The following is a 288,358-nucleotide window of genomic DNA, read 5'->3' as shown; positions in this document are numbered from 1 at the left end:
GGGAGACGTTACTGGGCCCGGTTGAGCAATTCGATGAACAATGGGAGGACAGTGCTACAATGCTAAGTGCAAGATGAATTTCCTAGTGGTTTATAGACTGAAGTGTGAGAACTGGGAAGAGAAGAATATTCCACTATTCAATACTCAATATTATAAATCCGCACTGATTTAAACATGATCTTAAGTGGTCTTGCTCTATACACTTTCATTTTTTGACAGCCAACTGTTTTGTTATGAACACAGTCCTAAGCCTCTGGCTTAGTGATGGACTCACATGATCCTTCTCTCCACATGGCACCTTTGGGGCTTTCAGCATTCAGTTTTCATCATGAGCCTTATGAATCAAGTTAAATTTTATTAGTGAACACCTGATAGTTGAATACAGAAACATCTGAGATATTCTTGATTTTATTTTCCTCTTCATAGTTTTCCACACAGAATTATTGCTTTTGTCTCTTAAAAAGATTTTTTAATTTAGTTTTATTTTTATACAGTTGTTCACAATATTTGAGTGCATTTAATATTCAAACACCAATACACCAACATTACAACTTCTCACCACCATATTTCAAATGTTTCCATCCCACACCTAAAATCCTTCCCTAATGCAGAGCCAGAATAATTACTTTTGTGCTGCTTGTTATGAATAATTCTCTAAACATGATCCAAAAATTGTTTCTTAGAGGAAAGTATGTCAAGATGGTTGAATTTCACCCAGGAGTCATTAAGCATTTCTATAAGAGATTAGTAACATGTTGTTAAGGTTTAGCTTTGTGTGCATATCTGTCTGTCTGTGTGTCTGTCCATCTATCTGTCTATATAAATATATTTTCCTTAAAATTGATTTCCTTCTATTCTAATTTTTTTTATTTTTTAATGAATCACTATGAGGTGCAGTTATGGATTTGCAATCTTTCGTGATTACGTTTCAGTCATAAAATGATCAAGTACGCATCTCTCCACCAGTGCCCATTCTCCACCACCAATGTTTTCAGTATCCCTCCTGCCACCCCCACACAATCTCTCCCACCTGCTTCTGTGGCAAACACATTCCCTTTTACTCTCTCTCTCTCTACTTTTGGGTATTATGGTTTGCAATGCATCTAGTAAGTGGCCATCATGGTTGCTCTATAGTCTACTTCAGCAGGAATCTAACATCCCGAGGGAGCCCTCCAAGAATCATTTAAATAGTGCTCCCTTCTCGGCGGGGCGGGGGCCTCGGGCACGGCGGCTACAGTGATTGTGGTGGCTGCGGAGCTGACAAGAAACTCCTAAATTTCCTCTGGGAGTGAACTAGAATTTCTTAAGAACATAATGGATGGAGAAGAGAAAACCTAGGGTGGCTGTGAAGGCCCTGATGCTTTGTATGTGAAATTAATATCCTCTGATGGTCATGAGTTTATTGTAAAAAGAGAACATGCGTTAACATCAGGAACAATAAAAGCCATGTTGAGTGGCCCAAGGTCAGTTTTGAAAATGAAACCAATGAAGTCAATTGTAGAGAGATCCCTTCACATGTGCTATCCAAAGTGTGCATGTGTTTCACCTACAATGTTCGTTACACTAACAGCTCCACTGAGATTCCTGAATTCCCAATTACACCTGAAATTGCACTGGAACGGCTGATGGCTTCGAATTTCCTAGTTTTTTATTAAAAATCATTTTAATGTAACCCACCAACTTCGAATTTCCTAGTTTTTCATTAAAATTCATTTTAATGTAACCCACCAATTTTCCCATCATGCCCATCTGGTGTCCTGGTCCCAGTCCTTCCCCGTTTCCTTCCCTGTCATTCATCACCCCATATCTCTCCTAGGACTATCTCTTCCCACCACCGCCTTCCAGGCCTCAGGAAGAGCCGGTCCCAACCGCTCTGGGAGTTATGACCTAGTGCGCATGTCCCAGTCTTGATTCTCCCATGGCCCAGCCTCCAACGGCAGTTATAACGTTGATTTTTGTGTGAGCTTCCATTAACATCTATGTTTGGAGCAGGCTGCAGGCACCCGGCCCCGCGGAAAATCCCCGAGAGGCCCCTGGAGCTCCCAAGTCAGTAATGTCAGGATGCTGTAGCCTGAAAGAGACATTGGCCACCTTAGGGAGTTTGCAAATCAAAAGATCTTAGTCATAGAGACCTCACTGTTGAACCGCACTGGCTAAGTGCCCCGATAATACTGACTCTGGGTATTGTTGGGAAGAAGAAGTGTAATGGTGCATCTAGAGTGGCTGGACCACGGGCCTGAGTACATGGCAATTGATCTTTACAAGTCCCAAGAGCTGGTATTCGGGCTTCTTGCCACAACTGTTCTCTTTTTTGGTCCCTATTTACAGTCACCACTGAACAACTCAGAGGGACCTTGACTGTTCCTCTGTAGGTTCTTTCCCCAGTATATGTCGTAGCATCTCACAGTCTGAACATTTATGAATATACCACCCACAACTTTTGGAGATATGACTCACATCTCTTTATTTAACAAGGATGGGCATGAAACATAAAGACAGCCTCTGTGAAACTATTTTTACTTTTAATCAGGTTATCTTATTACATTAATCCTCCTTCTTCAGCGTTTTCCATATTTTTTTATAATATACGTAACCCCCTCACTGTGCCATCTCTCCCATTCTTTTTTAGTGGAGACTGGTGATGGAGGCATATTTGCCTGTGCTCAGGGCTTACTCCTGGCTATGTGTTCAAGGATAACATCTAGTGAAACTCGTGGGACCACGTAGGATTCCAGAAATGACTCTTGGGTCAGCCTCCTGCAAATGCCCTAGCAGGTAAACGATTTATCTGCCTTCCTCCCCACCACAACTCTTCATCAGGACCATAAAATTTCTCTTCTTAGGGCTTTCCAACCTAGAGCCAAGTTTCTCTTTTTAGATTTTTGTCTGTTTCGCCTTTTATCCCCCCCCAACTTCTATTTCTTTCTCATGAATCCTTCGACCCTGACCCCCTCCAAATAACCACCACAGTGGAAAGCCTCTCAACATTCAGAACTTTTATTACTAATATATTAAATTATAAGCATTTATTTATTTTTTTAAAAATATATCAGAATGAATGAAATGTGTATGGCATTTCAAGTGTTTGTCTTAAGCAACCAGCTGATACTTAAAGTGGCACTAACCATTCCAGCTACTTATAGCCATAGAATTAAAAGATGTCCATATCTTTTTCTCTCTTGATAAAAAACTGCATTTTCCCCAAAGAGGGGCATTTGGCAGCATTCTCATGCTCCTGCTGTGCCTTCCTCTTCATAGCCACACGGTCTGGTCTCTGCTATTTTGTGATGGTCTTTGATATGACTGGCTCGGGAACAATGGGCTTTCTCCATGGAATTGGTTGGAAATGGAAGTCTTGGAGTAGAAAGTGACACTGCCCTTTGGGTGGAGTCTGGCACTCAGTCCCAGAGACAGGAACAGGGCCCCGCTGGAGAGAAGTGCTAGCTGATGTCTTGGAGGGAGCAGGTCTAGAAGTTGCAGGCTGAAAAATAGGCCGGTTAATAGAGATCAGCAAAGCTGGTAGAGATTGGTTGGTCGAAATGAGCTGAGCTGGTCTTGCAGGATGTGACAAAGATGCAGTGGCTGGCCGGGATAATTGGTGGCAGTTGGCTGAACTGAGTTGGTTGAGCCAGTCCTAGCAGGGTAAGGTTAAGCAGGACGATGTGAAGCCAGAGACTGTGGTTTCTGAGGAACCCGTCGAGCTTGTGGCTTCTCCATGGTAAGAAAAGGCAAAAGTACCAATTTAACCTTCCCAGGAGGTGGCAGCTCAGACTGGATGGAGACGAGCGTTCAAGGCACTGCTTCTTGTATACTGAGCTTTGATCTGAGTTTTCTCAAGACCTTTTCCATCCTTTAGAGCACCTGCCAATGGTTTCACAGCTGAGGAAGACTGGACGTCTTTGGGCTTCTTTGAACTTCCCAGGACGCTGGAGGAAGAGGATACAGGCTTTGGATCCCTCTTCTTCGCCAGTGCATCAAACTCTTGCACAGACTCCAGCATGTGTATGACTAGGCAGCTGCGGGGCTTTTTAAGGGCCTCTTGGCCAAGCTCAGGTTGACTTAACTTGCGTTTCATCCTGGCAATGGTGGGGCTCTCTTCAGCCTTCACCTTGTTCCCTGTCTGCTTCTTGTCATCAGCTTTCTTGGAGTTTTCTCTGGCCTTTTTGGTCTTCTCCTGCTCATGCCTCTTGGTCCTGCTGATTTTGCTGGACGCAGCTTTCTTAGGTTTGCTATTGGGTTTGGCCATGGTCAGAGGACACCTACCACTGCCTGCAGCATTACAAACAATCCCCCTAGCAAGCTTTCTGGGTCTTTGGAATGGATTTTGGCCTTGGGTTCTCCCTCCAGAGGCTCAGAGGCCTGGTTTTTGTTCTTCCATGTAGGGAGGAAGGTCCCCTTAGTGTCACCTGAGTTTTCTTTCCCCTGATTCAGAGTGATGGTATCTGTGGTGTTCATTCCCTGCAGATATATGCTTTGATCTAGGTCTTCTAAGCAATCAAAGAGCTGGGGAAGTTCTTTGTCTTCCACCCATGTCGTGGAATTTGCAAAAATACCAACAGATTCAGTCCCACCTTCAGTGTTTCTGTGTTCTCCAAACATTGACCATTTTTTTCCTGACGAGTTCTTTCAGTACCAGGCTGTTGGTCTTGGCTGAGAGCATCCATGCAAGCCAGGAGCTGGTGGATATCAGGGATTTCTAAAGGGCACAGTGGAGGATCTTGGTTTTATATTGGGTATCCAGAGACTTTGAAAGCCCAATGTTCATCTCATCCCAATTCTTATCTGTTTGTTCCTGAGTTGGAGCTGGGGGCAGTGCCAGGTTACTTTGTGCTGATTCTATTATAAGAACATCCGGGATCTCTGGTGCTGGGTTACTCTCAAGTATTTGAATCCTGCTACTGCAAGACATGGGTAATTCTGAAATTGGTGTCACACAAAAAGTCTTATCGGAATGTTGCAATGACAGGGAAGTCTCGATCCCCAGGGAATTCATCACTACAAAGGAACCATGGAAGAAATCAGTCTCCCTTAAATGAGGTACTCCCTCCACACAACTCGTGGTGCCACAATTGGGCACCTTCCAGCAATGTGCAAGGCTTTGTTACTGCCTCTTCTAAGGATCATGGACAAGGCCCAGAGCTAGAAGATTGGAGGTAACTGTTGTATGTCTTACTGTTGGTCATGTAGTGCCGTTGTTTTCTTTGTATTTGAAAGAGTTTCTGTGTAAACCGTATTTAAAACTAAGAGAACCGTATTTAAAACTAAGAGACTTGGAACAGAGGAATAGGGCAGTTGGAAAAGCACTTGCCCTGCGCAGAGCTGACCTTAGTTTGATCCTCAGCACTATGTATGAGCATCTAAGCACCTTCGTAAGTGAACCCTGAGTACACAGCAAGGTCCAAACCCTTAGCACTACGATTTGTGACCCACATTCTGCCTCCCCTAAAGTAAAGCTTTTTTTTCAAGCTAGAGATTTTTAAACTATTAAATGCTATACAAAACTTAGCATAATATAATCAATTTCTTCAATTTCCACCAAAAAAAAACCCTGGAAATGTTATATCATGGTATAAAAAAAGGAATGAATCAACACTTCCTCATGAATTTTGTGTCAAGTAGAGATTCTAGGTTTCATAACTTTGGACAGGATCTCTGAGTGTGTTGTGTATTCAGAATCTTGTACATTAAAGTAGGGAAAGTTAATGTGGTATCATCACAATAAGAGTTCTTAAGTGTCTTCAGATTTCACAAAAAACAATAATTTATAAAATGGAGTTTATTGTTACTGCGGTCTTACTGGCGGACTGATCAACTACGAAAATGTGCCATTCCTTGTTATGCTACTGAAGTTTTCTTCTAGGAAACCTAGGTGGTCTTTATACTAACACACCTTCCAATCTACATGAGAAGATCTGATGTTGAGTGTGAAAATAAGGTGCTATAAAATGAGTGAGGGGAGTCTAAACTTAAACTGAGTTTATTTAACTTCAGGTTTCATACATTTAAAAATCTCAGTGTAAGAGACTGGCCCACATCCACAAGAACGAAAGCAACCGGTGCTGGCACGGATGTGGCGAGAAAGGGACCCTCCTTCACTACTGGTGGGAATGCCGGCTGGTCCAACCCTTTTGGAAAACAGTATGGACGATTCTCAAAAAATTAGAATTTGATCTCCCCTTTGACCCAGCTATAGCACTCCTGGGAATATATCCCAGAGAGACAAAAAGGTATAGTCGAAGTGACATCTGCAATTGTTTGTTCATTGCAGCACTCTTTACAATAGCCAGAATCTGGAAAAAACCTGAATGCCCGAGAACAGATGACTGGTTAAAGAAACTTTGGTACATATACACAATGGAGTACTATGTAGCTGTTAGAAAAGATGAAGTTATGAAATTTACACACAAGTGGTACTACATGGAAAGTATCATGTTAAGCAAAATGAGTCAGAAAGAGCGTGATAGACACAGAAAGATTGCATTCATCTGGGGAACATAAAGCAACAAAAAGGGAGACTAACACCCAGGAATGGCTGAGATTAGTACCAGGAATTTTGCTCCATGACTTGAAGGCTAGCTACACGTGCTAGGGGAAAAGGAAGCTCAGATAGAGAAGAGAGAACCCAATAAAGGGTGTTGTGAGGACCCTCCCAGGGTGGGAGAAGCATGCTAAAAGTAGTCTACAGACCAAACATGATTGCCATTCAATGCCTCTCTTGCAAAACACAGTACCCTAAAGAAGAGAGAGAGAACAAGGGGGAATGCCCTGGCACAGAGGCAGGGTGGGATGGGGGGGGATGGGCGGTGGGGGGGATATTGGGACCCGTGGTGGTGGAGGATGGGCACTGGTGGAGGGATGGGTACTTGATCATTGTATAACTGAAACCCAAGCACAAAAATTTTTAAGTCTATAACTGTAACTCATGGTGTTTCACTAATAAAAAATAAAAAAATCTCAGTATATTGAATTGAAGTGCCACCTGTCTATGGACAGTTACTCACTTGCAGATTTGACCCCAAGTTTTGAATCCAAGAATTCCCTTCTCTCAGTGTTACTCACCTTGATAACACGATTCCATGATTGGTGGAGCAGACACAGAGTAGTAGACTCCAGAGTGTGAGGCTGTTGGTTAGTTCTTTGGGGGCTGGACCTCCTTTAGAACCATAACCATTTCTGGGGATGCATTGCTGTAATCTTGGAAGGCAGAACCCCTACCTCCTTTTTATGTCATAGAGCCATTGGATTGCAGGGAGGGACCAGATTCTCCAGAAAGGAAAGGTCCCGGTGTGCCTGGATGATAGTAATACACCTGGCTTCCTTCCTGGTAGGGAAGCGACAGGTTGTACGTCTTATTTTGAACCTGAGATGGTGTCCTTAGAAGAAGACTAGCAGAAGGTGGTGGGTACAGAGACAACAAGTGGTTGGTATCTAAGGTTTTCTCCTAGCGAACTGCCATAGACATGGAAGAGATAGTGGTGTTTTGGTCAAGGATAGTCACAGTAACGTCTCCCTTGTAAGAATTCTTTTCAGTACTTCCTGCAATATCCCACTCCAAAACACTTGAGTAGTAAGCAGACCAAGTGGATAGCTGGTTCTGGCCAGAACATCCAGAGAGCATTTTTGTGCAAGTGTGTTGGTCAAGATCAGCACTACCCATGAGTGGTTGAAAAGATGTCAGAATCTGAGGTCAGGAGCCAAGCAGATCTACCAGCTGGAGTACACACGCTGGAGTAGTTGCAGACACTTCCTGTTAGGGAAGCTGCATTGTTCACCACAGGAAGGGGAAGCTGCAGAGTATGTGCACTTCCCAATACATGTGGAATTTGAATATTTTCTGTAAGGAACAAGAGGGTGACGAAAAAAATCTGTGAGTGATAATCTCTGACAACGTTTTATTTTCTTTTTGGGTCACACCCAGCGTTTCACAGGGGTTACGCCTCGTTCATGCACTCAAGTACTCCTGCCGGAGCTCAGGGGACCATATGGGATGCTGGGAATGGAACCCAGGTTGGCCGCGAGCAAGGCAAACACGGGCAAACGCCCTACCCACTGTTGTATCATTCCAGTCCCCTTTGACAACATTTTAGAGGATCAAAATTCACTTAAAGTTTCAAGTATAGACAAGCTTCTAATACCAACAGTCAAGAAAGGGTGGTTGAAAGGCTGGAATATTTTGGCACTTTGTGTATTGGGCACCGTGCTCCCAAAGTGAATACAGAGCTATAGAAGACTCTGGTGATGTTGGTACACGGACTTTTTGCTTACAGCTAGTTACTCCTTGTCCTAGCTCTACCTGTAGCTTGCTCTCGTGTTGAACTCTACGTTATTGCCTAGAATGGAAGCATTTTACAGTTAGGAAGTCCTATGAAAATGACTAACATTTTATTGGAGAAGAAAGGAACCTGAGGCCCAGAGATGGCCTAGACACTTGTTCAAGCTTTCCCATTATTTTTATTGGGATTGGGGTGGTGTGGAGTTTGGCCCAGTACCCGGCAGTGATCTTGGGGTATTCCTGGCTCTGTACTCTGAGTGACCCCTTGTAGTGTTCAGGAGACTGGATGAAGTGACAAAGATCCAACTGGATTATCTGCCTAAAAGGCCTTATACCATACTGTACTATTTCACTGTCCCTTATGTACTACCAGGTTACGGAACCTACGCATGTGGACTTTCTTGCTAGGACTGTGCCTTGATAACTACAAAGTCAGAAACTAGGAGGAAAATTTATTCCATTCATATAGGCATGTGGGTTCCTTACAACTATTACCCTTGTAATCTTCAGGTTTTGTCTTTTGCTTGTGCAGTTCCTATCTATTACCTATGGCTCACATATAACTCAATCTACTTGATAATTTGAAGGTTCACAACCGTACCCTGGATTTTTATCACCCCTCAAAAATGAGTACTTTAGCAGGCGTTTGCCTTGCACACAGCCAACATATCCGGCCAGAGTTCGATACCTGTGCCCCTCTAGGAGATCCCGGCAAGCTACCGAGAGTATCTTGCCCGCACGGCAGAGCCTGGCAATCTACCCGTGATATATTTGATATGCCAAACGCAGTAACAATAAAGTCTCCAATGGAGATGTTACTAGGCCCACTCGAGCAAATTAATGAACAACGGGAGGACAGTAACAGTTTTTTTCAAGATGTGCTTTTGGGAGGAAGAATGTTGTTTAAATTCTGAGTCTCAAGTTCCTTTCCTGCAAAGGAGTTACTTACAACTCTAATTGAGAATAATGTGCACACAGAAATAGATTTTGTCTATTTCACCTGATTTACATGGGAGAAGTATAGAGTATCAAGAAAGAAATCATGAAAAATATGGATCACAGAACTGAAAAAGAAGTATGTTCATATTAATAAAATCTGGGCTATGTGGCAAGAAGCATAGTACAGTAACTGATTGAAAGCAGCCCCAAGAGTAAGCCCTGACCAACAGTGAATGTTGTCCCCAAACACAACAAAGAAAACAGTACAAAAGTTTTTTTAACGAATTGTGCCATGCATATATACGATATGAAGAGGAAATTCTATTTTTAACAGAAACCACTAGCCAAAAAAGGCAATAAAAGGTGATTTTTGAGTGTATAGCTTACCAATCCATAAAACAGAAGATTTACCAGTAACTGACATAACAATCAGAAAATATAATAAATGTGATTGCATTTGGTAGCCAGAATATATTCTGAAGGAGTATAAAACAGAAATAAATATAATAATTACAAGGAAATGACATGACTATTCTCATTTATGTCTCTGAATATTAACCATCAAACCACAGGTATTACATAGAGCACACCATTTTAGTAAATCACACAAGAAGCTGAAAAGACCACTCAAAAATGGTCACAAAAATTTTAAATTAATTTTTAAAACCTTAATGACAAGTATCTTTATCAACCAGGAAAATGTCATTCCCAAAGTTTAAGAAACAATCAGCAAAATCCAACTTAACTATCTTTAAATATAGGAAAACTCAGATTCCACAAAACAGATATCAATGTGTACTTAGACATCTGAGATTTGATTTTTCCATTTCTTCTTAGGATATAAAAGCACATGTCGACTTCTATCAGAATGCTGTCATGTTAGGAAGGAACTACTATATTTTTTCTTTTTTGGTCACACTCGGCACTTCACAGGAGCTCCTCCTGGCTCATGCACTCAGGAATTACTCCTGGTGGTGTTCAGGGAACCATACGGGATGCTGAGAATTATACCCGGGTTGGCCACATGCGAGGCAAATTGCTACCCTCATGTAAGTCAAATGCCCTACCTATCACTCCAGCCCACAAAGAAACTCTTTGTGAAGATGACAAGTTGCCTTAACCTGGACCCTACTTACCACACAAAAGAATCAACTCTCCTGCTTCAATTTAGAAGACATCACTTCTTTATTATAACAGCAGACCACACATGTACCTTACAAACTAGAATGTAATAAAATCATTAAAGATTATGTATCTTCCATCCCACTAGGTAAAATTTATTAGTTATTTATAGGAAGTATCATTTCTAAACCCTGTTTACACTAAAAACTGCAAAGTGGCCAACTGTGTTCTAGAGACAATAAGAAAAGAAACCACAACCATGGTTTTCGGATAGGCTGTTTTTTCTCTAGTAGAGTTAGGTACTCTACTAGACACGTAGTATGTTTTCTAATCCTAGAATTGAATAAAGTCAACTGCTTTGACTTGCTCTCAGCATATTTAACTAAATTCCTTCTGTTTTGATTTGAACTATTTGGTTCTCTCCAACATTCTATCTCAAACTGTATCTCCTTCCTTGATAATTTCCCTCCATAATGTTTCTTTCCTATTTTATTCTCCCTCACATCATCTTCTACTTCTTCTTCTGTTGGTCAAAGCTTGTTGAAAATAAACCTAAACTTCCTTAACTTTGAGGACATACCCCCCTACTACTCAGCACTCCACATTTTCCAACAATCCATTTTTTCTTATCATCGCGTTTAGAAAGAAAACTCAAAAGACACATGATAATGACGTTTGAATAGCACTAAAATTAAAATACTAAATTATATATACAAGTGGAGAGACCTCTACACATAAAATATCCTGGTAGATATTAGGTTTTCTACCAAAACTGCATTTTCTGTTTCTGTCAAAATATTGTCTCTGATTTACTTTATTTCATGAATATCATTACAAAATGCTATTAAAGGGAAAAGGAAACACAGAGAGTGAACAATCATATATAAACATGTACTTAAAGTCATAAATATGTGTCAAATATAATTTAATAAATAAAATAAATACCCTTTGTATTTGAGAGAAAGGAAGTCAGTGTCTAAAATTACACAGCAAATGTGAATGTCAAGCTAAAATATGGCTTACCATAATCTAGTTGAATACATTCCTCTATTATTACATGCTGCTTTTTCTTAACTAGTAAGTTTAGGGATAAGAAATCTCATGAAAAACATTGAAAAATTTTATTCCTTACCTGACATGATCAGAAACGAGGAAATATCAAAGAAAGGTAAATGAGAAGAATAGACGATATGAGAGTATATCCGAACACTGAAGCAGGAGTCCACAAGTGTCCAGTACCGATTAGTGATCACTGGTGATTGGTCATTGGTCACTGGTCACTCGCAATGATCCAAACTTGTTTACAATCTACTGCACGGGAGCCCTAAGATTCTGCCAGGTGCTAGTAGGTTTGGTGGGAGAATGATGTCTTAAAGCAGGCAGTTGAAAGGTAGAGGCTAGCCAATATGGATGTCAGATTTCCAAGAAGATGAGTGGATTGGATAGACTGAGATGTAGACTTAAGCAGGCTAGAGAAACGGAATCCTTACAAGACAGTTACAACAGTTTCACCATCCTCAGACTCTTAGATTAGGGAAATAGTCCTATTATACTGATGAGCTTACATATTTCATTAATAAATCAACAGGTAGTAGGTAATAATTTATATTTCCTAGTTAACCAATAACATTAAGTTACTACTAGTGAATTCTGTACAATGTTCAAAAATAAAAAATAAATTATATGTTAATGATTTATGATATACATTATTACTTTATGTTGAGGAAATGATGAATTACTGTGAGAAAACTTCCCGTAACTAAAGCCCCTAAGTTTAAGATATTTCACTAGCAAAAATGTACCCAGAAAAGAATAGTAGGCAAGGATAAAATAGATGACACAGAATCTGCCAGCTGTAAACTTATACCTGGCAAACATAGACTAATAATTTGTAGGGTCTTTTAGATTTAGGGGACAATAAAGCCAAAACTAGAATAAACAAATTTCACAATATTTTATTTACTTATTTTGATTTTGGGTCCTCACTTAGCCATGCTTAGGGCTTGTTCCTGGCTCCACACTCAGGAATCACTCCTGGAAGAGTTCGGTAGATTGGGTGCAAGAGAGGTAACCTGCCCACTCAATTCTCTCTCCTACGCAAACAACTTTATAGTTTACAGATGCCTACTGATTCTCTGTGAACTACACTTGCCTCTGCTCTCCAGGTCCCTGTGGCATGTTTATATACTTTCTGACTGTCCTTGATGTCTCTGTCAATTCCACCAATGGCTCACCTGTAGGGATCTGCTGGGGTTGGGGGAGCAATATTGCATTATATTGACCTGCCATGAGACCACTGAAGGCTGTACAGGTGACCCTAAATCTTGGGCAATCCATGTGTTTGTCTACTTCTGTGTTTGTCTCATCCTCTGTGACTGACCGCTGCTGAACGGAGGTTCAAAGTGACAACTGAATTTCGCAGATGAGAAACAATTTAGACAGATTGTAACAAATTCTTGTGATCAACAAATTACACGATCTATTAGAAAATTCCAAGTAGTGTGGGGTAATTGGGGGCCTTTAATAAGAATCAGAAAGAATACAAGAAATAATTGAACGCAGTTGTCATTAAAATAGTGTCGTCATCTGTTTCAAAGTGATAATCCAGTGGGAAACGCACTTGCCTTGCACATGGTAAACCTGGATTCAATCCCTGCCATCCCAATACATATGGTCCCTTGAACCCTTGAGGATTGTCTTCATACATAGCAAGCACCCTACACACTGTAGTATCGATCCAGCTCAGAAAGTGTGTGTGTGTGTGTGTGTTATGTATGTGTGTTTGTGTGTCTGTGGAGAGAGAGGTTTTTTGTGCCAGCTCCAGTGATACTCAGGTACTCCTGTCGCTGTGCTCAGGAGTGACTCCTGGTAGTGCTCATGGGACTATATGGGGTGCTGGAGATAGAACCATGGTCAGACCCATGGAATATTAATATATTAACCCCTGCATTATTCCTCAGTGCTGGAGCAGAAATATAGTTTAGAAGTGAAAATTAGATGAGCCAGTAGGAGTCACTGCAAAGACATAATCAGGAACTTTGCTGGGGAAGGATCACCCAAGTGTCCAGGGACATATTTCAAACTACAACTGCAGAGATGAGCAGAGACAGATACAGATCCTCAAGAGTAACCAAATTACTAGGTGTAGTTTACACAAGAAAGAAAGAAAGAAAGAAAGAAAGAAAGAAAGAAAGAGAAAGAAAGAAAGAAAGAAAGAAAGGAAGGAAGAAAGAAAGAATGAAAGAAAGAAAGAAAGGTAGAAAGGAAGAAAGAAAAAAGAAAGTAAAAAATGAAAGAAAGAAAAAAGTAAGGCATATGTAAGGAAGGCAACAGGGATTGAAGGAAGGAATGAAGGAAAGTAGAACGAAAGAAGGGTATAAATAAAGGAAGGAAAAAAGGAAGGAAGGAAGGAAGGAAGGAAGGAAGGAAGGAAGGAAGGAAGGAAAAAGGTTTCCGCTGCTGGGGCTGGTTCCATTGGACCACCCCACTCCCCTCTGGGATGCCCTGGATAATACAGGCTCTCATGGGGTCTAGGGGCATATCTATGGTGTATTGTTCTGTGCTCTCTTCTGAGAGATTCATTGTTGAATCTCTGGATCACGGCCATTGATAAGATTATATGGCACCAGAGGTGTTTTGTGGGTGTGGCTGCCAAGCTGCTGCAAACGGGGAGTTTGGGAGAGGTCACCCATTCTCTGATTTCATTGAGCCTGGAGTTTTCAGTCAGAAGTCCACATACCTGAGTTTCTCTGCAGATTTACTCATAGATGAGGCTAGTCCACACTTGCTGATAGCGGCCATGATCATGGCTTTCAAATTTTGGAGGACTTTGGATGCTGGGGCTAGCTCCATTGGGGTGGGGAAGGGATGGGATTCTAAATAGATTTTTGAATCAGTTTTTATTTTTTTCTTATCCTTTCTTTTTTTTTTGAGAGTTCTCTTGATTGAATATTTATATTTTGTAAATTTTATTTTACTGTATCACCGTGAGGTAAAGTTATAAGCTTTCATGTTTGAGTTACAAACATACAATGTTCAAATTCCCATCCCTCCACCAGGGCACATTCCCAACCACCTATCTCCCCAGTATACCACCCCATTCTGGTCCTCCCCCTCCCTTCATGGCAGACAACTTCCCACATACTATCTCTTTGATCTTATATCTTTGATGCTAGAGCATTTCTAACAAAATAATATCAACTCATGCCTCTTAATATGCTTAAAACTGTGGCTTGTATACAGTGGGTACTTCATAAGGTCTTACTGTTTGCGGGGGCACCCCAAAATTCTCAGAGGTGACTCCTAGCTCGACACTCAGTAATTATGCCTGGCAGTGCTTGTCGAAAAATATGGGAAGCCTTAGATACAACCTGGATAGGTCCCTGACCAAGCCAAATACCTATCTTCTTTACTATTGCTCTGATTGAGGTACTGCTATATATAAATGTAGTAAATATATTGACTCAGCCCGGCCAAGCTGAGTTCAATTCCTCCACCCCTCTCAGAGATCCCGGTAAGCTACCGAGAGTATCTCGCCTGCACAGCAAAGCAAGGCAAGCTACAGTGCCCTATTCAATATGCCAAACACAGTAACAACAAGTCTCACAAGGGAGACCTTACTGAGCCCACTTGAGCAAATCGATGAACAATGGGAGAACAGTGCTACAATGCTATGTGCAAGATGAAATTCCTAGTGGTTTATAGACTGAAGTGTGAGAACTCTGAATAGCAGAAATTTCCACTATTCGATACTCAATATTATAAGTCCCCGCTGATTCAACCTTGATCTTAAGTGGTCTTGCTCTATACAGTTTCATTTTTTGACCACCAACAGTTTTCTAATGATCACCTTCCTAAGACCCTGGATTAATGATGGACTCCCATGATCCTACTCTCCACATGGCATTTTTGGTGCTTTCAACATTCATTTTTCAGCATGAGCCTTGTGGACCATGCTGAATTCTATTAGTGAACACCTTATAATTGAATACAGAAACTTCTGAGATATTCTTGATTTTGTTTTCCTCTTCAGTGTTTTCCACACTCAGAATTGTTGCTTTGATCTCTTAAAAAGACTTTTAAATTTAATTTTATTTTTATACAGTTGTTCACAATATTTGAGTGCATTTAATGTTCAAACACCAATACACCACCATCACACCTTCTCACCACCATATTTCAAATGTTTCCATGCCAAACCTAAAACCTGCCCTAATGCAGAGCCAAAATAATTAATTTAGTATTGCTTGTTATGAATAATTCGCTAAAAATGATTCAAAAATTGTTTCTTAGAGGAAAGTATGTCCAGATGGTTGTATTTCACCCAGGAGCCATTAAGCGCTTCTATAAGAGATTTGTAATATATTGTTAAGTTTTAGCCTTGTGTGCATATCTATCAGTCTATCTATCTACCTATCTATCTATCTATCTGTATTAATATATTTCCATTAAGATTGGTTGCCTTCTATACTCTTTTATTTATTTTTATGTTTTTATTTTTTAATGAATCACCAGGCGGTTCAGTTACAGATTTGCAAACTGATTACGTTTTGGTCATATACCGAGTACCCAACTCTACACCAGTGCCCATTTTCCACCACCAATGTTCCCAGTATCCCTCCTGACACACCCTCAAATCTCCCAAACCTGCCTCTGTGGCAAACACATCCCTTTTACTATCTCTCTCCTTTTGGGTGTTATGATTTTCAATGCATGTAGTTAGTGACCATCCTGGTTGGTATATAGTCTAATTTCAGGCGGCATCTACCATCCCAAGTGAACCCTCCAAGAATTATTTAAATAGTGGTCCCTTCTCTATTCCATCTGCCTTTTCCCCCAGCATGTGAGACTGGCTTCCTAGCCTTGGAGCAATTGCTTGAACTTTATTTCTATTATCTTTGGGTGCTAGTGTCCCATTCTGTTACTTTATATTCCACAAATCAGTGCAGTCATTCTATGTCTGTCCCTCTCTCTCTGACTGATTTCACTTAGCATGATACGCTCCATATGGATCCACATACATGCAAATTTCAGCATTTCACCTTTTTTAACAGATGCATAGTATTCCATTGTGTAGATTTACCAAAGCTTTTTTTAACCAGTCATCTGTTCTCGGGCACTTGATTTTTTTTTCCAGATTCTGTCCATTGCAAAGAGTTCTGCAATGAATGTACAAGTGCAGATGTCATTTCTACTGTAATTTTTTGCATCTCTAGGATATATTCCCAGAAGTGGTATTGTGGAGTCAAATGGGAGCTCAATTTCTAGATTTTTTAGAAATATCCATATTGTTTTCCACAAATGCTACACCAGTCAGCATTCCCACCAGCAGCGAAAGAGAATGCCCTTTGACCCACATCCATGCCAACACTGGTTGCTTTTGTTATTTTAGATATGTGCCAGTTTCTTTGGTGTGACATGATATCTTTTTATTTTCATCTGCATCTCCCTGATGATTTGTGACAAAGAGCATTTTTTTCATGTGCCTTTTGGCCATTCAGATTTCTCCTCTGAGGTAGTTTCTGTTTATTTCATTGTCCCACTTTCTGATGTAAATGGATGTTTTCTTACTGTAAAGTTTAACCACTGCCTCCTGTAGCCTTGAAATTAACCCCTTATCCTACAGGTATTGGGTGATATCCTTTCCCATTCTGTAAACTGTCTTTGTATTCTGCTCACTGATTCTTTTGAGGCACAGGAGCTACTTAGTTTAAGATAGTCCCATTAGTGTATCTCTGTTTCCACTTGCTTGTTCAGTGGCATGTCACCTTTGAAGATACTTTTATTTTCAGTGACGTGGAGGATTTTGCTGACCTCTTCAATGTACCTTACGGATTCAGATTGGCTGCTGAAGTCTTTAATCCATTTTTAAAAATTTATTTATTGAATCACTTTGGGAAAAGTTACAAAGCTTTCAGGTTTAAGTCTCAGTCATGCAAATATCCAACACATTTCCCTTTACCAATACATATTTTTCACCACGAAGAACCACAATCACCGCCCCCCCCCAATGCTCTATCTACTTTGACTAGATTCATTGTTTCCATAAACGATGCACCATTATTATTTAGAGTTTACACCCCCAAATCAGACATGCTGAAAAAGCATTGTGAAATGATTTGCTTTCTACAGCTTGGTTCAAGAATTAAGTTATGGCTATTGCGGCCTTGCGGTTTTAGATTTCTGCTATTTTACTTATTAACCCTGGAAGTATTTCTGCTGAGAGTCAGATAATTAAGAGATTGGTTTCTGTGCATCTGGAGCCATGGCCATGCCAGAGAGCCGCTCATGGGGGGCAACTGGTGACCTCGGTAGGGCGTGAAGGACGAGCAGGGAAAGCCCCCCCGTCCCATGAGGTTTTAGATGCCCCATCACCACCGGTTCATACCTGGCTTTCCACAAAACTCCCAAGTGGCTGCCATCTTTCTTTCCAGACGGAAGAAGGTGGAAAGGACCAACACCCTTTCCCCTCTGGGCAGACATTGTCGCATGGATTAACGTATAGTCTGTCCACTTTTTTGCTGAAAGCTGCTGGACTCTGCATTAAGTCCTTGTGTTTCTGGAGCCATGGCCATGCCAGAGAATGCCCGTGGGGAGCAACTGGTGAACTCGGTAGGGCGTGAAGGACGAGTGTTTAATCCATTTTGATCTGACTTTTGTGCATGGTCATAGAAAGTGGTCTGAGTCCGTTTTTTTTTTTTTTCATGTCACTGTCCTGTTTTGCTGGGTTCCACGCCATGGAGCAGACCTAGGGGTCTTATCTCAACTATTCTTGGGTATTAGTCTCCCATTCTGTTCTTTTATATTCACCAGATGAGTGCAGTCTTTCTATGTCTGTCCCTCTCTTTCTGGTTCATTTCACATAGCATAATACTATTTTGAACTGCTTGTATGTAAATTTCATGACTTCATCCGTTCTAACAAGCTGCAGTGTATTCCATTGACAGATAGAGTATTCTTGGTGAAGCATTCATTTCACTGAGTGTTTTCAGTATATCCTCCCATTGTCTTTGGGCTAGAACGGTTTCCTTTGATGAGTCTGTTGAAAATCTAAGGGATGCTCCTTTATATGTGATTTCCCTCTTTGACCTTTCCGCTTGCAGTATTATGTCTCTATCTGTGGTATCCATCAGTCTGAAAATGAAATGTCTTGGAGTCTCTTTATTAGGGTCTCTTTTAGCTGGTACCTTTCAAGCTCTTTGGATCTGGATATCTGCATGCTCCAGCTTTGGGAAATTCTCAGCAATGATGTCCTTTACTGTTGCTACTTCATTGTCGTTGCCTACTATTTCTTCTGAATCTTTGATGATTCTCATGTTATTCCTCTAAAGTTCATCCCCTAGGTCTCTCATTCACATGAACTATTTTGAGGTCCTTTCCTATTATATGTTGTTGCCTGTATGCACTATGCAGCTCATCTTGAAGCTCACTGATTCTGTCTTCAGCGATGGTCTTTCTACTGTTGTGCGTGCATACTCTGTTTTTAATTTCATCTACTGAATCCTTTATTAGTGACACATGTTTGTTCCTTTCTTATTTCTGCTTTCATTGATTCCTTATTTTATTGGCTGTTCATTCCACACTTTCTTTCATGGCTTCCTTTAATCTACTGGGTGCCTGTTTCATCATTTTTTTGAGTTCAAGATACATCCTCAACATTTCATCTCTCAATTCTTTATTGGAGAGATTTTATTTGTTGGTTATCCCTATTGAGGCTCCTGAGCTCTTTTTTCATCCACTCCTCATGGTGGGGATTTGCGCCTTTTCAGCCTGCTGCTTCGATATTTTCAAGGTGGGTCCCTCTGGCTCACTCTCAATGTTTTCCTCTTTCTGTGAGAAAGGATTCTGGATGAGATCTTCAATGGTGGTAATCTTTTACCCCTTCTAGAATACTTTCATCATCTTTGGTGCTGCTCCTTTGTGACTTCTGTGAGTCCTCTTGTGCAGTTTCAGATATGTGCTGTTTATTATTAGACTTATGCATTTTCTTGTGTTCACATTTATTTTGGTGAGATTGGAATAAACTAGTGGAATATTGGCATAATGTGTTTGTTATAGCCAGACTGTCCTCCTCAAAATTAGGTAAAGGAGATTGATATGTGATTCCAAAGTGTAGAGAAAGGGAAAAATTAGAGCAGCCGCAGGAGGCGCTGATGTCTTGGAGACCATGTCCACCGCCGCTGCTCTATTTTTGGCGGAGTAAGCCTAAATGGTGACTGATCAGGGATAAAGTAGCACTTCTGATGCAGTCCTAAACCTTGCCGTGAAACGCCTCTATCCTGAGTGATTGGGGGTGTGCATGGCCAATAGTGAGGATTGTTGCAGTTCCCTGAGCTAGATTTCGGGGCACACTGCCCTGGAGTGCATGCTGAGCAATCACTTGCATTCTATTTTAAACCCCATCAAATGTGGTGTGCTACTCTTGATGTATCATTGGTGTAAATTATGAGAGGTCCAGTAATAGATTCATTCATGGGTAAGGCTTGTCTCAGCGTGTGGAGAGTGGCTGTGAAAATAGAGGTGTTTGAGTTATGAATAATATGGCTAAAAATACGATAGTAAACTTTGAAAAATCTGATCTATTTGTTTATTTAAGTACTTCTGTTTGGGGGCCACACCTGGCTATGCTCAGGGATTGTTCCTGGCTCTGCATTCAGGAATCATTCCTGGAGAATCTCTATAATAAAAAGTCAAAATAGTTTGAAAATTAATGTGGAGCAGGGAACCACACTGGTCATTTTAAGTTAAGTCCCAGTTTCAAGATATTGCTACTTGCCCAATAGCTACACATATTTCCTTAACAAGTATTGTGTTTATTTAAGAGTGAAATAGAAAAAGATTTTTAAGTTTTATAAGTACTGGTTTCAAATATTTGTTCCTGGAGCACTGTCTTCTTTTACAGGCTATTGTATTATTGATGTGCTCTTTTGTTTAGATTTTCTGTGACTGATGGAATCAAGCAGTTGTTAGCTTAAACGTCAGAAGAAAAAAATGCACACTCCTAAAAGCCAAAATTTCATATAAAGATCAGTGGGAAAAATATGTCAGCCAGGATACATATCTTCATTAAATGGTCGTTAGCCTGTATTTTCTGTTAAATTATGATGACTTCTCTTTGTCTGGTAGTTAATACACTCACATCCTGGCCTCGAAGGTCACATGACCTTCTCCTCTACCTTCATCATCTACTTCTTCCATTGTGTCAGAATGAGTGTTATTCCATTGACTCACCTAATAATTCACCAGATATCTCCATTGCCAGCCATAGCATCTATTCAATCAAGGTTTACTAAACAAAGGAATATTTGCAGAATTGATGGTTTCTTTGAATGGCCATTATCTATTCTACACCATGATGTTGTCAGCATCTAAAATTACATGAACAGGACTAGATTTTGTCTGTGTGTTTGAATGCTTTTATTTTTTGTGTATTGTAACCACACCTGATGGTGCTCAGAGCTTCCTCTTGGTTCTGTGCTCAGGAGTCACTCCTAGCAGGGCTCAGGGGACATATGGAGTGCCAGGGAGCCAAGCAGGCCTACTGTGTTGAAGACAAGCACCCTACCCTCTGTACTATGTGTACAACCACTATCAATATTTCTTTTAGTCAATTTATGAGACCTCTAGGGTGCTGTGCATTTAGAACGTGTGGAAACCTCTCCAATAAGATAGATCAATACAACAGAGTATCAGTGAGAGGAAGTAATGACTTACTGTAGCACAGATGAACTTTGACAGCATTAGGGTTTTAAAAACCTTGCCAAAAAGGTCACATATATTAGGATCCATATATGTGAAGGATTTAGAGAAAGAAAATTCAGAAAGACAAAAGAGAAGTGTTGCCAGGAACCACGTATAGAGATCAAGAAAGAAATTATGAAAAATATGTATCACAGAACTGAAAAAGTATGTTCATATTAATATAATATGGGATATGTGGCAAGCAGCATAGTGCAGTAACTGATTGAGAGCAGACACAAGAGTAAGCCCTGACCAACAGTGAATGTCGTCCCCAAACACAACAAAGAAAACAGTACAATAAGGTTATTAAGAAATTGGGACAGTGTACGATATGAAGATGAAATTCTATTTTAGCAAAAATTACAAGCCAAAAAATGCAATAGAAGGTGATTTTTGAGTGTATAGCTTACCAGTCCATAAAACAGATGATTTAGCAGTTGCTGACTTAACAAGTAGAAAGTAATATAAATGTGACTGCTTTTGGTAACAAGTATATTTTGTAACGGAGTATAAAGCAGAAATACGATAATGATTTTAAAGAAATGACATTATTATTCTCATTAATACCTCTGAATATTAACCATCAAGCAACAGGTTTTAAATAGAGCATACAATTTCAGTAAATCATACAAGAAGCAGAAAAGACCACTTGAAAAATGGTCACAAAAATTTAAATTTATTTTTAAATCCTAGATGACAAATATCTTTATCAACCAGGAAAATGTCATTCCCAATGTTTCAGAAAAAAAATCAGCAAAATCCAATTGAAATATTTTTAATGTAGGAAAACTCGGACTCCAAAAAACTGAAATCACTGTGTACTTAGATATCTGAGACTTGACTTTTCTCTTTTTTCTTAGGATTTAAAAGCAGATGTAGACTAGTATCAAATTGCTGTCATGTTAGGAAAAAACTATATTTTTTTTCTTTTTTGTTTTTTTTTTTATTTATTTATTTTTTTTTATTTATTGAATCACTGTGGGAAAAGTTACAGAGCTTTCGGGTTTAGGTCTCAGTCATGTAGATACCAAACACATTTCCCTTTACCAATACTCATTTTTAACCCCGAACCCCAATAGACCCCCACCTCCCACCCCTCCCAATTCTTTGTGAGGCAGATGAGTTCTAGTTAATACTCTATCTACTTTGACTAGATAGATTATTTCGATAGAAGATGCACAATTATTGTTTAGAGTTTACGACCCCCCCCCCCCCAATCAGACATGCTGAAACAGCGTTGTGAAATGATTTGCTTTCTACAATTTGGTTTAAGAATAAAAAGATGTCGCGCGGCCGCGGCCGCGCGGTTTTGAATTTCTGCTACTTTACTTATTGACCCTGGAAGAATTTCTATTAAAAGTTAGCTAGTTAAGAGATTGGTTTCTGTGCCCTGGAGTCGTGGCCGTGCCGGAGAGCCGCTCGTGGGGGGCAGCTGGCGACCTCGGTGGGGCGTGGGGGACGGCCCACAAAGCCCCCCTTCCCATGAGGTCCCCGCCGCTCCCCTGAGTCCGGCTCAAACCCGCTTTCCACAAGGCTCCCGTGCGGCCGCCATCTTTCTTTCCAGAGAGGAGCGAGCGGGCCGGTCAACGCCCTTCCCCCTCCGGGCAGGCTTGGTGGCGCGGATCAACACAAGTCCATTTGCTTTTCTGCTCCAAGCGGCTGGTTCTCTGTGCTAAGTCCTTGTGCCTCCGGGGCCGTGGCCGTGCCGGAGAGCCGCTCGTGGGGGGCAGCTGGCGACCTCGGTGGGGCGTGGGGGACGGCCCACAAAGCCCCCCTTCCCATGAGGTCCCCGCCGCTCCCCCGAGCCCGGCTCAAACCCGCTTTCCACAAGGCTCCCGTGCGGCCGCCATCTTTCTTTCCAGAGAGGAGCGGGCGGGCCGGTCAACGCCCTTCCCCCTCCGGGCAGGCTTGGTGGCGCGGATCAACACAAGTCCATTTGCTTTTCTGCTCCAAGCGGCTGGTTCTCTGTGCTAAGTCCTTGTGCCTCCGGGGCCGTGGCCGTGCCGGAGAGCCGCTCGTGGGGGACAGCTGGCGACCTCGGTGGGGCGTGGGGGACGGCCCACAAAGCCCCCCTTCCCATGAGGTCCCCGCCGCTCCCCCGAGCCCGGCTCAAACCCGCTTTCCACAAGGCTCCCGTGCGGCCGCCATTTTTCTTTCCAGAGAGGAGCGGGCCTTTTTTTTCTTTTTTGGTCACACCTGGCACTACACGAGAGTTCCTCCTAGTTCATTTACTCAAAAATTACTTCTGGTGGTGTTCAGGGAACCTTATGGCATGCTGGGAATCGAACCCAGGTCGGCTATATGCAAGGCAAATGACCTAAAGGCATGCTAGGCAAACACCCCTCCTCTCGCTCCAGCCCAGAAAGAAACTCTTTGTGAAGATGACAGTTGCCTTAACCTGGACCCTACTTACCACACAAAAGAATCAATTCTCCTGCTTCAACTTACAAGATACCACTCTTTATTATAACAGGCAGACCATACATCTACCTTACAAACTAGAATATAATAAAAACATTGAAGATGATGTATCTTCCATCCCCCTAGGTAAACACTCTTAGTTATTTATAGGAAGTATCATTTCTAAACCATGTTTACACTCAAAACTGTCAAGTGCCAACACTGTTCTAGAGACAATAAGAAAAGAAACCACAACCATGGAGTTCGAATAGGCTGTTTTTCCTCTGGTAGAGTTAGGTACTCTACTAGAGACATAGTATGTATTCTAGTCCTAGAATTGATTATAGTCAACTGCTTTGACTTGCTCTCAGCATATTTCACTATATTCTTTCCGTTTTGATTTGGACTATTTGATTCTCTCCAACATTCTATCTCAAACTGTATCTCCTTCCTTGATAATTTCCCACCATAATGTTTCTTTCCTATTTTGTTCTCCCTCACATCATCTTCTACTTCTTGGCTTCTGTTGTTCAAGCTTGTTGAAAATAACCCTAAACTTCCTTACCTTTGAGGGCCTGCCCCCCTACTACTCAGCACTCCACACTTTCCCAACAATCCAGTTTTTCTTATCATCGCGTTTAGAAAGAAAACTCAAAAGACACATGATATTGACTTTTGAATAGCACTAAATTTAAAATACTAAATTATAAATACAAATGAAGAGACGGCTACAGATAAAACATCCTGGTAGATATTAGGATTTCTACCAAAACTGCATTTTCTGTTTTTGTCAAAATATTGTCTCTGATTTATTTTATTTCATGCACATCATGACAAAATGCTATTAAAAGGAAAAGGAAACACAGAGACTGAACACTCATATATAAAAAAGTACGTGAGGTAGTAAATATCTATCAAATATAATTTAATAAATGAAAAAATACCCTTTGTATTTGAGAAAGGAATTCGGTGTTTAAATTACACAGGAAATGTGAACGTTAGGCTAAAATAAGGCTTACCATATTGAAGTTGAATATTTTCCTCTATTATTACATGCTACTTTTCCTTAACTACTAAGTTTAAGCATAAGAAATCACATAAAAAGCATTGAAAAAATATTCCTTACCTGACATGATCAGAAACGAGGAAATATCAAGGAAAGGTAAATGAGAAGAGGAGACGATATAAGAGTATGTCTGAACACTCAAGCGGGAGTCCACAAGTGTCCAGTACCAATGACTGATCACTGTTGATTGGTCATTGGTCACTGGTCACTCGCGATGATCCAAATGATATTACAAATGATCCAAATGATATTACAAACAACTTCACAGAGCCCAAATATTCTACCAGGTGCTGGTAGGTTTGATGGGAGAATGATGTCATAGGTTTGATGGGAGAATGATGTCATAAAGCAGGCAGTTGAAAGATGGAGGCTAGCCAATAGGAACGTCAGATTTCCAAGAAGAAGACTGGATTGGATAGACTGAGAGGTAGACTTAAGCAGGCTAGACAGATGGAATCTTACAAGACAGTTATAACAGTTTCACTTCCCTTAGACTCTTAGGTTAGGGAAATACTCCTATGTACTGATGAGCTTGTATGTTTCATTAATAAATCAACAGGTAGTAGGTAATAATTTATATTGCCTAGTTAACCAATAACATTAAGTTACTACTAGTGTATTTTGTATAATGTTTAATAATAAATATAAATTATGTTTATGCTTTATTATATACAGTATTACTTACTTTAGGGGTAGGAAATGATGGATTATTATGAGAAATTTTCCCGTAACAAAAACCCCTAAGTTTAGGCTGTTCTGCTAGCAAACATGCACCCAGAAAAGAATAGTAGGCAATGATAGAATAGATGACACATTATCAGCCAGTTGAAAACTTGTGTCAGGCAAACATAGACTAATACTTCGTAGGGTCTTTTAGATTTAGGGGACAATATAGCCAAAACTAGAATAAATAACTTTTACAATCTTTGATTTATTTATTTTAGTTTGGGTCCTCACCTAGATATGCTCAGGGATTGCTCCTGGCTCTACACTTAGGAATCACTCCTGGAGGAGCTCGGTAGACTGGGTGCAAGTGAGTTACCCTGCCCACTGAATTCTCTTTCCTGCACAAACAACTTTAAATTTTACTCATGCCTACTGATTCTCTGTGAACTACACTTGCCTCTGCTCTCCAGGTCCCTGAAGCATGTTTATATACTTCCTGACTGTCCTTGATGTCTCTGTCAACTCCAGCATTGCTTAACCTGTTCGGATCTGCTGGGGTTGAGGGAGCAATATTGTATTATTTTGACCTGCAATGAGACCATTGAATGCTGCACAGGTGACCCTAAACCTAGGTCAATCCGTGTGTTTGTCTACTTATGTGTTTGTCTCATTCTCTGTGAGTGACCGCTGCTGAATGGAGGTTCAAAGTGACAATTGGATTTGGCAGATGAGAAACAATTTACACATATTATAACCAATTCTTGTGATCAACAAATGTTTGTGTGTATGTGTGTGTTATGTATGTGTGTTTTTTTTTGTGTGTGTAGAGAGAGAGGATTTGATGTAGCCCCTGTGATATTCAAGTACTCCTGTCTCTGTTCTCAGGAGTGATCCTGGTGGTGCTCATGGGACCATATGTTGTGCTGGAGATAGATCCAGGGTCAGTCACATCGAATATTAATATATTAACCTCTACATTTTACCTCAGTGCTGGGGCAGAAATATAATTTAGAAATGAAAAAAAAAAGATGAGCCAGTAGGAGTCAGTGCAAAGACAGAATCAGGAACTTTGCTGGGGAAGGATCACCCATGTCGCCAGGGACGGATTTCATACAACTGCAGAGATGAGCAGAGACAGAGACAGATCCTCAAAGAGTAACCAGTTCACTATGTGTAGTTTTTTAAATAGAAAATATTTGCTGATCCCAAATTAGCAAAAGGAAGAAAGAAAGGATGACTGAGAGGAAGAAAGTGTGAAAGAAAGAAGGAGAAAGCGTAGATAGAAAGAGTGAGAAAGAAGGAAAGAAAGAAAGAAAGAAAGAAAGAAAGAAAGAAAGAAAGAAAGAAAGGAGAAAGAAAGGCATATGTAAGGAACGAAAGAGGCATGGTAGAAAGGAGGGAAGGATAGAAAGTAGAAAGGAAGAAAGAAAGGAAGGAAGGAAGGAAGGGAGGGAGGGAGGGAGGGAGGGAGGGAGGGAGGAAGGAAGGAAGGAAGGAAGGACGGAGGATAGAAGATGTTTTCAGCTGCTGGGGCTGGCTTCATTTGACCTCACCCGCAGCACCCACCCCCGGGAGTCCCTGAATAAAACAGGCTGGCATGAAATCTAGGGGCATGTCGATTGTGTATTGTTCTGTGCTCTCCTCTGAGAGATTCATTGTTGAGGCTTTGGATCACTGCCATTGATGAGATTATATAGCACCAGAGGTGTTTTGTTTTGTGGGTGTGACTGCCAAGCTGCTGGAAAAGGAGGGGAGTTGGGGAGAGGTCACTCATACTCTAATTTCATTGGGCCTGGAGTTTTCAATCAGAAGTCCCTCAAAACTGAGTTTTTCTGCATATTCACACATAGATGAGGCTTCTCCACACATGAGGATAGTGGCTATGATCATGGCTTTCAGTCTCTGGAGGTTTTTGGCTGCTGGGGCTAGCTCCATTGGGGCGCGGATGGTACGGGACTCCAAATTGATTTTGAATCATATTTTCTTTATTTTCTTATCTTTTTTTGAGAGTCCTCTTGATTGAATCTTTGTATTTTTTAAATTTTATTTTATGAATCACTGTGAGAGAGTTACAAGCTTTCATGTTTGAGTTACAAACATAATGTTCAAACACCCATCCCTCCACCAGTGCACATTCTGTAGGATAACACTGTTCTGTCCTTTCTGAAAAGCCTCAGAAATACTTAATAGTTGATAGTTTCTTGATATTTTATTGGACTGAGGAATAGAGAAAAACACCTTAGAAGGTATTTTGCCCTTGGGCTGTCAGGATGGGCTTTAGAATTACCTTTTAGCTAGGCCTTCAGGAAGGATTTTCTTATGTTGACTTTTCTACCTGACTGGCAGGGAATTGGAGAGACAAGGGAGCTGGAGAGAGAGAGATTGCAGGGCTTCAAGATGGACCACGGAGAGACCAGCAAGGAGAACATGTGCTTGAGATAACCTAGGCCCTCTATAACATAAATTTTTTATATGGGATGAACTTCCTGCTAATAAACTACTGCAAAGATCAACCGGCCTGGCCCTGGTCTCTTCCTTCGTCTGCCCTTGGCCAACAGCCTTCCAGATCCAGGCCACACACAGTAGTTCTATGGCACCGAACGCGGACGGTGAGATAGAGCCATCCAGAGAGCACGCAAATACACAACCCTCAGCGTGTCTCCCCAGAAACTGCCTCTTTCTCACCCTCCAACTGCCTTCAAGGCAGACAATTTCCCACAAATTATCTCTTTGATCTTATATCTTTGATGCTAGAGCATTTCTAACAAAATATTATCAACTTAATACCTACTAATATGCTTAAAACAATGGCTTGTATACAGTGGGTACCTCATAAGTTCTTACTAATTGAGGGGGCACCCCAAAATTCTCAGAGGTGACTCTTGGCTCGAAACTCAGTAATTATGCCTGACAGTCCTTGTTGAAAAATAAGGAATGTCTTAGATTGAACCTGGATAGGTCCTGACCAAGCCAAATATCTATCTAATTTACTATTGCTCTGGCTGAAGTATTACTATACTGATATAGAGTAAATATATTGACTCAGCCTGGCCGACCTGAGTTCGATGCCTGCGCCCCTCTCAGAGAGCCCAGCAAGCTACCAAGTTTATCTCGCCCGCACAGTAAAGTAAGGCAAGCTACAGTGCCTTGCCATAATCAATATGCCAAACACAGTAACAACATGTCTCACAAAGGAAAAGTGGGCCCCCTTGAGCAAATGGATGAACAATGGGTGATCAGTGCTACAGTGCTATGTGTTAGATGAAATTCCTAGTGGTTTATAAACGAAGTTTGAGAACTGTGAATAGCAGAAAATTCCACTATTCGATTCTCAATATTATAATTCCGCACTGATTAAACCTTGATCTTAAGTGGTCTTGCTCTATACACTTTCATTTTTTGACAACTAACTGTTTTCTAATGATCATAGTCCTTAGCCTCTGGCTTAGTGCTGGACTCACATGATCCTTCTCTCCACATTGCGCCTTTGGGGCTTTCAGTATTCAGTTTTCAGCATGAGCCTTGGGGACCATGCTGAATTCTCTTTCTGAACACCTGATAATTGTATACAGAAACCTCTGAGTAATTCTCCATTTTGTTTTCCTCTTCGTAGATTTCCACACTCAGAATTGTTGCTTTGATCTCTTAAAAAGATTTTTTAATTTAATTTTATTTTTAAAAGTTGTTTACAGTATTGAGTGCATTTAATATTCAAATACCAATACACCACGATTACACCTTCTCAACACCATATTTCAAATATTTCCATCCCAAACCTAAAACCCTGCCCTAATGTGTGGGAAGCTGGTCCTTTAACTGGCAAAGGGCCTACGAGCCTGTGCTATGTATGGTTATCTTGAGAAAACATCTGTCATGGCTGTCAGTAAAAACAACAAGTAACTGACAGTGATTACCCTGGTATGTGAAAAGTATAAACTTTGTAAATCATATATTGACATGACCCTTTGTGTAACTACCTCATGCCTGGTATGTGAAAACGTATAGACTTTATAACTTTCCTAACCATATATGGACATGACCCTTTTTGTGTAACTGCATTGTGCTTTTCCTGTACTGATAGGTGTTTTAGCCCCTGCTGCCCTGAATAAAATCCTGTCCTGTCAGATCCTGTCTGCTGTCCTGTCTGCTCTGTCCTGTCTCTTTTTCTCTCTGCTTCTAAACTGCATTATGTCTCTTGTGTCTTGTGTTTATTCAGTCGGTCCCTCCCTGCAGCTACGGACCCGAGTGCCACCACTGCAGGCCGGAGGATTCCTCTGGCGGGGGCCCCCGCACTAATGCAGAGCCAAAAAATTAATTTTGTGCTGCTTGTTATGAATAATTCGATAAAAATCATCCAAAAATAGTTTCTTTGCGAAAAGCCTTTCACGATGGTTGTATTTCATCCAGTAGTCATTAAGCACTTCTATAAGAGATTAGTAACATGTTGTTAAGGTTTAGTCTTGTGTGCATATCTATCTACCTATCTGTGTGTCTGTCTGTCTGTCCATCTATCTATCTTTCTGTATAAATGTATTTCCCTTAAGATTGATTTCCTTCTATTCTATTTTATTTATTTTTATTTATTTTTTTATTTTTATTTTTTACTGGATCACCATGAGGTTCAGTTAGAGATTTACAAACTTTCTTGATTACATTTTGAAAGTACATTCGGTCATAAAATGATTGAGTACCCATCTCTCCACCAGTGCACATTCTCTACCACTAATGTTCCCAGTATCCCTCACGCCACCCCCACACAATCTCTCGCACCTGCTTCTGTGGCAAACACAATCCCTTATAGTCTCTATGTCCTGTGGTGTTTTATGGTTTACAATGCATGTAGTAAGTGGCCATCATGTTTGGTCTATATTCTACTTCCAACAGGCATCTACCATCCCAAGTGAGCTCTCCAAGAATCATTTAAATAGTGGTCCCTTCTCTATTCCATCTGCCTTTTCCCCCAGCATGTGAGACCGGTTTTCAAGCCTTGGAGCGATCTGCTTGACCTTTTCTCTATTATCTTTGGGTGTTAGTGTCCCATTCTGTCACTTTATATTTTATAAATGAGTGCAGTCATTCTATGTCTGTCCCTCTCTATCTGACTGACTTCACTTAGCATGATACTCTCCATATCAATTCGCTTATATGTAAATTTCATCATTTCATTTTTTCTAACAGATGCATAGTATTCTATTGTGTAGTTGTACCAAAGTTTTTTTTAACCAGTCATCTGTTCCCGGGTACTTGGATTTTTTCCAAATTCTGGCTATTGCAACGAGTTCTGCAATGAATGTACAAGTGCAGATGTCATTTCTACAGGAATTCTTTGCGTCTCCAGGATACATTCTCAGAAGTGGTATGCGGGGTCAAATGGGAGTTCAATTTCTAGTTTTTTTTTTTTGAGAAATGTTCATATTGTTTTCCACAAGGCTGCACCAGTCAGCATTCCCACCAGCAGAGAAAGAGAGTGCCCTTCGACCCACATCCATGTCAAAACTGGTTGCTGTTGTTCTTTTGGATATGTGCCAGTTTCTGTGGTGTGACATGGTATCTTTTTGTTTTCATCTGTATCTCCCTGATGATTTGTGATGAAGAGCATTTTTTCATGTGCCTTTTGGCCATTCAGATTTCTCCTCTGAGAAAGTTTCTGTTTATTTCTTCACCCCATTTTCTGATGGGATGGATGTTTTCTTACTGTAGACTTTAACCAGTGCCTTGTAGAGCCTTGATATTCACCCCTTATCAAACGGGTATTGGATTAACATCCTTTCCCATTCTTTAAACTGTCTTTGTATTCGGATCACTGATTCTTTTGAGGCACAAAGGCTTCTTGGTTTAAGATAGTCCCATTAACATAAAGTAACAAAATAGGATACTAACACCCAAGAATGGCCGAGCTTCATACCAGGAATTTTACTCCATGGCTTGGAGGGCAGCTACACATGCTAGGGGAAAAGGCAGCTCAGATAGGAAAGGAGCATTAAATAAAGGGTGTTGGGAGCATCCTCCCAGGATGGGAGAAGCATGCTGAAAAGTAGACAATAGACCAAACATGATTGTCACCCATTGCCTCTTTTGAAAACTATAACACCCAATCAGAGAGAGAGAGAGAGAGAGAATAAAAGGGAATGGCCTGCCACAGAGGCAGGGTGGGATTGGAAAAATGGGGGGATGGGGGGTGGGAGGGATACTGGGATCTGTGGTGGTGGAAAATGGGCACTGCTGGAGGGATGGGTATTTGATCATTGTATAATTGAAACCCAAGCACAAAAATTTTAAGTTTACAACTGTACCTCATGATGTCTCACTAATAAAAATTAAAAAAAATAAAATATTTTAAAACTAAGAACAAAAAGATAGTCCCATTAGTGTATCTCTGTTTCTACTTGCTTTTTCAGTGGCATATCTCCTTTGACGATACTATTAGTTTCAGTCTTGCAGAGGATTTTGCTGACTTTCTCTTCAATGAAGCTTATGGATTAAGATCTGATGCTGAGGTTCTTTAATGCATTTTGATCTGAGTTTTGTGCATGGTCTTAGGTAGATGTCTGAGCCTTTCTTTTTTTATGTAGTTGTCCAGTATTGATGGGTTCCGAGCCATGTAGCAGACCTCCTGGTAATAATCTCAAATATTGTTGGGTGTTTTCTCCCATTCTGTTATTTAATATTCCCCAGATGATTGCAGTCTTTCTATGTCTGTCCCTCCCTTTCTAGCTCATTTCACATAGTATGATACTTACTATGTTGAACTACTTGTACGTAAATTTCATGGCTTCATCCTTTCTAACAGTTGCAGTATATTCCATTGACAGATAGAGTATTCTTGGTGAAGCATTCATTTCAATGGGTGTTTTCACTATATCCCCCCCATTGTCTTTGGGCTAGGACGGTTTTTTGAATCCTTTATTGGTGAGATTGTATTTGTGGGTTTCTGAGCTCTTTTGAGGTTTCTGAGCTCTTTTCTTCATCACTCCTCATGGTGGGGATTTGTGCCTATTCTTCATGCTGCTTAGGTATTTTAGAGGTGGGACCCTCCGGTTCATTCTCTTGCTGTCAGAAAGGATTCTGGATGAGCTCCTCAATGGTGGTCACCTTTTCCCCATTCTAGAATACTACCTTCGTCTTTGGTGCTACTCCTTTGAGACCTCTGTGTGTCCTCTAGTGCAGTTTCAGATGTGCGTTCTTTAATGTAGACTTGTTCATTATCTTGTGTTTACATTTTTTTTGGTGAGATCTAAATAAGCTAGTGGACTATTGGCATAATGTATTTGTGACAACCAGACTGTACTCCTGAAAGTTAGGTAATGGTGACTGAGATGTGAGTCAAAAGTGTAGGGAAGGGGAAAATTAGAGCAGCAGCACGAGGTGCTACTGCCTTGGAGGCCATGCCCACCACACTGCTCTACTTTTGGGGGAGTAAGCCCCAATGGTGCCTGATCTGGAAAGAAGTCCCACTTCTGATGCAGTCCTAGAATTTGCTGGGGAACGCCTCTGTCCTGAGTGCCTCTGGGGGATAGGGGCCATGGCCAAAGCTGATGAATCTTGCAGTTCCCTGAGCTGGATTTCTGGCACACTGCCCTGGAGTGCACGCCCACCAACCCCTTGCTTCTATTTTAAAACTCAACAAATGTGGTGTGCTATATTTGATCTATCGGTGGTGTAAAGTATAAGAGGTTGGAAGAGATTCATTCATGGGTGAGACTAGTCTGAGCGTGTGAATAGTGTCGAATAGTGCCTGTGAGAATAGAGGTGATTGAGTTATGGACAATATTTCTAAAAAGAGGATAGGAAACTTTCAAAATCTGATCTATTTATTTTTTATTTCAGTTTGGGGCCCACACTTGGTTATCCTCAGGGATTGCTCCTGGCTCTGAACTCAGGAGTCATTCCAGGAGGAGTCACCATAATAAAAATCAAAATAGTTTTAAAATTAATGTGGAGCAGGGAAACACACTGGTCATTTTAAGTCTCAGGTTCACGATATTGCTACTTGCCCAATATCTACACATGTTCCTTAACAAATGCTGTTTTTATTTCACTTGATCACTTGATCACTTGACTTCCTGTTAATCGTAGATTTGCTCGAGCGGACGCCAGTAATGTCTCCATTTGTCCCTGTTGCGTGCTAATGTAGCCCAATGGGATCTTTTCGCTCTAGGAACATGAAGAGCCTCAAACCGATCCTTCATGATCTTGATGAAGAAGTCTGACCATCTGGTAGGTGGGCGGCCACGTGGTCTTTTGACATTCTGTTTTTATTTAAGAGTGAAATAGAAAAAGATTTTTAAGTTTTATATATCACTTAATCACTTAATTTCCCGTTATTCGTCAATTTGCTCGAGCGGGCGCCAGTAACGTCTCCATTTGTCCCTGTCACGTGCTAGTGTAGCCCAATGGCATCTGTTCGCTCTGGGAACATGAAGAACCTCAAACCAATCGTTCATGATCTTCACGAAGAAGTCTGACTATCTGGTAGGTGGGCGGCCACGCGGCCTTTTGACATCCCGTGGAATCCAGTCAGTAACAGCTCTAATCCAGCGGTCGTCTTTAAATCACATTACGTGACCAGCCCATCAGATATTTGACACCTTGGCAAATGAGACAGCGTCCCTGATTCTTGATCGTCGATGGATGTCGGAACTCCAGATTTTTTCTCTCATTTGAGTGAAACTTGATATTCCAAGCAAGTTTTATATATACTGGTTTCAAATATTTGTTGCTGGAGCACTGTATTGTTTTACAGGCTACTGTGTTATTGATGTGTTGTTTTGTTTAGGTTTTCTGTGACTGCTGTAACCAATTACTTGTTAGCTTAAACACCAGAGGAAAAAAATACGCACTCCTACAACTCAGAAATTTCATATACAGATGACTGGGAAAAAGATGTCAGCCGGGTTATAAGCCTTCTTAAGAAGGTCTTTAGCCTGTATTTTCTGATAACTTCTGATATTTTCCATTAGGCTTGTCTGGTAGTTAATAAACTCACATCCTGGCCTCGAACGTCATATGACCTTCTCCTCTGTCTTCATCATCTACTTCCGCCATTGTGTCAGAACAATTGTTATTCCATTGACTCGCCTGAAAATACACCAGATCACTCCATTGCCAGCCATGGCACCTATTCAATAAAGGTTTTCTAAACGAAGGAATATTTGCAGGTTTGATGCTTTCTTTGAATGGCCATTACCTGTCCTACACCATGATGTTGTTAGCATCTAAAATTACATGAATGGGACTAGATCTTTGTGTGTGTGAAGGCTTTGATATTTTGTGTGTTGTATCCACAACTGATGGTGCTCAAAGCTTCTTCTTGGTTTTTTGCTCAGGTGTCACTCCAGACAGGGCTCAGAGGATATATGGAGTGCCAGGGAGCCAGGCAGGCCTACTGTGTTGAAGACAGGCAAAGAACCCTGTGTACTATTTGTATAACCACTATCAATATTTCTTTTATACAATATATGAGACCTCCAGGGCTCTGTGTATTTTTAACGTGTGGAACCCTCTCTAATATGATAGATCCATACAACAGAATATCAGTCAGAGGAACTAATGACATACTGTAGCAGAGATGAATTTTGAAAGCATCAGGGTTTAAAAACGGCTGCCAAAAAGGACACATATTTTAAGATCCGTATATGTGAAGGGTTTAGAGAAAGAAAATTCATGTAGAAAAAAGACGAGCGTTGCCAGGAACCAGAGGAGAGAGAGAATGGAGAGGTCAGTGGGTAGTGAAGAGGCTGTTTTTGGAAATGATGAAACTGTTATGAATAAAATAATGGTCACCCTCACTGTCAATGTCCTTCCATTGTTCATCGATTTGCTCTAGCGGGCCCAGTAATGTCTCCATTGTGACAATTGTTACTGTGTTTGGCATATCGACTACGTCAAGGGTAACATGCCATGCTTTGCTGTGCGGGGGAGATACTCTCGGTAGCTTGCTGCCTCTCTGCAAGAGGCATAGGAATTGAACTCGGGTTGCCTATGTTGGCCGCTTGCAAGGTAAATGCCCTTCCCACAGTGCTATCGCTCCAGCACATGGATAAAATAATGGTAATAGTTGCAAAACTAGCAAGTATAGAAAATAGCACTGAAATTTGTCTTAAATGATGGATCCCATAAAAAAATTGCTTAAGCAGGTGTGTATTTTAAAAGGGTACAAGTTCTCTCTCCTTTACTCATTGCCTACAAGCACCTAGGAATATTGGGAATAACTGTTGGGCTGTGTTAGATTTTTTCTACTTTGCAAACTCTAAATTATGTAAATGCAGTGCACCTTACCTTTTTCATGTTAGCAATAGAAGGCCATCAGATTCTCACCTCTGGGACTCTAATCCCTAAGTTGGACAAGGTGTATTTACTTTATTCCCCTTAGGAAATACTTACAACTCTTCACTTCAAAGTTTCTCCCACCGCCCCCAAAAGAAAAACCACTCAACACTCTCAAAGTTTGCAGCTTGTTTTTTTTTTGTCTTTGCATGTTTAACACTTTGTGGTTGTTTTGTGGTCACATAACGTGATGCTAGGAGAACCAGGCTGTCTGCTCAAGTTCCAGCAGTAGCTCCAGAATGAACTTAAGCTCTTTGAGCTCTATCGGTCCTTGTATGTGACCTGTTATTTCTCACCTATTTTATTTTCATATTTTGATGAATGGGATACAGTGTTTCTTAAAAAGGATTTTAATGTAACCCACCAACTTTCCCATCATGCCCATCTGGTGTCCCGGTCCCAGTCCTTCTCCATTTACTTCCCTTTCATTCATCACCCCATATCTCTCCTAGCAACATATCTTCCCAGCACCGCCTTCCCAGCCTCAAGAAGAGGTGGTCCCAAATGATCTGGGACTGGTGATCTACTGCGCATATACTAGTCAGGATTCTCCCATGGCCCAGCCTCCAAGACCATTGATACCGTTGGTTTTTGTGTGTGCTTCCATTAACATCGATCTTTGGAAAAGACTGTAGGCACCAGGCCCCGCGAAAAACCCTGAGAGTCCCCTGAAGCTAATATATTTTGAGCTCCCAATTCAGTTATCTCAGGATGCTCAAAGACACATCGGCCAAGTTGGAGAGTTTGAAATCCAAAGAACTTAGTCATATAAAACCTCATTGTTGAACCGCGCTGGCATAGTGCCCTGGTAATACTGGCTTTGAGTATTGTTTGGAAGATGAAGTGAAATGGTGCATCTAGAGTAGCTCAACCACGGGCCTGAGTACACGGTGATTTATCTTTAAATGTTCCAAGAGCTAGTTTTCGGGCTTCTTTCTACAACTGTTCTCCTTGCTTGGTCACTATTTTACAGGCATCCCTGAATAACTCTGAGATCCATTGACTGTTCATCTGTATGTTCTATCCCCAGTATATGTTTTTGCATCCCACAGCCTTCACTTATGGATAGACCACCCACACCTTTTGGAGACATGTCTCAAATCTCGTTATTTAATAACGGAGGTCATGAAACATAAAAACAGCCTCTGTGAAACTATATTTTCTTTTATTCAGGTCATCTTATTATACTAATCCTCCTCTTCAACCTATTACATTCTTTTTTGGAGGTGACTGGCGGATGGAAACATACTTGCCTGTACTCAGGGCTTCCTCCTGGCTCTGTGCTCAAGAATACCATGTAGTGAAACTCATGGGACTACATAGGATTCCAGGGATGAACCTTGGGTCAGCCTCCTGCAATGCCCTATCAGGTATAATATTTCTCTGCCCCACTCTCCCCAACTCTTCATCAGGCCCCCAAAATTTCTCCTCTTAAGGGATTTTTCAACCCTAAGCCAAGTTTCTCTTTCATAGATTCTTGTCTGTTTCCCCTTTAACCCCCCCTCTAACTTCTATTTCTTTCTCATGAAACCTTAAATCCTTGCCCCCTCCAAATGATGCCCATAATGGAAAGCCTCTAAACATTCAGAAATTTTATTACTAATCTATTAACTTATATGCATCTATTTATCTTTCAAAAATGTATCAGAATAAATGAAATGTGTATGGCATTTCAAGTGTTTGTCTAAGGCAACAATCTGGTACTTAAATTGGCACCAACCATTCCAGCTAGTTATAGCCATAGAATCAGGAAATGTCCATATCTTTTTCTCTCTCAATAAACAACTGCCCTTTCCCCAAAGAAGTGCATTTGGCAGCATTCTCTTGCTCCTTCTGAGCCTTCATCTTCATAGCCTCACGCTCTGGTCTCTGCTCTTTTGTGATGGACTTTGACATGACTGGCTCAGGAACATTGGGTTTTCTCCATGAAATTGATTGGAAACGAAAGTCTTGGAGTTGAAACTGACTCTGCCGTTTGGTTGGAACCTGGAGCTCGGTTCCAGAAACAGGAAGAGGGTCCCGCTGGAGAGAAGGGCTAGCTGTTGTCGTGGAGGGAGAAGGTCTAGAAGTTGCAGGCTGAGAAATAGGCTGGCTAGTAGAGCTCAGCAAAGCTGGTCGAGATGGGTTGGTCGAAAAGGGCTGAGGTGGTCTGGCAGGATGTGACAAATATGCTGTCACTGACCGGGATGAATTGCTGGTAGTTAGGCGAGGTGAGTTGGTCAAGCCAGGCCTGCAGCATGATGATGTGAAGCCAGAGACTGTGGTTTCCAAGGAACATGTCGAGCTTGCGGCTTCTCCATGGTAAGGAAGGGAAAGGTACCAATTTGACCTTCCCAGGTGGTGGCAGCTCAGACTTGGAAGGAGCCGAGCATTTTTCAGCACTGCTATTTGGTTTCTGAGCTTTGACCTGAGTTTTCTCAAGACCTTTTCCATCCCTTATATCACCTGACAATGGTTTCACAGCTGAGGAGGGTTGGACATCTTTGGGCTTCTTTGAACTACCCAGAACCCGGGAGGAAGAGGATCCAGGCTTGGAACCCTCTTCTTCCCCAGTGAACAGACTCTAGCATGTGCATTTCCTGGCAGCTGCGAAGCTTTTTAAGACCTCTTGGCAAATCTAAGATTGACTTAACTTGTGTTTCATCCTGGCAACGGTGGCCTTCTCTTCTGCCTTCACCTTGTTCCCTGTCTGCTTATTGTCATCAGCTTTCTTGCAGTTTTCTCTGGCCCTTTTGGTCTTCTCCTGCCCATGGCTCTTGGTTTTGGTGATCTTGCTTGATGCAGCTTTCTGAGGTTTGCTGTTGGGTTTGACCAAGGTCACAGGACACCTATCACAGGCTGCAGCATTACAAACAATCCCTGCTCCCCCTAGCAAGTGTTCTGGGACTTTGGAGTAGATTTTGGCCTTGGGTTCTCCCTCCAGAGGCTCAGAGACCTGGTTTTTGTTCTACCTTGTTGGGTGGGAGGTCCCTTTAGTGCCACCTAAGTTTTCTTGCCCCTGATTCAGAGTGATGGTATCTGTGGTGTTCATTCCCTGTGGACCTATGCACTGATCTAGGTCTTCTAAGCAATCAAAGGATTGGGGAAGTTGTTTATCTTCCACCCATGTCGTGATGTCCTCTCCAGAAAGGAGAGGTCCTGGACTGCCCTGATGATAGTAAACCACCTGGTTTCCTTCCTGGTAGGGAAACGACAGCCTATAACTCTGATTAGAACTTGAAATCTTGTCCTTTCAACAAGACTGGCAGCAAGTGATGGGTAAAAAGACACCATGTGGTTGGTATATAAGGTTTTCTAATAGCGAGCTGCCATAGACATGGATGAGAAAGTGGTGTTTTGGTCAAGGATAGTCACAGTAAAGTCTCCAGTGTAAGAATTCTTTTTAGTACTTCCTGCAATATCCCACTCCAAAACACTTGCATTGGAAGCAGACAAAGTGGATAGCTGGCCCTGGCCAGACACTCCAGGCAGCATTGTTGTGCTAGACTGTTGGTCAAGGTAGCCACTACACATGAGTGGTTGGAAAGAAATGGCAGTATCTGAGGGAAGGAGCCAAGCAGATCTACCAACAGGCGTAAGTATGCTGGAGTAGTTGCAGACACTTCCTGTTAGAGAATCTGCAATGTGCACCACGGGAAAGGAAGCTGTAGAGAATGTGCAGTTCCCAATACAGATGGAGTTTGAATATTTTCTGTAAGGAACAAGAGGGTGATGAAAAAAATCTGTGAGACTGATAACCTCCGACCATTTTTTTCTATTTTGTCACAGCTAGCAATGCACAGGGCTAACTGCCGATTCATGCACTCAGGTATTACTCCTGACAGTGCTCAGGGAACCATATGGGATCCTGGGAATGGAACCCGGGTTAGCCTTGTGTAAGGCAAATGCCCTACCTGCTGTGCTATCACTCCAGCCCCCTCTGACAAAGTTGGAGAGGAGCAAAATTCACTTAAAGTTTCAAGTATAGAGACGTTTCTAATACCAACAGTCGAGTAATTTACCAAAAGTCCCAAAAATTTGGTTGGTTGAAAGGCTGGAACATTTTGCACTTAGTGTATTTGGCACCATGCTCCCAATGTTTATAGAAGACTCTGGTGATGTTGGTACACGGATTTGTTGCTTAGAGCTACTTTCTCCTCGTCCTAGCTCTACCTGTAGCTTGCTCTCCTGTTGAACTTTACATTATTTCCTAGAATGGAAGCCATTTTACAACTAGGAAGTCCTAAGAGAATGACTAACATTTTATTGGAGAAGAAAGAAACCTGAGGCCTAGAATTGGCATAGAGACTTGTTCAAGCTTTCCCATTTATTTTTTATTTTTTTATTTTATTTGGGGTGGAGTGGATTTGGACCAATATCTGGCAGTGAACTTGGGCTATTTCTGGCTCTGTAATCTGAAGTAACACCCTGTAGTGCTCCGGAGACTGGATGCAGTGACAGAAATCCAACTGGATTAGCTGCCTATAAGGCAAATGCCTTTTCCCCTTCTGGACTATCTCGCTGTCCCTTATGGATTATCAGGTTACGGAACCTAAGCATGTGGACATTCTTGCTTGGACTCTGCCTTGATCACTACAATATCAGAAACTAGGAGGAAGATACTTTCCATTTATATAGGCATGTGTGGTCGTTACAACTATTAGCAGTGTAATCTTCAGGGTTGTCTTTTTCTTATGCAGTTCCTATCTATTGCCTATGGCTCACATATAAGTCAAACTGCTTGATGAATCAAAGGTTCACAAGTGTACCCTGGTTTCTGATCCCCCCATCAAAAATGAGTACTTTAGTTTTTCTCAAGTTGTGCTTTTGGAAGGAAGAGTGTTGTTTAAATTCTAACTCTCAAGTTGCCATCCTGCAAAGGCGTTACTTACAAATCTAATTAAGAATAATGTGAACACAGAAATAAAATTTGTCTTTTTCACATGGTTTACATGATATTTGAGAAGAATTGAGACCAAGAAAAAAATCATGAAAAATATGTATCACAGAACTGAATAAGAAGTATGTAGAAATTAATGAAATATGGGCTACCTGGCAAGCAGCATATGACAGTTATTGAATAAGAGCAGCCCCAAGAGTAAGCCCTGACCAACAGTGAATGTCATCCCCAAACACAACAAAGAAAACAGTACAAAACTTTGTGTCATGTATAAGATATGAATATGAAATTCTATTTTAGCAAAAACAACAAACCAAAAAAGGCAATAAAAGGTGATTTTTGAGTGTATAGCTTACCAGTCCATAAAACAGAAGATTTACCAGTAACTGACATAACAAGCAGAAAATAGAATAAATGTGATTGCATTTCGTGGCCAGTATATGTTTTAAAGGAGTATAGAACAGAAATAAAAATAATAATTACAAGGAAATGACTTTGTTATTCTCATTCATACCTCATTCATACCTCTGAATATTAGCCATCAAACAACAGGTATGAAATAGAATATAGCATTTCAGTAAATTACACAAGAAGCAGAAAAATCCATTTCAAAAATGGTCACAACATTTCAAATTTATTTTGAAAACCTAGATAACAAATATCTTTATCAACCAGGAAAATGTCATTCCCAAATTTTCAGAAATAATCACCGAAATCCAAGTTAAATATTTTTAATGTAGGAAAAGTCAGACTCCACAAAACTGTAATCAATGTGTACTTAGACATCTGAGACTTGACTGTTTTGTTTCTTCTTAGGATCTTAGCAGATGTCCACTGCTATCAAAATGCTGTCAGGTTAGGAAGAGATTACTTTTTTTGGTCACATCTGGCACTACACAGGAGTTTTTCCTGGCTCATGCACTCAGGAATTACTCCTGGTGCTGTTCAGGGAACCATACAGGATGCTGAGTATCGAACCTGGGACGGCCACATGTGAGGTAAATGGCCTACCCTTGTGCAAGGCAAACGCCTTACCTATAGCTCCAGCCCAGAAAGAAAATCTTTGTGAAGATGACAAGTTGCCTAAACCTGGACCATACTTACAGCAAAAAAAGAATCAATTCTCCTGTTCAACTTAGAAGATATCATTTCTTTATTATAATGGCAAATCATATATGTACCTTACAAACTGGAATGTAATAAAAACATTAAAGATGATGTATCTTCCATCCCTCTACGTAATGTGTATTAGTTATTTATAGGAAGTATCATTTCTAAAACGTGTTTCCATTCAAAACTGCCAAGTGCCAACTGTGTTCTAGAGACAATAAGAAAAGAAACCTCAACCATGGTTTTTGGCTAGGCTGTTTTTCCTCTAGTAGAGTTAGGTACTCTACTAGAGATAAAGTAGGGTTTCTAGTCCTAGAATTGATTAAAGTCAACTGTTTTGACTTGCTCTCAGCATATTTAACTATATTCCTTCTGTTTTGATTTGAACTATTTGGTTCTCTCCAACATTCTATCTCAAACTGTTTCTCCTTCCTTGATAATTTCTCTCTGCAATGTTTCTGTCCGATTTTATTCTCCCTCACATCATCTTCTACTTCTTGGCTTCTGTTGGTCAAAGCTTGATGAAAATAACCCCAAACTTCCTTACCTTTGAGGACTTGCCCCCCTATCACTCAGCACTCCACACCTTCCCCACAATCCAGTTTTTCTTATCATCAAGTTTAGAAGGAAAACTCAAAGGACACATGATAATGACGTTTGAATAGCACTAAATTTAAAATACTAAATTATAAATACAATTGGAGAGACCGCTATAGATAAAACATCCTGTAAATATTAGGTTTTCTACCAAAACTGCATTTTCTGTTTCTGTCAAAATATTCTCTGATTTACTTTATTTCATGGATATCATTTTAAAATACTATTAAAAGTAAAAGGAAACACAGAGTGTGAACACTCATATATAAACATGTACTTGAGGTCGTAAATATCTATCAAATATAATTTAATAAATGAAGAAATACCCTTTGTATTTGAGAGAAAGGAAGTCAGTGTCTAAAATCACACTGCAAATGTGAACGTCAAGCTAAAATAAGGCTTACCATATTCTAGTTGAATACTGATTCATGCCTACTGATTCTCTGTGAACTACACTAGCCTCTGCTCTCCAGGTCCCTGTGACATGTTTATATACTTCCTAACTGTCCTTGATGTCTCTGTCAACTACAACATTGGCTCACCTTTGGATCTGCTGGGGTTGGGGGGAGCAATATTGCATTATATTGACATGCCATGAGACTACTGATGGCTGCATAGATGACCCTAAAGCTAAGTCAATCCGTTTGTTTGTCTACTTATGTGTTTGTCTCACTCTCTGTGTGTGACTGCTGCTGAATGGACATTCAAAGTGACAATTAGATTTGACAAATGAGAAACAATTTACACATATTATAACCAATTGTTGTGATCAACAAATTTTACCATCTATTAGAAAATCGCAAGTAGTATGGGATATTTGGGAACCTATCAAAAGAATCAGGAAGAACACAATAAATACTTGAAGTCAGTTGTAATTTAACATAGTGTCGTCATCTGGATCAAAGTGATAATCCAGTGGGAAACGCAATTGCCTTCCACATGTTCGACCTAGATTCAATCCCTGCCATCCCAATATGTATGTTCCTTGAACTCTTGAGTATTTTCTTCATACATGGCAAGCAACCTACACACTGTACTATCAATCCAGCCCAGAAAGTGTGTGTGTGTATGTGTGTGTTATGTATGTGTGTTTGTGTGTGTGTGTGTGTGTGTGTGTGTGTAGAGGGAGAGGATTTGGGGTAGCCCCAGTGATACTCAAGTACTCCTGTCTCTATGCTCAGGAGTGACTCCTGGTGCTGCTAATGGGACTATATGTTGTGCTGGAGATAGAACCAGGGTCAGTCACCCAGAATATTAAAATATATTGAGCCCTACATTATTCCTCAGTGCTGGAGCAGAAATATATTTTAGAAGTGAAAAAAAGATGACCCAGTAGGAGTCAGTGCAAAGACAGAATCAGGAACTTTGCTGGGGAAGGATCACCCAAGTGTCCAGGGACGGATTTCATACTACACATGCAGAGATGAGTAGAGACAGAGACAGATCCTTAAAGAGTAACCAATTGACTAGATGTAGTTTTTTTTTAAAGAAAGTATTCGCTGATCCCTAATTAGCTAAAGGAAGAAAGAAAGGAAGACTGAGGAGAAGAAGAAAGAAAGAAAGAAAGAAGAAAGTAAGGCATATCTAAGGAAGGAAACATGGATGGAAGGAAAGAATGATGGAAAGTAGAATGGAAGAAGGGAATAAAGAAAGGAAGGAAAAAAGAAAGGAAGGAAGGTAAAAAGAACGGAAGGAAGGAAGGAAGGAAGGAAGGTAAAAAGGAAGGAAGGTAAAAAGGAAGGAAGGAAGGAAGGTAAAAAGGAAGGAAGGAAGGAAGGAAGGAAGGAAGGAAGGAAGGAAGGAAAAAGTTTTCGGCTGCTGGGGCTGGCTCCATTGGACCACCTCACTTCCCTCTGGGATGCCCTGAATAAAACAGGCTGACCTGGGGTCTAGGGCCATGTCTATGGTGTACTGTTCTGTGCTCTATTCTGAGAGATTCATTGTTGAGTCGCCTGATCATGGCCATTGATGAGATTATATGGCGCCAGAGGTGTTTTGTGGGTGTGACTGCCAAGCAGCTGAGAACAGGGAGAGTTGGGGAGAGATCACCCATTATCTGATTTCATTGAGCCTGGAGTTTTCAGTCAGAAGTCCCACATACCCGAGTTTTTCTGCAGATAACTCATAGAGGAGGCTAGTCCACAATTGCCGATAGTGGCCATGATCATGGCTTTCAAGTTCTGGACATTTTTGTCTGCTGGGGCTAGCTCCATTTGGGCGGGGAAGGGATGAGTCTCTAAATAGATTTTGAATCTTTTTTTATTTATTTTCTTATCTTCTTTTTTTTGAGAGTTCTCTTGGTTGAATTTTTACATTTTTTAAATTTTATTTTACTGTATCACCGTGAGATACAAGTACAAGCTTTCATGCCTGAGTTACAAACATACAAAGTTCAAACACCCATCCCTCCATCAGGGCACATTCCCCACCACCAATCTCCCCAGTATACTGCCCCTTTCTGGCCGTCCCCCTGCCTTCATGGCAGACAATTTCCCACATACTATCTCTTTGATCTTATATATTTGATGCTAGAGCATTTCTAACAAAATATTATCAACTCATGCCTCTTAATATGCTTAAAACTGTGGCTTGTATACAGTGGGTATTTCATAAGGTCTTACTGTTTTTGGGTCCACCCCAAAATTTTCAGAGGTGACTCATGGCTCGACAGTCAGTAATTATGCCTGGCAGTGCTTGTCGAAAAATATGGGAAGCCTTAGATTGAACCTGATAGGTCCCTGACCAAGCCAAATACCTATCTGCTTTACTATGGCTCTGGCTGAGTCATTACTACATTTAAATTTAGTAAATATTTTGCCTCTGCCTGGCTGAGCTGAGTTTGTCTCCTCTGCCGCTCTCAGAGAACCTGGCAAACTACCAAGAGTATCTCACCCGCAGAGCAAGCAAGGCAAACACATTAACAACAAGTCTCACAAGGGAGAAGTTACTGGGCCCGCTTGAACAAATCGATGAACAAATGGAGGACAGTGCTATGGTGCTATGTGCAGATAAAATTTCTAGTGTTTTATAGACTGAAGTGTGAGTACTGTGAATGGCAGAATATTCCACTATTCGATTCTCAATATTATAAGTGCGCCTTGATTCAAACATGATCTTATGAGGTCTTGCTCTATATACTTTCATTTTTTTGACAACCAACTGTTTTCTTATGATCACAGTCCTAACCTCTGGCTTAGTGCTGGACTCACATGATGCGTCTCTCCACATGGCACGTTTGGGGATTTCAGCATTCAGTTTTCAGCATGAGCCTTGTGGACCATGCTGAATTTTATTAGTGAACACCTGATAATTGAATACAGAAACCTCTGAGATATTCTTGATTTTGTTTTCCTCTTCATAGTTTTCGACACTCAGAATTGTTGCTTTAATCTGTTAAAAAGATTTTTAAAGTTAATTTTATTTTTATACAGTTGTTCACAATATTTGAGTACATTTAATATTCAAACACCAATACACCACCATCACACCTTCTCACCACCGTATTTCAAATGTTTCCATCCCAAACCTAAAACCTTGCCCTAATGCAGAGCCAAAAATTTACTTTTGCAGTGCTTATTATGAATAATTCACTAAAAATGATCTAAAAATTGTTTCTTAGAGAAAAGTATGTCATGGTGGTTGTATTTCATCAGGAGCCATGAAGCACTTCTATAACAGATTAGTAACACGTTGTTAAGGTTTAGCCTTGTGTGCATATCTGTCTGTCCATCTATCTTTCTGTATAAAATATATTTCCCTTAAGATTGGTTTCCTTCTGTTCTATTGTATTTTTTAATGAATCACCATCACATTCAGTTACGGATTTGCAAACTTTCGTGACTATGTTTCGGTCATAAAATGATCGAGTACGCATCTCTCTACCAATGCCTATTCTCCACCACTAATGTTTCCAGTATCCCTCCTGCCACCCCCACACAATCTCTCCCACCTGTCTTTATGGCAAACACATTCCCTTTACTCTCTCTCCTTTTGGTGTTATGCTTTGCAATGCATATAGCAAGTGGCCTTCATGGTTGCTCTATAGTTTACTTTCAGCAGGAATCTAACATCCCGAGTGAGCCCTCCAAGAATCATTTAAATTGTGGTCCCTTCTTGGCAGAGCGCGGGCGCGGGTGTGGCGGCTGTAGTGGCTGTGGTGGCTGCAGAGCTGACAAGAAACTCCTAAATTTCCTCTGGGATGAAGTAGAATTTCTTAAGAACATAATTGATGCAGAAGAGAAAACCTATGGTGGATGTGAAGGCCCTGATGCTATGTATGTCAAATTAATATCCTCTGATGGCCATGAGTTTATTGTAAAAAGAGAACATGCGTTAACATCAGGAACAATAAAAGCCATGTTGAGGGGCCCAGGTCAGTTTCCTGAAAATGAAACCAATGAAGTCAATTGTAGAGAGATCCCTTCACATGTGCTATCCAAAGTGTGCATGTATTTCACATACAAGGTTCCTTACACTAACAGCTCCACCGAGATTCCTGAATTCTCAATATCACCTGAAATTGCACTGGAATGGCTGATGGCTGCAAATTTCCTAGATTGTTAAATAAAATAAATTATAATAAACTGTTAACATTTTTCAGTATTTAATACCCTTAGTTCAGTTAGTAACTTTTCATATATAGCATGTTGCCTGTGTGTAATTGAACTTTTAATGTTCATTGCCAAACAGATTATCTTCTGTTTTTTTTGCATAGGAATCAGAACTGACATTTGTTTGCTACATCAGTAAACTAAGGACATCTTCAAAAACTGAGAAATAAACTAATATGCCAATTCATAGGTGGTTTTGCATTAGATTTTGGATGTGATTTTTTAAATTAATGGTGGTACAGTAAATGCTAAAATTTAGGCATAAATGTACATGTTCTACAAGTAAATAATTGGCTCTGTATTTTTATGTTTTGTTTTTTTAAAACTATCCTGATCTTCTAGACATCATTGGTAGCATTATTCGTTATGCAAATGTTGCATTATAAACATGTTTATAACTTAGCCAGACTTCAATTTTTCTTATAACTGTCAAAGACATAAGATTTGAAATTTCTTATCTGTCTTTTGATAAACTGCAGCATTGTTTAAATGTTTCTTGTCCTTTTGTTTATAGCTAAGATTTAAGAACTTGATTGGGCTGGAGCGATAGCACAGCAGGTAGGGCGTTCGCCTTACAAGCGGCCAACATGGCCGACCCGAGTTCGATTCCTCCACCCCTCTCGGAGAGCCCGGCAAGCTACCGAGAGTATTCGATATGCCAGACACAGTAACAACAAAGTCTCCAATGGAGACGTTACTGGGCCCGCTCGAGCCCAAGTTTTTGGAGCTAGTAACTGCATGTAGCCAACAGGTCAGTTACATGACTGATTAAATGTGCGTTGTTCATTTTAACCAATTCACAGTCTGTACTTTACTATAGTTATTCTTCCCCAATATTCATTCTTCCATAATTCCTTGTTGTGTTCACATTTTTGTATTTTTGTGTTAACACTTAACCTCACTAGACCTTACAAACTAGACCACCCTGAATTATTCTATTCTTGCTCCTTCCACTTGTATTATTTATGAGAAACATGCTGAGATACACAATGCAATGCTTACAATATACTTTGTTACACACAATCATCTATTAAAATTTATCATCTGAAGTGAATATGACAATGATGATTGGTGGAGCTTTTACCGACATGTAATGTGAACTTAAACTTAATAAGGAGGTCAATAAGCTCTCCTACTAAACATACCAAAAAATATTAAAAACATGACAGCATAGTTGATGTGAAGCTATGGTAAAAGAAGAACTGAACGTGAGTTTATATTTCTTTTATCTTGTAGTGACAACAATGCTGTCATTATAGAGTCTATAAATTAAGTTTTCAAATTAGTTCTTCCAGATGGGTTTATTATGGACCATTTTTTCTGGCAACTGCAACCATCAAGAAGCAAGTCTCTACAAGCCTCCTGCGTGCCTAGGTCTGGGGCAACCCTGTGCATTCCTGTAATGCTTAGATGAGGCCAGAGCAAGGTTATAGAAACTTCAGAAAATTAAAAACAACCAAGAGTTATAAAATTAAATTTTACTACTATGTAGCTCTTAGAAAAGATGAAGTCATGAACAAGTGGTACAACATGGAAAGTATCATGCTAAGCGAAATGAGTCAGAAAGAAAGGGATAGACATAGAAAGATTGCATTCATCTGGGGGATATAAAGTAACAAAATATGAGATTAATACCCAAGAATAGCTGAGATCAGCACCAGGAGGATTACTCCATAGCTTAGTGGCCAGTCGGGCATTCTAGAGGAAAGGGCAGCTCAGACAGAGAAGGGAACACCAAATAAAGGGTGCTTGGAGGACCCTCCCAGGAGGGGAGATGCATGTCGAAAGTAGACTATGGACTGAACATGTTTGCCACTCAATGCCTCTTTTGCAGACCACAACACCCAAAAGGAGAGAGAGAACACAGGGGATTGCCCTGCCACAGAGGCGGGGGGGATGGGGGGATGGGGGTGGGGGGTATATTATCCATGGTGGTGGAAAATGGGCACTGGTGGAGGGATGGGTATCTTATCATTGTATAATCAAACCCAAGCACAAAAAATTGTAAATCTACAACTGTACCTCATGGTGTTTCACTAATAAAAAAAAAAAATCAAAAAAAAAATTAAATTTTACTCTTTATATACCTAATGTAATTTCTAGTTTATGAAAGTAGTGAAGTCAGGCGTGGGGGCAGGAGAAATGATCTTAAAAAAATATTGGTCCCTTCTTTACTCTATCTGTCAGTCTCCCAGCTGTTACATTATATTCCACAAATAAGTGCAGTAATTCTATGTCCGACCCTCTCTCTCTGAAAGATTTCTCTTAGCATGACACTCTCTATATTGATGCACATGTATGCAAATATCATTATTTCACCTTTGTAAAAGATGCGTAGTATTCCATTGTGTAGATGTACCAAAGTTTTATTTATTTATTTATTTTCTTATTTATTTATTTATTTATTTATTGAATCACCGTGGGAAAGGTTACAAAGCTTTCAGGTTTAGGTCTCAGTCATGAAAATATCAAAAACATTTCCCTTCACCAATACTTATTTTTTACCATGAAGAACCCCAATAAAACCCCACCCTTCACCCCTCCAAGTCCCTGTGGGGCAGATGAATTCTAGTTCAACACTATTATTAGAGTTTACCCCCCACCCCAAATCAGACATGCTGAAAAAGCATTGTGAAGTGATTTGCTTTCTACAGCTGGGTTCAAGAATTAAATGTTGGTTTTGGATTTCTGCTATTTTACTTATTGACCCTGGATTATTTCTACTGAAAGTCAGATAGTTAAGAAATTGGTTTCTGTGCTCTGGAGTCGTGGCGGTGCTGGAGAGCCGCTAGTGGGGGGCAACTGGTGGCCTCGGTAGGGCGTGAAGGGTGGACCGAAACGCCCCCCTTCCCATGAGGTTTTAGTCGCCCCAACTCCCCCGGCTCATACCTGCTGTCCACAAGGCTCCCATGCGGCCGCCATCTTTCTTTCCAGAGAGGAGAGGGCGATTGGGGCAACACCCTTTCCCCTCCAGCAGACTTGATGGCCTGGATTAACGCATAGCCCGTTCACTTTCTGCTCCAAGCTGCTGGGTTATGCATTAAGTCCTTGTGTTTCTGGGGCTGTGGCCGTGCTCCAAACTTAACTATGATTTTCAGAGAGAAACGTTGGGTGGTTTACTTCCCATGGATCACTTTGTATATAGAGAGGTGTCGCGCGGCCGCATAAGCGGCCGCGCAGTTTTGAGGAAAAGTCCTAGTTCCCGCATACTCGAGCTGTGCTTGTAGAGGCTTCTGATCACCGGTTTTCCAATTGGGGGAGGCGGGATGCGGTACCTACCCCATCTGGGACATCCCGATGATCTCGGCTCTTTTTGGAACCTGTTTTTTTTTTTTCCTTCGGGATCTGTGGATCCTGCCCTCCATGTAGTCCTTCTCTTCAGCTGAATGCTGTAAAGATGGCGCTGGGGGGCAGGCTGTGGGCGTGACTTCCGGAATCTGAGGTTACCTGGGAGTTGTAGTCCCGGCAGATTTGAGGAAAAGTCCTAGTTCCCGCATACTCGAGCTGTGCTTGTAGAGGCTTCTGGTCACCGGGTTTCCAATTGGGGGAGGCGGGATGCGGTACCTACTCCATCTGGGACATCCCGATGATCTCGGCTCTTTTTGGAACCTGTTTTTTTTTTCCTTCGGGATCTGTGGATCCCGCCCTCCATGTAGTCCTTCTCTTCAGCTGAATGCTGTAAAGATGGCGCTGGGGGGCAGGCTGTGGGCGTGACTTCCGGAATCTGAGGTTACCTGGGAGTTGTAGTCCCGGCAGATTTGAGGAAAAGTCCTAGTTCCCGCATACTCGAGCTGTGCTTGTAGAGGCTTCTGGTCACCGGGGTTCCATCTGGGGGAGGCGGGATGCGGTATCTACCCTATCTGGGACTTCCCGATGATCTCGGCTCTTTTTGGAACCTGTTTTTTTTTTTCCCTTCGGGATCTGTGGATTCCGCCCTCTATGTAGTCCTTCTCTTCGGCTGAATCCCAAAGTTGTATTTAACCAGTCATCAGTTCTTGGGCACTTGGATATTTTTCCAGATTCTGGCTGTTGCAAAGAGTTCTGCAATGCGCATACAAGTGCAGATGTCATTTCTACTGTAATTCTTTGCATCTCCAGGATATATTCCCAAAAGTGGTATTGCGGTCTCAAATGGGAGCTCAATTTCTAGGATTTTTTGAGAAACGTCCATATTGTTTTCCAAAAAGTCTGCACCATTCAGCATTCCCACCAGCAGAGAAAGAGAGTGCCGTTCAACTCACATCCATGCCAACACTGGTTGCTTTTGTTCTTTTGGATATGTACAAGTTTCTGTGGTGTGACATGGTATTATTTGTTTTCATCTGCATCTCCCTGATGACTTGTGATGAAGAGCATTTTTTCATGTGCTTTTTGGCCATGCAAATTTCTCCTCTGAGAAAGTTTCTGTTTATTTCATTGCCCCACATTCTGATGAAATGGATGTTTTCTTACTGTAGAGTTCAACCAGTGCCTTGTATACCCTTGATAATCACCCCTTATCAGATGGGTATTGAGTGAGTATCCTTTATCATTCTGTAAACTGTCTTTGTATTATGCTCACTGATTCTTTTGAGGCACAGAGGCTACTTAGTATAAGACAGTCCCATTAGTTTATCTCTGTTTCCACTTGCTTGTTCAGTGGCATGTCACCTTTGATTATACTTTTATTTACAATGACGTGGAGGATTTTGCTGACCTTCTCTTCAATGGACCTTATGGATTAAGATCTGATGCTGAGGTTCTTTAATCCATATTGATCTCAATTTTTTGCGCGGTTTATGTAGAGGTCTGAGCCCATTTTTTTTGCATGTAGCTGTCCAGTTTTGCTGGTTTCCAAGCCATGGAGCAGACCTCCTGGTAATGACTTCAAATATTCTTGGGTGTTTTCTCCCATTCTGTAATTTAACATTCCCCAGATTAGTGCAGTCTTTCTATCTCAGTTCCTCTCTTTCTGGCTCATTTCACCTAGCATGTTACTATGTTGAACTACTTGTATGTAAATTTCATGACTTCATCCTTTCTAACAGCTACAATTCTCCCACGGCCCAGCCTCCAACACCATTGATACCATTGGTTTTTGTGTGAGCTTCCATTAACATTGATGTTTGGAGCAGTCTGCAGGGACCAGGAACCACGGAAAACACCCGGGAGGCCCCCTGAAGCTAATATATTTTGAGCTCCAAAGTCAGTAATGTCAGGATGCTGTGGTCTGAAAGACAAATTGCCCACTTTGGGGAGTTTGCAAATCCAAAGAACTTAGTCAAATACACCTCATTGTTGAACCCCGCTGGCCTAGTGTCCTGGTAATACTGACTCTGAGTATTGTTGGGAAGATGAAGTGAAATGGTGCATCTAGTTTTGCTGAACTATTGGCCTAAGTACATGGCGATTGATCTTTACATGTTCCAAGAGCTGATTTTCAGGCATATTGCTACAACTGTAATCTTTGCTTGGTCACTATTTACAGTCACCCCTGAATAATTCTGAGGGCCCTGGACTGTTCATCTGTAGATTCTGACCCCAGTATACATGTTAGCATCCCACAGCCTGATCACTTATGGATAGACCACCCACACCTTTTGGAGACATGTCTCAAATCTCCTTATTTAATAACGGAGGTCCTGAAACATAAAGACAGCCTCTGCGAATCTATTTTTACTTTCAACAGCTTATCTTCTACTAATCCTCCTTCTTCAACCTATTTCATTTTTTTATATTAAACCAAACCCTCGAACTGTGCTATTTCTCCCATTCTTTTTTGGAGGAGACTGGCGATGGAAACATACTTACCTGTACTCAGGGCTTACTCCTGGCTCTGTGCTCAAGGATAACATCTAGTGAAACTCCTGGGACCGCATAGGATTCCAGGGAAGAATCTTGGGTCAGCCTCGTGCAATGCCGTATCAGGTATACTATTTCTCTGCCCCACTCTCCCCAACTCTTCATCAGGCCCATAAAATTACTCCCCTTAATGGCTTTAAAACCCTTAGCCAAGTTTCTCTTTCATAGAGTCTTGTCTGTTTCCCTTTTTATCCCCCGCTAACTTCTATTTGTTTCTCCTGAATCCTTCAATCCTGACCCCCTCCAAAAGATGACCACAATGGAAAGGCTCTCAACATTCAGAAATTTTATTACCAATATATTAACTTATAAGCATCTATTTATTTTTTGAAAAATGTATCGAATAAATGAAATGTGTATGGCATTTCAGGTGTTTGTCTAAGACAATTATCTGGTACTTAATTTGGCACCAACCATTCCATCTACTTATAGCCATAGAATTAAGAGATGTCCACATCTTTTTCTCTCTCGATAAAAAACTGCACTTTCCCCAAAGAGGTGCATTTGGCAGCATTCTCAAGCTCCTGCTGAGCCTTCCTCTTCATAGCCTCACGATCTGGCCTCTGCTCTTTTGTGATGGGCTTTGACATGACTGGCTCGGGAACATTGGCCTTTCTCCATGGAATTGCTTGGAAATGGAAATCTTGGAGAAGAAACTGACTCTGCTGTTTGGGTGGAGCCTGGCGCTCAATCTCAAAGACAGGAAGAGGGTCCCGCTGAAGAGAAGTGCAAGCTGTTGTCTTGGAGGGAGCAGGTCTAGAAGTTGCTGGCTGAGAAATAGGACGGCTAGTAGAGCTCAGCAAAGCTAGTCGAGATGGGTTGGTCCAAATGGGCTGAGCTGGTCTGGCAGGACGTGACAAAGATGCAGTCACTGGCCGGGATGAATTGCTGGCAGTTGGCCGAGCTGAATTGGTCGAGCCAGGCCTGGCAGGGTAAGCTGCAGCAGGACGATGTGAAGCCAGAGACTGTGGTTTCCGAGGAATACGTCGAGCTTGTGGCTTCTCCATGGTAATAAAAGGCAAAGGTACCAATTTGACCTTCCCAGGAGGTGGCAGCTCAGACTGGGATGGAGACGAGCTCTCTAGGCACTGCTGCTTGGATTTCTGAGCTTTGACCTGAGTTTTCTCAAGACCTTTTCCATCCTTTATAGCACCTGCCAATGGTTTCACAGCTGAGGATGGCTGGACATCTTTGGGCTTCTTTGAACTACCCAAAAACCTGGAGGTTAAGTTGCCTTAACCTGGACCCTACTTACCACACAAAGGAATCATTTCTCCTGTTTCAACTTAGAAGATATCACTTCTTTTTTATAGCAGGCAGATCATACATGTACCTTACAAACTAGAATGTAATAACAACATTAAAGATGATGTATCTTCCATCCCCCTAGGTAACATGTATTAGTTATTTATAGGAAGTATCATTTATAAAACGTGTTTGCTTTCAAAACTGCCAAGTGCCAACTGTGTTCTAGAGACAATAAGAAAGAAAACCACAACCATGGTTTTCAGATAGGCTGTTTTTTCTCTTGTAGTGTTAGGTACGCTACTAAAGATATAGTATGTTTTCTAGTCCTAAAATTGGTTAAAGTCAACTGCTTTGACTTGCTCTCAGCATATTTAACTATATTCTCTCTGTTTTGATTTGAACAATTTGGTTTTCTCCAACATTCTATCTCAAACTGTATCTCCTTCCTTGATAATTTCCCTCCATAATCTTTCTTTCCTATATCATTCTCCCTCATATCATCTTCTAATTCTTGGCTTCTGTTCGCCACAGCTTGTTGAAAATAACCCTACACTTTGAGGACATGCCTCCCTACCACTCAGCACTCCAAACCTTCCCCACAATCCAGTTTTTCTTATCATCGATTTTAGAAAGAAAACTCAAAAGACACATGATAATGACTTTTGAATAGCACTAAATTTAAAATAATAAATTATAAATACAATTGGAGAGACCACTACAGTTAAAAAATCCTGGTATATATTAGGTTTTCTACCAAAACTGAATTTTCTGTTTGTCAAAATATTGTCTCTGATTTATTTTATTTCATGAATATCTTGTCAAAATACAATTAAAAGGAAAAGGAAACACAGAGAGTGAATACTCATATATAAACATGTAATTGAGGTTGTAAATATGTATCAAATATAATTTAATAAATGAAGAAATACCCTTTGTATTTGACAGAAAGGAAGTCAGTGTCTAAAAGCACAAAGAAATGTGAACGTCAAGCTAAAATAAGCTTACCATATTCTAGTTGAATACTTTCCTCCATTATTACATGCTGCTTTTCCTTAACTGCTAAGTTAGGGATAAGAAATCTCCTGAAAAGCGTTGAAAAATATTATTCCTTACCTGACATGATCAGAAAAGAGGAAATATCAAGGAAAGGTAAATGATAAGAGGACACGATATGAGAGTATGTCAAGTGTTCAGCACCAATGACCGATCGGTCATTGGTTACTGGTCAATCGTGATGATCCAAACTTGTTTACAAACAACTGCACGGGAGCCCCAAGATTCTACCACGTGCTGGTAGGTTTGGTGCCAGAATGATGTCATAAAGCAGGCAGTTGAAAGGTAGAGGCTAGCCAATTGGGACGTCAGATTCCCAAGAAGAAGACTGGATTGGATAGATTGAGATTTAGCTTAAGCAGGCTAGAGAGATGGAATCTTACAAGACAGTTATAACAGTTTCACTTTCCTCAGACTCGTAGGTTAGGAAAATACTCCTATATACTGATGATCTTACATATTTCATTAATAAATCAACAGTTATTAGTTAATAATTTATATTGCCTAGTTAACCAATAACATTAAGTTACTACTAGTGTATTTTCTATAATGTTTAATAATAAAAAATAAATTATATGTTAATGCTTTATGATATACATTATCACTTACTTTAGGGGTAGGAAATGATGGATTATAATGAGAAATCTTCCCCTAGCAAAAACCCCTAAGTTTAGGGTGTTCAGCTAGCAAATATGCACCCAGAAATAAATACTAGGCAAGGATAGAATAGATGACACAGTATCTGCTAGCTGTAAACTTGTGTCAGGCAAGCATAGACTAATACTTTGTAGGGTCTTTTAGATTTAGGGAACAATGTAGCCAAAACTAGAATAAACAACTTTCACAATCTTTCATTTGTTTATTTTGATTTTGGGTCCTCACCTAGCCACGCTAAGGGCTTGCTACTGGCTCCAACTCAGAAATCACTCATGGAGGAGCTTGGTAGACTGGGTGCAAGAGAGGTACCCAGCCCACTGAATTCTCTTTCCTGCACAAACAACTTTACAGTTTACAGATGCCTGCTGATTCTCTGTGAACTACACTTGCCTCTGCTCTCCAGGTCCCTGTGGCATGTTAATATACTTCCTAACTGTCCTTGATGTCTCTGTCAACTACAACATTGGCTCACCTGTTGGGATCTGCTGGGGTTGGAGGAGAAATATTGCATTATATTGACCTACCATGAGACCACTGAATGCTGCACAGGTGACCCTAAAGCTTGGGCAATCCATGTGTTTGTCTACTTATGTGTTTGTCTCAGTGTCTCTGAGTGACCGCTGCTGAATGGGGGTTCTAATTGACAATTGGATTTGGCAGATGAAAAAATATTTAGACATATTATTACCAATTATTTTGATCCACAAATTATACCATCTATTAGAAAATATTAAGTAGTGTGGGATATTTGGGAATCTATAAAAAGAATCAGGAATAACATAAGAATTACTTGAAGTCAGTTGTAATTTAACATAATGTTGTCATCTGGTCAAAGTGATAATCCAGTGGGAAACGCACTTTCCTTGCACATGGTCGACCTGGATTCAATCCCTGTCATCCCAATACGTATGTTTCCTTGAACCCTTGAGGATTGTCTTCATACATGGCAAGCACCCTACACACTGTACTATCAATCCAGCCCAGGAAGTGTGTGTGTGTGTGTGTGTGTGTGCTATGGTAGGTGTGTTTTTGTGTGTGACTAAAGAGAGAGGATTTGGGGTAACCCCAGTGATACTCAAGTACTCCTGTCTCTGTGCTCAGGAGTGACTCCTGGTGGTGCTCATGGGATCATATGTTGTGCTAGAGATAGAACCAGGGTCAGTCACATGGAATATTCATATATTAAGCCCTACATTATTGCTCAGTGCTGGAGCAGATATATATATTTGAAGTGAAAAAAAGATGAGCCAGTAGGAGCCAGTGCAAAGACAGAATTAGGAAGTTTGCTGGGGATGGATCACCCAAGTGGCCAGGGACTGAGTTTATACTACAAATGCAGAGATGAGCAGAGACAGAGACAGATCCTCAAAGAGTGACCAATTGACTAGGTGTAGTTTTTTAAACAGAAAATATTTGCTGATCCCTAATTAGCAAAAGGAAGAAAGCAAGACTGAGAAGAAGAAAGAGAGAAAGAAAGAAGGAGAAAGAGAAGAAAGAAAGAAAGAAAGAAAGAAACGAAGGAAGGAAGGAGGAAGGAAGGAGAGAAATAAAGGAAGGAAGGAAGGAAGGAAGGAAGGAAGGAAGAAAGAAAGAAAGAAAGAAAGAAAGGAGAAAGAAAGGCATATGTAAGGAAGGAAAGAGGGACAGATGGAAGGAAAGAAGGAAGGAAGGAAGGAAGGAAGGAAAGAAAGAAAGGAAGGAAGAAAGAAAGAGAAAGAAAGAAAAAAGTAATGCAAATGTAAGGAAGAAAACAGGGATGGAATGAAGGAATGATGGAAAGTAGAAAGGAAGAAGGGAATAAATAAAGGAAGGAAAAAAGGCAACGAAGGAAGGAAGAAAGAGAGGGAGGGAGGGAGGGAGGGAGAGAGGAAGAAGTTTTTGGCTGCTGGGCCTCGCTCCATTGGACCACCCCACCCCGCTCTGGGATGGCCTGAATAAAACAGGTTGGCATGGGGTCTAGGGACGTGTCTATGGTGTATTGTTCAGTGCTCTCTTCTGAGAGATTCATTGTTGAGTTTCTGGATCACGGCCATTGATGACATTATATGGCACCAGAGGTGGTTTTTGTGTATGACTGCCAAGCTGCTGAAAACGGGGGAAGTTGGGAAGAGGTCACCCATTCTCTGATTTCATTGAGCTTGGAGTTTTCAGTCACATACCTGAGATTTTCTGCAGATCACTCATAGATGAGGCTAGTCCAAAATTGCCGATAGCGGCCATGATCAGGGCTTTCAAGTTCTGAAGTTTTTTGGCTACTGAGGCTAGCTTATTTGGGGGCGGAGAAGGGATGGTCTCTAAATAGATTTCTAATCACTTTTTTAAATTTTTTTATTATCGCTTTTATTTTGAGAGTTCTCTTGATTGAATCTTTATATTTTGTAAATTTTATTTTACTGTATCACTGTGAGATATACTTACAAGCTTTCATGCTTGAGTTACAAACGTACAATATTCAAACACCCATTCCTCCATCAGGACACATTCCCCAGCACCATTCTCCCCAGTATACCGCCCCTTTCTGGCCCTCCCCCTTCCTTCATGGCAGACAACTTACCACATTGTATCTCTTTGAACTTATATCTTTGAGGCTAGAGCATTTCTAACAAAATATTCTCAACTAATGCCTCTTAATATGACTAAAACTGTGGCTTGTATACAGTGGGTACTTCATAAGCTCTTACCGTTTGCGGGGGCACGCCAAAATATTCAGAGGTGACTCCTGGCCTAATACTCAGTAATTATGCCTCAGTAATTAAGTTCATCCCCTAGGTCTCTGTTTCACATGAGCTATTTTGAGGTCCTTGCCCATTATATGTTGTTGCCTGTATGCGTTATGCAGCTCATCTTGAAGCTGACTGTTTCTGTCCTCAGCGGGGCTCATTCTACTGTTGAGCGTGCACACTCTGTTTATATTTTCATCTACTGAATCCATTTTTAGTGACACGTTTGTCGCTTTCTTATTATTGCTTTCATTGCTTCCTGATTTTATTGGCTATCCATTGCACTGTATTTCAGGACTTCCTTTAAATTACTGGCTTCCTGTTCCATCGTTTCTTTGAGTTCAATAAACATCCTGTTCCATCGTTTCTTTGAGTTCAATAAACATCCTCAACATTTCATCTCTGAAATCTTTATTGGAGAGATTGTATTTGTTGGTATTCCATATTGAGGCTTCTGAGCTCTTTTCTTCATCCACTCCTCGTGGCGGGAAATTGCGCCTTTTCTTCATGCTCCTTAGGTATTTTCGAGGTGGGACCCTCTGATTAACTCTCGATGTTGCCCTCTTGCTGTGAGAAAGGATTCTGGATGAGCTCTTTGATGGTGGTCACCTTCTCCCCCTTCTATAACACTAGCTTCGTCTTTGGTGCTACTCCTTTGTGACCTTTGTGAGTCCTCTACTGCGGTTTCAGATATGCGTTCTTTAATGTAGACTTGTCAGTTTCTTGTTTGCTGTGATAAAAATAGGCTAGTGGACTATTGGCATAATGTGTTTGTGAGAGCTAGGCTGTCCTCCTCAAAATTAGGTAACTGAGATGGAAATTTGAGTCCAAAGTGTAGAGAAAGGGGAAAATTACAGCAGCCACATGAGGTGCTGCTGCCTTGGAGGCCATGACCACTGCCGGTGCTCTACTTTGGGGGAAATAAATCCCAATAGTGCCTGATCTGGAATAAAGTCCCACCACTGATGCAGTCCAAAATTTTGCTGGGGAACGCCTCTGTCCTGAGTGCCTCTGCAGTTCCCTGTGTTGGATTACTGGGCACAGTGCCCTGGAGTGCACACCCACCAACCACTTGCCTTCTATTTTAAATCTCAATAAATGCGGTGTGCTACGTTTGATCTATCAGTTGTGTAAAGTATAAGAGGTTGGAAGAGATTCATTCATGGGTCACTCTTACTGTCACCATCCTTCCATTGTTCATTGATTTGCTCGAGCAGGCCCTGTAAACATCTCCATTGTGACAATTGTTACTGTGTTTGGCATATCGAATATGTCATGCGTAATGTGTCAGGCTTGGCCATGCCAGGAGATACTCTCGGTAGCATGTCTCAGAGGCCTGTTTTGTTTCTTCCATGTTGGGTGGGAGTTCCCCTTTGTGCCACCTGAGTTTTCTTGGCCCAGATTCAGAGTGATGGTATCCGTGGTGTTCATTCCCTGCAGATCTATGCATTGTCATAGGTCTTCCAAGCAATCAAAGGGCTGGGGAAATTGTTGATCTTCCACCCATGTCGTGATGTCCTCTCCAGAAAGGAGAGGTCCTGGACTGCCCTGATTATAGTAAACCACCTGGCTTCCTTCCTGATAGGGAAGCGACAGGCTATAACTCTGATTTGGAACCTGAGATGTTGTCCTTTCAACAAAACTGGCAGACAGTGATGGGTACAGAGACAACATGTGGTTGGTTTCTAAGGTTTTCTCATAGCGAGCTGCCATAGACAAGGAAGAGACAGTGGTGTTTTGGTCAAGGATAGTCTCAGTAAAGTCTCCAGTGTAATAATTCTTTTCAGTACTTCCTGCAATATCCCACTCCAAAACACTTGGGTTGGAAGCAGACAAAGTGGATAGCTGGTTCTGGCGAGACCCTACCGACAGCATATTTGTGCAAGAATGTTGGTCAAGATCGGCACTACCCATGAATGGTTGGAAAGAGATGCCAGAATCTGAGGGCAGGAGCCAAGCAGAACTACCAGCTGGAGTAGGTACACCTGAGTAGTTGAAGACACTTCCTGTTAGGGAAGCTGCATTGTTCACCACGGGAAGGGGAAGTTTCAGAGAATGTGCAGTTCCCAATACAGATGGAATTTGAATATTTTCTGTAAGGAACAAAAAGTAATGAAAAAAATCTGAGAGACTGATAACATCCGTCGTTTTTTTTTTCCTATTGGTGTCACACCCAGTGATGTACAGGGGTAACTGCTTGTTCATGCACTCAGATATTACTACTGGCAGTGCTCAGGGGACCAAATGGGATGCTGGGAATGGAACCAGGGTGGGCCGCGTGCAAGGCAAACGCAGTAACTGCTGTGCTATCACTCCAGTTCCATCCGACAACATTTGAGGGGAGCAAAATTCACTTAAAGTTTCAGGTATAGAGAAGATTCTAATACCAACAGTCAAGTAAGTTACCAAAAATCCAAACAACTTTGGGTGGTTGAAAGGCTGGAACATTTTGCCACTTTGTGTATTTGGCACCACGATCCCAATGTGAACACAGAGCTATAGAAGACTCTGGTGATGTTGGTACATGGATTTGTTGCTTAGAGCTAGTTTCTTCTCGTCCTAGCTCTACCTGAAGCTTGCTCTCCTGTTGAACTTTACATTATTTCCTAGACTGGAAGCATTTTACAACCAGAAAGTCCTAAGAGAATGACTAACATTTTATTGGAGAAGAAAGAAACCCGAGGCCCAGAATTCGCATAAAGACTTGTTCAAGCTTTCCTGTTTTTTTTTTTAATTGAGGTTGGGGTGGAGTGGATTTGAACCAATATCTGGCAGTGATATTGGGCTTTTCCTGGCTCTGTACTCTGAAGAAACCCCTTGTAGTGCTCCGGAGACTTGATGCAGTGACAGAGATCCAACTGGATTAGCTGCCTATAAGGCAAATGCCTTATCCCCTCCTGCACTATCTCTCTGTCCCTTATGTATTATATTACCAGGTTACAGAACCTAAGCGCGTGGACTTTCTTGCTCAGACTCTGCCTTGATCACTACAATGTCAGAAACTATGATGAAGATACATTCCATTCTTATAGCCATGTGTAGTCGTTACAACTATTAGTAGTGTAACCTTCAGGTTTGTCTTTTTCTTTTGCGGTTCCTATCTATTACCTACGCCTCACATATAACTCAATCTACTTGATGAATTAAAGGTTCACAACTGTACCCTGGTTTATGATCCCCCCTCAAAAATGAGTACTTTAGTTTTTCTCAAGATGTGCTTTTGGAAGGAAGAATGTTGTTTAAATTCTGACTCTCAAGTTGCTTTCCTGCAAACGAGTTACTTACAAATCTAATTAAGAATAATGTGCACACAGAAATAAAATTTGTCTGTTTCACGTGACTTACGTGTGAGAAGAATCGAGACCAAGAAAAAATTATGAAAAATATGTATCACAGAACTGAAAAAGAAGTATGTAAAAATTAATGAAACCTAGGCTATTTGGTAAGCAGCATAGTACAGTAATTGATTGAGAGCAGCCCCAAGAGTTAGCCCTGACCAACAGTGAATATCGTCTCCAAACACAACAAAGAAAACAGTACAATAAGTTTATTAAGAAATTGTGTCATATATGCGATATAAAGATGAAATACTGTTTTAGCAAAATCTACTAGCCAAAAAAGGAAATAGAAGGTGATATTTGAGTGTATGGCTTACCAGTACATAAAGCAGAAGATTTACCAGTAACTTACATAACAAGCAGAAAATATAATAAATGTTCGCATTTAGTAGCGAGTATATGTTTTAAAGGAGTCTAAAGCAGAAATAAAAATAATAATTACAAGGAAATGACATTATTATTCACATTCATACCACTGAATATTAGCCATCAAACAAAAGGTATTAAATAGAGCATACCAGTTCAGTAAATCAATTCAGTAAATTCTGTAAACCACACAAGAAGTAGAAAAGACCATTTAAAAATGGTCACAAAATTTCAGATTTATTTTTAAAACCTAGATGAAAAGTATCTTTATAAACCAGAAAAATCTCATTCCCAATGTTTCATAAATAATCACCGAAATCCAATTGAAATACTTTTAATGTAGGAATGAACACTCATATATAAACATTTACTTGAGGTCGTAAATATCTATCAAATATAATTTAATAAATGAAGAAATACCCTTTGTATTTGAGAGAAAGAAAGGTAGTGTCTAAAATCACACAGCAAATGTGAACGTCAAGCTAAAATAAGGCTTACCATATTCTAGTTGAATACTTTCCTCTATTTTTACACGCTGCTTTTCCTTAAGTACTTATTATGTCTAATAAGAAATCTCATAAAAAGCTTTGATAATTATTATTGCTTACCTGACATGATCAGAAAAGAGGAAATATCAAGGAAAGTTAAATCAGAAGAGAAGACGATGTGAGAGTATGTCTGAACACTGAAGCAGCAGTCCACAAGTGTCCAGTACCAATGACTGATCACTGGTGATTGGTGATTGGTCATTGGTCACTTGCGATGATCAAAACTTGTTTAGAAACAACTGCATGGCAACCCCAAGATTCTAACAGGTCCTGGTAGGTTTGGTGCCAGAATGATGTCATAAAGCAGGCAGTTGAAAGGTAGGGGCAGCCAATAGGAACGTCAGATTCCCAAGAAGAAGACTGGATTGGATAGACTGAGATGTAGAATTAAGAAGGCTAGAGAGATGGAATCTTACAAGACAGTTATAGCAGTTTCACTTTCCTTAGACGCTTAGGTTAGGGAAATAGTCCTATACACTTACGAGCCTGCATATTTCATTACTAAATCAACAGTTACTAGGTAATAATTTATATTGCCTAGTTAACCAAAAACATTAAGTTAATACTAGTGTACTTTGTATAATGTTTAATAATAAAAAAATAAATTATATTTTAATGCTTTATGATATATATTATTACTTACTTTAGGGGTAGTAAATGATTATTATGAGAAATCTTCCCCTAGCAAAAACCCCTAAGTTCAGGGTGTTACGATAGCAAACATGCACCCAGAAAAGTATAGTAGGCAAGATTAGAATAGATGACACAGTATCTGCCAGCTGTAAACTTGTGCCAGACAAACATAGAGCAATACTTTGTAAGGTCTTTTAGCTTTAGGGGACAATATAGCCAAAATTAGAATAAACAACTTTCACAATCTTTTATTTATTTATTTTGACTTTGGGCCCTCTCATAGCCATGCTCAGGTTTTGCTCCTGGCTCTACAATCAGGAATCACTGCTGGAGGAGTTCGGTAGACTGGGTGCAAGAGAGTTTCCTTGTCCACTGCATTATCACTCCTGTGCAAACAACTTTATATTTTACGGATTCCTACTGATTCTCTGTGAACTACACTAACCTCTGCTCTCCAGGTTCCTGTGGAATGTTTATATACTTCCTAATTGTCCTTGATGTCTCTGTCAACTCCAACAATCACTCACCTCTTTGGATCTGCTGGGATTTGGGGAGCAATATTGCATTATATTGACCTACCATGAGTCCATTGATGGCTGCACAGATGACCCTAAAGCTTTACCAATCCGCTTGTTTGCTTAATTCTCTTTTTGTCTCATTTTCTGTGATTGATCGGTGTTGAATGGAGGTTCAAAGTGACAATTGGATTTGGCAGAAGAGAAACAATTTAGACAGATTATAACCAATTCTTGTGATCAACAAATTACACCATCTATTAGGAAAACCCAAGTAGTGTGGGATAATTGGGGACTTCTAAAAAGAATCTGAAAGAACACAAGAAATGCTTGAAGGCATTTGTCACTAAAATAGTGTCGTCATCCGTATCAAAGTGACAATTCAATGGGAAAAGCACTTGCCTTGCACATGGCCGACCTGGATTCGATCCCTGCCATCCCAATACGTATGGTCCCTTGAACCCTTGAGGATTGTCTTCATACATGGCAAGCACCCTACTCACTGTACTATCAATCCATCCCAGGAAGTGTGTGTGTATGTGTGCGTTGTGTATGTGTGTTTGTGTGCGTCTGTGGAAAGAGAGGATTTGGGGTAGCGCCAGTGATACTCAGGTACTCCTGTCTCTGTGCTCAGGAGTGACACCTTGTGGTGCTCATGGGACCATATGTTGTGCTGGAGATAGAACCATGGTCAGTCACATGGAATATTAATATATTAAGCCCTACATTATTCCTCAGTGATGGAGGAGAAATGTATTTTAGAAATTAAAAAAAAGATGAGCTACTAGGAGTTAGTGCAAAGACAGAATCAGGAATTTTGCTGGGGAATGATCACCCAAGTGACCAGGAACTGATTTCATACTACAACTGCAGAGATGAGCAGAGAGAGAGACAGAGCCTCAAAGAGTAACCAATTGACTATGTGTAGGTTTTTAAATAGGTTTTTGCTGATCCCTAATTAGCAAAAGAAACAAAGAAATCAAGACTGAGAAGAAGAGAGAGAAAAAGGAGAAAGAAAAGAAAGAAAGAAAGAAAGAAAGAAAGAAAGAAAGAAAGAAAGAAAGAAAGAATTCCTCCACCAATACACATTTCCCACCACCAATCTCCCCAGTATATTGCCCCTTTCTGGCCCTCCCATGGCTTCATGGCAGAAAATTTCCCACATACTATCTCTTTGATCTTATATCTTTGATATTAGAGCATTTCTAACAAAATATTATCAACTTAATGCCTCTTAATATGCTTAAAGCAATGGCTTATATACAGTGGGTTCTTCATAAGGTCTTACTATTTGTGGGGGCTCCCCAAAATTCTTAGAGGTGACATCTGGCTCGACACTCAGAAATTATGCCTGGCAGTGCTTGTAGAAAAGTTTAGGATGCCTTAGATGGAACCTGGATAGGTCCGTGACCAGGACAAATACCTATCTTCTTTACTATTGCTCTGGCTGAGGTATTACTCTATTTATGAATATAGTAAATATATTTTCTCAGCCTAGCCGAGCTGAGTTCGATTCCTCCACCCCTGTCAGAGAGCCCGGAAAACTACCTAGAGTATCTCGCCCACACAGCAAAACAAGGCAAGCTACCGTGCCCTATTCAATATGACAGACACAGTAACAAGTCTATCAAGGGAGACCTTACTGGGCCCACTTGAGCAAATCGATGAACAATGGGAGGACAGTGCTACAATGCTATGTGCAAGATGAAATTCCTAGTGGTTTATAGACTTAAGTGTGAGAACTGTGAATAGAAGAAAATTCCAGTATTCAATACTCAATAATGTAAGTCCGCACTTATTCAACCTTGATCTTAAGTGGTCTTGCTCTATACACTTTCATTTTTTGACAGCCAACTGTCTTCTAATGATCACAGTCCTAAGTCTCTGGCTTAGTTGTGGACTCACATGATCCTTTTCTCCACTTTCTCCAAATGGCACATTTGGTGCTTTCAGCATTCAGTTTTCAGCATGAGCCTTGTGGACCATGCTGAATTCTATTACTGAACACCCGATAATTGAATACATAAACCTCTGAGATAATCTTATTTTTTGTCTTGGTATTAATGATCTTTATTTATTTTTAGAAATTAAAATATTTATATGTATATTTTAAATTTTTATTAGTGAGACACTATGAATTACAGTTGTAGACTTAAAAATTTTGTGCTTGGGTTTCAATTATACAATGATCAAATACCCATTCCTCCACCAGTGCCCATTTCCCACCAACATGGATCCCAGTATTCCTTCCCCCTCTATCCTCCCCCTCCATCCCACCCTGCCTTTGTGGCAGGGCATTCCCCTCTGTTCTCTCCTTTTAGGTGTTGTGGTTTGCAAAAAGGCATTGAGTGGCAATCATGTTCAGTCCATTGTCTACTTTCAACATGCTTCTCAAATCCGGGGAGGATCCTCCCAGCACCCTTTATTTTATTCCCCCTTCTCTATCTGAGCTGCCTTTTCTCCAAGTATGTGTGGCTGGCCTCCAAGCCATGGAGTAAAATTTCTGGTACTAATCTTGGACATTCTTGGGAGTTAGTCTCCTATTTTGTTACTTTATGTTCCCCAGATGAATGTAATGTTCCTGTGTCTCTCCCTCTCTTTCTGACTCATTTCGATTAACAGGATACTTTCCATGTAGTACCACTTGTATGTAAATTTCATGACTTCATCTTTTCTAACTGCTACATAGTACTCCATTGTGTAAATGTACCAAGGTATCTTTAACCAGTCATCTGTTCTTGGGCTCTCAGGTTTTTTCCAGATTCTGACTATTGTAAAGAGTGCTGCAATGAACAAAGAAGCGCAGATATCACTTTGGCTATTGTTTTTTGCTTCTCTGGGATATATTCCCAGGATTGGTATTGCTGGGTCAAATGACAGCTCAGTTTCTAATTTTTTGAGAATCATCCATAGTGTTTTCCAAAAGGGCTTAACCAGTCGGCATTCCCACCAGCAGTGAAGGAGGGTCCCTTTCAACATCTGAGATATTCTTGATTTTGTTTTCCTTTTCATCGTTTTCCACACTGAGAATTGTTGCTTTGATCTCTTAAAAAGATTTTTTAATTTAACATTAATTTTATAAAGTTGTTCACAGTGTTTGAGTGCATTTAATATTCAAGCACCAATACGCCACCATTACACCTTCTCACCACCATATTTCAAATGTTTCCATCCCAAACCTAAAACCCTGCCCTCAAGCAGAGCCAAAATAACTAATTTTGTACTGCTTGTTATGAATGATTCGCTAAAATGATCCAAAATTTTTTTCCTAGAGGAAAGTATTTCAAGACAGTTGTATTTCACCCAGGAGACATTAAGCACTTCTATAAGAGATTAGTAACATATTTTTAAGGTTTAGTCTTTTGAGCATATCCATCTATCTGTCTGTCTCTCTGTCTGTCCATCTATCTTTGTTTCTGTATAAATATATTTCATATATTTTATATATTTCTGTATAAATATATTTCATCTTTTCGAACAGATACATAGTATTCCATTGTGAGATGTACCAAAGTTTTTTTAACCAGTCATCTTTTCTCCGGCACTTGGATTTTTTCCAGATTCTGGCATTCTCAAGGAGTTCTGCAATGAATGTACAAGTGCATATGTCATTTCTACTGTAATTCTTTGCAACTACAGGATATATTCCCAGAAGTGGTATCGCGGGGTCAAATGGGAGCTCAATTTCTTGGTTTTTTTTTTTTTTTAGAAACGTCCTTATTGTTTTCCACAAAGGCTACACCAGTCAGCATTCCCACCAGCAGAGAAAGAGAGTGCCCTTTGACCCACATCCATGCCAACACCGGTTGCTTTTTTTCTTTTGGACATGTGCCAGTTTCTGTGGAGTGACATGATATGTTTTTGTTTTTACATGCATGATGTTCTGTGACTAAGAGCATTTTTTCATGTGCCTTTTGGCCATTCAGATTTCTCCTATGAGAAAGTTTCTGTTTATTTCATCGCCTTATTTTCTGATGGTATGGATGTTTTCTTACTGTATAGTTTAACCAGTGCCTTGTATAGCCTTGATATTCACCCCTTATCAGACGGGTATTGGGTGATTATCCTTTCCCATTCTGTAAACTGTCTTTGTATTCTGCTCACTGATTTTTGAGGTAGAGAGGTTACTAAGTTTAAGACAGTCCCATTAGTGTATCTCTGTTTCCATTTACTTGTTCAGTGGCCTTTCCCCTTTGATGACACTTTATTTTCAATGACCTTAAGGATTTTGCTGACCTTCTCTTCAATGTACTTTATGGATTCAGATCTGATTCTGAGGTCTTTAATCCATTTTGATCTGACTTTTGTGCATTGCTTATGTAAAGGTCTGAGCCCATTTTTTTTTTGCATGTCTCTGTCTAGTTTGCTGGGTTCCAAGTCGTGGAGCAGAACTCCTGGTTCTTATCTCAAATATTCTTGGGTGTTAGTCCCCATTCTCTTCTTTAATATTCCCCAGATGAGTGCAGTCTTTCGATGTCTGTCCCTCTCTTTCTGGCTCATTTCACATAGCATGATACTTACTATGTTGAACTACTTGGATATCAATTTCATGACTTCCTCCTTTCTAACAGCTGCCGTGTATTACATTGATTATAGAGTATTCTTGGTGAGGCATTCGTTTCATTGGATTTTTTCACTACATCCCACCATTGTCTTTGGGGTAGGCCAGTTTCCTTTCATAAGTCTGCTGCAAATCTAAGGGATGCTGCTTTGTATGTGATTTCCTTCTTTGACCTTTCTGCTTGCAGGATTATATCTCTATCTGTGATATCCATCATTCTGTATATAATATGTGCTGGAGTCTCTTTATTAGGGTCTCTTTTAGCTGGTACCTTTCAAGATCCTTGGATCTGGATGTCTGCTTTCTCCAGCTTTGGGAAATTTTCAGAAGTGATGTCCTAAACTGTTGCTACTTCATTGTGGTTGCCTCCCAGTTCTTCTGAATCGTTGATGATTCTCATGTTGTTCCTCTAAAGTTCCTCAGTTAGGTCTCTGATTCACCTGAGCTATTTTGAGGTCCTTTCCCATTATATGTTCTTGCCTGTATGCATTATGCAGCTCATCTTGAAGCTCACTGTTTCTGTTTTCACTCGTGGTCATTCTACTGTTGAGCGTGCTCACTCTGTTTTTAATTTCATCTCCTGAATCCTTTATTAGTGACACATTCTTGTCGCTTTCTTATTTCTGCTTTTATTGCTTCCTGATTTTATTGGCTGTCCATTCCACTGTTTCTTTCATGTCTTCCTTTAATTTACTGACTGCCTGTTCCATCGTTTCTTTGAATTCAAGAAACAGCCTCAACATTTCATCTCAGAATTCTTTATTGGAGATATTTTATTTGTTAGTATTCCCTATTGAGGCTTCTGAGCTCTTTTCTTTAAGCCCTCTACCTGGTGGGGATTTGCGCCTTTTCTTCATGCTGCTTTGGTATTTTCAAGATGGGACTCTCCGTTTCACTCTCAATGTTCCCCTCTTGCTGTGAGAATGGAGTCTGGATAAGCTCTTCGATGGTGGTCACCTTTTCCCCCTATAGAATACTAGCTTCCTCTTTGATGTTGCTCCTTTGTGACTTCTGTGAGTCCTCTAGTGCAGTTTCAGATATGTGATCTTTCATGTTAGACTTCTTCCGTTTCTTGTGATCAATTTTTTTTTTGGTGAGATTGGAATAGGCTAGTGGACTATTGGCATGTGTGTCATGCTGTCTCCTCAAAATTAGGTAACGGGGATTGATATGTACATCCACAGTGTTGAGAAAGGAGAAAATTACAGCAGCCACATGCAGTACTGCTGCCTTGGAGGCCAAGTCCACCGCCTCTGCTCTACTTTTGTGGAAGTAAGCCACAATGGCACCTGATCAGGAAAAATGTCCTACTTCTGATGCAGTCCTAAAACTTGCCATGGAATGCCTCTGTCCTTAGTGCTTTGGGGACTGCGGCATGGCCAATGGTAATGAGTCTTGCAGTTCCCTGAGCTTGATTTCTGGGCACATTGCCCTGGACTGCAAGCCCACCAACCACTTGCCTTCTATTATAAACCCTATCAAATGTGGTGTGCTACTCTTGATCTATCATTGGTGTAAAGTATAAGAGGACCAGGAATAGATTCATTAATTGGTGAGGCTTGTCTCAGCATGTGAAGAGTGGCTTTGAGAATAGAGGTGGTTGAGTTATGGATAATATGGCTAATTATAGGATAGGAAAATTTGAAAATCTGATTGATTTATTTATTAATTTATTCATTTAAGTTTAGAGGCCACACCTGGTTATACTCAGGGATTGTTACTGGCTCTGCACTAAGGAATCATTCCTGGATGAGTCATTATAATAAAAACTCAAAATAGTTTGAAAATTAATGTGGACAGGGAACGACACTGGCCATTTAATTTAAATCCCGGTTCATAAAGTTGCTACTTGCCAAATAGCTACACACATTCCATTATCAATTACTGTTTATTTAAGAGTGAAATAGAAAAATATTTTTAGGTTTTATATGTAATGGTTACTGGTCACTACTGTGTTACTGATCTGCTGTATTGTTTATGTTTTCTGTGACTGCTGTAACCAATCATCTGTTAGTTTAAACAGAAGGAAAAAATCTGCACTCCTAGAAGCCAGAAATTTCATATAAAGATCACTGCAAAAAATATGTTGGTCATGATATATGCCTTCTTTCGAAGATCTTTAGCCTGTATTTTCTGTTAAATTCTGATAACATCAATTTCCTGGTAGTTAATACACTCACGTCTTGGCCTCAAAGGTTACATGATCTTCTCCTCTACCTTCATCATCTTCTTCCTCCATTGTGTCAGAACAAGAGTTATTCCATTGACTCACCTGATAATTGACCAGATCTCTCCATTGCCAGCCATAGAATCTATTCAATAAAGTTGAACTAAACAAAGGAATATTTGCAGGGTTGATGGTTTCTTTGAATGGCCATTATCCATTCTACACCATGATGTTGTTAGCATCTGAAATTACATGAACGGGACTGGATCTTGTGTGTGTGAATGTTTTTATTTTTTGTATATTGTAGCCACACGTGATAGTGCTCAGAGCTTTCTCTTGGCTCTGTGCTCAGGAGTCAATCCTGGCAAGGCGCAGGGGACATATGGAGTGCCAGGTAGCCAAGCAGGCCTACTGTCTTGAAGGCAAGCAATGTACCCTCTGTACTATGTGTAAAACCACCATTGATATTTCTTTTATCCAATTTATGAGACCTCCAGGGCTCTGCGCATTTAAAAAATGTGGAAACCTATCCAATATGATAGATCTATACAAGAGAATATCAGTCAGAGGAAGTAATGACATACTGTAGCACAGATGAACGTTGAAAGCATCAGGGTTTTAAAAAGGCTGATAAAAATGTCACATATCTTAAGATACTCGTATGTGAAGGGTTTAGAGAAAGAAAATTCAGAAAGACAAAAGAGGAGTGTTGCCAGGAACCAGAGAAGAGAGAGAATGGAGAGGTCAGTGGGTAGTGAAGAGACTGTTTTTGGAAATGATGAAACTGATATGGATAAAATAATGGTCACTGTCACTATGACTGTCCTCCCATTGTTCATCGATTTACTCGAGCAGGCCCAGTAACGTCTCCATTGTGACAACTGTTAATGTATTTGGCATATCGAATACGTTATGGGTAGCTTGCCAGGCTTTGCTGTGCGGGGTTGATAATCTTAGTTTTTTGCCAGGCTCTATGTGAGAATTGGAGGAATCGAACTCAGGTCGGCCATTTTGGCCACTTGCAAGGCAAAAGCCCTACCTACTGTGCTATTGCTCCAGGCCATGGATAAAATAATGGTAATAATTGCAAAAATAGAAAGTATAGCAAATGCCACTGAAATTTGTCTTAAATGATGGATCCCATAAAAAAAATTACTTATGCAGGTGTGTATTTTAAAAGGATACAAGTTCTCTCTCCTTTACTCATTCCCTAGAAGCACCTAGGAAAATTGGGAATAACTGTTGGGTTGTGGCAGATTTTTTTCTTCTTTTCAAATTCTAAATTATGTAAATGCTGTACACCTTATCTTTCTCACTGTAACCATAGGAGGCCATCCATTGGGCCTTTAATACCTGTGCTGGCCAAGGTGTTTCTATTATTTTCCCCTTAGTCTGCCCCCGCGCCTGGCTGTTCCTCGCCGGGGCCCGTTGGAGGGGAGCTGGTTGAGTTTTCCTCCCCGCCCCGACCAGGGTTCCGGCAGCCGAAAACCTCCAGGACCAGCCACCATCATGCTGAGACCACTTTCCGCACACCTGAAGGTACTGGCAGAGGGACAAATCCACACGGGTTCCGGGGCCGAGATCTCCCAGCCTACTCGGATTGGAGTCAAGCATCCTCCACCCAGATCCTCCAAATTCTAGTAGGTGGGGGTCACACCCACCACCTGGTTCCAGCTCCCGGAACCGCGTGGCCGCAAATGTGGCCGCGCGTGACATCTTATCAGGACATATTTTATGACAACTTATCATCTCATTCCTACTTTGGACAAACTTGCAGGCTATCAAATGTAGCCTGCCCACAGGGCATAGTCTGGCAAACTCCCCGTGGCGTACCAAATATGCCAAATACCAGTAACAATGATGGGTCTCATTCTCCTAAAGAGCCTTGAATATAATCTCAGGGTTAGGATGAAAGAGACGTTACTGGGGCCTGCCTGAGGCAATCGACGAACAACAGGATGATGAAAAAAATGAAATGAAATAGGAAATACTTAAAACATCACTTCAAACACTTTCCCACAGCCCCCCAAAAGAAAATCAAGTCACCACTCTCTATGTTCAGCAGCTTGATTTTTGTTTCTTTTGCATGTTTAATACTTGGTGGTTGTTTTGTGGTCACACCCCGTGATGCTGGGAGAACCAGGCTGTCAGCCCGAGATCCAGCAGGAGCTCCAGTACGAACTTCAGCTCTTTGAGGTCTCTCTGACCTTGTATGTAACCTGTTCTTTTTAACCTATTTTATTTTCCTACTTTTGTTGTTCCTTTGATGAACGGAACACAGTTTTTCACTAAAAAGCATTTTAATGTAACCCACCAACTTTCCCATCATGCACATCTGCTGTCCTGTTCCCTGTCCTTCCCCGTTCCCCTTCCTTTCATTCATCACTCCATATCTCTCCTAGGACCATCTCTTCCCAACACCGCCTTCCCAACCTCCAGAAGAGCCGGTCCCAAGGGTGGCTGAACCACGGGCCTGAGTACATGGCGATTGATCTTTACATGTTCCAAGAGCTGATATTCGGGCTTCTTGCTACAACTGTTCTCTTTGCTTGGTCCCTATTTACAGTCACCCCTGAATAACTCTGAGGGTCGTTGACTGTTCATCTGTAGGTTCTTTCCCCAGTATATGTGTTAGCATCCCACAGCCTGTTCATTTATGGATAGACCACCTACGCCTTTTGGGGATATGTCTCAAATCTCTTTATTTAACAACGGTGGTCATGAAATATAAAGACAGCCTCTGTGAAACTATTTTTAGTATTCATGAGGTTATCTTATTACACTAATCCTCCTTATTCAGCGTATCCCATTTTTTTATATTAAACCAAACCCCCTCGCTGTGTCATTTCTCCCTTTCTTGTTTGGAGGAGACTGGCGATAGAGGCATACTTGCCTGTGCTCAGGGCTTACTCCTGGCTCTGTACTCAAAGATAACTTCTAGTGAAACTCGTGGGACCACATAGGATTCCAGGGATGAATCTTGGGTCAGACTCCTGGAAATGCACTATCAGGTAGACTATTTCACTGCCTGCCCCCCGCAAATCTTCATAAAGCCCATAAAATTTCTCATCTTAAGGGCTTTACAACACTGAGACAAGTTTCTCTTTCTTAGATTCTTGTTTGTTTCCACTTTTATCCCCCCTCTAACTTCTATTTCATTCTCATGAATCCTTCAACCCTTACCCCCTAAAAATAACTACCACAGTGGAAAGCCTCTCAACATTCAGAACTTTTATTATTAATCTATTAACTTATATGCATCTATTTATTTTTTAAAAAATATATGAGAATAAATGAAATGTGAATGGCTTTTAAGTGTTTGTCTAAGGCAACTTTCTGGTACCTAAAGTGGCACCAACCATGCCAGCTACTTATAGCCATAGAATTGAGAGATGTCTATATCTTTTTCTCTCTGGATAAAAAATGCACTTTCCCCGAAGAGTTGCATTTGGCAGAGTTCTCACGCTCCTACTGAGCCTTCCTCTTCATAGCCTCACGTTCTGGTCTCTGCTCTTTTGCGATGGACTTTGACATGACTGGCTCGGGAACATTGGGCTTTCTCCATGGAATTGGTTGGAAACGAAAGTCTTGTAGTCGAAACTAACCCTGCCATTTGGGTGGAGGCTGGTGCTCGGTCCCAGAGACAGGAAGAGGGCCCCACTGGAGAGAAGTGCTAGCTATTGTCTTGGAGGGAGCAGGTCTAGAAGTTGCAGGCTGAGAATTAGGCAGAGTATAGCATAGCTGGTCAAGATGGGTTGGTTGAAATGGGCTTGTCTGGTCTGGTAGGACGTGACAAAAATGCAGTCACTGGCCCGCATTAATTGGTGACAGTTGGCTGAGCTGAGTCGGTCAAGCCAGGCCTGGCAGGGTAAGCTGCAGCAGGACGATGTGAAGCCAGAGATTGTGTTTTCCAAGGAACATGTCGTGCTTGTGGCTTCTCCATGGTAAGAAAAGGCAAAGGTACCAATTTGACCTTCCCAGGAGGTGGCAGCTCAGACTGGGAAGGAACTGAGCGTTCTTCAGCACTGCTGCTTGGTTTCTGAGATTTGACCTGAGTTTTCTCAAGACCTTTTCCGTCCCGTGTAGCCCCTGGCCATGGTTTGACAGCTGAAGAGGGCTGGACGTCTTTGGACTTCTTTGAACTACCCAGGACCTGGAAGGAAGAGGATCCAGGCTTTGCACAGACTCCAGCATGTGCATGCCTAGGGAGGTACTGGGCTTTTTAAGGGCCTTTTGGCAAAGCTAAGGTTGACTTAACTTGCGTTTTATCCTGGCAATGGTGGGCTTCTCTTCTGCCTTCACATTATTCCCTGTCTGCTTGTTGTCATCAACTTTCAAGGAGTTTTCTCTGGCCTTTTTTGTCTTCTCCTGCCCATGGCTCTTCGTCTTGCTGATTGTGCTGGATGCAGTTTTCTGAGGTTTGTTGTTAGGTTTGGCCATCGTCACAGGACACTATCACTGGCTGCAGCACTACAAACAATCCCTGCTCCCCTAAGCAAGCGTTTTGCATCTTTAGAATGGATTTTGGCCTTAGGTTCTCCATTTAGAGGCTCAGAGACCTGGATTTTGTTCTTCCATGTTGAGTGGGAGGTCCCCTTAGTGCCAGCTGAGATTTCTTGCCCCTGATTCAGAGTGATGGTATCTGTGGTGTTCATTCCCTGCTGATCTATGCATAGATCTAGGTCTTTTAAGCAATCAAAGAGCTGGGCAAGTTGTTTATCTTCCTCCCATGTCTTGATCTGCAAAAATACAACCAGATTCAGTTCCACATTCAAGTGTTTCTGTGTCCTCCAAACACCAACCATTCTTTTCCTGACCATTAGTTTCTGTACCAGGCTGTTGCTCTTGGCTGAGAGGATCAATGCAGCTCAGAAGCTGGTGGGTAAGAGGGATTTTTAAAGGGCACAGTGGAGGATCTTGGTTTTCTATTCGGATCTGTTAGGTATCCAGAGACTTTGAAAGCCCAATGTTCATTTCATCCCAATTCTTAGCTCTTTGTTCCTGAGTTGGAAAAGGGGGTAGTGCCAGGTTACTTTATTCTGAATCTATCATGGGAATATCTGGAACTCTGGTGATGGGTTATTCTCAAGTATTTAAATTTTGATACTGCAAGACATGAGTAATTCTGAAGTTTGTGTCCGACAAAATGTCTGATCTGATGGTTGCAGTGCCAGGGAAGTTTCCTACCCAAGGGAATTCATCACTGCAAAGGAACCACGGAAGAAATCAGTACCCCCTAAACAATATACTCCCTCCACACAACTCATGGTGCCACAATTGGGCAACTTTCGGCAATGGGCAACACATTGTTACTGGCTCTTCTAAGGATCATGGATAAGGCCCTGAACTAGAAGACTGGAGGTAACTGTTGTCATTCTTACTGTTGCTCATGTGGTGCCATTGTTTCCCTTGTACTTGAAAGATTTTCTGTGTCAACCGTACTTAAAAATAAGAGACTTAGAATAGAGGAATAGCACAGTCGGTAAAGCACTTGCCCTGCGCAAAACTTACCTTAGTTTGATCCTCAGCATCACATACGAGCCTCTAACCACCTTCTTATGTGAACCCTGAGCACACAGCGAGGTGCAAGCCCTGAGCACTGCGGTCTGTGACCCACATTCTGACTCCCCCAAACTTAAGCTTTTTTTTCAAGCTAGACATTTGTAAACTATTAAATGCTGTACCGGCTTAGCATTACATAGTCAATTTCTTCACTTTTCTGAAAAAATAAACCCTGGAAGTTTATATCATATCAAGAAATCAAAAAAGGAATGAAGCACCACTTCATAATGAATTATTTGCTCAATTAGAGATTCTAGGTTTGAAAACTTTGGAAGATCTCTGAGTATATTGTGCATTCAGAATCGTGTACATTAATTTAAGGGAAAGTTTAATGTGGTATCATCACAATAATAGTTCTCAAATGTCTTCCGGAATCACAAAAACAATAATTTAAGAAATGGAGCTTATTGTTACTTTGGTAATACTTGCAGACTGATCAATCATGAAAATGTGGCATTCCTTGTTATGCTACTGAAGTTTTCTTCTAGTAAACCTAGGTGGTCTTTATACTATCATACCTTCCAATCTGTATTAGAAACTCTGATGTCGAGTATGAAAATACGGTACCTTAAAATGATTGAGGGGATTTAAACTTAAACTGAGGTTTTTTTTACTTCAGGTTTCATAAATATAAGAACCTCAGTTCATTTAATTGAAATGCCACCTGTCTATGGACAGTTTCCCACTTGCAGATTTGACCCCAAGTTTTGAGTGTCAGATTTCTCTTCTCTCCGTTTACTCAACTTGATAACTCGATTCCTTGATGAGTGTAGCAGACACAGATTAGTATATTCCAGAGGTGGAGGTTAGTGGTTGTTTCTTTGGGGGCTGAAGCTTCTTTAAAACCATAAACATTTTCTGGGGATACATTTCTAAGATCTTGGAGGACAGAGACCCTAACTCCGTTGTATGTCATAGAGTTGGATTGCAGGCAGGGACCATGTTCTCCAGAAAGAGAGGACCCAGAGTGCCCTGATGATAGTAAGACACCTGGCTTCCTTCCTGATAGGGAAGCGACAGGCTATAAATCTGATTCGGAACCTGAGATGGTGTCCTTTCAACAAGACTGGAAGAAAGTGTTGGGTACAGAGACACCAGGTGGTTGGTATCTAAGGTTTTCTATACCGAGCTGCCCTAGACATGGAAGAGACGGTGGTGTCTTGGTCAAGGGTAGTAACAGTAAAGTCTCCCATGTAAGACTTCTTTTCAGTACTTCCTGCAATATCCCACTCCAAAACACTTGGGTAGGTAGCAGACAGAGTCGATCTCTGTCTCTGGCCAGATCCTCCAGACAGCGTGGTGGTGCTAGATAATTGGTCAAGACAGGCACTACCCATGAGAGGTTGGAAAGAGATGCCAGAATCTGAAGGCAGGAACCAAGCAGATCTACTAGCTGGAGTAGATATGCTGGAGTAGTTGCAGACACTTCCTTTTAGGGAAGCCGCATTGTTCACCATGGGAAGCAGAAGCTGCAGAGTATGTGCAGTTCCCAATACAGACAGATTTTGAATATTTTCTGTAAGGAGCAAGAGGGTGATGCAAAAAATCTGTGAGACTGATAATCTATGACAACTTTTTTTTTCTCTTTGGGTCAAACCCATCGCTGCACAGGGTTTACTCATGGTTCATGCACTCACATATTACTTCTGTCATTGCTCAGGGGACTGTATGGGATGCTGGGAATGGAACCCGGGTTGGCCTTGTGTAAGACAAACGCCCTACCCACTATGCTATCAGTGCAGTCCCCTCTCACAATGTTTGAGAGGAGCAAAATTAACTTAAACTTTCAGGTGTAGAGAAGCTTCTAATACCAACAGTCTAGTAAGTTACCAAAAGTCCAAACGACTTTGGGTGGTTGAAAGGCTGGAACATTTTGCACTTGGTGTATTTGGCACCACGCTCCCCAAGTGAACACAGAGCTATAGAAGACTCTTGTGATGTTGGTACATGGATTTTTTGCTTACAGCTATTTTGTCCTTGTCCAAGCTCTACCTATAACTTGCTCTCCTGTTGAACTTTGCGTTATTTCCTAGAACGAAAGCATTTTACAACTAGGAAGTCCTAAGAGAATGACTAACATTTTGTTGGAGAAGAAAGAAACCCGAGGCCCAGAGATGCCCTACAGACTTGTTCAACCTTTCTTCCTATTATTTTTATTGGGATTGGGGTGGATTGGAGTTTGTATCCATACATGGCAGTGATCTTGTGTTATTCCTGGCTCTGTACTCTGGAGTGAGCCCTTGTAGTGCTCAGGATACTGGATGCAGTGACAGAGATCCAACTGGATTGGCTGCCTACAAGCAAATGCCTTATTGCCTCCTGTACTATTTTGCTGTCCCTTATGTATTACCAGGTTACGGAACCAAAGCATGTGGACTTTCTTGCTAGGACTCTGCCTTGATCACTACAATGTCAGAAATTAGGAGGAAGATACTTTCCATTCATATAGGCATGTGTGATCGTTACAACTGTTAGCAGTGTAATCTTCAGGTTTTGTCTTTTGCTTGTGCAGTTCTTATCTATTATTTACGGCTCACATATAACGCACTTTACTTGATGAATTGAAGGTTAGCAACCGTACCTGGTTTTGATCGCCCCTCAAAAATGAGTACTGTAGTTTTTCTAAATATGTGCGTTTGGAGCGCTGGAGCGATAGCACAGCGGGTAGGGCGTTTGCCTTGCACACAGCCAACATGGCCAACCCGAGTTCAATTCCTCTGCCCCTCTCGAAGAGCCCAGCAAGCTACCGAGAGTATCTCCCCATACGGCAAAGTCTGGCAAGCTACCCGTGACGTATTTGATATGCCAAACACAGTAACAACCAAGTCTCAAGATGGAGACCTTACTGGGCCCGCTCGAGCAAATTGATGAACAATGGGAGGACTGAGACTGTGACCGTGCATTTGGAAGGAAGACTGTTGTTTAAATTCTGAGTCTCAAGTTGAATTCCTGCAAAGGAAATAATTACAACTTTAATTAAGAATAATTTGGGGCTGGAGCAATAGCACAGTGGGTAGGGCCTTGCATGCGGCCAACCCGGGTTCGATTCCCAGCATCCTATATAGTCCCCTGAGCACCGCCAGGGGTGATTCCTGAGTGCAAAGCCAGGAGTAACCCCTGTATATCGCCAGGTGTGACCCAAAAAAGCAGGAAAGAAAAAGAATAATTTGCACACAGAAATAAAATTTGTCTATTTCAAGTGAATTACATGGGAGGAAGTATAGAGAACAAGAAAAAAATTCATAAAAAATAAGTATCACAGAACTGAAAAAGAGTTTGTAGATATCTATGAAATCTGGGCTATGTGGCAAGCAGCATAGTACAGTAAATGATTGAGAGCAGACACAAGAGTAAGCCCTGACGAACTGTGAATACCATTCCCAAACTCAACAAAGAAAACAGTAAAACAATTTTATGAAGAAATTGTCATGTATATGATATAAAGATCAAATTCTATTTTAGCAAAAACTACTAGTTAAAAAGGCAGTAGACGGTGTTTTTTGAGTATATATCTTACCAGTCCATAAAACAGAAGGTTTACCAGTAACTTACATCACAAGCAGTAAATATAATAAATGTCATTGCATGTGGTAGCCAGTATATGTTTTAAAGGAGTCTAAATCAGAAATAAATACAATAATAACAAGGAAATGACATTATTATTCTCATTCATACCTCTGAATTTAGCCATCAAACAACAGGTACTCAATAGAGCATACAATTTCTGTAAATCACACAAGAAGCAGAAAAGACCATTTAAAGAAATGGTCAAAAAATTTAAGATTTATTTTTAAAATCTAGATGACAAGTATTTTTATCAACCAGGAAATTGTCATTCTCAAAGTTTCAGAAATAATCACCATAATCCAATTTAAATATTTTTAATGTAGAAAAACTCAGACTCCACAAAACTGAAATCAATGTGCACTTACACATCAGGGCTGGAGCGATAATACAGCAGGTAGGCCGTTTGCCTTGCACTCAGACAACATGGACGACCTAAGTTCAATTCCTCCGCCCCTCTCAAAGAGCCGGACAAGTACCAAAAGTATCTCGCCTGCAAGCTACCCGTGACGTATTCGATATGCCAAAAATAGTAACAATTTTCACAATGGAGATGTTACTGGGCCTGCTCGATCAAATTGATGAACAACGGGACGAAAATGGACAGTGAGACATTTGACATTAGACATTTGACACTTGATTTTTCTATTTCTTCTTAGAACCTAAAGCAGATGTCGACTGCTATCAAAAGGCTGTCATGTTAGGAAGAAACTCTTTTTTCTTTTTTGGTCAAACCGGGCATTGCACAGGAGTTCCTCCTTGCTCACGCACTCAGGGGTTACTACTGGTTGTGTTTAGGGAACCATACATGATGCTAAGTTAGGGAAATACTCCTATATACTGATGAGCTTACATATTTCATTAATAAATCAACAGGTACTAGGTAATAATTTGTATTGCCTAGTTAACCAATAACATTAAGTTACTGCTAGTGTATCTTGTGTAATGTTTAATAATATTAAGTGATATGTTAATGCTTTATCATATACATTATTACTTACTTTATGGTTAGGAAATGATGGATTATTATGAGAAATCTTCCGTAACAAAAAACACTGAGTTTAGGGTGTTCCGTTAGAAAATATGTACCCAGAAAAGAATAGTAGGCAAAGATAGAATAGATGACACAGCATCTGCCAGCTGTAAACTTGTGCCAGGGAAACATAGAATAATACTTTGTAGGGTCTTTTAGATTTATGGGACAATATAGCCAAAAATAGAAGAAACAGCTTTCACCATCGTTTATTTATTTATTTATTTATTTTGATTTTGGGTCCTCACCTAGCCATGCTCAGGGCTTGCTCCCGGGTCCACACTCAGGAATCACTCCTGGAGTAGCTCGATAGACTGGGTGCAAGAGAGGTACCTTGTACACTGTATTATCTCTCCTGCACAAACAACTTTATTTTTTAAGGATGCTAACTGATTCTCTGTGAACTACGCTAGCCTCTGCTCACCAGGTTCCTGTGGCATGTTAATATACTTCCTAACTGTCCTTGAAGTCTTTGTCAACTCCAACAATGGCTTACCTGTAGGGATCTGCTGGGGTTGGGGGAGCAATATTGCATTATATTGACCTGCCATAAGACCACTGAATGCTGCACAGGTAACCCTAAAGCTTGGCCAATCCACGTGTTTTTCTACTTCTGTATTTGTCCTATTCTCTGTGACCGACCACAGCTGGAGATTCAAAGTGACAATTGGATTTGGCAGATGAGAAACAATTTAGACAGATTATAACCAATTATTGTGATCAACAAATTGTAGCATCTATTGGAAAATTCCAAGTAGTGTGGGATAATTGGGGACATCTAAAAAGAATCAGAAAGAATACAAGAACTACCTGAAGGCAGTTGTTATTTAAAATAGTGTCCTCATCTGGATCAAAATGATAATCCAGTGGGAAATGTACTTGCCTTGCACTTGGTGAACCTGAATTCCATCCCTACCATCCCAATATGTATGGTTCCTTGAACCCTTGAGGAATGTCTTCATATATGGCAAGTACCCTACTCACTGTACTATCAATCCGGATAGCCCAGGAAGTGTGTGTGTGTGTGTGTGTGATGTATGTTTGTTTGTGTGTGTAAAGAGAGAGGATTTGGGCCAGCCCCAGTGATACTCAGGTACTCCTGTCTCTGTGCTCAATAGTGGCTCCTGGTGGTGTTCATGGGACCATATGTGGTGCTGGAGATAGAACCAGGGTCAGTCACATGGAATATTCATATATTAACCCCTACATTATTGCTTAGTGTTGGAGCAGATATATATTTTAGAAGTGAAAAAAAAGATGAGCCAGTAGGAGTCAGAGCAAAGACAGAATCAGGAACTTTGCTGGGGAAGGATCATACAAGTGTCCAGGGGCTGATTTCATACTACAACTGCAGAGTTAAGCAGAGACAGAGATAGATCCTCAAAGAGGAAACAGTTTATTCTTTGTAGTTTTTTAAATAGAAAATATTTGCTGATTCCTAATTAGCAAAAGTAAGAAAGTATGACTGGGAGGAAGAAAGAGAGAGAGAGAAATAAGAAATAGAAAAAAGGAGAAGAAAGAAAGAAAGAAAGAAAGAAAGAAAGAAAGAAGAAAAAAGGCATATGTAAGGAAGGAAATAAGGATGGAAGGAAGGAAGAAAGGAAGGATGGAAAGTAGAAAGGAAAGAAGGAAAGAAGGAAGGAAGGAAGGATGGAAGGAAGGAAGGAAGGAAGGAAGGAAGGAAGGAAGACTGCTGGGGCTGGCTTCATTGGACCTCACCAACGCCCCCTCTGGGATGCCCTGAAAACAACAGGCTGGCATGGGATCTAGGGGCAGGTCTATGGTGTATTGTTCTGTGCTCTCTTCTGAGAGATTTGTTGTTGAGTCTCCGGATCACAGCCATTGATGAGATTATATAGCAGCAGAGGTGGTTTGTGGGCGTGACTGCCAAACTGCTGGAAACAGAGGGAGTTGGGGAGAGGTCACCCATTCTCTGATTTCATTGAACCTCGAGTTTTCCGTCTGAAGTCCCACACACCTGAGTTTTTCTGCAGATTCACGTATAGGTGAGGCTTGTTCACACATGCTGATAGCGGCCATGATCATGGCTTTCAAGTTCTGGAGGTTTTTGGCTGCTGGGGCTAGCTCCATCGGGTCGTGGAAGGGTTAGTACTCCAAATAGATTTTGAATCACGTTTTCTTTATTTTCTTATCTTTCCTTTTTTTGAGAGTTCTTTTGATTGAATCTTTATATTTTTTAAATTTTATTTTATGAATCACCGTGAGATACAGTTACAAGCTTTCATGTTTGAGTCACAAACATATAATGTTGAAACGCAGATCCCTCCACCAGTGCACATTCTGTAGGATAGCACTGTTCTGTCCTTCCTGCATAACCTCTGGAATAGTTGGTAGTTGATATTTTATTTGACTGAGGAAAAGAGAAAAACACCTTAGGAGGTATTTTGCCCTTGGGCAGTCACGAAGAGCTTTAGAATTACCTTTTAGGTGGGCCCTCAGGAAGGGCTTTCTTCTGTTCATTTGGCTACCTGACTGGGTGGAGTGTCAACCCAGACTGCCAGGGAGTTGGAGAGATATGGGAGCTGGAGATAGAGAACAGGCTGCAAGATGGCCCATGGAGAGACTAGCAAGGAGAACATGTGCTTGAGAGAACCTAGGCCCTATATAACATAAATTTCTTCTATGGAATAAACTTCCTGGTAATAAACTGCTACAAAGATCAACCAGCCTGGCCCTCGTGTCTTCCCGCCTCTACCCTTGGCCAACAGCGTTTCCTATGCAGGCCACACAGAGCGGCTCTAGGGCATCAAATAAGGGCTGTGAGATAGAGCCCTCTAGAGAGCCCACAAACACACAACCCTCAGCGTGTTTAGTTTTTTACAGCTGGCATCCCTTGGGCGGGCTTGAGCTACCAACCCAAAAGGTAAGAATTGCTTTCGGTGCACCCCCACTCTAAAAAAATGAGTGGGAGAATAAAATTTTTTAGTTTACTGGGAGTTAGAATCCTAGTGGCAAACCCCCACTAGGATGGGACAGATTCTGGGCCTTCCCAAGATCTTTCAAAGTGTCTGGAGCCATACTGAACGGGACAAGACGTTTATGGATTTGATTCAGTTTCTCTCCCTCACGACGGAACCCAGCACTACACATTTCCAAGACCAGCTCCGGTTCTGCCTTAAAGTAGTTTATTAGATAAACGCATGGTTCCAGGATGAAGGTACTCTAGAAACCGAGATTTGGGAAAAAGTTAAGAAAAATGTCTACAAGGCATCTAAGGAAGGGAATAAGATCCCCCTGGAATTCTGGAATACTTGGGAGAATGTTGATTCTATTCTCCTGTTTTGGAAAAGCAAAGTTGAGGAGGAGGAGAATATTAGGGATCGTACGGCATCAGTTCCCTCCATACTTAAGTCTCAAAAGGGTTTTCATAGTGAAAATATTTCTCAGGTTGATGAATATAGCTCCACTTCTAATGCATCAGATGAAAGCAATGCAGATTATGAGTCTGCTTGCACTTACTCGGATTATGAGTCCAAGAGCAGCTCAGCAAAGCGGCCTCCAGACCGCTCGGGACATGCTCCCAATCGCCCAGTTCAGGCTGAGAAGAATCAGCCTCTCTCTTATTGCAGGTTAAGAATGGATTCTCTCAGTCATTTCAAAAAGGCCTGTTCCTCCTAAGGTCCTACAGCTCCATACTGTAGGGAGTATCTTACAGACTGGAGCCAAAAGGCTTACTGGGTACTCAGGATTTTCACACTGTTGCTAAAACGTGCTTAAGACCTTCTCAGTACTTGCAGTGGAGGATGTGGTTCAGTGATGAGGCAAAGGCAAAGATTCATGGTCTAGGCCATGCTGGACGAACATTTTCAGGGTTTAAACTGACTTAGGAGATGTTAATAGGTGAAGGGAAATGGCAGGACTAAAAAGGCAAGGCACCTTGCCTGGTGCTGTTTTTGCTCATGTCTGTGACATAGCCCTGTGTGCTTGGGAGAAGATTGATGCAGATGCAGAATTTAAGGAAAGTTTGACTAAGATGGTCCAGAGGGCTTCAGAACCTGATGCAGATTTCATAGGAAGATTGAAGGAACCCATTGAAATGCAAGTTAAGCATAAGGAAACTCAGCAATTATTGACTAAACAATTGGCCTTTGAAAATGCTGATGAGGATTGCCAGCCATTCTGTGCCCTATCAAAGAGAAGGCAGATATTATGGGGTATTTGAAAGCATGTAGGAACGTTGGTTCTGTTAAATATAAGGTGTAGATGAAGGCTTTGGAAGCCTATATACTGTACAGAGACGAGCTCAGAAAATATGTTTTCATTGTGGAAAACAAGGCCACTTTTGTAAGGACTGCAGGGCACCTCCCAAACATTCTACTGTGAGAGCACCTCTTGGGCCCTGTCCCAGGTGTAAGAGGGGAAATCACTGGGCCAGAGATTGTCCCTTCAATTTTGATGTAGCTGTTGACCCCAATTCTGGAAACCTGCAAGCACACCAGCCCCAGGTCCCACAATATCAGGGGATATTCCAAGCTGCAACCCCTCTCCCCAGTGTGGAATTTAAGAGCTCCAATCAGTATCATCCCTGCAGCCAGTAGTGGCAGGAAGCGCAGCCTTGGAGATTTTCTGCCCAGTATTGTTGCAAATTAAATTCTGCCATAAAGGGCCAAATTCCACAAGGCACTCTAGGCGCTACTCTTAGGCAGAAGCAGTTTGACTTTAAAGAGAACACTGCGGCTTTAAGCCAACCACCTCTCCATATTCATTGGATATATGGCATGTGAAATCCAAGACCAAAAAGGAGGTATTTTCCCACTTGAATGTAGCAGGGAAACTCCTCATTCAAGGACAAGTCTATGCTTTTGTTTCAACAGATGATAACCCACTGGGAAAATTTGGATCCCATTACGTCTCATTAGAATTCGAATTCCTCCACCTGAGTTGGACCTCAGACTGGCAGAGACTCACAATCCTTCACATTCCAGCCCCAAGCCATCTCCAAACTATTTCCGCTGGAAGTCACAAGGGAAAGAAGAGGAGCCAGCCTCAGAAGACCTGCACCAAGGCCTCTGGCTTCTTTAACACATCAAAGTTCACATGAAGGCATTCCTTATACCTCTCTTTTTACAGGTTGTGGATTGGACAATGCTAGGCCTCTGTATTTTGAATTAACAATACTTTACTTTTACCCGTTCCTTGGAATTCACAGGTTCCTGAAGGAGAAAACTTTCAAAGAAGAACACTTTTTTCATTTCTCTCTAGGATATTCATTTGTATTGGAGCTTCCTTCTGTCTTTTTCTCTAATCACATGATTGGAGACCAAATCCTGATGATCAAAGCCTCTGATAAATTAAAAAAAAGTCTTTTTCTCAAACATAAGATAGGTTGTACATCTATGACTGCCGATGAACCTGACCGGAGAATGGCTGCATTCCCCTACTGAAGTACTCCTGCCAGAAGCTCTGATGCTCCTGTTCCAGTGCTCCCCGACTGATCCAGTGCTGCCTGGAATTTATCAGACTCCTAATAGCTGCTCCCTTGGGACTCACTACTGCAACTACTCTTGATGCTGTTATAGGAACAAATCTTCAATTTTCATCCTGATACTTCATTTCTTCAGAATGGGACTAAATGACTTTCATCATTGGTGACTCTCGTTACCCCTGAAGAGTGCAGGAAAATTCGACGCTTACTACAAGCACTGCTTAGGGTCCAGGGTTGGACTGAAATCTTACTACGACTAATGAGACTGTCTTGTATTTGGAATTGTTCCTCTGTTTCAAATTCTGTGTTTTTTGTAAAAAAATAAAAAAGGGAGAGATAGAGGATAACACTGATTTGTCCTTTCTGCATAACCTCAGGTAGTTAAGGTTTATTGGGTTGCTCCCATCACAGTGCTCCCATTTCTCTGTGTTTATTTGTAACTTTCTTTGTGTTCTATTGGCATGTAAATATTGCTTTTTTTCTTCTCCCTAAGTCCTTTGCATAGGTTATTCAGAGCAATGTCCTTTTTGTATGGACACAAGAGACATGCTTTTGTAATGTGACTCTCAGTGATATTTCCCTCCCAGCATCTGTTCTCTCACTTAAGCCTCAGTTGCCCACACTTCCTAGCACCCCCCAAAGCAGGGTCCCGACGAGGGACTGGATGGAACCAGGGCAAGCAGGTAAGCTATGTGCTACTCTGGCATCGAGATGGGCCTGGCCAAAGCACCATAATGCTTAACTATAAGTGAAGAGCTTGGTCATGGACAAATGCTGTCATGATCCAAAAAATAATAACTAGATTTGGACCCTGCTAGGGCTAGGAATGATTAATCTGGTCTGAGCTCTGCAGTCTGAGTCTGTGGCAAGATGTTCCCAGGACAGCTGCCCCACAAGTCTCAATGTTCTCTCTTACAGTGTCCATACAGAAATTAGTGTTTTTTCTCTGTTTCAAATTTTGTGTTTTTGTGTAAAAAGAAAAATGGGGAGATGAAGGATAACACTGTTCTGTCCTTCCTGCATAGCCTCAGGAATAGTTGATAATCGATCAGTTATTGATAGTTTATTGGACTGAGGAAAAGAGAAAAACACCTCAGGAGGTATTTTGCCCTTGGGCAGTCAGAAGGACATTAGACTTACCTTTTAGGTGGGTCCTCAGGAAGGCTTTCTTCTGTTGATTTAGCTACCTGACTAGGTGGAGTATTAGCCCAAACTGCCAGGGAGTTGGAGAGACAGGGAGCTGGAGAGAGAGAGATAGCAGGGCTGCAAGATGGACCATGGAGAGACTAGCAAGGAGAACATGTGCTTGAGAGAACCTAGGCCCTCCATAACATAAATTTCTTCTATGGGATAAACTTCCTTGTAATAAACTGCTACAAAGATCAACTGGCCTGGCCCTGGTCTCTTACTTCGTCTGCCCTTGGCCAACAGTGTTCCCTATACAGGCCACACACAATGGCTCTAGGGCACCGATCATGGGCTGTGAGATAGAGCCATCCAGAGCGCCCGCAAACATAAAACTTTCAGTGTGTCTCCCCAGAACCTCCCCCCTTTCTGGCCTTCCCCTTGCCTTCCTGCAGAAATTTTCCCAAATATTATCTCTTTGATCTTATATGAATGAGGTGAATGAGACCAGTTGTAGTTACTGTAGTTATATATTTTTGCTAGACCATTTCTACCAAAATACTATCAACTTAATTCCTCTTAATAAGCTTAAAACAATGGCTTATGTATTGTGGGTACTTCATAAGGTCTTACTATTTGCTGGGGCACCCTCAAATTCTAAGAGGTTACTCCTGGTTCGAAACTCAGTAATTGTGCCTGACAGTGCTTGTAAAAAAGTATGGGATGCCTTAGATTGAACCTGGATAGATCCCTGAGCAAGCCAAATATCTATCTGCTTTACTATGGCTCTGGCTGAAGTATTACTATATTTAAATATAATAAATTTATTTACTCAGCCTGGCTGAGTTGAGTTCGATTCCTCTGCCCCTCTCAGAGAGCCCAGCAAGCTACTGAGAGTATCTCCCCCGCACAACAAAGCAAGGCAAGCTACCATGCCAGATTCAGTATGCCAAACACAGTAACAAGTCTCACATGGGACACGTTACTGGGCCCGCTTAAGCAAATCGATGAACAATGATAGGACAGTGCTACAGTGCAAGGTGATAGATGAAATTACTAGTGGTTTATAGACTGAAGAGTAAGAACTGTGAATAGCAGAAAATTCCACTATTCAATATTCAATATTATAAGTCCATACTGATTTAACCTTGATCTTAAGTGGTCTTGCTCTGTACACTTTCATTTTTTGACATCCAACTGCTTTCTAATGATCACAGTCCTAAGCCTCTACCTTTGTGATGGACTCACATGATTCTTCTCTCCACATGGCACCTTTGGGGCTTTCAGAATTCATTTTTTAACATGAGCCTTCTGGATTCTATTTCTGAACACGTGATAATTGAATACAGAAACATCTGAGATATTCTTGATTTTTTTTCCCTCTTCATAGATTTTAACACTCAGATTTGTTGCTTTGAACTCTTAAAAAGATTTTTCTTTATTTAATTTCATTTTATACAGTTGTTCACAATATTTGAGTGCACTTAATATTCAAACACCAATACACCAGCATTGCAACTTCTCACCACCATATTTCAAATGTTTCCATCCCAAACCTAAAACCCTGCCCTAAAGCAGAGCCAAAAAATTAATTTTGTACTACTTGTTATAAATAATTCGCTAAGATGATCCAAAAACTGTTTCTTAGAGGAAGTATGTCAAGTCGGTTATATTACACCCAGGAGTCATTAAACACTTCTATAAGAGATTAGTAACATATTGTTAGGGTTTAGCCTTGTGTGCATATCCATCTATATGTCTGTCTTTCTGTCTGTCTTTCCATCTGTGTTTCTGTAAAAATATATTTCCCTTATAACTTGGTTTCCTTCTATTCTACTTTATTTATTTTTCATTATTATTATTTTATTATTTATTTTGTTTTTCTATTTTATTATTATTTTAATTTTTATTATTATTGTTTAATTATTTTATTTTTTATTTTTTAATGAATCACCAGGAGGTTCAGTTACAGATTTGCAAACTTTCGTGAATACGGTTCCGTCATAAAATGACTGAGTACCCATCTCTGCATCAGTGCCCATTCTCCACCAGCAATTTTCCCAGTATCACTCCCACCACCCCCACAAACTCTCTCCCACCTGCCTCTGTGGCAAACACAATCCGTTTTAGTCTCCTCTCCTTCGGGGTTTTATGGTTTGCAATGCATGTAGTAACAGGGCATCATATTTGGTCTATATTTTACTTTCAACAGGTATCTACCATCCCGAGTGAGCCCTCCAAGAATCATGTAAATAGTGGTCCCTTCTCTATTCCATCTAACTTTTCCCCTAACATGTGAGACCTGTTTCCAAGCCTTGGAGCGATCCACTTTACCTTTATCTGTTTTATATGTACTGGTTTCAAATATTTGTTGCTGCAGCATTGTATTGTTTTGCAGTCTATTGTGTTATTGATGTGCTGTTTTGTGTAGGTTTTCTGTGACTGCTGGATCCAATTACCTGTCAGAAAAAAAATCTGCATTCCTGGAAGCCAGAAATTTAATATACAGATCACTGGGAAAAATGTCAGCCAGGATATATGCCATCTTTAGAAGATCTTTAGCCTGTATTTTCTGTTAACTTTTGATAACTTCCATGAGGCTTGTCTGGTAGTTGATATACTCACATCCTAGCCTAGAAGGTCACATGACCTTCTCCTCTATCTTCATCATCTACTTCCATCATTGTGTCAGAACAAGTGTTATTCCATTGACTCACCTGAAAATACACTAGATCTCTCTATTGCCAGCCATAGTATCTATTCAATCAAGATTTACTAAACAAAGGAATATTTGCAGGGTTGATGGTTTCTTTCAATGACCATTATCTAGTCTACACCATGATGTTGTTAGCTTCTAAAATTACATGAATGGGACTAGATCTTGCTTGTGTGAATGCTTTGATTTTTTGTGTTGTATCCACACCTGGTGGTGCTCAGAACTTCCTCTTGGTTTTATGTTCAGGAGTCACTCTTGGCAGGGCTAAGTGGACATATGGTGTGCCAGGGACCCAAACAGGCCTACTGTGTTGAAGACAAGCACCCTACCCTTTGTACAATGTGTACAATCAGTATCAATATTTATTTTCGCCAATTTATGAGACCTCCAGGATCTGTGCATTTATAAAGTGTGGAAACCTCTCCATTATGATAAGATCCATACAAGAGTATATCAGTCAGAGGAATTAGTGACATAATGTAGCAGAGAAGAACTTTGAAAGCATCACGGTTTAAAAATGTCTGCCAAAAAGGTCACATATCTTAAGATCCATATATGTCAAGGGTTTAGAGAAAGAAAATTCATAGAGAAAAAAGAGGAGTATTTTCAGGAACCAGAGGAGAGAAAGAATGTAGGGGTAAGTGGGTAGTGAATACGCTGTTTTTGGAAATGATGGAACTGTTATGGATAAAATAAGGTTCACTCTTACTGTCACTGTCTTTCCGTTGTTCATTGATTTGCTCGAGCGGGCCCTGTAATGTGTCCATTGTGACAATTGTTACTGTGTTTGGCATATCGAACACGTCATGGGTAACGTGCCAGGCATTGCCATGCAGGGGAGATATTCTCGGTAGCTTGCCAGGCTCTCCACGAGGGTTGGAGGAATTGAACTCGCGTTGCTCATGTTGGCTGCTTGCAAGGCAAATGCCCTTCCTGCTGTGCTATAGCGCCATGGATAAAATAATGGTAATAGTTGCAAAACTAGCAAGTATAGCAAATGTCACTGAAATTTGTCTTAAATGATGGATCCCCCCCAAAAAAATTGCTAAAGCAGGTGTGTATTTAAAAAGGGTACAAGTTCTCTCTCCTTTACTCATTGACTAGGAAACCTAGGAAAATTGGGAATAACTGTTGGGCTGTGATAGATTTTTTTCTTCTTTGCAAACTCTAAATTATGTAAATGCAATACATCTTACATTTTTCATGTTAGCAATAGAAGGCCTTCATACGCTCCCCTCTGGGCCTCTAATCCCTGTGCTGGCCAAGGTGTTCTTACTCACTTCCCCTTAGGAAATACTTACAACTCTTCACTTCAAAGTCTCTCCCACCTCCCCCCAAAATAAAAACCCTTCAACACTCTCAGTGTTTGCAGCTTGATTTTTGTTTCTTTTTTCTTTTGCATGTTTAACAATTGGTGGTTGTTTTGTGGTCACACCACGTGCTGCTAGGAGAACCAGGGTTTATTCCCAAGTACCAGCAGTAGCTCCAGAATGAAGTTCAGCTCTTTGAGCTCTCTCTGACATTGTATGTGACCTGTTGTTTTTCACCTATTTTATTGTCCTACTTTGACGAATAGAATACAGTTATTCATTTAAAAAATATTTTAATGAAAAAAAATATTTTAATGTAACCCACCAACTTTCCCATCATGCCCATGTGATGTCCTGGTCCCAGTCCGTCCCCATTTTCTTCCCTTTCATTCATCACCCCATATCTTTCCTAGCAACATCTCTTCCCACCGCCGCCTTCCCAGCCTCAGGAAGAGCCATTCCCAACAGCTCTGGCAGTGGTGATCAAGTGCGTATGTCCCAATCAGGATTCTCCCACAGCCCAGCCTCCAACACCAGTTATAGCATTGGTTTTTGTGTGAACTTCCGTTAACATCGATGTTTGGAGCAGTCTGCAGGGATCACGCACCAAGGAAAACACCCAAGAGGTCCCGTCCCCTGAAGCTAATATATTTTGAGCTCCCAAGTCAGTAATATGCTGTAGTCTGAAAGACACATTGGCCAAGTTTGGGAGTTTGCAAATCCAAACAACTTAGTCATATACACCTAATTGTTGAACCGCGCTGGCCTAGTGTCCCAGAAATACTGGCTCTGAGGATTGTTGGGAAGATGAAGTGAAATGGTACATCTAGGATGGCTGAACCACGGGCCTGAGTTCATGGCGATTGATCTTACTTTACATGTTCCAAGAGCTGATATCCGGGCTTTTTGCTACAACTGTTCTCTTTGCTTGTTCCCTATTTACAGTCACCCTTGAATAACTCTGAGGGCCATTGACTGTTCATCTGTAGGTTCTTTCCCCAGTATATGTGTTAGCATCCAACAGCCTGATCACTTATTGATAGACCACCCATATCTTTCGGAGATATGTCTCAAATATCTTTATTTAAAAACAGAGGTCATGAAACAAAAACAGCCTCTGTGAAACTATTTTTACTTTTCAACAGGTTATCTTATTATACTAATCCTCCTTCTTCAACCTATTTCATTTTTTTATATTAAACCAAACACTCTAACTCTGCCATTTCTCCCATTCTTTTTTGGAGGAAACTGCCGATGGAAACATACTTGCCTGTACTCATGGCTTACTCCTTGCTCTGTGCTCAAGGAAAACATCTATTGAAACTCGTGGGACCACATAGGATTTCAGGGATGAATCTTGGGTCAGCCTTCTGCAATGCCCTATCAGGTAGATTTTTTCTTTGCCCCACACCTCCAACTCTTCAAAAAATTTCTCCTCTTAAGGGCATTCCAACCCTGAGCCAAGTTTATCTTTCATAGAGTCTTGTCTGTTTCCTCTTTTATCCCTCCTCTAACTTCTATTTCCTTTTCATGAATCCTTCAATCCTCGCCCCCTCCAAATGATGACCACAATGGAAAGCATCTTATTACTAATCTATTAACTTATACGCTAGGAAGTCCTAAGGGAATGACTAACATTTTATTGGAGAATAAAGAACCCGAGACCCAAAATTGGCATAGGGACTGGTTCAATCTTTCTCATTTTTTTTTAACTGAGATTTGGGAGGAGTGGATTTGGACCAATATCTTCCAGTGATCTTGAGCTATTCCTGGCTCTGTACTCTAAAGTACCCCCTTGTAGTGCTCAGGAGACTGGATGCAGTGACAGAGATCCAAGGGGATTAGCTGCCTTAAAGGCAAATGCCTTATACCCTCCTGTCCCTTATGTATTACTAGGTTACAGAACCTAAGCATGTTTATTTTCTTTCTAGGACTCTGCCTTGATCACTACAATGTCAGAAACTAGGAGGAAGATACTAACAAATCTAATTAAGAATAATGTGCATACAGAAATAAAATTTGTCAGTTTCACGTAACTTACATGTGAGAAGAATAGAGATCAAGAAAAAATCATGAAAAATATGTATCACAGAACTGAAAAAGAAGTATGTAGTTATTAATGAAATCAGGGCTACGTGGCAAGCAGCATAGTACAGTAATTGATTGAGAGCAGACCAAGAATAAGCCCTGACGAACAGTGAATATCATCCCTAAACACAACAAAGTAAACAGTACAAAAGTTTATCAAGAAATTGTGTCATGTATACGATATGAAGATCAAATTCTGATTTAGCAAGAATTACTAGCCAAAAAAGGCAATAAAAGGTGATTTTTCAAAAAACAGAAGATTTACCAGTAACTGACACAACAAGCAGAAAATCTAATAAATGTCATTGCATTTGGTAACCAGTATATGTTCCAAAGGAGTATAAAGCAGAAATAAACATAATAATTACAAGGAAATGACATGATTATTTACATTCATGTCTCAGAATATTAACCATCAAACAGCAGGTATTAAATAGAGCATACCATTTCAGTAAATCACACAAGAAGCAGAAAAAACCATTTAAAAAGTAGTCACAAAATTTTAAATTTATTTTTAAAACCTATATGCCAAGTATCTCCATTAACCAGGAAAATGTCATTCGAAAAATTTCACAAACAATCACCGAAATCCAAGTTAAATATTTTTAATATAGGAAAACTCAGACTCCAAAAAACTGAAATTAATGTGTACTAAGACATCTGAGACTTGACTTTTCTTTTTCTTTTTAGGATCTAAAAGCACATGTTGACTTTTATCAGAATGCTGTCATTTTAGGAAGAAACTATTGTTTTTTCTTTTTTGGTCACACCGGCACTGCAAGGAACTCCTCCTGGCTCATGCACTCCTGGTGGTATTCAGGGGACCACACGGGATGCTGAGAATCAAACCCAGGTTGGCCACATGTGAGGCAAATTGCCTAACCGCGTGTAAGTCAAATGCCCTACCTATCACTCCAGCCCACAAAGAAACTCTTTGTGAAGATGACAAGTTGCCTTAACCTGGATCCTATTTACCACACAAAAGAATCAATTCTCCTGCTTCAACTTAGAAGACATCACTTCTTTATTATAACAGCAGACCATACATGTACCTTACAAACTAGAATGTAATAAAATCATTAAAGATTATGTATCTTCCATCCCACTAGGTAAATTTATTAGTTATTCATAGGGAGTATCTTTTCTAAAACATGTTTACATTCAAAACTGCCAAGTGCCAACTGTGTTCTAGAGACAATAAGAAAAGAAACCACAACCATAGTTTTCGGATAGTTTTCCTCTGGTAATGTTAGGTACTCTACTAGAGATAAAGTATGTTTTCTAATCCTAGAATTGAATAAAGTCAACTGCTTTGACTTGCTCTCAGCATATTTAACAATATTCCTTCTGATTTGATTTGAACTATTTGGTTCTCTCCAACATTCTATCTCAAACTGTATCTCCTTCCTTGATAATTTCCCTCCATAATCTTTCTATCCTATTTTATTCTCCTTCACATCATCTTCTACTTCTTGGCTTCTGTTGGTTAAAGCTTTTTGAAAATAACCCTAAATATCCTTACCTTTGAGGACCTGCCACCCTACTACTCAGCACTCCACATCTTCCCAACAATCCAGTTTTTCTTATCATCACATTTAGAAAGAAAACTCAAAAGACACATGATAATGAATTTTGAATAGCACTAAAATTAAAATACTAATTTATATATACAGGTGGATACACCGCTACAGATAAAACATCCTGGTAGATATTAGGTTTTCTACCAAAACTGCATTTTCTGTTTCTGTCAAAATATTGTCTATGATTTACTTTATTTCATGCGCATCATGACAAAATACTACTAAAAGGAAAAGTAAACACAGAGAGTGAACAATCATATATAAACATGTACTTAAGATCATAAATATGTATCAAATATAATTTAATAATTAAAGAAATACCCTTTGTATTTGAGAGAAAGGAAGTCAGTGTCTAAAATCACATAGCAAATGTGAATGTCAAGCAAAAATAAGGCTTACCATATTCTAGTTGAATACTTTTCTCTATTATTACATGCTGCTTTTCCTTAACTAGTAAGTTTAGGGATAAGAAATCTCATGAAAAACTTTGGAAAATATTATTGCTTACCTGAGATGATCAGAAAAGAGGAAATATCAAGGAAAGGTAAATGAGAAGAGGTGGCGATATGAGAGTACGTCTGAAGCGGGAGTCCACAAGTTTCCAGTACCGATGACTGATCACTGGTGATCGGTCATTGGTCACTGGTCACTAGCGATAATCCAAACTTGTTTACAAATAACTGAAAGGGAGCCCCAAGATTCTAGCTCGTGCTGGTAGGTTTGGTGGGAGAATGATGTCATAAAGCAACAGTTGAAAGGTAGAGGCTAGCCAATAGGGACGTCAGATTCCCAAGAACAAAACAGCATTGGATAGACTGAAATGTAGATTCAGCAGGCTAGAGAGATGGAATCTTACAAGACAGTTATAACATTTTCACTGTCCTTAGACTCTTAAGTTAAGGAAATACTCCTATATACTGATGAGCTTACATATTTCATTAATAAATCAACAGGTACTAGGTAATAATTTATATTTCCTAGTTAACCAATAACATTAAGTTACTACTAGTGTATTTTGTATAATGTTTAAAAATAAAATTATATGTTAATGATTTATGATATACATTATTACTTCCTTTATGGTTAGGAAATGATGAATTATTATGAGAAAACTTCCCATAACTAAAACCCCTAAGTTTAGGGTATTCTACTCACAAACATGTACCCAGAAATGAATAGTAGGCAAGGATAGAATAGATGACACAATATCTTCCAGCTGTAAATTTATGCCAGGCAAACATAGAATAATACTTTATAGGGTCTTTTACATTTAGGGTACAATGTAGCCAAAACTGGAATAAACAACTTTCACAATATTTTATTTATATATTTTGATTTTGGGTATTCACCTATGCATGCACAGGGCTTGCTCCTGGCTCCACACTCAGGAATCACTCCTGGAGGAGTCGGTAGACTGGGTGCAAGAGAGGTAACCTGCCCACTGAGTACTCTCTCCTGCACAAACAACTTTATAGTTTACAGATATCTACTGATTCTCTGTGAATTACACTTGCCACTGCTCTCCAGGTCCCTGTGGCATGTTTATATACTTCCTAACTGTCCTTGATGTCTCTGTCAACTACAACATTGGCTCACCTGTTGGGATCTGCTGGGGTTGGGGGAGCAATATTGCATTATATTGATCTGCCATGAGAACACTGAATGCTGCAGATGTGACCCTAAATCTTGGTCAATCCGCGTGTTTGTCTACTTCTGTGTTTGTCTCATCCTCTGTGACTGACCGCTGCTGAATGGAGGTTCAAAGTGACAGTTGGATTTCACAGATGAGAAACAATTTAGACAGATTGTAATAAATTCTTGTGACCAACAAATTATACCATCTATTAGAAAATTCCAAGTAGTGCGGGGTAATTGGGGACCTCTACAAAGAATCAGAAAGAACACAAGAAATATTTGAATGCAGTTGTCATTTAAAATAGTGTCGTCATCTGCATCAAAGTGATAATTCAGTGGGAAACGCACTTGCCTTGCACATGGTGGACCTGGATTCAATTCCTGCCATCCCAATACATATGGTCTCTTGACCCCTTGAGGATTGTCTTCATACATGGCAAGCACCTACAAACTGTAGTATCCATCCAGCCCAGGAAGTGTGTGTGTGTGTGTTATGTATGTGCGTTTGTGTGCGTGTGGAGAGAGAGGTTATTGTGCCAGCCCCAGAGATACCTAGGTACTCCTGTCTCTGTGATCAGGAATGACTCCTGGTGGTGCTCATGGGATCATATGTGGTGATGGAGATAGAACCATGGTCAGACCCATGGAATATTAATATATTAACCACTGCATTATTCCTCAATGCTGTAGCAGAAATATAATTTAGAAGTGAAAATAAATGAGCCAGTAGTAGTCACTGCAAAGACAGAATCAGGAACTTTGCTGGGACAGGATCACCCAAGTGTCAAGGGACAGATTTCATACTACAACTGCAGAGATGAGTAGAGACAGATACAGATCGTCAAGAGTAACGAAATGACTAGGTGTAGTTTTTTAAATAGAAAGTATTTGCTCATCCCTAATTAGCAAAAGGAGCAAAGAAAGGAAGACTGAGAAAAAGAAAGATAGAAAGAAAGAAAGACAAAGACAAGAAAGGAAGAAAGGAAGAAAAAAGAAAGAAAGAAAGAAAGTAAAAAATGAAAGAAAAAAGTAAGGTATATGTAAGGAAGGCAACAGGGATTGAAGGAAGGAATGATGGAAAGTAGAAAGGAAGAAGGGAATAAATAAAGGAAGGAAGGAAGGACGGAAGGAAGGAAGGAAGGAAGGAAGGACGGAAGGAAGGAAGGAAGGAAGGATGAAAGGAAAAAGTTTTTGGCTGCTGGGGCTGGCTCCATTGGTTCCATTGGACCACCCCAATCCCCTCTGCGATTCCCTTAATAATACAGGCTGGCGTGGGGTCTAGGGCTATGTCTATGGTGTATTGTTCTGTGCTCTCTTCTGAGAGATTCATTGTTGAGTCTCTGGATCACGACCATTGATGAGATTATATGGCGCCAGAGGTGTTTTGTGGGTGTGGCTGCCAAGCTGCTGAAAACGGGGGAAGTTGGGAAGAAGTCACCATTCTCTGATTTCATTAAGCCTGAAGTTTGCAGTCAGAAGTCCACATACCTGAGTTTCTCTTTAGATTTACTCATAGGTGAGGCTAGTCCACAATTGCTGATAGCAGCCATGATCATGGCTTTCAAGTTTTGGAGGTTTTTGGCTGCTGGGCTAGATCCATTGAGGCGGGGAAGGGATGGGACTCTAAATAGATTTTCAATCACTTTTTCTTTGTTTTCTTATCCTTTCTTTCTTTTTGAGAGTTCTCTTGATTGAATATTTATATTTTGTAAATTTTATTGTACTGTTTCACGGTGAGGTAAAGTTACAAGCTTTCACGTTTGACTTACAAACATACAAATGTTCAAACACCCTTCCCTCCACGAGGGCACATTCCCAACCACCAATCTCCCCAGTATACCACCCCTTTCTGGCCCTCCCCCTGCCTTCATGGCAGACAACTTCCCACATACTATCTCTTTGATCTTATGTCTTTGATGCTAGAGCATTTCTTACAAAATATTACCAACTCATGCCTCTTAATATGCTTAAAACTGTGACTTTTATGCAGTGGGTACTTCATAAGGTCTTATTGTTTCCTGGGGCAGCCCAAAATTCTCAGAGGTGACTCCCGGCTCGACACTCAGTAATTATGCCTGGAAGTGCTTGTCGAAAAATATGGGAAGCCTTAGATACAACCTGGATAGGTCCCTGACCAAGCCAAATACCTACCTGCTTTCCTATTGCTCTGGCTGAGGTATTGCTATATATAAACTTAGTAAATATATTGACTCAGCCTGGCAAAGCTGAGTTCAATTCCTCCACCCCTCTCAGAGAGCCGGGAAAGCTACCGAGAGTATTTCGCCCACACGGCAAAGCAAAGCAAGCTACAGTGCCCTATTCAATATGCCAAACACAGTAACAACAATTCTCACAAGGGAGACCTTACTGGGCCCACTTGAGGAAATTGATGAACAATGGGAGGACAGTGCTACAATGCTATGTGCAAGATGAAATTCCTAGTGGTTTATAGACTGAAGTGTGAGAACTGTGAATAGCAGAAAATTCCACTATTAGATACAATATTATAAGTCCCCACTGATTCAACCTTGATCTTAAGTGGTCTTGCTCTATACAGTTTCATTTTTTGACCACCAACAGTTTTCTAAGGATCACAGTCCTAAACCTCTGGCTTAATGATGGACTCCCATGATCCTTCTCTCCACATGGCATTTTTGGTGCATTCAACATTCATTTTTCAGCATGAGCCTTGTGGACCATGCTGAATTCTATTAGTGAACACCTGATAATTGAATAAAGAAACCTCTGAGATATTCTTGATTTTGTATTCCTCTGTAATGTTTTCCACACTCAGAATTGTTGCTTTGATCTCTTAAAAAGATTTTTTAATTTAATTTAATTTTTATACAGTTGTTCACAATATTTGAGTGCATTCAATATTCAAACACCAATACACCACCATCACACCTTCTCACCACCATATTTCAAATGTTTCCATCCCAAACCTAAACCCTGTCCTAATGCAGAGCCAAAATAATTAATTTTGCACTGCTTGTTATGAATAATTCGCTAAAAATGATCCAAAAATTGATTCTTAGAGGAAAGTTTGTCTAGATGGTTGTATTTCACCCAGGAGCCATTAAGCACTTCTATAAGAGATTTGTAACATACTGTTAAGTTTTAGCCTTGTGTGCATATCTATCAGTCTGTCTATCTATCTATCTATCCGTCTATCTATCTATCTGTATTAATATATTTCCATTAAGATTGGTTGCCTCCTATACTATTTTATTTATATTTATTTTTTTATTTTTTAATGAATTACCAGGAGGTTCAGTTACAGATTTGCAAACTGATTGCGTTTGGTCATAAACCGAGTACCTATCTCTCCACCAGTGCTCATTCTCCACCACCAATGTTCCCTGTATCCCTCCCGACACGCCCTCACAATCTCTCACACCTGCCTCTGTGGCAATCACATTCTTTTTACTCTCTCTCTCCTTTTGGGTGTTATGATTTTCAATGCATGCAGTTAGTGACTATCCTGGTTGGTATATAGTCTACTTTCAGGCGGCAGCTACCATCCCAAGTGAACCCTCCAAGAATCATTTAAATAGTGGTCCCTTCTCTATTCCATCTGCCTTTTCCCCCAGCATGTGAGACCGGCCTTGGAGCAATTGCTTGAACTTTATCTCTATTATCTTTGGGTGTTAATCTCTCATTCTGTTACTTTATATTCCACAAATGAGTGCAATCATGCTATGTCTGTCCCTCTCTCTCTGACCGATTTCACTTAGCATGATAGTATCCATATTGATCCACATATATGCAAATTTCAGCATTTCACCTTTTCTAACAGATGCATAGTATTCCATTGTGTAGATGTACCAAAGTTTTTTTAACCAGTCATCTGTTCTCGGGCACTTGTTTTTTTTAACAGATTCTGGCTATTGCAAAGAGTTCTGCAATGAATGTACAAGTGCAAATGACATTTCTACTGTAATTCTTTGCATCTCTAAGATATATTCCCAGAAGTGGTATTACGGGGTCAAATGGGAGCAATATTTCTAGTTTTTTGAGAAAAGTCCATATTATTTTCGACAAAGGCTACACCAGTCAGCATTCCCACCAGCAGAGAAAGAGAATGCCCTTTGACCCACATCCATGCCAAAACTTGTTGCTTTTGTTCTTTTAGATATGTGCCAGTTTCTGTGGTGTGACATGATATCTTTTTGTTTTCATCTGCATCTCCCTGATGACGTGTGATGAAGAGCATTTTTTCATGTGCCTTTTGGCCATTCAGATTTCTCTTCTGAGATAGTTTCTGTTTATTTCATTGTCCCAGTTTCTGATGTGATGGATGTTTTCTTACTGTAGAGTTTAACCACTGCCTTGTGTAGCCTTGATATTCACCCCTTATCCTCCAGGTACTGGGTGATATCCTTTCCCATTCTGTAAACTGTCTTTGTATTCTGCTCACTGATTCTTTTGAGGCACAGGAGCTACTTAGTTTACGATAGTCCCATTAGTGTATCTCTGTTTCCACTTGCTTGTTCAGTGGCATGTCACCTTTGAAGATACTTTTATTTTCATGACATGTAGGATTTTGCTGACCTTCTCTTCAATGTACTTATGGATTCAGATTGGCTGCTGAGGTCTTTAATCAATTTTTAAAAATTTATTTATTGAATCACTGTTGGAAAAGTTACAAAGCTTTCAGGTTTCAGTCTCGGTCATGCAAATATCCAACACATTTCCCTTTACCAATACTTATTTTTCACTACGAAGAACCCCAAAAACCCCCCTCCCACAATGCCTGTGAGGCAGATGAATTCTAGTTAACACTCTATCTACTTTGACTAGATTCATTGTTTCAATAAAAGATGCACAATTATTATTTAGAGTTTACAACCCCAAATCAGACATGCTGAAAAAGCATTGTGAAATGATTTGCTTTCTACAGCTTGGTTCAAGAATTAAATTATGGCTATTGCGGCCACACGGTTTTAGATTTCTGCTATTTTACTTATTAACCCGGGATGTACTTCTGCTGAGAGTCAGATAATTAAGAGTTTGGTTTCTGTGCATCTGGAGCCATGGCCGTGCCAGAGAGCCGCTCATGGGGGGCAACTGGTGATGTCAGTAGGGCGTGAAGGACGAGCTGGGAACGCCCCCCTTCCCATGAAGTTTTAGCAGCCCCATCACCACCGACTTATACCTGGCTTTGCACAAAGCTCCCAAGCGGCTGCCATCTTTTTTTCCAGAGGGAAGTAGGTGGAAGGGACCAACACCCTTTCCCCTCCGGGCAGACATGGTGGCGTGGATTAACGCATAGTCTGTTCACTTTTCTGCTGAAAGCTGCTGGACTCTGCATTAAGTCCTTGTGCTTCTGGAGCCATGGCCATGGCAGAGACCACTCGTGGGGGGCAAGTGGTGAATTCGGTAGGGCATGAAGGACGAGTCTTTAATCCATTTTGATCTGACTTTTGTGCATGGTAGTAGATAGTGCTGTGAGCCCTTTTTTTTTTTTTTTTTTTTTTGCATGTAACTGTCCCGTTTTGCTGGGTTCCAAGCCATAGAGCAGATCTATGTTCCATTCATTCACTGTTAATCTGGAATTCCTCTGACTCTCCACTCCAGGCAGTTTCTTGTTACAAAACAGGTATTTGTAAAAGTAACCCAATGCTTGTTTTCAGCGGCCTGTTCATAGTCGCTTCACTGCTATTCAATTTGCTCAACACTCAACCCTGGTTAGCTCTTCATTTTCCTGTCCACACAACCCAGCCTTCAGAAATCATTGGAATCCCCACTACATAATGTTCTATTAATTCACTGCGAATCTGAAATTCATCTGACTCTCTGCTCCTAGAAGAATTTCGTTACACCAATGGTGAATGTCCAAGTAAACCAATGCTGGATTTCAGCAGCCTGTTCAATCTCTCAGTCATGCTGTTCACTGGCTATCCGCGCCACCCTCATAAGCTCTTCATTTCCTGTCCATGGCCCATACGTCAGAAATTATTCTATTCTCCACTACAGAATGTTACATTCATGCACTGCGTACCTGGAATTCTTCTCACTCTCCTCTCCAGACAGGATTTCATTACACCACTGTTGAATGTCCAAGTAACCCAATGCTGGTTGTTAGCGGCCTGTTCACACTCGCACCCGTTCTGTTCAATTGGCTATCCACTCAATGCTGGTCAGCGCTTCATTTTCCTGTCCACAGAAACCAGCATTCAGAAATCATTGGAAACTCCACTACAGAATGTTCCATTCAGTAACTGCGAATCTGGAATTCATCTGACTCTCCACTCCAGGCAGGTTTTCGTTACACCACTGGTAAATATCCAAGTAACCCAATGCTGGTTGTCAGCGGCCTGTTCATACCCGCTGCCCTGTTGTTCAATTGGCTACCCACTCAACCCTGGTCAACTTTTAATTTCCCGTCCACACATCCCAGCCTTCAGAAATCATTGGAATCTGCACTACAGAATCTTCCATTCATTCACTGCGAATCTGGAATTCATCTGATTCTCCACTCCAGGCAGGTTTTCGTCATACCACTGTTGAATGTCCAAGTAACATAATGCTGGTTTTTAAGCGCCCTGTTCATACTCGAATCCGTGCTGTTCAAATGGCTATACACTCAACCCTGTTCAGCTCTTCATTTTCCTGACCTTAACCCAGTTGTCAGAAATCATTATACTCTCCACTACAGAATGTTCCATTCATTCAGTGCATACCTGGAATTTATCTGACTCACCACTCAGGGCAGGTTTTCGTTACACCACTGATGAATATCCAAGTAACCCAATGCTAGTTTTCGGCGCCCTGTTCACAATCGCAGCCATGCTGTTCATTTGGCTATCCACGCAACCCTGGTCAGCTCTTCATTTTCCTGTCCACGCAACCCAGTCTTCAGAAATCATTGTTATCTCCACTACAGAATGTTCTATTCATTCACTGCGAATCGGGAATTCATCTGAATCTGCACTCCATGCAGCCTTTCGTTACACCACGGCTGAATGTTCAAGTAACCCAATGTTGTTTTTCAATGGCATGGTCACACTGACAGACGTGCTGTTCAATTGGTTACCACTCAATGCTGGTCAGCTCTTCAATTTCCTGTCCACACAGCCCAGCCTTCAGAAATCATTGGAATCTCCACTACAGAATGTTCCATTCATTCACTGTGAATCTGAAATTCATCTGACACTCCACTCCAGGCAGGTTTTCGTTACACCACTGGTGAATGTCCCAGTAACCCAATTCTGGTCTTCAGCGGCCTATTCATACTCGCTGCCTTGCCATACAATTGGCTATACACTCAAACCTGGTAAGCTCTTCATTTTCCTGTCCACACATCCCAGCCTTCTGAAATCATTGGAATCTCCACTAGAGTATGTTTCCTTCATTCACTGTGAATTTGGAATTCATCTCACTCTCCACTCTAGGCAGGTTTTCTTTACACCACTGATGAATGTCCAAGTAATCCAAAGCTGGTATTCATTGGCCTGTTCATACTCTCAGCCGTGGTGTTCAATTGGTTTTACACTCAACCATGGTCAGCTCTTAATTTTCCTGTCCAAAATCCAGATGGCAGAAATCATTATGCTCTTCACTACAGAATGTTCCATTCAATGACTGTGTACCTGGAAGTTATCTAACTCTCCACTCCAGGCAGGTTTTCGTTACACCACTGATGAATTTCCTAGTAATCAAATAATGGTTTTCAGCGCCCTGTTAAAAATCGCAGCCTTGCTGTTCAGTTGGCTATCCACTCATCCCTGGGCAGCTCTTCATTTTCCTGTCCACGCAACCCAGTCTTCAGAAATCATTGTTATCTCCACTACAGAATGTTCCATTCATTCACTGCGAATCTGGAATTCATATGAATCTGCACTACATGCAGGCATTCGTTACACCACTGGTGAATATCCAAGTAACCCATTGCTGGTTTTCAGTGGCATATTCACACTTGTATACGTGATGTTCAATTGGTTATCCACACAATGCTCTTCATTTTCCTGTCCACACAACCCAGCCTTCAGAAATCATTGGAATCTCCACTACAGAATATTCCATTCATTGCAAATCTGGAATTCATCTGAATCTGCACTCCAGGCAGGCGTTCATAATACCACTGGTGAATGTCAAGTGACCCAAAGCTGGTTTTCAGCAGCCTGTTCATACTCGCTGTCATGCTGTTCAATTGGCTATCCACTTAAGCCTGGTCAGCTCTTCATTTCCTGTCGACACATTCCAGCTTTCAGAAATCATTGGAATCTCCACTACAGAATGTTCCATTCATTCACTGCAAATACGAAATTCATCTGATTCTCCACTCCAGGCAGGTTTTCGTTACACCACTGCTGAATGTGCAAGTAACGTAATGCTGGTTTTCAGCGCCCTGTTCATACTCGCGGCCGTGCTTTTCAATTGGCTCTCTATTCAACCCTGGTCAGCTTTTCATTTTCCTGTCCACACAAACCAGACTTCAGACATCAGTGGAATATCCACTACATAATGTTCCATACATGCACTGTGAATCTGGAATTCATCTCAATCTGCACTCCAAGCAGGGTTTCGGTAAACCACTGGTGAATGTCCAAGTAACCCAATGCTGGCATGTTCATACTCGGAGCCAAGCTGTTCAATTGGCTATCCAATCAATGCTGCTCAGCTCTTCATTTTCCTGTCCACACAACCCAGCATACAGAAATCATTGTTATCTCAACTACAGATTGTTCCATTCATTCACTGTGAATCTGGAATTCATCTGAATCTCCACTCCCGGCAGGCTTTCATTACACCACTGGTAAATGTACAAGTCAATGCTGGTTTTCCGCAACCTGTTCACACTCGCAGCCTGCTGTTTATTGGCTATCCACTTGACTGTGGTCAGCTCTTCATTTTCCTATCCACAGAACCCAGATGTCAGAAATCATTGGACTCTCCACTACAGAATGTTCAATTCACTCACTGCGAATCTGACTCTCCACTCCAGGCAGGTTTTTGTTACATCACTGGTGAATGTCCAATTATCCCAATGCTGGTTTTCAGCGTCTGTTAACACTCGCAGCCGTGCTGTTTAATTGGCTGTCCACTCAACCCTGGTCAGTTCTTCATTTTTCAGTTACACAAAATCCAGCGTTCAGAAGTCACTGTTATCTGCACTACAGAATGTTCCATTCATTCACTGCAAATCTGGAATTCATCTGAATCTGCACTCCATGCAGGCTTTTGTTACACCACTGGTGAATGTTCAAGTAACCCACTGCTGGTTTTCAGTGGTCTGTTCATATTCACAGCCGTACTGTTCATTTGGCTATCCACTCCAACACGGTTCGCTCTTCATTTCCCTGTCCACAAAATCCAGAGTTCAGAAATCATTGCAATCTCCACTACAGAATGTTCCTTTCATTCCCTGAGAATCTGGAATTCATCTGAATCCACACACCTGGTAGGCTTTCGTTTCGTTTCGTTACGAATGGTGAATGCACAAGTAAACCAATGCTTTTTTTCAGCTGCCTGTTCACACTCGCAGCCGTGCTGTTCAATTGGCTATCCACTCAACCCTAGTCAGCTCTTCCTTTTCTTGTCCACACAACCCAACCTTCAGAAATCATTGTTATCTCCACTACAGAATGTCCCATTCATTAACTGCGAATCTGGAATTCATCTGAATCTTCACTCCATGCAGGATTTCGTTACACCACTGGTGAATGTCCTAGAAACCAAATGCTGGTTTTCAGTGGCATTTTCACACTCACAGACGTGCTGTTCAATTGGTTATCCACTCAAACCTGGTCAGTTCTTCATTTTCCTCTCCACACAACACAGCCTTCAGAAGTCCTTGTTATCTTCACTACTGAATGTTCCATTCATTCACTGCGAATCTGGAATTCATCTGAATATGCACTTCAGGAAGGCTTTAGTTACACCACTGGTGAATGTCCTAGAAACCAAATGCTGGTTTTCAGCAGCATGTTCACACTCGCATGTTCAATTGGCTATCCACTCAATGATGTTCAGCTCTTCATTTTCCTTTCCACACAAGCCAGCCTTCTGAAATCATTGGAATCTCCACTGCAGAATATTCCATTCATTCACTGTGTATCTGGAATTAATCTGAATCTGCACTCCAGGCAGCCATTCGTTACACCACTGGTGAATGTCCAAGTAACGCAATGCTGGTTTTCATCGGTCTGTTCGCATTTGAAGCCGTGCTGTTCACTTGCTATCCACTCAACACTGGTCAGTTCTTCATGTTCCTATCCACAAAATTCAGACTTCAGAAATCATTGCAATATCCACTGCAGAATGTACCATTTATTTTCTGTGAATCTGGAATTCATCTGAATCTCCACTCCCGGCAGGTTTTCGTTGAACCACTGGTGAAAGTCCAAGTAACCCAATGCTGGTTTTCAGCGGGGTGTTCATATTCGCCTTTTATTCTGTTGAGACTAAAGAGGTCATCGAGGCCCTAGCCAAACAGGGCGTTCAAACTCAATACATCAGGATCCTCCAGAGGTTATTGCAGATTCACTACAAGGATCTTACAATTCTACAGGGAGGTGATCATTGACGTAAAGAGAGGGGTTCAGCTGGGTGATACTGTTTCACCGAAACTCTTCTGTGCCCCCTCGAGAACGTTGTGTGACTGGAATGGGAAGTAATGGGAGTGAAGATAGACGGTAAACCCCTCCGCAATGCTGATGACATTGTTCTAATAACACCAAATATAGAATAACACTGTTTTGTCCTTCCTCGGGTAGCTTAGGTATATTGGGTCACACCCATCTAAGGACACTGAACTTGTATTGTAAGCAATGTCCTTACTTTATGGACACAGGAAGACAATTAATATTATGCTTTGTTACTTGGGAATTGATTGACTCTGAATAATATTTACTCCTGGGCATCTGCTTTCTTGACTCAGTTGCCCTTATTTCATCACTTAATGACTTAATCACTTAACTTCCCATTAGTCGTCGATTTGCTCGAGCAGGCGCCAGTAACGTCTCCATTTGTCCCTGTCGCGTGCTAGTGTAGCCCAATGGCATCTGTTCGCTCCGGGAACATGAAGGGCCTCAAACCGATCGTTCATGATCTTGACGAAGAAGTCTGACCATCTGGTAGGTGGGCGGCCACGCGGTCTTTTGACATCCTGTGGAATCCAGTCAGTAACAGCTCTAGTCCAACGGTCGTCTTTAAATCTCATTATGTGACCAGCCCATCTGATTTTCGACACCGTGGCAAATGAGGCAGCGTCCCTGATCCTTGATCGTTGACGGATGTCAGAACTCCGGATTCATTCTCTCATTTGAGTGAAACGTGATATTCCAAGCATAGCTCTTTCTATTCTTCTTTGGGAGACCTGAATAGCGTTCTCATCTTGTTTGCGTAGGGCCCAGGTCTCTAAGGCATATGGTAATGGAGGAAGAACAGTGGAATCAAAGAGATGTGCCCAGAGCTGGAGGTTCTTTGTCCTCTTAGCTATTTCTTCGACGTTCTTGAAGGCGTTCCAAGCCGCTCTCTTCCTCCTGCGCAGCGCGGGTGTCAGGTTATTTGTCATGTTGACCTCTCGACATAGGTACACATAGCTGTTGCAATCGGAGTTGGTTGTTCCATTGAGAGCGAATGGGGCGTCAGGAACAAGGCTGTTTCTCATAAACATTTTCTTCGTAAGATTCAGCTGTAGTCCTACCTTTCCACACTCATGGTCAAAGTCGGTCAGCATTTGTGCCGCTTGGCTGATGTTTGGTGTTATTAAAATAATGTCATCAGCAAAGCGGAGGTGGTGTAGTTGCCGACCATCTATCTTCACTCCCATTCCTTCCCATTCCAGTCGTCACATGATGTTCTCGAGGGTGGCGCTGAAGAGTTTCGGTGAAATGGTATCACCCTGCTGCACCCCTCTTTTGACATCAGCGATCAATTCTTTGTAGAATGGTGAGATCCTGGTAGTGAATCCGCAATACAGCTCACGGAGGATCCTGATGTATTGGGCTTGAATGCCCTGATTGGCTAGGGTTTCAATGACCGCTTCCGTCTCATCAGAATCAAAGGCCTTCTATAAATCAATGAACGTTAAGCAGAGCGGCATCTTGAACTCCTGAGAAATCTCAATGAGCTTGGTTATCGTGTGGATATGGTCGATGGTGCTAAATCCTTTGCGGAACCCTGCTTGCTCACATGGTTGTCCTTCATCTAGTGTTCTGCCAATCCTATTTAGGATGACTCGAGTCAACAACTTGTAGATGACAGACAATAGGCAGAACGGGCGATAGTTGCCAATGTCATGGATGTCTCCCTTCTTGAACAGTAGTACGGTCCTGCTGGTTTTCCATTGGGACGGAACCTTGCATTCAGACAAGTAGCAAGTGAAGAGCAGAGCCAGTGTATTGATGAGTACTGACGGCAGGTTCTTCAGGTGTTCAGGTCTGACCTTGTCTGGGCCGGGTGCTATTTGTTTATTTACCGACGCAATGCCGTGTCGGATTTCGGAAGGGAGAACGTTGGGAACGAGATATCCATCCTGCGGAATTTGGTATGTCGGCAAGTGGACATGGCTATCGAAGAGATTTGAGTAGAAGTCATGGATAATCTTCTCCATTGCCATTCTGGAGGATGTGATGGATCCATCAGGATGTCGGAGGACAGTCATCTTGGTCTTATAGTTGGATAATGACAGGCGGGCGTTACGAATACTTTTCCCGGCTTCTGCCGCATATACCAGTACTTCTGCTCTTCTCTCTTTGAGGTCTTCCTTGATCGCATCTCTGCACTGCTTTGTGAGCTCGGACGTTAGCTTGCAGTTGCCTGAGGCATGCGCCAAACCACGCTGGCGAATTAGCTCAAGAGTTTTCGAAGATAGGTGATTTTTGGTGGCTATCTCTCTCTTGGTGTTCCTCGCATTCATGGAGGTGCTGAACCAGTGGATCGTATTCCTGGTCAATGTTGTCAACAATGGCATCTTCCCATGTTGCCGCAATAGTACCAAAGAGTTCCCAGTTTGTGGTCATTCTGGGACTTCTCTTTTTGAACTTTGCAGCCCTTTCTCCCCGCTCTGTGAAGTAGAATTTTGCACAAAGTAGACGGTGGTCCAATCCCGTTCGAAATTTTGGGACAACAGCAACATCAGTCAGGCAAAACCGTCTATTGAATATGATATGGTCTATTTCGTTGTGGAATCGTCCACCGGGAGACTCCCATGTCCATCGTTTAGATTCTGCCTTCTGGAACTCTGAGTTACCATGAATGGTCTTGGTCGACATGATGAACTCAGACAGTCTCTCACCCTGTTCGTTCCATTCTAGGCCATGGGTCCTGATGTGAAGTTCTTCAGCTGATCTTCTCGGTCCTATCTTGGCATTAAAATCACCCACAATGATCTTGTAGAAGGTGTGGTCTTCTTTATAGAACTTTTCTAGCTCCATGTAGAACTTCTCGATTTCTCTTTCATCATAATGAGATGTTGGTGTGTAGACAACGAAGATAGAAACTGCAAGCAATGAGCCACATCTATTCAAATGTAAACGTCTGATTCGGGTTGTTAGGCATTCAAATGAATCAATGATCTTGGCCAAGTTTGTGTGGACAAGGACACCGACGCCTCCAACACCTCTTTTATCGCATGTTCCGAGGAACAATTCTTCTCCAGTGTCGAAAACGGCACGGTGAGATTCGTGCCTTCTTGTCTCGGTCAGACCAATGATCATTCGCGCTTGTACCATCAGGTCCTCAATGGATGCATCTGATGCTAGTGTACGTGCACTACTTCCACTACCCAGCCGTCGCCACACTCCAGGAAGCTTTCCGGACCCGCGTGGCAGCTCCTGCCGAGACCCATGCACGACTAAAGACCCACAGAACAAGATAAGCGGAACTCTCTGAGACCTTGAACTTCAGGCTCGGCGGACCCAGGGACAGAGCTTCTCTGCTTGCTCCCACCACCACAGGTGACAACGGGATTCTAATCAGGAGCCCCACCCTACCCTGCCCTGTCTGCTTCCATCAACCACCCAGGGATCGAATTGTGCACAGGAGATCCACCCTACCCAGATAAATACCCCACTGGTAGACTTCCACTCTCGACACTACTTCCACTACCCAGCCTTCGCCACACTCCAGGACGCTTTCCGGACCCGCGCGGCTGCGCGACACATCATAAGACACTAAATACCCATCTTCTGGAATTGTCATACCATATTTGATAGGGTTCAAATATGGTAACAACTACAAGGGTGATTAGAGGTCACCCCAAAAGCCTCTATCCCTCTCGGAAAGACTGGCAAGCTACCGAGAGTATTCCGCCCACACGGAAGAGCCTGGCAAGCTATTCGCTGTGTATGCGATATGCCAAAACCAGTAACTACAACTGGTCTCATTCACCTAACCCTGAAGGCTTCACCGACATGGCAGCACTGAGAAGAATGAGAAAGGAGAGGCCGACAAAATCTCAAGGCCGACCTAGGCTGCCACAACGACGGAAGACAAAAATGATCGTCTGTACTTTCAATGCACGTACGCTAGCCCTTATTTCATAGCACCCCAAAAGCAGGGTCCAGACGATTGACTGAATGAATCCAGGGCAAGCTGTGAGCTACACTGGCTTCGAAATGGGCCAGGACAAAGTGCCACGATACTCAACTATAAGTTGAGGGCATGATCATGGACAAATGCTATCATGATTCAAGGTAAGTAACGACAAGACTAGGATCCTGCTAGGGCTAGGAAGACTAACCTGCCCTGAGGACTGCGGAATGTATAATTAGATGTTTATATCTCTCTAACACAGAATGACACTGCTAGAAATATTAGAAGTAGATTTACTACACCTATTTAATTAAATTAATAGCTGAGGAAAGAACACACCCTTCTTAGAATCCCCACCCTTGAACAGATCTCTTATTAATCTGGAGTAATCTCTTTACATGAGATTTTATCCTTGACTTAATCTCCTCGAGGAGTAATCTTACCTCTCATTGTTGATTTGTCAATATTTAGCCCACCTTTATGTCACCGCCTTAAGTGATTGCTATATAAACTAAGACTGTAAGCTCAGAGAAGGGAGTCAGAAGCGAGAGAGCTTGGGCTCCAGGGATCCAGAGTCAGAGCCAGACGGAGGAACGTTTCAGATTGGGGCCCAGGAGAGAAGGAGGCAGAGGAGAGATAGGAATGAAGAGGATTGGAATAAATTACTATTGATATGGACCATCATGGCACTTGTTTCTTCCATCCACCCTTGGCCAACAGCTGTCCCAATCCAGGCTCAAGAGCACTGAATGCAGGCTGTGAGACAGTGCCATCCATTGAGTCCACGAACACACAATCTTCGGCATGTTAAGATTTTACAACCAAATATTAGCCAAGTGGCACAAATGCTGGCCGACTTCGACCGTGAGTGTGGAAAGGTTGGACTACAGCTGAATCTCACAAAGACAACATTTATGAGTAACAGTCTCGTTCCTGACGTTCTATTCGCTCTCAATGGAATGAACATCTCCGAATGCAACAGTTATGTGTACCTAGGTCGAGAAGTGAACATGACGAATGACCTGCACCTCAGTTGTGCAGGAGAAAGATATCGTCTTGGAACGCCTTCAAGAGCATCAAAGAAATAGCTAAGAGGACAAAGAACTCCTGTTATGGGCACATCTCTTCAATTACACTGTTGTTTCTGCAGTAACATACTCCTCAGAGACCTGGGCCCTATGAAAAAAAGGATGAGAATGCTTTGGTCTCCCGAAGAGGAATTGAAAAAGCTATGCTTGGAGTATCATGCTTCGCACAAATGAGAGAAAGAATCTGTAGTTCCGAACTCCATTGATGATCAAGAATCAGGGATGCTGTCTCGTTTGCCAAGGCATAGATAATCAGATGCGTAGGAAAGGTAGTGAGATGTGGAGACGACTGCCGAACTAGAGCCATTATCAAATGGGTTCCATGGGATGTCAAGAGATTGCATGGCTGCCCACCTATGAGATGTTCAGACTTCTTCGTCAAGACCCTGAATGATTGGTTTGAGGCTTTTCGTGTTCCTAGAATAAGCAGACATCATTGGGCTACACTAGCACACGACAGGAACAAATGGAGACACATTACTGTTGCCTGCTCGAGCAAATTGATGAGTACAGGGATGTCAAGTGATCAAGTGATTTGTATTTATTTTGGAAGTGGGCCCAGCAAGCAGGGCTCGGGGATGAGTCCTACTGGGGCACCGGGTACCATATGGGGTGTTGGGGATAGAGTCCAGTTTCCACTTCATACCAAACAACTGCCGGTCCCACTGCACTATCACTAGTCCCGCAAGCCAGCACTTTGGCGCAATTAACACTTGTACTAACTTTCTATAGAAGGCAAACTCACAGTATTCCATGGAATGCGTATTTGGTGACCTGATTCTGAAATATATTGCAGCACTGCGAATTTTTTAAGCTGTGGTTTGAGTTCTGAAATCGATCACAGCAAGCAAGGTACAAACTGATCGAATGGGCCCTGGGTGAATATGCCAGGCAGGTGGATCTCTGTGGTTCTCACAGTGCAACAGGCCCACAGCAAAGGGTAGGTCCTTTGGGAGGATACTTGTTACAATCCTCAAAGTAATTTTTGTATTGTTGGGAGTGGAAGATCATTCCCTCCGTATTGTAGAGACAAAACAGTCTAGCCGGGAATGCAAACCACACATTGAGGTTTTATTAGTCCAGGTAGCTGGGACAAAGATATCCTGACTCAGCAGGTCAGAGCTCTACCCAGAGTGCTTACAGCCAAGGGTTTATATAGTCATATTGGGCACACGAGTCCCAGAGGCAGGTTTCAAAGAAACACGATTCCAAAGGCAGAAATAACTTCAAGTATTTCAAAACGGGCTGGAGCAATAGCAGAGCAGGTAGGGCGTTTGCCTTGCAAAGCGGCCAACATGGCTGACCCGAGTTCAATTCCTTCTCCCCTCTCGAAGAGCTCTGAAAGCTACCAAGAGTATCTCACCCGCACGGCAAAGCCTGGCAAGCTACCCATGATGTAGTCAATATGCCAAACTCTAACAATTGTCACAAGTGGAGACGTTACTGGGCCCACTCGAGCAAATCGATGAACAACGGGAGGACAGTGACAGTTATTTCAAAAACAAAGACATACATGAGTAATATATCAAAAAATCATTCCCAATTAAGAAAACATTCCCAATTAAGAAGACAGCCCCAATTCCCATATATCAAGAAAGAAAAGCATTCCCACACATCAAGAAAGAATCTTATCAGCCCGACACAGGATACAGGACATGGGTATATTGGCTCCCTACCCTTCAGCTCCCTGTGTGTGTAAACACCAAATGGTACTTTCAGCCAAAAATCCTTCATGACCAGAGCCGCCTCCCACAATCTTTACAACCAGGGTGAGAGAAGGTGAGCTAGCTGTTTCTCACAGTATTTGACTAGAAGTGGTGATATTAGTGATATTTGGGGGAGCTTATGGGGTGCTAGGGATCAAACCATGGATGGTCATGGGTAAGACCAACACCCTCTCCTCTATACTATCACTCCACCTGAACCAGCTTTGTTATGTTCTCACTCATTCACTTTTAAACATAAAGGCTGAAGAAAATCTCTTAGTGGGTTAGAGAGGGAACAGCAGGTAGGGATCCAAGGGTGACGGGCTGATCACTGATTACTGCCCAAAGGAATCCCTGAGGACCGCCAGACGTAACTCCTCAGTAACACCATGCATGCCCCACAATAAAATAAAAATATTTTTCCAGGATGCTAAAAAACCGGGCTGAAACAATAGCTCAGTGGTTAGGGAATATGCCTTGCACAAGGTCACCCTGACTGACTAGGGTTCAATTCCTCCACCCCTCTTATAGAGCCTTGCAAGCTCATGAGAATATCTCATCCACACGGCAAAGCCTTGCAAGCTACCTGTGATGTATTCGATATGCCAGTCACAGTAAGAACAAGTCACAAAATGGAGACATTACTGTAACCTGCTGGAGCAAATCAATGAACAATGGGAGAACATTGCTACAGTGGTACAGTGCTCAAAACGCATCCTAATGATCCAAGAGCAAACAAGCGTAGTGACAGAGAGGGCAGTGTGGGAGTTGGTTCTGCTGGTCCTGAGGACACCCTAACACTGCAGGGTGTGGAGCAAGGCTGGTAAGGACAGAGGGGGATGGGGCACATAGGGTCCCGAATCTCATCGACATATGACAGATGAAAAAATTGGGGGGAAGTGAAGAAACCAAAGCACAGTTTCCATGACAGACAGTTTGGGTGAAAGAACTGAACGCGGCACAGGTACCTGGATCCAGGAGTCCGAGACATCTGGAGTCAGTAGCACAATTCACATGAACTCAGGTCACCCAGCCACTGCCCAGGGTCCATCCTAGGGAGGGTCCCCAGACACTCATCTGTAGGCACTTCAAACACCTCTCATTCCTGGTCTCAGACTTCCCACTTCCAGCCAGGAGATCATTGCATGTTTCACTCCAGAATGCCCTGAACATCACACACACCCATATACCTACATACACCCCCCCAACCCCCAACCCCCCCCCCCCACACACAGAGGCACTGGTTAGTGACAAGAAAAAGCAAGCTTTGATATCATCATGTCCATAAAAATAGTTGACTAAGATTATGTAAGTAAATCTAAGATGGTTGTTGGACTAAGGAAAGGAGAAACACACCGCTAGGTGATATTCTGCCTTGAGCAGATCACCTGGCTGTAGGAGGTCTTTGTCTTATCTTAGAAGAGCTTCCCTGCAAAGGAAGGGTTTTCATATGTTGATTGTGCTACCACATATGGATGAAACTGCTCCCAGGAATGCTTGCAGGGTGGGCCAAAGAACTAAGCTGCAAGAAAGTGTGGATAGACTAGCATGGGGGGCAGGAGGAGACAGGAATAAGGGGCAGGGTGAGAGTGAATGGGGGGCTTAGTGAGACTAGAACAGTCCTGTGTGGAGAATGGAATAAACACAACCGGCCTGGTGGCTCCTTCATGTGCACACTCCAGCTCACTTATTTATTTTGTGAACTTACAGAGTTCACCTGCACATACCCCTCCCTTCCCTGTCCTCAGTGCTCCTCCTTTCAGCCAGATCACCAAAGGTTCTCCCTGGAATGCCCTAACGCCCACGGACACAACTGCATGAGCCTTCATCCAGAACTCGCTCCTGTTTTGCAGTAATATATTTGAAAACAGAGCAAAAAGTTTGCTGTATAGAAAAATTATCCTAATGTACAGGGTGTTTACTATACACAGGATATGAACTGTGTCTCAAAGTTGTAGCATCTGGAGTGATTCTACTTTTTAAAGATGAATATTATACCTTGGGATTCAGGTGTTGATATAGTAGAAAAGGTGCTATCCTTGAACTTGGCTGTCCCGGGTTCAATATCTGATCACCCTAAATCGGATCCTGACCCTTGGGAGAAATGATCCCTGAGCTCTGAGCCAGGCATCAGCCATGAACATAGCAGGGTGGGTCCCCCAAATACAGCAACAACAACAGACAACTAAGGACGAAAACAAAACCAAAAATAAATTCATGTGCAAAGACATATTTTACAGTGAAAGAATTAAAGGATTGAAATATTTTTAAGGCCCTTGAATCACATTTTTGGACTTACTTTATGCTGTAGAAGTCTGTAGGATAACACTGTTTTGTCCTTCCTCAGGTAGCTTAGGTTTATAGGGTCACACCCATCCCAGTGTTCCCGAGTCACTCCCATTCTTTTCTTTATTTGTAACTACTACTCTATGCTCTCTTCCCCAAACAGTTAATCAGTTTATTCCCCTAATATCAGTTTCTATTAATTTTTTTAATTTATTGAATCACTGTGGGAAAGGTTACAAAGCTTTCAGGTTTAGGTCTCAGTCATGCAAATATCAAACACATTTCCCTTTACCAATACTTATGTTTTACCATGAAGAACCCCAATAAGATCAGAACTTTCTAGGATACGGAACTCATATTATAAATTAATACTGCCTTTCTCCTTTCCTTATGTCTTTTGAATAGTTTACTTTAGAACAATGCCCTGTTTTATTGACACAAGAAGACAATACTATGCTTTTGTAATTTGGGATTTAATTGGCTTCAAATAGTATTCATTTCTGGGCATCTGCTTTCTCAACTTAAGCCTCAGTTACCCTCACTTTCTAGCACCCCCAAAAGCAGAGTCTCGACGAGGGACTGGATGAAACTAGGGCAAGTGGTAAGCTATGTGCTACCCTGGCATCGAGATGGGCCTGGCCAAAATGCCACAAATGTTGTCATGATCCAAAAGTAATGACGAGACTAGGACCCTGCTAGGGATAGGAAAGACTAATCTGGCCTGAGCACTGTAGTCTGAGATCGAGATGACCCCAGGAGAGCAATTATATAAGCTTAATGCATCTCTTACTGTGTCCATACAAAATGATTAATATTATGAATGCTTATATGTTTGTTGGTCAAGGAGAGGAGAAACACACCCATGGGATTCCACCTTTGGTGGGTGGTCCTGCTGAATGAGAATCTGTCCTAGAAGCAGCATCCCCTGAGGGGAAGAACTTTAACCCTATTGATTGTGACCACCTATGTGTAAGCCCAGCCCCTCATGGTTTGGGGATTTAACTAGACTGTAAAAGTGGGCGGGGTTGGGTGTTGGAGTAGAGCAGGATCGAGATCCAAGTCAGAGCCAGAAGGAAAAAGAGGTTCCAGATTAGCCTGGGAGAGAAGCGGGGGTGGAGAGAGAGAGAGAGAGAGAGAGAGAGAGAGAGAGAGAGAGAGAGAGAGAGAGAGAGAGAGAGAAGTGAACAGGGATGAGAATGGAATAAATGGCATCTGATCAATAAACTGGCTTGGCCTTCCGATTCCTCCGCCATCTGCCCAAGGGCCCAGGCCACCCCTACTGGGGGGGCGGCCCGACCCCCAGAACCTGGGTGGCCAGGGTAAGAGCCGTTAGGGCCATCCCCTGGCCGCCCTCTAAGATTTTTTTTTAAAGAAGTCCATGATTTATCCTGAATACTTTTTCTTTTTTCTTTGCTCTCATATCCAGTGTGTTTGTGTGTTTGTTTATATATGTGTGTTTGGACAATAATCAACAGTGTCCAGGGATTATTCCTAGCTCTGGGATAAGTGATTAGTCCTGGTGGGGTTTGGGGAGCATATGAGATGCCAGACACACATAGAACCTGGGTTGGCCGCTTGCAAGGCAAGTACCCTACTTGCTGCACTCTGGCCCTTTCTAAATAAATGATTTCCAGCACACCAGGAGTGAGCTCTAGCTCCTATTCACCCCCAATCACCCTTACAAATCAAGTATATTCCTTCAAGTATCTTACTTTACTAGCAAACTCAAAACAACAGTGGGGCTAGCCTGCTAAGGGGAAGATTAAATGAGGAAGGTGCTTTGCTCCTTGATTTTAAGAAGCACGTATTCCTCCATGTTATTTTTTTCCTTTTTGATTCACACCTGGCAATGCTCAGGGTTTTCTCCTGGCTCTCCACTCAGAAATTACTCCTGCGGTTGCTCAGGGGACCATATGGGGTGCCACCAATTGAACCTGGGTTGGCCACGTGCAAGAAAAACGCCTTAACGGCTGTACTATCACTATGGTCCCTGAAGTAGATTCTCTTGACTGGTAAAAAGGAAAAAATGTTAGAGCAAGAGATAGTAAAGCAAGTAGGAAGTTGCTTACATACTGTGAACCGAGATCAAACCCTGGCATCCCTTAGGGTCCACTAAGTAAGTCTTCAGAAATTCCCAAATGCAGAGCCAGGAGGAACCATGAGCATTTTCAGTGAGGTACAGAAATAAAAAATATGATATTAAAAATGAGTTTTACTTTGAAAGCCCACCAACCTGCCACGTGGCCACACCCATCATGACAACCAATGAAAGGATAGGTGATAACTAAATCTCATGGTTTAGGGGTGGGGCCCTGCCCATCAGAGCTTGCAGTTCTACCCTTGTGATGTCCAGGTCAAAGGAACCCCTAGGGACCAGCACATCCTGTGTTGGGAGGGTCAGGATCTCCAAGCCTCCCATCCTCAGCAGGACCTACAAACCCAAGGCCTTAAATACTTCAAAAAAAAAAAAAAGAATAAAACTACATTTACTCACAGTACTCACCTTTATAGCCTAGGACACCTAATCAGGAAGAGATGAGAAAGAGAAGTCTGGGAGACTTTGCAATTTGATATGAGAAAGCAGAATTTCCTGATGTACAAAAACACCCACACTGGAATAGGACAGACTCTAAAGGGGTAGGGTGCTTGCCTTGCTTCCACAGATCCTTGGCATCCCTTATGGCGCCCTCAGAGCATCACCAGGAATAACACCAGAGCCAGAGCCAGAGCCGGAGCCAGAAGTAAGCCCTGATGATCTAAAGGCACAAATGCCTTCCTAATCCCCTCCTCCACCACGAAAACACAAAAAAATAGCCCGAAAAGTAAATTTTCATTTGCAAACCAAACAGCCTGTGACGACCACTATCAGGATGGCTCTGGACATCATGGTAACTGATAAATACTTGACTGAAAGCAACAAGGTCCCTTGTCTTTGGGGAGCTTTAACCTTGCTCCTTGCCTCTGAAAAAGAATCTGCCTTCCATTTTATTGTTTTGGAGGTGTTACAGCCGATGCTAAGCAGTTATTCTTGGCACTGCACTCAGGAATCAGTCCTGGTGGTGCTGGCGGGAAGGAATCTGGGTTGCAATGAGAATAGCAAAGTCTCTAAGTGCTTTGATATAGGTCCCTCACCCCAAGGCCCACAGCTCAGCTCTACTCCCAATGGCCAGGGCCCATTTTGGACCTGGAGGCAATGTTGGCTTCACAGGCCCCCCAGGATTACACACTCACACCCACGACCCCTGCACCCCGATACAGCCTCCCACCACCCCATACTCCACAAAGCTCCACATCCTCCGAAAGCCTCTGCTGCTCCTCAGGAACCATCTAGATATTCTAGATATCGGGGAACAAGTGAAAAACAAGCATAAAAGTGGGCCCCAACCTGGCACGGTCATGTTGTTTAGAGTGCTGCAGCAGGGAGGCATGAGGTGCTCACGGGAGGCCTCATGGTTTGACAAAATCGGCCTTCACAGTCAGCTTTCCAAGAAGAGACCCTACTTTGTCCTTTATCACGTGATCAATGACTGCTGGACCCCGTGTCCAGGATACCAGCAACTGGAGGCCCTGAGTTTACTCTGAGTGCAGAGTTTGGAGTAAACCCAAGCATTCAAGCAAGGACAAGGATGGCAAACCCACACCTTTACATTAAAGTGAAAACAAAGGGGAAGATGGAGGGTAGCAGGTACTACAGTAGGTGGGGCGATCGTCTTGCCCATGGTCAATGCAGGTTAGATCACTGACAACCCCAGACTGTCCCCCACCAGTAAAACATGATCTCTGAGTGCAGAGCCCAGGAAGAACCCCTCAGTAATGCTGGTTTGGCCCAAAGAAAAATTTAAAAATCCTTTACAGAATCCAATGGATGCAGGGCGACAATGCACAGGATTGGGGAACATGGTTTGCACGAAGAAACTCTGACTTGATGATGGGCACCACCTGGCCTCCCAAGATCACTTGCAGTGACCCCAAGCACTGAGCAAAACTGACTGAGGGGGTGAGACTCTAAGAAATAAATGATCTTAGAGACCAGAACAACAGCATAGTGACAAGGGCATTTGCCTTGCATGAAAACCACCAGGGTCTGAATGCCAGCATTCAATATGGTCCCTGAGCACTGCCAGGAGTAATTCTTAAGGGCAGAGCCAGCACTAAACCCTAAACACCACTGAGTGTGACCCAAAATCCAAAAAAATGAATGAATATAATTTAAAAGCACTGCAGCACTGTCCTCCCACTGTTCATCGATTTTCTTGAGCAAGCACCAGTAAGATCTCCATTGTGAGACTTGTTGTTATTGTTTTCGGCATATCAAATATGTCATGGGTAGCTTGTCAGGCTTTGCTGTGCGGGCCGAACACTCTTGGTAGCTTCCCGGGTTCTCTGAGTGGGGCAGAGGAATCTAACCCGTGTTGGCTGCGTGCTAGTCAAACGCCCTTACCACTATGCTATCACTCCAGCCCAGAATTTAAAAATTACAAATAAAAGATAATGAAAATGTCGAGTGTGTTCTGGAAACTATACCAAGAGCAGAAGCAAAACACTCAAAGTGTGGAAAGAGAAGTAAATGTATTTGGTTTGTTTTGGGTCAAACGCAGCAATCTATAGGGCTTATTCCTAGTTCTGGGCTGAGGAAATAGTCCTGGCTGTGCTTGAGGACCATATTGGATGCCAGGGATCGAATCTCGAGTGATTCCTGAGTGCAGATCCTGGAGTCACCCATGTCCATCACCAGCTGGGCAACAAAACGAAACAAACAAAGCTAAAAAATTAAGTTGAGTTCATAAATAAAGCCAGGGACTGGTGAGACACAGCAGCAGGTTGGGCTCGCATGTACACTGCACACACTTAGTATTCTGACCCCCGTCCATTCCTCTGGGGTGAAGCTCACAGCCACATCAGTGAAGGTCACTGTGTCCTGAACTGACAAACACAAGGGCAGGAGCGAGGCCATCCCACTCCATACTATGGGGCTTGAGGTGAGACACACTAGCGCCCTATAGGATCTCAGAGCCTCTGCTTCTCCCCATTCGAGTCAGGATAATCCAGCTTCCACCCACATTTTGGGATAACGAGTCCAGGAATCCCTCACAGGAAGCCAGATCTGCTACAACAACACTATACTAGAAGGTTCCTGCAGGTTCTGGACAGGTTCTAGACAGGTTCTGAACTTGCATGTAGCCATTCCAGGGATAAAACCAATGAGCACTGCAGAGTGTAACACCTGAGCAGAAACCCAACAGGACCACAAAAAGCAACAATGAGTTGGACCAAAACACTAGATGGCCCCTCTCGCCAATGCCATGTCCCACATTCCCTGTTCTATGTTCTAGGGATGAGAAGGGGACACACAATCTCCATCGAGTGACTCAAATCTGTGTGAGGGTACATGTGCCTGTAGAACTTGAAAGTCCTGTATCGGGACTGCCCCAAATCAATCCTGGGCAGGTAAAAGTGACTTGACACCCAATACTTCCTCCCGCCCCAGAGATCTTTTGCTCCCAGGAACAGGTGCATGCTCAGAACTGCGCACACTGCAGTGAGTAAACGTGTCCTTACGAGACTGGGAAGGACAAAACCAGGGAAAAGCATGTCCTGCAGACAGTCAATGTAGTTGTCAGGGTGCATACAGAGCCTGTGCACCCTGGGTCCTGATGACCATCAGGGGTGAATCCAGAGCACAGAGCCAAGAGGAAGTCAAGAGCATCTACACTGTGGCACAAAAACAAATATGAAAGAAAACAAAGCAGCAGGGTGGAGTAACAGGACAGTGGGTCCAGGAAATCCGGGTAGGGCTGGCGATCCCTGCTGTTTATATGGTGCACCAAGAACTCTGAGGTGCAATGTTAGAGTGCAGAGCCAGGAATAATCCCAGGAATCATGGGTTGTGGCCCCCCATCACCTCCCAAAAACAAAACAAAACAAAACAAAACCCAGGATGTTATCCGTGGATCACTACCACCCCAAACGATCCCCGAGTTCGAACAGGAATGATCCCTGAGCATTGAGTTGGGAGTACTTCTTGAGCACCATGCAACATAAATAGAACAAAACAGGGACAAAAGTGACCTGAGACAGCAGTCAGTCACCCCTGCCAGGAACCCTATTCCAGGGCTCCCTCCTAAAACAGCTCGAGACAGATGTGCCTGGAAGCCTGTGTGCTCCTGTCACTGCATCATGCCACCCTGCCACTCTCCTCCTACCTGGGGACAGTGAGTCAGATAGCGTGTCACTATCTTCCCCTGTCTCTAATTCCTAAGGATATGATATAGGCTCCATGCAAAGACCTGAAGAGGTCAGAGCCATGACCACCAGTGAGTATCACAATCTCCCAACCAAGAACAGAAGTCCCAGCACTGGAGCAGGAAATGCTCTGACCGGCGGAAATAATCCGGCACCAGAACCCTGATCCACCTAGGGAAGACACTGCCAGATCATTCCTCTCCTGCAGACGCAAAGTGAGTTGGGATCTGGGCTGTCTGAACAGACTGGACTGTTGGGCTCGAGCTACAGGCGAGGAAACTGAGCCCTGGGACTCTTCTCTAAGCCCTACAGGAAGGTCTCTACAGGCCTGACCAGGGACTGACTCTGAACCCAGTGGTGTAAGTGTATCATTGACCCCTCAGGCTCACACCAGGGCTGCCCCCGCCACACCCAGTGAACTCAGTCCTGAAAGTGGCTCTGCTGGGGCGGGGGGGCAGACAAAGGAACTCAGAATGGACAAAACTTCAGCCACCCTCTTGCAGGGTAGACAGGGACATGCGCATGGGAGATCTCTTCTGGAGACCAGGTCACTTCTGGGTCCCGGTAAGCCCAAGGTACAGCCCCAGGTCTGTCGCGCTAGCCCCCGGCGCTTATGAGTCCTCATTTACTTTAACTCCAATCAGCACATCTGCATGAGACTCATCAGCACTTGCTCCTGTCTTGCAGGACAGTGTGTTGTATATTATAATTATCCTATATCCACGCTGTTTACTAAGGACCATTATATGAACTTTTTCTATTTTTTAACTATATGTATTCTATTTTGGGGGACAGAGAGATAGTACAGCATATGTTATCAGCTTACCCAAGACCAATACCCAGGTAAACCTTATGGTCCTCTGGCTCTGGCAGCTGTGATCCCTGAGGTCAGAGTCAGTGACTCAGTCAGAGTCACTAAGTTAGGAGTCAGTGAGCATTGTAGGATGTGGCCCAGAAGTACAGCAACAACAAAATGGAAACAATCCAAGGAGAAAAAAAAAGAATGAAAAATTCACGTGCAAGACAAATTCTCTCAAAGAATCTGAGGAGTCAGAGTGCATCCTTAAAACCCTGTTTAATGGCTTTTTGTATGCTACAGAAGCCTCTGGTTTCTTCTGAATCCTTATTCTTCTCTGTCTCTGCTCTCTCATAATTATTATGTGTGTGTGTGTGTGTGTGTGTGTGTGTGTGTGTGTTGGACGAAAGCGGAAGTGCATAGGAGTGATTCTGAGCTCTGCACGCAAGGATCAGTCTTGGCAGGTTTGAGGAATCCTGAGATGCAGGGGTTCAGACTTTGACTGGCAGGTGCAAGGCAAGAGCCCCAATCTCTGTCCTATGGCTCTGGCCATTGCTAAGTAAATTTTTCGCCAGCGCTCTTAAAGTGAACTCCGAGTAAAGCTCCCCATCTCAACAAAACACTACCCTTCTTCAATAATACAACTGAGAAAAACAAAACCTCAATCCACTGTACTCACCCAATGACCAGTCTCGGGAGGTCGCCTGGTCAGGGAGAGGTGATGAGTGAAGGGTGGTTCGCTTCTTGATGTGTGGGTGCAGAAATTCCTGACCTGAAAAAAGCACCAATGTTGGGGTAAGACAGAGTGAAGCAGGTAGGATGCTTGCGTTACTAACCCCGACCAATCATCTGCATCTGCTACGACACTGAGAGCAACGAGGGAGCACAGGTCCAGGAGGGAAAAATGAGCATCTCTGGGTTGACCACCTCCGGAAAAAAATAAACAAAGGACCGAAAAAACAGGGCAAAACGTAAATTTTCATTGGCAAACCCCAGCCACTTGTGAGACACGCCCAACACGCCCACACATTTTAGGACAACCAATGAAAAAGACGGACGAAAACCTGCCTCTTGCCGTGGGGGCTGAGGCGATGCCCCTCAAAGTGGATCTGGAGGTTCTGATTGACTCATCATGTTAGGACGAACTGGAGGAGACAAGACAGGGCCCAATGCAGACCCCTGTTGGAGTGTCAGGAAAGTCAAGGCCCCACCCTTCCAGCTCAGCCTGGCACCCACCCTCTGCTGCCCCATCGGAGAGCTGGAAGCGACCATGGCCACAGAGGACGGCCCTGTGCCTTTGAACAGACCCCACTGCACCTTCCAAAGCTCATCATGCCCATAAAGCCTCACATCGCACCGGGAACTGGCCAAATATCGGGTTCAAGTGAAAAACAACTGAGAAAGAGCCCCTCAAGCTGATGTTGTCCCACTGCTCACAGTATGGGAAGGAGCGGGGCTGCTCTCACTCTGTGACAGAATCACCCTTCACGGTCCCCTTTCCACACAAGAGGCCACATTGTCTTTTGTTGACCTGAAAAACTGCGGCCAGACTGAAGTGACTGTGACATCAATACCAGGAAGACAACCATACGGCCCCTTCTGTGACATCAGTTCTGCCCCCCGCCCCCAGCCTTAAAGAGCCAGGCTTGACGTGCGTAAAGATCCTTGGTAAACCCAGGTGAATCTGTGCTGCAGGGCAGTGGGCTCCGAGAATGGAAAGGTAGAGGCAGGTGCTGGTTGGCTGGTCAGGCAGTGTGGGGCTGGATGTAAGGACAAGTCCCCTGATGCTGTACTGTTCAATCAAATGTTCAACCAATGCTCTCACACACAAGCCATCAGAAAAAATGCAAGCAGGTTAATTCAAGGTAAAAGAGGCAGGTAGGGAACAGGTGGGGCATGGATAATGAGATTCTAAGCAAAGTGATAAATCAAGATGGGGTGAAAGCAGTGACTCCAAAGTCATCCCTGCAGAGGAACTGGGACAACTCAGAGAACAGCCACCAAAGAGGCAGAGAAAAACTGGAAAAGGAGTAAAAAGCTGCTAGGAATACCTGAAAGTAATTAGGATCAACCCTCTACCCCTGATAACACACAAGCATTGGAAACTCACTTACTTCAGAAACAGGTTTTCAAACCCAGAGTATAGACCAGGAGGAACCAGTACAGTGGCTTAGCGCTTGCACTGAACTAGGTCAGCTTGAGTTCCATCTCTGACATTCCAAATGGTGACCCAAGCACCACTAGGCGTAACTCCTAAGAAGTGCCAGCTGTACCCCAAAGTCAAAAATATTATACAAAGTGGCTGGAGAGATAGCACACTGGATAATGCGTCTACCTTGCATGCAGCTGTTCTGGGTTCGATTCTCAGCACCCCATATGTAATTCCTGAGGGCATGAGTCAAGAGTAACCTCTGTGCAGCACCGGGTATGACCCAAAAAGCAAATATATATATATCTATACATAATTTAAAGAAGTAAGACCCAGCATAAGGATCAATCCTAAAATGGAGGGATACACTAATCTCAGAGTTAGCAAATCATACTGTTTTTTCAATAGCCTTGCTTAGCCTTTTTGACCTATTTAAATGAGTTTTAGCATTCTGTGACCACTGAGAATTTGGAGCATTCTGATTGGGATATTAATGTTTCCAAAAGCAAATATTTCAGGTTTTCTTACTTCTAATAATGCTAATATGAGAAAGAGGTGGGATCCGAGTATATGACCACCCTTACTGTTCAACAATCACAGCTGAATGGAATTGTCAGCTTATCTGGGGGGGAAATTTGGGCTCTTCCCATCATTTGTAAAAGGAGACCCTTCAATCCTTTCAAAACACTGGTCCACGTTTATCTATTTACAGTAAAGTCAATTAACTGTCTCCATCCACCCTATTGAAGAAAATTTCAGGGTCATTTTCCATAGATGGAAATTTTGGAAATATATATCCTTAATCCTTATGAAAGTCTAATAAAAGATCCTGAATACTACATATGCAGAGAGATGATAAAGAGGGTAAAGTCCTTGTAAATATGGGCGACCTGTATACCAACCCCAGCATCCATACCGTGCAAGAATTCTCCCAGGTATGGAGCCCTGAGCTGAAAGTCAGGTATACAGCCTGACCACAACTCCCTTAGGCATACACAAGAAGGCCTGAAGAAGGAAGGTTTGACTGATTTTAGATGTACAATGTTTCTCGGTAACATTATGGTTGGTCTCTGTCATAAAACCTTTCAAAACAGGGCCTCTGGGCCAAGCCAGAGTGTTCTCTTAAGTGATCAGACTAAATACTGAAACAATGGGGAACTTGGAAGTCCACAGTGAGGGGTGGTTATGTATGTATGTATGTAATTTACCAAAATCGAAAAATCCCCAACTGCTAATAGAGTTCTAAGATTAAAATTGAAGAGATAACAAATGTGCAATATCAATAGATGTACAAAATAAATTTAAGCGAACGTTGTTATATTTGATTGCAGAATTTTTAAGACTCTAAGAAATTTTGAAGCTTTTTGTTGCTTCAAGAAGTTTTTCCCTATTTATGTCTCGTTTTTATTTAGTCACCTTCCCTCCTGACTTCAATCAACAAGACCCGTACCTTTCCCTTATAGTACTGAAGCCACTGGAAGCTTGTAAACGCTACGTGGATTGCTTCCTTCTTGGCTGCACGCCTGCAGCCCCCTAATACTCCTGGTGCAAAAAAAAAATCTTCCCTAGAGGCACTCCTCTGAATGTGGCGAAAGTTTCTAGGGATTGATTCATCCAGTGTGGACTTTATGATGTCTAAAATGTATGAGAGGTATGCAAAGGCCTTCCCACATTTACAAACATAAGATTCTCTCCAGTATTCCTTTTCATATGGCTAATAAGGGTTATGGGTTGAGTGAAGGTCTTGATCATTACTTACATATATAAGATTTCCCTCCACTTTGACTTTTCAAATGCATAATAAGACTACAGGGTAGAGTGAAGACCTTACCACATGTCAGACATTTATGTGGTTTCTTTACGGTATGATTTTTTTCTGTGCTTAGTAAAACACCAAGGCTGTACCTTCCCACAGTCCATACATATGTAGAGTCTGTCTCCAAGATCAATTTTCCTGAGATTCTAATGCTTGAGGTCATAATGTAGGCCTTCTCTCATTGCTGACATATGTAAGTTTCTTTCTGTTATGAATATTACTATGTGTAATAAGGAGGAGTAAGTGAATGCATTCCCACAGTCCGTACATTCACAAGAGGCACCCCAAATTCATCCCAAAGATAGTAAAAGTGATTCAATCCTAAGGCTCTCTGCTCCATGCCCTGGAACAGGCGCATGCCCAGAACTGCACACACAACATCATGTGAACATGAGACTCTGTGACTGAGAAGGTGAGACTCTCAGAGTGGGAGGGACAAAATAGGAGAAACACATGTCCTGGGACCTGAGACATTTGTAGCCATCAGAGTACATACATAACCAGCATACCAGGGTTCCCCAAAAGCCTATCAGGGGTGAATCTGTAGCACAGAGCCAAGAGGAAGCCCTAGGCACCTCCGCTGTGGCACAAATATAAACGTGAAAGAAAACAAAGCAGCAGGATGGAGTAACAGGAGAGCGGGTTCATGGGCAGCAGGTAGGGCTGGCAATCCCACCATCCATTATGTTTCCTCAAGCACTGCCAGAGGCGTACAGAGCCAGAAATAACCTGAGAATCACTGTGTATGGCCCCTCCCCTTCAGCACCTTCTAAAAAAAAAAGTCTAACCAGTGTTGGACCTCTGGCACCCCATATGGTCCTCCAGTCCTGATCCTTGAGTACCACTAATGTGGCCCATTTAAATCAACAAAATAAACGAAAGAGTGGCCTCAAACAGAGAGCCGGTCACTCAGGCCAGGAGCCACATTCCCGTATCCTTCCTGAAGCAATCAGAAAATACCAGCCTGGGAAGCTTGTGCTTCCTATCACTGCACTGCGTCATCTTGCCACTATCCTGCCTCACGATGATGAGGCAGAGGTCGTGTCACTATCTCCTGCCTTTGTTTTTCCTGTAGATCAGCAGGAGGCTCCATGCAAAGACCTGAGTCATGAGCAGTGGAGAGGAGCACAACCAGCCCTAGCCCCCACCTGACCAGAAGTCCCTGCATTGGAGCCAGAAATGTAGTGGCCAGCTGGATGTTTGGACACTCTCTCATGGATTGCCAGATATTCTTGCCTCTAAGGGGACAGAGAAGTGGGTTGTGACCGGGCTGCTTGTCATGACAGGAGCGCTTGAGGCCTACAGAGGAGGAAACCACAGCCGTGCCCACCTGAGCCCCAGAACTCCACCCTGGGCCCCACAGGAAGGTCTCTAAGGGCAAGGACTAACTCTGAGCACAGGAGCTCCCATGCAGAGGGGGCCCCTGCAGACCCCAGTGACCACAGTCCCATTAGTGGCTCTGCCATAGGGGCATCCACAGGGACTTAGGGTGGACAAACCTTCAGCTGCCCTCTTGCAGAGTGGCCTGGGCATTCTCTTCCAGGGACCATGGTCACTTCTGAGATTGGGTGAGCCCAAGGCAATCCCAGCTCTGACCCACTGGACCTGGACCCATCCTGGTCATGATTTACTGTAATCCCGAATCACCACATGAGTCTCATCCAGCACTCATTCCTGTTGTGCAGGAATAGCTCTGAAAACCATGGAAGGGGCTGGAGCGATAGCACAGCGGATAAGGCGTGTGCTTTGCACATGGCTGACCAGGTTCAATCCACGGCATCCCATGTGGTCCCCTTAGCACTGCCAAGAGTAGTTCCTGCCTGCAAAACCAGGAGTAACCCCTGTGTATTGCCGGGTGTGGCTCAAAAAAGCCAAACAACAACAACAAAACAACACATGTAAACAGGGTTGTATCGCAAAATTATCCAAATATCCAGTGTGTTTTCTATGAACCATGATATTATGTGGGTCTGACAAACAGAACTTCTAGAGTGAGTCTACTTTTAAACAATGAATATTATATCTTGGTGACTGGGGTGGTAATAAAGAGGGTAAAACATTCCCCTTGCACTTGGCTGACCCAGGTTCAAGATATGAGTAAATATATGGGCCCCTAGCCCCTGCATCCCTGAGTTCAGTGGCAGGAGTAAGCCACAAACAATGCATGTTGTTTACCAAAAATTCTACAACTCCAAAAGGTAACTCTAATGAAACAAAGCAAAAACAAAAATTACTCTACTGTGAATTCTAGGCACACACCCTGGATTGCCCGTAATTGTCATTAGTATTGAGTCATTAGGTCCCATGATACGATGCATTCGGTGTACCGTCTCTCCAGGGAAACAAAGACACAGGGAACACAACAATTGATGGCCAATGGACAGTGAACAGTGGACCTTTAATTCAGAACCAATTAGCATACTTATAGAATAGCTGAGAGGGTTCACGGTACAGGACTGCATGTATTGTGATTTATCTTTATTTTTCTGCTCTTTTAAATTATTATTAGTGAAACACCATGAGGTACAGTTGTAGATTTACAATTTTTTGTGCTTGGGTTTCGATTATACAATGATCAAATACCCATCCCTTTACCAGTGCCCATTTTCCACCACCATGGATAATAATCCCCCCACCCCCATCCCCCACATCCCACCCTGCCTCTATGGCAGGGCAATCCCCTGTGTTCTCTCTCTTCATTTGGGTGTTGTGGTCTGCAAAAGAGGCATTGAGTGGCAAACATGTTCAGTCCATAGTCTACTTTCGACATGCATCTCCCCTCCTGGGAGGATCCTCCAAACACCCTTTATTTGGTGCTCCCTTCTCTATCTGAGCTGCCCTTTCCCCTAAAATGCCCGGCTGCCCTCTAAGCTATGGAGTAATCCTCCTGGTGCTGATCTCAGCTATTCTTGGGTATTAATCTCATACTTTGTTACTTTATATCCCCCAGATGAATGCAATCTTTCTATGTCTATCCCTCTCTTTCTGACTCATTTCGCTTAGCATGATACTTTCCATATTGTACCACTTGTATGTAAATTTCATGACTTCATCTTTTCTAACAGCTACATAGTACTCCATTGTGTAGATGTACCAAAGTTTCTTTAACCAGTCATCTGTTCTTGGGCATTCAGGTTTCTTCCAGTTTCTGGCTATTGTAAAGAGTGCTGCAATGAACAAAAAAGTGATTTATCTTTTACGGAGGTCAAGCGTTTCAACAGAGGCATTTCTTTTGGGGGAATTAACTCAAGAGAGGCTCTGCCTGAGATTATACTGAGAAATTTGCTCAGGGGCTACAAGCATCCATGTCCTTTGCTCTTTCCTTGTTGGTACAGACTAAACAATGAAGGTTACTTCCTACTAATATTGCAGTTATCTGGATACACCCAGTAAGATATAAACATTCTAAAACTTATTTCTCTGGAGAAGTCCAGGAGCTAATGTTAAAAGTTGGCTAGGCTTTTACCATAAATTCCACACGGAGTCCTCACGCCAGTTTCACTTACCCTACCCTGCAGGGTAGGGTCATTAAGGTCATGACAGTTTGGAAACCAGATGGTGCTTTATGATTCCTAGACCCTCTCATCTTGAAGCCAGGTAGCTTTGCTGCTTGCTCCAGATTCATCCAGAGATTCTCGGGTTAGAAACTACTGTAACTGAAGCCTGAGACAAGTGATCATAATGAATACCCAGCAATAAATATATTTCAGACTGAATTAACTCACAAATATTAAGAGCTTAGAATTAACAATTTTTCTGTTTTTTCTGCTTTCTGGTCTATAATGATGGATTATAGATTATAAAGGTAATAGGGGAAAGAGAAATGGAAATAAATGACTACAGATATAAGGTACAGAGTCACCAGAAGATTTGACTTTATGAGTTAAATATAAACTAGGGGGATTGGGAGTGCTCATAAGACCACAATAACATTCTCTGGGAGGAAGGAAAAGGGACAATTCACTGATCCAGCCTAAAACACTTAGGGTTAATATACAACACTCATATGTAAATACCTATTCTAGAGTGAAACATTTAAATAGGATCCTTAATCCCCCTTTCCTGTTTTTTCTTTTTGTATGCTGCAGAAATCCGTATTTTCTCCTGAATACTACCACTTTCTTTCTTTGATCTCACATCCTCTGTGTGTATATCCGTGAGTGTGTGTGTGTGTGCATGTACTTCCATTTTGGACCACAACTTGCTGTGCTGCAGGGGTTATTGCAGCTCTCGTATCAGGGTTCAGTCCTTAGTGGGGCTCAGGGACAATATGGAATACCAGACGTAGATAGAACCTGAGTTGGCCACTTGCAAGGCAAGCACTCTACTTGCTGTACTATTGCTCTGGCCCTTAATTATTTCCATCACATCAGGCGTGACTCTGAGCAAAGTTTCCCCAACAACACCACACACCCCAGAAATCAACTATTTCTCTTAAAAAAATACCCAAAACTTTAGCCCCAGTACTCACCACAACAGCTGACAACCATCTGGCCAGGGAGGAGTGCTTTAAAACTACACCTTAGGAAGCAAAAATTCTTTTTTTTTTTTTTTTAACTTTTTTTTTTCCCCTTTATTTTATTTTATTTTTTTTAAAGTTGTAGATTTACAATTTTTTGTGCTTTGGTTTCAATTATACAATGATCAGATACCCATCCCTCCACCAGTGCCCATTTTCCACCACCATGGATAATATCCCCCCCACCCCCATCCCCCTATCCCCCCTGTCTCTGTGGCAGGGCAATCCCGTGTTCTCTCTCTCCTTTTGGGAGTTGTGGTCTGCAAAAGAGGCATTGAGTGGCAAACATGTTCAGTCCATAGTCTACTTTCCACATGCATCTCCCCTCCTGGGAGGATCCTCCAAACATCCTTTATTTGGTGCTCCCTTCTCTATCTGAACTGCCCTTTCCTCTAGGATACCCGGCTGGCCTCTAAGTTATGGAGTAATCCTCCTGGTGCTGATCTCAGCTATTCTTGGGTATTAATCTCATACTTTGTTACTTTATATCCCCCAGATGAATGCAATCTTTCTATGTCTATCCCTCTCTTTCTGACTCATTTCGCTTAGCATGATACTTTCCATATTGTACCACTTGTATGTAAATTTCATGACTTCATCTTTTCTAAGAGCTACATAGTACTCCATTGTGTAGATGTACCAAAGTTTCTTTAACCAGTCATCTGTTCTTGGGCATTCAGGTTTCTTCCAGTTTCTGGCTATTGTAAAGAGTGCTGCGATGAACAAACAAGTGCAGATGTCACTTTGACTATACATGGAAGCAAAAATTCTTAAACTAGGAAAAAAAAACCACAAAATTTGGGATGAGAGACAGCAAAGCAGGTAGGGAAGTTGCCTTGCATGCAGCCTATCCAGTTCAATCCCCAGTATCTCGTACCGTCCCCAAGTACCACCAGCAGGAATTCCTGAGTGCAGAGCCAAAAGTAAACCCCGAGCATCTCCAGATATGGTACACAAACCCAACCAAAGCAATAATAATGAAAAAGTTTCATTTGCAAACCCCACACACCCTCAGGGACCAAGCCATGGGATGGCCCTGCCCCATCATGGCACTCAAAGGACAGAGGGCAACTGGGTCTCCTGCTGAAGGGAGGCTGGGACCTGCCCTTCTGGAAGTGAATCTAATAGGTTCTACCCTAGTGATGCCAGGGCTAAAGGCTCCAGGACAGGGCCCAGTGCATTTTGTGCTGGCAGGTTGGGGAGGGCAGGTCCTCGGCAGGTCCTGCAGCTCCTCACCCACCACCTCTAACCCTTTCCGGAGTTGGAGATGATCATGGCCAAAGGGGCCCACAAGATCAATCTTCACACCTGCGACCCCTGCACCCCAACACCACCTCCACTGCATCGCCCAAAGCCTCTGGGTCCCCTGAAAGCCTTTGTCGGTTTTCAGTAATGGCCTGGATATCGGGAACTAGTGAAAAACAATTGTGAAATCGCCCCAAAGGCTGGCGTGGCCCCACTGCTCACTGTGTGGATAGGGGAAGGCGGGGGGCGCTCACAGGAGGCCGCTCACGTCGTGCTACAAAATCGGCTTTCATGGCCCCCCTGTCATGACGGGCCACGAGATCAATGGCGGCCTGAACCAGGCAACCACAGCTAGAATAGAAAGGATTTCTGAAGGGCCCGTCTATGACATCACTTGTGCTTCTACCAGGAGCCTTAAAGGGCCATGATCTTTAAGAGAGACTCTTTCTGCTCACCCAGGTAAATCTGTGCTGCAAGGGGAATGGACTGATAAAGGACTGGAGAGGCAGCTGCTGGAGTGGTTGCTCACACATTGTGAATAAGGAGAAGACCCCTGATCCTATACTGGTCAGTATAACATTGAAACAATGCTCTCACATACTCCATCAGGAAAAACACATGGGTAAATTCAAGGTCAAACAGACAGGTTTGTACAGGTTGGTACAGGTTGGTACAGGTTGGTACAGGTTGGTACAAATCAGTTGATATTGAGTTTCCCAGGCAATTAATCAAGATGGGGTGAAAGCAGTGACTCCAATGCCAGCCCTGGAGATGCAGAGAAGAACTAGCCTAGTAGCAGTCCAGAAAGCTGGGCAGACACTGGAAAAGAAAAAGGCTGGCAAGAACATCAGAGAGAACTGTCCAACCAACAAGCTAACTCTTGAAAATACATGACCAGTGTAATCTTGCCTACTAGGAAAACCACAGGAGGCAGTTTCAGAAACACAATTTTAAATCCAGAATATGGAACAAGAGGGGTTGGGTGCTTGCCTTGCATGTGGTCAATCTGGATTCAATCCTCAGAACTCCAAATGGCCCCCTGAGCACCAAACAAGTACAAATCCATGAGTAAGCCCTGAGTACTGCCAGGTATGCACCAACAATAAATATATAGAGAAAGTATTTGTGTGTTATACATAATATATAAATATAGGATATAAATTACATATATATCAAATTTACTTATATTTATGTACATTCATGTACATATAAAAACCTAGAGTATATTCCGACCCTAAGGATGGAGGCTAATGGGCAACAAAACTTACCAGTCACAATGGAGCCTTTTTTGGCCTTTAAAAAGATCTGAATCCTTTTTATCATTCTAGTGACTACTAGATTGATGAAACTTTGCTAATTCCAATTATAATTCTTATTTATTTTCTCTTATATTTTTGAACTGATGGGTGGGATCCAGAAATGTGATCAACCTTTCAAGAAGTCACAGGTAAATGAAACACGTGCTGGGATGTGGAGAGCTTGGGGAGTGCTGGGAAGTGATGAGGTTGGGGAACAGACCCATATTCCCAACACTGTCAGACATTTGATTCAAGGGTTCCATTCCATTCTTTCAAACATCTTTTATGCACAGTAAAGTTCATTTAAACTGATTCCAATAGGTGCCAAAGAGATAGGACAGCAGGTAGGATATCTGTCTTCCACCAGACTTAATAGGGTCCCAGAGCACCACCAGGAGTAATCTCTTAGCATGTCTCAGTGTGACTCAAAAAGACGAAAAAAAGTTTAAAAATTAAAAAAAACTCTTCATTTAACTCCATTAAAGAAACTTGCCAGTGCATTCTGCTAAGATGAGACTTTCAAAAATATTTATCCTTTATATTTCCACAATGCTAATCAGTACCTGAACACAGGGGAGGCAGAGATGACACAGGAGAGGAGCTGGTCACACACTGCAGACCTGGATCCCGACCACCGTACCCCATAATGATTCTGTGGTACAGATGCCTGAGCTCAGAGCCAGGAGTGGGCTCAGCAGGGTGTGTCTCTCCACAACATGAGTCAGGAGAAGGCATAGCTGATTCTCTGCCATAATCCGCCAAAACCCAGGGCTTCCAAGCCAAGATACAGGGCTGGAGCAATAGTCCAGCGGGGAGGGCATTTGCCTTGCACACGGCCAGAGTGGGGTTCAATTTCACCATCCCCTATGGTCCCCAAGGCAGGAATAATTCCTGACTGAAGAGGCGGGAGTAACCCCTAAGCATCTCTGGGTGTGACCACAAAGAAAAAAAAAGTCAAGCCCGAGTCAGAGCAAAGAATGAGATAGTGTGAGCCTTGACAGCCCTGAGCGAGGGGCATCTATTTTGCCTTTTCATTTATTCACATTCCTCCTGGCTTTAACCAGAAGTTCCAGAAAGTTAACATACACGTGAAGTCCAAATTCCGGGACACTGGTATAGACTTTTCCTTACAGACTGACAACACAGGAACCTGTCACACACTACCAGGATTATTTCCTTCTTGAATGTACTTTTGTAGCACACCCAACATTCTGGTACAAAAAAAATATGTTTTACCGAGGAGACCTGTTTTGACATTGTAAACTGTTCTTAGGGCATCGAGTTATCTAGTGTGAATTTTATGATGTTTACAAGGCTTATGACTTGGGATATAACAAAGGCTGTAGGAGTGGGCAGGGGGAGGTTAGGGGGAAGGATCAGGGAGGAATCTCAGGGAACAGGGGAGAATCCAGGAGGAAGAAACGGGAGGAGGGGGCTGGAAGACTGGATAAAGGGGACAAGAATCCAGGAGAATTTCAGGAAGGAGAATCCAAGGGGAGAATAAGGGAGAATGGAGAAGGGAATCAAGGAGAATAGGGAAGAATGACTCCAGGAGGAATCCAGGAGAATAGGGAGGAGGATGAAGGAGAATAGAGAGAATCAGGGTGAATTGGGGGAAGGAAAATCAGAAGAGAATGGAGATGAGATTGGAATTAGCTGCAACTGATACCAACAAGTGTGGCCCTTGTTTCCTCCTTTGTTGACCCCATGCCCATTGGCCATGCAGGATGGGGGAAGCAAGCAGTGTGAAACCACTGAGAAAAGATGTCGACAGAGAGCCCCAGTATTCGTATTTATTTTTTTAAATATACACTAAGGGTCCTCTACCCCCAAGAATTGGATTCTGGATTTATTCCTGGCCATGGCAAGCCCTGAACCCTAAAAATAAATACTGGTCCACTGACTTTCTTCATTCGCATAATAATATTGATTCCAAATTTGCAAATTTTACCAGAAGTTAACTCATACTCAGTAACTGTGTCTTTAAATCAAATTTCTGAAAGGCCAAATTGGAAGTCATGCTTTGAGTTCTGAAACCAAACAATACGCAATGTAAGAATTCGTCCAATGGAACATCTTGAATGAGGCAGTGCAGGTGGAGGGCAATTCTATGGTTGTCATATCCCAAAGCATCCCAGAGCAAAGGGAAATCCCTTGGGAGGATCACTGTGAGAAGCTTGGCAATCCTACAAGAGCTTTTTGGGTTTTGTTTTTTGAATACTTTCAGTGATGCTCGGGGACCTATATGAAATGCTGGTTACTGAATTGGGTCGGCAGTGTGCAGGGCAAGAGCATCCCCTGCTTTAATATTGCTCAGAGCCAAAATAGCACTATTTTGAGTTCACTCATTCACTAAACAAAAAGTCAAAATATATTTTGCAGATACAGCAACATTATAGGCTGTGGAGTGCTGGTGTAAGGCACAGAAGGTGAGGGAACAAGGAGCGTGAATCTCATGGACTAACAGAGGAAAAATAATGTCAAACCAAGAAAGTAAAGCACAGGATCATTTCATTTTGTACAGGGGAGCAAAGGGCAGCGTAAGCACTGCACATATACCTGGATCTAGGAGCTCAAGGCTCCATGGTATCGTGTTTCACATGCGCCTAGGACACCCACACTGCCCAGGGCCTGAGACAGGTAGGGTCCTCAGACACTCCCCTGTATGCATGCCTTTCCTCACTGGCCTCAGGGCTCCTCATTCTAGCCAGGAGATCACTGCAGGCTTTAACTCAGAATGCCCTGAACCCTACAGAGATGGAGCACGGATTGGTCAGAAGGAAAAGGTGACAAGCAAACCCGGTGTGTCTATATAAAAACAGAGTAAATTAGTGGGATGGTATCAACAGAATTTCCATTTCTGAAAGGCCACATATCTGTAGTTATACAAGAGCTATATGGGACCCCGGAAAATACCAGAGATAGTATAGCCCTGATCTTGCACACAGCCTAGAGGAGTTTGATCACAAAACAATGTGTAATTTTGTTTTTGTCTGGTTTGGGGTCCTCAGCGGGGATGCTCAAGGCTTCCTACTGACTTTGTACTCAGGAGTCACCTCTGCTGGTGCTCAGGGACCACATAGGATGCCGGGAATAGAACCCATGTCCACTGCTTCCAAGACAATTACCAAACCCACCTTACTCTATTCCTAGCACCTCATGGTATGTCATCAGCCCACTTGAAGTGATGCCTGAGTGCAGTCAATCCAAAAATGACCAAAGATGGCCAAAGCACGCAATTGTTTTTAAAAGTATACAAAAAAGGATGCAGACAGACAGCATAACAGGTGGGGCTCACGGCCTTGCTCACGGCCAAAAAGTTTTGATTCTGACATTCCATAGCGTCCCTGAAGCCATCAGCTGTGATCCCTCACTGCATAGTTCAGAGGAAAAAACTGAGTCTTGCTGAACCAAGAGCCATTGGAAGTGATCCCAAGCACTAAAATAGAGTAGTGTCTGATAGAGAGAGACCCTAAGAAATTAATGAATTGTGGTAGGAGAGACATTACAGTGGTAGGACACAGACGCTGCACACACATACAGGTTTGATCCCCAGAAGCACACATGGTCCCAGACTACAGCAAGAATAACTTAATACACATACAGAAATAATCTGAGTACTTGCAGATGTAACCCCAAAGCCAAATCAATGCAAAAAAAACAAATTTGAACTTGAGGGCCAGAAGTAGCAGTAGGAGGAGTAAGGCAGCCCAATCACTACTCCTATGAGCACTGCATAGTAACAACTGTGCACAGAAACACTGGAACACAAATGGGTGACCCTGCTTTCAGCCCAATACACTAAACATACACCCCCTGCACCTTACAGGCCATGTTTTAGGGAGAAGGGGACACTCAATGTCCAGTCATCAACATATGTCCAGTCATCAACATATGCACGAATGTGCCTATAGGACTCTCATCACGGTTCAGGGTCATTCCAAATGGCTGTCGAAACGGCAAAAGTGTCTTGAGCCCAACAGCTCTGCCAGACCCAGAGATCCATTTCTCTGGCTCTCCTAGACCACCGCATGCTCAGAACTGCAAACAGAGCAGCAAGTGAAAGCAGAATATGTGACAGAGCAGGCAAGTCTCTCCAGAGCGTGAAGGACTAATTAAGAGAAATGCATGTCCTGGGATCTTAGTCACTGTAGATGCCAGGGCACAAATGGAGCCAGCAGACCCCAGGGGGCTTGTGATACACATAAGGTAGGAATCCAGAGCATAGAGCCAAGAGGAAGCCCTGTGCATCTCCCCTGTGGCACAAAAATAAATATGAAAAGAAACAAAGCAGCAGTATTGTGTAATAGGACAGCCGGTTGGAGACAGCGAGTAGGGCTGGTGATCCCCACCAACCAATAGGGTCCTCTAAGCATTGCGAAGTACAATGCCAGAGTACAGAGCCAAGAGTATTATCCCCGGAATACAGGGTTTAGCACTCCAAAGGAAACAAAATACCCAGACATAAGCTTATGACCCCCAGCAACACATATGGTCACTGCGATCTGTCAGGAGTGATCCTGGAGCACTAAGGTACAAGTACACTTTGAGATGGGTGTGGTCCAAAAGCCAAATACAACAAAACTGACACAAACATTCACCTCCAATAGCAGAGACTGGCACTCCGACCAGGAGGCACAGCACAGGATCCTTCCTGAAATGACTCAGAGATATTTGGCCCAGGAAGCCTGAGCACTCCTGTCACTGTATCACCTCATATTGTTACTCTCCTACTACCTGGGGATGGTATGTCAGATGGCAAGTCACCATCTTCTCTCTCCTCTGTTTTTCCCGAGGACCAGAGACCTGGAGGAGAAATCAAGAGCTGTGAGCAGTGGAGAAGAGGAAAACTCTCCAGCTCTGACCAGTCACACTCTTGGGCACTGGCTCATAGACATACCCTGGGGACAATGCCTGATGCTTCTGTCTCCCCAAGATAAGCAAAATGATTTGACATCTGTGCTGCCTTTCCCAACAGAAGGTCGAGGCTTGGCTAGAAGAGAGAAAAGTCAGCCCTGCCTTGGACTGGGGACTCCTCCCTGGGTCCCACAGAAGATTCACAGAGGCCCAACCATGGGCTGACTCCAAGGCCAGGAGCTCAAAGCATCAGCACCACCTACAGGCCAGCAAGAGGGCTGCCCCTGGCAACCATAGCCCATAATGTGGCTCTGGGGCAGCCCCTCTCTTAAAAAAAAATAAAAAAACCTTTCTACACACACACACACACACACACACACACACATACACACACAGACCCTTTACCCACACTACTCACCTTAGTAGAAAGGGGTCTAAACAGGGCTTTGCAACTTGATATGAAAGTAGAAATTCCTGTTCGGACAGACAGTAAAGCTGGTATGATGCTTGTCTTGCTGACACCAATCACTCCTCTACATCCCGATGGCCCCAGAGCACTCCAGTGCTAATACCTAAGTCCAGAGGCAGAGTAAACCCACGGGGTATCTCCAGGGATGTAGAAGCCCCCATAGTCCACACCAAAAATATCCGCAAAAGGAAACTACCATTGACAAACTCCAGGTACCTGCAGATCCACAGCCTTGAATGGCCCTGTCCCACCAGGGAAGCCAATGAAAAAGCCAGTGGGAACAGGGTATCTTGCCATTGGTTGGGGAGACTGCGGCTCTGCCCCTCCAAGTGAACATAGAGATTCTACAGCAGTGAAACTGGGGACAAGTCCCCACATGGGTCACCTGGGAAAGTCGGGATGGCTAAGCTCCGGCCCTCGGCAGGTCCCTCACCCCAAAGGTCTGCAATCCCCACGCTCAACCCCATGCCCAACCGTCGCTGCCCCACTGCAGAGCTGGAGGCATCGTGGCCGTGGGAGCCCCCTAGGAACACCCACTCACACCCTTGAGCCCTGCACTCCGGAACAGCCCCCACAGCACCCCACGTCAGGAACCACCTGGATATTGAGGGACAAGTGAATCACAAAGGTAAAAGTGCCCCGCAAGCTAGTGGAGACTAGCAGGTGAGTGTGGAGATGGGGAGGTACCAGACATTCACAGGAGGCCACCCCAGTTCTGCCATAGAATGGGCCTTCAGAGACCTGCTTCTTCACAGGGGCCCTACTTTGTCCTTTACCCACATGAACAATGACTCTCTCGCCGTGTTTTCAGGAATAGAAGCACCAGGAAGGCCCCACTGTGATGTCACTTCTATCCCCATCTCCGCAAGCAGCCTTAAAGGGCAGACTCCAGATGTGCAGAGAACCATTACACCCACCCAGGTGAAACTGTGACAAAAGGGGGATGGGCTCGCATAAAGGGATGGAGAGGTAGCTCCTGGAGTCGTGAGTCACGCAGTAGAGGGCTAGAAGGCAGTAAGGGGAAGTCCTCTGATCTTGTCTGGGCAAACAATGAACCAATGCTCTCACACATAGTCCATCAGAAAAACTGAAAAGCGGGTTCATTCAAAGTAAAACAGGCAAACAGGGAGTTGGTGCGGCATAGGAAAATGAGTTTCTCGGAAGTCATCGATCAAGATGGGATTAAAAGCAGTGACACCCAAGTCAGCCCTAGGGATGCAGAGAGATACTAGCCTAGCAGCAGCCCAGAGAGTTGAAGAGACACTGGAAGAGGAGCCAAGGCTGGTAAGAGCATAGGAGAGCACTTTCAGTCACCGCTCTACCCCTTGATAACACAGGAGGAGTAGACTCTAGCCTACAAGGAAAACCCAGCAGGAAGTTTCAGAACATACTTTTAAATGCAAAGATGTAGTACAAGAGATCTGGCACCTGCCGTGAAATTGGTTGACCTGAGTTCCATCCCTGGCATCACAAATGGGGCCCAAGCACCACCAGGAGTGACCCTTGAGAACTGCCAGGTGTGCCCCAAACAAAAATATATAATTAAGTAAATAAAATGCAGCATGTGGCCCATCCACGAATGAAGTCATACATGAAGCTACCAGGCTGTAAACTAGACTGGCCATTTTGTGGGCTTGCTTGGCATTTCGGACAGATCTCAATAGTGTTTAACATTCTGGTGAATATTAGATTGTTGAGATTTTACTGCTTCCAAGCAGGAGTTTGATCTTTCTTTTTCTCCCCCCTAGTACTGGTGAGTTGAGGTCAGTGGATCCTAGGTATGTGACTGCCCTTTATTACTAGTAATCACAGTTAAGTCGAATTGCCTATTGAAGGGGGGGTGTTGGCAAATCTCTCATGTTTGCACCATTTGTAAAACATTTGATTCGGGGGCCTCTGGATCACCTCAAAGAACCAGCAAATGTCTTTCTATTCACAGTAAATTCTGTGTAACGTGTCTTTATCCACCCTATTAAAGAATCTTGCCAAGGCCATTCTGATAACTTGATACATCCTGAATATTTTGTCCTTAATGATTTTACAAATCTAATGGATACCTGAATACAGAGAGTTCAGAGATGCTGTAGCAGATAAGGTTCTTCCCTGCACACAACTTACATGGACACCAACTCCAGGGCCTCCTAAGTTTCCCTGAGTTGCTCACACCAGTCATGGACTGCTGAACTCAGAGGTAGAAGAACAGCCTGAGGGCTTGAAGAAAGGAGGTTTGCCTGATTTTCTAATTTCAAGGATTTGCTGCAGCATTATGGTTAATCTCTGTCATTAACTCCTGCAAACCAAAGTAGGGCCTGTGAACCAAACCAGAATGAGAGCAAAGAATGAAACAGTGGTGGGCCTTGACAGTCTGAAGTGAAGGAAGGGTTTGGTACCTGTTTATTTAGTTCTAATTTTTCCTGGCTTCTATCACCAAGTCCCACTATTTATAAGTTAACAGACACATCAAGTCCAAATGCTGGGACATTGCCATAGATGCACCCGGGCTATAACAGGAAGTATCTTTCCCTTATGTGCTGACATCATGGGAAGGTTGTCCCAGGATTATTTCCTTCTTACCTCCACATTGGGGCACCCCCACCTCCTTATACAAAGAAACCATGTATTACTGAAGGGGCCTGTTCTTACTGGTGATTTAGTATTAGGATATCAGTCATCCAGTATGAATTTAACATTGTCTCCTAGGGCCTGAGTGGAACACCAGGGCCGCCCAACATTTTTGACATTCAAAAGATTTCACACTGGTATGCATTTTCATGACTAGTAAGGCATGATGATTGAAAAACAGCCTTTCCACGTTCATTACATATAACTTCTCTCCAGTGTGAATTCTCAGATGTACAGCAAAGCCAGAATACATAGTGAAGGCATTCCTACATGTGTGGCATTGAAGTGGCTTCTCTGCACTATGAATTTTCATACGTTGTTTAAGACTAAAGGTCTTCCCACATCTCTGACAGGCATGAGGATTCTCTCCACAATGAATGTTCTGGTGCTTAGGAACCTATAGAGACTGAGAAAAGGCCTTTGAACATACCTTAATTTTTTTTCTCTCCAGTATGCATTTTCATATGCCTAGTGAAGGTTGAGGAATGATTTAAGGCCTTCCCACAATCATTACATAGATAAGGCTTCTCTCCAGCACAACTTCTTATAAGCATAGAAAGGCATATGGGGAGAGTGAAGGCTTTCCCACATGGCAGACACTGATGAACTTTCTCTCCACTATTTATTATGGTTCCCAGATTGAGAAGACATTTCCACATTCCGTACAATCATAAGGTTTCTCTCCAGTATCTATTTTCCTATGATTACAAATACCCTCCCACATTCTGATATACAAAAGATTTCTCTTCAGTATGAAGTGTGTTATCCTGATGAAGGCTGGGGTGAGAATGAAGGCCTTCCCACTATATATATATATATATACATATATATATATGCTTTCTCTCCCACGTGGATTCTCTTCTGTAAAGTAAGTCTAGAGGATCTAGTAAAGTCATTCTTACACTCCTGATAAATATAAGGCTTCTTTCCAGAATGAGTTTTCATATGCACAGTGAGACATAAAGATAGAGGATTCTCACATATAGAAGGCTTTTCTCCTGGAAGAGTTTCCCCATGATTCAAAAGACTTGAGCAACTAAAAAAGGCTTCACCACAGAATGACCAGAACCCAGGGAAATGATTGCCCAGATTAGTGACAAGGAAAATGATACAGGTCAACACCTACGTGTTCCTAACAAAACTCTGGAAAATACAGAAAAAGAGTGAACAAAATCCCCATTTCCATATGCCCAGATTGGTGCCTAGCAGAGATATATTGAGTGATGCTGAAGACTCCCAAGAATCATTAGAAGAAAACCCACACAGTGAAATAATGCAGCATCTGGCGAGATGAGGACCAAAGCAACTAACATCTTGGGCCTAGGGCAATAATACAGTAGGGAGGCTGTTTGCCTTGCATGAGGATGACACGGGTTCAATCCCAGGGACTGTATATGGTCCCCTAACCATTCCCAGAAGTAATCCTGAAGTACAGAGCCAGAACAACCACTAAATAGAGCCAGTTATGACCCAAAATGCCAAAAAAGAAACAAAGAAATGAACCTTTGACCAAAGTGACAGTACATTGGGACAGGCACATTCCTGATACAAAAATATGGATTTCATCCTTGGCAACCATATGGTTCTGGAGCCATATGTCTGTGCCATACGACTCTGAACAAAGGGTTCAGGACCACCCTCAATCCCTCTCAAATCAGGTGTCTCAATCCGGGAAACCTCTGCTGGCCTCAGAGATCCTTTGCTCCAGCTTCCTGGGACTGTGTGATTGAGCAGGTGAGGCTCTTCAAAACAGAAGTACAATATAGGGGAAACACATGTCCTGAGGCCCAAGTCACTGTAGCTGCCAAGGCACATCTGGTACCAGCATATCCCGGAGACCCCCACAGCCAGTGAGAGTGAATATGGAGCACAGAGTCAAGAAGAAGTTATGAGCACCTCCCCTGTAGAACAAAAAATATGAAGAGAAATATAGCAGCAGGATGGAGTAAAGGACAGTGGGTCTGGGAACATGAGTACGGCGGGCGATCCCCACCATACCATCTGGTCAATCAAGCACTGCCAGATGCAATATTGAAAATAGAACCAGAAGTGACCTGGGAATCACTGGGTGTGACCTTCCCATCACCTCACCGCACCTTACCAAACAAAACAAATGTGAACAAATAGGCCTCTTATTCTGGCACATCAAATGGTTCCTAAGACTTGGCGTATAGGATCCTTGAGCACTGATCTGTGAGTACTCATTAAAGCATCACTCGGGTATGGCCCCAAAACCCAAACTCAACAACAACAAAAAAAAACAGGGGGGAAAATGTAGTCGGACAGCAGAGCATGGGGCACTCCGACCAGTGGCCACATCCCAGGACACTATGCAGAATCAATTCAGAAACAGACGGCCCTGGACACCTGTGTGCTCCTGTCATTGCATTCTGTCATCTTGTCACTCTCCTCCTATGGTCTGCCAGATGGCCAGTTATCATCGTCTCCAACTTCTATTTCTCTAAGATCACCAGGAAGCTCTTTCCAAAGACCTGGAGGACAAATCAGAGCTGCGAGCATCATAGAGAACCGGCACAGGGCTCTAATGAGAAGTTCCTTCCCTGGCACCAGAAATGTCCTCACTGGTCTCATCCTTTGGCCCGAGCTCAAGGCCCTCCCAGAGGAGACACTGACAGATGCTTCTTCCTCTTCAGGGGATGCAGAAGTAGGTTGGCATTCGGGCTACCCACTGTGAAGGCAAGGCATATAGGTGAGCTGCTCTTCCACCTCTCAGGCCCCTTGATTCCACTTTAACTGAAAATATACTATAATAGCTTACAGGAGTCTAATGTGAGAGATGGAAATTAGGCCTGACAGCCAGAGTTGCAACACATTGGGGAGGGCATTCGTCATGCATGTGGCTGAGTCTGGTTTTATCCCCATATTCCTTCGGGTCCCCCACGTCCACCAGGGATCACAGGGCCACGGTTGAGGGCAAGCTGGTAGAATTCATGGCAGGGCTGCTGGTGCCTGGCCACCCCCAGAATGCAGAACTGGCTACAAATTCAAAGGTTGCAGGGGCTGGAAAGAAAAAACAGTGTGCAGGGCACGTGTCATGTATGCAGCAGAATCAACTTCACATCCTGAATCCACAATGAGTGATTCCTGAGCACTAGTGGGTCAGGAACAAGTTCCCAAGCCCCTTCCCCCAATACACACAAGCAAATAAATGCAAAGAGGAAGTTATATGACAAAGTGATATGTGTGAAATGCAGCAGTATATTCTCAAGAATCACCTTTAGTTTGACTTTGGTTTGGGGCTACAGCTCCAGGAGTGAAAGATACAGGCCAGGCTTTCACAGACTCTACAATTTTACTCCTTTGGGCATGTGATTTTGTGTATGAAAGAGGAGGAAAAACTACACTTAGCCCCAAAGAAATCTTAATGGTGTAATTCTGTCATTTTTCTCAGAGCCTGCAAATCCTCCTTTGCCTCCTGACAGCGTTTCATGTCAAAGTTTTCCAGAATGTTCACAGATAAGAACGTACAATGAATATATCAACAAAGGGGAAGGAGAAAATACACCAGCTTGGAGCAGATGCCAGCCAGCTGCAAGACAGAGGTTCTCCTCTGGTACTAACTGTCTACTGGTAAAATGAGCAGAGAGCAGGATGCAGTCCTCAAGCACTGGCAGTTGTGGCCCCAAATCCCATCTCTTCTGCTGCCCTAGTAGTGAATAGACCCCGGGGAAAGGAGCTCAAAAGGCTGAGCACATGCTTTAAGGTGGGGGACATGGACTCTCAGAGACACATAGACAGTGGGGCAGAGTCCTTGACTATCTCCAAGTCTGTAGAAAAAAAACAGGAAACCAGAAAATAAAAGGCAGGAGAGATATTCACAAACCCCTGAAAAGAAGTTCAAAGATGCTCATTATCAAGACAAATTCTGGAGACTTTTTTACTGGAGGATTTTTGTACATAGCTCTCTGTGTTCAGAGGACCCTATGAAATGCTTGGGATTAAACCCAGGCAAGTTGTGTGCATGGCAAGCACCCTACCAACTGTTTTATTACTCTAGCCCTTTATATAATTGTTTATTGTTAATTTTGAGGGGGCTTTGGCCCACACTGTAGATGCTCAAGAGACCTCTGGGGTGCAGAGTGTCAACCCTGGTTTGCAGCAAGACATACTTCCTCCTGCTGTAGGACTGCACCAGCCTTTAGAGTGAGACATGTATAACCCAGTGTAGCTGGTCTCTGGAAACCCCCTTTCCGAATGAAGTTCATTCCAACAGCAGATCACTCTCCTGGCCTGGGAGAGATGGTCAGTGGGTAGGGCTAGGCTGAAAACTTGACAGGTGAACCAAAAAATCTCTCTGTGGGAAACAATTACATAGGATTAGCAGAGATAGTAGTCGATAGGGTGCTTTACTTTCCAGCAGCTAAGGTAAAGGTAAAGGCCCTCCCGTTGATCGTCGATTTGCTCGAGCGGGCCCAGTAACGTCTCCATTGGAGACTTTGTTGTTACTGTGTCTGGCATATCGAATACTCTCGGTAGCTTGCCGGGCTCTCCGAGAGGGGCGGAGGAATCGAACTCGGGTCGGCCATGTTGGCCGCTTGTAAGGCGAACGCCCTACCCGCTGTGCTATCGCTCCAGCCAGATTCAATTCTCCATAGCAGAGAGGGTCCCCTTGAGCACTGCCAGGCACGGTGTTGAGCTCAGATCCTAGACTAAGTCCTGAGCTCTGAATGCTGTGAACCAAAATCTACAATTCAGAAATAACAAATCAAAAGTTTTCTGTGCAAAGAGGCTACAGACATAGTACAGTTGCAGAGGTGCTCGTCTTACTGGAGAAAAACCATATTTCACTACTGGCATCCCATATGAATCCCTGAGCACCACTTGGAGTAACCCAAGTATAGTCAGGTCTGCCACCCCCCAAAAAAAACTACTAAAAGTTAATTAAAACAAATCGGTAAAGGCTAGGGAGCCATGGTGATCATTTATCCTTCGTGAGAGGGCTCAAGGCATGCACTGAAAGTGCAGAGGTGACTTCCTGCTAACATTGCACACTTGATTGCAGGACAGCTGCAATAGCCCTTATGCACCACCCCCTCTGTTACCAGGCTCTGCATTCTCTTACAGCTTCCTGTGGGACCCCCAGAACCGACTGGAGTTTGGGGGATGTGAAAGTCAAAAGCTCCACCAAATACTATAGAAGCCCAAGTAAGTGAGGAATCGCCCCCCAAAGAGCAGGAGGCCAGTACATGGAGAGGACATTTTCCTTGTATGCTGCTGACCAGGATCGGAGGCAGCACACCTAGGATCCCCGGGCACCTTCAGGAGAGATCCCTGAGTGCAGAGCCAGGAGTTAGCCCCTAATAAAAATTGTTTTGAAAACAAGAAAAAATTTAAAAGCCTTCCACAGGCGTAACTGTGTAAGGTATGAGGGGATCAAACCTGCACCTGCGGGCGCAAGGCCAGTGACCCCCTGAGAGACTAGTGACCCCCAGGCATCTTCCTAAATCAGTTTTCTTCAGGCAACCTCCTTCATTTCCTAAAAACCAACTGATGTAGCAGACAAACCTCTTGGCAGGGGCCCGGGGAGGCCCATGGAGGGGTCGCCACCCCTGACCTGCACTGAGAGACCTTGGTGCTCACAAGGCGGAGACCGCGGAGGCTCATGACGCCCAGAGCGACCACTCAGCTGGCCTGACAGGACTCCCCTGTTCCCCCGGGTACCCCAACACAGGCTCCTTTCCCGCCCCTCACCCTTGCCAACAATGGCGGCTGAGGGAAACTTCTGCCCTGAAAGCAGAGCCACAGGAGGGAAAGACCTGGGATTCCATGACGTCATAGGCATGGCCAGTCACAGCCTTAAAGGGCCAGGCGCTGAGTTTTCCTGACCATGTACTTTCTGGTAAGGAACATGTTTTTTGTTTGTTTCTTTCTTTCCTTCAATCAGGTGACCAGGATATCTGTGGGCAGCCAGATCCAGGATAGATGGAGAGTGAGGGACTGAACAGATGGCATATGCAGCAGAAAGCCTTTATTAAAGTTTTTTATTCACAGTCATGTTCAGGATCCTCCCGTTATTCATCGATTTGCTAGAGTGTGCCCAGTAAAGGCTCCATCGTGAGACTTGTTACTATATTTGGCATATTGAATACATCATGGGCAGCTTGCCAGGCTTTGCAGTGCGGGCGAGATACTCTCGATAGGTTGCCAGGCTCTCTGAGAGGTACAGAGGAATCGAAGCCGGCTGTGCCAGGCTGACTGCATGCAAGGCAAATGCCCTACCAATGTGCTATCACTCTGGCTGCAACATCTGTCACCCCATTGATCACCATGGTTGATTCGGCTGATCTGGCTGGCTAGGCGGGTGTCCCCTTCCTCCCTCACCGCTCCATGTGCATCCCTTCCAAAGCTGCACTCAAAGAGGACGGCCTTCCCCGAATACAGGCAGACTGGTCTTTGGTCGAGAGTATACGAGTAGCTGTGCTCCCCTGCTAGAATATCCAAAGTTTTATTAAAGGACTAAAATTCACAAAGATTTTTTTTGCCAACAATCTCCAGGACCAAGCCTCAGGACCACCTTGTCCTGCCCATTATTTCATGGATCAGCATTAGACTCCAAACAAAGACCTGGAAACGTCAGAGCTGTGAGCCGTGAGCTGGAAAGTTCCTGTCTTGGATCTGGAAATGTCCTGATGGCAGACTCCCTTGGGCAGCAAGTCACTACCCCCACCCCGAGGAGACACTACCAGATGCTCCTTCCTCTCCCAGGAATGCATAGAAGTCTGGAATTCGGGCTGTCTCTCAGGACAACTGCTGCCTCTGTCTACAGGGCAGGAAACTGCATCCCTGAGACCCGACCCAGGATTCCACCCTGAGCCCCACAGGAAGGTCCTTATGGGCCCAGCCAGGGGCTGACTCCTAGACCAGGAACTCCTTTGATTAAGCACCCCCTGAGCTTCAAGGCTGCCCACAGCGACCACAGCTCCCAAAGTGGTTCTGCCATCAGGCAGACACAGGGCCTCAGATGGACAAATTTTCTTTTGCTCACACAATTATTGTGTGTGTGCATGTCGTGTTTCAATTAGGGGCCACAACAGGCAGTGCTCAGGACTTATTCCAAGTTTCGCACTGAAGGATCATGCATAGAGTGGCTTGGAGGACTGCTGGAATGTCTGGGAATTGAAACTGTGCATGGGAAGTGCCCTCCCCACAGCAATAACACCCCAGCCCTTTATAAATAAATTTCATTCCAACACATCAGGATTGATCCCTGAATAAATATCTCCTCATACCACCCCCCCAAAAAAAATCTTGCTTTAAAAAGAACTCCATTACAAGCAACATCCACTCTACATCTGGGGCTCGCCTAGTCAGAGTTGGAGAGTTGATGAAGAATGGATGGATGCTTTTTAACTTGACTTGAGGGACCAGAAATTCTTTATCAGCAAAAAAGATACCCATTTGTGGCCAGTTAGATAGTTACGAGTATATGGTGCCTGGGACTGGAGAAATAGCAGAGCAGGTATGATGATTGCCTTGCCCGTGGCTAATCCGGGTTCAATTCCCAGCATGCCATATTGTGCCCTGATCACTGTAAGGAGTAATTCCTGAGTGCAGGATCAGGAGTAAACCCTGAGCAGCACTGCGTGTGACACAAAAAGAAACATAAATGATTATACAGTGCTTCCCTTACTGATAAAGATCAATCATCAGTATCCCGTATGAAACCACAGTCACATGGCTTCATGTGATGGATGAAAATTATTTTGATGGAATGATGTAAATTATTTCTGAGGGTATATACTAGAGCCTGGAGCAACCTCTGAGCACATATATGTATGCCCCCCTGCAAAAAACCCCAAAATTTTCTGAAAAGTAAATATCCATTTACAATCCCTAGCCATGGAAAGGAACACGTCCCCAGGATGGCCTGCCTCTTTCAAACCTTTAGCCTCATTCTGCTCACAAGAGTGTGTGTATCTTAGTGAGAGTTTGAATTTCAGGAATTGAACCTGGGTTGGCCTTGTGTAAGGTAAGAGCCCTCCCCACTGTACTACCACTCTGGCTCTTTCTAAACAAATTTCTTTATAATGCAGCAGGAGTGATACCTAAACAAATATCTCCACCTCCTCAAAAAAACCAACTAGCTAAGATTGGTGTTTGAATATGAAATGTAATCAAATGTAGTAAACTAGCTTATAAAATACAAAAAGTAAAAAATAACCCTGTGTTTAAAAAAAGGAAAGAAAACCTTTACACACAGTATTCACCCCAACAGCCAGGATCGCCTGGTCATGATCAGGGAGCTGATGAAGAATTGAGAGATGCTTATCATCTTAACTTGAGTGAGCCAAAATTTTTTAGCAGAAAAAAAGACACCAAAGTGAGGCTGGAGAGACAATTAAGAGAATACGTGCTTCCCTTACTGAAAACGATCAACCCTCAGCATCCCATATGAAGCCAGGATCACTGATGGAAACAATTTCTGAGGTAGAGCCTGGAAGAACCTCTGAAGAACTACAGGTATGCTCACCCCGCCAAAACACCAAACAAAATAGTCAGAAAAGTAAATATTCATTTACAACCTGCCGCCACATGCTAGGACCAGGCCCCCAGGATTCCTCCTGGCAGCTTCCAATGAAAACGATGGGCTTCAACAGGGTCTCTCACCATTGGGGGCTGAGGAGCTGCCCTTTAAAGTGCTCTGGCAGTTTTACATACACATGTCTACACCAAAAGCTTCAGAATAGAGTCCGTCACAACACCTGGATGAGAGGGTTGGGATGGTCAAGACCTCTGCCCTCAAGAGGTCCGGCATACCCACCCAGACCTGCAGATCCCATTCTCAGCTCCACAACCAGGCGACACTGCCCCATTGCAGAGTTGGAGGTGAAAATATCCCCAAGAATCACACACTCACACTTGAGACACTCTGCTGCATAAAATTCTTCCCATTGCAACCACCAAAGTCCCGCATCCTCCTAAAGTCTACGAAGCAAGTCAGACCCCAGGAACCGATGAGATATGGGGGTAGTAACAACCACAAAAGCACCCCAAAAGCTGGAACAGCCCATTGGTCACAGTAGAGGGACTTGAGGTGAGAGGTCCTCACATCCTGTCACACATAACTGGTCTTCAGTGTCCCCTTGGACAGTGAAGTATCACTTTGTCCTTTAAATGTGTGCCCATAAGAGGTCTGATCCTCTTGACATCATTAGGAAGTAAACGTGCACATGGAAGACTCCCACCTGTGACATCATCCATCACCAAGGAGCTTTAAAGTGCACAATTCCAAGTGTAGACAGATCATTATATCAACCCAGGTGAATTGGTGCAAGGGGGATAAAGGAGAGGAGAGGCAAGAGCTGGTAGGACTGGTCACAGAATTCAGGGCAGCGAGTTAAAGTGGAGTTCCTTGATCCTGTACTCGTCAAACATGGAACCAATGTTGTCACACACATATTCCTCATAAAAACAAGTAGGTTGATTCAAGATAAAACAGGAAAATGAGTTTCTCCGGGAAGTCATCAATCAAGGTGTTGATGAAAGTAGTGACTCTGAAGCCAGCCCTGAAGATGCAGAGGAACTTGCCTAGCAGCAACCTGGAGAGCTGGAGAGACACTGGAAAGGACCAAAGGTTGCTAAGAACATCAGAGAGCACTGTAAGTTACCACTGTACTCCTTGAAAACGCTTGAGTATAGAACTCTCACCTACAAGGAAACATCAGAATGCAGCTATAGAAACACGTTTTCAACCAAGAGGATGGGGCCAGAGGTTAGTACTGTGGCTTATTGCTTGTGTTGGGCATACTTTCTCTGAGTTCCATTTCTGGAATCCAGAACAACGCCAGGGCAAACCCCTAAGAGCTCAAAGTAGGGAATAAATTACATAAAACATACTTCAATAAATAAATCCCAATATGTAGCAACTATAAGAATGGAGGTGTACAGGAGCCAACGAGCACCAAACTACACCAGATAATTCTCTCAAGTGTGAATTCTCCTATGAATAGTAAGTACTGAGGATGTACTAAAGGCCTTCCCACACTTCTGATATACAAAAGGTTTCTCTCTTGAATGAATTCTCCTATGTACAATGAGCTCTGACAATGTGTTAAAGGCCTTCCCACACCCTTGACACACATAACGCTTCTCTCCCAAATGAGTTCTCCTATAGACAGTGAGCACTGAGGATGAGCTAAAGGCCTTCCCACATTCCTGACACACATAATGCTTCTCTCCAATATGAGTTCTCATATGCTCAGTCAGGGCTGACTGTGTAGTGAAGGCCATTCCACAAACCTTACATTCATGAGGTTTCTCTCCAGTGTGAATTCTCCTATGTACAGAAGCACTGAGCATCTGCTAAACTTCTTCCCACACTCCTGACATGCATGAGCCTTATCTCCAGTATGAGTATTCATATGGTTTTTCAGGACTGAGAAATGAGCCAAGGCCTTTCCACGTGTCTTACAGATACACTATTTCTCTCCAGTGTGATTTTCCTTGTGTACAAAAAGGCTTGAGTGATGAGAAAAGATCTTTCCACATTCCCTACATGAATGAGTTTTCAATTCTTTATGAATTTCCCCGTGGACAATAAGTTGTGAGGACAGGGTAAAGGCCTCTCCACATTGCTCACACACATGATATTTCTCTGCACTCTGAACTCTCCTATGTATAATATGTTTAGAGGGGGAAGTGAAAGCCTTCCCACACTCCATACACATATACGGTTTTTCTCCAGTTGGATCTTTGGGCTATCACACTGTAATGACACCTGACTCAAAGTTTGTTCCCCATAGTGACAATCCTGGAATTCTGTCTATTGTGGGTTTCTAAGGGAACATACTGGTGCAGACGACACAGGGGGAGGGGAACACTCCCCCACATTCCTTACTCTTGGACAGGTTCAGTCCTGGTGACCTTCATTAATGAATGCTCGGTGTGTGGGACTCACTCTCCCACACACAGTGCTCCTCTCCCACAGTCCTCAGGATGCTGCCTTGGAGGGGTTTGTGTCCAAACTTTGTGGAGAAAACACTGTGAGGAGCTTTTCCCAGGGGAGGGCTTCTTCAGAGTGAGGTCGCTCTCTCCATTTTGATCACCCTCAAAAGACACTCAGCCTGTGTCGCTTCCCCATGGGGCAGAGGGCAGGATTGCTGAATCGAAACATTGTCACAGAGCCCAGATTCAGAGACATTCCACTAGGGCCGGTACAATGAAAAGGAGGATCCTAATTATTGCTCCATTAATTAGGAGTCTCCATGTCAAAAGAAACTGAGGTCTGAGGGTTTTTTCCAACATTTCCACCAGAAGGAACGCAATTCCTAAAAATGTGGATGGATGATCCATGGAACAACCCAAAGTTGTTGCACAAATCCACATGGTGGATGCACAAAATTTAAGGCCGTGAAATCATTAATTTGTTTTGTTTTTCAGCTCAATAATCATATACCTAAAATGGATAGACGACCATCTGCAGAAAGTTGAAGAAGTCCTTTCCAGAAAAATAAAATACACCCAGCTTTGGGTTTGGTTTTAGCACAATGTGGAGCCAGTGATGTATGGGTTGAGGCAAGGTTGCAAACCTAACCAGCAAGACGGACCGTGGGGGTGGGGGGACTGAAATCATCTCACCAAAAACACATCCTTTTCAGGATCAATGAGATTTTTTGTTTGTTTTTGGTTTGTAGTTTGTATTTATTTTGAGGTGGGCCACAACAAGCGTTGCCAGGGATCACTGATGTTGGTTCCCAGGGGACCAAGCTGGAGTGCTGAGTTATGGAGCCCAGGTTTCGATACTGTGTCACTGTGTATGAATGAAAAAGCAAGAAATAATAGCACTTTCCTCCCATTGTTCATCAATTTGTTCGAATGGGGACCAGTAATTTCTCCATTGTGAGACTTTTTGTTATTGTTTTTGGAATATCAAATATGCCACGAGTAGCTTACCAGGCTCTGCTGTGCATGAAGGATACTCTCGGTAGCTTGTTGGGCTCTCCACAAGGGGCGCTGGAATAAAACCTGGGTCACCGTGTGCAAGGCAAACGCCCTACCCAACTGTGCTATCACTCCAGTCCATATGTTGGTTTAAAATGTACAAATCAGGGCTGGAGCAATAGCACAGCGGGTAGGGCGCTTGCCTTGCAAGCAGCCAACCCGGGTTTGATTCCCAGCATCCCATATGGTCCCCTGAACACAGCCAGGAGTAATTCCTAAATGCAGAGCACAGGAGTAATCCCTGTGCATCACCAGATGTGACCCAAAAAGTAAAAGAAAAAAAACCAAAAAAATAAAATAAAATATACAAATCAATCAACATAATAAACAATATCAATAAAAGAAACAAATGAAAAACATAATCAGATTAGTAGGAGACAAAGTATTTGACAAGATCCAGCACTCATTCATTAAAAAAACTCAAACAAATGAGAATTGAAAAAATATTTTCTTCAGTATTTTCAAGCCATCTATTAAAAGTCCACAGCAAGATTTCTTCTCAATGGAAAATCTGAAAGAGCTCCCTCTTAGTTCAGTCACAAAATGACAATGGCCACTCTCTTCACTCTTATTCAATACTAGAAGCATTTTCCATAGCAAGTAGGCAAGAACAGATATCGAGCACATTTAGATAGGAACAGAATTCAAACTCTCACTATTTGCAGAAAACATGACACTGTACCTAGAAAATCCTAAACACTCTAGAACAATGTTCCTAGAAACAATAGATTTATATAGTAGAGTGGCAAATTGCAAAATCAGTGTGCAAAGGTCTATGAATTTCTTATATACAAGTAAAGAAATAGGGAAAAAAGATATTTTTAAAAACAAATTGGCAATTATGCCTTAGAAAAACGAGTGCCTCTGAATCAGCCTAACCAAATAGGTAAAAGACCTATACAAAGATAATTATAAAATGTTACTTCGAGAAATAAAAGAGGATATGAGGAAATGGAAACACATCCATTGCACTTGGATTGGGATGATTAATATCATCAAGATGGCTATAATCCCCAAAGCATTACAAATACAGAACAGCCCCTGTAAAGATGTCTATGTCATTTTTAAGAGAAAACGATAAACACTCCTGAAGTTCATATGGAAAATTATTCCTCACCTCTCCACAACAAGTATATGAAGTATTACTTGGGGTTAGAAGAAAGGGAGGCATCACTTTCCCCAACTTAAAAATGTAATGCAAAGCAGAAGTAATTAAAGCAGCATGATGTTGGCATATACACAAACACTTAGATCAATAACTTGAATATCCTGAGACACACCTTCATGTATATGATCTGTTAATCTTCAACTAAGGAGTGAAACATAGGAAATGGAGCAAGGAAAGCCTCTCCATGAAGTGGTTTTGGGAAAACTGGTCAGCTACATGTAAGAAAATAATCTCTTTTCTTAGGAAGTCTTTCTAACACTATTCACAAAAAGAAAAATAGCTTAAAGACCTTGGTGTCAGACATGATTTCATAAGTTACATAGAGAAAAATGTAGGCAGAACGTTCCATAGGTTGAAGCTAAAGACATCTTCAAGGATGAAACACCACTCATCATGCAAGGGAAGCAAAAATAAACAAGTGGGACTACATAAAACTGAAAGGTTTCTGCACTTCAAAGGAAATGATGACCCAAGTACAAAGACACCTACAGAATGGGAAAAAATTACTCACACTCATTTGATCAGGGCTTAATATACAAAATATGTAAGGCAGTGGCAGAACTTTACAAGATAAAATCTATAAAACCTTATCAAATAATGGGGAGATGAGATGAATAGCAACTTCCTTTTGAAAACTACAGATGGCAAAAGGCAGAAAAAAGTTCTCTACATCACTATCAGACAGATTTAATCACTTAATCACTTAATCACTTAACTTCCTGTTAGTCGTCGATTTGCTCGAGCAGGCGCCAGTAACGTCTCCATTTGTCCCTGTCACGTGCTAGTGTAGCCCAATGGCATCTGTTCGCTCCGGGAACATGAAGGGCCTCAAACCGATCGTTCATGATCTTGACGAAGAAGTCTGACCATCTGGAAGGTGGGCGGCCACGCGGTCTTTTGACATCCCGTGGAATCCAGTCAGTAACAGCTCTAGTCCAGCGGTCGTCTTTAAATCTCATTACGTGACCAGCCCATCTGATTTTCGACACCGTGGCAAATGAGACAGCGTCCCTGATTCTTGATCGTCGACGGATGTCAGAACTCCGGATTCTTTCTCTCATTTGAGTGAAACGTGATATTCCAAGCATAGCTCTTTCTATTCTTCTTTGGGAGACCTGAATAGCGTTCTCATCTTGTTTGCGTAGGGCCCAGGTCTCTGAGGCATATGTTAATGCAGGAAGAACAGTGGAATCAAAGAGATGTGCCCAGAGCCAGAGGTTCTTCGTCCTCTTAGTTATTTCTTCAACGTTCTTGAAGGCGTTCCAAGCCGCTCTCTTCCTCCTGCGCAGCTCGGGTGCCAGGTCATTTGTCATGTTGAACTCTCGACCTAGGTACACATAGCTGTTGCATTCAGAGATGGTCGTTCCATTGAAAAAAAGTTCTCTACATCACTACAAGACAGATTTAATTTTGTTTTTATTTTGAGTAAAGGTAAAGGCCCTCCCGTTGATCGTCGATTTGCTCGAGCGGGCCCAGTAACATCTCCATTGGAGACTTTGTTGTTACTGTGTCTGGCATATCGAATACTCTCGGTAGCTTGCCGGGCTCTCCGAGAGGGGTGGAGTTGAGTTAAACATATTTGCAAAAAATAAGTAGATAAGACAAATTTTTGAGATTTTCCTAGATACCATTTAGCCTTAACTCAATACTGATTTTAGTATCCAAAAATGATTATCAGATATCTGGTGAAAAATGTGATTTACATAGTCATTCCAAGCATGTCATTCACATTCTTCAACTGAGTTTTGTTTTACACAGCATAGCACTAATGGGGCTCAGGGGCTTTCCTTCGGGAAGAACCAGCCTCGATTTCTTTCTCTCCATGCACCCTCCTGGCTTACGTGGAGAAATCACTCCAGACATCACTTGAAGGCAGTCGGATCTCTAAACTGTGAGGACACCATACTAGAAGATTTCTTGAGGTGCCAGTCCTAAGGCCACTCCCGAAAGACTGGTCCAGTGACAATTGCAGAGTAACAACTAAGCACTGAACCAGTAGTGTCAAAACGCAAAAATGGCTTGGGCCCAAAAGGTTAAACTCACACACACACCCCGTACCCCCACATCTCTTGTTCTAGCGATGAAAAGGGGACACTCGATGTCCCGCGAATAACTCAAAGATGTATGTGCACATATGTGCCTATGGGTCTCAGAGCTCACAGTTCAGGGCTGTGCCAACTCACTGCAGAATCAGGTCAAAGTATCCTTCATGATTGGCATTTTAGATTATGACCCGGTGATGATCAGGTGTTCCTCCTGGCTCTGCACTTCATACTTATGACTCATGGCCATCGGGGTCCACTTGGGATGAAAGGTGATAGAGCCTGAACCAGCTAGGTGTGAAACAAATTCCCTGCAGCTGTACTAGCTCTCTGGCCCCATGTAAAATTGTCCTGACCTCAAACATCTCTTGCAGTCCCAGAGATCCTTTGGTCAGTGTCCCTTGAATGAGTGCATGCCTGAAACTGCACGCACAGCAGCAAGACACTGTGTGATTCAGCAAGTGACGCTCTCCAGTGCAAGAAGGACAAAATGGGGGCAACACATATCCTGGTGCCCAGAGTCATTGTAGCTGCCAAGGCAGCAGGCCATGGGGCTCTGATGCCCGTTGGGGGTGAATCCAGGCATAGAACCGAGGAAGCCCTGAGCACCTCACTTGTGGGAAACAACAAATGCAATAGAAAATAAAATAGCAGGATGAAGTAATAGGACAGTAGGTCCAGGAAGAGCCGGTAGGACTGTCAATCCCCACTGTGCCATCTGGTCTCCCAAGCACTGCCAGGTGCAATGTCAAGTGCAGAGCCTGGAGAAACCCCTGGGGATCACTGGGTGTGGCCCAGCCATTTCCTCCTAAAACAAAAGAAACTGAATATGTCAGCCGTGCATTCACAGAACCTCATACGGTCCCTGAGTGAGAATTGTCAGGAGTGATCCTTGAGCACTGAGTTGGGGATCTTACACAGCACTGCTAGGCGCAGCTAAACCCTTATACAACAAAACAAGTAATCATGGAGAAAGTGGTCTCAAGCAACAGAGAATCAGGCACTCAGACCAGGAACCACATCCCAAAGCTTCTTACTGAAACTCAAGAGACAGAAGGCCCTGGAAGCCTGTGTGTGCCTGTCACTGCATCATGACAGCACATCACTCTCCTCCCACCTGGGCACAGTGTTTCAGATCGCGTGTCACCATTGTCTCCATCCTCTGTAATTTCCAAGGGTCAGCAGGAGGCCCCAAGGAAACACCTGGAAGAGAAGTGAGAGCTGTGAGCACCAGAGAGGAGCAAAACCCTGGCCCTGACCAGAAGTTCCAGCATTGGAGAGCCAGAAAGCAGACCAGCATCACCTTTAGGCATGGCTCACAGACCCACCCAGGGAGACACTGACAGATGCTCTTTTATCTCCAGGCAAAGGAGAAGGAGTCTGGGATCTAGGCAGCCTATAGCTCTCAGGAAGGCAAGGCAAGCAGCTGACCTGCCGTCTTATCTCTCAGAGCCCTTGGGTCACTCAAACTGAAAATTTTTTTGCTATCGAAACAGATATATCTACCTGAATAGATGGATGTTAGGTCCCGTAGACAGAGTAATAAAAGAACTCATCTTTGAAAACCCTGATTCTGCAACTACTCACCCAGACAAAATGGGGAGACTTTGGTTCAGGGGAAATCGACAATCGGGAAATGCTCTGGGGAAAAATAAAATCATATAGAGTTAACAGAGATAGTACAGTTGATAAGCGGGGTTCCATCTGCAGGAGCACCTAGGGTCTCCACACTAGAACTTCCAGGAATCATGCCTGTGCTAAGATCCAAGATTAAGCCCTGAGCACTTGCCAGCTGTGGCCCATAAATAAAAGTGCAACAGTTGAGGTTCTTGTCTCGCCCGTGGCTAACCCAGGTTGATTGCCGACATCCTATATGTTTTCCTGAGCTCAATAGGAGTGATCCCTGAGTGCAGAGGTAGGAATAACCGCTGAACATGGGCAAGTATTCTCTTGATGCAAAAAAAAAATTAAAAATAAATCAATAAAGGTGTTGTGACCAATGGTCATTCTAGACGATCATAGGGCTTGGGGCACATCCTAGAAGTGACCAGCCTACTTCCTGCTAAGTTTGCACACTTGGTTGCACCAACCCCTCTGGTCCAACACAGCCCAGATGCTACACCTGCATCTGCCAGGGTCTCTTACAGCTCTGCATCTCCCAGGATCCCAAAAATCAACTGCAGGGGCACGGAACCGGGCAAAATTAAACGGTCAGGCAAATACTTCTGAGTCCCAAGCCACTGCAGATGGTAATACAATGGCACAGCATCTGCCTTGCATGAGGCTCTCCAGGACTGAGCCTTTGCATTCCCACATGATCCCAAGTACCACCAGGAGGGTTCCCCTGGGGCAGAGCCAGGAGTGACTCTGAACACTGCTGGATATCGATCAAAAAATAATTCAACAAAACGTTGATTTTTTAATTTAAAAAAATCCCCTCTACGCGGGATGGGAACTGAGCCCCACGGCTCGGCAACAAAGCTCGCCTCCAGGGCCTGGGACTCTCTCTAGGCACGCGCAGATAGCTCGATCTCATAGCACAGCCGTTTTTTTCCCCTGATCTGCGCGGGACCAGCGCACGGACACTTTCCGGAGCTGCGACCACTAACGCGGCCGCGAAATATTCTCTCACTACATATGCCCTAGGAACCATAAGCTACCTTCTTAGATGGAATCTTCTCTATTTTAGCTCAGCCACTAGAAACACAGTAGTAAATAACTCATAAGCCTATCTCAACTCACACTACATATATCAAGCAGAATAGTAACAGTAAACATGAAGGACTAAACCACACTTGTCACAATGGTAAAGCAATGCAAAAGCCCACCAAACTTTCTTATTGAAGAGGCTAACCCAGAAGACATCAACAGTACTGTAGTGTTAGACAACCTCTCTGACAAGGAATTCAGAAGGGAGCTACTGAGGATGCTTAGGGAACTAAAAGAAACAATGGAAAGCAATGCCAATAAAAGACAAGAGGATTTGAAGGCAGAAATGAGGAAAATGCAATCGGAAATGTCAGACCTAAAAAACCTGGTAGGCGAATTGAAAAACTCAGTGGAAGGCCACAGCAGTAGAGTAAAAGCTGCTGAGAACAGAATCAGTGAGCTTGAAGATGAAGTTCAGAGACTCTCCAGAAAAGAGCAGAAAATGGAAAAGAGACTCACAATTCGGGAACAGATGGCAAGAGAAGATTGTGATGAAGCCAAGCGGGGTAACATAAGAATTATTGGAGTCCCAGAGGGACAGGAAGACAACCTTGATGAAGAAGAAACTGTCAAAGACATCATTGCTACAACGTTTCCAGAGCTGAAGAAAACTTGTGACCATATTCAGGAGGCCCGAAGGGTACCTGCTAGAAGAAATCCGAATAAAAATACCCCAAGACACATTCTGATCAAAATGACCAAAACCTTAGACAGAGACAAAATTCTGAAAGCAGCAAGATCGAAGAAAGAAATCTCTTACAAAGGAGCATCCTTAAAATTCACAGCTGATTTTTCTGATGAAACCCTCATGGCCTGCAAACAGTGGTTGGACATAGTGAAAAAAAACTCAGTGAAATAAATGTCTCTCCAAAAATACTTTACCCAGCGAGACTCTCATTCATAATAGAAGGAACAACACACAGTTTCACAGACAAACAACTGCTCAGGAACTTCATAGACTCAAAACCATGGTTACAAGAACAACTAAATGGGCTACTTTAAGGCAAGACAGGCCCAAATGTTGAAATACACCAAATTTCAACAGAACAATGGGACAAAATCCCATAACAATAATCTCTCTCAATGTCAATGGGCTAAACGCACCAATTAAAAGACATAGAGTGGCAGGATGGATTAGAAAATTAAATCCAACATTTTGCTGCCTGCAAGAAACACATCTCTATAGTCAAAGCAAACATAGACTCAGAGTCAAAGGCTGGAAAAACAATCCTACAGGCAAAAATTTCCCATAAAAAGCTGGGGTAGCCATCCTAATATCAGACCACATCGATTTCAGAGTGAAGAAGGTCATAAGAGACAGTGAAAGTCATTTCTTATTGATCAAAGGATCTGTACAACAGGAAGAACTTACAATAATAAATGTATATGCACCTAATGAGAGACCAGCAAAGTACTTAAAACAACTACTCATAGATTTGGAAAAAGACATCAATAGCAACACAATACTAGTGGGAGACTGCAACACCACTTTGTCACATCTTGATAGATGAAACAGACTCAAGCTTAGCAAGGACATACTTCATCTGAGGGAAACAATGGAAGAAAGGGACTTAGTAGATATATACAGGACACATCATCCACAAAAAGCTGAATGCACATTCTTCTCAAGCTTACATGGAACATTCTCCAAGATGACCACATGCTGAGCCACAAAACATGCCTCCATAAAATTAAGAAGATAGAGATTGTATCAACAATCTTCTCAGACCATAATGAGCTGAAATTAGAAGTAAACCACACACAAAAACAGAAAACTAAATCAAACACCTGGAAATTAAACAGTGCTCTATTGAACAACGAGTGGCTTAGAAAGGAAATCAAAGAGGAAATCAAAAGATTCCTAGAAACAAATGATAATGAGAACACGAGTTACCAAAACTTATGGGACACAGCAAAAGTTGTGTTAAGAGGAACGTTTATAGCTCTACAAGCATTCATCAGGAAAGAGGAGCGAGCACACATAAGTAACCTAACCTCACAGCTTAAGAGCATGGAGAAGGACCAAAAAAAGGAGCACAACCTGAACAGGAGAAAGGAAATAATAAAACTCAGAGCAGAGATTAACGAGATGGAAACTCAAAAAACAATCTGAAAGATCAATGAAACCAAGAGCTGGTTCTTCAAGAAAATTAACAAGATTGATAAGCCTCTAGCAAAACTCACAAAGAAAGGGAGAGAGAAAACCCTAATAAACCGAATCAGAAATGAAAAGGGGGTCATTACAACAGAAACTACAGAAATTCAAAGGATCCTTAGGGAGTACTTTGAGAAGCTTTATGCCAGGGAACATCAAAACCTCGAGGAAATGGATAAATTCCTAGACTCCTACAGACTCCCAAGGCTGAACCAAGAAGACCTGGAATACCTGAACAGACCTATCACCATTAAGGAAATTGAAATGGTAATAAAAAGTCTCCCCAAGCACAAAAGTCCTGCCCCGGATGGATTCACTAGTGAATTCTTCCAAATCTTTAAAGAGGAATTACTCCCAATGCTCTTTAAGCTTTTCCACGAAATTTAAATATCAAAAACACTTCCGAACAGTTTCTACGAAGCAAATATCACACTGATACCAAAAGCAGACAGAGATACCACAAAGAAAGAGAATTACAGGCCGATATCCCTGATGAACACAGATGCAAAGATCCTCAACAAACTACTAGCAAATAGAATCCAACTACTCATCAAAAAGTTCATACACCATGACCAAGTAGGATTCAACCCAGGGATGCAAGGATGGTTTAACATTCGGAAATCAATTAACATAATCCACCATATCAACAAAAGAAAAGATAAAGAGCATAAGATCATATCAATAGATGCAGAGAAAGGATTTGATAAGATCCAGCACCCCTTTATGATGAAAACCCTAGCCAAAATGGGTATAGAGGGGACCTTCCGCAACACAGTTAAAGCCATCTACCACAAGCCTACAGCAATCATCAACCTCAATGGGGAAAAACTGAGAGCCTTCCCTCTGAGATCAGGGATGAGACAGGGATGCCCACTCTCTCCACTGCTGTTCAATATAGTACTGGAAGTACTTGCAATAGCGATTAGGCAGGAAAAAGATATTAAGGGCATTCAGGTAGGAAAGGAAGAAATCAAGCTCTCACTATTCGCAGATGATATGATACTATACTTAGAGAACCCAATCACCTCCACCAAAAAACTCCTAGAAACAATAGACTTGTAATAGTAAAGTGGCAGTCTATAAAATCAATACCCAAAAGTCCATGGCTTTCCTATAGCAAACAGTGAGAGAGAAGAAAGCTACATGAAAAAAAAAATCCCGTTCACAATTGTTCCCCAGAAAATCAAGTACCTAGGAATCAGCTTAACTAAGGAAGTAAAGGACCTGTACAAAGAAAACTACAAAAGGCTACTTCAGGAAATAAAAGAGGACATGAGGAATTGGAAAGATATCCCCTGCTCATGGGTCGGGAGACTTAACATTGTCAAAATGGCAACACTACCGAAAGCATTGTATAAATTCAATGCAATCCCTATAAGGATACCCATGACATTCTTCAAAGAAATGGAGCAAACACTCCTGAAATTTATATGGAACAATAAGCCCCCACGAATAGCTAAAGCAATTCTTGGGAAAAAGAAAATGGGAGGAATCAACCTCCCGAACTTCAAACTCTACTACAAAGCAGTAATAATGAAAACAGCATGGTACTGGAACAAAGGCAGAACTGCAGACCAATGGAACAGGGTTGAATACATTGACATCTTCCTTCAATCATATGATCATCTAATCTTTGATAAAGGTGCAAGAAATGTGAAGTGGAGTAAGGAAAGTCTCCTTAGCAAATTGTGCTGGCATCACTGGATTGCTACGTGCAAAAAAATGGGCTCAGAACTCTGCTTAACACCATGTACAAAAGTAAGATCAAAATGGATTAAAGACCTCAATATCAGACCAGAAACCATAAGGTACATTGAAGACAAAGTTGGCAAAACCCTCCATGACATTGAAGCTAATGGTATCTTCAAAGATGCCACGCCACTGGCCGAGCAAGTGAAAAAAGAGGTAGATAAATGGGACTATCTTAAATTAGGAAGCTTCTGCACCTCCAAAGAAACAGTGACAAAAATACAAAGACAACTTACAAAATGGGAAAAGATATTCGCCAAATACACATCTGGCACGGGGTTGATATCAAGGATATAAAAAATACTGGTTGAACTCCACAAGAAGAAAACATCTGACCCCGTCAAAAAATGGGGCAATGAAATGAACAGAAACTTTCTCAAAGAAGAAATCCGAATGGCAAAAAAGCACATGAGAAAATGCTCTACATCATTAATCATCAGGGAGATGCAGATCAAAACCACAATGAGATACCGTCTCACACCTCAGAGACTGGTCCACATCCAAAAGAACAAAAGCAACCGATGCTGGCGCGGATGTGGCGAGAAAGGTACACTCTTTCACTGTTGGTGGGAATGTCGACTGGTTCAGCCTTTCTGGAAAACAGTATGGACAATTCTCAAAGAATTAGAAATTGAGCTCCCATTTGACCCAGCAATACCACTCCTGGGAATATATCCCAGAGAGGCAAAAATGTATAGTCGAAGTGATATTTGCACTTGTCTGTTCATTGCAGCACTTTTTAAAATAGCCAGAAACTGGAAAAAATCTGAATGTCCAAGAACAGATGACTGGTTAAAGAAACTTTGGTACATCTACACAATGGAGTACTATGTAGCTGTTAGAAAAGATGAAGTCATGAAATTTACATACAAGTGGTACAACATGGAAAATATCATGCTAAGCGAAACGAGTCAGAAATAGAGGGATAGACATAGAAAGATTGCATTCATCTGGGGAATATAAAGAAACAAAATATGAGATTAATACCCAGGAATAGCTAAGATCAACACCAGGAGGATTACTCCATAGATTAGAGGCCAGCCGGGCATTCTAGGCGAAAGGGCAGCTCAGATAGAGAAGGGAGCACCAAATAAAGGGTGTTTGGAGGATCCTCCCAGGAGGGGAGATGCATGTTGAAAGTAGACTATGGAATGAACATGTTTGCCACTCAAAGCCTCTTTTGCAGACCACAACGCTCAAAAGGAGAGAGAGAACACAAGGGATTGCCCTGCCACAGAGGGAGGGTGAGATGGGAGACATGGGGGTGGGAGGGATATTATCCATGGTGGTGGAAAATGGGCACTGGTGGAGGGATGGGTATTTGATCATTGTATAATCGAAACCCAAGCACAAAACAATTGTAAATCTACACTTGTACCTCATGGTGTTTCACTAAAAATAAAAAAAAGTAAAGGCCCTCCCGTTGATCGTCGACTTGCTCGAGCGGGCCCAGTAACGTCTCCATTGGAGACTTTGTTGTTACTGTGTCTGGCATATCGAATACTCTCGGTAGCTTGCCAGGCTCTCCAAGAGGGGCGGAGGAATCGAACTCGGGTCGGCCATGTTGGCCGCTTTTAAGGCGAACGCCCTACCCGCTGTGCTATTGCTCCAGCCCTAAAAAAATATAAAAAAAAAAAAAAAACAATCCCGCCCCTCTCACTTTCCAGAGAAACTGACCCATTAACCCCTACTCCATAATTGCAATCACAAATCACAAATCATCCTGTTATTCGTTGATTGCCTCAAGCAGCCCCCAGTAACAGCTCTTTCATCCTAGCCCTGAGATTATATTCAAGGCTCTTTAGGAGAATGAGACCCATCATTGCAACTGGTATTTGGCATATTGGGTACGTCATGGGGAGTTTGCCAGACTCTGCCATGTGGGTAGGCTACATTTGGTAGCCTGCCGGTTTGTCCAAAGTAGGAATGAGATAATAAGATGTCATAATAACCGCGGGTGCGGTTCCGGGAGCTGGTTTATATAGTCTCTGAGTCTTGGCCATTGATGGTATTACATGGCGCCAGAGGGGCCAGTTGGTGGGTGTGACCCCCGCCTACTGGAATTGGGAGGATCTGGGTGGAGGATCCTCAGGCCCAATCCGAGTAGGCTTGGAGATCTTGGACCCGGAAACCGCGTGGCTTTGTCCCTCTGCCAGTACCTTCATGTGTGAGGAGAGTGGTCTCAGCATGGTGGTGGCTGGTCCTGGAGGTCTTCCGGCTGCCGGAACCCTGGTCGGGGCGGGGAGGAAAGCTCAAGCTGCTCCCCTCCATGCCTGGCTGTCCTCGCCAGGGCCCGTTGGACGGGAGCCAGTTGAGCTTTCCTTCCTACCCCGACCAGGGCTCCGGCAGCCGGAAGACCTCCAGGACCAGCCACCACCATGCTGAGACCACTCTCCGCACACATGAAGGTACTGGCAGAGGGACAAAGCCATGCGGGTTCCGGGTCTGAGATCTCCAAGCCTACTCGGATTGGGGCTGAGCATCCTCCACCCAGATCCTCCCAATTCCAGTAGGCGGGGGTCACACCCACCAACTGACCCCCTGGCGCCGTGTAATCCCATCAACGGCCAAGACTCAGAGACTATAAAAACCAGCTCCCAGAAGAGAACAGTAAAGTCTCCTGCCCCCGCGCCTGGCTGTCATCTCCGGGGCCCCTTGGAGGGGAGTGGGTTGAGCTTTCCTCCCCGCCCCTCACCATAATTGCCCTAATGAATGAAATTTGGCCTGCAAAGCGTTGGCCTGGAACGTTCCTAGAGCGACCCCCAGCCCCAGCCTGTGTAACAACCCCCCGCTCCCCGTGGGCTCCTAGTGTCCCTGAGGGAACTAACTGAGAGGCGGCCTGAGAGGAAACTGGGGAAACTGAGGATTCCTCTTGCTCTCACTTTCCCTTTCATTGGAGGCCAGAGCGACAGGGCAGCAGAGAGGGCGGGGCCTCGCGTACGACCCCCAAGGACCCAGCCTCCAGGAGGGACCCCTGAGGGTAGAGCCGGGAGTCAGCCCCAAGCACTGCATCCCCGGGACCAGAAGCTTTCAGACTAAGATCTCTCCAGGGAAAACCACTCTCGTTCCCCCAAAAGTCAATGAACGAAGGAGACAAACTTCTAGGCAGGGGCTTGGGGCATCCAGGGGAGGGGCCGCCCCCTCCCCGCCCCGGACGGAGCGACCCTGCCGCTCACAAGGTGGAGACCCCGGAGACTCAAGGCGCCCAGAGCGACCACTCGGCGGCTCACAGGGAAACCAGCCCAGGATCCCCAAAGGCCCCGGGCACCCCCTTCCTGACCCTCCCCCGCTCCTCATGCTCCTCATCCACAATGGTGGCCAAAAGGAGAGCCGAGAAGACCCCAGGGAGAAGAGGGACTCCGTGATGTCACCTACACTTCCGGTCAGAGTTTTAAAGGGCCAGACTCCAAATAGTCCTGGAATGTTGTATTCCTGCCCCCCTCCTACCCCGTTTCTGGTCTTGGATCAGGTCAGCAGTATTTCTGGGGTGTCAACAGGTACCAGATAGATGGAGTGAAGACATGGTCTATGGAGCCAAAGGTTTTATGTTTTCACTAAGGGAATGAAAGTCTCAAAGATTTCCTTAAAACACTCAACCCTGGGTGTTACAGCACACAACCCTGGCCCCCAAATAACACCACCAAAAACTAATGCTCAGAAATCACTGGGTGTTAATATTCAGATATCGTAATATTTCATGTTAACTGATTTCTTCTGGAGGACACCTTCTGCAGTGTTGAGGACTACGCATGACTGCTCAGGGATCACTCCACATTGGACTCGGGGAACCCTCTGGGGTTCTAACGTTGGAACCTGAGTCAGCTGCCTCCCAGACCTGATTTTTGTTTACATTTCACTGAACTTCAAATTGCTGGAGTAGCACCTACTACTCATGTATGCTGTTATCACAAGTGAGCTAGAAACTAAGTAAATCACACGTCTCAAATTACTTAAACTTATTTTGTGGGTGACCTAAAATGAGGCTCAGCAATGGGTGAATGGGAAACTATTATATGTAATCAATATCCCCGTATATGTATTTGTGTGTATTCATGGCTATTGCTGTTCTCAAGTTACTCCTAAGCTCTGTGCTCAGCAACTCTTCAAACAGTGCTCAAATTTGATAATGCACTGAATTCAACTGGGATCTAAAACAGAACAGGCACATGATTAGAAAGTCCCTTTCGTGCTCTGTAACTTAGTAGTCATTTAGGAGTTGGGTAGTGGGTGAATTATGCAGCAAATATTAAATTCTTTACAATTCGAACCAGTGTTCAAGTAGAACTGTTCACTGGGTGTGCAGGAGAAAGTCTGTTTTTTTCAGATATGTTGACTTATTTTTCGGCTATGGGAAATTTAGTTAGTTTAGAAGTTAATTTATTTAGTTTAGAAGTTTACATTTAAGTTAGCAGAGTTATATGATAACTGCATCAGTAAACTGAATTTCTTAAAGGATGACTGCCAGTCTAGGAGTAAAATAGGAAAAATTGCTTAGGGTCTACAAGAGTGACATGGTTAATGATCAATAGTTGATTCTTTTCTGTAATGTTTTCACCAAACATCAGCCAAGCGGCACAAATGCTGGCCGACTTTGACCGTGAGTGTGGAAAGGTAGGACTACAGCTGAATCTTACGAAGACAATGTTTATGAGAAACAGCCTTGTTCCTGACGCCCCATTCGCTCTCAATGGAACGACCATCTCCGAATGCAACAGCTATGTCTACCTAGGTCGAGAGGTCAACATGACAAATGACCTGGCACCCGAGCTGCGCAGGAGGAAGAGAGCGGCTTGGAACGCCTTCAAGAACGTGGAAGAAATACCTAAGAGGATGAAGAACCTCCGGCTCCGGGCACATCTCTTTGATTCCACTGTTCTTCCTGCATTAACATATGCCTCAGAGACCTGGGCCCTACGCAAACAAGATGAGAACGCCATTCAGGTCCCCCAAAGAAGAATAGAAAGAGCTATGCTTGGAATATCACGTTTCACTCAAATGAGAGAAAGAATCCGGAGTTCTGACATCCGTCAACGATCAAGGATCAGGGACGCTGTCTCATTTGCCAAGGTGTCGAAAATCAGATGGGCTGGTCACGTAATGAGATTTAAAGATGACCGTTGGACTAGAGCTGTTACTGATTGGATTCCACGGGATGTCAAGAGACCGCGTGGCCGCCCACCTACCAGATGGTCAGACTTCTTCCTGAAGATCATGAACGATCGGTTTGAGGCCCTTCATGTTCCCGGAGCGAACAGATGCCATTGGGCTACACTAGCACGCGACAGGGACAAATGGAGACGTTACTGGCGCCCGCTCGAGCAAATCGACGACTAACAGGAAGTTAAGTGATTAAGTGATTTCTGTAATGACTTTTTCTCTGTTCTACATCAATGATTGCTTTACTCTGCCTAACAAAAATTTACTGGGTGCAAGGACATGGGCCCAGTGAGTTATACTATTATGTGGGTTCCTATGAAAAGGAAAGATATTGCAAGAAGTGTTTTTTTTTTCCCTAATCAAAAGCCTGTGCTTCATTGGGAGGCGGCTGCTCTGGCAGGCCAGCTGGTGTGAATACACTCTTCAAATTTTATTTGATGTCTCCATGTCTCCTTTGTTCATGACACCAAAATCTTTGCGGCTCATGGGATTTGAAAGTGGACCCCAGCAAAATAGGTCCCTGGGGACAGCTGCAGAGAACCTTTAAAGGATCACTCTGCTTTGCTTTGTTCAAACCTCTGCCCAGTTGCCCAGAATGTCAGCCAAACTGATGCCTCCAAATCTCTTAAATTTGGCTCTCAGGAATCCTCTGTTCCTCACCAGGGAGTCATTGATGATCTTCTCTCATGCCTGTAAGTCACTGTCCGCAACTGTGTGGAAGGCTGGATGCAGCACTACTGCCCCGAACAGGCCTGGACGTGACAATTCGAGATGGACCGCAGGGCCTATTTCAAACACCTCAGCACAGGCGCATTACTTTTTGTTTTTTGTTATTTTTGTTTTCTTATTTGTATTTATTTTGGGAGGAGGCACACCAAGCAGTGCTCAGGGATGAGTCCTAGTGGGACGCCAGGGATCATATGGGGTGTTGGGGATGGAGCCCACATTTCCACTTCATATAAAACAAGTGACCTTCCCACTGTACTATCACTAGTCCCCAAAAAAGTACCTTGACATAATTAATACTTGTACTAACTTTCTATAGAAGGCAAACTCACAGTGTTCCTTTAGTATGAAAAATAAGAAAAAAATTTTAGGTTTCCATTTGACTCATTTCAGTGCCCAGGGAGACTAAGGCGCTCCACTCCCAGCATTAGGCTATGGATTTCCTCCTGAGCTGTTGAGAGACCACTTTTCGGGGATGGAGCCTGGACCCCCACCTATCAAGTCACATGGTTGCTTCACTGAGCCATCCCGCCATCATAAAAAATGTCTATACAACATGTGAACCTTGCCAGCTAACTCATATTTGGTGACCTCATTCTCAAATCAAATGGTAGCAATGCTTAATCTTAAACCTGTGGTTTGAGTTCTGAAATTAATCACAGCAAGTAAGGTTAAGTAATAATCCAATGGATCTTGGGTGAATAAGCCAGGTAAGCGGATCTCTTTGGTTCTCACAGGCCCAACAGTCCCACAGCACAGGGAAGGTCCTTTGGGGGGATACCTGTTAGAGTCCTCAAACATATTTTGGCCTTTTGTATTTGATTAGAACCGGTGATATTTGGGAGACCATATGGGATGCTGGGGATCAAACAACAGTCATTCATAGGTAAGACCAACACCCTCCCTACTGTACTGTCGCTCCACCCAAACCAGCTTTGTTATGGGCTCACTCATTCAATTTTAAACTTAAAGCCTGAAGAAAATCTCTTAGTGGGTCAGAGAGAGAATAGCAGATAGGCATACAAGGATGACTGGGGCTGATCCCTGAGCACCACTCAAAGGAACCCCTGAGGACCGCCAGAAATAACTCCTCAGTAAAACCAGGCTCCACAGTAAAATAAAAGTATTTTTTTCATGATGCTCAAAAACCACCCTAATGATCCGAGGGCAAAGACTTGCATAGGGACAGAGAGGGCAGGGTGAGATGAGTTTCTGCTACTCCTGAAAAGAGCACCCCAACATTGTAGGCTGTGCAGCCAGGCTGGTAAGGGACAAAGGGGGATGGGGCACACAGGGTCCCAATATCACAGATGCAAGACAGATGAAGAAGAATGGAGCAAATCAAAGAAGGTAAAGTCCAGTTTTCATGATGGATGCTTTAGGTTAAGGAAGGGCAGGATAAGTGTGTCACAGTTACCTGGATCCAGGAGCCTGGGGCACCTGGGGTCAACAGTGCAATTCACATGAGCTCAGGGCACCCACACAGTGCCCAGGATCCATACCAGGGAGGATCCCCAGACACTCACCTGCACACGTCTCTCTCCCTGGCCTCAGAGCCTCTCCTTCCATCCACGAAATCACTGCAGGTTTCACCCCAGAATGCCCTGAACATCACAAACATGGAGGCATGGATTAATGACAAGAAAAAGACAACCCGTGAGCTACCCTGACATCGAAATGGCCCAAGACAAGAGCCATATACCTAACTAAAGTAAAGAGGGCCATCATGGACAGATTGTCATAATTCAAAGAATATCAACTGGATTAGGATCCTGCTAGGATTAAGGTAAGAGTAATCTGGGCTGAGCACTGTAGTCTTGGATCTATAGCAAGATGACCTCAGGATAGCTACCCTACAAGCTTAAATTATCTCTGTGTCCATAAAAATAGATGAGAAATATTAATGAGAAATATTATGTAGAAGTAAGTAAATATAATACGGTTTTTGGACTAAGGAAAGGAGAAAGGGTGATATTCTGCCCTTAAAAAGCAGGAGATCTTTGTCTTATCTTGGAAGGGTTCCCTGGTAAAGAAGGGCTTTCCTATGTTGATTGTGCTACCTCACCTGGGTGAAGTTGCTACCAGGAATGCTTGCATGGTGGGCAAGAGACCTAGGCTGCAAGATGGAGGGAGGAGAGATCACCATGGGGGAGAGAAAAAGACAGGATTGAGGGGCTGGGTGAGACTGGAATGGGGAGCTCAGTGAGAATGGAACAGTCGTGTGTGCAGAATGGAATAAACGGCAACTGGTCACCAACCAGCCTGTCAGCCCTGTTCCCTCCTTCATGCGTCCACTCCATCTCACTTATTTATTTTGTGAATTTACACAACTCACCTGCACATACACCTCTCTTCCCTAGCCTCAGGGCTCCTCCTTCCAGCCAGATCACCACAGGTTTCTCCCAGAAAGTCCTAAACCTCACAGACACATCTGCATGAGCTTGCATGCAGCATTCACTCCTGTTGTGAAGCAATATATTTGAAAACAGTGCAAAAATTTTGCTGTATAGGAAAATTATCCTGATATCCAGGGTGTTTTCTATACACCAGGACACAGTTGTAGCATCTGGAGTGATTCTAATTTTTAAAGATGAATACCTTGGGGCCAAGGTGGTGATATAGGAGAAAAGGTGCTTGCCTTGTACTTGGCTGACCCAGGTTCGAAACCGGAGCACCCCAGATGCGCTCCTGACCCTTGACAGAAATGATCACTGAGCTAAGAACCAGGAGTCAGTCATGAACACTGCATGTTGTGGACCCCAAATACTGCAACAACAAAAGGTAACTAATAAAGAAAACAAAACCAAAACTAAATTCATGTGAAAAGACAAATTTTACAGAGAAACACTTAAAGGATTAAAAACTAGGTGCTAAAATAACAGTTTTGGACTTATTTTATGCTGCAGAAGTTTTATACCCCATGTTTTATCCCGAATACTTATTCTTTTTCTCTGCTCTCACATCCACATTGTTTGTCTGTCTTTATTTGTGTGTATATGTTTAGTTTGGGGGCAATAACCAACAGTGCTCAGGGATTATTCCAAGCTCTGGGATGAGGGATCAGTCCTGGTGGGTTTCAACGACCATATGAGGTACCATACACACACAGAACCTGGGTTGGCCGCTTGCAAGGCAGGCACCCTACTTGCTGTAGTCTGGCCCTTTCTAAACAAATTATTAATAGCACACCAGGAGTGAGCCCCAGGCAAAGCTCCTACTCACCCCCAACCCCTCTCAAAAATCAAATATCTTTCTTCAAATATCTTACTTTACCAGCACAACTAAAAACAACAATGTGGCTAGCATGGTAAAGGAAGAGATGAAATGAGGGGGGTACTTTGCCCCTTGACTTTAAGAAGTTCATATTTCTACATATTCTTTTTTTCCTCTTTGGATCATACCTGGCAATGCTCAGGGTTTCCTCATGGCTCTGCACTCAGAAATTACTCCTACAGTTGCTCAGGAGACCATATGGGATGCCATGGATCTAACTTGGTTTGACCATGTACAAGAAAAATAAATGCCTTACTTGCTATAGTATCACTAGTATAGCCCAGAAGGAGATATTCTTTCCTGGGAAAAAGGAAAAAAGAAAAGAAAGTTAGAGAAAGAGACAATAAAGTGGCTAGGAAGCTGCTTGCACACTGTCAACCCAGGTAAATCCCTGGCATCCCTTAGGGTCCACTAAGTCGGTACGCAAAAATTCCTGAGCGCAGTGCCAGGAGGAAGCTTGAGCATTTTCAATGTGGTATAGAAATTAAAAAACATGATAACAAAAAATGAGTTTCATTTTGGAAACCCACCCACCTGGTGGGTGGCCGCATTCATGGCAACCAATGAAAGAACAGGTGATAACTAAGACTCATGCTTTAGAAGTGGGGCCCTGCCCATCAGATATAGGTTCTACCCTTGTGATATCCAAGCCAAAGCCTCCAGGTCAGGGACCAGCACATCCTGTGTTGGGAGGGTCAGGAACTCCAAGCCTCCCATCCTCGGCAGGACCCACAAACCCAAGGCCTTACATACTTAAAAAAAAACACACACACACACATAAACTTTGCCTGTAGTACTCACCCCAAAAGCCTAGGATACCTGATCAGTGAGAGACGAGAGATGTGGGAGGCTTTGCAACTTGGTGTGAGAGAGCAGAAATTCCTGATGTACAAAAACACCAACAGTGAAATCAGACAGACAGTAAAATGGCAGGTGCTTGCCTTTCTGACAGCAGACAATCCTCTGCATCCCGATAGCTCCAGGAACACTCCAGAAATAATACCTGTGCTGGGAGCCAGAGCAAACCCTAAGGGTATCTCCCCCCACTCCCCAAACCAAAAATAGCCCCCAAAAGAAACTGTCATTGGCAAACTCCAGTCACCTACGGATCTACTGCTCGGGATGGCCCATCTCACCAGGGCAGCCAATGAGAAAGTCAGACAGGAACACAGTCTCTTGCCATTGGGGGAGCTGCGGGTCTACCCCTCAAAGTGAATCTGGAGACACTACAGCAGCGAGACTGGAGTCAAGTTTCCAACAGTGGTCAGCTGGGATGGTGGGGTCAGTCAAGACCCTGCACTCGGCAGATCCCGCACCCCCTAAGGCCGGCATTCCCTGTGCGCATCCCTGTGTCCACCCACCGCTGCCCCATCGCAGATCTGGGGGCAATCGTGGCGCCAGAAGCCACCCAGGATTTAACACTCACATCCTTGACCCCTGCACCCTGGAACAGACCCCACTACACCCCCCAAGAACTCTGCCGCACCTCAGGAACCATATGGATATCAGGAAACAAGTGAAAAACCGGTGTGAAAGCGCCCCTCCCCCCAGTTGGCAGGAACCCACAGCTTAGTGTGGAGAATGGGATGTGCTGGTCACTCAAGGGAGTCTGGCCCTGTCCTGCCACAAAACCGGCCTTCAGAGTCCCTCCTCTTCGCAAGGGCCCGACTCTGTCATTACCCACACCCAGGTTCCAGGAATAGATCACCAGGAAGGCCCCACTGCGATATCACTTCCGTTTCAGCAAGCCTCCTTAAAGAGCCAGACTCCAGATGTGCAGCAAACCATTACGCCCACCCAGATGAATCTGTAGCTCAAGGGTGATGGGCTCGAATAAAAGGGTAGAGAGGCAGCTGCTGAGTGGCCGGTCACACAGTGGGGGCTAGCGGATAGTAAGGAGAACTCCCCTGGTCTTGTACTGAGCAAACAATGAACCAATGTACTCACAAACAGTCCATCAGGAAAAATGCAAAGGAAGTTCATTCAAAGTAAAGCAGGCAGATAGGGAGAAGGTGGGGCACGGTACAATGAGTTTCTCTGGGAAGTCATCAATCAAGACGGGGTCAAAGCAGTGACTCCCAAGCCAGTCCTAGAGATGCAGAGAGGAACAGGCCTAGCAGCAGGCTAGAGAGTTGAAGAGACCCTGGAACAGGATCAAAGGCTGTTAAGAATATCAGAGAGCACTTTCAGTAACTGCTCTACCCCTTGATAACATAGGAGCAGAGGACTCTCACCTACAAGGAAAACCCAGGAGAGAGTTTCAGAACAAAATTTTAAAAACAGAGATAGTACAGTGTGCTGGCACCTGCTGTGAACTTGGTCGTCCTGAGTTCCATCCGTAGCATCCCAAATGGGGCCCGAGCACCACCAGGAGTGACTCTTAAGAACTGCCAGGTGTGCTCTAAACAAAAAAGGTGACCAGCCTGTATTACTAACAATCACAGTTGAGCTGAATTGCCTATTGAGATGGCAGTGGGCATTGGAGATTCTCTCATATTCCCACCATTTGTAAAACATTTGATTTGGGGCCTCTGGATCATCTCAAAGGCAAATGTCTTTCTATGCACAGTAAAGTCCCTGTAACATGTCTCTATCCACACTATTAAAGAATCTTGCCAAGGACATTTTGCTAACTTGATGCTTCCAGAAATTTTTTTCCTTAATTCTTTTATAAATCGAATGGAAACCTGAATATAGAGTGCAGAGATGCTACAGCAGGTAAGGTGTTTTCTTGCACACAGCTCATTTGACACCAACCCCAGAACCACATAAGTTTCCCTGAGTCCCCCTGAATCATGGTGTGTTGACCTCCGAGGCAGGATGACAGCCTAAGAACTGCTCAAGGAGTCTCCTAAGAACGTAACAGGAGAGCCTGAAGAATGGAGGTTTGCCAGTTTTTCTAACTTAAAAGGATTTGCTGCAACAACATGGTTAATCTGTCATTAACCCCAGAAATCCAAACCAAGACCTGTGAACCAAGCCAGAGTTGGAGCAAAGAATGAAACAGTGGTGAGCCTTGACAGCCTGAAGTGAGGGGAGTTGTCCGTATCTGTTTATTTAGTTCTCATTTAATCACCTGCTTCATGGCTTCTATCACCAAGACCCATTCTTTACAAGTTAAAACACACACAAAGTCCAATTGCTGGAACAGTGATATAGCTGCACCCGAGTAATAACAAGGAAGTACCTTTCCTTCATGTGCTGACACAATGGGAAGGGTGACCAACACTATCAGGATTATTCCCTTCTTGCCTCCACGTTCGGGCACCCCCACCTCCTTATACAAACAAACCAGGTATTACTGAATGCGTTTGGTATTAGGGCATCAATTACTTGGGGTTTGGTATTAGGGTATCTCTCATCCCATATGAACATTACATTGTCTCCTAGGGCTTGAGTGGAACCACATTCTTGACATTCATAAAATATCACACTGGTATGCATTTTCATGACGAGTAAGGCATGAAGACTCAAGAAAGGCCTTTCCATGTTCCTTACACAAGTAAGGCTTATCTCCAGTGTGAATTCTCAGATGCACAGCAAAGCCTGAGGACAGATTGAAGCCCTTCCCTCATGTGTGACACTGATGAGGTTTCTCTCCACTCTGAATTTTCATTATGTTCAGTAAGTTCTGAGGACAGACTGAAAGTCTTCCCACATGTCTGACATGGATGAGGATTCTCTCCACAATGAATTTTCCTGTGCTGAGAAACCTATAGAGACTGAGAAAAGGCCTTCCCATTTCTTAAAAACAAAAGGTTTCTCTCTAGTATGCATTTTCATATGCCTAGTGAAGGCTGAGGGATGAATGAGGGCCTTCCCACATTATATAAGACTTCTCTCCAGTACAAAATCTCATACGAGTAGTAAAGCCTAAGGGAAGAGTGAAGGCCTTGCCACATGGCAGACAGTAATGAACTTTCTCTCCACTATTTAGTAAGGTCGCCAGATTGAGAGAAGACATTCCCACATTCCGTACAAAAACAAGGTTTATCTGGGGCTGGAGCAATAACACAGCGAGTAGGGCGGTTGCCTTGCACGCAGCCAACCCGAGATCGATTTCCAGCACCACTAGGGATAATTCCTGAGTGCAGAGCTAGCAGTAATCCCTCCGTCTTGCCGGGTGAGACCCAAAAAGCCAAAAAAAAGGTTTCTCTCCAGTATGTATTTTCCTATGACTACAAAGACTTGAGGAAGGAGCAAACACCTTCCCACATTCCTGGTATACAAAAGATTTCTCTTCACTATGGAATATCCTATCTTGGCAAAGACTGGTGGTGTGAGTGAAACGAGACACTCATTTGTAGGCACTTCACACATCTCTCCTTCCTTGCCTCAGAACTCCTTCCACACAGAAGATCACTGGAGGTTTCACTCCAGAATGCTCTGAATATCACACCCACACCCACAGACACCCACACACACCCCGCACACAGAAGAATGGATTAGTGACAAGGAAAATTCAACCTGTGAGCTACTCTGGCATTGAAATGAGACAAGACAAGCACCATAATACTTATAAGTGAAGAGAAGGGTCATATACAAATTCTGTCATAATACAGTGAGGAACAGTTGGATTAGGATCCTATTAGGGTTAGAAAAGACGAATCTGGCCTGAGCATTACAGTCTGGGGTCTATAGCCAGCAGTCCCAAGGAGAGCCACTCTATAAACTTAATGTACCTCTGTGTATATAAAAATAGATGAGAAAAATTATGTAAGTAAACCTAAGATCCTTGGACTGAGGAAGGGAGAAAAACATCCCTAGATGGTGTTCTGCTTTGAACATATTTCCTAGCTCTAGGGAGTCTTTGTCTTATCTTAGAAGAACTTCCCTGGGAAGAAAGGGCTCTCTTATGTTGATTGTGTTACCACATCTCAGTCTAATTGATCTCAGGAATGCTTGCAGGGTGGGCCAAAGAACTAAGCTGAAAGAAAGTGTGGAGAGACTAGCATGGGAGAGGAGGCAGGAAGAGAGAGGAATGAGGGGCAGAGTGAGACTGGAATAGGGAACTTAGTGAGACTAGAACAGTTCTGTGTGGAGAATGGAATAATCGACAACTGATCACCAACCAGTATGGCGCCCCTGTTCCCTCTTTCACGCATCTACTCCAGCTCATTTATTTTGTGAATTTACCCAACTCACCTACACATACACCTTATTTTGCTGGACTCAGAGTTCTTTTTTCCAGCCAGAACACCACAGGTTTCTCCCTGGAATGCCTTGAAGTCCACAGACACATCTGCATGAGCCTGCATCCAGCACTCATTCCTGTTTTGTAGTAATTTATTTGAAAACAGTGCAAAAAGCTTATGGTGTAGGAAACTTATCCTAATATCCAAGGTGTTTTCTATACAACAGGGTGTGAGCTGTGTCTCACAGTTGTAGGATCTTGAGTGATTCTACTTTTTACAGATGAATATTATACCTTTGGGCCCAGATGGTGATATAGTAGAGAAGGTGCTTGCCTTGAACTTGACTGACGCAGGTTCAATACCCGACCACCCGACCCCTAGCTCCAAGCCGGAGTCAGCCCTGAATATTTCAGGGTGTGGCCCCCAAATACTGCAACAATAAAAGGCAACTAATGAAGAAAACAAAACCAAAAATAAATTCATGTGCAAAGACCAATTCTACAGAGAATGACTTAAAGGATTGAACAGTGGGTCCTTAAATCACTTTTTTAGACTTACTTTATGCTGTAGAAGTGCATGATTTATCCTTAATATTTATTCGTTTTTCTCTGCTCTCATATCTGGTGTGTTTGTGTGTTTGTTTATACATGTGTGTTTGGTTTTGGGGCAATAACCAACAGTGGTCAGGGATTATTCCTATCTCTGGGATGAGGGATTAGTCCGGTGGGGATTTGGGACCATATGCAATACCAGACATACACAGGACCTGGGTTGGCCACTTGCAAGGCAAGCACCCTACTTACTGTACTCTGGACCTTTCTAAATAAACTATTTCCAGCACACCAGGAGTGAGCCAGAGGTGAAGGTACAATTCACCCTCATTCACCCTTAAAAATTAAGTATATTCCTTCAAATATCTTACTTTACTAGCACAACTCAAAACCACACCGGGGCTAGCCTGCTAACAGAGAGATGAAATGAGGAGGGTGCATTGCTCCTTGATTTTAAGAAGCAGATATTCCTACATATTCTTTTTTTCCCTTTTTGGGTCAAACCTAGCGATGATCAGTGTTTCCTCCTGGCTCTGCACTCAGAAATTACTCCTGCAGTTGCTCAGAGCACCATATGGGATGCCAGCGATTGAACCTAGGTTGGCCATGTGCAATAATAACGCTTTATCTCTGTACTATCACTATGGTCCCTGAAGGAGATATTCTTGACTGGGAAAAAGAAAAAATAAAAGAAAGTTAGAGCAAGAGAGAGTAAAGTGGGTAGGAAGCACACTTGTCAACCCGGGTAAATACTTGGCATCCCTTAGGGTCTACCAAGTTGGCCCGCAGAAATTCCTGATCATGAAGCCAAGAAGAAGCCCTGAGAATTTTCAATGTGGTACATAAGTAAACAACATGATAATAAAAATGAGTTGTATTCTGAAACCAGACCGACCTGCCAGGTGGCTGCACCCATCATGGTGACCAGGGAAAGGATAGGGAATAACAAAGTCTCATGCGTTAAGGGTGGGGCCCTGCCCCTCACAGTTTGCTACCCTTGTGATGTCCAGGCCAAAGGCACAGGGACCAGCACATCCTGTATTGGGAGGGTCAGCAACTCTAAGCCGACCATCCTGGCAGGACCCACAAACATAAGGCTTTAAATAGGTAAAGGTAAAGGTAAAGGCCCTCCGGTTGATCATCAATTTGCTCGAGCGGGCCCAGTAACGTCTCCATTGGAGACTTTGTTGTTACTGTGTTTGGCATATCAAATATGTCACAGGGAGCTTGCCAGGCTCTGCCGCGCGGGAGAGATACTCTCGGTAGCTTGCCGGGCTCTCCGAGAGGGGCGGAGCAATCGAACTCGGGTCGGGCATGTTGGCTGCGTGCAAGGCAAACGTCCTACCGCTGTGCTACTCCAGCCGTTAAGGCTTTAAATTTCATTTTTTTCATTTCATCATCCTGTTATTCGTCGATTGCCTCAAGCAGCCCCCAGTAACGTCTCTTTCATCCTAGCCCTGAGATTATATTCAAGGCTCTTTAGGAGAATGAGACCCATCATTGTTACTGGTATTTGGCATATTTGGTACGCTATGGGGAGTTTGCCAGACTCTGCCCTGTGGGCAGGCTACATTCAATAGCCTGCAAGTTTATCCAAAGTAGGAATGAGACAATAAGATGTCATAAAAAAAAAAAGTTCTGATAAGATGTTGCGCGGCCGCAAATGCGGCCGCGCGTTTCCGGGATCTGGATTTTATAGTCTCTGAGTCTTGGCCGCTGATGGGATTACACGGCGCCAGGGGGCCAGGTGGTGGGTGTGACCCCCACCTACTGGAATTTGGAGGATCTGGGTGGAAGATGCTCGACTCCAATCCGAGTAGGCTTGGAGGTCTCGGCCCCGGAACCCGCGTGGCTTTGTCCCTCTGCCAGTACCTTCATGTGTGCGGAGAGTGGTCTCAGCATGGTGGTGGCTGGTCCTGGAGGTCTTCGGCTGCTGGAGCCCTGGTCGGGGCGGGGAGGAAAGCTCAACCCGCTCCCCTCCAAGGGACCCCAGGAAGGAACACCCAGGTGCGGGGGCAGAAGACTTTAATACTTTAAATACTTAAAAAAAAATCTTTACCCATAGTACTCATCCTAAAAGCCTGGGACACCTAATCAGAGAGAGATGAGAAATGTGGAGAGCTTTGCAACTTGATGTGACAGAGCAGAATTTCCTGATGTACAAAAACACCAACACTGGAGCTGGACAGAGAGTAAAGAGGTAGGGTGCTTGCCTTGCTTCCTTGAATCAATCCTCTCGGAATCCCTTAAGGAGTCCAGAACACCACCAGGAATAACACCTGAGCCAGAGCCAGGATTAAGTCCTGACTATCTAGAGGCATAGGTGCCCTCCTTGTCCCCTCCCCTCAAAAGAACACAAAAAATAGCCCAAAAAGTAAATTTTCATTGGCAAACCCAAACCACCAAACCACACTCTCAGGATGGACCTGGACGGCATGGTAACTGATAAATACATGACTGAAAGCAACATGGTCCTTTGATATCGGTCCCTCACCCCAAGGCCCTCAGCCCCCTCGCTCAGCTCTGCTCCCAACCACCAGGGCCCATTTAGGACTTGGAGGCGATCGTGGCTGCAGGGGCCCCACAGGATCACACACTCACACCCACGAACCCTGCACCCCGGTACAGCCCCACCATACTCCACAAACCCCCACGTCCTCCTTAGGCCTCCGCTCCTCCTCAGGCACTGCCTGTATATTATGGAACAAGTGAAAAACAAGCAAAAAAGCAACCCCCAAGCTGGTGAGACCCTTCCACTCACAGTGCGGAGACAGGGAGGAGTAGGGTGCTCATGTCCGAACAAAATCGTGCTTCACAGTCAGCTTTCCAAGAAGAGACCCTACTTTTTCCTTTATGTCTGTGATCAATGACTGCTGGACCCTGTGTCCAGGATACCAGCAACTGGAGGCCCTGAGTTCACTTTGATTGCAGAGTTTGGAGTAAACCCAAGCACTCAGGCAAGGACAAGGATGGCAAGCCCCACAAGTTTACATTCAGGTCAAAACAAAAGGGAAGGGGCTGGAAGGATAGCACAGCCGGTACAGCATTTGCTTTGCACAAGGACCACCCAAGTTCGATTCCCAGCATCCCATATCTCCCCTGAGCACCGACATGAGTAATTTCTGAGTGAAGAGCCAGGAGTAAACCCTGTGCATTTCCAGGTATGACCCAAAAAGCAAAAAAAAAGGGGGGGGAGGGGAGATGAAGGGTAGCAGGTAGTACATCAGGTTGGGCGATCGTCTTGACATAGTCAATCCAGGTTTGATCCCCCACAACCCCATACTGTCCCCCATCAGACAGGCATGATCCCTGAGTGAAAAGCCCAGGAAGAAACCCTCAGTACTGCTGGTTTTGCCCAAAACAAATTTTAAAAACCTTTATAGAATCCAATGGAGGCAGGGCAACAATGCACAAGATTGGGGAACACACTTTGAATGCAGAACCTCTGACTTGATGCCTGACACCACTTGGCCTCCCAAGATCACTTGCAATGACCCCAAGAACTGAGCAAAACAGAAACTGAGGGGATGAGTCTCTGAAAAATAAACGATCTTAGAGGCTGGAATGACAGCAGAGTGGGCAGGGCATTTGCCTGGCATATAAACCACCGTGGTCTGAATCCCTGTATTCAATATGGTCCCCGAGCGCTGCCAGGAGTGATGCCTAAGGGCAGAGTCAGGAGTAACCCCTGAACACCACTGAGTGTGACCCAAAAGCCAAAAAATATGAATGAATGCAATTTAAATGCACTGTAGCATGGCTGTCCCATTGTTCATCAATTTTCGCGAGTGGGCACCAATAACATCTCCATTGTGAGACTTCTTGTTACTGTTTTTGGTATATTGAATACATCACGGGTAGCTCGCTAGGCATTGATATGCGGCTGGAAAGCTCTTGGTGGCTCGCAGGCTCCACGAGAGGGGCAGAGGAATCGAACCTAGGTCAGCGGCGTGCAAGCGAAACACGCTAATGACTATGCTATCACTCTGGTCCCAAATTTAAAAATTACCAATAAAAGATAAGGAAATACTGAGTGTAGGGCATTTTCCTAGCTCTGGTCTGAGGAAATACTCCTGGCTGTGCCTGAGGACCATATTGTAAGCCAGGGATTGAACCAGGAGTGATTCCTGAGTGTAGATCCTGAAGTCACCTATGGCCTTTGCAAGCTGGGCCACAAAATAGAACAAAGCAAAAAATTAATTTGAACTCATAAGAAATAAAGCCAGGGACTGGGGAGATAATCCAGCAGGTTGGGGTTCGCCTGTACACTGCACAAACTTAGCATTCTGACCACCATTCATTCCTCCGGGGTGAAATTCACAGCCACATCAGGGAAGGTCACCGTGTCCTGAACCAACAAGCACAAGGGACAGGAGTGAGGCCATCCCACCCCAGACTATGGGGCGTGAGAGGATAAGACACCCCAGTGCCCTACAGGAGCTCAGCACCTCTCCCTCTCCCCATTCCCATTAGGAGGAACCAGCTGCCACCCGCATTTTGGACTAATGAGCCCAGGAATCCCTCATAGGAAGCCAGATCTGCTACAACAACAATATACGAGAAGATTGTGGACAGGTTCTGAACAGGTTCTGGACTTCTATGTAGCCATCCCAGGGATAAATCCAATGAGCACGGCAGACACCTGAGCAGCAACACAACAGGACAAAAAAAAAAAAACACTGAGTGAAAACAATACACTAGACGCCCTCTCACCGCCAATGCCATATCCCACATTCCCTGTTCCATGTTCTAGGGATGAGAAGGGGACACACAATGACCAGCAAGTGAGTCAAAGCTATGTGAGGACATATGTGCCTGTAGGACTCGAAACTCCTGTATCTGGGATGCTCCAAATTATCCCTGGGCAGGTAAAAGTGACTTGACCCCAATACCTCTGCTGGCCCCAGAGACCCTTTCTCCCAGGGACAGGCGCGTGCTCAGAACTGCGCACACAGCAGTGAGTGAACATGAGACTGTGTGACTGAGCAGGCAACACTTTCCAGAGCATGAAGGACAAAACAGGGGAAACACATGTCCAGGAGACAGAGTTACTGCAGTTGCCAGGGTGCATACAGAGCCTGCACACCCTGGGTCCTGATGACCGTCAGGGGTGAATCCAGAGCACAGAGCCAAGAGGAAGCCATGAGCTTCTCCACTGTGGCACAGAAACAAATATGAAAGAAAACAAAGCAGCAGGATGGAGTAACAGTACCGTGGGTCCAGGAAACCCGGGTAGGGCTAGCGATCCCTGCTGTCCATATGGTGCACCAAGAACTCTGAGGTACAATGTTAGAATGCATAGCCATGAATAATCCCAAGAATCATGAGGTCTGGTTGCCCATTACCTCCCAAACAAAACAAAAAAACCCAGGAGATTATCCTTGGATCACTAGCACCCTAGACAATCCCCGAGTTCAAACAGGAGTAACCCTTGAGCACTGAGTTGGGAGTACTTCTTGAGCACCATCCAACGTAAATAGAACAAAACAAACAGGGACAAAAGTGGCCTGAGACAGCAGTCAGTCACCCCTGCCAGGAACCGTATCCCAGGGCTCCCTCCTAAGAAAAATTCGCATGCAAAGACAAATTCTCATGAGTCTAAAGAGTCAAAGAGCGCATCCTTAAAACCCTGTTTAATGGCTTTTTCTATGCTGCAAAAGTTTCTGGTTTCTCCTGAAACCTTATTCTTTCTTCTCTGTCTCTGCTCTCACATATTTCTTGCGTGTGTGTGTGTGTGTGTGTGTGTGTGTGTGTGTGTGTGTGTGTTGGGCCAAAGTGGCAGTGCTCAGGAGTGATTCTGAGCTCTGCACTCAGGGATCAGTCTTGGGAGGTTTGAGGAATCCTGATACAGAGGCTCCGACTTTGGCTGGCAGGTGCAAGGCAGCTGCTCTTATCTCTGTACTATGGCTCTGGCCATTGCTAAGTAAATTCTTCCCCAGAACACTAGACGTGAACCCCGAGTAAAGCTCCTCATCTCAACAAAACACTATCTTCCTTCAAAACTACAACTGAGAAAAACAAAACCTCAACCCACTGTACTCACCCAATGGCCAGTCACAGGAGGTCCCCTGGTCAGGGAGAGATGAAGAGTGAGGGGTGGTTCGCTTCTTGACATGTGGGAGAAGAAATTCCTGACCTGAAAAAAAAGCAGCAAATTGGGGTAAAACAGAGTAAAGCAGATAGGATACTTGCCTCACTAACCCCAACCAATCATGCACATCTGCTGTAACCCTGAGGACCCTGAGAGCATGAGGGAGCACAGAGGCAGGAGTGAAACACGAGCATCTCCGGGTGGACCACCTCCGGAAAAAAATAAACACCCGACAAAAAAAAACAGGGTGAAACGTCAATTTTCATTGGCAAACCCCAGCCACTTGTGAGACACGCCCAACATGGCCACGCATTTTATGGCAACCAAAGAAAATAAGAAAACCTGCCTCTTGCCATTGCGGGGCTGAGGCGAAGCCTCTCAAAGTGGATCTGGAGGTTCTGGTTGACTTGTCCCATTGGGGCAAACTTGACCAGACCAGACAGGGCCCAGTGCAACAGGGCCCAGCCCCGTGTTGGGGGATCGGGATGGCCAAGACCCGCCCTCTGCAGCCCCCGCACTCAGCCTGATGCCCATCCCCCACTGCTCCTTCTGCGCTGGAGGAACTCTTGGTTACAGGGGAACCCCCTGTGCCTCGGAACAGCCCCCACCGCAGCCTCCGAAGCTCAGTGTCGCAGAAAGCCTCCACCTCGCGACAGTAACCTCCCAGATATTAGGGACAAGTAAGAAACAACCGAGAAATCATTCCCCCTAGATCTGATGCAGCTCTACCCGCCACGTGACAGAATCTGGCACACCCTGTGACAGAATCGCCCTTCAAAGTCCCCTATCCACGCCAAGACACCACACTGTCCACTAATAGCTTACAACCTGCGGCCAGACTGAAGTGACTGTGACACCCATACCAGGAGGATAAGAGAAGGCCCTGTCTGTGACGTCATTTCCACGCTCCACACAGCCTTAAAGGGCCAGGTTCCAGGTGCGGAAAGATCCTTGGAAAACCCAGGTGAATCTGTGAGGCGGGGATTGAGTTCGAGAATGGAAAGGTAGAGGCAGGTGCTGGTTGGCTGGTCAGGCAGTGTGAGGCTGGAGGTTAGAATAAGTCCCTGATGCTGTACCCATCAGTCAAATGTTCAAACAATGCTCTCACACACAAGCCATAGGAAAAATGGAAGCAGGTTAATTTACGGTAAAACAGGCAGGTAGGGAACAGGTGGGGCATAGACAATGAGATTCTCAGGAAAGTGATAAATCAAGATGGGGTGAAAGCAGTGACTCCAAAGCCAGTCCTGCAGAGGAACTGGGAAAACTCAGAGAACAGCCACCACAGAGACAGAGGAAAACCAAAAAGTCTGCTAGGAATACCTGAGAGTAATTAGGATCAACCCTCTACCACTGATAACATGCAAGCACTGGAAACTCACCTACTTCAGAAACAAGTTTTCAAATCCAGAGTATAGACCAGGAGGAACCACTACAGTGGCTTAGCACTCGCACTGAACTAGGTCAGCTTGCATTCCATCTCTGATATTCCAAATGGTGACACAAGCACCGTCAGGAGTAACTCCTAAGAAGTGCCAGGTATACGCCAAAATTAAAAAAATATTATATAAAGAGGCGGGAAAGATAGCACACTGGGTAGAGCGTCTGCCTTACACACAGCCGACCCAGGTTCGAATCTCAGCACTCCTATATGATCCCTAAGCACCGTCAGGCATAATTCCTCAGGGCATGAGCCAGAAGTAACCCCTTTGCAATACCGGGTGTGACCCCAAATCAAATATATAAAAGTAAGACCCAGTATAAAGATCAATTCTAAAATGGAGGGATACACTTATCTCAGAGTTAGCAAACCACACTGGTTTTGCGAAAGCCCTGCTTAGCCTTTTTGACCTATCTATATGATTTTTAGCATTCTGCTCACCACTTGGCCTTTGAAGCATTCTGATTGGGATAGCACTGTTCCAAAAGCAAATGTTTCAGGTTTCCTTACCTCTAATGGGCTGGAGCGATAGCACAGCGGGTAAGGCGTTCACCTTACAAGCAGCCAACATGGCCGACCCGAGTTTGATTCCTCCACCCCTCTCGGAGAGCCCGGCAAGCTGCCGAGAGTATTCGATATGCCAGACACAGTAACAACAAAAGTCTCCAATGGAGACGTTACTGGGCCCGCTCGAGCAAATTGACGATCAACGGGAGGGCCTTTACTTTTACTTTACTTTACCTCTAATACTGCTGAAATGAGAAAGAGTTGGGATCCGGGTATGTAACCACCCTTACTGTTTAACAAACACAGCTGAATGGAATTGCCTGCTGACATGGAGGGGGGTTGAGCTCTGTCCACCATTTGTAAAAGATTTAACTCATGGAGACCCTTCAATCCTTTCAAAACACTGGTTCATGTTTCTCTATTCACAGTAAAGACAATTAACTGTCTTCTATCCACTCTATTGAAGAACATTTCCAGGGCCATTTTCCAAAGATGAAAATTTGGAAATATCTATCCTTAATCCTTCTGAAAGTCTAATAAAAGATCCTGAATACTGTGTATGCAGAGAGATGATAAAGAGGGTAAAGTGCTTGTAACTATGGACGAACTGTATTCCAACCCCAGCATCCATAACGTGTGAGAATTCTCCAAGATATGGAGCCCTGTGCTGAAAGTCAGGTGTACAGCCTGATCAAAGCTCCCTCAGGCATACACAGGAAGGGCTGAAGAAACGTTTACCTGATTTTAGATTTAGAATGATTCTCGGCAACATTATGGTTGGTCTTTGCCATAAATCCCTTCAAAACAGGGCCTCTGTGTCAAGCCAGAATCAGAGCACAGACTGGAAAAATGGTGAACCTTGGCATTAGAGAATGAAGGCTGGTTATGTATGTAAGTATTTAATTTACCAAAGAGAAAAATCACCAACTGCTAATAAATTCTAGGATTAAAACTGATGAGACAACAAACTTGCAGTATAAAGAGATGTAGAAAATTTAAGTAAACATTGTTATATTTGATGCAGGATTTTTAAGACTCTAAGAAATTTTGAAACTTTTTGTAGCTTTAAGAAGTTTTTACCTATTTATGTTTAGTTTTTTTTTTTTGTTAGTCACATTCCTCTTGACTTCCATCACCAAGATCCATTATTTACACGTTAACATTACAGGTGAAGTTCAAACTCTAAGACGCTGCTAAAGCGTAAGCCCAGGTTAAAATCAGCAAGTACTTTCCCTTATAGTACTGATGTCACTGAATGCCTGTCACATGCTACGTGCATTGCTTCCTTCTTGGCTGCACTTCTGCAGCCCCCAAAACTCCTGGTGCAAAAAAAAAAAAACCCTTATCTTCTTACCAGCAGAGGAACAAAGGCATGCGGGTCCCTGGGCTGAGATCTCCAAGCCTGCTTGGATCAGGGCTGAGCATCCTCCACCCAGCTCCTCCATATTTTAGTAGGCAGAGGTCACACCCACCAACTGGTACCCTGGCACCGTGTAATCCCATCAATGGCCAAGACCCAGAGATTATAAAACCCAGCTCCCAGAAACGGACATCTTATTATCTCATTCTTATTTTGGACAACCTGGCAGGCTACCGAATGTAACCTGCCCACACAGCAGAGTCTGGCAAACTCCCCGTGGTGTACCCAATATGCCAAATACCAGTAACAATAATGGGTCTTATTCTCCTAACCCTGAAAGAGCCTTGAATATGGCACTTTTTTAAAAATCTCAGGGCTAGGATTGCTCGAGGCAATCCATGAACAAAAGGATGGTGGTAATCATTGTGATCTTCCCTAGGGGCACTCCTCTGAATGTGGGGATAGTTTGTAGGGATCAATTCATCTATGTGCATTTTATGATGTCTAAAAGGCTTGAGGGGTATGCAAAGCCCTTCCCACATTTACAAACATAAGACTATATCAAGTATGCATTATCATATGGCTAGTAAGGTTTATGGGTTGAGTGAAGGTCTTGCATACTACTCACATATGTAAGATTTTTTCCGCTTTGACTTTTCAAATGCATAATAAGGCTACAGGGTAGAGTGAAAACCTTCCCACATGTCATGTGTTTCTTTATGGTATGAATTCTTTTTTCTGTGCTTAGTAAAACACCCGAGTCTTGGTCATTGATGGGATTACACGGCGCCAGGGGGCGAGTTGGTGGGTGTGACACCTGCCTACTGAAATTTGGAGGATCTGGGTGGAGGATGCTCAGGCCCGATTAGAGCAGGCTTGGAGATCTCAACCATGGGACCCGCATGCCTTTGTTCCTCTGCCAGTACCTTCATGCGTGTGGAGAGTGGTCTCAGCATGGTGGTGGCTGGTTCTGGAGGTCTTCATCTGACGGAGCCCTGGTCGGGGCAGGGAGGGAAACTCAACCCGCTCCCCTCCAAGGGGCCCCGGCGAGGACAGCCAGGAGCAGGGGCAGAAGACTCTGAGCTGTTCTCTTCCGAAAACTGGGTTTTATTTGTGGCCGTGTGACATCTTATTATCTCATTCCTACTTTGGACAAATTGGCAGGCTACCAAATGTAACCTTCTCACACGGCAGAGTCTGGCAAACTACCCGTGGCATACCCAATATGCCATATACCAGTAACAATGATGGGTCTCATTCTCCTAACCTGAAAGAGCCTTGAATATGGCACTTTTTAAAAAATCTCAGGGCTACGATGAAGTAGACATTACTGGGGCCTGTTCGAGGCAATTGACGAACAACAGTAAAACACCAAGTTTGAGAGAAGGCCTTCCCACAGTCCTTACATATGTAGTCTGGCTCCAAGGTCAATTTTCCTGGGATTTTAAGGCTTGAGGACATAATATAGGCCTTCCCTCAATGCAAACATATATAGAAGTTTTCCTTCTGTTATGAATATTACTATAGTAATAAGGAGGAGTAAGTAAACCCGTTCCTGCAGTCCTTACATTTATAAGGGAGACCCCAAATTCATCTCAAGGATAGTAAAAGTGATTCGATCCTAAGGTTCTCTGCTCCAACTCCCTGGTGTATGTTCAGAACTACACGCACAAAATCGTGTGAACATGAGAATATGTGACTGATAAGGTGAGGCTATCAGAGTTGGAAGGGCAAAATAAGAGAAACATATGTCTTAGGGCTTGAGACATTTGTAGCCATCAGGGTACATACATAATCAGAACTCCTGGTTTAGCCTATCAGGGGTGAATCTGGAGCACAGAGCCAAGAGGAAGCCCTAGGCACTTCTGCTGTGGCACAAAAATAAACATGAAAGAAAACAAAGCAGCAGGATGGAGTAACAGGGCAGCGGGTCCGTGAACAGCAGGTAGGGCTGGCGACCCTGCCATTCATTATGGTTCCTCAAGCACTGCCAGATGCATAGAGAGCCAGAAATAGCCTGAGAATCACTGCATATGGACTTTCCCCTTCAGCACCTTCCAAAAAAATAGTCTAATCAGCATTGGACCTCTGGAACCCCATACAGTCCCCCAATTCTTACAGTAGTGATCCTTGAGCACCACTAATGTGGCACATTCAAAGCAACAGAATAAACAAAACAGTGGCCTTAAACAGAGAGCCATTTAATCAGGCCTGGAGCCAAATCCCCTTCTCCTTCCTGAAACAATCAGAAACTATTGGTCTGGGAAGCTTGTGCTTCCTGTCACTGCACTGTGTCATCTTGTCACTATCCTGCCTGAGGATAGTGTGGCAGAGGGCATGTCATTATTTCCTGCCTTTGTTTTTCCAGCGGATCAGCAGGTGGCCCCAGGCAAAGACCTGAGCCATGAGCACTAGAGAGGAGCACAACCACCCCTTCCCCACACCTGACCAGAAGTCCCTGCACTGGAGCCATAAATGTAGTGGCCAGTCGGATGTTGGACACTGGCTCATAGTACCATCTGTGGGGAGACACTGCCAGATGTCCCTGCCCCTCAGGGGACAGAGAAGTGGGGTTTGAGCCGGCTTCTTGTCAGGACAGGAGTGCTTACGGCCTATAGGTGAGGAAACCGTAGCCATGCCTGAGCCCTGGGACGACACCCTGGGCAACAAAGGAAGGACAGTGACTAACTCTGAGGACAGAAGCTCCCATGCAGAGCCGGCCCCTAGGCCCTAGTGACCACAGCCCCATTAGTGATTTTGCCATGGGGGCAGCCACAGGGATTCAGGGTCAGATGCCCTCTTTCAAAGTGGACAGGGACATGGGCCTAGGCATTCTCTTCCAGGAACCATGGTGACTTCTGGGCTCGTGTGAGCCTCAGGCAGTCCCAGTTCTGACCCACTGGACCTGGACCCATCCTGGCCGTGATTTACTGTAATCCTGAATCAGCACATGAGCCTCATCCAGCACTCATTCCTGTTGTACAGGAAAAACTCTGAAAAGTAAGGGGCTAATGTAATATTACAGTGGTTAAGCAATTTGCCTTGCACGCAGCTGACCAGAGTTTGATCCCCGGCATCCCATATGGTCCCCTGAGAACTACCAAGAGTAGTTCCTGCATGCAAAGCCAAGAGTGACCCCTGTGCATTGCCAGGTGTGACACAAAAAGCCAAACAACAGCAACAACACCACATATAAACAGTGTTGTATCACAAAATTATACAAATATCCAGGGTGTTTACTATGACCCATGATGTTACATGTCTCTGAGAATAGAAATTTCTACAGTGACCCTACTTTTAAACCATGAATATTATATCTTGGTGACTGGGGTGGTAATGCAGTGGGTGAGGCATTCACCTTGCACTTGGCTGACCCAGGTTTAATACACGAGGACATAAATGCGCCCCGGACCCCTGCCAGAAGTGATCCCTGAGTTCAGAGGCAGGAATAAGCCACAAACAATGCAGGGTGTATACCAAAAATACTGAAACTTCAAAAGGTAACTTTAATGAAACAAACAAAAAAAATACAACAAAAAATACTCAAGTGTGGATTTCTCAGGTACCCACCCGGGTTGTCAGTAATGAATAATACTGAATCAGTAGGTCCCACAGTACAATGTGTTCAGTGTACCGTCTCTCCAGGGAAACAAAGACACAGGGAATACAACAACTGATGGCCAATGGACAGTGAATAGTGGACCTTTAATTAAGAAGCAATTAGCATACTTATAGACTATCTGAGGGGGTTTTCAGTACAGGACTGCATGTATTGTGCTTTATCATTTACAGAGGTCAAGCATTTCAAAAGAGGCATTTCTTTTGGGGGAATCAACTCAAGAGAGGTTCTGTCTGAGACTATACAAAGAAATCCACTTAGGACCACAAGCATCCGTGTGCTTTGCTCTTTCCCTGCTTATAGATATTAAACAATCAAGTTTACTTCTTATTAATATTTGCAGTTATCTGGATATACACAGTAAGTAATAAGCATTCCAAAACTTACTTCTCTGGGGTTCAGGAGCTAATGTTAAAAGCTGGCTGGGATTTTATCATAAATTCCACATGAAGTCCTCAGGCCAGGTTTGCTCCCCCACTCCATGGGGTCGGGTCATTTAGGTCCTGACGGCTTGGAAACAAGATGGTGCTTTATGATTTCTAGACCGTCCCATAATGAAGCCAAGGTAGCTTTGCTGCTTGCTCCAGGTCCATCCAGAGATTCTCAGTGGGATCCAGCTTTCTGGGGTTAGAAACTATGGAAACTGAAGCCTGATTCAAGTAATTATGATGAAAGCCCATCAGTAAATATATTTCAGATTCAATTAACTCACAAATATTAAGAGCTTAGCATTAATGGTTTTTCTGTTTTGAGGCAAAGAACATTGCTCTTTAATGATAGATAATAGATTATATAGTTTATAGGGGACAGAGAAATGCAAATAAATGACTACAGATATAAAGTCAAGAAGGACCAGATGATTTGACTTTATGAGTTAAATATAAACCTGGGGGATTGGGAGTGCTTATAAGACCACTTCCCTGAATGGGAGGGGGTGGAATGGCAATTCATTGATCAAGCCTAAAACATTAAGGGTTAATATCCAGCACTCATATGTAAAGACATATCTTAGAGCGAAACATTTAACGAGGATCCTTAAGCCCCTTTTCTTGTTTTTTTTTTTTTTGTATGCTGCAGAAATCTGTGTTTTCTCCTGAATACTACGACTCTTTCTTTGCTCTCGCATCCTCTGTGTGTGTATGTCCATGTGTGTCTGTGTGTGTGCATGTGTTTCAATTTTGAACCACAACTGGCAGTACTCCGGGGTTATTGCAGCTCTGGTATCAGGGCTCAATCCTAATGGGGTACGGGGACAATATGGAATACCAGACTTAGATCGAACCTGGGTTGACCACGTGCAAGGCAAGCACCCTATTTTCTGTACTATTGCTCTGGTACTTTCTAAGTGAAATATTTCCACCGCATCAGAAATGACACCCAGCAAAGCTTCCCCAACAACACCACCCACCCCAGAAATCAATTATTTCTCTTTAAAATAAAACCCCCAAAACTTTAGCCCCAGTACTCACCACAACAGCTGATGGTTGTCTGGTAAGGGAGAGATTCCATGTGTGGGGTGCTTTGCCACTGGACATTAGCGAATAGAAATATTTGACCTAGGGGAAACTATACAAAATTTGGGATGAGAGACAGCAAAGCAAGTATGGAAACTGCCTTGCATGCAGCCAACCCAGATCAATCCCTGGCATCCCATTTGGTCCCCGAGTACCACCAGCAGGGATTCCTGAGTGCAGAGCCGAAAATAAACCCTGAGCATCTCCAGATATGGTACACAACCCAACCAAAACAACAATAATGAAAAAGTTTCATTTGTAAACCCCACCGACCCCCAGGTCCCAAGCCACCGGATGACCCTGTCACATCATGGCAGTCAATCAAACGACAAAGGACAACTGGGTCTCCTGCTGTAGGGAGGCTGGGACCTGCCCTTCGAAGTAAATCTAAAGGTTCTACACTAGTGTTGCTAGAGACAAAGTCTCCCGGACAGGGCCTAGTGCAGTCTGTGCTGGAAGGTTGGGGAGGGCTAAGCTCCGCCCTCAGCAGATCCTGCAGCCCCTCACCCACAGCCTCTGACTCTTTCTGGAGCTGGCTGCGATCAAGGCCAAGGGAACCTGCAGGATCACTCGCTCATACCTGCAACCCCTGCACACCCACAAAGCCCGCACTGCACTAGGCCTCTAGGCCCCCAAAAGCCTTTGTTGCATGTCAGGAACTGCCTGGATATCGGGAATGAGTGAAAAACTAGTGTGAAACTTCCCGGAGAGCTGGCATAGATGCGCTGCTCACGGTGTGGATATGCGGAGGTGAGGGGCGCTCATGGTGGGGGGCGCTCACGGGAGGCTGCTCACCAGGACCAAAGACTGGTAAGAACTTCACAGAGCAGTATGCAGTGAACACTCTAGCAGAGAACACATGAGCAGATAACTCTCACCTTCAAGGAAAGCCCAGGACGCAGGTTTAGAAACATGTATTCAACCAAAAGTATTAGTACTGTGCCTTAACGCTTGTGATGAAAATGGTTTCCATGAGTTCCATCCCTGTCGTCCAGAACACCAAAGGACAAACTCCTATGAACTTCCAAGTATGGTGTGAATTATATAAAACATAATTCAATATATAAATCCCATGTGTGGATCAACCCTAAGGATGAAGCATATAGGAGCTAATGGGCAACAAACCATACTGGATCATTTTGTAGACATGGTCATTGGGACAAACCAAAAATGGTTTTAATCATTCCGGTATATGGAAGAGATTTTAATGATTCAAAATGCAACTATAACTGAAATTAGGAGGTTGGAATCCAGGAATGTGACCAACCTTTATTGTCAGTCATCACAGCTGATGTAATAGCCTGCTGACATGGGAGTTTGGATGCTCTCCCTGGTTCCCAGCATTTGTAAACCATTTTGTTCCAGGGGCTGACTCCATTCTGTCATAGAACCATCAGAACTTCATCCTGTCATATTTCAACTCTATCTAATCCACCCTATTAAAGAACACTGGCAGGGGCATTTTCCTATACTTTTCAGAAATACTTCTCTTCACTGCTTAGGTAATTCTATTTAACACCCGAATACAAGGAGTGCAGAGCTGATAGGGTAGGTGCTTGATTGCACAAGACTGATCTGGATTCCAACCCCAGATTCCCATAAGAATACCTGTTTCCTCCCGTGCAGGTATGGATGAGCTCAGAGACAAGAATACAGATTGAGGAAAGCAGGTGTGGCTCCTCGAAACATAACAAAGGAAGGTCCAAAGAATGGAGGTTTTCCAATTTTTCCATTCCAAACGATTCACTGCAAAGTCCTGGTTGATCTCTACCATAAAGCCTGCAAAGCTGGGTCGGAGTCAAGCCAGAATCATAGCAAAAAATGAGACGGGGACATTTCACTGAGGGGTGGTTTTTATACCAGGTTACTTAGTTCTTATTTCATAAATATCCACCTTGATTCCATTACCAAAACCCATTTTTCACAAGATAACATAGACGTCAAATCTCAATGCTGGGACGATGGTTTAGGTAATGGTAATAATTACCATGCCAAGGCGTGTGTAATCATCAGCAATTTCCTTTCCCTCATAGTACTGAAGGTCAACAGAAACTAATCACTTGATAAAAAGACTATTTCTTTCTCAACTGCAATTTTGCAACCCCTGATAAACCATATCCAGGGAAAACTGCTATTTTTTTGAAGGGTGTTTGTTCCGACCCTACGAATTGTTATTAGGGAGTGGAGTCATCCAGTTTGAATCTGACAATGTTTCCTAAGTCTTCAGAAGAATATGAAGGCCATCCCACATTCTTTATACACTTAAGCGTTCTCACCACTGTGTATTTCCATATGCCTACCAAGGCCTGAGTTCTGGGAGAAGGCCTTCCCAAATTCCTTACAAACAAAAGGTTTCTTTCCAGTATGAGTATTCATAGGAGTTTTAAGGCCTGACAATGAGCAAAGGCCCTTCGCCTTAACTTACATTGATAAAGTTTCTCTCCAGTGTGAATTCTTCTATGTTAGTAGGCATTGTGGATGTGTGTAATGTCTTCCCATACTCCTGATATACAAAAGGCTTCTCTCCCGAATGAGTTCCCGTATGTACAGTGAGCGCTGAGGATGTGCTAAAGACCGTCCCACACGCCTGACAAGCATAAGGCTTCTCTCCAGTATGAGTTCTCATATGCCCAGTCAAGGTTGACTGTTCAGTGGAGGTCTTTCCACAAACCTTAGGTTTTTGAGGTTTCTCTCGAGTGTGAATTCTCCTATGTACAGTAAGCTGTGAGGATGTGCTAAAGGCCTTCCTTCCAACACTCCCGATATACAGAAGGCTTCTCTCCAGTGTGAGTATTCATATGGCTCTTAAGCCTGGAAATTGAGTGAAGGCCTTTTCACATGCCTTACATTGATAAGGTTTCTCTCCAGTGCAAAGTGCTAAAGGCCCTCCGACACCCCTGGCATATAAAAGGCTTCTCTCTCGAATGAGTTCTTCTATGCACAGTGAGCAATGAGTATGTACTAAAGAATTCCCACATGCCTGACATACATAATCCTTCTCTCAGTATGAAATATTGTGTGATACAAAAGGCCTGAGGGATAATCAAAGGACTTCCCAGAGTCTCATCAAGATTACGGTTTCTCTAAAGGATGACTCTTCCTGTGATGAGAAAGGTTTGAATAGCAAGTGAAGGCCTTCTCACTATCCTGACACAAGTAAGTTTTCAATCCTGTATGAATTTTCCTGTGGATGCTAAGCTGTCAGGACCGAGTAAAGGCCTGTCCGCAATCCTCAAATACATAAACTATAGCATGAATTCTCTTGTGCATAATATATTTTGAGGGGAAAGTGAAAGCCTTCCCACAGTCCATACACATAAAGTGTTTCTCTCCAGTATGGATCTCTAGACTGTCACAATGGGATGACACCTGACTCAAAGTTTGTTCACCCTGATGACAATCCTGTGGATTCTGTCCACTGTGGGTTTCTAACGGAACTTCCTAGTGCCAATGACATGGGAATGCTTCTGCACATTCTTTAGTCTTGGACGGGGTCTGGCCATGGTGACTTTGTTTGTGGACCTGTAGGCACGAGAGACTCATTATAAATCATGCTCCTCTCCCGCAGTTCTGGGGCTTGCCCCCTGGGGGCAGTTGTGTCCAAAAAGCTCCTTACAATGGGCTGTAAGGAGCTTTACCCAGGAGAGGTCTTCTTGAGAGTGAGGTTACTCTCTCTATTCTGATCACCCTTAGAAGACATACCACCTGTCTCTGCATCCCCATGGGGTTGAGCCGCCGGATTGCACACTTGAGACACTGCCACAGAGAGCAGGATCAGAGACTTTCCACCGGCATGTCTGCTTCCCTGTAGAATACAGAAGAGAATTCCAATTACTGCTCCATTCCTTAAGAGTCTTACTGTCAAAAGTAATTGAGGCCTGCAGGTTGTTTTCTAACATTTCCACCACAAGGAATGCAATTCCTGACACATGGATGGCTTTGCCATGGAATGACCCAATGTTTCTATATGGAAGACGCACAGAATTGAAGAATTCACAGTCAATTTGTTTAATATTTTCAACTCAATGAACGGATAAATAAAATGGACATAACACTGTCTGTAGAACACTAAAAAAGTAGTTTCAAGTAAAATAAAATACACCTGAGTCTGGGTTTGGTTGTATCCAAATGTGAAGCCCATGATGAATATGTTAAGTCAAGGCTGGAACCCCATAAAGCCAAGATGGACAACGGGGGCCACGAACAACATCTCACCAGAGGTGAATCCTTTCCAGGATTAATGAGTTGTCTAGTTCTTTTTATGTAGATTACATTTCTTTTGAGGTGGGCCACACCAAGCAGTGCCAGGGAGCATTGATGGTGAATACCAGGGGACAAGCTGGGGTGCTGGAGATGGAGCCCAGGTTTCCAACTTTTGGAAAGGAAGTCTGTTCCCAAAGCACTATCACTCCTGGCAAAAAATGGTCTTTCAGCAATTAACTCTTGAGCTTACATTCGATTCGATGAAAAATCACTATTTTTTCTAAAGTAAAGATAGTGTGAATTCTGTCTAGAATGTCTCTACACTGGGGAGAGCATTTACATTGCATGTGGCAGACCCGGTTTGATTCCTGGCATATCACCTGGTACCCTGAGCACTACCAGGAATAATTCCTGAGTGCTGAGCCAGAAGTAACCTATCAGCATGGCTGTGTGTGAATGATAAAGCAAGAAATAATAAACATAATAGTAATAGTTATATCCTTTGGTTTTAAAATGACTGATTTTAGCACCCTGTGAGATTACAGACTCTCTACTCCCAGCATTAGGCTGAAAAGTTCCTCCCTGCACTGGCCAGAATGCCATCTTTCAAGACACATTCTTGTTCCATTGAAATATTCTGCCAACATAATATTTATATTCAACATGTGAATATTACCGACTCACTTGTATTCGGTGTCTCAATTCACAAATCAAGTTGCAGGACGAAAAACTCCTGATGTTGCAATTTATCTTCTAAAATCAAACACAAAAGAAAATGGAAGAATTAGTAATGAAACATAGTTGAATGACATCCATTGTGGGGAATGCTGGGAGCATAATGGGAATACACAAAGTAGCTTCTGAGTTTTGTTTTTTAACCGGTCATGGTGAAACATGGGGACCATATGGGATGCCAGGGATTCAACCTGAGTCTGCCATACACAAAGCAACTATCATCCCTGCTGTACTATCTTTCTACCTCACATCAGCTTGTTACAGACTCATGCATTCACTGTTTAACAAGAGAAGCAAAAGTATTAGAGAGAAGAGCAGATAGGGCATTTTCCTTGCATGAGGCTGACAGGATCTGATATATGAGTATCACTAAAAGTAACCCCCCAAAACTCCGAGGAATAAACACTGAAAAATTGTGGGCCCAAAACCAATACCAAAAAAACTGTTAATATACTGATAAAACTTGCTAATGATCTGAGGGCAAAAATTGGCATTAAAGAGAGGATAGAGTGGCATCCAGATGCTACTGAAAGGGAAAGTCATGATTGGAAGCTATACAACAGACTGGTGAATCATAGATGGGGGAACAATGGTTGTGAATCCCATGAATATTCTACATGCCTGACAGATAAGGAATAATGACGACAAAGCCAAGAAAGAAAAGCACTGGATTATCCCGTGACAGGCAGTTCATGAAGTGAAGAGCAGCGTGCAGCGACACAGATGCCTGAATCCATGAGCTCGAGGCCCCCAGGCTCAGCAGTGCATTTCACACACACTCAGGGAAACCACACACTGCCCAGGTCCCAAGCTAGGGAGGGTCCTCCGACAGTCACCTGCATGCACGCCTCTCCTTCCTAGCCTCATGGCTCCTCCTTCCAGCCACGAGAGCACAGCAGGTTTCCGAAAATCCCTGAGCCCACACAGAGACGGGGTATTAATCAGTGCCGAGAAAACTGTGAAAAGCCAACCCCATGCATCTCCAAAAAAAAATCAGGCAAATTCCTGAAATGTCTTGAACAGAAACCCCACTTTTGATATACCCAGAATTGGTAGTTATTAGCGACATAAGTACCAGGTTTTCATTTAATCTAAAATTGAGTCATTCTAAAGTCCCTCAAAAAGTACTGGAAGTGACTTCAAGCACTGAAATACAACAGCACCTGATGGGAAATACGGCAGCACCTGATGGGAAATACAACAGCACATGATGGGAAATACAACAGACCTGATGGGGTGAGGACCTAAAAAAGAAATGAACACGTGCTTAGAATGATAGTCCAGCAGGGCAGGCACCTGGTAACACACACAGTTGGGATTGACCCCTGGTAACCATAAAGGCCAGGTGCACTGCCATGAGAAATTCCTGAATGCACAGCCATGAGTAATCCATGAACACCTTTGTGTATAGGCTCTGAACCAAATCAAAACTGAACAACAACAAAAAGAACCATAATAATAAATGAAGTTGCAGGCCAGATACACTATAACAGCAGGTAAATCACCTGCCTTGTAGGTGCTGATCTAGGTTAACCCACATCACCCTCATGGGCTCCTACCACCCCATCCCCTGTTCTAAGGATGAGAAAGGGAGCCTTGATATACAGCAAGTGATGAAAAACCATGTGAGGACATATATTCCTGGAGGACTCAGAAATCATATTTCAGGACTGCCCTCAAACCCTGCAGAATCAGCTAAAATTATAGTACTTGGTTAGCTTTTTTTGATAATCACCTGGTGCCGATCGGGTGTTTCTCCTGGCTCTGTACTCCCAGGATTACTAATTCTATATCAATCCTGTGAACCTTGTGAGGACACAGACAGGAATGAAGGGGGGAAGGTTTGAGGTTCAGCTGGTAGAAGACATGGCAGGACTGCTGACACCTATGTACTCCCAATGTGACCCTGATGTGGAAGCACAGGCTGCAAATCAGGTTTGAACTGCCTGCAGGGGCCAGACAGAGAGACCAGTGGGCATGGAACTTCCCATGCATGGGACAGACTCAACTATAGACCCTGAATCCCAAGGAATTATCCCTGAGCACTGCTGGTTTGGCAGAACCCCATCTCCACTCCCAACCACACCCAGCTAAAGCAAAGAGGAAGTTATCTGCCAACAGCAGAGGTGTGAAATCCAGTGACATATTCTCAAGGTATATATATACATATATATATATATACTGTAAGAGTACTGATATTTGTTCTATTTCAGAGGTTTGATTTTGTTTTGTGGTCACACCCAGTAAAGCTCTGAGCTTAAAACCAGGCTTTCCCAGGCTAAGATTTTACTCAGTTTTTGGTATGTGACTTTGCATAAGAAAAAGGAGAAGAAAATTACACTTGATCTAAAAACGTCATGGTGATAGCACATAATTTTTCTCAGAGCCTCCAACTTCTTTTCCCCCTGACAGAATCTTGTTGAGTATATTCCAGAATATTTACACATACAAACTTCCAAGGAAGGTAAGAATGAAAGAGTACACCTGACTGGATTTGATACAGGTTAGCTGGAAGCCCTGGGGCCTTCCCCAGTACCCAATGCCCATTGGTACACTGAGCACAGAGCAGCGAGCAGCCCTCAAGCACTGCCAGGTGTGGCTCCAAACCCCACCATCTGCTCCCCGAGTACTGAGATGACCCAGGGAGAGAAACCCAGAGGGCTGAGCACTTGCATTACTGTTGGGGAGATGACACAGCTCCCCTGCATCCAGAGACACATGGAAGGAGAGGCAGAGTCTTTGATTATCTCAAGCCTGTAGCAAAAAGGGCAAAACCAACACCAAAAAAACCAACAACAACAAAATCATAAAATAGTTTTGATAACTCCAAACCCTCCAACAGAAGTTCAAAGAATGCTCAGGTTTCAAGACAAATTCTGTAATCCTGGAGTTAGAATTTTTAATTGGTAGGGGGGTGGGGGCTGGAGATTTGTGGTTTGAGCCACACATGCTCAGAGCAACCTGGAAAATGTAAGGCAACAAAATGCAAGGCAAGTGCCCTACCCGCACTCCCAACACTCTAGCTCTTTATTAGTATTTCATAGTTTATTTCTGTGCCACTTCTTACAATGTTCAGAGGACCCTATGGGGTGCAGAGATCAAAGCCAGTTCTGCAAATGGAAAGCAAATGCCCTACCTGCTGAACTATGACTCAGTCCTTTACTTATTTTCAGGTTTTTTGATTTGAGGGACACAGGTGGAGATGGTGGCTCAGGGGACCCTATGGGCTGGTGGGGAAAGAATCCAGGTCAGCCAAGAGCAAGACAAACACCCTCCTGGTTGCACAGACCCCTAGAGTGAGACATTAAAAAAAAAAGCGGCAGCTGGTCCCTGGAAACCACGTTTCTGCAAGTACTCACCAGAACAGCAGGGGGCGGCCCTGGTCTGTGAGAGATGGACAATGGGGATGGGATGGTGCTCAACAACTTGACAGGTAAAGCAGGAATTTTTTTCTGGGGCAAAATAAACTCATTGAGGGTTAGCAGATAGTTCAGATGATAGGGTGATTCTCATCAAGAAGCTAAGTTGGGTTCAATTTTCAAAAACCCCTAAGCTCCCCCCAGAACTTCCAGGAATCATCATGCCTGAGCTCAGATCCAAGAGGTAGCTCTGCACACTGTGTGTTGTGGCCCCAAAATTGCAATTCAAAATAATAATAATTTCAAAGTTTCCTGTACAAAGGCCCTGGACATATAGTACTTAATATAGTACCTAATCTATATATAAAGTGCTCCTCTTACAAGCATTCGAATCATTTTTCATTACCAGCATCTCAAAGCTTCCTGAGCACTGCAAGGAGTAATGCCTGAGTGCACAGGCAGGAGGCGAGAACCCACCCTGATGCATAACCCCCACCTCAACTCTGTGTTCTCTCAAAGCTCTGCATCCCCCGGACCCCCAGAATCCACTGAAAGTGTTAAAACATGTGAAAATCAAAATATGCCCCCCAAATGATTTTGAGCCCCAAGCTCTTGAAAAATGGGCCTCCGTACACCACCATCCGAGGGCAAGAAGCTGGTACATTGGTACGGTGTATGCCTTGCACACACATGACCCGGATTCCCCCCCTCCGCCCCCCCCGTATCCCATAGGATCCCCTGACTTCCAACAGGGGAGATACCCAAATGCAGAGTCAGGCATGACCCCAGAACAGTACTGGGGCTAGCTCAACCAAACTAGTTATTTTTAAGAAAAGAATGTGCCCCCAGGTACCTTCGATGAGAAAAATTGACACTTTAGCCCTGAATCTGTAACTAGCCTAAGGAATGAAGGCAGCCAGCAAAGGGACAGCCTGGGGACACTCCTGGAGGACTCCCACCCCACCCCTGGGAGCGCACGGTCCCTGCAAGTGTCCCAGTGACGTCACTAACACGGCAAGGGCTACACGTGGTCCCTCAATTCTGGGGACACTGAGGCTCGCTCTGGGTCTGACATTTCTCTCTGCTTCGGACTGGAGGAAAGGACAGCCGGGAGGGCAATGGCCTCACATCCCGACACCCCATGGGGACCCGACCCCCAGGAAGGATCCCTGATCTAAAGAGCTTGGATTCAGCCCTGGCAAAGCTCGGTGCAGCCGTAAAAGATAATTACATATATATTTAAAAAGGAAAAATATCATGTTATTTTCCGTTGCTTTCTAACTTTAAAAGCGATCTTCTCTGTTCAAACTCTTCTCTTACCGGACCATGTGCTTTCTCTGTTCACCCCGGGTCTTTATGTTTTTCTTTTCTTTCTGGGTCACACCCCGTATTGCACAGGGGTTCCTCCTGGCTCTGCACTCAGGAATTAGTCCTGGCGGTGCTCAGGGGACCCTATGAGATGCTGGGGATCAAACCCATTTCCCGGCGTGCAAGGGAAACGCCCTCCCCGCTGTGCTGTCGCTCCTGCCACCACCCTGGTCTCTTATTGCAGGCACGGGGCATGCTCCTGAATCACCTCCAGCAGTGATCCAAGGACCAAGTGCGATCCCAGAGACAGATCCCGGTCGGTCGACGGAGCTGGACCTGCAGCGGGGGAGGGGGGAGGTCTCCCCGCTGGGGTTCGGTGGGAAACGGACGCGGCTGGCGGGAGGAGCGGCTCCTGGCTTGGGCTCCCCCTACCCACCTGGAGAGGAGGGCCAATTAGCTGATAGATTGGTCCCACGGAGCTGGAACTGCGGCGGGGGACTACCCGCTGGGGTTCAGCCTATATATATATATATTTTTTTTTTTTTCCTGCAGAAATTCTGAGGGTCCTGGGGAGCTACAGCGAGTTCTGGAGCGAGATTAGGACCAGGGGGTGACATTTCATAGAGAAACGTCCCAGGGGAGGGACAGAGATGCCCCACGGCGCCCTCTCGCGGTGTGTTGGTGGAAGAGCCGTGGCCCGACTTTCCTGCCTAAAGATTTCCAGCCCTTGGGTTCGCTTCCATGTGAACCTGCGGGTCACAAGGATGCAGCAGGCGGCTCCAGGCTGTGCAGCAATATCGAGCATCGAGGGCGCTGGCCTCGCATGGGGCGAGCCGGGTGTCGGGACTGAACCCAGCAGCATGGCAAAGTGCTTTGCCGCAGTAGAGCCCCCTTTCGCCAACGGTTCCTGTCCCGGTCACCCCTCACCTTCACAGCCTTCCGTGGAGGAAGGTGGTGGAAGGAAGACTCAGCTCGGCATGACCCCGTTTGGCGTGAAGGAATCCTCTGCCAAAGGCTTTTGTTTGTTTGTGTTTCGGGGACCACACCCGGCGAGATTCGGGATCATCGCCGCCCCTGCATTCAGGAATCACTCCTGACGGCTCTTGGGGGAACGTATGGGGTGCAGGGATAGAACCCGGGTCACCCCATACAAGGCAAGCAAGCGCCGTTCCGGCTCAGGATTCGATCCATGCCTGTCCCTAGGCTGCCGGCTTCCAGCCTTAATGACCCTCATACTTAAGGCTGAAGCGAAGTAAAGGGCTGGAAATCCATTTTTTTTTTGAAAATTCATTTATTTTCCTTTTGGGGGTTATACCCAGTGATGCACTGGGGTTCCTCTTGGCTCTGCACTCAGAAATTATCGCTGCTGGTGCTCGGAGGACCTTTCGGGATGCTGGGAATTGAACCCGGGTGCTGCTTGCAAGGCAAACACCCTACCTGCTGCGCTATCGCTCCAGGCCCAAGGGCTGGGAATCTTAAGTGTGGCAAAGTCGGGCAGCAGTAGTTCCACCAATACGACACACGATGGCACTGTGGGGCTTTCAGTTGCTCCACAGGGACGTTTCTCTACAAATTTCCTCCCTTGGGCTTGCTTCAGTGTTAGGTATGGGGTAATTAAGGATCAAGCACGCAGATTCGGCCTTGCCTTGCCTTCATAGGACCGTCATCTGTCCATCGGCTCCCCATCTGGTACTCCAGTCGTGCAGGGTGGGATTCCTGCAGAGCCAGGAGAGTCCCCTGAGCCTCTCTGGGTGTGGCCCCAACCATAAATGAACAAGAAAATTAAAACAAAGTAGACTCAGTCCCTTGATGGCGAATTCCATCGTCCTAAACTTGGGGTTCCAAGTTGGTATCTTCTTCCATGCCCCCTCCTCCTTGTAGAAGAGGGTTGGGGCACGCTCCGAATGTGCGATGATGGGGTTTGGGTTGCCCATTACAGAAAACATTTGTAAATGTCTTGGTCACAGTCATAACAAAATGGTTTCAGAACTTTTTTTTAAAATTTTTTGCCTTTTGGGTCAGACCCGGCCATACACAGGGATTACTCCTGGCTCTGCACTCAGGAATCACTTCTGGCTGTGCTCAGGGAGCCCTATGGGACGCTGGGAATCGAACCCGGATTGGCTGCGTGCAAGGCAAATGCCCTTCCCTCTGTGCTATTGCCCCAGCCCTTTCAGAATTTTTCTTGCTCAGAGCGAAGAGAACAAAAAATAAAAGGAAAATAAACTTTCTTGCTTTTTCCAGACCCGACTCAAACCCCTGCACCCCTCGTTGTCCAGAGATCAAGCCGGGGAAACCCACTCCAACCCCCAGAGGAGATTCAGCTATATACCCCACAGATGTGTGAAGGCGGGAATCGAATCCCGGTCACCCGCGTGAAAGACAAGCATCCACACGGCTCCCCTACTGCTGCACCTTTGGAAGCTGAGTGCTTGATCCTTAATTGCCCCATACTTAACATTGAAGCCAACCCAAGGGTGGAAAGTTCATAAGAGAAACGGGACTGGGGAGGGACGCAGACGTCCACAGCGCCATCTCGTGGCATTTTACCGGAACTACCGCGACCCGAATTTTCCCATGCTTAAGCTTTCCAGAAACAAGCTGCTGGGGCCTAGGTAGCGGGAACAGAGAGGTTATAGGGCTCTTAACTTGCATTCACGGAACCCGGGTCCATTCGTTGCTCCCCACAGTGTTCTCCAGTCATGCCAGAGTGATTTCTGAGTCATGGCTGAGTGATTTCAAATTAGGTCTATGGTCATTCAGAATCAAGCCATAGTTTGGGCCTATGCAGCACGAGCAGAGAGGCTAGTGCTCTTGCCTGCAGTCACAGGACCCTGGTTCTTTCTCTGGCTACAGCCCCCACTGTCATGCCGAAGTTATTCCTGAGTCAGAGCCAAGAGGACCCCTGAGTGAAAGGAACTGGGGGTGGGTTAAGAAGAATTTCAACTAACACACAAATAATGAACCCAAGACAAACAAGGGGTACAGGGGTTTGAGCTGGGTCTGGAAAGAGCAAGGAAGGTGTCTTTTCCTTTTATTTTTTGTTCTCTTCACTCTGAGCAAGAAAAGTTCTGAAGGGACTGGTGAGATAGCACAGAGGGTAGGGCGTTTGCCTTTCACGCAGCCAATCCTGGTTCGATTCCCAGCATCCCATTTGGTCCCCTGAGCACTACCAGGAGTGATTCCTGTTTGCAAAGCCAGGAGTAACCCTTGAGCATCGCCAGGTGTGACCCAAAAAGAAAAAAAAACATAATGAAATCTTGCCTTGATTGTGACAGGTGAGATTCAATCCCAGGCATTCCTCATGGTCCCCAACACCCCACAGGCCCACACCTAATTCCTAAATAAAATTAAAAGTCCTCAGTAGAATGGTTGTATTTAGAATTTCCAGGGAGGGAGATTGGCTGCCAAGGCTCTTTATTACCGTGTTAAATAAAGTTCTTCCCGACACACCCCCAGTTCCTCTGACGGCTGCTACCTCTACCCCCAAACTTCTAGAGATGTTGGAGTTCAAACTGGCTTCTGCCGTTCTCCTCCACGGAGAACAGAGAATCTTGGGACTTATCTTTTATATAGGAATCCCAAAGTTCTCTCAAGGAGGGTGGAAGATACACTGTCAGAAATGTGGAGTGTTGGGGGGTGGGATGAAGGGGCCGGAGACCTGTAAGAATGGGTCGGTTTGAAGAAATCGTACTGCGGGAAGGCACAATCGTCTTCTGTGCTCACATCTCAGGCAACATATCATTGCCGTGAGCTCCCCAAGAAATTATTGCAGCCACCTGGAGCCCAAATCCCAAAAGCAAGAAGCCAGAGCCACTTGGCCAGTCAGCACTGTAGGCTATGCAGTGGGATGAGGATCCATCTTCTCTGTACAGAAACTGATAAATATACATATATATATATTTTTTTCTTGCAGTAATTCTGAGGGTCCTGGGCAGTTATAGCGACTTCTGGAGAGAGATTAGGAGCAGGGGTGACATTTCATAGAGAAACGTCCCAGGGGAGGGACAGAGACGCCCCACAGCGCCCTCCCGCGGTGTGTTGGTGGAAGACCTGTGGCCCGACTTTCCTGGAGCAGGGTCTGGTGGCAGGGCTATGACATATTGTTCTGTGCTCTCTTTTGTGAGTTATCTGTCTTTCGAGTCTCTTATTTTTTTTAAATTTAGAGTTAGCTTTAATATACATCAAGAATTTTTCATGTATTCAGAGTGTTTCTGGAATTCTCATTTGACGTTGTCTCTGAAATTTGTGATAGAGTTAAATTTTTTTTTAATTTCACAGATTAATTTCAATACATACTTAAGTATAAGTATTTCAAATTCCTGTGTATCTAACACTCGGCATTAGCAGTTTGCAACTTGGGACCAATTTTGTTTCACTTCCAGTGCTCTCCACTGCTATTTGGTTGTTTTGGGGCTACGTTGGACAGAGTTTAGAGGAAGCTCCTGATTTGCTGCTCAGGGTTTGACCTAGGTGGTGCTCAGGAGACCATGAGGTGTCAGAAGTTCAACCTGAAATTTTTGCATGCACAGCACATGCTCCCAGGCCAGAGCGAAAGGATGATGGGTAGGGCACCTGCCTTCTATGGGGCCAACCAGGATTTGACCTCTGGCACCACATATGAGCCTATGGAACCACACCAGGAGTGATCCCTGAATGCAAAACCCCTGAACACAAAAACTCCCCCCATGCCTCAAAAACAAAAACAAAAACCCCAAAACCCAAAAGCATATGTTTTAGCCTGTTGAGTTATCTTTCTGACTTTGCCATTATTTTGAGGAAAACACCTATAATTTGACATAAATATTCATGTGCATATGTCCAAAGCAGAATACTTTCTGAAAAGGCAATAATACTATTATGGCTCCTCAAAAATGACATTAATTTAGTAATTTTAAAATTAATGAACAAATTTTGTACATTAATTAAATAATGTAAAAATTAATGTAAAAATTTTCTGGTTATCATATGTATAGCTATGCATATATTTTTCATTTGTTGAAGTCTGAACTCAATTAATAATCTCTGATTTTCACTGATTCTTATTCTGATTCTTAGGCCTTTCCCCCCCGAAAGTTATACAAAGTTATTCATAGTTGGATTTTTGACACATAATATTTCACCATCAATCCCTCCACCAGTGTTCTGATTCCCTCTCCTACCCTCCCCACCCTCAATGTGCCATCTTGCCAGCTTTTATGCCTCTTTTATTTTTGTATTTTATCAGTTGTATTTCATATGCTGTTTGTTACCTGTTTGCATATTTATATATTGATTATAAAATAAGATGTCTAATGAATCAGTGGCCAATGATGTTTTAGGCATCTGTCAGGATTGATAATGGTGTTGTAAAAGAATACAGTACTTTTGCAAGATTTGAGTTAATTTTCCCTTGTTCTCAGATGCCATCTTGTGCACAGATGCTCATTTGTGCACATTACTTGAAGATTTTGATGACAAGATAATTATGATCGTACTACTACAGACAGAAGAATGTATGGGAATGTATGGTTTTTGTGGATCAAATGTCTGGCCTTAGTCATAGACACACGAAGTAGTTACTTTTTTTTTATTCATTTTCTCTAGCTTTTCAAAATATCTTAGAGAATCTTTCTCGTATGTTCATCCTTGTATGTGTAAATTTTCTATTTTGTAGTATTTGCAAACCATTTTTTGCGGGGGGCCCCACCAGACCACTCTCCGGCCCGCGGAGGTGGCTCTAGGATCTGTAGGTGTAGGGAAGGACCAACCGAATGAACACAAGACACAAGAGACAGAGTGCAGTTTAGAAACAGAGAGAAAAAGGGACAGACTTTATTGGGGGTAATCAGGGTATACATCCTTTAGTGAGGCAGCTACACAAAACGTCATGCCCATATATGGTTAGGAAGGTTTGTTTTCACATATCACGCATAAAGTTTATGCGTATCTTGTACCAGATACGAGGTAGTTACACAAAGGGCCATGTCCATATGATTTACCAGACATGAGGTAGATACACAAAGGGTCATGTCCATATGATTTATAAAATTTACATGCATCACGTACCAGACACGAGATAGTTACTTCTTGTTATTACTGACAGCCATGACAGATGTTCTCTCAGGATAACCATACATCAAGATAACCATACATAGCACTGACTTTGCCTGTTTCTGGGTCACGTAGGTCAAGATGACCATACCTAGTACAGGCACTTAGGCCTTGGTCAGTTAAAGGGCCAGCTTCCCACAATTTTTTACATAATTCAGAATTATGTGAATTGGAAAATACTTTAAAACCAAAGAAAGTTGGTGTTACTACATTGTTGGGAAAAAGAAATTTCTACCCAACAGACTAGAAAACATTTTCACACAAAAACTTCTGCATGAGAGAGAGTAGGACAAGGCAAAAAAATCTCTTACACAAATGCGTATTGCTGGATTTTTCATAGTATTTGAAAAAGCAGAAATAACCCAAATGTCATTCATCTGCTGATGAGTGGAGAAAATACAGTGGTATATCTTTCTGCCATTGAATATTATTATACCATTTAGCCAAAAAAGCAAATGATGTACTATTATGGACTATGCTATGACATGAACCTTGAAAATTTTGATATGTGGAAAAAACAGCCAGACTGAAAGGGCATATATTGTGTGATCCCATTTGTCACTCCTGAATGTCCAGAATAAGCAATTCCATGAAGACAGAATAGGTTAGTTACCAAGGTTGGTGGGAGAGGAGTGGAAAGTGCATACTCATTGGAAACAGAATCTCTTGGGACCAGCATCTTCTTTTCATTTCCTGGCTTTTTCAGTCTTTCTTTCAAACTGGAATTGTGTCTGTTAATATTGCTCTTATTAAAACTCTGTGAGTCTTTTGTGAATCTTCTTAACGTTTATGTTAGGAAATAAATGTCACTGAAAAGCTCCTGCAGATAGCTCCTTTCTCCCCTGGAATTTTCTGCGGAGGAGCAGCCCTTTAAACCTCTCTGGAGCTCTATCTGACTGACTGAATGTGCCTGTGAGTTACACTGTTTAAATCTTCAGAGAACCTTTAGGACTGAATGCTATGGTGAAGAATTAAGGAAGAGAAGCACTTGGGGAGAAAAAAAGAGGAAAGAGGTAAAGCAAAGGAAATATTTTTAACTGCAGAGAACCAGATTCTGATGGTCTCGCAGCCTTTGTCTTTAATGAAGGGAATTTGACTCTGGTGCCTAGGAAAACAAAACAAAAAATAAACAGGTGTGTCACATAACCTCAGAAAGCCGTTGCACTCCAGAAGAAAAGAAGAAATGTTCATTAAGACAAAAAGACATCTTGCTGAATGGGAGAAATCTTCTTGGCACCATATATCTGATAGAGGTTTAATAACCAAGATAGGTTTTTGCTTTTTTTTTTATTTTGGGGCCTTACCTGGTGGTGCTTAGGGCTGTATCTTCGCTCTGTGCTCAGTGATCACTCCTGCTGGTGGTGAGGACCATATGCACTGTCACGGGTCAACCCAGAGTCCTCTGGTCTTTTGCAAAGCAATCACCTTGTACCTTTACTGCACCATCTCTCTAGCCCGAAAGATAAGCCCTGCTCTGTACTACACATATGGAACTGGCAAGTATTATGCTAAGTGAAGTAATTCAGTAGGAGAAAGATAAGTAAAGTAATGTCACTCATATGTGAGGCATTTTCATTTTCATTTCATCATCCTGTTATTCGTCGATTGCCTCGAGCAGGCCCCAGTAACATCTCTTTCATCCTAGCCCTGAGATTATATTCAGGGCTATTTAGGAGAATGAGACCCATCATTGTTACTGGTATTTGGCATATTTGGTACGCCACGGGGAGTTTGCCAGACTCTGCCCTGTGGGCAGGCTACATTCGATAGCCTGCAAGTTTGTTCAAATTTTGATAAGATGTGGCTTTGTCCCTCTGCCAGTACCTTCATGTGTGCGGAGAGTGGTCTCAGCATGGTGGTGGCTGGTCCTGGAGGTCTTCGGCTGCCGGAGCCCTGGTCGGGGCGGGGAGGAAAGCTCAACCCGCTCCCCTCCAAGGGGCTCCGGGAAGGAACACCCTGGCGCGGGGGCAGAGACTGCACTGTTCTCGTCCGGGATCTGGATTTTATAGTCTCTCCAGGACCAGCCACCACCATGCTGAGACCACTCTCCGCACACATGAAGGTACTGGCAGAGGGACAAAGCCACGCGGGTTCCGGGGCCGAGACCTCCAAGCCTACTCGAATTGGAGTCGAGCATCTTCCACCCAGATCCTCCAAATTCCAGTAGGCGGGGGTCACACCCACCACCTGGCCCCCTGGCGCCGTGTAATCCCATCAGCGGCCAAGACTCAGAGACTATAAAATCCAGACTATGTGAGGCATAAAGGAACAAAATGAGGAAATGGACAGTATTCAATGAGAACAAACCTTAAGTTCCAACCACAGATTTGGAATGGGGGTGGGCGTGGATTGAGAGAATTCAGTGAATTGTCATGGGGGGGTTGCCTTTTGTTGGTGGCCATGATGTACTGTCTTGCTGGCCCCTAGTTTTTTTGTTTGTTTGTTTGTTTGTAAACAGTTTTTCTCTTTGCTGAGAGTGTCTGTGCATTTTTATCTGGATAGCATGTATATTAATAGGGAAATCTTTGAACATATTTTTCTTGAAATTTAAGGACATATTTCCAGGAAGTACTTCAGTTGATCTGTTAAATCTCACATCTGGGCCATGTTGCAGTTTCTGTTGACTATTTTCTCATTTGTATGCCAGATATTGTGGATCCTGCATAATAGAGATGTGAATTCTTTCCTGTTGCCTACTGACCAAGTAAAAGAATGCTTGATTTTTCGTTCCCCCATTGTCCTGCTCAAAGCTGGGCAACTTCCCAGTACAGGAGGTTTCAGTTTGGGGGACAAAGCTGGGCAGCTTCCCAGTACAGGACGTTTCAGTTTGGGGAAAATGCACCCTCGTAAATGATTTGTAAATGATGTATGAGGAACAGCACAGTCTCTATGGATATGTCAAAACTGTAACAAAGCAGGCCGCTCCCACCGGTAGCGTTAGGTCGAAAGGGTCACCAGGTGGCTGACCAACGGTGCATGGCTCTGCACACTGTGACTGACCAACGGTGCATGGCTCTATTCATCGTCCCATCCACTTTCCCACGTCCCATCCCCTTTCCTTTCTTTTGGGTGGGTTGTGGAAACATACTTAAGTCTGTACCTGTGCTCTGAATAAACGCACGCACACATTCATGCCATCTCCTGAATGACGGAACCCTGTGTGACTCGAGTGCTGATTTCACCCTGACGGCCCTCCCCTGGCTCGGCCCCGCAGCGCCGGACGCAGCAAGTAGACGTTCCACCGAGATCAGGTACGAGGGAGAACCGGACAGGGCTCACCTGCGCATAGCAGGGGGAGAGCCTGCCTATAGGCAGGGGGAGATACCGCATATAAGCGGGGGAAACAGTGCATGGTACCATGGGAAATTCTGACTCAAAAACTCGACTGGCCACCGAGTTGACTAAGTTACTGAAACAGCAGGGAACTGCTATTAAGTTTAGGACCGCACTCGAGTTCATTACAGTAATAGGGGAAGTCAGCCCTTGGTTCCTGACAGGGGGAGAATTCAAAATCTGTGACTGGGAACAGGTTAAGATAGATCTACAGAGAGCCCTCAGAGATAGGGGGTCGGATAGGGTTCCCGTCGCTACATTCTCCCTCTGGAGATTGGTTAAAGATGCGCTGTCAACCACCCGTGTCCGGGTGTAGGAACAGCTGTGTGACGTCCAAAAAACCTTCGGGGAAATCCAGGAGGAAGAAACAGGGCGCTCTCTGCAGGGGGACGCTGGCAATGATATAGCAGAACATGAATATGCCGAAGTCCCCGTGATTTCTGAATGTGGGAGCCAGACTCCTCTTGCCCCTGCTCTAAACACAGAAGAAAAGCAGCTCCTCTCTGTTCCCAGACCTCCCCACCAATCTTTGGGGGCGAGATATATTTTCAGCCATGGGCGCAGTTCTAGTCACACCGCCTGGCCACCTCCAGACCCCCTCCCACCCCCGGTTTCTTTCCGGACTATAGCCCATATTACTAGTGATTACCCAGCCCTGGGGCAAGGGGACCCCATAACTCTGATGCCCGTGGAAGAACTGGAAGGGGCCGCAATCCCTGGGCCGGAACATAAGCCTTTTTAATCGGGGCCACTGTCGAGCGGCCTCCCCCCACCCCCATTATCTGGAAATCAGATGTTCCAGTCTGGGTGGAGCAGTGGCCCCTACCTAAAGAGAAATTACAGGCCGCACATGCCCTAGTATCTGAGCAATTAGAAAAGGGGCACATTACCCCATCCACATCTCCTTGGAATACCCCAATCTTTGTTATAAGGAAAAGGACAGGCGGGTGGAGATTATTGCAAGATCTCAGAGCAGTCAATGCCACCATGCATCCAATGGGGGCCCTGAAGCCAGGGCTCCCCCATCCCTCCGCTATACCAAAGTCCTGGCAATTGTTAATGATAGATTTTAAAGATTGTTTTTTCAATATTCCATTAGCTCCTAAAGATTGTCAAAGATTTGCCTTCTCTCTACCTTCCCCTAATTTTCAGGAGCCCTATCAGCACTACCAATGTGTAGTCCTTCCCCAGGGCATGACTAATAGTCCCACTATGTGTCAGATATATGTTGCAGCGGTTTTAGTGCCAGTCCGGGCTCGTTTCCCCAATGAACTTTTGATTCATTATATGGATGACATCTTAGCCGCCTGCCCCACCAAAGACCTGTTACTTCAACTCTATGATCATGTCCGGGTCGCCCTGGAATCAGCAGGCCCTGTAATCTCCCCCGACAAGGTACAGCTCTCTCACCCATACAGATATTTAGGATACACCATAAACAAGGTGGGAATAGCGCCTCAAAAATTACAGTTTGCCACCTCCCATTTAAAGACTCTACACCAATGGCAACAGTTTTTGGGAGAACTCCAATAGCTCCGACCATCCTTCTCCCTGTCCACGGGAGAGCTCAAACCTCTTTTCGAACTATTGAAGGGGGATTCTGACCCCTCCTCACCTCGTCAATTGACCCCAGAGGCACAATTAGCTCTTAGAAAAGTGGAGGATGCTTTAGAAGAAATGCAAATACACCATATTGATTACAATCTACCACTACAATTTATAGTGCTTGCTTCAGAGTTTGCCCCAACTGGAGTTTTCTGGCAGATTGGTCCATTATATTGGGTCCATCTCTCAGCTTCCCCCACCCGAACAGTGATTCCCTATCCCACCTTAGTTTCTCAATTACTCTGGAAGTCAGAACCATAGGGTGTGCACTCTTTGCTAAGGATATGGACATATTGGTCGTTCCCTATTCCAAAGACATGATTAATAATCTGATGCAATATGATGATTCCTTGTGCCTTTTTTGTCTGCTCCTTTAAAGGCCAAATTACACAGGCATATTCTAAACATAAACTCCTGCAAAGCTTCAGGATTTGCTCTATTATCTTCCCTCGAATCATTAAGTCCACCCCCCTTCCAGGTGCACGAACACTCTTTACTGATGGCTCTAAAAGCGGTCGAGCTGTAGTGGTTGATGGGCAGGTTGTTCACGCCATACAGCTTGCTGAGACCTCGGCACAATTTGCAGAAGTAACTGCTGTATTATTGGCCTTGCAGACATTCCCTAATGAGCCCCTCAATATTTACACTGATAGTGTGTATGTTGCCAATATCTTCCCCCAATTAGAAACAGCACCCCGCATAGATGAGGGCTCGAAAATTTTATCTCAATTACAAACATTGCAACTGTTGATTTGGGCCAGAAAGGACACCCTCTTTGTGGGTCATATTAGAGGACACTCTGGCCTCCCGGGACCCCTTGCAGAAGGTAATGAACGAGCAGATAAAGCTACCCACTTAATAATGACATCCCTAGACTATGATAAGGCCATACAGCTACATAAAATAATTCCACCTTAATGCCCAGTCTCTTTGTTTTCATACGGGTTGTTCCGAAGCCCAGGCTCTTTCCATAACCACTGTCTGTCCCGCTTGCGCTCCTTATATACATTCCCCATCCCTAGGAGTCAATCCTAGAGGACTGAGAGCAAATGATATTTGGCAAATGGATGTGACCCACACTAATTCATTGGGTAACCGGCATTATCTCCATGTCTCCATAGACACACACTCGGGCATGATTTTTGCCTTACTACATGCCGAGGGGAAAACGAAACATGTTATAGATCACCTTACCACCGCTTTCTCATATATGGGAAATCCCAGGCAAATTAAAACTGACAATAGACCGGCCTATACAAGCCGCGCCTTTCATTCCTTTTGTGAAACCTGGGATATTGCACATAAACAGGCATTCCCTATAACCCCCAAGGACAGGCTATCATAGAGCGAGCACACCAACATCTCAAAACTTACATTTCTAAAACAAAAGAGGGTGAGATCTACCAAGGCTGTCAAGGGCCACAAGTGCTCCTATCCACAACCTTATTCATTTTAAATTTTTTCCTCCTCGATGATTCGGGCCGCAGCGCAGCCCAATGTCACTTTGCTACTCCGGCTCCCCATAAAGCAATGGTGAAATGGAAGGATCTGTCCTCAGGAACCTGGCAACCACCGGCAGTGATACTTGCCAGAGTCAGAGGCGCAGTTTGTGTATATCCAACAAATGCAGAAAAACCCATTTGGGTGCCGGAACGCCTGGTCAGGCCAATACATGAACCCCACGATCATTTGTCCCCCACAGCTGGGAAAAATAATGAAACTCACCTCCAGGGCACTTAGCCCTGAGACAAACCTCTCTTTTTTCCACAGGAACAAAATGACCACAACGACGTTTATCACCTGGACCCTCGTTATATTATTAATGAAGGACCCTACCAAAACTCATGCCAATCGACACCAACCATTCAAGCAGACCTGGGTCATAAGGAGTGGAGAGGACTATGAGGTTTGGAGTACCACAAGCTGCGACGCAGCACCCCTTAATCAGTGCTTCCCTGACTTATATTTTTCCCTGGAAGACGCCTACCCCTTTCAGGATGGTTTTGAAAGGCCTGGGGCCAGAGCCTTTATGACACGCAATGGCATTTTTACCTGCCCCGGGTTCTGGACAGGCCAATGGAGAACCTGCGGTGGCCCTGAATCTTACTATTGTGCCAGTTGGTCTTGCGTAGATTCTAATGATGGCTATTGGAAATGGTCGGTTGACCACGACCTGATTAATATTTCTCATGCTGTGCCACTGAGATATGGCTCATATTCTGTACAATACCACCCCCAAATGCTTCTGGTCAAAATCTCCTTCACTGATAAGGGAAGGTCGGAGACCCGATGGGTCAACGGCCTGAATTGGGGACTTATGTGGTATAGCAGGCCATAGCATGGGGTTATCCTGCAGATCCTCTTAAAAATCGAACCCGTGCAGCAGGTTCCGCTAGGCCCTAACCAGGCACTTGAGGCTCCAAAACCCCCTCTTAAGCCCACCATCACTACCACGGCTGGCCCTAAGGCGACACCACCCCCTGTTACAGCCGGCCTATCCATCCCAAAACCCAGTTTTGGCCCAATCATTAACCCCCTCAGGAGTCTTATCGAAGCCACATATCAGACTCTGAATGCTACTGCCCCAAACCTGACTGAAGCCTGCTGGCTGTGCTATAGCCTCACGCCACCGTATTATGAGTCTATGGGTATTAACGCCTCATACAATGTTAATTACAGAGCCACTGGAGGGTGGAAGGTCCGCCCCCAGGAATTGACCATGACCCAAATTATTGGCCAAGGGACATGTGTAGGTATAGTCCCTCAAAACAAGAAGGAGTTGTGTGCACAGAATGCGGAGTCCCCAGGGTGGAGTAACTCCGCCTGGATCTCACCAACAATTGGAGCTTGGTGGGCCTGTTCACATTCAGGATTAACTCCCCACTTGGCAGGCTCAGTATTTAATGCCTCCCAAGAATTTTGTCTTATGGTTATTGTTATCCCAAAAATCATATACCACCCTGCTGAGGTACTCATTGACTATTGGTCCAATTCCCCTGATGTCCTGCGTAGGAACTGCAGGGAACCTATATCCGCACTAACCATCAACACTCTATTTGGCATAGGCCTGGCAGGTGCCGGCACTGGCATCGCTGCTCTGGTAACCCAACATTCTCTAAGAGCAGCTATTGATGAGGACCTGGACCGAATAGAAAAATCTATTAGCCATCTTGAAAAGTCCTTGACCTCCCTGTCGGAAGTAGTCTTGCAAAATAGGAGGGGGCTCGACTTGCTCTTCCTTAAAAACGGAGAGCTGTGTGCAGCGCTGGGATAAGAGTGCTGTTTTTACGCCGACCACACGGGGGTAGTCCGAGATTCCATGGCTAAGCTGAGAGAAGGCCTGGAACGGTGTAAAAAGGAGAGAGAGGCTCAGGAAGGGTGGTTCGAGTCTCGGTTCAATCAATCCCCCTGGTTCACCACCCTAATATCTACTATAGTAGGCCCTCTGATCATACTATTACTGATGCTTACATTCGGGCCCTGCATCCTGAGTCAACTTGTTTCATTTGTCAGAAACCAGATTGGCAGGGTTGATCAGCAAATCACTCAAATTCATTTTATGCAGCTGAGAGAAACTAGCAAAGAGCAGCCCTATTCAGATAGGTATTTATAATGGGCCTGGGAAGCCTCCTTCTTTATCTGTTGCAGCAACCTCATCTCGTGGCCGGTACCGGAAAACGCAGGAGGAGAAGGAGTGCGGACCGGACCTGTACAGAAACCCCAGATGACTGAACAAAGAGATCCCCATCACCCCTCCTCCCTACCCCTGCCCCTCTTTTCTGAGCCATGCTCCATTCTGGTCAAGCCACACTGGGTCCTGCCTGGTCTGGTAGAAATGTCATCAATCCTCCCCTGTGCCTCCTCGTGGTTAAGGAAGTATGCCCTTGCCCAGGATACCCAATGACGGGCAACTTCCGTCACCGTCGCGCACACCTAAGACAGGGACTAAAGCATTCTCCCCAATGACGGGTACCACGGCGGGGCGACAGACGACCTAAGACAGGGGTCCTGGCGTGCCATAATTGGAAAAAAGGGGTGAGATGTTGCCTAATGACCAAGTAAAAGAATGCTTGATTTTTCATTCCCCCTTTGTCCTGCTCAAAGCTGGGCAACTTCCCAGTACAGGAGGTTTCAGTTTGGGGGACAAAGCTGGGCAGCTTCCCAGTACAAGACGTTTAAGTTTGGGGAAAATGCACCCTCGTAAATGATTTGTAAATGATGTACGAGGAACAGCACAGTCTCTATGGATATGTCAAAACTGTAACAAAGCAGGCCACTCCCACCGGTAGCGTTAGGTCGAAAGGGTCACCAGGTGGCTGACCAACGGTGCATGGCTCTGCACACTGTGACTGACCAACGGTGCATGGCTCTATTCATCGTCCCATCCACTTTCCCACGTCCCATCCCCTTTCCTTTCTTTTGGGTGGGTTGTGGAAACATACTTAAATCTGTACTTGTGCTCTGAATAAACGCACGTACGCACTCATGCCATCTCCTGAATGACGGAACCCTGTGTGACTCGAGTGCTGATTTAACCCTGATGGCCCTCCCCTGGCTCGGCCCCGCAGCGCCGGACGCGGCATTTCCCTGCATCCAGAGTTGTTGATTTCCTTTCTGTCACCTTGAACTGGTTTTGGTTTGATTTTATGTCTTGTGGCTAGATCTGGAGAGAACTGAAGGTATTTTCTAAACCTTTCAGCTCCCTACCTTGGCCCCTTTTCTGTTTTCATTAGGATTTATTTTAGGTTTAGTCAGAACAGATAAAGAAGCTCACAGAGGTGGCCCTTAGACCTTGGCCTCTCTTGAAGAGCTCAGGTAGATCCCCAGGGTGTTAATAAGGTATGTGGTTCACTGCTGTGACTTGGCTGGGCCTCCAGGGTTCTATTGCTCAACATCATAGTCTGACTCTTAATTCTTTTACTTCTAATTCTTGAGCCATCATCTGGGAAGCATCCTCTTGCCCATGCGTGTGTGACCCAAACCTTAGCCAGAAATTCTTGAAGAACTTATATACTGGTGTCTCTCCTCTGTAGTTTTCTTTTTCCGGGGCTTTGCTTGACAAATTCAAACTATTTAAACATATTTCAACTTCCTGGACTGGAGATATAATACAGAGGTTAAGGCACTTCCCTTGATGGCAGCACCAGGCACTACATATGGTCTCCTGAGCACAACTGGAGACCTTCGAACACAGTGCCCTCAGCAACGCTGGTTGTGTACCCAAACCCAGGAAACAGATTTCATTTTCGTAGCTCAGTGGACTGACTTGTGCTGCAGCTGTTTTCTGTATTTTGAGTACTCACTCTTCAATCTGACCCTCCCTTAGCTTGAACTTAAACTTCTCTTACTACAATAAAAAAATAAATGTAGCTGTGTGGATAGTAGGGAAACCTCAAGTGTTGCTCTTTTCACAAGAATTGGTCTTCTGTCTGTTGTTTAATACCAATAAAAGTTCCCTGATATATTTTGTCATTCTTAAGATAGTTTATGCAGAATGACTGTTTAAATAACATTATATTGTCATATCCTGCAGTCTAATTTCAAAGCCTAGTCAGTTTGAAAAGGAAACATATTTTTTAGGAGAGACAAATATTGCTACCTTTTTATTTTGTTTCAGAATGTATCCATCGCAACTTGGGGGCTACTGCTGGTGAATTTCTAGGGGGTCACTCCTGGCAGTGCTCAAAACCATGCAGTGCTAGTGATTGAACCTAGGGCTTCTCCATGTGACACAGTACTTTATTACTTTCAACTGTCTCATTAGTCTTGAAAAATACATTTTTTAGTTATTATTTAAAAAAATTGTCCAATCTATTATTTGTTACTGGCCTGAGAGATAATACAGAGGTAAAGTGTTTGCCTTCTATGTCGTTGATTAAGATTCTAGCCCCAGCCCTGCTTATGGTTCTCCCAAGCACTTCCAGAAGTGACCTCTGAGCACAAAGTTAGGAGTAACCCTTGCATCCTGTCATGTGTGATCCCAAAATCCCAAAAATATACATGGGGAGAAACCAGTCATTTATCACCTTAGTCTCAGTTGACATGGGGTCTACAAGCAAGCAGAGGATGTTTTGGGGCCACACGTTGTGGTGCTCAGTGACTGTTCCTGTCTCTGTGCTCAGGAACTTCTTCCAGTAGTGGCTGGGGAAGCCTTGTGGTGTCAGGGCTTGGTCTTTGGGCTCTAGCTTGCAAAGCCTGTGTTCCAGAGAATTCACCCGCATCCTAAGAGCACATTTTCATAGTGCCTAAGGAGACCAATAGATAGGAAGTCAAGTCTAATTTTTATTTTCTCTATAAATATTTTTTAGTTATCCATAATAAATAATATGTGGGTATGGTTTTCCCACCTTTATTTTGTTAATTTGTTATATAAACACAAGAAGTTAATCTAACTTTTTCAAAGGAGATATTTTAAATACACTTTAAAGATAGCTTTAAATACACTTTTCTGAGCCATTAATTTTTCAAAGCAGATTTAATGGCTAATAATCACCCTGAAATAATTAGAAATAGCAATAAAATGCTATTTATCTGCTCATGTGTTGGTTTCAGTTTTTTATAATTGGGAAATGTTTTCACTAGAGATGTAGAAATCAGATAATTTATGTATGATATTAAAAAATAAAAGCAATTTTTCTCTTGTCTGACTTTTATAGTGTATTTAATGATCTGAACAAAATTTTTCCAACTTTCAGTTTTGTAAGGTCAGTCGAATTCTTGAATAACAAACTTATCTTCATTCAGCTTCATATATCAAGTTAGCAATCTGGTAATTTTTTTTTCTGTAATTACTCCTGGAGGTGCTTGGGGGACCATATAGGATGCCAGGGATCGAACCCGGGTCGGCTGCATGCAAGGCAAACACCCTACCCGCTGTACTATTGCTCTGGCCCCCAGCAATCTGGTAATCTTTTAACAGGATCTGGTTATAGAAGGAGTTTTGCCAGCAATCACTGATAATGATGTAATGATGTATGAATTAGATTTGAAACAGATTTTCTTTTTCTGTCATACTTCCACCCAAAACTAGATTGACTTTAGATTGTTTCTTAGGAGTGTTACTTAGCTTGGAAATACTTTAGTTATTTGCTGGTAAAGTGATTCTTAACTTAGAAATAAGGTATGTTAAACTTTATAGTGGTACTGTCTCACGGTTGAATTTATGAAACCTCCCACAAGAATATTTTTGATGAAAGAATTTCTGACTGTGTGTGCATGTGTGTTTGTGTGTGTGTATGTGTGTGTTGCTCTCTGCAGTGTTTGGCTAGAATTTGAAGCTCCTACATGCAGAACTTGTGCTCCAGCCTTTTGAGCAGTCTCCCTATTTTTTAAAACTTCGTTTTAGTTTTAAAATATTTTTAATTAAAGCACTGCACTGAGATTTAAAAAGCTACTCATAGCTGAGTTTTGGACGTACAGTATTGCAGCACAGATTCCCCACCGGATTACCACTATACAGTTTAACATACCCTATTCCTAAATTAAGAATCACTTTACCAAGGAAATAACAAAAGTATTTCCGAGCTAAGTAACACTCCTAAGTAACACTCCCTCTGTCAATGTTCCTGGTTCCCTCCCATCTCCCTCTTACCCCTCCAGTCTGCCCTTTGGACAGGATCTTTCTAAGTTTGGTTGTTAAAGTTTGGGTCTCTTGATTTCAGTGTTGTTGGCTCTGTGGTTTTTTCATTCCTTAATACCATCAGCGGTGTTATTTGAAAGCCCTGAACTGACCTTCTCACCTGTCTCTTCTCCCCCTCCCTATACTCTGGGGCCAAGATTGACCTGGGCTACCTAAAACATTGCTTCCCATATCTGGTTGTTCTTAATACCACATATGAGTGATATTAGTCTGTGTTTATTCTTCTTCTGATTGACTTCATATAGCATGATATCTTCCAGTTCTACATGTTGCTGTGAATTGCATGATTTCATCATTACTTACACCTGTGTAGCTTTCTGTTGTGTATCTATACCACATCTTCATAATCCACTAATCTGTCTTTGGCCATCTAGGTTGATTCCAAATCTTAGCTATTTTACTGAGTACTGCAGTGAGTAATGTTGTGCAAACATTGTTTTGAATGAATGTTTTTCTGTTCCGAATCTCCCTATATTTATGGGGGAAGCAAGATTTGGTATACATTGTCACACTGTCCTCCCGTTGTTCATCGATTTGCTCAAGCGGGCCAGTAACATCTCCATTTTGTTGTTACTGTGTTTGGCATATTTAATATGTCACGGGGAGCTTGCAGGCTTTCCCGTGTGGGTGAGATACTCTCGGTAGCTTGCCGGGCTCTCTGAGAGGGATGGAGGAATCGAACCCCGCTCGGCCAGGCTGGCTGCGTACAAGGCAAATGCCCTACCACTGTGCTGTCGCTCCAGCCCAAGATTTGGTATAAGTTCAGTAAATGAAATCAATATCATGGTCCTGTTGCCCAACAACAATAATAAATACATCCATCTTGTTTTATACTTTTTAGGATTTTTAATCTTCCCAGTTTTTTATTCATGAATTAACATTTTTCAGGTTTAGTCCTAATTCAAGTCTCTGTGTCTTTCAATGTTTTGTTTGGTTTGGGTCATATTCAGCTGTACTCAGAGATTGATTCTGTCTCTGTGTTTGGGGGGTCACTTCTACCGGTGCTCAGGGTGCCCGAGGGTGTTGGTATCAAACCTGGGCTTTCTGCATGCAGAGCTTTTCCTCAGCTTGTTGAACTATTTCTCCAGCACATGCCTTTTTAAGAGCTGTTGTTTTTAAAAAAAGTTTTCATTACAGATTCAAGGCCCATGATTTACAAAGCTATTCATAGTTGGGTTTTAGACATATTTTGTTCCAGCACCCATCCCACTCCCAGTGTCTTCTTCCCTCCACCAGGGTTCCCAAGGCCCCACCATCACCCACCCTTACCCCCACCCCCACCTCAGCCAGCCACCCAGATAGGCACATTTTTAACTTTGGTTGTTGAAGTCTGCGTCTTTTGTTTTCAAGTCTCTAACTATGAGTCTGGATATTTAGCTGCACGGCTCCTTTACACCACCTGTGTTCAGACTCCTGCCCCCCTACTTCCTGTTGCTTTCTCTCTGTCTTTTCTTCCTCCCTGAATTTCTTTCCTTCTCACCCCTTCTCTATATACTCTGGCGTCAATGATCTAGGCATTCCCCTTCAAACATTGCATTCCCTCTCCAGTTAGTCTATACACATATAAGTGAGATCATCCTGTGTTTGTACTTCTTGTTCTGCTAGCTTAACTGCATTTAACAAGGTAACATTCTTACTTATTACCTCCTACTGTGGAAAACATTTGTATGCTTGAAGTGAAATAGAAATTTGTATTTGTGTTTCAAATCTTCTTGCCCCATAGCCAAGCACATGAAGTTCATACACATGTCTGCACTCCTTCCTTAAAGATACTGATGTTTTCTCAAATGTACAGTTCTAATAGTTTGTGTGCATACTTACTAAGCTCTACTTAGTTCTGTTTTATCTTTTTCATTCTGTGCCTAAACTAAAAAATTACTGACACTTTCATAGCAAAGTTTTGTGGTAGGAAATACTCTGGAAAATTTAACTCCATTTGCTTGTATGAGTTTAAACATTCTAACCTTACTAGGTAGGATTTGCAAATTGTTATATATGCATCATGTTAGAATTCAGATATCTTGTGGTAAAGTTAAGTTAGAATATATAAGGAAAAAGAATTTGATTGGTACAAATAGTACAAATAGTAAAAGGGCATATGAGTTTTAAAGTGTGGGTATGTAAAATACCTTTAGAGGATCTGCTCTAGCAGCAGTGTATGAGAGAGTCATTATTTTCAGTTATGGAAGCTAATTGCATTGATTCAACCTTTGTTGTTTATGTGAGCAAAATTTTACGATAATTTAATTGATAGAAGAAAATTTTAGCAGCTGCTATTTATGACGGTAAAAATAAACTAAGACACAGAACTTGCAGTATTTCCCTTCTATTTTGTTAGTGACCATGTCATTTATGATCAAATAGTAATGATAATAAATCTTTGGGCCTTTGAACAGAAAAGAAACATACTCTCTCTTATCAGAGAGAATAAATGTTTGCCTCTTACTTCTGTTTCCTTGTACTTTTTAAAATTGGGTTGAAAATAATTTGTATGTGCCCAGAAGAGATGGAGATGTTAATTGGTTTGTGCTTAGACCATTGTAATCAGTGTCTTTGGTGTTGCCACAGGATTTTGTTTTGTTAGTAGGAATGCGCACAGCATTGCTAGTTCTGGGGTGAGTAAGTGGTGAGAATATATCCAAAGTGCTCATGCCTACAAACATGCATTTTTACTGACAGCAATTTTTTTGACTGCTGTATTGCAGCTGTTGAAAGTGGACAGATAGATGTGTTAAAGCTGTTGCTTAGAGGTGGAGCAAATGTTAATGGATCCCATTCAATGTGTGGATGGAATGCTTTGCACCAGGCTACTTTTCAGGTAACCTCTAAATTTATTATTTCATTTCCATGTAAATTGTGTGTTTTACCCTTTTAAAATGACAGTTCTATTCAGTTTTTGCTTCCTACTTGCCTGTGATTTATGATGGTTAGTGCAGTAAAGAACAGGCAGTCTAAATGCTAATGATGATTCAGAGTAAGCCAACTGCTCTAGTAGTTCTAGCTGTTTTGTGCTACAGGGATGGATAATCTGGGTTATTCAAATGTTGATAACATAGTTAAGAGACCATCAGAATATTTGGGATATAAATTGGTAAAGAACGGTGACTCCTATTTAAATTAGTATGTTTAGAAACTATCATAACTCCTTGGAACTCAGGCTAGTAAGCTAATTATTGTTTTTCTATTGTTTTGGGAGGTAGGGGTGTGTGTGTGGGGGGGCACACCCAGTGGGTCTCAGGACTTACTTTTGACTGTGTGCCAGAGTCACCTTTGGCAGGCTCAGGGGACCATATAGGGTGCTGGGGATCAAACCTAGGTTGCCTACATGCAAGTCCTACACGTTGTAATATATCACTGCGGCCCCTGTAGCAGCTGATTTTATAGAATTTTTATAAAGTTTGTAATTTCTGAAATCAGGGTTCCATCTGTTTGTTTGATAGTCTAGGCAAAGTTGTAGATGATCTGATTAGTACCTATTTCCATCCACCAATAAGGTTTTTTAAAAAAAGTTTTTCTTTAGTGAAGATTTATTCATCGATTTGCTTGAGCAGGCCCAGTAACGTTTCCATTGGAGACTTTGTTGTTACTGTGTTTGGCATATTGAATACATCATGGGTAGCTTGCCAGGCTCTGCCGTGTGGACTAAATACTGTCTCGGTAGCTTGCCGGGCTCTCCAAGAGGGGCGGAGGAATCGAACTCGGGTCGGCCATGTTGGCTGCGTGCAAGGCAAACGCCCTACCGCTGTGCTATAAGAAACAATAAGAAGAGAGGTAGTTTCTGGATTCTTTGTTTTATATTATTTAAAACATGAATCTGCATTTTAGGAAAATACTGATATGGTAAAATTGCTTCTTAAAAAAGGAGCCAACATGGAATGTCAGGATGACTTTGGAATCACGCCTTTGTTTGTGACCGTCCAGTATGTGAAGCTGGAGAGCTTGTGCTTACTTATTTCCTCAGGTAAGAGAATCTGTTTGCACTATTAAGCTGAGTTTTAACTTTGTATCTTGGTAGAATAATTCGTCACCAGAAATAATAGGATAGGAGCTGATAGGAGTACATGTGAGTTGATTTACATGCCTAATTATTAGGTGTCTATTACTAATGTAATGCAAGGCACGGCTACTAATTTATCCAAAGAGTAGCATGATGATGTATAACTTAAGCAGGCTTATTGACAAATTGAATGGTGGGGCTGTCCTTTCTTGTTGGAAACCAAACTCTTCTATCTTTCTTGGATACAAGACTAGGTTAGCCTTAATTTATTAGATAGCTACTTTGATTTTTAAGCCTTTGACCTGTATATTTTGATCAATTATGTGATTATACAAGTGAGTTTATTTCAAAGCAGGGTTACATTTTGTCAACACAAATAATGCCAAAGGGTCCATCATAATAAACAATACATTTTCAGCATTGCCAAAGAAGATGGTCTTGGGTGGCATTTGTACTGGATTTTTTGAGACAAGAGAAGTTCTGTAAGAACTTTCAAATTTCTTTCAGCACTTCATATGCTTACACTTGATCACCTAATAACTTGACATCCTGTTACTCACCAATTTGTTCGAGCGGGCACCAGTAACGTCTCCATTCCTCCCTGTCATGTGCTGATGCAGCCCAATGGCATCTGTTCGCTCCAGGAACATGAAGAGCCTCAAACTGATCGCTGAGGGTCTTGACGAAAAAGTCTGACCATCTCATAGGTAGATTGCCACGCGATCTTTTGATATCCCGTGGAATCCAGTCGGTAATGGCTCTAGGCCAGCAGTTGTCTCCAAATCGCATTACGTGTCGAGCCCATCTGATTTTTGATGCCTTGGCAAATGAGACATCGTCCCTATTCTCTATGGTCAACAGAGGTCAGAACTCTGGATTCGTTCTCTCACTTGAGTGAAGCATGATACTCCAAGCATAGCTCTTTCAATTCCTCTTTGGGAGACATGAATAGTGTTCTCATCCTGTTTTCGTAGGGCCCAGGTCTCTGAGGCATATGTTTATGAAGGAAGAACACTGGAATTGAAGAGATGTGCCCAGAACCAGAGGTTCTTCATCCTCTTAGCTATTTCTTCGACACTCTTGAAGGCCAAGCCACTTCCAAGCCACTCTCTCTCTTCCTCCTGTGCAACTCAGGTGCCAGGCTATTCATCATGTTGAATTTGCAACATATGTACACATAACTATTCAGGATGATTCGAGTGAACAACTTGTAGATGACAAACAATAGGCAGATCGGCTGTAGTTGCAATGTCATGGATGTCTCCCTTCTTGTACAGTAGTACAGTCCTGCTGGTTTTCCATTGGGATGGAACCTTACACAGGTAGCGTGTGAAGAGCCGAGCCAGTGTATTGATGAGTACTGATGGCAGGTTCGTCAGGTTTTCAGGTCTGACCTTGTCTGGGCTGGGTGCTGTTCATTTCCTTACTGACAAATTGCGTGTCGGATTTTGGAAGGGAGAACATTGAGATGACATATCCATCCTGTGGAATTCGGTATGTCAGCAGATGGACATGGCTCAGTGCCGGCAGTTTCTATCTTCGTTGTCTACGCACCAACATCTAACTATGATGAAGGAGAAATTGACAAGTTCTACATGGAGCTGGAGAAGTTATATAAAGAAGACCACGCCTTCTATAAGATCATTGTTGGTGATTTTAATGCCAAGATAGGACCGAGAAGATCAGCTAAAGAACTCCACATCAGGACCCATGACCTAGAATGGAACAGACAGGGTGAGAGACTGTCTGAGTTCATCATGTTGACCAAGACCATCCATGGTAACTCACAGTTTCAGAAGACCGAATCTAAATGTTGGACATTGGAGTCTCCCCGTGGACAGTTCCACAACGAAATTGACCACATCATATTCAGTCGACAGTTTTGCCTGACCGATGTCACTGTTCTCCCAAAATTTCAAATGGGATCGGACCACCGTCCCCTTCATGCAAGATTCTACTTTATGGAGCGGGGAGAAAGGGCTGCAAAGTTTAAGAAGAGAACTCCCAGAACAACAGCTAACTGGGAGCTCTTTGGTACTATTTTGGAAACATGGGAAGATGACATCGTTAACAACATTGGCAAAGAATATGATTGACTGGTTCAACACCTCCATGACTATGCTAGGAACACCAAGAGAGAGAAAGCCACAGAGACCTGTCTTCAAAAACTCTCAAGCTTATTCATCAACTGTTATGGAGCAATCCTCAGGCAATCACAAGCTTATGTATGAGCTCGCAAATCACTTCAGAGAAGTGATAAAGGAAGACCTCAAAAAGAGAAGAGCAACAGTGCTGGCAAATATGGCAGAAGCTGGGAAAATCATTTGCAATGCTTGCCTGTTCTTCACCAACAACAAGACCAGGATGACTGCCCTCCAATGTCCTGATGGATCTATCACATTTTACAGAAGGGCAATGGAGAAGATTATCCATGACTTCTACTCGGATCTCTTCGATAGCCATGTCCACTTGCCCACAAGCCAAATTCCGCAGGATGCATATGTCATTCCCAACATTTTCCCTTCTGAAATCCAACACGCCATTTCATCAGTAAAGAAGCGAACAACACCTGCCTGGCACAGACAAGGTCAGACCTGAATACCTGAAGAACCTGCTGTCAGTACTCATCAGTACACGGGCTTGGCTCTTCACACGCTATCTGTCTGAATGCAAGGTTCCATCCCAATGGAAAACCAGCAGGACTACTCTACTGTACAAGAAGGGAGATGTCCACGACACTGGCAACTATCGCCGGATCTGCCTATTGTCTGTCCTCTACAAGCCATCCTGAATAGGATTGGCAGAACACTAGATGAAGGACAACCATGTGAGCGTGCCAGGTTCCTAAAAGGATTCAGCATGATCAACCATATCCACGCTGTATCCAAGCTCACTGAGGTTTCTCGGGAGTTCAAGATGCTGCTCTGTCTAACATTCGTTGATTTAAAGAAGGTCTTTTGTTCTGTTGAGATTGAAGTGGTCATCAAAGCCCTAGCCAAACAGGGCACTCAAACTCAATACATCAGGATCCTCTGGAGCTCTATTATGGATTCACTACCAGGATCTCACCATTCTACAAGGATGTGATCATCCATGTCAAGAGAGGGGTTCGGCAGGGTGATACCATTTCACCAAAACTCTTCGGTGCCACCCTCAAGAACATCATGTGACAAATGGAATGAGAAGGAATGGGAGTGACAATAGACAGTCGGCTACTACACCACCTCTGCTTTGCTGATGACATTGTTCTAATAACACCAAACATTAGCCAAGCGACACAAATGCTGGTCAACTTTGACGGTGAGTGGAAAGGTAGGACTACAGCTGAATCTCACAAAGATAATATTTATGAGAAACGGACTCGTTCCTGACATTCCATTCACTTTGAATGGAATGAACATCTCTGATTTCAACAATTACATGTACCTAGGTCAAGAAGTAAACATGACAAATGACCTGGCACCTGAGTTGCACAGGAGGAAGAGAGCAGCTTGGAACTCCTTCAAAAGTGTTGAAATAGCTACGAGGATGAAGAACCTCTAGCTCTGGGCACATCTCTTCAATTCTATTGTTCTTCCTGCATTAACATATGCCTCAGAGACCTGGGTCCTATGAAAATAGGATGAAAACGCTATTTGGGTCACCCAAAGAGGAATCAAAAGAGCTGTGCTTCGAGTATCATGCTTCACTTAAGTGAGAGAAAGAATCCAGAGTTCCGACCTCTGTCAATGATCGAAAATCAGGGACGCTGTATCCTTTGCCAAGGAATCGAAAATCAGATGGGCTGGACACGTAATGCGATTTGGAGATGACTGCTGGACTAGAGCCGTTACTGACTGGATTCCACAGGAAATCAAAAGATCGCATGGCCACCCACCAACGAGATTGTCAGACTTCTTTGTCAAGACCCTGATAAAGGCTCTTGGTGTAGATGGAGCGAGCAGATTTCATTGAGCTACACTAGCACACGACAGGAAGAATGGAGACGTTACTGGTGCTGCTCAAGCAAATTGATGAATAATGGAATGTCATGTGATCAAGTGATATTACTATATTATTAGTATAGTATTGATAATATTACTATATTATTACTTTATTATTATATTATTATTACTACTACAAGCTACCAAGAGTATTCCGCCCACATGGCAGAACCTGGCAAGCTCGCTGTTGTGTATTCAATATGCCAAAAACCAGTAGTAAGTCTCACAATGGAGACTTTACTGGCGCCCGCTTGAGCAAATCAATGAACAATGGGAGGACAGTGCTATTATTATTAGTATTATTAACAATCTCAGGCTAATATCTTCTGGTTCCACAAGTTCCAGATATTAGTGTGTGACAATACTCTGAATAAACAGGTTGAATTGCCCCTAATGGCTCTCTTCTTGGCTGCTCTCCTGGAGTACTAAATACCTGTTTTGTTTTGCTTGTGCAAAAAGTTCTTTTTTTCTTTTCTCCTCCCTGAGTAGTTACATTAAATTGAAAAGATGATGTAATTCGGTCATAATGTGACTCTGTATGTTTCTGGCTCCTTAAAATGACTTTCCTTTCAGTGAATTATCTGTCATTTTCCCATCTTTCCAACCTGTAATCCTACAGGCCTGCTTCCTATTCTTTCTGATATTTTGAAATTGTCAGTCAAAAATGAGCAGGCTTAAAGAAAGATAAGTGGTTTTCTTTCTTGATTTAGTCTTTCTGAAAGTGGTAATAGGTGAAGCATCCACCTTGCGTATGTCAAGCAGATATGTATGTAGACATGTTGAAATCTAGTTAGAATTTCTTAAGGTTCCACAGCCCTACCCCCTTTGTTTTGGTTTTATTTTCGGCCACACCTTGCAGTGCTCAGGGTTTACTCTCAGCTCTGCACTCAGGAATCATTCCTGGTAGTGCTCAGGGAACCATATGGGGTGCTGGGGTATGAGCCTGGATTAGCCTTATTTAATGCAAGCACCTTGCATGTTGGACTATCTCTCCAGTTTCAGGTTCCATAAAATCTTTAACTTATAATTTGTGTTTTGCTTAGTTTTTACCCTTTTCTAGAGTCTAGCTTATTCAAAGTGCATTTATAGAATTTTATTGTCAGTACACGTTCTTTCTCCTTGGGGGCTAGAGAGTTAGTACAGTGGGTAGGGCTTTTGCTTTTCTTGCACCTAACATGAGTTTGCTGGAGCGATAGCACAGCGGGTAGGGCGTTCGCCTTACAAGCGGCCAACATGGCTGACCCGAGTTCGATTCCTCCGCCCCTCTCAGAGAGCCCGGCAAGCTACCGAGAGTATTTGATATGCCAGACACAGTAACAACAAAGTCTCCAATGGAGACGTTACTGGGCCCGCTCGAGCAAATCGACGATCAGCGGGAGCGCCTTTACCTTTACCTTTAACATGAGTTTGATCTCCCCTTCACTTCTCCCTCCTTCCTTCCTCCCTCCTCCCTTACCCCTCCCCCTCCCTTTTTTTCTCCCTCTCTCCCTCCCTCCCTCCCCCTCTTCCCTCCCTCCTTCCCTTTCTCCCTTTCAGTCTTAGTGGTGGTGATCAGGGATGCTGTGTTGTCAGAGCTTGAGCCTGGGCTTTCTGGAAAGCACACGTGCACAAGCTAGTCCTTGAGTTATCTCTCCTGTCCCTGCACTTACCATATTTAATTGATTACCCAGGCCCACATAGTCCTTGTTGGAGGAAGGACTGGAATATAATTATTCCAATGACTAAGATTTTTGTTTTAGTTAAAAATGAATTCTGAAATTAGTAATCACTTGTTTCTTGCTGACTTGAAAGCAAAGACAAACAAAATCAAGTGAGGAGGATCAATGTTTACATAAAAAAATCCACTCAGAAGAGAAAATATTGTATTATGAAACCCTTTTTATCATAACTGCTTTGATATTTATGATAGTTATATCTTTGTGCTTAAAAGAGAATTATCTGTTAAATATTTCATTCTGTGTTAGGTGCGAATGTCAACTGCCAGGCCTTGGACAAAGCGATTCCCTTGTTCATTGCTACTCAGGAGGGTCACACGAGCTGTGTAGCGCATTTGTTGTCCAGTAGGGCTGACCCATATCTTTACTGTAATGAGGACAACTGGCAGTTACCTATTCACGCAGCTGTGCAGATGGGCCATGCACAGTAAGTGTTAAACAGGAGTTAAAGACGGTCTCGTGCTTAAAAGGAAATCAGTAAACCTCTGGGACAGGCCTTGATGTCTCAGGGCCAAACCCTAACTAGTTCTTTCTTCACTAGTTTGCTGGGTCAGTTTGCTCAGTACCTAGATCCACCTCCCCACTAATTGTTCCACAGAGACAAAAGAAGGCCGGGCTTTTTTCAGGAGGTAAGTCTTTCTTTGACTTTTCAATCAAAAAAAGGCCATGCTTCTCCACTTTTCCTCCAGTTTATCCTGGGTATCTGTAGTCTAGATCTGATGGGTTCATTCATTGTATTCAAATTTGCTACCCTGGGAGTCTTCTGACACTGTGACCTTGCTAGAGGTCCGTCTTTGGTATGGGTTCGGGAATCCCTGTGTCTAACCCTTTGGTTGGACTGGTTGGACGTCTCTTTATCTCCAGTCCAACCCAGTACTTGTCAATGCTTCTATTATAATTCTTCTGTGACCAGAAATCTCTAAGTTTTGCTATTTGAGAGAGTGAGAGAGAGAAAGAGACAGAGATGAAGACAGGGAGAGGGGGCAGTGAGGAGAAAGTTTAGTAAGGGAGGAAGGGAATTCTTGAATCTGATAACCCTATTCTTAATTTTAACATATTTTGACAAATTGCTCCTGAACAGCTACTTAAAATACATGTTTTTTGTATTAGAAGTCTTAGTTATACTATAATAATTTTTGCATGCTCATGCATATTAATAATTAATTTAAAAAATGAAATGTTTTCATTTATCGGTGAAGTCATCAAGTTTAGTAGGAAAACATTCTGCAGTGTAAGTATTATGTCACTAGATGGCCTGCTATTTTATTACTATTTCCTTAAAGATATTTATCGTGTGGTGTGTTTGGTGCTGAAATATTACATGCCTAAAGCGAAGCTATCAATAATTTTTAAAATCCTAGTTTTTTTAATAAAATAAAAAAATTTAAAACAAATATTTGGGGATTGGAGGGAGACTACAGGAGTTAAGATGCTTGTCTTGCCTTGGTTTTATCCCAGGCAGTGCTTGTGGTTCTTTTAAATAGCCAGAAATGTTACCCTAACACAGAACAGGATGTTCTGTGTTAACCCTGAGCACAGATGCATGTGGCCCCCAAATGGAAAAACAACAGCCAAAGGAAGATATTTATAAGCATGTGTGTGCCTTGTGGAAGAGTATAATTTTTCAACAAATAAAAAAATTTGAATCATTAAATTTAAGAGAATTTAAGCAGATTATTTGAGTACTTGAACAGAATTCCTGGGCTTTAAATTTTAATGTTTCTTTCTTTGTGATACTTTATTTGGAATAAATTTTACTTATAATTATATTCTGAATTTTAAATTGCTAATAAAAACCCTCTTGTCCTTAGTGGTACTGAGTTTTTTTTTTTGGGGGGGTTTGTTTTGTTTTTGGACCACAGCTGCCTGTGCTTAAGACTTACACCTGGCTGTGCTTGGGGGACCCAAGGGTGGTAGGGATTAAACTCCAGCTGGCTGCATGCAACACAAGGGCTTTACCTGCTGCACTGACACTCCAGCGTGTTACACTGTCTTGAGATTTTCACTGATGTTTCCTTTATACACCACAAGCTAAGTAAACCCCTATGAATATAAATTCTCCTTAAATATTATACTTCTGTACATAAGGGAGAGTAGTAAAGAGAAAGGATGTTAAAGGGAGAGTTGGCATATCCTGCTACTTTTCCAAGAAATAGGAAGGATTTCCTGGTTTACTTTATCCCTGTAGTTTTATTTTTAATTTTAGAAGTGCAGATTAGATTTGTTTTCAGCTGATGACCAAAGGTCAGTTTGAAAATTATCTAAGAATTAATTGAGATGATTTTCTTTACAGTTTTTCTTACTTAGCTATCAATTTCCTTATAAATCATCCTGAGAGTCTAAAATATTGCCCTTTCTGAGAATAGAATATTTTAGCAGAAATTCACATCTTTTCCTGATCGAAGAGATGTCATGTCGCTCATTATCTTAGAAAAATGTACTAGTTAAAAATAATAATTAAGGTTCTTTTATTTAGAAGAGAATGAAAGAAGGAAAATTGTTGGGGAACAGTTTTTCCCCAAAGTGCCCAGACATGTTGCGCACTGGGTCCGGGGCAGACGTGGGGCGAAGGATGCCAGGCCCGTGGAGAAACCACTCCAGGAGACAGCTGATGGCTGCTCACTCTATTGCCAAATACACACATACTTCATAGCGGGCCTCGGCTTAAGAGGATAAAGGATAAAGGCCCTCCCATTGTGCATCGATTTGCTCGAGCGGGCCCAGTAACATCTCCATTGGAGATTTTGTTGTTACTGTGTTTGGCATATTGAACACATCGCGGGTGACTTAAGAGGATGGTCCAATCACATGAAGTTTAGCATTACTGACCTTTCCAACTCTGCTTTGCCCTGGTCCAATTCCAATTAGTGCTAGATGCTGCAGTTAGAAATGACTCGCTAAGCGTAGGTGACAATTCTTGGGGTTTGGGTGAGACTCAAGATCAGATCCCTGGTGCTTATCAAATGAGCCCAGACATTTCTGCTGGGTCGCTCTGCAGGTACAGCTCTTATCTGTTATGCAGGGACAGATCTTATTTGCTCTGGCTCTTGTTGCCATGCTCCTCAGAAAATAGTAAAATAGTAATTATTTTGTTATACGATTATATATGTCTGATATATAAGATATGTATATGTATATTTGTTTTGTTTTGGGGCCCCACCTGACAGTGCTCAGGGCAGTGCTTGGGGATGCTGGGGATCAACCTCAGTTCAGCTGTTGCAAGGCAAACTTACCAGCTATTCTATCTATTTCTCCAGCCCCATAAGTTTACATTTATTATAATGAATTTAAATAATTTTGAGATACTGAAGTATCTGACATAATGTTTAAATTTGAGGGAATAGGCTAGTAGGGTAAATAATAAAAAAGTATTGCCTGTTTATTTGAATGAACATTAATCCTGTTTCAAATATAATTAAAGATTTTCATATTAGCAGTAATACAAAATTCTAAAGAAGGTCGGTAGCTAGAAATAATTTAATGGCAGTAGACGTACACTGAATGCAGAGGTTATTTTTAAAAATCTTATCAGTGGTTCATGCTGTAGAAAGAATGCTGACTTTTCACATGTACTTTAATTCTTCCTGAATTTTTCTACTTGCAGAATCTTGGACTTGCTAATACCACTTACTAACCGGATCTGCGACACTGGCCCAGACAAAGTGAGTCCTGTTTACTCAGCAGTGTTTGGAGGGCATAAAGAATGTTTAAAGAAACTGCTCCAGTGCGGGTACTGTCCTAGTGCCCAGATGTGTCTCATTTTTGGATATACTTCTCCATTATGTATGGCTTTCCAAAAGGAGTAGGTATATTTATTATGTTTATGTTATTTTTCCTGTATGGAGATGTATCTACAAGTGAAAATTGTTTTGTTTGCCTAAGTAAAGTATATCTATATAACAAGTTATTTTTTGTGATAACCATAGAGCTTATTGTTACCTTAAAACATGAAACAGGCAAGTAGAAAAAATAGTCCTTTAAGATATACCCTGTTTTGTCAAAGTTCAGTGAAGATGAGGTGATAATGCTAGATTTATTTTCTTCTCTCTTTATATTTGGATTATATTTCTAGAGTAGAAACTTTGGGGGACTGTTTTCAGTACATTAAAATAAGTTAAACATCAGCCAAGCGGCACAAATGCTGGCCGACTTTGACCGTGAGTGTGGAAAGGTAGGACTACAGCTGAATCTTACGAAGACAATGTTTATGAGAAACAGCCTCATTCCTGATGCCCCATTCACTCTCAACGGAACGACCATCTCCGAATGCAACAGCTATGTGTACCTAGGTCGAGAAGTCAACATGACAAATGACCTGGCACCCGAGCTGCACAGGAGGAAGAGAGCGGCTTGGAACGCCTTCAAGAACGTCGAAGAAATAGCTAAGACGACGAAGAACCTCCGGCTCCGGGCACATCTCTTTGATTCCACTGTTCTTCCTGCATTAACTTATGCCTCAGAGACCTGGGCCCTATTCAAACAGGATGAGAATGCTATTCAGGTCTCCCAAAGAAGAATAGAAAGAGCTATGCTTGGAATATCACGTTTCACTCAAATGAGAGAAAAAATCCGGAGTTCCGACATCCGTCAACGATCAAGAATCAGGGATGCTGTCTCATTTGCCAAGGTGTCAAAAATCAGATGGGCTGGTCACGTAATGAGATTTAAAGACAACCGCTGGACTAGAGCTGTTACTGACTGGATTCCACGGGATGTCAAAAGACCACGTGGCCGCCCACCTACCAGATGGTCAGACTTCTTCGTGAAGATCATGAACCATCGGTTTAAGGCTCTTAATGTTCCCAAAGCGAACAGATGCCATTGGGCTACACTAGCACGCGACAGGGACAAATGGAGACGTTACTGGCACCCGCTCGAGAAAATCGACGACTAACGGGAAGTTAAGTGATTAAGTGATTAAAGTAAGTACAGTAATTCTGTTAGATCTTAGTCTTCAAAACAATTTAAGTCAGAACAAACAAATTATTATGGATAAGGTCTAAGGACTTAGTAGCATGGTAATTATAACTGATACTGTGTCTCATAATTTAGATTTGCTAATAGAAGTATTTATGTGCTCTCATTTAAAAGTAAATATACAATGTACCAGATGTACATTAGCTATATGGGGAAATGTACTTACAGTGTGTAAATGTACTTACAGTGTGTCAATATATAAAATCATTATGTTGTATACTTTAAATATCTCAAAAATCTCAGAATCAGTTATTCCTCAATAAAATGGGGTAAAACTTCAGTCTTCTAGATTGTATTGTGCTTTTAATGTCATTTGGGTGATCATAGTATTTTAATCTAAATCTTAAAAATATATTTTTTGCTAATCTGTTAAAATTCTGTGATAGAGAATAAGTGAAGACTTATAGATGCTATTCTAGTTTCTGACCACCTATAACCTGTAAGACTTCCAAGATTTAAAATAAACAGGTAGACAAGTAGAACAAGGATATGTATAAGAAAAGTCCTATTAAGTAATGTCTGTGGTTCATCCCATAATGTGCAATATTAACATTATTAACGCAAAGTTTTTTTTTGTTGTTGTTGCTATTGTTGTTGTTTGCATTTAGATCATACCTGGTGATGCTCAGGGGTTATTCCTGGCCCTGCAGTCAGGTAGTATTCCTGGAAGCCCTTGGGAGAACCCACATGGAATGCCAGGGATCGAACTCGGGTTGGCCTCATGCAAGCAAACACCCTACCCTTTGTGTACTATTGCTTCTGTCCTGATAGACGTTTGTTTTTAATGATGCAAAAGACATTACTGGTGTAGCTGAAGTTTCTTTACTTTTCTTGATTCACCATTATGTGTCACTATACATGATTTAATTTAAATATGTTCCATTAAAGACTTACTTGCTAAACTTTTATTTTTTACCATGCTTTAATATTTTCTGTATAAAACAGAAAGTTTCCAGGTACACATTGTTGTCTGAATATTTGGGATTTAGATTAATTTGTGTATCTGGACTCACTCTATAATTTGTATGATTTCATTGAAGTTTGTTGTATTCCCCAATTCATTTTATCTTTCTAAAGAAAGAAGTCCTAATTATTTTTATTTCCCTTCACTAAGGCTGTGTTGATACAACTGAGAACTTTAGTTGTTTCACTTGTCTTTATCATCATTTGTGTTCATTTTGCTTTATTATCAGATCAGAACAGAACATTTTAAAAATTAGATCAAAGCATAATGATTTGGGAGTGTGTGTGTCCAGTCTAATCGAAATCTTACTTGGCATTCATCTTTTTTGGGGGGGGGGGCTTTAAAGGTCACATCTGGTGATGTGGGCTGGAGTGCTGGCACAGCAGGAGGGCGTTTGCCTTGTGTGCAGCCAGCCTGGTGGAGCTGGGTTTGATTCCTCCACCCCACTCATAGAGCCCAGCAAACTACCAAGAGTATCTCGCTGCACGGCAAAGCCTGGCAAGCTACCTGCGACGTATTCAATATGCCAAAAATAGTAACAATAAGTCTCAAAATGGAGATGTTACTGGGCCCGCTCAAGCAAATCGATGAACAACGGGAGGACAGTGACAGTGACCCGGTGATGCACAGGGTTACTCCTGGCTCTGCAGTTAGGAATTACTCCTGGAGGTGCTCAGGAAATCTCAAGGGATGCTGGAAATGGAACCTGGGTTCACTGTGTGCAAGGCAAACAACCTACCTGCCATGCTATCGCTCCAGCCCCCACATTCATATTTTTCATGATTTATTTTTTATTGAAATAACATCAGTTTGCATGATTACGTATTTTATTTTTGTTTTCTGAGCCATACCCAGTGTTTCTCGGGGCTTATTCTAGACTTTGTGCTCAGGAATCACTCCTAGCTGTGCTTGGGAACTTGTTGCCTCGCCTGCTGTTCTGTCTTTCCTGCCCCTTATCATATGTTTTAGGGGTAGCACTGTAGCACTGTCCTCCTGTTGTTCATTGATTTGCTGAGCAGGCACCAGTAACGTCTCCATTGTGAGACTTGTTACTCTTTTTGGCATATTGAATACGCCATGGGTTGCTTGCCAGACTCTGCTGTGCGGGCGGGATACTCGGTTGCTTGCTGGGCTCTCTGAGAGGGATGGCTGCGTGTTGGCTGCATGCAAGGCAAACACTCTACCTTCTGTGCTGTCGCTTAGTTTCATATCTATTCACATAAATGCCACCAAACCACAACCTCCATGAAGGACTAGTACCCTACTAGGACTCTCACCTCTGTCCCCTCCTCCACCATCCCTGCTGATCACAGCTCTTCAGTTTAAGTCCACGGGTTTATTTCCATTAGTTTAGTCTGTTCCTGTGATTTGCTTTTCAATGTCCTTCATATGACTCATCTCATCTGACGCTTGTATTTCTACATCTAACTTATTTCACTTGATCCCCTTTCATCTATCCATATTGCTGCAGAAACAAAATTTTATTTTTCTTATGGCTGAGTAGTATTCCATTATGTATACACCACATTTTCATCATCATCTATTTATCTGCTGTTGGACACTTAGGTTTTTTTGTTTTTGTTTTTTAATTTTATTTTGGTTTTTGTATATAGTGCTATGGTAAACATAGGTGTGCCTATTTTTTTTTTCTTGTTGGGTCACACCTGGTGATGCACAGGGGTTACTCCCAGCTCATGCATTCAGGAATTACTCCTGAAGGTATTTGGGAGACCATATGGGATGCTGGGAATCAAACCCTGGTTGGCAGCGTACAAGGCAAATGCCCTATCTACCCACTGTACTGTCGCTTCAGCCCCGAGGTGTACCTATTTCTTTCTGAATTAATGTTTCTGTTCTCTTGGAGTGACTGCTAGATCAAATGCTAGTTCTATTTAAAAATCTTTAAAAGTTCTTCATACTGTTTTCCACAGAAATGGGACCAGTTTACATTCCCACCAATATTAATTGAGGTTCCTGTTTCTCCACAGCTTTGCCAACACCCTTTTTTCCCTTTTTGAGAAGTTTGAGGTTTATCTGACCTTTTAGATGCTTTCTATTTTTCTCACCATACCTGGCTCTGTGCTCAGGAGCAACTCTATGTCAGAGCCACACCTGGCAGTGCTCGGGGGACCATATGTGGTGCTAGGATTCAAACCGTTGTAGACCATATGCCTTTGCTTCTGTACCCTTTTTCCATCCCCAGGAGGGCTATATTTTTCCTTCTGGTCCTGGCAGCTAAAAGATGATGACTATGTCTCATCATCTTGGGACTGGAGAGATCAATTCAGCAAATAGGGCATTGCCTTGCACACAACTGAGTTCAATTCCTAACTCCTGGGTTCAATTCCTAACTCCTATATGGTCCCCCAGCAACTCCAGGATTGATCCTCTGAGTGCAAACCAGGAGTAAGCCTTGAACATCGCTGGGCATGCCCCCCACCCCCGACCAAAAAAAATATATAAAATTTAATATGCCTCATTTTATAAGTATACTTTGAATTAAAAAATATTGAACCATAGCGATTCTCCTGTTAAAGTTAAAATACATTAAAATGACTTTTCGTAGTCAGAGAAGTCTGGTTAATGGAACCCTGGGGGATAGCATGAGAACCGGGCTGGAGGCAAGCTGGAGAAGGGGAAGCCCTTTATTCAATATAAAACCTGCATATGTCCTGAATTTTCAGGACATATTATCCCAAGTTTGGAATATATGAGCCAGGTTAAAGTGGTTTAAAGTAAGATTTAAACTGCTACCCACATCTTAGACTAACCTCTGAGATGCATTTTTTGGGGGAGGTATACCCAAAGCAAACTTTGAGCATTGAACTGATGGTGGAACCACTGTCTACAACAGGCAAAACAAAAATTGCTATTTGAATTTATTTCATGCCTCTACAAATAGATAAAAACAAAATCAACATACTTGAAAGAATTTTAGCAGGGCATAGAACAGAGTCTAAAATACACATTAATATCACAGCATCTAAGTTTATTAAAAATTAAGTAGACCTAAATAACTGGTGAAATATGACAGTTCTCAAGGGAACGCTCAATCAACACATACCAACTCATAGATAATCCAGATGTTGGAAGTGCTGAATATTTGATGCAGATATTCTAATGATCCTTCAAGAGTCTTTAAACATTCTTGAGAAAAACAGATAGAAACTCTGAGTCCGAGAGATGTACAGATCAAGGCAACTATTCTATATGCATCTGGACCCAATTAGATCCTTGGCATTGCATATGGTCCCTGGAGCATTTCCAGGAGTGATCCTGGAGTACAGAGCCAGGAATAAGACCTGAGCATCTCTGGGTGTTGCCCTAGAGCATGGAACTAAGAATAAGACCCGAGAATCTTTGGGTGTTTTCCCAATGTTTGTATACCCTCCACCCTCCCCAGATCCTCCTCCCCCAAATATATATACAAATACATGTACATATGTATTGGGGCGGGCTGGAGCGATAGCACAGCAGGTAGGGCATTAGCCTTGCACGCAGCCAACATGGGCAACACGAGTTCGATTCCTCCGCCCCTCTCAGAGAGCCCCGCAAGCTACTGACAGTATCTCGCCCACACAGCAAAGCCTGGCAAGCTCCCCATGATGTATTCGATATGCCAAACACAGTAACAAGTCTCACAATGTTACTGGGCCCGCTCGAGCAAATCGATGAACAACGGGAGGACCATGACCGTTGATGTATTGGGGCCGAGAGAGTATATACTACATATATGTGTACATGCATATACAGATCACAGTCACGGTCCTTCCGTTGTTCATCGATTTGCTCAAGCGGACTCAGTAACGTCTCCATCATGAGACTTGTTGTTACTGTATTTGGCATAGTGAATACATCACGGGTAGCTTGCCAGAAACCACCCTGAATGCATATACAGATATGTACTATATATGCATATTATGTATTGGGGCTGGAGAAGATAGTACAGAGTTTAAGGTGCTTTCCTTGTGCATGGCTGACTGGTTCTTTCCCCAGCACCACTGGGTGTGCCCAATCCTCCCTCCACCCCACAAAAAGAAATGTCTTATCTGAGAAACAGAAACTCTGTTTTAAAAGCAGACTCAAATGAAAATTTTTTCAAGGGTCAGAGGGTATGGTGAGTAAGGCATTTGTCTTGCATGTGGCCAATTCGGCAATTCGGGACTGAGCTCTGGCCCTACAGATGATCCTTTAAGTGCTGCCAGGAGTGATCCCTGAGCATAGTCTGGCAGGTGTGACCCCAAACAGACAAAAAATTAGAACATTACCAAAAATAAAAATCATTGCATGGGCTCAATAGGAGTAAATTAACAAGGCGGTCACTTAAATTGAAGACAGCTATAGAAATAGTTCAACAGGAGAATAAAGAGAAGATTGGAAGGGAATAAAGAAGTCAGGGATATGAGTGGCCATGTCAAACAGTTGGCGATGCATGATTTTAGAGTCTAGATGGAGAGGGAAAAGAGATCACTCAAGGACCTGGGGAAATAACTCAGAGATTTGAAGTGCAGCTTGCATGGAGGAGAGGAAAGGCAGGTGTGACCCTGGGCACAGCAGGACTCCCTGCTGTGTGTGACAGCCCTGCCCTGAGACAGAGAGGTTGGTGCAGTAAGTGCTACAGACCCCCTTTCTGAGACTGGGATAAAGGAAAAAACTTACAGATTTAAGCTACTCAGTAAACTCACAGGGGATAAACTCAAAGAAAGCATTGCACACCTTTAAAACACAGAAATATGAAAATAAAGAAACTGGCTTATAGTTCGTGATCATAGACATTAAGCAGATTTTTTTTTTTTACTGTATCATTGTCCTCCAGTTGTTAATTGATTTGCTCGACTGGGCCCAGTAACGTCTCCATCGTGAGACTTGTTGTTACTGTGTTTGGCATATCGAATACATCATAGGTAGCTTGTCAGGCTCTACCGTGTGGGCAAGATACTCTCGGTAGCTTGCAGGGCTCTCTGAGAGCGGCGGAGGAATCGAACTCAGGTTGGCCGCGTCAGCCTACTTGAAAAATTTGTTCTGTGAAGTTGCTCTTTAGAGCATAATTGAACTATGGTTGGTTGCTCTTGAATGTCTTAGCACTATTTTTTTCTATGTGAAAATTTGCAATGGAACCAAGTGTATTCTTAATTTGTAGGAAGTTTTTCAGTAAGAAAAGTCTTTGGAAAATACTTTTTCATTAGTCTGTCAGGAAAAAGATAAAATATTAAAACACCTGTTCTATGAGGGCACATTTTCTTGATTCATTTGTTTGTCTGGGACTGAAGGCAATAGGTATAATTTTGATACATCTTTTGCCATTATGTTCCTACTTTGAGAAGGAGGAAATCTTTTCCAAGGGACTAAATTTAAATGTTGGTAGAATGATAATCATATATGTTTGCATTTAATGTGTAGATGTAAAGATTGATTTAATTATAGTACATTGCATATTTTTTAGCACATAATAGAAAAATATCAAGGTTATTGTTTTCTCTCTGTTCTTCATTTAGGAATAAATAACATTAAGTTTTTAGTCTGTATACAGCATTTATATTAGCTAATACCTGGCTATTAATTTTTGTACAAATAATATGAAAATTGATTGATTATTTCTGGACTCTATGAAGTTTTACTGATCAGAAAAAACCCAAACCTGTCAATTCTGTAGTAGTTTCTCTTTTGGGAGGAAAGATAAGATATAGCTGGTGACAAAGTGGAAAAATGTCACTTCTTTCAATAAAAAAAAGTTTTAATTCTCTGTAGCACTGTCGTCCCATTGTTTATCGATTTGCTCGAGCGGACACCAGTAATGTCTCCATTGTGATACTTGTTACTGTTTTTATTTATGTATTTATTTATTTATTTATTTATTTATTTTTGGGTCACACCCAGCGATGCACAGGGGTTACTCCTGGCTCTGCACTCAGGAGTTACTCCTGGCAGTGCTCAGGGGACCATACGGGATGCTGGGAATTGAACCAGGGTCGGCCGTGTGCAAGGCAAATGCCCTACCCTCTGTGCTATCTCTCCAACCCCTTGTTAACTGTTTTTAAGATATCAAATATGTCATGGGGAGCTTGCCAGGCTCTGCCATACGGGTGAGATACTCTCGGTAGCTTGAATTCTCTATATTTCTATATTTAAAAATTAATCAAAAGAATCGGAATTATTACATACATGGCAAGGAAAATTGAATATGATTTTTGTTTTGAAAAATGTCATGATCTGGGGAGAGTAACTCAAGTGTTAGAGCACATTTGTAACATCCATCCGGAGTTCCATCCCAGAGTCACATCACTGCTCCCTGGGACCCATCTGGCCCCAGCACTGCTATGAGTAGTCCCAGAATTCTTGAGATCTGCCGGCATGGTCCCCTTTAGAGATTGTCTATACCCTCGACACAATCCTGGCACCACCAGGAAAAAAGAATCCAACGAATCCTTAAAAATAAGAAAACAAAAACCTATCATGCTTTTTTTTTCCCTTAGTGAAACAATTTACCCATTAATGTAAATGATACCTATCATGTAACTTGAAGATGCCATTTAAAAATTATTAAATCATATATTTAGCGATTTTATAATCGTGAGAAAAGTTAAGTGGCATATGTTTTGCAAATCTGCTTATCGCAACAGTGCATTTTCTCAATAATGTTTGGTGTTGGATTATTTTCAGGACGTTCTGTTACATGGGACCATGTGTGTGTGTGTGTGTGTGTGTGTGTGTGTGTAGAGGCTTCTATGTCATCACACCTGGTGGAGATCTGAGCTTATCATGCTTTTGTGCTCAGGGATAACTCCTGGCAATGCTCAGAGAACCATATTCAGTGCTGGCTGCATGCAAGGCAGGTGCCTTACCTCCTTATTGTTTTTCCAGTCCCTCTTGGCACATATTTTTGGAAACATAGGTAGGGTCTTAAAATATTCCTCAGTTTGACTATTTCATGATATTGGTGTTTGTAATAATTATAGGAGAGAGATATCAAATACTTGCTCTATCAGATTTCTAGTTAGATTTTGCTTTGATACCATTATCTCAATTTTTCCAGTTATCAAGCTTTGTGACAAAGTTTGGGTGTTCACAAATTTTAGGAGATAATAATAAAACTGTTTCTTCGAATTGTTGTGAAGATTCGGATAACTCTTCCTCTAGAGTATCCAACAGATACTATACAGAGGTAAAATGAGAGCTTGGATATAAGGTCAATGTTGAAATAAACATTGGTGGCAACTGTTTAGAATCAATGCTCAGCAGTATCTTTGAGCATTTCTTGTGGCGCAGTATTGCTAGCAACAGATTCTCATTTTTCCTCTCTCTGAAGGTAGCCAGGGGAGAATTCTATATAAGGATGTTATTAAGAATAGTCTTAGGTGATAGAATTTTCATTAGGAACAAATAACCAGATAGTGGTAGGTAACAGTGTCCTTACTATTTTTTTTAATCCATGACACTGAACTAAGAAGCAACTTTAAAGATGAAGTGACCAAGCAAGTGGAAGCAAACGTAAACAAATGGGGCTACATTAAATTAAGAATCTTCTGTGGGTGGGGGTGGCGGAAGGGATACTGGGAACATTGGTGGTGGAGAATAGGCAGTGGTGGAGGGATGGGTGCTTGAACATTGCATGACTGAAATATAACCACGAAAGTTTATAAGTCTGTAACTATCTCACGGTGATTCATTAAAATAAAAATAAAAAAAGAATCTTCTGCATCTCAAAGACATGGCAGGGATCAAACCTGGATCAGCTGTGTGCAAGGCAAGTGCCTTACTTGTTGTACTATCTCTCTGGTACTTTCAATTCAATTTTTTGGTGGTTGTGGTGGGGTTCCACACCTGGCAATGATCAAGGGTTACTCCTGGCCCTGCACCCAGAAATTTCTGTTGTTGGTGCTTAGGTGACCATATAGGATACTGGGGTTTGAACCTGGTTGACTGCGTGCATGGCTAATGCTCCACCTGCTGCACTTTCTCTCTGGCCCCCATAATGTTACACAGTTGTATATATAGTGAACATTCAGGTTAGCATTGATACTTTAAAAGTATATAATAAATGTTTTACCATAGTAAAACACCTGTCCTAATTGTAACTTCTGAGGACTCATGCTTTTGTTTTATTTTTAGTGGGGGCATACCCAGCTGTGCTGAGTGCTTACTCTTTACTCTGTGTTCAGGAATCACTCCTCGCTGTGTTCACGGGACTATTTGCAGCACTGGGATCAAACCAAAATTAACCTCTCTCTCTCTCTCTCTCTCTCTCTCTCTCTCTCTCTCTTTCTCTCTCTCTCTGTTGCTGCTATCACACCTGGTGGTTCCTTTTGACTTCCTCTGTGCTCAGGGATCACTCCTGGCAGCACTTGGGAGACCATATGCTGTGCTGGGTACGTGCAGGCAAGCGCCTTAGTTCCTGAGCTATCTCACTGGCCCCAAGTCATATCTTTGATGATCTGTTCCTGTTCTTGAACATTTAAGGTAATTTCTTCTAAACCTTATAAAGTTTTCTGTAGATAATGCTATGATGAATATATTTATGGAAATAGGATATAATTTCTTTTCTAATGAAAATGTTCAAGATTTATATTTGTTACTTTGTATTTTAATTGATGTGGTATTTGGCTTTTTTTTGGGTATTTGGCTTTACATGTTTTATTTTATGTAGACATATATTGCTTGTTAATTTGTGCCATAATAAAGATTAATTTATTCAGAGAGACACAGCTAATGAGTTTTTGAGGAGGTGTTTGCTTTCCTTTGACTTTGCTATGGTACTTCTTTTGACATATCTTTCCAATAACTCTCCAAAGACAGTTCAGTTATTTTCCATCAGTTTGACCACAGCTTGTAAATATTTTAAGGTTACTATTTTTAGTTAATAAACTTGATAGATATAGTTACAAAATTTGATCCCATGAAGGTACTTTGTTTTGTTTCCCCATCTACCAGTGCTTTATTATTAACTACTCTTGACTCATTGCTCAAGGTATCATTGATACCTGCCAGGAATCAAACCTGCACCTCCTGTATGCAAAGAATACAAAACGTTTGAATTATCTCCCCAACCATATTTGGTAAAAGCACTTCCTGAAAAATATTAGTTTTAGAAGGACCAGAGTGATAGTACAGTGGGGAGAGTGTTTGCTTTGCATGTGGTTGACCCAGGTTTTTTTTTTTTTATTATTAGTGAAACACCATGAGGTACAGTTGTAGATTTACAAATTTTTGTGCTTGGATCTCGGTCACACCATGCTCAAACACCCATCCCTCCACTAATGCCCATCTTGCACCACCAGGATAATATGCCTCCCCCCCATCCCCCCCAAACCCCCCTGCCACTGTGGCAGGGCATTCCCCTTTGTTCTCTCTCTCCTTTTGGGTGTTGTGATCAGCAAACGAGGCATTGAGTGGCAAACATGTTCAGTCCAGTCTACTTTCAACCTGCATCTCCCCTACTGGGAGGATCCTCCAAACACCCTCCATTTGGTGCTCCCTTCTCTATCTGAACTTTCCCCTCCCCTAGAATACCCGGCTGGCGTCTAGGCTATGGAGTAATCCTCCTGGTGTTGATCTCAGCTATTCTTGGGTATTAATCTCATATTTTGTTATTTAATGTCCCCCAGATGAATGCAATCTTTCTATGTCTATCCCTCTCTTTCTGACTCATTTCGCTTAGCATGATACTTTCCATATTGTACCACTTGTATGTAAATTTCATGACTTAATCTTTTCTAAGAGCTACATAGCACTCCATTGTGTAGATGTACCAAAGTTTCTTTAACCAGTCATCTGTTCTTGGGCACTCAGGTTTCTTCCAGTTTCTGGCTACTGTAAAGAGTGCTGCAATGAACAAACAAGTGCAGATGTCACTTCGGCTACACATTTTTGCCTCTCTGGGATATATTCCCAGGACTGGTATCGCTGGGTCAAATGGGAGCTCAAATTCTACTTTTTTAAGGAACATCCATACAGTTTTCCAAAAGGGCTGAACCAGTCGGCATTCCCACCAACAGTGAAGGAGTGTCCCTTTCTCGCCACATCCAAGCCAGCAACAGTTGCTTTTGTTCTTTTGAATGTGGGCCATTCTCTGAGGTGTGAGATGGTATCTCATTGTGGTTTTGATCTGCATCTCCCTGATGATTAATGATGTAGAGAATTTTCTCATGTGCTTTTTTGCCATTCGGATTTCTTCTTTGAGAAAATTTATGTTCATTTCATTGCCCCATTTTTTGATGGGGTTGGATGTTTTCTTCTTGTGGAGTTTAACCAGTATTTTGTATATCCTTGATATCAACCCCTTGTCAGATGTGTATTCGGTGAATATCCTTTCCCATTCTGTAGACTGTCTTTGTATTTTGGTCACTGTTTCTTTGGAGGTGCAGAAGCTTCTTGGTTTAAGATAGTCCCATTTATCTATCTCTGTTTTCACTTGCTCAGCCAGTGGCGTGGCATCTTTGAAAATACCATTAGCCTCAATGTCATGGAGGGTTTTGCCAACTTTGTCTTCAATGTATCTTATGGTTTCTGGTCTGATGTTGAGGTCTTTAATCCATTTTGATCTTACCTTTGTACATGGTGTTAGGCAGAGTTCTGAGCCCATTTTTTTGCATGTAGCCGTCCAGTGATGCCAGCACAATTTGTTAAAGAGGCTTTCCTTACTCCACTTCACATTTCTTGCACCTTTATCAAAGATTAGATGATCATATGATTGAGGGGAGATGTCAGTGTATTCAACTCTGTTCCATTGGTCTGCAGTTCTGCCTTTGTTCCAGTACCATGCTGTTTTGATTATTACAGCTTTGTAGTAGAGTTTGAAGTTAGGGAGGTTGATTCCTCCCATTTTCTTTTTCACAAGAATTGCTTTAGCTATTCGTTGGGGCTTATTGTTCCATATAAATTTCAGGAGTGTTTGCTCCATTTCTTTGAAGAATGTCATGGGTATCCTTATAGGGATTGCATTGAATTTATACAATGCTTTCGGTAGTATTGCCATTTTGACAATGTTCAGTCTCCCGACCAATGAGCAGGGGATATCTTTCTATTTCCTCATGTCTTCTTTTATTTCCTGAAGTAGCGTTTTGTAGTTTTCTTTGTACAGGTAATTTACTTCCTTAGTTAAGCTGATTCCCAGGTACTTGATTTTCTGGGGCACAATTGTGCACCGGATTGATTTTTTCATGTAGCTTTCCTCTCTCTCACTATTTGCGTATAGGAAAGCCATGGACTTTTGGGTATTGATTTTATAGCCTGCAACTTTACTATACAAGTCTATTGTTTCTAGTAGTTTTTTGGTGGAGGTTATTGGGTTCTCTATGTATAGTATCATATCATCTGCGAATAGTGAGAGCTTGATTTCTTCCTTTCCTACCTGAATGCCCTTAATATCTTTTTCTTGCCTAATCGCTATTGCAAGTACTTCCAGTACTATATTGAATAGCAGTGGAGAGATTGGGCATCCTTGTCTCGTCCTTGATCTTAGAGGGAAGGCTCTCAGTTTTTCCCCGTTGAGGTTGATGATTGCTGTAGGCTTGTGATAGATGGCTTTAACTGTGTTGAGGAAAGTCCACTCTATACCCATTTTGGCTAGGGTTTTCATCATAAAGGGGTGCTGGATCTTGTCAAATGCTTTCTCTGCATCTATTTATATGATCATATGCTTTTTATCTTTTCTTTTGTTGATATGATGGATTATGTTGATTGATTTCCGAATGTTAAGCCATCCTTGCATCCCTGGGATGAATCCTACTTGGTCATGGTGTATGATCTTTTTGATGAGTAGTTGGATTCTATTTGCTAGGAGTTTGTTGAGGATCTTTGCATCTGTGTTCATCAGGGATGTCGGTCTGTAATTCTCTTTCTTTGTGGTATCTCTGTCTGCTTTTGATATCAGTGTGATATTTGCTTCGTAGAAAGTGTTCGGAAGTGTATTTGATATTTCAATTTCGTGGAAAAGCTTCAAGAGGATTGGGAGTAAGTCTTCTTTAAAGATTTGGAAGAATTCACTGGTGAATCCATCCGGGCCAGGGCTTTTGTGCTTGGCGAGACTTTTTATTACCACTTCAATTTCCTTGATGGTGGTAGGTCTGTTCAGGTATTCCAGGCCTTCTTGGTTCAGCCTTGGGAGTCTGTAGGAGTCTAGGAATTTATCCATTTCCTTGAGGTTTTGATGTTCCGTGGCTTAAAGCTTTTCAAAGTACTCCCGGAGGATCCTTTGAATTTTTGTAGTTTCTGTTGTAATGACCCCCTTTTCATTTCTGATTCGGTTTATTAGGGTTTTCTCTCTACATTTGTTTGTGAGTTTTGCTAGGGGCTTATCGATCTTGTTAATTTTCTCAAAGAACCAGCTCTTGGTTTCATTGATCTTTCGGATTGTTTTTTGGGTTTCCATCTCGTTAATCTCTGCTTTGAGTTTTATTATTTCGTTCCTCCTGTTAGGGTTGTGCTCCTTTTGTTGGTCCTTCTCCAAGTTCTTAAGCTGTGAGGTTAGTTTATTTATGTGGGCTCGCTCCTCCTTTCTGAGGAATGCTTGTAGAGCTATAAACTTTCCTCTTAAGACCGCTTTTGCTGTGTACCATAAGTTTTGGTAACTCGTGTCCTCATTTTCATTCGTTCCTAGGAATCTTTTGATTTCCTCTTTAATTTCCTGTCTAAGCCACTCGTTGTTTAATAGCGCACTGTTTAATTTCCAGGTGTTTGATTTAGTTTTCTGTTTTTGTGTGTGATTTACTTCTAATTTCAGCGCATTATGGTCTGAGAAGATTGTTGATACAATCTCTATCTTCTTAATTTTATGGAGGCATGTTTTGTGGCTCAGCATGTGGTCTATCTTGGAGAATGTTCCATGTACGCTTGAGAAGAATGTGCATTCAGGTTTTTGTGGATGAAGTGTCCTGTATATATCTACTAAGTACCTTTCTTCCATTGTTTCCCTCAGATGAAGTATGTCCTTGCTAAGCTAGAGTCTGGTTGATCTATCAAGATGTGACAAAGCGGTGTTGCAGTCTCCCACTAATATTGTGTTGCTATTGATGTCTTTTTCCAAATCTATGAGTAGTTGTTTTAAGTACTTTGCTGGTCTCTCATTAGGTGCATATACATTTATTATTGTAAGTTCTTCCTGTTGTACAGATCCTTTGATCAATAGGAAATGGCCTTCACTGTCTCTTATGACCTTCTTCACTCTGAAATCGATGTGGTCTGATATTTGGATGGCTACCCCAGCTTTTTTCTGAGAGTTGTTTGCCTGTAGGATTTTTTCCAGCCTTTGACTCTGAGTCTGTGTTTGCTTTGACTATAGAGATGTGTTTCTTGCAGGCAGCAGAATGTTGGGTTCAATTTTCTAATCCATCCTGCCACTCTATGTCTTTTAATTGGTGCGTTTAGCCCATTGACATTGAGAGAGATTATTGTTATGGGATTTTGTCCCATTGTTCTGTTGAAATTTGGTGTATTTGCGGGGCCTGTCTTGCCTTAAAGTAGCCCATTTAGTTGTACTTGTAACCATGGTTTTGAGTCTATGATGTTCCTGATCTGTTGTTTGTCTGTGAAACTGTGTGTTGTTCCTCCTATTATGAATGAGAGTCTCGCTGGTAAAGTATTTGTGGAGAGGCATTTATTTCATTGAGTTTTTTCACTATGTCCCACCACTGTTTTCGGGCCCTGAGGGTTTCATCAGAAAAATCAGCTGTGAATTTTAGGGATGCTCCTTTGTAAGAGATTTCTTTCTTCGATCTTGCTGCTTTCAGAATTTTGTCTCTGTCTAAGGTTTTGGTCATTTTGATCAGGATGTGTCTTGGGGTGTTTTTATTCGGATTTCTTCTAGCTGGTACCCTTTGGGCCTCCTGAATGTGGTCCCTAGTTTTCTTCAGATCTGGAAACGTTGTAGCAATGATTTCTTTGACAGTTTCTTCTTCATCAACGTTTTCTTCCTGTCCCTCTGGGACTCCAATAATTCTTATGTTACCCCTTTTGGCTTTGTCACAATCTTCTCTTGCCATCTGTTCTCGAACTGTGAGTCTCTTTTCCATTTTCTGCTCATTTCTGGCAAGTCTCTGAATTTGATCTTCGAGCTCACTGATTCTGTTCTCAGCTGCTGTTACTCTGCTGCTGAGGCCTTCCACTGAGGTTTTCAATTTGGCTACCAGGTTTTTCAGGTCCGACATTTCCAATTGCATTTTCCTCATTTCTGCCTTCAAATCTTCTTGTCTTTCATTTTCATTGCTTTCCATTGTTTCTTTTAGTTCCCTAAGCATCCTAAGTAGCTCCATTCTGAATTCCTTGTCAGAGAGGTTGTCTAACGCTATAGTACTGTTGCTGTCTTCTGGGCTAACCTCGTGAATAAGAAAGTTTGGTGGGTTTTTGTGTTGCTTTACCATTGTGACCAGTGTGGTTTGGTCCTTCACAGTCACTGTTACTATTCTGGTTGGGTGATTAGAGAATGCCAGGAGCCGTTCAGCTTTGTTGCTGGTAGATGGACCTCTTCTACCTTCTGAGTCTGACCTTCTTCTCAATCAGGCGTTATTCTTTGTTTTATAACTGACATTGATTGAAACTTTTGGAGGAGGTGCTATTTACTACTGAGCTTGTACAGCTATTTTCAAACAGGACTTTTATTGGAAATGGAGTAGGCGAGTGGGATGTGTTGACTTGTATTAGAAGAGGTGAGAAATTTTTGGTTGGTATTAGGTGACAAGTTGATGAAAAGGATGAAAGGATGAAGGTCCAAATTGCTTGAAGTGAGTGACATACCTGGATGGGGGGGGGGGCGGTGGACTGCTGGGTGGCCGGTCCCGGAGCTGGACGCGCAGCGGGCCTGCGCTGTCCTCTGGCGGGGATCGGTGGTCGGGCGGCGCGCCTGGGGTCAGGGGCGGTCCTCGGCTGGGCTCCTCCAACCCACCTGGATGTGGGGGTCCGGTGGACTGCTGGGCGGCCAGTCCTGGAGCTGGACGCGCAGCGGGTCCGTGCTGTCCTCTGGCGGAGATCGGTGGGCCTAACTCAGGTTTGATCCCTGACATCCCATATGGTCCCCCAAAGTCCACCAGGAGTGATTCCGTAGTTCAAAGTCAGAAATAACCCCTGAGCACTGCCAGTTGTTGTCCCAAAACATATATATATATATACACATATATATATTGTATACCACATAGTATGCATACACACAGAATATAAAGTGGTACATTAAAATGTTTATTAATAGAAGAGCTTTTCTCACTGTTGCTTCTTAGCATTAGGCATTTAAAAGTAATAGATTAGCCCAGTCTGTTGCTGTTGCTAAAGGAAATAGTAACTTGGAAATTCCTTGAATGGGAGTTGTGTCTCTTTCAGAGTTCACTGACTCTGTTTAATGAGTTTTCTTATAGATGATGAAATATACTAGACATTATAATGAGAATTAACCTGCTTATCAATGATAATGATAATTTAAAAATTGTAAAATGATTCTTTTTAAAATCTAAAGGTATTCTCTGTTTATCGTTGCAAGAAAACTTGCAGGTTTGTATACATTGAAAAGTAAATGACTCTCTGCCCCTGCCCTGTCTTCTAATTTCAGTTTGTTTGTTATACCTGGAAAAGTCATCATTAAACTGTCTGTTCTTCTGTGGCTGAAACTTAGAGGTGTTTGTAAGGAGTACATTTTTATAATGTAAAAGTCCAACATTTTCTCTTTTTTCCCTTCTTTCCTTTATTATTTTTACTATTTTTTCGTGGTGCAGCTGTGAATTTTTCAGAATTGTGAATATTCTTTTGAAGTATGGTGCCCAGCTAAATGAAGTTCATTTGGCGTATTGTCTGAAGTATGAGATGTTTTCAGAGTTTCGCTACTTTTTGAAGAAAAGCTACCCAGTGGAACCTTGGTACCACATATCTGAATTTATAGTTCATGCAGTTAAAGCTCAGAAAGAATACAAAGAATGGTTACCGGCTCTGTTGCTTGCTGGATTTGACCCTCTGAATATGCTCTGCAGTTCTTGGTAAGAAATCCTACTGTAGTGGACCTTATCCAATTTGAGTAAATGTTCTACCTTTAATTTTCCCTAATTTCTTGATATTCTTGTGCTACGAGGAGAGACGAAGAGGGGAGGGGAGATTAACTATGAGGATACAGTCCTAGAAAAAGGTCAGAGATTACTGGAAGGAAGAAGTTATTAATGGGTGTGAACTCTTTTCAAAAACAGTATAGAGTTGCTCACAATTTATTACATTCAGTATTCCAACACTAATCCCACCACCATTGCACCCTCCTACCACCATTATTTCAAATCTACCCACCACCATCCAAGCTTGCCCCAAAGGCAAATTCTAAATAATTTGCATTGTATTGTTTGTTATGAATAATCTGCTGAAAATGATCCAAAAAAGTTTCCTTAGAGGAAAGTGTGTGAAGATTGTTGTGTCTCACCCTGGAATTATTAAGCTCTTGTTGTAAGAGCTTAACTAACATGGTGTTACAGGTTGAGACTTGTATATATATATATATATATATATATATATACATATATATATATATTTATCGAGATTGGTTGCCTTCTACTTTATACCCCATCAAATATGGTGAGCTACTCTGGGAAATCAGTGGTGTAGAGTATGAGACGTCGCTCCAGAAATTCTAAAATTTTAAATAGGGTGATAGAGTTATAGTAAAATTTTTAACTGCATGGTGACTTAGGGGTCTAGAGACGTCTCTGCAGTGTGTTGCTCTCTTCTGAGATTTACTTGTGAGTCTCTGGATCATGGCCGCTAATGAGCTTATATGGTGCCAGAGGCAATTTGTGGGTGTGACTTCCAGGCTCCCAGAAGCACAAGGAGATGGGGGGAGCTCACCCATTCCTGACTCCATTAGAGCCTGGAGGTTTCATTCACAAATCCTGCATACTTGGATTTTTCAGCAGATCCGTTCTCATGTGGGAGCCTTGTTCTGATCATGTGGAGATTGGCTGCGAGCATGGCAGCCATTGGGTTCTGGAGGATTTTGGCTGCCGGGGCTCTCGTAGACTAAGTGGTGGGCTCACCAGCCCCTTGCCTGGATGCTTGGAATGAGGTGCAGCCTGGCACAGGGTCTGGAGGCATTTCTGCAGCTTGTGGCTCTCTTCTGAGATTTTTTGAGTAAACTCTTTTTGAGAAAATCAATGAGAACATTTCTTTCCTTGGTGTGTTTCTTTCATGCATCTCTTAGAATGACTGTGACAGAATGATGTAGCTGCTTTAGAGATTTATTTCATAGTTAGCTAAACTGAATATGCTCCATAGCATCCTGTCTAGTTGAAATCTGTCTCCAGTAATGCATGCTGATTTTTGAAGTAGCCGAGGATATAGCTTCAGTAGATTGTTAGGACAGCCCCTATAAGTGGTTATATGGAAAGTAAGTTAGGATTTTTGTTGAGTGAGAATTCTGTCTCACCCTTCAGTCTTTGCATATGTTGTTAGTGTCTCAGTGGGATGCAAAGATAATTGTAGCAATGGGAGAACTTTTTTGGTCTAATAGTGCAAGGCAAATGAAAAAATGGAATAAGTGTGTCTAGGAAAGAGAGTTACATAGGTATTTTATTAAAATTTTAATAAAACGTTTAGCAATATTTATACTTCAGAAACCATTATTCTCTCAAGTAGTTAACCTAAATGTACTGAGATTTTGTATTTTAGAGTTAAAGCGCTTTGATATCTTGTTATTTAAATTATTCTTCAAAAGAAATAACTCTTTGGGTTTAGTCAGGCAGTATTAGTAGTTCCTCCTTGTAAATTTAGTTTGAATTTTCCCTCTGGTGAGTTCTTTATCTTCATGTAAAGATCAAGTTTTGTTGGTATTGATTGGTAATATATTAGTATCACACTTTCTTAAAAAAAAAAGTCTACTGTGATGTAGAATTGGGTGATTTTCTCTTAAGTTTTTATGCTTAGGATTTGTCTTTTTATTAGGGGGGGGTTATTGGGTCACACCTGGCTCTGCACTCAGGAATTACTCCTGGCAGTGCGGCAGGGGATCATATGGAATGCTGGAAATCGAATCCAGGTCGGCCGTGTGCAATGCAAATGCCCTACCCACTGTGCTATTGCTCCAGTCCACTTTCCATTTTTGATCTGTGTTTTGTAAACATCCTTCTGAGTTGTTTAATGTACATGGAAGAAAAAGTAAAGTTAAGATGTTCTGATCTCCACTTTACCTTTTGTTTATAGTTTATAATACATTGGGTCCTGGATTGTATTTATTTCTCTATCAGTTAATACAAAGTTATCTATCAATGGCTGATCGTTACAAACCCATCAGTAATTTTTACATAAAATCTCACAAATAATTAGGTACTGGATGAAATATAAAGGTTATTGACAATCGAGAGATTTGATTTTTAAGTGATTTGCATGTGTATATAGTAAAGTAAAGGCCCTCCCATTGATCGTCGATTTGCTCAAACGGGCCCAGTAACGTCTCCATTGGAGACTTTGTTGTTACTGTGTTTGGCATATCGAATACTCTCGGTAGCTTGCCAGGGTCTCCGAGAGGGGCGGAAGAATCGAAGTCGGGTAGGCCATGTTGGCCGCTTGTAAGGCGAACGTCCTACCGCTGTGCTATATGTTTAAAGTCCCTTTCACAGATGTGCTGTCCACAGAGAAACTGAGATAAAAGCTTTCACTAGTGAGTGCTGTATCTGACAAAACAGTCACTTGAAACCTTTGGACTTTGTCTCAGTGGATGTTGTTGTTGTCTGGACTCCTATTACATAGCAGCAGTTGTCCCTAACTGTTCTAGGGTACCCGGACCGCCACTCTGAAACCACCACACGCATGGGGGCTTGGCCTGGTTCTGGCAGTGTGCTCCTTTTCTTCCTGGACCCCACTTCAGGCGGTATTCAGCACATTCCTTTCTCATCTACTGGAAACTATTAGCTCTGAAGTTCTACCACTTGCCCCATACTAAAAGCTCTTTAATTTCATTTGATTTCTAGTTTATCAAATAAACATTTTACTCAATATTGACATAGTTAATACTGTCCCAATTTTTTATTATATTAACTCATTTAATATAAAGTAGAGTAGCACTATTTTCCGTATTTTACAGGAGATCAAGGTACCGAGTATTTAAATAAATACTTGCCCAAACTCACACAGCTAATGTAAGTTAGAATTTAGACTAGAACTGGTTTGTCTATACATGACTCAAGTTTGTGTTTTTCACCACTGAGCTGCCTTTGCCCTGCGTAAACAGTCATATCATTTAAGTTCAGGTACTTAATTTCAGGTACCTTAATCATGCTTTTTGGTGATGCAGTTTTCCCTGCAGTATCTGTACACACTAGGCTCACACCCGTTCATTCTTGGGCTGATGGTTTTGTGCTGGGTTTGGTGATTTTTTTTTTCATTTTGGGTCACATCTGGCGATGCACAGGGGTTACTCCTGGCTCTGCACTCAGGATTTACTCCTGGCGTTGCTCAGGGGACCATATGGAATGCTGGGAATTGAACCTGGGTTGGCCGCGCACAAGGCAAATGCCCTATCCTCTGTGCTATCTCTCCAGCCCTGGGATTGGTAATTTGACGCTGCAGCTTGATGATGTGGACTGGCGTCATAGTCCTGGGTCATACGTGTGGTACTGGGACTAGGGCCTCTCAGTGTCAGGCATGCACTTCAACCTGGGTCGCCATTTCTCAGACTTCTCAGGTACTTTAGCCTTAATCCCTGCTTCATCTAAGTGGTAGATGTCTATTTTTCCTACTCTTAAGGTAGGAAGATCCTACGCTGAGAAAAAAGACTGCACATGCTTCTTTTTCTTTCTTTTCCTTAGCAAACTACAAGGGATTCTGGAGGGAGAGGGATTGTGTAGCTTTACTGTCCTCAGAAGGTCTTTAAAATACACTGTCCCATCCACAGTTCTGACACAAATTTCTTCCCTGTGTGAGGAGTCCTTTTTTAGAATTTTGTGATAATAATTCACTGGATGTATACTATATTTACTGGTTGTATTGATATAGAAAAGAGTTAAGAATCAGTAAATTACGACTTATTTTGAGATAAATTGAAAGTTTCGGCTACCTCAACTGAGAATGCCAATTGCATATATTTTACTCTAAAGGAATAACTTTAGTCACTTTATATTCATTAGGGAAAAATACAATGGGGAATTTCACTTTAGCAGTGAAAATGCTTTAGCATGGTTAAATTTTTGTTCACCAATCTTTGTTGAATGGATAAAGCCAGTGTTTGTGTTGAAATGACAGATGTTTTGATTTCTTTGATCAAATTTATACTCAAAGAATAGTTATAAAACATTATTCTATAGAAATGCCAGTATGTTGGTAAAGTATATTTTAGTTGTATCTTTTTTATATCATATGTGAGTTGCTTAATCTTTGTCGTGTAAATTATAAATGTCTTTTCTAGGTATTGCCTGTATTAAACACTCTTAAAAATGTATCTGGCTGAATAATTGCCTGTCACAATGTAATCTACAAAGTTGAAATATTTTTTCAATTTTAAACGCAATAATAGCTTCCCCTACAATGTAATTGGCAAAGTAAATGTCATCAGTGGTTAGGTTGACTCACTATTATTTGGTTACGATTGTACAATTACTTTGTGCAATATAATGGCCAGTGTAATACAGTAACAGTACATTTTTAGTGGCATCAGTGACACATAAACATTATATTTACTAACACTGTATAACACAAATTTATTTTTCAAGAATAGGCTTAGATAACTAGTGTTTGGTCACAGTGAGGCTTAACGCACATTAAAACTGAGAAATGAAATCATTGAGATACTGCTGGAGAGTGGATGCCAAAACCAGTCATTTTTGGTAATCTGGAAAATCAAGAAGGTTGTTCTTTCAGTATATCTTTTCTTTTCGTCTATTCTCGCTTGCAATCTGACTGACAGTATTCTGAGAAGAAAATGTCTACCCATAGCATTTGTGCTACTCTTTAGCATATTAGAGAATAAAGGACTTGAGAAATAACTTTTATAATCTCCAATCAGGTCTTGTAATGGTACATTGAGTTGTAAGAAGCAAACTTTTAGAGAAGAAAGATTAGAGTACTGCTTATTTTCTTTCTTTTCTTTTTGTTTTCCTTTGCTTATTTTGGCTCAGTAATATCTTTAAGAAGGTGATCTTTTTGAAGTATTTTTATAACATTGTATTGTTGTAAAAGTATCTATTAGAGTTCTCATTATTTTCATATACACTCTTGAACTGTAGCACTGTAACACTGTCCTCCCGTTGTTCATCGATTTGCTCTAACGTCTCCATTGTGAGACTTGTTACTGTGTTTGGCATATCGAATACGTCACGGGTAGCTTGCCAGGCTTTGCCATGCAGGCGAGTTACTCTCTGTAGCTTACCAGCTCCACTCTTGAACTAAGCAACATAAACATTATTTTCATTTTAAGACCAGGATTGATGGCTTAAAGACCAATGTTACTAAAAATCAGAACTTTTCTGACTTATGGTAGAATAGATGACAGCAAATTGTTTTCCACAAAAGTACAACTACATGTCAACGGGCTGGAGCCCAATTACAGCAGGTAGGATGGCTTGTCTTACATGTGGGCCAATTCAGGTTCAGTCCCCGCCACCTGATATGATTCCCTAAGCACTGCCAGGAGTGATTCCTGAACACAGAGTAGCAGTCCAGGTGGTCTCAGGGCCCTCTAGAACCACGGGGCCTGAGAAGCTTTGCATTGCTGCATTGAGCTGTTGGACCCGTCCAGCTGAACTGAATATTACCAGCAGTGGCACCTGGAGAACCCAAACATTTCATGGGAGGCCCCCAAGGAAATAAGCAACCTAGTCAAAGAACGGGCAAGCAACTGAATAGAAAACTATCCAGAGAAGACGGTAGCAGGGCTGTGGGAGGAATTCAGTGTCCCCAAATGCCTCCTTAGTGGCTTTGCATCCAGTCTCAAGGGTAAATTCCGGTGTTTCCACATGTGCTGAGCACAATCCTCGTAGTTCTGTTTTCAGAGCATGATTGAACTCTTCTGTCTACTCTCCCTGGCACTGTAGACAGTGCCCAGACACATTACAGCCAGGTGTGTGTAACCCTGGTGAGCACTGCAACAGGGAGAGATATGTGGGCACCATAGTCAGTGAGCACTGCAGCAGGGAGAAATGTTGGGGCACCATAGTGAGACCCTGGTGATCACTGCAACAAGCAGAGATGTGTGGGCACCACAACCAGTGAGACTTGCAACAGGAAGAGATGTGAGGGCTCCTAAGTCAGTGAGACCCTTGTGAGTACTGCATCAGGGAGATATGTGGGCTCCATAGTCAGCCTAACCACTGGCGAGGGCTGCAACAGGGAGAGATGTGTGGGCACCACAGTCAATGAGACCTGCAACAGGGAGCTATGTATCGGCTCAACAGTCAGCCTGATCACTGGCAAGGACTACAACAGGGAGAGATGTGTGGGCATCAGAGTCAGTGAGACCTGCAACAGGGAGAGATTCATGGGCTCCAGTCAGCCTGACTGCTGGCGAGGGTTGCAACAGGGAGAGATGTGTGGGCACCACAATCAGTGAGACCCTGGTGAGTGCTGCAATAGCGAGAGATGTGTGGGCTCACAGTCACTCTGACCTCTGGCAAGGGTTGCAAGCACAGTGTATATCCTCCTACCATGGTGAGCGCATGTGCAAGCAGCAGTGCGAAAGGAGCACAGACACTGCTGAGAACTGTCGCTCACTGTGGGTGAGTACTGTGGACTGGGGACCACTGCTGAAAGTCTAAGTGTCACAGCCACTTGTCTATGTGAATTCTGGTATTTCAGTGTCAGCATCAACAGCTATGATGGTAAAGAAAGGGGGAAGGGAGGGAATAAACAAATGGACAAACAGCCCACAGACACACAAGTAATAAATGCCAGGGGAAATTAATAAAGTTACAATGAGATCTCACCTCACACCTGGGAAGAAAAGAGAATTCCTGTAGTTGTAGTGGGAGTATAGGTTGGTGCTACTTGGAAAATGTCTAGAGGTTTTTTGTGAAATAAAAATGGCAGTTCCATAATGATCCATTAATACCAGGCCTAGGTGTTTATCCAAAGAGTATGAAAGCACTAATTTGAAAGAATATCTACAGTCCTATGTTCATAGTACCATTATTTACAGTAACTAAAACACAGAATCAACCTAAATATGTCAATTATCAGATAGCTGCATAGACAATAGTATAGTATATACTATAGTATAGATTTTATGCTTGCTATACTTGCTATAGTATAGATTCTCAAAGAAATACTTCTCAACCTTAAAAAAATGAAGCAGTGACACAAAACGGATGCATCTTGACATGATTGTGCTAGATGCAGCAAGATGTGAAAGACGATTACTAGATTGGTTCACTCATACATGCAATTGGAACAAATAAAGCATATTAACTGGTGAAAAAAATTAAAAAACTTATAGTTGGTAAAGACTCCTGTGCTACGGCAGGGGACAGTTGGGTGGGGTGAGAGGAATTAGTAAGGAATCTTTGGGTGCCATGAAGCACTGGCACTTTGAATGTGGGGACAGCAAGTGATGTGTCCATGCAGAGTTTGAAGCTGCAACCCTAAATTCCATACTGAATCAATAAACAGCATTCAGAACTTTGCTTAAACCAGTGATTCAAGTTCTCATGAATTTAGGGACCTTGGAGGGAGCAGGGGGCTATATTGTTAGAAAATCTGACATTATTTGAAAAACACATGGAGATTAACTGTCTTGAACACATTTGTTCAGTCCTTAAAGATAAAACTTAGCTCTAGTACATTGTGTAGGGCACAACTTCTAAAAGGGAGAAAGTTGCACGACCTTGGGTTTTGAATAGAAACAAGTCCTCTTTCCTAGACTCTCAAAGTAGGAATAACGGGGAGTTTGGGTTCTATCTTTTCAGTACTATTATGTATCTATGATTAGCAGGATGGTTTTTTGGGAGAAGATAATGCAAATCCACTAGCTTCATTGATGCTGTCTGTCTTTTCTTACCCCTTCTTCTGGGGAATGGGAAGGAATCTTCCGGGAGTCTACAAGACTAGAGATTTCTCTTACCATGTGGGTAATTAGACTCAGTTTCATTTCCTTTAGGAACCTGTTGATAATTACTCTTAGCTGCTGAATTTCACTCCCTTTGAATGAATATTTTTCTTTTTGGGGGTGGGGGGCACACGTGGTAGTGCTCAGGGGTTACTCCTGGCTCTGCACTCAGGAATTACTTCTGGCGGTTCTTGGGGCACCATATGGGATGCTGGGGAACAAACCTGGGTCATCCATGTGCACGGCAAGTGCCCTCCCGGCTATACTATCTCTCTGACCTAACATGAATATTTTTCTATTTTTGTCAGTCTTCCACATTAAAATGAAGTGTTGCTTGATTGTAGTGTGAGTTCTTGGTACACCTTCTGTGTAATGACATGTTACCATCTTGCTTCTGTAGGATTGATGCAGTCAGTGATGAGGACCTTATCTTCACGTTGGAGTTCACCAACTGGAGGAGGCTGCCCCCTGCTATTGAGAAGATACTCTCTGCTCAGGCTGCACACTCCACAGCGCCGCTGCAGGAGCATGTTGGTAAGAAGGCTCTGTTCTGAAAACATACTCTGCCTCTCTTCTGTAGCTCTGCCATCCTTTGAAACAGTAAAAAAAGTTTTTCAAATTCACTGGGAATCATTACAAGTTCTCCAGGAGGGGAAAGAATAAAACCAGGAGGGCCAAGGAGGAGAGATTATGGTCATTTCCTTCAACAAAACGGTATCTGATTTTACCTGAATAGCCTGAGGAAAGGAAAACAGGGTGGCTGATTTCTTTAAAATAAGGATAGCCTTTATTCTATTCTCTCCACTGCTCCTCTGTTGAGTAACTGGTAACTCCAAATTCCAGTAGGCGGGGGTCACACCCACCACCTGGGCCCCTGGCGCCGTGTAATCCCATCAGCGGCCAAGACTCAGAGACTATAAAATCCAGATCCCGGACGAGAACAGTGCAGTCTCTGCCCCCGCGCCTGAGTGTTCCTTCCAGGAGTCCCTTGGAGGGGAGCGGGTTGAGCTTTCCTCCCCGCCCCGACCAGGGCTTCGGCAGCCGAAGACCTCCAGGACCAGCCAACACCATGCTGAGACCACTCTCCGCATACATGAAGGTACTGGCAGAGGGAAAAAGCCACGCGGGTTCCGGGGCCGAGACCTCCAAGCCTACTCGAATTGGAGTCGAGCATCTTCCAGCCAGATCCTCCAAATTCCAGTAGGCGGGGATCACACCCACCACCTGGCCCCCTGGCGCCGTGTAATCCCATCAGCGGCCAAGACTCAGAGACTATAAAATCCAGATCCCGGACTAGAACAGTGCAGTCTCTGCCCCCGCGCCCGAGAGTTCCTTCCCGGAGTCCCTTGGAGGGGAGCGGGTTGAGCTTTCCTCCCCACCCCGACCAGGGCTACAGCAGCCGAAGACCTCCAGGACCACACAACACCATGCTGAGAACACTCTCCGCATACATGAAGGTACTGGCAGAGGGAAAAAGCCACGCGGGTTCCGGGGCCGAGACCTCCAAGCCTACTCGAATTGGAGTCGAGCATCTTCCAGCAAGATCCTCCAAATTCCAGTAGGCGGGGATCACACCCACCACCTGGCCCCCTGGCGCCGTGTAATCCCATCAGCGGCCAAGACTCAGAGACTATAAAATCCAGATCCCGGACGAGAACAGTGCAGTCTCTGCCACCGTGCCTGAGTGTTCCTTCCCGGAGTCCCTTGGAGGGGAGCGGGTTGAGCTTTCCTCCAAGCCCCGAACAGACCTACGGCAGCCGAAGACCTCCAGGACGAGCCAACACCATGCTGAGACCACTCTCCGCACACATGAAGGTACTGGCAGAGGGAAAAAGCCACGCGGGTTCCGGGGCCGAGACCTCCAAGCCTACTCGAATTGGAGTCGAGCATCTTCCAGCCAGATCCTCCAAATTCCAGTAGGCGGGGGTCACACCCACCACCTGGCCCCTGGCGCCGTGTAATCCCATCAGCGGCCAAGACTCAGAGACTATAAAATACAGATCCCGGACGAGAACAGTGCAGTCTCTGCACCTGCGCCTGAGTGTTCCTTCCCGGAGTCCCTTGGAGGGGAGCGGGTTGAGCTTTCCTCCCCGCCCCGACCAGGGCTTCGGCAGCCGAAGACCTCCAGGACCAGCCAACACCATGCTGAGCCCACTCTCCGCACACATGAAGGTACTGGCAGAGGGAAAAAGCCACGCGGGTTCCGGGGCCGAGACCTCCAAGCCTACTCGAATTGGAGTCGAGCAACTTCCAGCCAGATCCTCCAAATTCCAGTAGGCGGGGGTCACACCCACCACCTGGCCCTCTGGCGCCGTGTAACCCCATCAGCGGCCAAGACTCAGAGACTATAAAATCCAGATCCCGGACGAGAACAGTGCAGTCTCTGCCCCCGCGCCTGAGTGTTCCTTCCCGGAGTCCCTTGGAGGGGAGCGGGTTGAGCTTTCCTCCCCGCCCCGACCAGGGCTTCCGCAGCCGAAGACCTCCAGGACCAGCCAACACCATGCTGAGACCACTCTCCGCACACATGAAGGTACTGGCAGAGGGAAAAAGCCACGCGGGTTCCGGGGCCGAGACCTCCAAGCCTACTCGAATTGGAGTCGAGCATCTTCCAGCCAGATCCTCCAAATTCCAGTAGGCGGGGGTCACACCCACCACCTGGCCCCTGGCGCCGTGTAATCCCATCAGCGGCCAAGACTCAAAGACTATAAAATCCAGATCCCGGACGAGAACAGTGCAGTCTCTGCCCCCGCGCCTGAGTGTTCCTTCCCGGAGTCCCTTGGAGGGGAGCGGGTTGAGCTTTCCTCCCCGCCCCGACCAGGGCTTCGGCAGCCGAAGACCTCCAGGACCAGCCAACACCATGCTGAGACCACTCTCCGCACACATGAAGGTACTGGCAGAGGGAAAGAGCCACGCGGGTTCCGGGGCCGAGACCTCCAAGCCTACTCGAATTGGAGTCGAGCATCTTCCAGCCAGATCCTCCAAATTCCAGTAGGCGGGGGTCACACCCACCACCTGGCCCCCTGGCGCCGTGTAATCCCATCAGCGGCCAAGACTCAGAGACTATAAAATCCAGATCCCAGACGAGAACAGTGCCGTCTCTGCCCTCGCGCCTGAGTGTTCCTTCCCGGAGTCCCTTGGAGGGGAGGGGGTTGAGCTTTCCTCCCCGCCCCGACCAGGGCTTCGGCAGCCGAAGACCTCCAGGACCAGCCAACACCATGCTGAGACCACTCTCCGCACACATGAAGGTACTGGCAGAGGGAAAAAGCCACGCGGGTTCCGGGGCCGAGACCTCCAAGCCTACTCGAATTGGAGTCGAGCATCTTCCAGCCAGATCCTACAAATTCCAGTAGGCGGGGGTCACACCCACCACCTGGCCCCTGGCGCCGTGTAATCCCATCAGCGGCCAAGACTCAGAGACTATAAAATCCAGTTCCCAGACGAGAACAGTGCAGTCTCTGCCCCCGCGCCTGAGTGTTCCTTCCCGGAGTCCCTTGGAGGGGAGCGGGTTGAGCTTTCCTCCCCGCCCCGACCAGGGCTTCGGCAGCCGAAGACCTCCAGGACCAGCCAACACCATGCTGAGACCACTCTCCGCACACACGAAGGTACTGGCAGAGGGAAAAAGCCACGCGGGTTCCGGGGCCGAGACCTCCAAGCCTACTCGAATTGGAGTCGAGCATCTTCCAGCCAGATCCTCCAAATTCCAGTAGGCGGGGGTCACACCAACCACCTGGCCCCCTGGCGCCGTGTAATCCCATCAGCGGCCAAGACTCAGAGACTATAAAATCCAGATTCCAGACGAGAACAGTGCCGTCTCTGCCCCCGCGCCTGAGTGTTCCTTCCCGGAGTCCCTTGGAGGGGAGCGGGTTGAGCTTTCCTCCCCGCCCCGACCAGGGCTTCGGCAGCCGAAGACCTCTAGGACCAGCCAACACCATGCTGAGACCACTCTCCGCACACACGAAGGTACTGGCATAGGGAAAAAGCCACGCGGGTTCCGGGGCCGAGACCTCCAAGCCTACTCGAATTGGAGTCGAGCATCTTCCAGCCAGATCCTCCAAATTCCAGTAGGCGGGGGTCACACCCACCACCTGGCCCCCTGGCGCCGTGTAATCCCATCAGCGGCCAAGACTCAGAGACTATAAAATCCAGATCCAAGACGAGAACAGTGCCGTCTCTGCCCCCGCGCCTGAGTGTTCCTTCCCGGAGTCCCTTGGAGGGGAGCGGGTTGAGCTTTCCTCCCCGCCCCGACCAGGGCTTCGGCAGCCGAAGACCTCCAGGACCAGCCAACACCATGCTGAGACCACTCTCCGCACACATGAAGGTACTGGCAGAGGGAAAAAGCCACGCGGGTTCCGGGGCCGAGACCTCCAAGCCTACTCGAATTGGAGTCGAGCGTCTTCCAGCCAGATCCTCCAAATTCCAGTAGGCGGGGGTCACACCCACCACCTGGCCCCCTGGCGCCGTGTAATCCCATCAGCGGCCAAGACACAGAGACTATAAAATACAGATCCCGGACGAGAACAGTGCAGTCTCTGCCCCCGCGCCTGAGTGTTCCTTCCCGGAGTCCCTTGGAGGGGAGCGGGATGAGCTTTCCTCCCCGCCCCGACCAGGGCTTCGGCAGCCGAAGACCTCCAGGACCAGCCAACACCATGCTGAGACCACTCTCCGCACACATGAAGGTAATGGCAGAGGGAAAAAGCTACGCGGGTTCCGGGGCCGAGACCTCCAAGCCTACTCGAATTGGAGTCGAGCATCTTCCAGCCAGATCCTCCAAATTCCAGTAGGCGGGGGTCACACCCACCACCTGGCCCCCTGGCGCCGTGTAATCCCATCAGCGGCCAAGACTCAGAGACTATAAAATCCAGATTCCAGACGAGAACAGTGCCGTCTCTGCCCCCGCGCCTGAGTGTTCCTTCCCGGAGTCCCTTGGAGGGGAGCGGGTTGAGCTTTCCTCCCCGCCCCGACTAGGGCTTTGGCAGCCGAAGACCTCCAGGACCAGCCAACACCATGCTGAGACCACTCTCCGCACACATGAAGGTACTGGCAGAGGGAAAAAGCCACGCGGGTTCCGGGGCCGAGACCTCCAAGCCTACTCGAATTGGAGTCGAGCATCTTCCAGCCAGATCCTCCAAATTCCAGTAGGCGGGGGTCACACCCACCACCTGGCCCCCTGGCGCCGTGTAATCCCATCAGCGGCCAAGACTAAGAGACTATAAAATCCAGATCCCAGACGAGAACAGTGCAGTCTCTGCCCCCGCGCCTGAGTGTTCCTTCCCGGATTCCCTTGGATGGGAGCGGGTTGAGCTTTCCTCCCCGCCCCGACCAGGGCTTCGGCAGCCGAAGACCTCCAGGACCAGCCAACACCATGCTGAGACCACTCTCCGCACACATGAAGGTACTGGCAGAGGGAAAAAGCCACGCGGGTTCCGGGGCCGAGACCTCCAAGCCTACTCGAATTGGAGTCGAGCATCTTCCAGCCAGATCCTCCAAATTCCAGTAGGCGGGGGTCACACCCAACACCTGGCCCCCTGGCGCCGTGTAATCCCATCAGCGGCCAAGACTCAGAGACTATAAAATCCAGATCCCAGACGAGAACAGTGCAGTCTCTGCCCCCGCGCCTGAGTGTTCCTTCCCGGAGTCCCTTGGAGGGGAGCGGGTTGAGCTTTCCTCCCCGCCCCGACCAGGGCTTCGGCAGCCGAAGACCTCCAGGACCAGCCAACACCATGCTGAGACCACTCTCCGCACACATGAAGGTACTGGCAGAGGGAAAAAGCCACGCGGGTTCCGGGGCCGAGACCTCCAAGCCTACTCGAATTGGAGTCGAGCATCTTCCAGCCAGATCCTCCAAATTCCAGTAGGCGGGGGTCACACCCAACACCTGGCCCCCTGGCGCCATGTAATCCCATCAGCGGCCAAGACTCAGAGACTATGAAATACAGAGCCCAGACGAGAAAAGTGCAGTCTCTGCCCCCGCGCCTGAGTGTTCCTTCCCGGAGTCCCTTGGAGGGGAGCGGGTTGAGCTTTCCTCCCCACCCCGACCAGGGCTTCGGCAGCCGAAGACCTCCAGGACCAGCCAACACCATGCTGAGACCACTCTCCGCACACACGAAGGTACTGGCAGAGGGAAAAAGCCACGCGGGTTCCGGGGCAGAGACCTCCAAGCCTACTCGAATTGGAGTCGAGCATCTTCCAGCCAGATCCTCCAAATTCCAGTAGGCGGGGGTCACACCCACCACCTGGCCCCCTGACGCCGTGTAATCCCATCAGCGGCCAAGACTCAGAGACTATAAAATCCAGATCCCAGACGAGAACAGTGCCGTCTCTGCCCCCGCGCCTGAGTGTTCCTTCCCGGAGTCCCTTGGAGGGGAGCGGGTTGAGCTTTCCTCCCCGCCCCGACCAGGGCTTCGGCAGCCGAAGACCTCCAGGACCAGCCAACACCATGCTGAGACCACTCTCCGCACACATGAAGGTACTGGCAGAGGGAAAAATCCACGCGGGTTCCGGGGCCGAGACCTCCAAGCCTACTCGAATTGGAGTCGAGCATCTTCCAGCCAGATCCTCCAAATTCCAGTAGGCGGGGGTCACACCCAACACCTGGCCCCCTGGCGCCGTGTAATCCCACCAGCGGCCAAGACTCAGAGACTATAAAATCCAGATCCCAGACGAGAACAGTGCAGTCTCTGCCCCCGCGCCTGAGTGTTCCTTCCCGGAGTCCCTTGGAGGGGAGCGGGTTGAGCTTTCCTCCCCGCCCCGACCAGGGCTTCGGCAGCCGAAGACCTCCAGGACCAGCCAACACCATGCTGAGACCACTCTCCGCACACATGAAGGTACTGGCAGAGGGAAAAAGCCACGCGGGTTCCGGGGCCGAGACCTCCAAGCCTACTCGAATTAGAGTCGAGCATCTTCCAGCCAGATCCTCCAAATTCCAGTAGGCGGGGGTCACACCCAACACCTGGCCCCCTGGCGCCGTGTAATCCCATCAGCGGCCAAGACTCAGAGACTATGAAATACAGAGCCCAGACGAGAAAAGTGCAGTCTCTGCCCCCGCGCCTGAGTGTTCCTTCCCGGAGTCCCTTGGAGGGGAGCGGGTTGAGCTTTCCTCCCCACCCCGATCAGGGCTTCGGCAGCCGAAGACCTCCAGGACCAGCCAACACCATGCTGAGACCACTCTCCGCACACACGAAGGTACTGGCAGAGGGAAAAAGCCACGCGGGTTCCGGGGCCGAGACCTCCAAGCCTACTCGAATTGGAGTCGAGCATCTTCCAGCCAGATCCTCCAAATTCCAGTAGGCGGGGGTCACACCCACCACCTGGCCCCCTGGCGCCGTGTAATCCCATAAGCGGCCAAGACTCAGAGACTATAAAATCCAGATCTCAGACGAGAACAGTGCAGTCTCTGCCCCCGCGCCTGAGTGTTCCTTCCCGGAGTCCCTTGGAGGGGAGCGGGTTGAGCTTTCCTCCCCACCCCGACCAGGGCTTCGGCAGCCGAAGACCTCCAGGACCAGCCAACACCATGCTGAGACCACTCTCCGCACACATGAAGGTACTGGCAGAGGGAAAAAGCCACGCGGGTTCCGGGGCCGAGACCTCCAAGCCTACTCGAATTGGAGTCGAGCATCTTCCAGCCAGATCCTCCAAATTCCAGTAGGCGGGGGTCACACCCACCACCTGGCCCCCTGGCGCCGTGTAATCCCATCAGCGGCCAAGACTCAGAGACTATAAAATCCAGATCCCAGACGAGAACAGTGCCGTCTCTGCCCCCGCGCCTGAGTGTTCCTTCCCGGAGTCCCTTGGAGGGGAGCGGGTTGAGCTTTCCTCCCCGCCCCGACCAGGGCTTCGGCAGCCGAAGACCTCCAGGACCAGCCAACACCATGCTGAGACCACTCTCCGCACACATGAAGGTACTGGCAGAGGGAAAAAGCCACGCGGGTTCCGGGGCCGAGACCTCCAAGCCTACTCGAATTGGAGTCGAGCATCTTCCAGCCAGATCCTCCAAATTCCAGTAGGCGGGGGTCACACCCACCACCTGGCCCCCTGACGCCGTGTAATCCCATCAGCGGCCAAGACTCAGAGACTATAAAATCCAGATCCCAGACGAGAACAGTGCCGTCTCTGCCCCCGCGCCTGAGTGTTCCTTCCCGGAGTCCCTTGGAGGGGAGCGGGTTGAGCTTTCCTCCCCGCCCCGACCAGGGCTTCGGCAGCCGAAGACCTCCAGGACCAGCCAACACCATGCTGAGACCACTCTCCGCACACATGAATGTACTGGCAGAGGGAAAAAGCCACGCGGCTTCCGGGGCCGAGACCTCCAAGCCTACTCGAATTGGAGTCGAGCATCTTCCAGCCAGATCCTCCAAATTCCAGTAGGCGGGGGTCACACCCACCACCTGGCCCCCTGGCGCCGTGTAATCCCATCAGCGGCCAAGACTCAGAGACTATAAAATCCAGATCCCAGACGAGAACAGTGCCGTCTCTGCCCCCGCGCCTGAGTGTTCCTTCCCGGAGTCCCTTGGAGGGGAGCGGGTTGAGCTTTCCTCCCCGCCCCGACCAGGGCTTCGGCAGCCGAAGACCTCCAGGACCAGCCAACACCATGCTGAGACCACTCTCCGCACACATGAAGGTACTGGCAGAGGGAAAAAGCCACGCGGGTTCCGGGGCCGAGACCTCCAAGCCTACTCGAATTGGAGTCGAGCATCTTCCAGCCAGATCCTCCAAATTCCAGTAGGCGGGGGTCACACCCAACACCTGGCCCCCTAGCGCCGTGTAATCCCATCAGCGGCCAAGACTCAGAGACTATAAAATCCAGATCCCAGACGAGAACAGTGCAGTCTCTGCCCCCGCGCCTGAGTGTTCCTTCCCGGAGTCCCTTGGAGGGGAGCGGGTTGAGCTTTCCTCCCCGCCCCGACCAGGGCTTCGGCAGCCGAAGACCTCCAGGACCAGCCAACACCATGCTGAGACCACTCTCCGCACACATGAAGGTACTGGCAGAGGGAAAAAGCCACGCGGGTTCCGGGGCCGAGACCTCCAAGCCTACTCGAATTGGAGTCGAGCGTCTTCCAGCCAGATCCTCCAAATTCCAGTAGGCGGGGGTCACACCCACCACCTGGCCCCCTGGCGCCGTGTAATCCCATCAGCGGCCAAGACACAGAGACTATAAAATACAGATCCCGGACGAGAACAGTGCAGTCTCTGCCCCCGCGCCTGAGTGTTCCTTCCCGGAGTCCCTTGGAGGGGAGCGGGATGAGCTTTCCTCCCCGCCCCGACCAGGGCTTCGGCAGCCGAAGACCTCCAGGACCAGCCAACACCATGCTGAGACCACTCTCCGCACACATGAAGGTAATGGCAGAGGGAAAAAGCTACGCGGGTTCCGGGGCCGAGACCTCCAAGCCTACTCGAATTGGAGTCGAGCATCTTCCAGCCAGATCCTCCAAATTCCAGTAGGCGGGGGTCACACCCACCACCTGGCCCCCTGGCGCCGTGTAATCCCATCAGCGGCCAAGACTCAGAGACTATAAAATCCAGATCCCGGACTAGAACAGTGCAGTCTCTGCCCCCGCGCCCGAGAGTTCCTTCCCGGAGTCCCTTGGAGGGGAGCGGGTTGAGCTTTCCTCCCCACCCCGACCAGGGCTACAGCAGCCGAAGACCTCCAGGACCACACAACACCATGCTGAGAACACTCTCCGCATACATGAAGGTACTGGCAGAGGGAAAAAGCCACGCGGGTTCCGGGGCCGAGACCTCCAAGCCTACTCGAATTGGAGTCGAGCATCTTCCAGCAAGATCCTCCAAATTCCAGTAGGCGGGGATCACACCCACCACCTGGCCCCCTGGCGCCGTGTAATCCCATCAGCGGCCAAGACTCAGAGACTATAAAATCCAGATCCCGGACGAGAACAGTGCAGTCTCTGCCACCGTGCCTGAGTGTTCCTTCCCGGAGTCCCTTGGAGGGGAGCGGGTTGAGCTTTCCTCCAAGCCCCGAACAGACCTACGGCAGCCGAAGACCTCCAGGACGAGCCAACACCATGCTGAGACCACTCTCCGCACACATGAAGGTACTGGCAGAGGGAAAAAGCCACGCGGGTTCCGGGGCCGAGACCTCCAAGCCTACTCGTATTGGAGTCGAGCATCTTCCAGCCAGATCCTCCAAATTCCAGTAGGCGGGGGTCACACCCACCACCTGGCCCCTGGCGCCGTGTAATCCCATCAGCGGCCAAGACTCAGAGACTATAAAATACAGATCCCGGACGAGAACAGTGCAGTCTCTGCACCTGCGCCTGAGTGTTCCTTCCCGGAGTCCCTTGGAGGGGAGCGGGTTGAGCTTTCCTCCCCGCCCCGACCAGGGCTTCGGCAGCCGAAGACCTCCAGGACCAGCCAACACCATGCTGAGCCCACTCTCCGCACACATGAAGGTACTGGCAGAGGGAAAAAGCCACGCGGGTTCCGGGGCCGAGACCTCCAAGCCTACTCGAATTGGAGTCGAGCAACTTCCAGCCAGATCCTCCAAATTCCAGTAGGCGGGGGTCACACCCACCACCTGGCCCTCTGGCGCCGTGTAACCCCATCAGCGGCCAAGACTCAGAGACTATAAAATCCAGATCCCGGACGAGAACAGTGCAGTCTCTGCCCCCGCGCCTGAGTGTTCCTTCCCGGAGTCCCTTGGAGGGGAGCGGGTTGAGCTTTCCTCCCCGCCCCGACCAGGGCTTCCGCAGCCGAAGACCTCCAGGACCAGCCAACACCATGCTGAGACCACTCTCCGCACACATGAAGGTACTGGCAGAGGGAAAAAGCCACGCGGGTTCCGGGGCCGAGACCTCCAAGCCTACTCGAATTGGAGTCGAGCATCTTCCAGCCAGATCCTCCAAATTCCAGTAGGCGGGGGTCACACCCACCACCTGGCCCCTGGCGCCGTGTAATCCCATCAGCGGCCAAGACTCAAAGACTATAAAATCCAGATCCCGGACGAGAACAGTGCAGTCTCTGCCCCCGCGCCTGAGTGTTCCTTCCCGGAGTCCCTTGGAGGGGAGCGGGTTGAGCTTTCCTCCCCGCCCCGACCAGGGCTTCGGCAGCCGAAGACCTCCAGGACCAGCCAACACCATGCTGAGACCACTCTCCGCACACATGAAGGTACTGGCAGAGGGAAAGAGCCACGCGGGTTCCGGGGCCGAGACCTCCAAGCCTACTCGAATTGGAGTCGAGCATCTTCCAGCCAGATCCTCCAAATTCCAGTAGGCGGGGGTCACACCCACCACCTGGCCCCCTGGCGCCGTGTAATCCCATCAGCGGCCAAGACTCAGAGACTATAAAATCCAGATCCCAGACGAGAACAGTGCCGTCTCTGCCCTCGCGCCTGAGTGTTCCTTCCCGGAGTCCCTTGGAGGGGAGCGGGTTGAGCTTTCCTCCCCGCCCCGACCAGGGCTTCGGCAGCCGAAGACCTCCAGGACCAGCCAACACCATGCTGAGACCACTCTCCGCACACATGAAGGTACTGGCAGAGGGAAAAAGCCACGCGGGTTCCGGGGCCGAGACCTCCAAGCCTACTCGAATTGGAGTCGAGCATCTTCCAGCCAGATCCTACAAATTCCAGTAGGCGGGGGTCACACCCACCACCTGGCCCCTGGCGCCGTGTAATCCCATCAGCGGCCAAGACTCAGAGACTATAAAATCCAGTTCCCAGACGAGAACAGTGCAGTCTCTGCCCCCGCGCCTGAGTGTTCCTTCCCGGAGTCCCTTGGAGGGGAGCGGGTTGAGCTTTCCTCCCCGCCCCGACCAGGGCTTCGGCAGCCGAAGACCTCCAGGACCAGCCAACACCATGCTGAGACCACTCTCCGCACACACGAAGGTACTGGCAGAGGGAAAAAGCCACGCGGGTTCCGGGGCCGAGACCTCCAAGCCTACTCGAATTGGAGTCGAGCATCTTCCAGCCAGATCCTCCAAATTCCAGTAGGCGGGGGTCACACCCACCACCTGGCCCCCTGGCGCCGTGTAATCCCATCAGCGGCCAAGACTCAGAGACTATAAAATCCAGATTCCAGACGAGAACAGTGCCGTCTCTGCCCCCGCGCCTGAGTGTTCCTTCCCGGAGTCCCTTGGAGGGGAGCGGGTTGAGCTTTCCTCCCCGCCCCGACCAGGGCTTCGGCAGCCGAAGACCTCTAGGACCAGCCAACACCATGCTGAGACCACTCTCCGCACACACGAAGGTACTGGCATAGGGAAAAAGCCACGCGGGTTCCGGGGCCGAGACCTCCAAGCCTACTCGAATTGGAGTCGAGCATCTTCCAGCCAGATCCTCCAAATTCCAGTAGGCGGGGGTCACACCCACCACCTGGCCCCCTGGCGCCGTGTAATCCCATCAGCGGCCAAGACTCAGAGACTATAAAATCCAGATCCAAGACGAGAACAGTGCCGTCTCTGCCCCCGCGCCTGAGTGTTCCTTCCCGGAGTCCCTTGGAGGGGAGCGGGTTGAGCTTTCCTCCCCGCCCCGACCAGGGCTTCGGCAGCCGAAGACCTCCAGGACCAGCCAACACCATGCTGAGACCACTCTCCGCACACATGAAGGTACTGGCAGAGGGAAAAAGCCACGCGGGTTCCGGGGCCGAGACCTCCAAGCCTACTCGAATTGGAGTCGAGCGTCTTCCAGCCAGATCCTCCAAATTCCAGTAGGCGGGGGTCACACCCACCACCTGGCCCCCTGGCGCCGTGTAATCCCATCAGCGGCCAAGACACAGAGACTATAAAATACAGATCCCGGACGAGAACAGTGCAGTCTCTGCCCCCGCGCCTGAGTGTTCCTTCCCGGAGTCCCTTGGAGGGGAGCGGGATGAGCTTTCCTCCCCGCCCCGACCAGGGCTTCGGCAGCCGAAGACCTCCAGGACCAGCCAACACCATGCTGAGACCACTCTCCGCACACATGAAGGTAATGGCAGAGGGAAAAAGCTACGCGGGTTCCGGGGCCGAGACCTCCAAGCCTACTCGAATTGGAGTCGAGCATCTTCCAGCCAGATCCTCCAAATTCCAGTAGGCGGGGGTCACACCCACCACCTGGCCCCCTGGCGCCGTGTAATCCCATCAGCGGCCAAGACTCAGAGACTATAAAATCCAGATTCCAGACGAGAACAGTGCCGTCTCTGCCCCCGCGCCTGAGTGTTCCTTCCCGGAGTCCCTTGGAGGGGAGCGGGTTGAGCTTTCCTCCCCGCCCCGACTAGGGCTTTGGCAGCCGAAGACCTCCAGGACCAGCCAACACCATGCTGAGACCACTCTCCGCACACATGAAGGTACTGGCAGAGGGAAAAAGCCACGCGGGTTCCGGGGCCGAGACCTCCAAGCCTACTCGAATTGGAGTCGAGCATCTTCCAGCCAGATCCTCCAAATTCCAGTAGGCGGGGGTCACACCCACCACCTGGCCCCCTGGCGCCGTGTAATCCCATCAGCGGCCAAGACTAAGAGACTATAAAATCCAGATCCCAGACGAGAACAGTGCAGTCTCTGCCCCCGCGCCTGAGTGTTCCTTCCCGGATTCCCTTGGATGGGAGCGGGTTGAGCTTTCCTCCCCGCCCCGACCAGGGCTTCGGCAGCCGAAGACCTCCAGGACCAGCCAACACCATGCTGAGACCACTCTCCGCACACATGAAGGTACTGGCAGAGGGAAAAAGCCACGCGGGTTCCGGGGCCGAGACCTCCAAGCCTACTCGAATTGGAGTCGAGCATCTTCCAGCCAGATCCTCCAAATTCCAGTAGGCGGGGGTCACACCCAACACCTGGCCCCCTGGCGCCGTGTAATCCCATCAGCGGCCAAGACTCAGAGACTATAAAATCCAGATCCCAGACGAGAACAGTGCAGTCTCTGCCCCCGCGCCTGAGTGTTCCTTCCCGGAGTCCCTTGGAGGGGAGCGGGTTGAGCTTTCCTCCCCGCCCCGACCAGGGCTTCGGCAGCCGAAGACCTCCAGGACCAGCCAACACCATGCTGAGACCACTCTCCGCACACATGAAGGTACTGGCAGAGGGAAAAAGCCACGCGGGTTCCGGGGCCGAGACCTCCAAGCCTACTCGAATTGGAGTCGAGCATCTTCCAGCCAGATCCTCCAAATTCCAGTAGGCGGGGGTCACACCCAACACCTGGCCCCCTGGCGCCGTGTAATCCCATCAGCGGCCAAGACTCAGAGACTATGAAATACAGAGCCCAGACGAGAAAAGTGCAGTCTCTGCCCCCGCGCCTGAGTGTTCCTTCCCGGAGTCCCTTGGAGGGGAGCGGGTTGAGCTTTCCTCCCCGCCCCGACCAGGGCTTCGGCAGCCGAAGACCTCCAGGACCAGCCAACACCATGCTGAGACCACTCTCCGCACACACGAAGGTACTGGCAGAGGGAAAAAGCCACGCGGGTTCCGGGGCCGAGACCTCCAAGCCTACTCGAATTGGAGTCGAGCATCTTCCAGCCAGATCCTCCAAATTCCAGTAGGCGGGGGTCACACCCACCACCTGGCCCCCTGGCGCCGTGTAATCCCATAAGCGGCCAAGACTCAGAGACTATAAAATCCAGATCTCAGACGAGAACAGTGCAGTCTCTGCCCCCGCGCCTGAGTGTTCCTTCCCGGAGTCCCTTGGAGGGGAGCGGGTTGAGCTTTCCTCCCCACCCCGACCAGGGCTTCGGCAGCCGAAGACCTCCAGGACCAGCCAACACCATGCTGAGACCACTCTCCGCACACATGAAGGTACTGGCAGAGGGAAAAAGCCACGCGGGTTCCGGGGCCGAGACCTCCAAGCCTACTCGAATTGGAGTCGAGCATCTTCCAGCCAGATCCTCCAAATTCCAGTAGGCGGGGGTCACACCCACCACCTGGCCCCCTGGCGCCGTGTAATCCCATCAGCGGCCAAGACTCAGAGACTATAAAATCCAGATCCCAGACGAGAACAGTGCCGTCTCTGCCCCCGCGCCTGAGTGTTCCTTCCCGGAGTCCCTTGGAGGGGAGCGGGTTGAGCTTTCCTCCCCGCCCCGACCAGGGCTTCGGCAGCCGAAGACCTCCAGGACCAGCCAACACCATGCTGAGACCACTCTCCGCACACATGAAGGTACTGGCAGAGGGAAAAAGCCACGCGGGTTCCGGGGCCGAGACCTCCAAGCCTACTCGAATTGGAGTTGAGCATCTTCCAGCCAGATCCTCCAAATTCCAGTAGGCGGGGGTCACACCCACCACCTGGCCCCCTGGCGCCGTGTAATCCCATCAGCGGCCAAGACTCAGGGACTATAAAATCCAGATCCCAGACGAGAACAGTGCAGTCTCTGCCCCCGCGCCTGAGTGTTCCTTCCCGGATTCCCTTGGATGGGAGCGGGTTGAGCTTTCCTCCCCGCCCCGACCAGGGCTTCGGCAGCCGAAGACCTCCAGGACCAGCCAACACCATGCTGAGACCACTCTCCGCACACATGAAGGTACTGGCAGAGGGAAAAAGCCACGCGGGTTCCGGGGCCGAGACCTCCAAGCCTACTCGAATTGGAGTCGAGCATCTTCCAGCCAGATCCTCCAAATTCCAGTAGGCGGGGGTCACACCCACCACCTGGCCCCCTGGCGCCGTGTAATCCCATCAGCGGCCAAGACTCAGAGACTATAAAATCCAGATCCCAGACGAGAACAGTGCAGTCTCTGCCCCCGCGCCTGAGTGTTCCTTCCCGGAGTCCCTTGGAGGGGAGCGGGTTGAGCTTTCCTCCCCGCCCCGACCAGGGCTTCGGCAGCCGAAGACCTCCAGGACCAGCCAACACCATGCTGAGACCACTCTCCGCACACATGAAGGTACTGGCAGAGGGAAAAAGCCACGCGGGTTCCGGGGCCGAGACCTCCAAGCCTACTCGAATTGGAGTCGAGCATCTTCCAGCCAGATCCTCCAAATTCCAGTAGGCGGGGGTCACACCCAACACCTGGCCCCCTGGCGCCGTGTAATCCCATCAGCGGCCAAGACTCAGAGACTATGAAATACAGAGCCCAGACGAGAAAAGTGCAGTCTCTGCCCCCGCGCCTGAGTGTTCCTTCCCGGAGTCCCTTGGAGGGGAGCGGGTTGAGCTTTCCTCCCCACCCCGACCAGGGCTTCGGCAGCCGAAGACCTCCAGGACCAGCCAACACCATGCTGAGACCACTCTCCGCACACACGAAGGTACTGGCAGAGGGAAAAAGCCACGCGGGTTCCGGGGCCGAGACCTCCAAGCCTACTCGAATTGGAGTCGAGCATCTTCCAGCCAGATCCTCCAAATTCCAGTAGGCGGGGGTCACACCCACCACCTGGCACCCTGGCGCCGTGTAATCCCATCAGCGGCCAAGACTCAGAGACTATAAAATCCAGATCCCAGACGAGAACAGTGCCGTCTCTGCCCCCGCGCCTGATTGTTCCTTCCCGGAGTCCCTTGGAGGGGAGCGGGTTGAGCTTTCCTCCCCGCCCCGACCAGGGCTTCGGCAGCCGAAGACCTCCAGGACCAGCCAACACCATGCTGAGACCACTCTCCGCACACATGAATGTACTGGCAGAGGGAAAAAGCCACGCGGCTTCCGGGGCCGAGACCTCCAAGCCTACTCGAATTGGAGTCGAGCATCTTCCAGCCAGATCCTCCAAATTCCAGTAGGCGGGGGTCACACCCACCACCTGGCCCCCTGGCGCCGTGTAATCCCATCAGCGGCCAAGACTCAGAGACTATAAAATCCAGATCCCAGAAGAGAACAGTGCCGTCTCTGCCCCCGCGCCTGAGTGTTCCTTCCCGGAGTCCCTTGGAGGGGAGCGGGTTGAGCTTTCCTCCCCGCCCCGACCAGGGCTTCGGCAGCCGAAGACCTCCAGGACCAGCCAACACCATGCTGAGACCACTCTCCGCACACATGAAGGTACTGGCAGAGGGAAAAAGCCACGCGGGTTCCGGGGCCGAGACCTCCAAGCCTACTCGAATTGGAGTCGAGCATCTTCCAGCCAGATCCTCCAAATTCCAGTAGGCGGGGGTCACACCCAACACCTGGCCCCCTGGCGCCGTGTAATCCCATCAGCGGCCAAGACTCAGAGACTATAAAATCCAGATCCCAGACGAGAACAGTGCAGTCTCTGCCCCCGCGCCTGAGTGTTCCTTCCCGGAGTCCCTTGGAGGGGAGCGGGTTGAGCTTTCCTCCCCGCCCCGACCAGGGCTTCGGCAGCCGAAGACCTCCAGGACCAGCCAACACCATGCTGAGACCACTCTCCGCACACATGAAGGTACTGGCAGAGGGAAAAAGCCACGCGGGTTCCGGGGCCGAGACCTCCAAGCCTACTCGAATTGGAGTCGAGCATCTTCCAGCCAGATCCTCCAAATTCCAGTAGGCGGGGGTCACACCCACCACCTGGCCCCCTGGCGCCGTGTAATCCCATCAGCGGCCAAGACTCAGAGACTATGAAATACAGAGCCCAGACGAGAAAAGTGCAGTCTCTGCCCCCGCGCCTGAGTGTTCCTTCCCGGAGTCCCTTGGAGGGGAGCGGGTTGAGCTTTCCTCCCCACCCCGACCAGGGCTTCGGCAGCCGAAGACCTCCAGGACCAGCCAACACCATGCTGAGACCACTCTCCGCACACACGAAGGTACTGGCAGAGGGAAAAAGCCACGCGGGTTCCGGGGCCGAGACCTCCAAGCCTACTCGAATTGGAGTCGAGCATCTTCCAGCCAGATCCTCCAAATTCCAGTAGGCGGGGGTCACACCCACCACCTGGCCTCCTGGCGCCGTGTAATCCCATAAGCGGCCAAGACTCAGAGACTATAAAATCCAGATCTCAGACGAGAACAGTGCAGTCTCTGCCCCCGCGCCTGAGTGTTCCTTCCCGGAGTCCCTTGGAGGGGAGCGGGTTGAGCTTTCCTCCCCACCCCGACCAGGGCTTCGGCAGCCGAAGACCTCCAGGACCAGCCAACACCATGCTGAGACCACTCTCCGCACACATGAAGGTACTGGCAGAGGGAAAAAGCCACGCGGGTTCCGGGGCCGAGACCTCCAAGCCTACTCGAATTGGAGTCGAGCATCTTCCAGCCAGATCCTCCAAATTCCAGTAGGCGGGGGTCACACCCACCACCTGGCCCCCTGGCGCCGTGTAATCCCATCAGCGGCCAAGACTCAGAGACTATAAAATCCAGATCCCAGACGAGAACAGTGCCGTCTCTGCCCCCGCGCCTGAGTGTTCCTTCCCGGAGTCCCTTGGAGGGGAGCGGGTTGAGCTTTCCTCCCCGCCCCGACCAGGGCTTCGGCAGCCGAAGACCTCCAGGACCAGCCAACACCATGCTGAGACCACTCTCCGCACACATGAAGGTACTGGCAGAGGGAAAAAGCCACGCGGGTTCCGGGGCCGAGACCTCCAAGCCTACTCGAATTGGAGTCGAGCATCTTCCAGCCAGATCCTCCAAATTCCAGTAGGCGGGGGTCACACCCACCACCTGGCCCCCTGGCGCCGTGTAATCCCATCAGCGGCCAAGACTCAGAGACTATAAAATCCAGATCCCAGACGAGAACAGTGCCGTCTCTGCCCCCGCGCCTGAGTGTTCCTTCCCGGAGTCCCTTGGAGGGGAGCGGGTTGAGCTTTCCTCCCCGCCCCGACCAGGGCTTCGGCAGCCGAAGACCTCCAGGACCAGCCAACACCATGCTGAGACCACTCTCCGCACACATGAAGGTACTGGCAGAGGGAAAAAGCCACGCGGGTTCCGGGGCCGAGACCTCCAAGCCTACTCGAATTGAAGTCGAGCATCTTCCAGCCAGATCCTCCAAATTCCAGTAGGCGGGGGTCACACCCACCCCCTGGCCCCCTGGCGCCGTGTAATCCCATCAGCGGCCAAGACTCAGAGACTATAAAATCCAGATCCCAGACGAGAACAGTGCCGTCTCTGCCCCCGCGCCTGAGTGTTCCTTCCCGGAGTCCCTTGGAGGGGAGCGGGTTGAGCTTTCCTCCCCGCCCCGACCAGGGCTTCGGCAGCCGAAGACCTCCAGGACCAGCCAACACCATGCTGAGACCACTCTCCGCACACATGAAGGTACTGGCAGAGGGAAAAAGCCACGCGGGTTCCGGGGCCGAGACCTCCAAGCCTACTCGAATTGGAGTCGAGCATCTTCCAGCCAGATCCTCCAAATTCCAGTAGGCGGGGGTCACACCCACCACCTGGCCCCCTGACGCCGTGTAATCCCATCAGCGGCCAAGACTCAGAGACTATAAAATCCAGATCCCAGACGAGAACAGTGCCGTCTCTGCCCCCGCGCCTGAGTGTTCCTTCCCGGAGTCCCTTGGAGGGGAGCGGGTTGAGCTTTCCTCCCCGCCCCGACCAGGGCTTCGGCAGCCGAAGACCTCCAGGACCAGCCAACACCATGCTGAGACCACTCTCCGCACACATGAAGGTACTGGCAGAGGGAAAAAGCCACGCGGGTTCCGGGGCCGAGACCTCCAAGCCTACTCGAATTGGAGTCGAGCATCTTCCAGCCAGATCCTCCAAATTCCAGTAGGCGGGGGTCACACCCACCACCTGGCCACCTGGCGCCGTGTAATCCCATCAGCGGCCAAGACTCAGAGACTATAAAATCCAGATCCCAGACGAGAACAGTGCCGTCTCTGCCCCCGCGCCTGAGTGTTCAATCCCGGAGTCCCTTGGAGGGGAGCGGGTTGAGCTTTCCTCCCCGCCCCGACCAGGGCTTCGGCAGCCGAAGACCTCCAGGACCAGCCAACACCATGCTGAGACCACTCTCCGCACACACGAAGGTACTGGCAGAGGGAAAAAGCCACGCGGGTTCCGGGGCCGAGACCTCCAAGCCTACTCGAATTGGAGTCGAGCATCTTCCAGCCAGATCCTCCAAATTCCAGTAGGCGGGGGTCACACCCAACACCTGGCCCCCTGGCGCCGTGTAATCCCATCAGCGGCCAAGACTCAGAGACTATAAAATCCAGATCCCAGACGAGAACAGTGCAGTCTCTGCCCCCGCGCCTGAGTGTTCCTTCCCGGAGTCCCTTGGAGGGGAGCGGGTTGAGCTTTCCTCCCCGCCCCGACCAGGGCTTCGGCAGCCGAAGACCTCCAGGACCAGCCAACACCATGCTGAGACCACTCTCCGCACACATGAAGGTACTGGCAGAGGGAAAAAGCCACGCGGGTTCCGGGGCCGAGACCTCCAAGCCTACTCGAATTGGAGTCGAGCATCTTCCAGCCAGATCCTCCAAATTCCAGTAGGCGGGGGTCACACCCAACACCTGGCCCCCTGGCGCCGTGTAATCCCATCAGCGGCCAAGACTCAGAGACTATGAAATACAGAGCCCAGATGAGAAAAGTGCAGTCTCTGCCCCCGCGCCTGAGTGTTCCTTCCCGGAGTCCCTTGGAGGGGAGCGGGTTGAGCTTTCCTCCCCACCCCGACCAGGGCTTCGGCAGCCGAAGACCTCCAGGACCAGCCAACACCATGCTGAGACCACTCTCCGCACACACGAAGGTACTGGCAGAGGGAAAAAGCCACGCGGGTTCCGGGGCCGAGACCTCCAAGCCTACTCGAATTGGAGTCGAGCATCTTCCAGCCAGATCCTCCAAATTCCAGTAGGCGGGGGTCACACCCACCACCTGGCCCCCTGGCGCCGTGTAATCCCATAAGCGGCCAAGACTCAGAGACTATAAAATCCAGATCTCAGACGAGAACAGTGCAGTCTCTGCCCCCGCGCCTGAGTGTTCCTTCCCGGAGTCCCTTGGAGGGGAGCGGGTTGAGCTTTCCTCCCCACCCCGACCAGGGCTTCGGCAGCCGAAGACCTCCAGGACCAGCCAACACCATGCTGAGACCACTCTCCGCACACATGAAGGTACTGGCAGAGGGAAAAAGCCACGCGGGTTCCGGGGCCGAGACCTCCAAGCCTACTCGAATTGGAGTCGAGCATCTTCCAGCCAGATCCTCCAAATTCCAGTAGGCGGGGGTCACACCCACCACCTGGCCCCCTGGCGCCGTGTAATCCCATCAGCGGCCAAGACTCAGAGACTATAAAATCCAGATCCCAGACGAGAACAGTGCCGTCTCTGCCCCCGCGCCTGAGTGTTCCTTCCCGGAGTCCCTTGGAGGGGAGCGGGTTGAGCTTTCCTCCCCGCCCCGACCAGGGCTTCGGCAGCCGAAGACCTCCAGGACCAGCCAACACCATGCTGAGACCACTCTCCGCACACATGAAGGTACTGGCAGAGGGAAAAAGCCACGCGGGTTCCGGGGCCGAGACCTCCAAGCCTACTCGAATTGAAGTCGAGCATCTTCCAGCCAGATCCTCCAAATTCCAGTAGGCGGGGGTCACACCCACCCCCTGGCCCCCTGGCGCCGTGTAATCCCATCAGCGGCCAAGACTCAGAGACTATAAAATCCAGATCCCAGACGAGAACAGTGCCGTCTCTGCCCCCGCGCCTGAGTGTTCCTTCCCGGAGTCCCTTGGAGGGGAGCGGGTTGAGCTTTCCTCCCCGCCCCGACCAGGGCTTCGGCAGCCGAAGACCTCCAGGACCAGCCAACACCATGCTGAGACCACTCTCCGCACACATGAAGGTACTGGCAGAGGGAAAAAGCCACGCGGGTTCCGGGGCCGAGACCTCCAAGCCTACTCGAATTGGAGTCGAGCATCTTCCAGCCAGATCCTCCAAATTCCAGTAGGCGGGGGTCACACCCACCACCTGGCCCCCTGGCGCCGTGTAATCCCATCAGCGGCCAAGACTCAGAGACTATAAAATCCAGTTCCCAGACGAGAACAGTGCAGTCTCTGCCCCCGCACCTGAGTGTTCCTTCCCGGAGTCCCTTGGAGGGGAGCGGGTTGAGCTTTCCTCCCCGCCCCGACCAGGGCTTCGGCAGCCGAAGACCTCCAGGACCAGCCAACACCATGCTGAGACCACTCTCCGCACACACGAAGGTACTGGCAGAGGGAAAAAGCCACGCGGGTTCCGGGGCCGAGACCTCCAAGCCTACTCGAATTGGAGTCGAGCATCTTCCAGCCAGATCCTCCAAATTCCAGTAGGCGGGGGTCACACCCACCACCTGGCCCCCTGGCGCCGTGTAATCCCATCAGCGGCCAAGACTCAGAGACTATAAAATCCAGATTCCAGACGAGAACAGTGCCGTCTCTGCCCCCGCGCCTGAGTGTTCCTTCCCGGAGTCCCTTGGAGGGGAGCGGGTTGAGCTTTCCTCCCCGCCCCGACCAGGGCTTCGGCAGCCGAAGACCTCCAGGACCAGCCAACACCATGCTGAGACCACTCTCCGCACACATGAAGGTACTGGCAGAGGGAAAGAGCCACGCGGGTTCCGGGGCCGAGACCTCCAAGCCTACTCGAATTGGAGTTGAGCATCTTCCAGCCAGATCCTCCAAATTCCAGTAGGCGGGGGTCACACCCACCCCCTGGCCCCCTGGCGCCGTGTAATCCCATCAGCGGCCAAGACTCAGAGACTATAAAATCCAGATCCCAGACGAGAACAGTGCCGTCTCTGCCCCCGCGCCTGAGTGTTCCTTCCCGGAGTCCCTTGGAGGGGAGCGGGTTGAGCTTTCCTCCCCGCCCCGACCAGGGCTTCGGCAGCCGAAGACCTCCAGGACCAGCCAACACCATGCTGAGACCACTCTCCGCACACATGAAGGTACTGGCAGAGGGAAAAAGCCACGCGGGTTCCGGGGCCGAGACCTCCTAGCCTACTCGAATTGGAGTCGAGCATCTTCCAGCCAGATCCTCCAAATTCCAGTAGGCGGGGGTCACACCCACCACCTGGCCCCCTGGCGCCGTGTAATCCCATCAGCGGCCAAGACTCAGAGACTATAAAATCCAGTTCCCAGACGAGAACAGTGCAGTCTCTGCCCCCGCACCTGAGTGTTCCTTCCCGGAGTCCCTTGGAGGGGAGCGGGTTGAGCTTTCCTCCCCGCCCCGACGAGGGCTTCGGCAGCCGAAGACCTCCAGGACCAGCCAACACCATGCTGAGACCACTCTCCGCACACACGAAGGTACTGGCAGAGGGAAAAAGCCACGCGGGTTCCGGGGCCGAGACCTCCAAGCCTACTCGAATTGGAGTCGAGCATCTTCCAGCCAGATCCTCCAAATTCCAGTAGGCGGGGGTCACACCCACCACCTGGCCCCCTGGCGCCGTGTAATCCCATCAGCGGCCAAGACTCAGAGACTATAAAATCCAGATTCCAGACGAGAACAGTGCCGTCTCTGCCCCCGCGCCTGAGTGTTCCTTCCCGGAGTCCCTTGGAGGGGAGTGGGTTGAGCTTTCCTCCCCGCCCCGACCAGGGCTTCGGCAGCCGAAGACCTCCAGGACCAGCCAACACCATGCTGAGACCACTCTCCGCACACATGAAGGTACTGGCAGTGGGAAAGAGCCACGCGGGTTCCGGGGCCGAGACCTCCAAGCCTACTCGAATTGGAGTCGAGCATCTTCCAGCCAGATCCTCCAAATTCCAGTAGGCGGGGGTCACACCCACCCCCTGGCCCCCTGGCGCCGTGTAATCCCATCAGCGGCCAAGACTCAGAGACTATAAAATCCAGATCCCAGACGAGAACAGTGCCGTCTCTGCCCCCGCGCCTGAGTGTTCCTTCCCGGAGTCCCTTGGAGGGGAGCGGGTTGAGCTTTCCTCCCCGCCCCGACCAGGGCTTCGGCAGCCGAAGACCTCCCGGACCAGCCAACACCATGCTGAGACCACTCTCCGCACACATGAAGGTACTGGCAGAGGGAAAAAGCCACGCGGGTTCCGGGGCCGAGACCTCCAAGCCTACTCGAATTGGAGTCGAGCATCTTCCAGCCAGATCCTCCAAATTCCAGTAGGCGGGGGTCACACCCACCACCTGGCCCCCTGGCGCCGTGTAATCCCATCAGCGGCCAAGACTCAGAGACTATAAAATCCAGTTCCCAGACGAGAACAGTGCAGTCTCTGCCCCCGCGCCTGAGTGTTCCTTCCCGGAGTCCCTTGGAGGGGAGCGGGTTGAGCTTTCCTCCCCGCCCCGACCAGGGCTTCGGCAGCCGAAGACCTCCAGGACCAGCCAACACCATGCTGAGACCACTCTCCGCACACACGAAGGTACTGGCAGAGGGAAAAAGCCACGCGGGTTCCGGGGCCGAGACCTCCAAGCCTACTCGAATTGGAGTCGAGCATCTTCCAGCCAGATCCTCCAAATTCCAGTAGGCGGGGGTCACACCCATCACCTGGCCCCCTGGCGCCGTGTAATCCCATCAGCGGCCAAGACTCAGAGACTATAAAATCCAGATCTCAGACGAGAACAGTGCAGTCTCTGCCCCCGCGCCTGAGTGTTCCTTCCCGGAGTCCCTTGGAGGGGAGCGGGTTGAGCTTTCCTCCCCGCCCCGACCAGGGCTTCGGCAGCCGAAGACCTCCAGGACCAGCCAACACCATGCTGAGACCACTCTCCGCACACATGAAGGTACTGGCAGAGGGAAAAAGCCACGCGGGTTCCGGGGCCGAGACCTCCAAGCCTACTCGAATTGGAGTCGAGCATCTTCCAGCCAGATCCTCCAAATTCCAGTAGGCGGGGGTCACACCCACCACCTGGCCCCCTGACGCCGTGTAATCCCATCAGCGGCCAAGACTCAGAGACTATAAAATCCAGATCCCAGACGAGAACAGTGCCGTCTCTGCCCCCGCGCCTGAGTGTTCCTTCCCGGAGTCCCTTGGAGGGGAGCGGGTTGAGCTTTCCTCCCCGCCCCGACCAGGGCTTCGGCAGCCGAAGACCTCCCGGACCAGCCAACACCATGCTGAGACCACTCTCCGCACACATGAAGGTACTGGCAGAGGGAAAAAGCCACGCGGGTTCCGGGGCCGAGACCTCCAAGCCTACTCGAATTGGAGTCGAGCATCTTCCAGCCAGATCCTCCAAATTCCAGTAGGCGGGGGTCACACCCACCACCTGGCCCCCTGGCGCCGTGTAATCCCATCAGCGGCCAAGACTCAGAGACTATAAAATCCAGATCCCAGACGAGAACAGTGCCGTCTCTGCCCCCGCGCCTGAGTGTTCCTTCCCGGAGTCCCTTGGAGGGGAGCGGGTTGAGCTTTCCTCCCCGCCCCGACCAGGGCTTCGGCAGCCGAAGACCTCCAGGACCAGCCAACACCATGCTGAGACCACTCTCCGCACACATGAAGGTACTGGCAGAGGGAAAAAGCCACGCGGGTTCCGGGGCCGAGACCTCCAAGCCTACTCGAATTGGAGTCGAGCATCTTCCAGCCAGATCCTCCAAATTCCAGTAGGCGGGGGTCACACCCATCACCTGGCCCCCTGGCGCCGTGTAATCCCATCAGCGGCCAAGACTCAGAGACTATAAAATCCAGATCCCAGACGAGAACAGTGCAGTCTCTGCCCCCGCGCCTGAGTGTTCCTTCCCGGAGTCCCTTGGAGGGGAGCGGGTTGAGCTTTCCTCCCCGCCCCGACCAGGGCTTCGGCGGCCGAAGACCTCCAGGACCAGCCAACACCATGCTGAGACCACTCTCCGCACACATGAAGGTACTGGCAGAGGGAAAAAGCCACGCGGGTTCCGGGGCCGAGACCTCCAAGCCTACTCGAATTGGAGTCGAGCATCTTCCAGCCAGATCCTCCAAATTCCAGTAGGCGGGGGTCACACCCACCCCCTGGCCCCCTGGCGCCGTGTAATCCCATCAGCGGCCAAGACTCAGAGACTATAAAATCCAGATCCCAGACGAGAACAGTGCCGTCTCTGCCCCCGCGCCTGAGTGTTCCTTCCCGGAGTCCCTTGGAGGGGAGCGGGTTGAGCTTTCCTCCCCGCCCCGACCAGGGCTTCGGCAGCCGAAGACCTCCAGGAACAGCCAACACCATGCTGAGACCACTCTCCGCACACATGAAGGTACTGGCAGAGGGAAAAAGCCACGCGGGTTCCGGGGCCGAGACCTCCAAGCCTACTCGAATTGGAGTCGAGCATCTTCCAGCCAGATCCTCCAAATTCCAGTAGGCGGGGGTCACACCCACCACCTGGCCCCCTGACGCCGTGTAATCCCATCAGCGGCCAAGACTCAGAGACTATAAAATCCAGATCCCAGACGAGAACAGTGCCGTCTCTGCCCCCGCGCCTGAGTGTTCCTTCCCGGAGTCCCTTGGAGGGGAGCGGGTTGAGCTTTCCTCCCCGCCCCGACCAGGGCTTCGGCAGCCGAAGACCTCCAGGACCAGCCAACACCATGCTGAGACCACTCTCCGCACACATGAAGGTACTGGCAGAGGGAAAAAGCCACGCGGGTTCCGGGGCCGAGACCTCCAAGCCTACTCGAATTGGAGTCGAGCATCTTCCAGCCAGATCCTCCAAATTCCAGTAGGCGGGGGTCACACCCACCACCTGGCCCCCTGGCGCCGTGTAATCCCATAAGCGGCCAAGACTCAGAGACTATAAAATCCAGATCTCAGACGAGAACAGTGCAGTCTCTGCCCCCGCGCCTGAGTGTTCCTTCCCGGAGTCCCTTGGAGGGGAGCGGGTTGAGCTTTCCTCCCCGCCCCGACGAGGGCTTCGGCAGCCGAAGACCTCCAGGACCAGCCAACACCATGCTGAGACCACTCTCCGCACACATGAAGGTACTGGCAGAGGGAAAAAGCCACGCGGGTTCCGGGGCCGAGACCTCCAAGCCTACTCGAATTGGAGTCGAGCATCTTCCAGCCAGATCCTCCAAATTCCAGTAGGCGGGGGTCACACCCAACACCTGGCCCCCTGGCGCCGTGTAATCCCATCAGCGGCCAAGACTCAGAGACTATGAAATACAGAGCCCAGACGAGAAAAGTGCAGTCTCTGCCCCCGCGCCTGAGTGTTCCTTCCCGGAGTCCCTTGGAGGGGAGCGGGTTGAGCTTTCCTCCCCACCCCGACCAGGGCTTCGGCAGCCGAAGACCTCCAGGACCAGCCAACACCATGCTGAGACCACTCTCCGCACACACGAAGGTACTGGCAGAGGGAAAAAGCCACGCGGGTTCCGGGGCCGAGACCTCCAAGCCTACTCGAATTGGAGTCGAGCATCTTCCAGCCAGATCCTCCAAATTCCAGTAGGCGGGGGTCACACCCACCACCTGGCCCCCTGGCGCCGTGTAATCCCATAAGCGGCCAAGACTCAGAGACTATAAAATCCAGATCTCAGACGAGAACAGTGCAGTCTCTGCCCCCGCGCCTGAGTGTTCCTTCCCGGAGTCCCTTGGAGGGGAGCGGGTTGAGCTTTCCTCCCCACCCCGACCAGGGCTTCGGCAGCCGAAGACCTCCAGGACCAGCCAACACCATGCTGAGACCACTCTCCGCACACATGAAGGTACTGGCAGAGGGAAAAAGCCACGCGGGTTCCGGGGCCGAGACCTCCAAGCCTACTCGAATTGGAGTCGA

At 44.6% G+C, this 288,358-nt stretch overlaps 2 protein-coding genes across 2 annotated transcripts; both read left to right on the top strand.

Moving 5' to 3' along the window:
• The first annotated feature begins 46,361 nt into the window (after positions 1 to 46,361).
• LOC130015775 (elongin-C-like) lies at positions 46,362 to 46,680 on the top strand. The gene has a single exon (XM_056106547.1). It carries the CDS (start codon positions 46,390 to 46,392, stop codon positions 46,678 to 46,680), a length of 291 nt encoding a protein of 96 aa, XP_055962522.1. The 5' UTR covers positions 46,362 to 46,389.
• Positions 46,681 to 83,521: 36,841 nt separating this feature from the next.
• On the top strand, positions 83,522 to 261,614 carry LOC130046072 (ankyrin repeat and SOCS box protein 3-like). Its single transcript, XM_056138987.1, has 9 exons — positions 83,522 to 83,674; positions 83,942 to 84,085; positions 84,489 to 84,708; positions 224,150 to 224,262; positions 225,270 to 225,405; positions 231,389 to 231,566; positions 234,744 to 234,941; positions 252,773 to 253,030; positions 261,461 to 261,614. Exons 1-9 carry the CDS (start codon positions 83,522 to 83,524, stop codon positions 261,612 to 261,614), a joined length of 1,554 nt encoding a protein of 517 aa, XP_055994962.1.
• Positions 261,615 to 288,358: the final 26,744 nt, after the last annotated feature.

The sequence above is a fragment of the Sorex fumeus genome, unplaced genomic scaffold (genome assembly GCF_029834395.1).
Source record: "Sorex fumeus unplaced genomic scaffold, SorFum_2.1 ptg000131l, whole genome shotgun sequence".
Lineage (NCBI taxonomy): Eukaryota > Metazoa > Chordata > Mammalia > Eulipotyphla > Soricidae > Sorex > Sorex fumeus.
This window is presented reverse-complemented; position numbering and strand designations above follow the sequence as displayed.

Coding starts and splice junctions, on each gene's coding strand:
- LOC130046072 (XM_056138987.1), top strand. CDS start 83,522: ATGGGACAGATTCTGGGCCTTCCCAAGATCTTTCAAAGTGTCTGGAGC. Junction 83,675..83,941: donor AGCTCCGGTTCTGCCTTAAA/GTAGTTTATTAG, acceptor AATATTTCTCAG/GTTGATGAATATAGCTCCAC. Junction 234,942..252,772: donor TGTATGGCTTTCCAAAAGGA/GTAGGTATATTT, acceptor TTCGTGGTGCAG/CTGTGAATTTTTCAGAATTG.
- LOC130015775 (XM_056106547.1), top strand. CDS start 46,390: ATGTATGTCAAATTAATATCCTCTGATGGCCATGAGTTTATTGTAAAA.